The 262,226-nt window shown below is 37.6% G+C and overlaps 1 protein-coding gene and 2 long non-coding RNA genes across 5 annotated transcripts; 1 reads left to right on the top strand and 2 right to left on the bottom strand.

The window, feature by feature from the left end:
• Positions 1–69,852: 69,852 nt before the first annotated feature.
• On the top strand, positions 69,853–185,262 carry LOC122216676. 3 transcript variants are annotated; one of them, XR_006201039.1, is made up of 4 exons: positions 69,853–69,959; positions 71,269–71,379; positions 75,957–76,058; positions 185,191–185,262. It is a non-coding gene; the product is annotated as an uncharacterized LOC122216676 (long non-coding RNA). The 3 variants fall into 3 exon arrangements; XR_006201040.1 differs by lacking the exon at positions 185,191–185,262 and adding an exon at positions 157,050–157,127; XR_006201038.1 differs by lacking the exon at positions 185,191–185,262 and adding an exon at positions 78,632–78,723.
• Positions 133,206–134,907, bottom strand: FTMT (ferritin mitochondrial). The gene has a single exon (XM_042933774.1). The coding sequence runs from the start codon at positions 134,612–134,614 to the stop codon at positions 133,886–133,888; it is 729 nt and encodes a 242-aa protein (XP_042789708.1). The 5' UTR covers positions 134,615–134,907; the 3' UTR covers positions 133,206–133,885.
• A 63,169-nt stretch (positions 185,263–248,431) lies between the features above and the next one.
• LOC122216690 lies at positions 248,432–255,102 on the bottom strand. The gene is made up of 3 exons (XR_006201052.1): positions 254,964–255,102; positions 248,864–249,028; positions 248,432–248,548 (listed from the first exon to the last, which is right to left on the bottom strand). It is a non-coding gene; the product is annotated as an uncharacterized LOC122216690 (long non-coding RNA).
• Between the last annotated feature and the right edge of the window lie 7,124 nt (positions 255,103–262,226).

Below are 262,226 nucleotides of genomic sequence, written 5' to 3'. Positions count from 1 at the left end.
TCTGGACGACTCCTCTTGTCCAACACTTCAATCTTCTCAGGTTCAAGGTTTGTTTTCTACCTTTTCTTGGCCCAGGCTCTCTCCTTTGCCTTTTCACATGCCAGATCTGCTTTCTCAATGGCTACTTTTCAAGACTGGATTAAGTTCCATCCATCCTTTTAAAGAATCCTTTCCGTAACTCCCAACAGAAGTTAATTTTTTTTCATCAGCACCTCATTTTTTATATTACTTACAATAGTCTGACTTGAAATTTCTTCTGTAAAAACTATTCTCATACATTATAAGCTTTTAGCAACCTTAGATGCTCATTTTAAACTACTAGTAGTTTTCCATTGTCCCTGATACATCGCTAACAAGTCAAACCATTTCCCCCTTTTGATGGTACAATCTCAAAAATTATCTTGATTCTTTGCAAAGATGATTCTACTAACCTGCTCTTTTAAGCTACATGCATTTCCTCTAGTAATAACAATGTATTTGTATTAATCAGGGTACAGGTTTCTCTGGAAAGCAACACATGAAAACACCTCTTCCTTTTATTCCTGAAGTGTTGACCTGGATCAGTTAAATGCTGCCAGATACATGAAAGAACAATTCTATTATCATTAAAAGCAACTACTGTGAGACCTCTTACCTCTTTATTACAGTGTTCCAATTAGTGGAAGTAAGGATCCAACATGTTCAGTGGGAATCAAGTTTTCCATTTTTAGGTTTCTCAAGAGTTTGTCAAATCACACTATTTATGTCTATGTGGGTTGCCATAACAAAATAACACATATGGGGTGGCTCAAACAACAGAAATTATTTTCTTAGAGTTAGGAGGGTACAAGTCCAAGATCAAGGTGGCATCGTGTTTGTTTCTGGTTGAAGTTCTCTTCTTGGCTTGCAGTGGCCACTTCTTGTTTTGTCCTCATGTGGCCATTCGAATGGACACACCTAGAGAGAGACTTTTGTGGTGTTTCTTGCTTTTCTTTTAAGAATACCAATTCTGTTGGATTCAGTCTCTACCTTTATGACTTCATTTCATCTTAGTTACCTCCCTAAAGACTTTATCTTTAAATACCAACATTTTGGGGATTTTAGCTTCATTGTATAGGTTGGAGTAGGGGTAGAGGACACAATTGAGGCCACTTTCTTTGAGAAAAGAAAATTACCTAAAAAGTAATCTTTTCCAGGGCACCTGATCAGGGTAGGATGCATGTTTTGTAACAAGATGGCAGCAGTTGCTGAGCAGAGGCAGGAAAGTGGGAAGCATCTGTTAGTTAGGCATCTGATGCTTGATTTTGGCTCAGGTCATGATCTCAGGATAGTGGGATCGAGCCCTGCATCTGGCTCTGCTCTGAGCAGTAGCCTGCTTGAGATTCTCTCTCTCTCTCTCTCTCTCTCTCTCTTTCTCTCTCTCTCTGCTCCTGTCCCTGACTCATGCTTTCTCTAAGGACTTTTAAAAAAATTTTTAAAGCAATCTTTTCCTTATCTAACGTGCCCATTGATCTCTGTTTCTATCATTAGATATTGGGTAACAATTGATATTAGGACATTTGCTAAGTGAAATAAGCCAGACACAGAGGGACAAATACAACATTAAATATGTACATTATGAATTGAAAGCAGTCATATTCAAAGAAGAAAGGACTGGAATGGCGTTTGCAAGGGGTTGGAGTGAAGGAAATGTGGATGGACAGTTATTAGTCAAAGGGTACAGAATTTCATTATATAAGATGAATAAGTCCTAGAGATCAACTATGAAGCATAATGCCTATAGTTAACAATATCATATACTTAAGAATTGCTATGAGGATAGTTCTTATGCTGAATGTTTTTATCCTCAAAAAGAAAAAAAAGCATTAAAGAGGGCAGGATAAACTTTTGGAGAGGATGAATATGCTAATGGAATAGAATGTGGTTATGGCTTCATGGTATATACTGTGCTTACCTCCAAAGTTATTAAGTTGAGTGTGTTAATTGTGTACAGTTTTTTGTAGATTAATCTTACCTTAGTGAAGTGCTTTGAAAAAAGAAAGTTATGGGCTGGTACTAACAAGGTGATTGTAATGCTCCGCCTTTCTCTTACTTGAATGAGTGGGTAAAAGAGAAGTTTTGGGGAATCCTTTCACTTTTTAAGAATGTGGTGTAATTTATAATCTTTATAATCTGATGATTTTGTACTCAAATTACATTTGAACAGTTAGTAATTCACTCACAGGAGATTGTAGTATAGTTGGGTGTTTCAGTGCCAACTGTTAACTACTGCATTAAGTTTTTGCTTTTATGGCTCTGCACTTTGAGTTCTCTATCCCTGGATGGCAGTGTTGTTCTCCAAATTTGACACTACAATTGAAATTTGGAAAGGTAGGGGCACCTGGGTGGCTCAGTCAGTTAAATGTATCAGACTTTGGCTCAGATTTTGGGCTCTATGTTGGCAGTGTGCGGCCTGCTTGGGATTCTTGCTCCCTCCTATCTCTCTGCCCCTCCCTTGCTCATGCTTTCTCTCTCTTAAAATAAATAAGTAAAACCTTTAAAAATTTTGGAAATGTATAGAAAGCAATCTAAGTAAATGGCTTATGACAACATTTTTTAAATTAGAAAGAAAACAGTTGAATCTATCAGATTTTGTATTTCTTTAATGACTAAGATTAACTGCTCAGTGTTTAATTTTTGATTTGAAGTGAATTGCCAGCAACAACCAACCCTCTAGGTGAACTGCTAATGGGTTTTTTTAAGATACAACTTTATGTGTATGTATATATAAATATATAAATACACACACACACACACACACACACACACACTGAAGAGCGTAATTGGTTAGTATATAGAAGGCAGGTAATTCGCAAGTTCCTAGGCCAATATGTTTACTAAATTAATCCTCTAACAGATTGCTTTTTGCCTCGATTTTATTTTAATTTTTATGGAGTGTTTTGAATAGATTTGTTATTATATCTGTGGGAAATCTAAAGAAAAGTTTGTACTTTAGGAATTTTAGATACTAAAATTTGAAAAAAACTGGTTAATGTTACATAATCAAATTTTACAAAATCTCAGGGAATGAGCTGACACTGAGTTAGCAATTTAGTATTTTGGCTAAGAGGTTTAGCTCTGGAGTCAGACTATCTGACAACAAAGTTTAATTCCATTTTTTAATAACTGTATGCCCTTGGGCAAGTTATGTAAGCTCTCTGTGACAGGTTTCCCTTATAAAAATGAGAATGATAATCAGCTTCATAGGATTGTTGTGATGATTAAGCAAAAACACAGTGTAGTTTCTTAATGAATATTTACCTCTCAATAATTTAAACTGCTATTATTTTCCATTATCTCATTTCATCTTGACAGAAACTTTGTAAGATAGGCATAGTACGTAAGAGGGAGTCGTGTCTTATGAATAACAAATATTCCTGAGGTCAGAGAGGTAATAAGAGGGCAATCCAAGTCTCTTGACATAAAATCATTGGTGGCAGTTTTATAACAATTCCATGATATGAATGTATAAACTACATTTATAATTTATGACTACCATGCCATTCTTTCCCATTCATCTAATTATTTATTGATTGTTCAATAATTAAAGACTGAATACACTTTATAAACTATAAATCCCTTCCTATATGATTTGTTTTTTTTTAATTAGTTGCCAGTTAACCCAAGATAAGCTCAAGATTATGCAACAAAGCCTATAATGATTTAAGTTGAGGAAACATTATTAAAGCCCTGTATATTCACTTTAAATTTATGGCTGTGATTCATTTTAATCAACATTGTGGAGCATCTATTGTGCAAACCGGTGTACTGGTTTCAATAGGAGATAAATGATTAAGTCGTTGTGCTCTCCATGTTTACCATGGACTTACGGAATAATGACTTTAATAATTCCAATGCCAAGACCAACTATATTGAGTGCCATATAAAGACTATTACAGGGAAGTGAGAGAACAATTTGATTAGAAGACTTCCTAGAGGAGATAGGTTTTGAGCTCTATTTTGAAAGAAGGGTGGCCCTTAAATAGGCAGCTATAGAATAGGGAGAGAATTCTCAGCAAAGGAAATTAGTCATATAAAAGCAAGGTGGCAAAAGACATTGTATTTCATGAAGTAATACAAAGGATTTGTCACACTTTCTTAAAGTTTTTAAAAACATTGTTAGGCATAGAAATTAAAACCTTTTAAATTTCTTAAGCGTATTTCCCCAACACACCCCTTAAAATGATAGTTCTCTTAAAGTTACTGAAATTTGTAAAAAGTGAAGCAAAATCTTTTAAGGCAAAAATCATACTTTATGAATCTTAATAGACTGGGAGAAGCAGGTCTCGAAATACCTGAGGATTTATACATTTGTAAGTGACTGAGTAATATTTAAGGGATATTTTGCTGTAGTTATATTTAAACAATGAGATGGAAATTTGGGACAGAATAAAGTGAATGGTGTAAAAGCCTGTTCAGAGAAAACATTTTTTATTTGTAGCAGATATTTCGGTCACTTGTCCATTGAGGCCGAGAGAGTGATAGAGTGTATAGGCTGGGGAGTTGCCTTTAGCTGGTCATTTAGCCTCTCTTTGAAGGAATGCCAGTTTTGTTTCTGGTGAGGATTAGGGTTGGAGAAAGAAGCTCTGTTATTTTCCCCAACTCCTACTCAAGATTCTCTAAAGTGCTGTCTCTGCTTCTTCACTTTTCAGCTGTTCCTCAAAGCCCTGCTGTTTGAATCCCTGTTACCACTCCACTGAAACTGTGTTTGTCACTGTTACCAGTGACCTCCCAGGTGCTCACTGTACTTTTGATTGTTCACAATATGAGATATCACCCCTTTCTGTCGCCGGGATTGACTCACCTGAATGTGTTGGCTGAGCCAGTGACCCCCTTCCTCTTTTGTCTTCTCACATTTATCATTGTCTAAGCTAGAAGCCTTGCCAAATAGATGGACTATGTAGAGGTTGCTTCATGCTAGACTTTTTCATACCTTACCTTGGTCATGTGAATACTATTGATTCAACAGAGAGTTACCCAGCCCCACTGGTGATAGTGCTGGACTTGAGATCTGCCTATGTTCATGTCTGTAACAACTACTTTAGAGCGCAGGGAAGTTCCAAGCAAGGGCCAGGGTATGGGAGAGGTCAGCTCTGGATGCAAGAAATGAGGGAAGGGGCAAGAATTTTTCTGGAGAAAATTTAAAATTATTTACAATCCTGACTAAAGTCAACCTGCTTCTATTATCACCATGCACTAGAAATGCTAAAAAAAAAAAAAAAAAAAAAAAAGTGATAAAACTCTCCTCACTGAACAAATATTTTGTCTGTTCTAAATAATTACCACAGTTTTACTATTAAGTTTAAAAAAATGTAGGGGCGCCTGGGTGGCTTGGTCAGTTAAGCGTCCAACTTCAGCTCAGGTCATGATCTCACGGTCCATGAGTTCGAGCCCCACGTCGGGCTCTGTGCTGACAGCTCGGAGCCTGGAGTCTGTTTCGGATTCTGTGTCTCCCTCTCTCTCTGCTCCTCCCCTGTTCATGCTCTGTCTCTCTCCATCTCAAAAATAAATAAACGTTAAAAAAAAAATTAAAAAAAAAATGTAGATGTAAGTTTCAAAATTACCACACTTTTATTAACTTTAATAAACGTATCTTATATGAAAGTAAGTTGGAGAACTGCCAAGTATGTAATTGGCCTCTGATACACATAGACTCAGATACCTATTCGGTAGTAAGTTTGTGATTGTTTGGAATCAGCTGAGCACACTTTTCAACACAGCTGATTTGCAGTCTCTGTGATACTATATATTCCCACATTTAATAGCTTTTGGAGTAAATGATAGAATAATAGCTGTGAATTTTGTAGTTCTCTATTTTTTTTCTGATGTGAAGTTTTAGATGAGGTGTATCAGATTAAAAAATTTGCAGAAAGCTGGAATCATCCTTGAATGTTGTACCATGAAATGCCAAGCTTTAAAATCATTTCTTGAAAAGAGGCATACAGGAAATGTGGAAAGTGATATGAACCATGCAACACCAACAAGTGAAAAAAGGTAAGAGAACGGACATTCACATAGAAAAAAGAATCAAATTTCAGAGAAGAACGGGAGAAGAAACAACAGAAGATGCTGGTATTACATTGCCATTAGCAGAGCAGAATAGCAATAGGTGAATGCCTCAAGGGTTTTCACTAAAAATGGACGCTTGCTTTGAAACAGTGGATTAAATAATGTGCGTTATCCTTCAGCCAGTTTCTCTGATTTTTGCAGAAGAAGAAAATGTGTAGTTGTAACCAGTATTATGATAAACCAGAAGTTTATGATGAATTTTAATGTGAAAATATTTTAGTGGAAATATTTTTAACTGGAACCATTTAGCATACGTCCTGAAGAAACAGAGACACGGATAATATTACAGTTTCTGGAATTTATTGTGAATGAGATTATAATGATTCACTGCCAAATATTTTCTAAGGTTTAAGACTTAGACTAGTAGCATATAGGTACATGTCGCTTCTTGTGAAAGAAACATCAACATTAAAATTAACTGAAAGTGTTCTTGAGCTATAAGTGAAGAGAAATGGACAAATATGGCTATATTATCTATTAAACACGAATATATGAAGATCAATTTTGTATAAAGTTTTTGATAAATATGCAGAGAAGTTCAAGCTTGAAAATAAAAATAATAATATTATCATTGAATGCTCTGACAGACCAATATCTAGTAATAAATTTTCAGCTTTGTAGTATATTAATGTAGTTAAAAAGTATGGTTTCAGTTGAGGAATGAGCATAATTCTGACATGAATATTGATTGGTATTTTTATTTACATTAGTGAGTAGATGAAAGCGAAAGTAGTGAAGATATATGCTGAAACTTCATTTGTTCATAAATGACAAGAGCACTTCTCACTGAATTGACTATGGTTTTTGATTACAGGAAGAACATTGCACTATCCACAGTGAATGACATAGACAAAGCAAACTTTTAAACTTAATCTGTGTTGTTAAAATTTTCTCCTTCGTTGTCATAAGGTTAGGGTCAATCAATAAAACAGTTAAGCGAGCCCTGATTTGTGGTATTTGCTCTTATTCGAAGTGTAAGTGCTCCCCCACTGTTACCTCTTTCAAGCTGCTAAGGAGATGTCCCTGAGTGGGGTGGAGATCAGAAGAGATTTGCAGTAACACACTATTTTATGGAATCCACCATGAAGATCAATCAGTCATAAGCTCAGGAATATAGATGATAGTATGATGTAGTAAAAAAATTAGGAATGTTATCCATTTTTTATTTTTGCGTCTCTTTTGCCTTTATTTCTAATATAATTTATTAAAGTTTATATAAATTGACTGTTAACGATACCTGTGTTTTACAACAGATTATATTCTTGTTTTTTTTTTCCTTTTTGGTGTATTTTTACTCATTGAGGGAGCTCATCTACCCTGAATATTTCAACTTTCTTTTGAAACATTTCCCAAATTACATTTGGCATAAAACTTCACATTGATAGATCTGGCTAGGAAAATGGTTCTCTAATGAAATACATTTAGAATTTGTATGATTCATAATATAAAGTAACATTCATAATGTAAAGTAAATCCTATGATAATTCTAATGTAAAGAACCCTCTCAATCATCTTTAAATTAGTTCTTTCCAGTCTCATTGGAGCATAAGTCATATCGTGTTATAGTTATTAAATCTACTGAAACTTTGTATACTACTTTGGGAAATATTGTCATAAAAGTTGTAAGTCCCCAGTATGTGTATATATCTGATCCTTCTTTTTACCTGAACTCTAAAACTCAATATCCAACTGTCTCATACACCCAGAATTTCTTCAAGATTGTATATTCAGTATTAGGCTCATTGCTATGTCAGTGATCTCAAGTCAAAGGCCAGTGAAGCACACTTATGGTTTAAAAAGTTGGGACTATTACTTGTTGCAATGCGGAAGAATGTACAACATAGTGAAGTGTAGGATGTCTCACTGAGGGGATGTTAGAACTTACAGGATTTGGATTTAGTCTGAGTAATTTTGGAGAAGATCTAAGGAAGCAAGGAATAGCTGTATATTGGGTATTTTCAGAAAGCAGAGAGAAAATCTATGATTAGGTATCTCAATAAATTTTATGTATTGGAGGGGAGTGAGGATAAAACTGCATTTGGTAAATAAGTAGTAGTCACTCATTTTGGCTGAGGGAGGGGAATATTTGGTATTTTGTAGGTTTCATGATGATTATCTTTTTGTCTTAGTTATGGTCTCAGCGTTGCTTTGTTTGATGTTCATGTTTGGTGAGATTGTTAGCATCCACGAGCAGATCATAGCTTCACTGTAAATATGAGATGGATGTGTAGTAACACTTAATCCAACCTGTGAGTTTCAGAGCAGGTCACCTTATCAGGAGCTGCTTTTTTCCTCCTCTGATTTTTTTTTTTTTTTTATAGTACCTCTTTGTTCTGTCTTATTTACTGGCACAGTCTCAGTCATCTAAACAAGAAACATTTGGTTAACTATAATCTCTTATGTTCTTATCCCTGATATTTTAGTAGATTATTAGCCATCCATCTCTCAGAAGTATCTGTGAGATGTCTTTCCAATTCATTCCTGCTCCCGTTGTGTCACTGTTACATTGAGGCCCTCTTTACTTCTCACCTGAACTCTTGTAATTGCCAGCAAACCTGTTTTCCTGATTTTAGTTTTACAGCCAAGCATAAGCATGTCACTAGCTATTATCAGTGTTCTTTCCAAAACAAAAATAAGATTATGTAGGGGCGCCGGGGTGGCTCAGTCAGTTGAGCGTCCAGCTTCAGCTCAGGTCATGATCTCACGGCCCGTGAGTTCAAGCCCCGCGTCGGGCTGTGTGCTGTCAGTTCAGAGCCTGGAGCCTGCTTTGGATTCTGTGTCTCCCTCTTTCTCTGCCCCTCCCCCACTCACCCTCTGTCTCTCTATCAAAAAATGAATAAATGTTAAAAACATTTTAAAAAATAAGATTATGTAGTTCCTCTACTTTATAACCTCTAATGGCTCATTTTGTTTATACATTTTGTTATGCATAGTATAAGCACCTAGCTTCCGTTTAAGGTCCTTGACGATGTGATACATCTTAACTTTACAATCTCACTTCATACCAGTCCTAACAGTCGCATTGTATGATCTGTGTCCCAAAATTTATTCAGTAAACTTTTGTTGAAAGTCTTTATTGCGTGCTTTCACTGGACCTGTTATCTTCCTTAAATAACTTTCAAAATTATATGGCCAATAGTGTGCTTGTTTAGTATCTGTCTCCTTACTAAACTCTAAGCTCAGTGTCAGCAGGTGCCAGGGGTAGTTTGGCTACCTATTTTACTCTCTAGCATCTAGCAAAATACCCAGGCTATTAATAAAGACTCTTGTGTGATTTTTGTCCCCCAGAGTTATGTAGCAGTGCAGGCTGAGACTGAGTACCTGGTTGTATTCAGAATATTTTAAACAGAAAAGAGTCAGACTTTCTGAATACCCAAGACTATTATTAATAGTAAAAGACGAATAAAAAGTTGCATCAGTGTGACCATAATGGCAGATTGAACAATGGATTAAATGAATCCTCGGGGTGCCTGGGTGGCTCAGTCAGATGAGCGTCTGACTTCTTTATTTTGGTTTAGGCCATGATCCCAGGGTTGTGTGATTGAGCTCTGCATTAGGCTCAGTGCTGGGCATGGAACTTGCTTAAGATTCTCTCTCTCTCGCTCTCGCTCTAGCTCTCGCTCTCACTTCCTCTGCCCTTCTCCCTCGCTCACATGCTCTCTCTCTCAAAAAAAAAAAAAAAATAAAATCCTTAAAAAAATGTAGAATTTAGGTAATACAGAATGATTGTAGGTTAAACTGGCTTTTTGACTCAATGTTGCATAGATCCTGAATATAAGAATTCTAAATTGATGTACCGAAGTGAGATCTTTTCAAGGTTGAGCAAGCTAGAATTTGATGAATAACTAGATTTTGCCAAGACAATATTTAGCTAGATTTAAGATCCATGTAATGGAAATAAAAACGTTTCTATATCTAGTACAGTTGACCCTTGATAACATGGTAGGTGTAGGGACACCAACCCCTACACATTCAAAATCCACTTATGAAATTGATCCCCAGAAACTTACCTACTAATAGCCTTTTGACCGGACGGCTTACTAATAATAGTTGGTTAACACATATTTGTACATTATGTGTATTATATACTGTATTTCTAGAATAAAGTAAATGAGAGAAAATTTTCAGAAAATCATTGGGGAAAAAAATTACTTTTATAGCACTGTGCTGTATTTATTGAATAAAATCTGTGTGTAAGTATACCCTCCCATTGTAAACCATGTTGTTCAAGGGTCAGTTGTACTAGTATTAAAATTTATTAGCTCTCTGGCCCTGGGTTAGTCATTTCATTTTCCTGAATCTCAGGATCCTTACCTGTAGAACTAGGGTAGTGGGTGGATGCTCTATGTAGACTATCTTAATTCCATCAGATAAAAGGTGTCCCTGTACACCAAATGCTTTTGAAGTCCATCCCACACATCTTGCATGAAGTGGAATACCCTCATTTTGTTCTAATTAACCTAAAGGAATTATATATCAAGGGTAATTTAAGGTGTTTCCTACTTGTCACTTCTATTTAAAAGCATAAATCTTATCCAATGAAAGATCAAAGTAGGTCTTTGAGGGGTTCAGCATGCATAGACTTAGCTCCTGGGCCACTAACCTCTTTATTCACTATTGCATTCCCCCGTACCTTATCTTTAGTTGGTCTTACTGTGCTTGGAAATATTGATTGGAAATATTGATTGCTGAGCTTTCTAGTTTCAGTCTAGTTAGCTTTCTAGTTCCCAGTCTCTAGATTGGTAATTCTAGTGCTCGCTTCGGCAGCACATATAGATTGGTAATTCTATAATTGTGGCAGAGATTGAGAGTTCCTTCCATTACCTGTTTTCCTCATCTGATACTGCAAAACAATCATTGATTGATTTTAAGGTAGGACAGCTAAAAATATACTCAGCCATCCAGAATACAGACTCTGTTTTAGCCTCCTTTACCAATATCTCTGACCAAAAGGATATAAATGTAAGTTGTAGGTACACTTTATGTTGAAGTGAATGTACCTCCTGTTCTTCCTCCTTACCACTGGCTGGAATGTTGACATAATGGCAGGGCTCCAGCAGTATTTAAAAATATAGAGATGAAGGCCACATACATAATGGTGAGCTCAAAATTTGGAAGGAATATAGGTCCCTAACTACTTCATTGAATGGTTATACCAAATCTGGACTTTTCCTTGAGTGAAAGAAATAAAAAACAAAACTTAGGTGTTTGAGTCCCTGTAAATTTGGGTTTTATATAACAATAGGGTGAACCTGATTTTGTCTGATGTAATGATAATGGTAAATGCTTATTTATTTTGAAAGGGAGAGAGTGCATGTGCATGCACACAAGCGGGGGAGGGGCAGAGAGAGGGAGAGAGAGAAAATCCCAAGCAGGCTCTGAGCTGCCAGCACAGAGCCCAATGTGGGGCTTCATCCCACAAACCTGTGAGATCATGACCTGAGCTGAAATCAAGAGTCAGAAGCTTACCGACTGAGCCACCCAGGTGCCCCGATAATCGTATTTTTAAAAATTCTGTTCACTTATCTACTCATGTATTACTTTCCTTCCCAGTCATTTTTCTTGTTGTTTAGTGTATATCTGTCCTATAAAAATGCTTATATTTTTGTGTTCTATAGCTGGAGGGTATCCTAGGTTTTGATGAAGCAAAATGTTGTTTCAAACTATTAAAGATCAGGTTAGAAAAACACCATAAATAGATCTATATTCATTTGTTTGCTTTCTTTCAGGGATTACAGCCCTGTGCTGCCTGTTACCTAATATATGAAAGTTATATATAAGTTACATATGAAATTCCATATATTTTATTCAGTTTTCAAGTTGTTTACAACAGAAAGTGAAAGGAACAGCTTTGAATCCAAATGACAGCCCTGCCTTAGTTTAAAGCTAGGTTCTCTTTTCTGCTTATTATGGATCTTTGATAAGAAATACAATTGCTGAGAAGTCTGTTTTGCTTGCTGTTTGCTATGAGCATTGTGAGACCTTTCCTGATTGTAACCCGCTGTGTAGTAGAATGGGCTGTAAAACTTCCTAAATGTAGTCTGATATGTAATGGAATGAGTGATTGTACATAAACTAACCGGCATTTCTCGCTTCTGTAAACCTGCTTGCTTAGCACATTCCTCTCCTACCCCCTTCCCCCTTTCTTCCTCCCGCCACAAGTAACGGACAAAGCCTTCCCGCCAAAGGACAGACAAAGGACGCCCAATCAGAGAACAACAAATGTCCTTACTTTAAAATCAACTAATCAGGCCCCTCATAATTTGAAACCTCCCCTGTGCTATTTGTCTCTGCCTATAAAAACGCTATACCAACCCTGATCGTGGCCTCTTGCGTCACCGGCGACGAGTGCGCAGAGGACCAGGTTCGAACCTGCAATAAACGACCCTTGCCGCTTGGCTTTGACTTACGACTCTGGTGGTCTTTTGTGGGAAGTTTTGGAACTTCAGGCATTACAAAAGTAATCCCAGACCCTATTATTCTCTCAAGGTTGAGAGATGAATGTCCTCCCTGCCTTTTTTTTTTTTTTTTTTTTTTAGTGTTCTCAATGTCAGTATTAATTATACTTCTTCTGCACAACAGGATGTATTTTATGAGTATTTGCATTTTGAAATTATTTTATTGTCTTATTTTAAGAACTAAAATACTTCCTAGATACCATGGTGTCATGGTATTTAATTTGTCCTCTAACCCTTATGTTTCTTATGATTTGGTACTTAGATCTGGAGGCTGAATGGGACTCTAACTCTTGAAAATAAAAACACTTCATCAGTAAGATTGTGTACTTCCATTCGAAGACATGGGTATTTGACTCCTCTGTGAAATTAGTACCTATTTTGATCATTATCTAGCTCTATTAATTTCTTAACGGTTCAAAAATGGTGATAATTTAAGTGCATTATTTGGTATTTATTTAGGCGATATCCTGCTTCTATAAAGAGAAACTTTTCCTTCTCAACTATTTTGTTATCTTAGGATATGATCGTGTAGAAGAGGTGGGATAAATACTAGATAGCCTTTATCAGTTTTAAAAATGAATTGGTTTGCTAGCATAATAAAAAAGTTGACTAAGGAGTTTTCTGTTTTTTGTTTGTTTTAATACCTATTTTAGAAAGTAAGCACCAACTTTGGGGGAAAAAAATCTACCTATCTGGGTTCTTAATCCTGCTCTGTTGACCAGGTGGTCAGGGAATAAGTAAGGGTAGGTCATGTGATATAAGAAGGTACATGTAAGCTGCTCAGCAACTTTCTTTCTCTTTTCCTAGGTACAGTCAGACAAATTGAAATGTTACTGCTCCTTGATGGTTTTTCCTTTCTTCCTTCCTTCCTTCCTTCCTTCCTTCCTTCCTTCCTTCCTATCTTTCCTAGCAGAAAAAGTAACAGGAACGAAAATCATAAGGAAAAAATAGGATTTTTTTTCCGCAGAGGGCTTCGAGTTATCTTGAGGTGGAGATTCACAGACCAATCAGGTTGCTAGGAGAGGCTGCAGTTAGGCTGCAGTTTGATCAGACATATTAATTGCCCAGAGTGAACTAGTATAGAAAGACTCAGAGAGGGAGAACCAACTGTATTTTAAGACACCGAAAAGTTAAAAACAAAACAAAACAGGAAAACCAAGTTCTTTTACTAAATTCCGGAAGTAATTGCTGGGCTGAAAACTGGAGGCAAAGGAAAGAACGTTAGAGACAATAGGCTCTTCAGAGTGATTCAGAGAGATCAAGATCAATTGTAAAGTCAAAGGGCCTAAGATAATTGCTTTAAAAGAGTTGGAGAATCCAAAGGTTATTTTCATTGAGCCATTTACACAAGACTTGAACAGAAAGATGTGAAAGGAAGAAATTCTTAAAATACTGAAGTGCTCAGTGTTTAATTTATTCTGGGGTGACCTAATTTGTTTCAGATTTTGGGGATGTGGTTGATTATATATATTTGATTATATGCTGATTTAAATTCTGTATATATCTTTATTAGAATAGAACCCAGTTTTAAATGGAGTTGTTCCAGTTTTGCTATTTGGATGATAAAAAGACCGTTAATTCTAGGTGCACCTGGGTGGCTCAGTCAGTTGAGCATCCGACTTCGGCTCAGGTCATGATCTCACACCTTGTGAGTTCAAGCCCTGCGTCAGGCTCTGTGCTGACAGCTTGGAGCCTGCTTCTGATTCTGTGTCTCCCTCTCTCTCTGCCCCTAACCCACTCACATTCTGTCTCTGTCTCTCTCAAAAATAAATAAACATTAAAAAAATTTTTTTAAAAAGGCCGTTAATTCTAATAGTGGTTAAAGTAAACAATCATGAACAATACCTCTTGTCAGAAATGTTAGATGGAAGAATAGCAACTGCTTGTCAGCATCATCAGCCTGCCATGTTAAAAACTACCTTCTCTATTTTCAAAGTAGAGATTCAGCAGTACCAATGCAGGGCTACAACCAGACTCTAAACACTACAATTCTTCCAGTTGCCTGAGTTTTATTATATTGGTTGTAGCTAAGCAGAATTATATCTTACTTAGCATATGTGCAATCATAAATGTAAGAAATACTAATAAATAAATGAAAGAAACCTCCCCCACCCTCAGGTTGCAAATGTAAGAGCGGCCAAAAGAGCAGTAGTGTAAACAGTGTGCCATGTCAGTGGAGACAGATCAGCAAGGTTGAATGGGTAGAACAAAAGTATGTAATCAGAAATCATGAAAAAGTCTGAAAAGAAGTTGTATTTCATGGGAGAACTCCAAATGTTTCTTATTCCTTCTAGTATGTCAAATCCAAGTAGTGACAGAGTAGTTTAAGAAATGTCAGTTTTGGTTATAATTTTGACAGTGTACTAGATCTATCTATCTAGTCTAGAATACTGTTATTTAAACAGAAATGGGAAAAATGGACTCATGAATTTGGGAGAATGATGAATCACCCATGTTTAATAATTTTATGTCAAAAAAGAAGTGTAAAGCTATGGTTTTAGATGTGAATTTCACCTTATGAAGATTTTTGCAAGGCAGTTTCCACAGCAAAGACATGGCCTTTCTGTTTCAGATAAATGTGACATTTTTTTTCACTTTTCAGGAAGTGGACTTTAAATTTTCATGTTATCATTTTTAACACAAGAAATCTTCATCATATTTTTAAATGTAGGAATTAATTACAATGTATGGTTATATATTCTTAATAAAAACTGATTTCTACTTGGATCTACTATCAAAGATATTGTATGCCCTCAGAATATTGGAACTTGTTGCCAAAAAATTTTTTAAATGCATGTATGAAATGATGCTAAACTTTTAATTGAAGAGACAGATTTTCCAATGGTCATACATATTTAATGTATTTACTAGAGTTTAAGTCCATTTTTCATTGGCTTTGCACTGAGGTTTTCAGAATAGCACCATTCTGGTGTGACAGCCAAAAAATTAGGTCATCACTGCTTGTGGGATAAAGGAAATGTGTGAATTTCTAGGTTGATACAAGCAAAGGTATTGGAATAACATTAAGCTTTCTTTGATTCAACTCTGCAGCCATTCTAAGTGAAGACCATGCTTCCCATTTTGTTGCCTCCATAATATATCAAGATCTAATAGTAATAGGCTCATAATGAAAATGTTATGGCTCTTAAAAGTATTACTAAACTGGAGCACCGTGGTGGCTTAGTCAGTTAAGTGACTGACTTTTGATTTCAGCTCAGGTCATGATTTCACAGTTCATGAGCTTGAGTCCCATATCAGACTGTACATCTAGTAGTATGGAGACTACTTGTATTCTCTCTCTCCCTCTCTCTTCACCCCTCTGCTCCTCAAGCTGTCTCTGTATCTCTCAAAATAAATGAATAAAGACTTATAAAAAAGCATTACTAAATCAAAAATGTTCAGATCAGAACTACACTTTTTTACCTATTTCCTTATTTTAACTTATTGAGTGTTATATCTTTCAAGTGAAAATCTCTCATAATAATTAATCCTATAAGTCTCCCTTGTTTTTCATGCTTCTCTCATACTGATTTGTGTTCTTTGATTGTAATGTTTGGGCTAGCAGTGGACAGGCAGCAAATGATCAATTCAGTATTTTAGTTCAGTGTTGAAAACTGCTAAAAGCTATTTCCCAATCCTTGTTCACTTTCTGATTCTGTAACCCAAATGTTACTATACACATTCACATTTGCATTCAAGCTCATGTTACAAAAGCAATTTATTATACTTTCCCTAATCAAAGCCTTCTCACTTCCTTTAAATCCCCCCAATATCCATTACTTCCTGTGTATTACCGGCTCCATGATCATCCCAGATACCTGAGTCTGTCATGAATTTTTCCCATTATCTTGCTTTTTGCATAAATTGCTGTAGCTTTTTTTTTTCCCCCTGAAGCTTGGTCGTTTTTCCTAAAGACATCTCATATCTCTCCATGCTTCTCCATCCCTACTGCCACATTTATAGCTGAGGCATTAATCATTTATCACCTGCTCTAGGAACAATCCTCTTAGCTGGACTTTTTGTTTCTAGAGTGACATCATCCAATTCAGGCCATACTGTGTCCAAGGTAATCTTTGTTACAAGGTTATACATTCTTCAATGGTTCCACACCTCTTACAGGATAAGTTTTAAACCCCACATGGCATATAACACCCTGCTTCTGTGTATAGCTTCAACCATTAGAACTCTCACCTTTGCACTTTATACACCACAAGTGTTCAACTACCTGTAATCCCTGAAACATTCTACTGTTAAGAGCCTCTGAGCATTTGCTCAGTCTATTCCCACTGCTTGGAAATCTCTTCCCTGCCTGTTTACCTGATAAATATCTACTCTTTCTGCATGCTTTTGGCAAGATACCCCCGACTCTTATTCCCCTTCCATCTTTCAGAACTTCATCACCCAGTTGGTCTCTGAGACCCATCACACTTTTGATTCCTGTGTATTTTGTCCCCCACCAGAAGATCTGGACTCATCCTTATTTGGACTCATGGCTCATTTGACTTTATTTTTTACCCCTATTCCCAATTTCATTTTCTAAATTCCGCTAGCATACCCTCTGGAACTTGTGATTTGTCCTTATCAAAATATCCTTCAAACTCTTTTTTTTTTTTATTTTTTAATGTCTGTTTTTGAGAGGACGAGACAGAGTGGGAGCAGGGGAGGGACAGAGAGAGAGGGGGATACATGGAATCCAAAGCAGGCTCCAGGCTCTGAGCTGTCAGCACAGAGCCCGACACAGGGCTCGAGCTCATGAACCATGAGATCATGACCTGAGCCGAAGTTGGATGCTCAACCGACTGAGCCACCCAGGCGCCCCTTCAAATTCATTTTTTTAATTTTTTTTATTGTCTCTTTATTTTTGAGAGAGATAGAGACAGAATGCGAGTGGGTTGGGGCAGAGAGAGAGGGAGACACAGAATCTGAAGCAGGCTCCAGGGTCTGAGCTGTCAGCACAGAGCCCGATGCAGGGCTCAAACTCACAAGCTGCGAGATCATGACCTGAGCCGAAGTCAGACGCTCAACTGACTGAGCCACCCAGGTGCCCCCAAACTCTTTATTAAACATTTCCTTTACCTTTGTCCTCTAGCCAGGACTTGGTTGTACCCTACACTATTTTTCATGTAACTTTCTCAAGTAGTGGCTAATTTTTCTCCTCTGGCCCTTGTGCCCCTGAGCCTGAAATTGGAATGAATTCCCTTATTGTTCCTTTCTTTTGTGTCTAGAACATTGACCCTCTCTCCCTCCTAAAAGCATCTAGCACTGAAGCTTCCCATCAGACTGTGTCACTCATTATTGGCCAATTTCCCATTCCTTGAAGGTTTAAACAGTGGTTAACTATACCTTTCTGTAGTACAACAAATACAAAATTTTGATGATTTCAGTATCTACAAAGATTTAAGTAAATGAATTTTCCAGTTCCATGCCCTGGTTTCTCAATTCCTTGATTTTCATTTATTTACCCTATTTTCACCCTAAAACAGCCAACCTCTCATGTTTTTACTCTAAACTAGCCATAACTAGCAACTGCACTCCTTCCTCCATAATTTCACTTGTAAGCATCCTGCTTTCTTTTCCTTTCCAGCATTTTGTTATAAAAAGTTCAAACATACAAAAACGTTGAAATAATTTTACAGTAAATACTTGCATAATCACTACCTAGATCATATCATTACTATGTTACTATATTTGTTATAGAACATACCTATTTGTTTTGCTTTCCATCCCTCTATCCATTCTTAATTCATCTTCTTTTAGAAGGTATTTTAGGTGTATTTAATTCTTCTTTTAGGTGTATTTTAATTTTTTTAAATGTTTATTTTTGAGAGAGAGAGACAGAGACAGAGACAGTATGAGTGGAGGAGAGGCAGAGAGAGAGAGAGAGACACAGAATCTGAAGCAGGCTCCAGGCCCTGAGCTGTCAGCACAGAGCCCAACACGGGGCTCAAACTCATGAACTGTGAGATCATGACCTAAGCCAAAGTCAGACGCTTAACCGACTGAGCCACCAGGTGCCCCTTAAGGGTATTTTAAAGTAAATTATAGACATCAGTATACTTCCTGTTTAATATCTCATTATGAACACCATTAACTACAGTTTAATATTTGTTACAATAATAGTAATTCTCTCTGACACTCATGAATAATCTGCATTCTACTTTGCCACTGGACTCTGATCTCCTTGAGGGCATACACATGATCCACTTATATTTGTATCTGTAGTGGCTAGCTCAGGAGTGTTTTGTAGGTGGCAAATAAATGCTAGTTGAATGAATGAAGGTTTCTTCTACAGTAACACTAATCCAGTCATGAAGATAATAGAATAAATTCCACTGGATCTCACAAGTCCAGAATTAAGTTCCCTTAACAAATCAGGCAAGGATGTCAGGACGCAGACTGAGTTTATAGACAAGTCGGGCTTTTCCTTAGCATGTTTTTCTTACATTTCACTATGTTCTAAAGAAATGACAAAACTGAAATTTGGTGCCAGAAAGGCATGCTTATACTTGTAGCCATATTTATTTTCTATTATGGCTAAGTAAAGGCTAATACTTTTTATTATTAGGTTAGTATGCCTAGAATAATTATGATGATAGTCTCTCAAAATAGAATTACTTACAGAGTATGCTTTATCTACAAGCTTGTTTAAGCAAAACTATATGGTATATAGCAGAAAGAGACCACTAAGAATAAAATATTCATGTCAAATCTTGTTTGGTTACATGGATCAGGCATTTAATAAACTGGACACAATCTGACTTGGCTTTTAGACATCTGTGTTGATTTTCCATGGTTGCCTCTAGTAGAAGTTATATTGATGTCATGATGTTAATAAGGAAATTAGGACTGTGTAATATACTGTCCTCCCAGCAATGTAATTGGATAATTTATCCCTCCTGGTATGAGAATCAGTCAGCCTACTTACTGAACAGATGCAGAGAAAGAGAAATGTGTGAGATACTCTGACAGAATGACACCATCCACAATGCTAAACAAGAAGCATGCATTGTGAATGCAAACCTTACATAATAGAATAACACCTTTTAAAACACAAGTGTGATCATAAAACCATCTGCTTCATAATCGGTTTGCAGAGTACATCTGGTATTGCTATATTGGCTCACCAAATTATTCCTAGATGCATTTTAAAACATAAAAGGAATACAGATAGTCTATAGGTTGAAAGACTAAATGTCCAGATGGCTTCCTTAGTACCTTTCTAATTTCATCATTGTACTTCTTAATTAAGCTCTCTTAGTAAGCATGTAACTGTTACCATTAAAAACACATATTGATTAAATGAGTGTTTGAAGGACTCAGATAAGTGGTGTTTTCAATTTAGTTGTGTAAGTTGAGTCTATTTTTATTTCTCTTTAATTACTCCTTCCTATTAAAATAAAAGAAAATGCAACACAGAAGAGTTCTTATTCCAGTGGTAATACCATACATGATTATATTGTTAGAGGAAATAGCAAAGCTTAAAATGATGGATTAATGTAGAGCACACAGTTGGTTCTGACTTTGAACAAATTTAAAAAGGTAGTTAAAAAGGTAGTCTAAACTCAGAAGATGCCCTTAACTTTTATTGTCATTGACATCAGATAAATTTGTTACTACATCCTCTGTAACAGTTACGCTTGAGTTGGAAATAATTATTTTCTGGTTGATCAGTATTTCACAGGCAAAGTTCTTTATTTTGGAGAAAAACTGCAAAGAATTGATGCATGTTAAAAGATTATTTTAAAAACCATGTGGACTACTGTTTTCATTATGACCCTTTACCATTTCCTTAGTTTGGATTTTAGGATTCTCATTTGCATTTGTGTCTGTCTCCTGTCAGTATTGTTTTTTCAAAAAAATTTATTTTTACGGGCACCTGGGTGCCTCCGTCGGTTAAGCGTCCGACTTTGGCTTAGGTCATGGTCTTGTGGTCTCTGGGTTCGAGCCCTGCAGCAGGTTCTGTGCTATCATGACAGCTCAGAGCCTGGAGCCTGCTTCAGATTGTGGGTCTCCCTTTCTCTCTGCCCCTCCCCTACTCATGTTCTGTCTGTCTCACTTTCTCTCTCCCTCAAAAAATAAACAAACATTTAAAAAATTTAAAAAACGATTGTATTTAAATATAATATCTACATTCAACGTGGGGCTCGAACTCACTACTCCAAGATCAGGAGTCCCATGCTCCACCAACTGAGCCAGCCATGCACCTGTCTCCTGTCAATACTGGTATTTTTAGTACAATTCTATTCTTTGTGCTGTCCTGAGGGGATAGGAAAGAGTGTTTTTGATAGAATGTTGTAACAACTCTTAAAATCAACATATTTAATTTCTTATCCAGTGTTGAGGACAATGTGGGAGAAAGGCCACTGCTTTTAATAGTTTAATATTCTAGTGTTCTAGTAATTTTTAGAGAAATTTAGTGATATGCATTAAAATACAAACTTTTTATACCCTCTGATTTGGCAATCTTATTTTGAGGACTATGGGTACACTTAAATGTACACATACATTTACAGAACACTCATATCATTTGAGAATATTCATCATACTCTCATTTGCAAATTGTGAAAAATTGGAAACAAGAAATTGTTGCCTAATAAGGGGCCAATTAAACATATTGTGTCCCATCTATGCCCTTGTTTTGTCAAAAGGAATCCCAAACTATTAAATGTTGTAAATGCCTAAAAACAGACAGAAACACAAAACAAATTAAAAAAAAAAAACATTGATAAAGTGTGTGTATGTTTTTAAAAAATCTAATTTGTTTTCTTTCGGCTTGGATCATGGGAGACTTCTTTCTACGTTACAAAGTTCTATTATACTTAAATATTTTATAACCAGCATGCATTAGTCTTGTAAACTGACAGTAAAGATAATGAACAATTTTAGTAGTTGCAATGGATACTTGGAATGATTTTAATTCCTTTATTCCCCCTCCTCCCTATATGCGACAGTTGTTAACCCTGTTAACCCTTTCATACTACTTCTGAAATCTTTCCCACCTTTTGCTATCTTAAAATCCAACCCTTCCCATAACTGTTATTTTTTCAATGTCTATTTTTTTCAGTATTATTATTCTTACTGTGATTTCCAATTTACATTTCTTTTTGAAAATTTATTTTGGGTTCAGAATAATTTGTTTCCTGTACAAAACTGACAGATACAATTTGGGTGGTCTTTGGTTTTTGTTTTTGTTTTTGTTTTTTGTGAGACAGAGAAACAGCACAAGGGTGGGAGGGGCAGAGAGAGAGGAAGACACAGATTCTGAAGCAAGTCAAGCTCTGAGCTGTCAGCACAGAGCCCGACAGGAGACTCAAACTGGCGGGCTCAAACTCGTGAACTGTGAGATCTTGACCCGAGTCGAGGTCGGATGCTTAACCAACAGAGCCACCCAGGTTCCCCAGTGATGATCTTAATTTTAGACACTTCTGCAACATAGTTATTCTAGCACATCCTAGGCTTTTTCTCCCCCTTGTCCTAGAATTCTGTGCTATGAAAACTGTGAAATTGATATGTCATACAATTAAAGGCCATTAGATTGATAATACGCACTATATCTGAGAAGGCAGAGTTTTTTAAAAGGTAATTGACCCCGAAAAACTTTGAAATAAAAAACAGTTCAGGATTTAAGTAGTATATACACTTACAGACTTCTTGTCTCTAAGCAAATTTCAATTGAATGCACCATACTTGCCACAGACAATAGAGGCTTTGACATCTGAAGCTTTACCAATGAGCATTCTGTAGTTCTTTAACGAAAAGTATGGAACAAATGCAATTAGAATTAGAGCTTTTATTTATTTATTTATTTATTTATTTAATATATGAAATTTATTGTCAAATTGGTTTCCGTACAACACCAAGTGCTCATCCCAAAAGGTGCCCTCCTCAATACCCATCACCCACCCTCCCCTCCCTCCCACCCCCCATCAACCCTCAGTTTGTTCTCAGTTTTTAACAGTCTCTTATGTTTTGGCTCTCTCCCACTCTAACCTCTTTTTTTTTTTTTTTTTTTTCCTTCCCCTCCCCCATGTGTTTCTGTTAAGTTTCTTAGGATCCACATAAGAGTGAAAACATATGGTATCTGTCTTTCTCTGTATGGCTTATTTCACTTAGCATCACACTCTCCAGTTCCATCCAAGTTGCTACAAAAGGCCATATTTCATTCTTTCTCATTGCCACGTACTACTCCATTGTGTATATAAACCACAATTTCTTTATCCATTCATCAGTTGATGGACATTTAGGCTCTTTCCATAATTTGGCTATTGTTGAGAGTGCTGCTATAAGCATTGGGGTACAAGTGCCCCTATGCATCAGTACTCCTGTATCCCTTGGGTAAATTCCTAGCAGTGCTATTGCTGGGTCATAGGGTAGGTCTATTTTTAATTTTCTGCGGGACCTCCACACTGCTTTCCAGAGCGGCTGCACCAATTTGCATTCCCACCAACAGTGCAAGAGGGTTCCCGTTTCTCCACATCCTCTCCAGCATCTATAGTCTCCTGATTTGTTCATTTTGGCCACTCTGACTGGCATGAGGTGATATCTGAGTGTGGTTTTGATTTGTATTTCCCTGATGAGGAGCGACGTTGAACATCTTTTCATGTGCCTGTTGGCCATCCGGATGTCTTCTTTCGAGAAGTGTCTATTCATGTTTTCTGCCCATTTCTTCACTGGGTTATTTGTTTTTCGGGTGTGGAGTTTGGTGAGCTCTTTATAGATTTTGGATACTAGCCCTTTGTCCGATATGTCATTTGCAAATATCTTTTCCCATTCCGTTGGTTGCCTTTTAGTTTTGTTGGTTGTTTCCTTTGCTGTGCAGAAGCTTTTTATCTTCATAAGGTCCCAGTAATTCACTTTTGCTTTTAATTCCCTTGCCTTTGGGGATGTGCCGAGTAAGAGATGGCTACGGCTGAGGTCAGAGAGGTCTTTTCCTGCTTTCTCCTCTAAGGTTTTGATGGTTTCCTGTCTCACATTCAGGTCCTTTATCCATTTTGAGTTTATTTTTGTGAATGGTGTGAAAAAGTGGTCTAGTTTCAACCTTCTGCATGTTGCTGTCCAGTTCTCCCAGCACCATTTGTTAAAGAGACTGTCTTTTTTCCAGTGGATGTTCTTTCCTGCTTTGTCAAAGATGAGTTGGCCATACGTTTGTGGGTCTAGTTCTGGGGTTTCTATTCTATTCCATTGGTCTATGTGTCTGTTTTTGTGCCAATACCATGCTGTCTTGATGATTACAGCTTTGTAGTAGAGGCTAAAGTCTGGGATTGTGATGCCTCCTGCTTTGGTCTTCTTCAAAATCACTTTGGCTATTCGGGGCCTTTTGTGGTTCCATATGAATTTTAGGATTGCTTGTTCTAGTTTCGAGAAGAATACTGGTGCAATTTTGATTGGGATTGCATTGAATGTGTAGATAGCTTTGGGTAGTATTGACATTTTGACAATATTCATTCTTCCAATCCATGAGCAGGGAATGTCTTTCCATTTCTTTATATCTTCTTCAATTACCTTCATAAGCTTTCTATAGTTTTCAGCATACAGATCTTTTACATCTTTGGTTAGATTTATTCCTAGGTATTTTATGCTTCTTGGTGCAATTGTGAATGGGATCAGTTTGTTTATTTTCCTTTCTGTTGCTTCATTGTTAGTGTATAAGAATGCAACTGATTTCTGCACATTGATTTTGTATCCTGCAACTTTGCTGAATTCATGTATCAGTTCTAGCAGACTTTTGGTGGAGTCTATCGGATTTTCCATGTATAATATCATGTCATCTGCAAAAAGCGAAAGCTTGACTTCATCTTTGCCAATTTTGATGCCTTTGATTTCCTTTTGTTGTCTGATTGCTGATGCTAGAACTTCCAGCACTATGTTAAACAACAGCGGTGAGAGTGGGCATCCCTCTCGTGTTCCTGATCTCAGGGAAAAAGCTCTCAGTTTTTCCCCATTGAGGATGATGTTAGCTGTGGGCTTTTCATAAATGGCTTTTATGATCTTTAAGTATGTTCCTTCTATCCCGACTTTCTCAAGGGTTTTTATTAAGAAAGGGTGCTGGATTTTGTCAAAGGCCTTTTCTGCATCGATTGACAGGATCATATGGTTCTTCTCTTTTTTTTTTTTTTTTTTTTTGTTAATGTGATGTATCACGTTGATCGATTTGCGAATGTTGAACCAGCCCTGCATCCCAGGAATGAATCCCACTTGATCATGGTGAATAATTCTTTTTATATGCCGTTGAATTCGATTTGCTAGTATCTTATTGAGAATTTTTGCATCCATATTCATCAGGGATATTGGCCTGTAGTTCTCTCTTTTTACTGGGTCTCTGTCTGGTTTAGGAATCAAAGTAATACTGGCTTCATAGAATGAGTCTGGAAGTTTTCCTTCCCTTTCTATTTCTTGGAATAGTTTGAGAAGGATAGGTATTATCTCTGTTTTAAACGTCTGGTAGAACTCCCCTGGGAAGCCATCTGGTCCTGGACTCTTATTTGTTGGGAGATTTTTGATAACCGATTCACTTTCTTTGCTGGTTATGGGTCTGTTCAAGCTTTCTATTTCCTCCTGATTGAGTTTTGGAAGAGTGTGGGTGTTTAGGAATTTGTCCGTTTCTTCCAGGTTGTCCAATTTGTTGGCATATAATTTTTCATAGTATTCCCTGATAATTGTTTGTATCTCTGAGGGATTGGTTGTAACAATTCCATTTTCATTCATGATTTTATCTATTTGGGTCATCTCCCTTTTCTTTTTGAGAAGCCTGGCTAGAGATTTATCAATTTTGTTTATTTTTTCAAAAAACCAACTCTTGGTTTCATTGATCTGCTCTACAGTTTTTTTAGATTCTATATTGTTTATTTCTGCTCTGATCTTTATTATTTCTCTTCTTCTGCTGGGTTTAGGCTGCCTTTGCTGTCCTGCTTCTATTTCCTTTAGGTGTGCTGTTAGGTTTTGTATTTGAGATTTTTCTTGTTTCTTGAGATAGGCCTGGATTGCAATGTATTTTCCTCTCAGGACTGCCTTCGCTGCGTCCCAAAGCATTTGGATTGTTGTTTTTTCATTTTCGTTTGTTTCCATATATTTTTTAATTTCTTCTCTAATTGCCTGGTTGACCCACTCATTTGTTAGTAGGGTGTTCTTTAACCTCCATGCTTTTGGAGGTTTTCCAGACTTTTTCCTGTGGTTGATTTCAAGCTTCATAGCATTGTGGTCTGAAAGTATGCATGGTATGATTTCAATTCTTGTAAACTTATGAAGGGCTGTTTTGTGACCCAGTATATGATCTATCTTGGAGAATGTTCCATGTGCACTCGAGAAGAAAGTATATTCTGTTGCTTTGGGATGCAGAGTTCTAAATATATCTGTCAAGTCCATCTGATCCAATGTATCATTCAGGGCCCTTGTTTCTTTATTGACCGTGTGTCTAGATGATCTATCCATTTCTGTAAGTGGAGTGTTAAAGTCCCCTGCAATGACCACATTTTTATCAATAAGGTTGCTTATGTTTATGAGTAATTGTTTTATATATTTGGGGGCTCCGGTATTCGGCGCATAGACATTTATAATTGTTAGCTCTTCCTGATGGATAGACCCTGTAATTATCATATAATGCCCTTCTTCATCTCTTGTTACAGCCTTTAATTTAAAGTCTAGTTTGTCTGATATAAGTATGGCTACTCCAGCTTTCTTTTGGCTTCCAGTAGCATGATAAATAGTTCTCCATCCCCTCACTCTCAATCTAAAGGTGTCCTCAGGTCTAAAATGAGTCTCTTGTAGACAGCAAATAGATGGGTCTTGTTTTTTTATCCATTCTGATACCCTATGTCTTTTGGTTGGCTCATTTAATCCATTTACATTCAGTGTTATTATAGAAAGATACGGGTTTAGAGTCATTGTGATGTCTGTATGTTTTATGCTTGTAGTGATGTCTCTGGTACTTTGTCTCACAGGATCCCCCTTGGGATCTCTTGTAGGGCTGGTTTAGTGGTGGCAAATTCCTTCAGTTTTTGTTTGTTTGGGAAGACCTTTATCTCTCCTTCTATTCTAAATGATAGACTTGCTGGATAAAGGATTCTTGGCTGCATATTTTTTCTGTTTAGCACACTGAAGATATCGTGCCAATCCTTTCTGGCCTGCCAAGTTTCAAAAGAGAGATCAGTCACGAGTCTTATAGGTCTCCCTTTATATGTGAGGGCACGTTTATCCCTTGCTGCTTTCAGAATTTTCTCTTTATCCTTGTATTTTGCCAGTTTCACTATGATATGTCGTGCAGAAGATCGACTCAAGTTACGTCTGAAGGGAGTTCTCTGTGCCTCTTGGATTTCAATGCCTTTTTCCTTCCCCAGTTCAGGGAAGTTCTCAGCTATAATTTCTTCAAGTACCCCTTTAGCACCTTTCCCTCTCTCTTCCTCCTCTGGGATACCAATTATGCATATATTATTTCTTTTTAGTTTATCACTTAGTTCTCTAATTTTCCCCTCATACTCCTGGATTTTTTTTATCTCTCTTTCTCTCAGCTTCCTCTTTTTCCATAACTTTATCTTCTCGTTCACTTATTCTCTCCTCTGCCTCTTCAATCCGAGCCGTCGTCGTTTCCATTTTGTTTTGCATTTCGTTTAAAGCGCTTTTCATCTCCTCGTGACTGTTCCTTAGTCCCTTGATCTCTGTGGCAAGAGATTCTCTGCTGTCCTGTATACTGTTTTCAAGCCCAGCGATTAATTTTATGACTATTATTCTAAATTCACTTTCTGTTATATTATTTAAATCCTTTTTGATCAGGTCATTAGCTGTTGTTATTTCCTGGAGATTCTTCTGAGGGGAATTCTTCCGTTTGGTCATTTTGGATAGTCCCTGGAGTGGTGAGGACATGCAGGGCACTTCCCCTGTGCTGTGGTGTATAACTGGAGTTGGTGGGCGGGGCCGCAGTCCGCCCTGATGTCTGCCCTCAGCCCACCGCTGGGGCCACAGTCAGTCTGGTGTGTGCCTTCTCTTCCCCTCTCCTAGGGGCGGGATTCACTGTGGGGTGGCGTGGCCCGTCTGGGATACTTGCACACTGCCAGGCTTGTGGTGCTGGGGATCTGGCGTATTAGCTGGGGTGGGTAGGCAAGGTGCACGGGGGCAGGAGGGGCAGGCTTAGCTCACTTCTCCTTAGGTGATCCACTTCAGGAGGGGCCTGTGGCAGCGGGAGGGAGTCAGATCCGCTTCCGGAGGTTTGGCTCCACAGAAGCACAGAGTTGGGTGTTTGCCGGAGCGAGCAAGTTCCCTGGCAGGAACTGGTTCCCTTTGGGATTTTGGCTGGGGGATAGGCGGGGGAGATGGCGCTGGCGAGCGCCTTTGTTCCCCACCAAACTGAGCTCTGTTGTCCGGGGGATCAGCAGCTCTCCCTCCCTTTGTCCTCCAGCCTTCCTGCTTTCTGAGAAGAGCTGTTAACTTATGACCTCCCAGAGGCTAAGTCGCGCTTGCTGTCGGAACACAGTCCGTCCGGCCCCTCCGCTTTTGCCAGCCAGACTCGGAGGCTCTGCTTGTCAGGGGAGCCGCCCCTCCACCCCGGCTCCCTCCGCCAGTCTGTGGAGTGCGCACCACCTCGCCGCCCTTCCTACCCTCTTCCGTGGGCCTCTGGTCTGCGCTTGGCTCCGGAGACTCCGTTCTGCTAATCCTCTGGCAGTTTTTTGGGTTATTTAGGCAGGTGTAGGTGGAATCTAAGTGATCAGCAGGACACGTGGTGAGCTCAGCGTCCTCCTATGCCGCCATCTTCTTCCAAGATCCGAATTAGAGCTTTTAAAAGTCAGAATGGATTTTGGTGATGTAAGAATACTGACTTTTAGTTTTAGGTCATGTCTGAACTAATAGGTAAAGTAATAAGTACAGAGTATTATTTCAGAAACTTTGAAGATAAACACTTGAAGTAGAAGTTAGTTATATAACTAGTCCAAGTTAGGTGATAGAGAAGAAAATGAGGAGAGAAAAATTAGCGTATTAAAATTTCCTAATTATTCATAGTGAGTGGCAGTGGTAGTCAAAGGCAACTTTCTATAAAAGTATGGGACCAAATATATTTTATAAAGTTGTACTTATATTGGTAAGTATATAACTAAAAGTAAATGATTAAACTTGTAAATTATTCCTATAGATTACTGTAAGGTTCCAAAATATTCCTCTAGATTCCAATAAATTCCAAATTATTATGACAAAACCAAAATAGCTTGATTTCAAAAATAAAGCATCCTTAGAAAGAATTACTAAAGGATTGTTCCAGTAAAATAAAAATGAATGAGCTATTAGTGAAATTCAAAAATCAGCAGGGAGAAAATAAATTAGGAAGCTTTGCTAACTCTAAGTATAGAATCTTTAAAATGCTTAAAAACAATATGAAAAGAAAATTCCAAACCATATCAACATGGGACATTGAGCAACAGAAGCAAGTAGAGAGAAGGAATACGATATAGCCTGTTAATGTTCTGTTAAAGTGGAGAATATTGATGAACTCTAGATGCTATTAAAAATAAGTGCAAGTGATGGCAATTTCCTAATGACTAGAAGAAAACAGAAGTATAATGTAAAACCAATAGGGGAAAAAAGAACAAAAAGACATAAGACCCCCCCCAACAAAAAGCACAAAAGAAGAAAAAACAAAAAGTGCAGTAAAAATCAAAATATAAAATGATACAGTAAGAAATACAAACATAGCAGTAACCACAATGAATGTGAATACGTTAAATATACTTATTAAAAAAAATTAGGAGTTCAAATTAATTTAAAACCCTTTAAATCCAGGTAAATCCAGTAAGAGACATTTATACACGTGTTCATTACAACACTAAATAAGCAGAGGAACATAGAGGACTGTTTCCCCATCATAAGAACAATTCATCATGAAGAAAAAAAATTTGCTTGGAATTTATTACACAATTTGGAAAATATAAAATCTACAATCATAGTGGGAACTATTTTTAAAAATATTTAATTTTTTTAAAAAAGTTTATTTTTGAGAGAGAGATAACTAATGCATGCATTAGTGAGCAGGGGAAGGGGAGAGAGAGGGAGAGAGAGAGAATTCCAAGCAGGCTCCACACTGTCAGTGCAGAGCCTGACATAGGGCTCAAACTCAGAACTGTGAGATAATGACCTGAGCTGAACCCAAGAGTCATACACTTAACTGAGCCACCCAGCTGCCCCCATACTTGAACTTTTAATATTTATCACTTGGAAAAATAGCTTAAAAGATTAAAATAAATTAAGATTGTTGAAAATTACAACTTTAAATGCTAGGGTTGATCTAATAGAATTGCATGAATTTCCTATTCTCAAAATATAGAATATGTATTTTTTCAAACATGTAAAAATAGTCTTCAAAAATTTATGTTTAACCTTGGAAGAAATCTTAACAAACAGGAAGAATTGTTTTCCTGCAGATCACATTTCCTGATCACAATACAGTGCAATTAGATATCAATAATGAGGAAAGTACACGACTAGAAGATAAAAACACAATTCTAAATGATGTTTGTGTTCAAGGGGAAATGGAGATGGCTATTATAAGGTGTTCATAAGTGAACAAATATGTGTGTATCACATATCCCAATTTGTGGTTGTGGCTAAAGCAGAGCACTCAAGAAATTTAGGACTTAAATACATGATAAAACTAATGAAATAGTGAAAGTAAATGAAATGAACTTTAAGAAGACTAAAAATAAAATACACCTCCATCGAGTTCAGTACTGAAATTAATAGAAAAGAAGGCAGAAATATTAAAAATAAAACATAAAAAAATCTCAGAAGATTTTATCAGTGAAACTAATATTCTTTTGAAACTAATAATAAAAAGAACATTTGGTAAATGCCATGAAGAAAGCAGAAAGCACACATAACTTCAGCTTGTTATTACTTGCAGTGCTACCAGGTAGTGGTACAAAGGTGATGACAGACTTTATAAAAAAAATTAGGACATCTAGAGACAGTGACAATTTTCTAGGGCCATATAGAAAGCCAAAATTAACCAAGAAAAAATTAAAATGAGTAGACACATGAATTGTATGTGTTGGAGAGTTCTTCAAACTGGAAAAACATGAGGCCAAATGCAAAAATTAAAAACATAATTTTCTACATGTCTTTATCTCATTAATCAATTTATTTACCTCAACAATAACCACTTACAAAATGTTCAGTGGACGCGTGCCTGGGTGGCTCAGTAGGTTAAGTGTTAGAGTCTTGATTTTGGTTCAGGTCATGATCTCACAATTCGTGGGATTGAGCCTTGTCTTTGTTTCTGTGCAGACAGCGTGGAGCCTGCTTGGGATTCTCTCCCTCCCTCTCTCTCTGCCCCTCCTCTGCGTTCTCTCTCTCTCTCTCAAAATGCATAAATAAACTTTAGAAAAAAAAATAATTTAAAAAAAACGTTGCATGGAAAAAGCAAGTTGAAGTATTAGTTCGACAGTGTGATACAATTTATGTAACCACTCCCTTCAGTTAAAAGATAATACTTTTTTTTATTACCGCTAGACATGTATATAGGTAAATATGATACACAAGGAGTTACCTGGATGGTTTCATGGCAAACTCACTGGGGTGTTTATACTATTATAGGAAAGAGGACTAGGATGGTGGGTGGTAGTCAAATTTTAAACATTATCGATAAGACTATGAGTAGTCTAATTGGTAAGATAAAAGCAGAGGTCTTATTTGTAATTAAAAACAATTTTATGAGATTACCTTTCTCTTACTCTCACAATTAAATATTAAGTTAAAACATAAATATTCAAAACATAAATATTAAAAATTAATAATACCCTGTTGTAAGGATATTTTACTAGGAGAATGTAATGGAATGTTGAGTCCCACATTGCATTTTGCCTGTGACAGTGTGGGGCTCCTCATATTATAAATGATGAGTGTCCTAGGCAAACTGGGACATATGGTCACCAGAGTTATGTGAATATGCAGCTCCAAAAGCTGGCTGGCAGGTCAGTCGCTTAAGATGACAATAGGTATCAATGATATAGCCTAAATAAATAGCTTCAAGCTGTGGAATAATAGGTTTTGGAGAAAAAGAGTCATAGTATAGGGACCAGGTATTCTTCATTTTTATGACCAGTCCCCTATACTTGTTTTGCTCTTAAACATGAAATGGTGAAGTTGAGAACTCTCAGCAAGTAGTTGGAAGTGCTTTTGTGTATGTGCTCACCCCCCCGACAGTAGAACCTTGGTTTATTTTTATGCAGTCTATTTGAATTATACCCAGAACATGTTGGATCTTCATGAATGAATCAAGGATCTCTATCCCTGAACTCACACCTGAACTCACTATTTCAGTTTTAAATTGTTCATTCAAAAATAATTTTTGAGTTTCCACTGTGTTTACATCACTCACTTTTTTAGAAGTTTTGACAGGAGATATTGTCACTACACTCAAGTAAAAATTCTTTAAGAATAGTCACATGAGAAGACTTTGTTAAAAAGGTGATTTGTCAGTTGGCTAAGATTTTGGACACTTGGTCATTGAGGAAATCCAAAATAAGAAAGAGACCAAAGTGGGATTTCAAGAAAGAGGAGATGGGAGGAGAAATTAATACGAATTTAGTACTTTTTACTAAGCACTACTATGCTAGGCACTATCCATATGTACTTTATTTACCCCCCACAGCAGCTATGTGAGGTTAAGTCATCTTAATTCATCGTTTCCCAAATATATATTCTTTTTTCTTGTAGTTCTAAATTCACGTTTCTAGTTGGGATGTTGTAGTAGTACAATTAACCTAAAATATAGAGGTCCTTAGAACAAAGAAATGGTAGCAAAGACTGACAATTTTTGTTAAAATCAATTTTTGATGCCTTTCTCATCAAGCTAAAGAACTTGAATTTTGGTCTAGAGATTTGGTAGTCACATTAGTAACATATTCTACTGTTGTTAAGGTAATAAGCAATTGGAGTCCATAAGGGAAAGCTAGAGAGTAGAAGGAAGGGTTAAAGGATCTCATTAAGGTACTAAAATGTCCAGTAGCAATATTTCTTTGACATTTCATATGTATCCTTAGGAACTCATCAAATATGTCCTATGAAGCTTTCTGGCTCAAGGACATCTCTCCACTTTTTCAGAAAACAAAAGACTGTGATAAATTGCGTGGGAAGAAGATAATTTGACAGTCTTTTTCTGCTAAAGGTTAGTTGTGAAAGATTAACTACATGCTTTATTTATTCATTATGTATATCTTTCTCATTTTCAGAAATGAAAGGACTTTAACTTGTTATAGGATTAAGGAGTAGACACGTTAGAAAAAAATATATTATTTTGAAATCAGCAGGTTGTGTTAAACAAATTTAATCACAGCAGTAACAACCTTATATTGTTAGAATTTCTATTTCCCAGGAAGATTAATTGCTGTTGGGGTATTGGACACTACCAATGTGCCGTATATATACTTTGGAATACTATGTAGAGGACAGAGAGTGAATTTAGATTGTAAATAGGGAGTAAAAAACAAAAGATTAATTGAACACCATCTTTTTAAATTCTAAGTTATGGTCACATTTGACACTATCACCTTTCTAGGGTAAATCTATATGAAGCTAACACCTGAATGTTCGGTAGAAGAGAATGATTGAAGGGAATAAATGATACAAACAATATAACAAGAGATACAAAACCAGAGAGGCCCTGTAAGGACCATTGATCAGGACCATTGATAGTCCTGAACAATATAATATTATAAACAACTGGATTTAGTCAGAAAGAAACAAAAAAAGAAACTGAGAAAGAGGGAAGTAAGGAAGGAAGAAAAGAAGGGAGGGAGGGAGAGAGTGAGGAAGGAAAGAAGGAAGGAAGGAAGGAAGGAAGCAAGGAAGGGAGGAAGGGAGGAAGGGAGAGAGGAAAGAAAAGGCAGATTGAAAGAACCATGTGAAAAGGAGGAAAAAATGTTTATCAATAAAATATCAGAGTGGTAAGAATGAGTACTTGATTCAAACCCTACTTTTATAAATTGAAGGCAAATAGAATTATTGTCTACAGTCTCTTCCATTTGCTCCTCCTCTGGTGGAGACCAGAGAGGGTTTTGTGATGGTGCTTGCTGTGTGTACATGTTGTGTATTTCTACAGTTAGCCTTAATGACTTTGCCAATCCCTTTGCTGTACTGAAGCTGTATACATTAATCTCGATGGACATACGTTTGATTAATCTTACAAGCTGGCTAGAGTTCCTGAGGCTCAGCTCCCTGATTCCCACCCCCACCCCCCGGCTACTGTCTGTGATAATTTTTATGACAAACCCTTTAAATAATGTTTTTACATTTATTTATTTATTTTTGAGAGACAGAGACAGACAGAGTACAAGTTGGGGAGGGGCAGAGAGAAAGAGGGAGACACAGAATACGATGCAGGCTCCAGGCTCTGAGCCGTCAGCACAGAGCCCAACGTGGGGCTCAAACTCACAAACCATGAGATCATGACCTGAGCCGAAGTGGGACGCATAACCGATGGAGTCACCCGGCTGCCCTGATAAAGCCTTTCAAAGTATAATTTGTTATTTTTGGATTACCTCCATGAAATCATTTTCAGTCAGCACTCACTATTATCAGGAGCTGTGATTCTCAGTGCACATCATCCTATAATATTTCTGACTTTTTTTTTTAATGTATCATTTATATAGAGTACATTATACGAATTTTACATTTGGAATCACCTATGTCTTTTATGCTTCTGAATTACCATGCTATTGACTTTTTCAGAAAGTATTGAAGCACTTGTATCTTGAATACTCTAATACTGTGTATTTTAAATTTGTATTTATAGTTTGGCATTATCTTCTAAAAAGAAGAGCGCAAAGTGGGAGCTTATGTCCCAAATAGAAATAAAGGCCATATATCATATATTATTTAAAGAATTTTATTTTTAAAAATTAACTGTAGGGGTGCCTGGGTGGCTCAGCTGGTTAAGCATTTGACACTTGGTTTTGGCTCAGGTCATGATCTCATGGTTTGTAAGATCGAGCCCACATTGGATACTGAGCTGATAGCGCGAACACTGCTTGGGATTCTCTCTCTCTCTCTCTCTCTCTCTGTCTCTGTCTCTCACTCTCTCCCTCTCTCCCTCTCTCCTTCTCTCCCTCTCCCCGTCCCCAACTCGCACACGTGCATGCGCTTTCTCAAAATGGATAAACTTACAAAAAAAAAAAGCATTAATTGTATTTAATTTCCCCTACGAAATAAAAAACACATTTCACACAATTTGAGAGAGTGGTCAAAATTTAAAACTTTATCTAATCTGACTTTTACAAATACAACATTGTTCTCCTTTTCCTTTGCACCTGTTAAATGCAACCTGCTTTTTGTCACATTCTTACTATAACACAGTGTCAGGAATGCAATCTACTTTACTCTTAGTTTTGCTTTATTTTACATGGTACCTAATATTTGTGGCTCAAATAAATTTCTAGAAAGGCTTTTAAGGAGCACTTACAAATCTTTTCAGGCCCTTGGTATTTATTGTCCTTTACAGAGTAAAGCACATATCTGAGTGGGAGAAAAATCTATAAATATTATACATTATTTAAAATGCAGCACATTTATTTCTTGGCTTGGTTTGTAAAAGTAAATGCTTGTAATGTCACATTGAATAAAACATTAGCTTCGAGATATGCCTGAAGATATTACCCACTAATATGGAACCAAATTATTCTCTTTTTTAAGTTCAGTAACAACTATGAATTAGTTATGGTAATTTAAGATGTCCTGATTTTGATGCTTCTTTTGAGACTATAGCCAACCTTCAACTATTTTTCAATTATATTACTGTTTTTCGAACTTAAGTCATTCTTACAGAATTTTCGTAAGTTTTGCATTGTCTTTATGCCATGCCCACCTATTATTTACCTCCTTATTGTCTGTTAAAATGACCTAAAACAAAACTTATGTATTATTTTACCTTGTCCTTACAATACTATCACAATTTTGATGTATTAGTAATATGTTTTTATATTAAAATGTAGTAAGTACATTACATCAGAATTAAAAATGTGGGAGTGCCTGGATGGCTCAGTCAGTTAAGCATCCAACTTCAGCTCAGGTCATGATCTCGCAGTTTCTGAGTTCAAGCCCCGCATCAGGCTCTGTGCTGTCAGCTTGGAGCCTGGAGCCTGCTTTGGATTCTGTGTCTTTCTCTCTGTCCCTTCCCAGCTCGTTCTCTGTCTCTCTGTCTCTCAAAAACAAATAAACATAAAATTTTTTTTTAAATGTGTACTAACCGAATCATATCAAGTATTCAGTGTTAAGTTCCCCACGTTTGGGGAACAACTGTGTTATATTATACATTTTTATGTTATGAGGGAATGAGGTTCCTTTGGTCACATCTCTAACTTCTAACTGTAGTGCCATATAGGTCTACTGGTGTTTGGCAATTATGGGGCTATAAAATCTGGTAAAAGGATCAACCATTTGGAATCATGGGTTTCAGTGTATGGAAGTCTTAGACAAATATAGTTAAACTACCATATTTTTTTATTTTTTGTATTTTTTAAAAAATACTGATTTTTGAGAGAGAAAGAGAGACAGAGAAAGAACCAAGCAAGGGAGGATCAGGGAGAGAAGGGAGCGAGAATCCCAAGCAGACTCCATGCTGTCAGTGCAGAGCCCAAAGTGGGGCTTAAACTCACAAACTGTTAAGATCATGACCTGAGCTGAGATCAAGAGTCCGAAGTTCAACCAACTTGAGCCACCCGGGTACCCCTAGATGAACTACTTTAAGTTTCTGTTTTTTAAAAAAATGGTGTTTTACATTAAAATATAAATTAAGAAACTATGATCTGGATAAATGAAGAACAGTCCCACAAAAATGAGTACTTTCTTTGAATAAATCCTGAATGCACAATCTTATCTGCTATTTATTTGTGTGCAGAAACAATCAGGGAAAAAAAACGGAGACAAAGCTTCTCAAAAGGAAAAAAATGGCCATCTAGGATTTTGATAAGTAAATAGCAGATTCTCTTGGGGTTTTCATGAAGTCCTTATTTTCATGGTGTTTCGTAAATGTCCATTTCTGTGGGTATGGGTATGTGTAGATATTGTACAAATAACTGAGGTTGAATTATCAGATAGGTTCTAAATAACTAGCTTGATAGATTTTGAAAGTCTTCAGGAGGATCAGTGAAAATGCTTTCAATGTAAAGCTGTCTAAAAAAAGTCAGTACATTAGAGAATCAAAGGAGGCCCATTGGAAATGTGTACAATTTAAGAGATTTAGGACGTATTGGACATCATGAAATTTAAAAATTACTATGCTGAACCATGTAATGTTTAATGTTTGAAACTAGTTAAAGTTTTTACTAAAATTTGACATGAGGGGTATGAGATTCTCTTTTCTGCTCTTAATAATCTATAAGTGTCTATAATTTAGACATTTAATGTTTAATAATTATTATACATGTTTTAGCAAAGCATCTATTTCTTTTTTTATTTACTTTTTAAAATTTACATCCAAGGTACTTAGCATATAGTGCCAAAAAACACTGTTTTTATTTTTATTTTTTAAAATCTTTATTTATTTATTTATTTATTTATTTATTTATTTATTTTTAATTCAAAATATATATGTAAATTTTATTTTCTATTTTTTTTCAATATATGAAGTTTATTGTCAAATTGGTTTCCATACAACACCCAGTGGTCATCCCAAAAGGTGCCCTCCTCAATACCCATCACCCACCCTCCCCTCCCTCCCACCCCCCATCAACCCTCAGTTTGTTCTCAGTTTTTAAGAGTCTCTTATGCTTTGGCTCTCTTCCACTCTAACCTCTTTTTTTTTTTTTTCCTTCCCCTCCCCCATGGGTTTCTGTTAAGTTTCTCAGGATCCACATAAGAGTGAAAACATATGGTATCTATCTTTCTCTGTATGGCTTATTTCACTTAGCATCACACTCTCCAGTTCCATCCATGTTGCTACAAAAGGCCATATTTCATTCTTTCTCATTGCCACATAGTACTCCATTGTGTATATAAACCACAATTTTTTTATCCATTCATCCCTTGATGGACATTTAGGCTCTTTCCATAATTTGACTATTGTTGAGAGTGCTGCTATAAGCATTAGGGTACAAGTGCCCCTATGCATCAGTACTCCTGTATCCCTTGGGTAAATTCCTAGCAGTGCTATTGCTGGGTCATAGGGTAGGTCTATTTTTAATTTTTTGAGGAACCTCCACACTGTTTTCCAGAGTAGCTGCACCAATTTGCATTCCCACCAACAGTGCAAGAGGGTTCCCGTTTCTCCACATCCTCTCCAGCATCTATAGTCTCCTGATTTGTTCATTTTGGCCACTCTGACTGGCATGAGGTGATATCTGAGTGTGGTTTTGATTTGTATTTCCCTGATGAGGAGCGACATTGAGCATCTTTTCATGTGCCTGTTGGCCATCCGGATGTCTTCTTCAGAGAAGTGTCTATTCATGTTTTCTGCCCATTTCTTCACTGGGTTATTTGTTTTTCGGGTGTGGAGTTTGGTGAGCTCTTTATAGATTTTGGATACTAGCCCTTTGTCTGATATGTCATTTGCAAATATCTTTTCCCATTCCGTTGGTTGCCTTTTAGTTTTGTTGGTTGTTTCCTTTGCTGTGCAGAAGCTTTTTATCTTCATAAGGTCCCAGTAATTCACTTTTGCTTTTAATTCCCTTGCCTTTGGAGATGTGTCAAGTAAGAAATTGCTGTGGCTGAGGTCAGAGAGGTCTTTTCCTGCTTTCTCCTCTAGGGTTTTGATGGTTTCCTGTCTCACATTCAGGTCCTTGATCTATTTTGAGTTTATTTTTGTGAATTGTGTAGGAAAGTGGTCTAGTTTCATTCTGCTGCATGTTGCTGTCCAGTTCTCCCAGCACCATTTGTTAAAGAGACTGTCTTTTTTCCAGTGGATGTTCTTTCCTGCTTTGTCAAAGATTAGTTGGCCATACGTTTGTGGGTCCAATTCTGGAGTCTCTATTCTATTCCATTGGTCTATGTGTCTGTTTTTGTGCCAATACCATGCTGTCTTGATGATTACAGCTTTGTAGTAGAGGCTAAAGTCTGGGATTGTGATGCCTCCCGCTTTGGTCTTCTTCTTCAAAATTACTTTGGCTATTCGGGGCCTTTTGTGGTTCCATATGAATTTTAGGATTGCATGTTCTAGCTTTGAGAAGAATGCTGGTGTAATTTTGACTGGGATTGCATTGAATGTGTAGATTGCTTTGGGAAGTTTTGACATTTTATCAATATTTATTCTTCCATTACATGAGCACGGAATGTTTTTCCATTTCTTTATATCTTCTTCAATTTCCTTCATAAGCTTTCTATAGTTTTCAGCATACAGATCTTTTATATCTTTGGTTAGGTTTATTCCTAGGTATTTTATGCTTCTGGTGCAATTGTGAATGGGATCAGTTTCTTTATTTTCCTTTCTGTTGCTTCATTATTAGTGTATAAGAATGCAACTGACTTCTGTAGATTAATTTTGTAGCCTGTGACTTTGCTGAATTCATGTATCAGTTCTAGTAGTCTTTTGGTGGAGTCTGTTGGGTTTTCCATGTATAGTATCATGTCATCTGCAAAAAGTGAAAGCTTAACTTCATCTTTGCCAATTTTGATGCCTTTGATTTCCTTTTGTTGTCTGATTGCTGATGCTAGAATCCGACACTATTTAAACAAGAGCAGTGAGAGTGGACATACCTGTTGTGTTCCTGATCTCAGGCGGAAAGCTCTCAGTTTTTCCCCATTGAGGATGATATTAGCTGTGGGCTTTTCATAAATCACTTTTATGATGTTTAAGTATGTTTCTTCTATCCCGAGTTTCCCGAGGTATTTTATTAAGAAAGAAGGCTGAATTCTGTCAAATGCTTTATCTGCATCGATTGACAGGATCATATGGTTCTTTTCTTTTATTAATGTGATGTATCACGTTGATTGATTTGCGAATGTTGAACCAGGCCTGCAGCCCAGGAATGAATCCCACTTGATCGTGGTGAATAATTCTTTTTATATGCTGTTGAATTCGATTTGCTAGTATCTTATTGAGAATTTTTGCATCCATATTCATCAGGGATATTGGCCTGTAGTTCTCTTTTTTTCTGGGTCCTGTCTGGTTTAGGAATCAAGGTAATGCTGGCTTCATAGAATGAGTCTGGAAGTTTTCCTTCCCTTTCTATTTTTGGAACAGCTTGAGAAGGATAGGTATTACCTCTGCTTTAAATGTCTGGTAGAATTCCCCAGGGAAGCCATCTGGTTCTGGACTCTTATTTGTTGGGAGATTTTTGATAACTGATTCAATTTCTTTGCTGGTTATGGGTCTTTTCAAGTTTTCTATTTCTTCCTGTTTGAGTTTTGTAAGTGGGTGGGTGCTTAGGAATTTGTCCATTTCTTCCAGGTTGTCTAGTTTGTTGGCATATAATTATTTATAGTATTCTCTGATAATTGCTTGTATTTCTGAGGGATTGATTGAAATAATTGCATTTTTATTCATGATTTTATCTATTTGGTTCATCTCCCTTTTGTTTTTGAGAAGCCTAGCTGAAAGTTTATCAATTTTGTTTCTTTTTTCAAAAAACCAACTCTTGGCTTCATTGATCTTCTCTACAATTTTTTTTAGATTCTATATTGTTTATTTCTGCTCTGATCTTTATTATTTCTCTTCTGCTGGGTTTGGGGTGTCTTTGCCATTCTGCTTCTAGTTCCTTTAGGTGTGCTGTTAGATTTTGTATTTGGGATTTTTCTTATTTCATGAGATAGGCCTGGATTGCAACGTATTTTCCTCTCAGGACTGCCTTCGCTGCATCCCCAAGCATTTGGATTGTTATATTTTCATTTTCATTTGTTTCCATATATTTTTTAATTTCTTCTCTAATTTCCTGGTTGACCCATTCATTCTTTAGTAGGGTGTTCTTTATTCTCCATGCTTTTGGAGGTTTTCCAGAGTTTTTCCTGTGGTTGATCTCAAGTTTCATAGCATTGTGGTCTGAAAGTGTGCATGGTATGATCTCAATTCTTGTAAACTTATGAAGGGCTGTTTTGTGACCCAGTATGTGATCTGTCTTGGAGAATGTTCCATGTGCACTCGAAAAGAAAGTATATTCTGTTGCTTTGGGATACAGACTTCTAAATATATCTGTCAAGTCCATCTGATCCAATGTATCATTCAGGGCCATTGTTTCTTTACTGATTCTCTGTCTAGATGATCTATTAATTGTTGTGATTAGAGTATTAAATTCCCCTGCAATTACCACATTGTTATCAATAAGGTTACTTATGTTTGTGATTAATTGTTTTATACATTTGGGTGCATCAAATTTGGTGCATAGACATTTACAATTGTTAGCTCTTCCTGATGCATAGACCCTGTGATTATTATATAATGCCTTTCTTCATCTCTTGTTACAGCCTTTAATTTAAAGTCTAGTTTGTCTGATATTAGTATGGCTACTCCAGCCTTCTTTTGACTTCCAGTAGCATGATAGATAGTTTTCCATCCCCTCACTTTCAATCTGAAGGTGTCCTCAGGTCTAAAATGAGTCTCTTGTAGACAGCAAATAGATGGGTCTTGTTTTTTTATCCATTCTGATACCTTGTGTCTTTTGGTTGGAGCATTTAGTCCATTTACATTCAGTGTTATTGTTGAGAGATATGGGTTTAGAGTCATTGTGATATCTGTAGGTTTCATGCTTGTAGTGGTGTCTCTGGTACTTTGTGGTCCTTGCAACATTCCACTCACAAAATCTCCCTTAGGATGTCTTGTAGGGCTGGTTTAGTGGTGATGAATTCCTTCAGTTTTTGTTTGTTTGGGAAAACCTTTATTTCTCCTTCTATTCTGAATGACAGACTTGATGGATAAAGGATTCTCGGCTGCATATTTTTTCTGTTCATCACTTTGAAGATTTCCTGCCATTCCTTTCTGGCCCACCAAGTTTCAGTAGATAGGTCTGCTCCTACCCCTATGTGTCTACCTGTGTATGTTAAGGTCCGTTTATCCCTAGCTGCTTTCAGAATTCTCTCTTTATCCTTGTATTTTGCTAGTTTCACTATGATATGTCATGCAGAAGATCGATTCAAGTTACGTCTGAAGGGAGTTCTCTGTGCCTCTTGGATTTCAATGCCTTTTTCCTTCCCCACATCAGGGAAGTTCTTAGCTATGATTTGTTCAAGTACACCTTCAGCCCCTTTCTCTCTCTCTTTTTCTTCTGGAATTCCTATGATACGGATATTGTTTCATTTGAATGCATCACTTAGTTCTCTAATTCTCCCTTATACTCCTGGATTTTTTTATCTCTCTTTTTCTCAGCTTCCTCTTTTTCCATAATTTTATATTCTTATTCACCTATACTCTTCTCTGCCTCTTCAATCCGAGCTGTGGTTGCCTCCATTTTATTTTGCACCTCATTTATAGCATTTTTTAGCTCCTCATAACTATTTCTTAGTCCCTTGATCTCTGTAGCAATAGATTCTTTGCTGTCCTCTATGCTTTTTTCAAGCCCAGCAATTAATTTTATGACTATTATTTTAAATTCTTTTTGCATTATATTGCTTAAATTGTTTTTCATCAACTCGTTATCTGTTGCTGCTTCCTAGAGTTTCTTTTGAAGAGAATTCTTCTGTTTTGTCATTTTGGGTAGTCCTTGTGGTGGCTCCAAATTGTGGGCACTTCCCCTGTGCTATCGGGAGTAACTTGTGTTGGTGGGCGGGACCGCAGTCAGACCTGATATCTGCCCGCAGCCCACCACTGGGGCCACAGTCAGACTGGTGTGTACATTATCTTCCCCTCTCCCAGGGGAAGGACTCACTGTGGAGTGGTGTGGCCCTTTTCTGGGCTACTTGCACACTGCAAGGCTTGTGGTGCTGCTTTGATGAGATCTGGCATATTAGCTGATGGATCCACAAGGTGCACAGGGCTGGGAAGGGCAGGCTTAGCTTGCTTCACCATCAGTGGTCCCTTGCGGGAGGGGCTCTGCAGCACTGGGAGGGAGGGAGGGAGGCAGGCCTGTCAGAGGGATGGATCCACAGAAGCACAGCGTTGGGCCTTTGCATGGTGCCAGCAAGTTCGGTGACAGGAACTGGTTCCCTTTGGAATTTCGGCTGGGGGATGGGAGAGGGAGATGGCGCTTGCCAGCACCTTTGTTCCCCTGCCGAGCTGAGCTCTGTCTTCTGGGGCTCAACAACTCTCCCTCCTGGTGTCCTCTCACCCTCCCCACTCTCCGAGTGCAGAGCTGTTGACTTTTAATGTTCCAGATGGTAAGTCTCACTGGCTGTCAGAACTCATGGAGTCTGGCCCCTCCACTTTTGCAAGCCAGACTTTGGGGGCTCTGCCTTGCTGGGCGGGCTGTCCCTCCACTGCCCCGGGAGTATCATGCACCACCTCTTGGCCCTTCCTACCCTCTTTGGTTGGCCTCTTGTCTACGCTTGGCTCCAGAGAGTGCATTCTACTAGTCTTCTGGCAGTTTTCTGGGTTGTTTAGGCCGATGTGGGTGGAATTGAAGCGATTAGCAGGATGAGGCGAGCCCAGCATCGTCCTACGCCGCCATCTTCCATAAAGCATCTATTACTATAGAATAAGCTGAGATTGAATAGAAAAATTTGCTCTGATCTTTAGTACAGGATGTTTATGAATCTGGTGTAAATTGCTGATGGTAATACTCTGAAAGGGTCAAGATTTAACAGTAGTTTTGCTCAATAAAGCAATCATCCTTCTGCATTTTAGGAATTTCATTTTCCTGTTTATTGTCTAACTTAAAATTAATATTTTATCAACAATAGTTATTAAAATGAGATTTTGAGTGGTATCATCATGTTTTTTATTCAAGCAGTCTAAATTTGTGGCTAAGCATGAGTTCAGGAATCAGATCTGGGAAGGGCTTAAATTCTTCTGGTAACCAGACCAAGAAACCTTTCCTAAGCCTCAGTTTTCTCATCTATAAAATGAAGATCATAATAGTACCTCTTGAATTCGATTCTCGTGGAGCTGAAATGTGATAATTTCCATAAAGTTCTTGGCATAATGCTAGGGACAGAGTAAGCACTCCACAAAACCTATTACTTTAAATGATAATATAATAATAAATAGTGAAAATGAATGTAAACCAAAACCAATGACATGATTTAAAAGTGTAAAATTTGTATAAGTAATCAAAGAGAGGTTCCTAGTTAAGATCATCTTTACCATATTGAAAATCCACTAGCAGTGGGTCTAAACCATTCAGTTTTCAGGGAAATAGAATCTTCCTTGTTGGGGGCCGGAAGTCCCCAGCACTGTGAAAGCCAAATGGTGACAATGCAGTTTGTATAACTTACCAACATTCTTTGTTGATTATTTAGAAGAGGTAAAAGTGAGCTTTTTATTTTTAAATTGAGGGCTACAAGTTTTTCAGATGACAACCCAGTGGCATTTTGTTCTATAGGGGTCAGTTAAATTCTGTTTATTTTTAAGTTGACAGCTACAAGTTTTTTCAGTTGACAACCCAATGGTATTTTGTTCTGTAGTGGTCAGTTAAATTGTGTTCCAAGTTAATGATGGCTCACTGCACCCCTACTGTTCATTCTTGACCTTTTCTTTTCACATAATGTGTACAGTCAGATTTGCTGCCTTTTTACCTCTCCTAAAATTTATAGTTGCCCTGAGTGTCCCACATGTTAGAGAAAAATGGTATTTAATCCCTAAATCAATTCATTTTTTCTGATACATTTTAAGAAACAAATATGAAGAAATGAGGATTACCACAAATATGGATAGTATACAAGGTCAGGGAAAAAATTGTGATTGAATACTTTTTTGCATCAACTACTTTTTACAGGTTTTTTGATGCATCTATACTATTATTCAGCTCCTCCAGAGAAACTGAATGATTGTAAGAAATAAACTTTTTGACTGTGCATCTTCTCCCTTTTTTTCTCCTTATGTATTACTCTTTTGGGAATTTATAAACAATCTACTGAACTTTTAGAACAGTGGTCATCAAAAAGGAAAACTGCAATTTTGAGAATCTAAATTTCATCTTTTATATAGATGAACATTTACAACAATTAAAAATAATTGTCAGAAATAAAATAGCATCTTGTCAACATGCTTTGGTTTCTAGATATTTGTGTTTTTGAGCTATTAGAAACAGTGCAGTTTGGGCTTAGACCATGAAGCATTTGTAGTTGTAAAATATAAATGAAAAACAAACATAAATATGAATGGTATGCCTTATTTGTTACAGTAAAATTTTGCCATTAAAAAATATTTGAAATCTCCCTAATGGTTTCTTTTTAGGCTTAAAATTAGATATACTTGATTTCATTACACTGATAGTAAAGAAAACTTGAAACGAAATTGTATTAAAGTATGTTTTGAAATGAGCTTAGTGATATTATTAACACTGGCATTTTTTTTTCTTACGTAATATTAAATACTATCTTATCAGTAAAATTAGGTGATTTTCTATATAATAGTATATATTTATATCATGAAAAACATGTACTTCCTAAACTGCTTTTATATTACATTCTTATACATTATTCATTTATTATTCAAAACTCAATTATAAAAACTGCTGTGACAATGATGATGTTCATTTTCTCCTTTAATTTCTGAAATCATTAAAAGAAAGCATTTATAGTGACTTGACTATAAATAGCATAATTGTGTTTATATAAATACCTGCGTTGCAATTAAGCTGATCTATGGACCATAAAAACAATAGATCCCACCGTGTAGTCCTCTTTTAGCAGGAAAGGATGTAGCTAGATTTCTTTCCTTCATGTACAGTTTGTATTTTAATGAGATTAAGCATTATTCCAAAGGTTTTCATATCTGTAGAATAATATTTACCAAATATGCCATTTGGTTGTCATAAACACCAGTATTAGAACAGAATCTTTTTTTATTCATCTGTCCATCCATTCATTAGTTCACTTATTGAGCTCTTAATATGCACAAGACTATATTAAGTAATAAGAGTAGCATTAGGAATAAGACACAACCTGTACAAAGAGCTCTTAGGCCAAGAGAAGAGATGGGTAGATCAGCAAGAAGAGTAATGACATACTGTGATGAGAGTTATGGGAGAGACACGCCCAGGATGCTATAGGAGCACAGAGAGGGTACACTAGAGCAGTTTGGATGCTTCTAGGAAAGGGTAATGATTGAGTATATGCTGATAAATAAAAAGTCAGGCAGTTAACAGGAGGCAGGAATTCTTTTGTTTTTTCTTTCCCTTCCCTTCCTTCCTTTCTTCCTTCTTTCCTTTTCTTTCTTCCTTCTTTCCTTTTCTTTCTCTTTCTTTCTTTCTTTCTTTCTTTCTGCTGCACAAAGTAAACTTGATTTGCAGCAAATAAGGAGATCATGAGGAAAGAACATTTCTAACATGTACAAAAGTATGAAGATAAGAGAGAGCATGATATGGTCAAAGAAAAAAAGTTCTTTCTCAAAGTATAGGTGTGGATAGATGGATAAACATGGCAGCTGAAGTTTGGAAGGAATAAATAACTTGATCAAGGACATAAAGCTAGTTAATGACAGAGAGAGAGGATTATAACAAAGTTTTAAAATTTTTATTTATTTAAAAATGTTAATTCTAGTATAGTTAGCATACAGTGTTCTATTAATTTCAGGTGTACAGTACAGTAATTCAGGAGTTCCATATATCAGTCAGTGCTCATCAAGGTAAGAGTACTCTTAATCCCTTTCACCTCTTTCATCCATCCCCCCACCCACTTCCCCTTTGATAACCATCTGTTTGTTCTCTGTAGTTAAGAGTCTGTTTTTGCTTTGTCTCTCTTTTCTCCCCTTTGTTCATTTGTTATGTTTCTTAAATTCCACATATGAGTGAAATCATATAGTATTTGTCTTTCTGTGACTGGCTTATTTTGCTTAGCATCATACTCTCTAGATCCACCCATGTTGTGGCAAACGGCAAGATTTCATTCTTGTTTTATGGCTAAATGATAACCCTGTGTCTCTGTGTGTTGTGTGTGTGCATGCATATACACACACACAACACATACACATATACCACATATATATCACATCTTCTTTATATGTTCATCTACTGATGGACACTTGGGCTACTTCCATAATTTGGCTATTGTAAGTAATGCTGCATTAAACATAGGAGTGCATATATCACTTTGAATTGGTATTTTTTTTATTACTTTGGTAAATACCCATTTCTGCAATTACTGGATCATATGGCAGTTGTATTTTTAATTTTTTGAGGAACGTCCATACTGTCTTCCAGAGTAGCTGTACCAGTTTGCATTCCCACCAACAGTACAAGAGGGTTCCTTTTACTCCACAGCCTCGCCAACACTTGTTGTTTCTTCAGTTTTTAATTTTAGCCATTTTGATGGGTGAAGTGATATCTCATTGTGGTTTTGATTTGCATTTCCCTGATGATGAGTGATGTTAAACATCTTTTCATGTGTCTTTTGGCCATCTGTATGTCTTTTTTGGAGAAATGTCTGTTCATGTCTTCTGCCCATTTTAATTGGATTATTTGATTTTTTTTTTTTTTTTTTGATGTTGAGTTGTGTAAATTCTTTACATATTTTGGACACGAATGCTTTCTTGGATATGTCATTTGCAACTATCTTTTCCCATTAACTGGGTTGTCTTTTAATTTTGGTGGCTGTTTTCTTTTGTTTTGTTTTTTTGTTTTTTGCTATGCACAAGCTTTTTATTTTGAAGTAGTCCCAATGCTTTAGTTTTGCTTTTGTTTCCCTTGCCTCAGGAAACATATCCAGTAAGATGTTGTTATGGCCAATGTCTGTGAAATTACTGCCTGAGCTCTCTTCTAGGATTTTTATGGTTTAGGTCTTACATTTATGTCCTTAATCCATTTCAAGTTTATTTTTGTATATGGTATATAAAGTGGTCCAGTTTTCCCAACACTATTTGTTGAGGAGACTTTTTCCCACTGCATATTCTTGCCTCCTTGGTTGAAGATTCATTGACCATACCGTTGTCTTTTGCTTTGTTTTGATAATTAAATATCTCAGGCAAGGAGTTTTTATTTCATTTTCTATTGTGGATTTCAAATCCCACAGCTCCAAGGAGTGTAGTGATTTCCCTGATGTACAGTATGCTTATCACATCTTTGTTCAAATTTGGAGACCACTTCCTTTAGACTCTTCTTACCAAAATCCATTTTTAAGTGAGATATAACCTACATAAGACCAAGCCTTAACTCTGCTGAGTGTCTAACAAAAATTTGGATTGGAAAGGTGACATAAGGGTGGACTATAAGTAAAGGTAAGGCTAACTGGTGTTTGAAGCTCTGAGAAAGAACAAGCTAGGTCACAGAGGTTTTGCATGCATTAAAGTGATTTCTATATGGTGTACTTCAGCAAAAAGGACTTAGAATATATTAATCAAGTTGTTGATAATGGCAGTACTCCTGACAGAATCCGTACTACCGATTAAATTAATATTCATTGTTCCATGGTTCTCGCTTTAGACCTCAACAGACCTAGTGAATTATTAGAGAATTTGGAATAATCGGTGCTGCTATGTAGCCTACTTGATAGCCTTAAGGAGGAAATTTGGTAAGTAATACAGATAGTTTGATAGAGACTTAGGTGTGAACTAGAGTAGGACATAAAAAGGGTCTTCAAATTCAAGTCACATTAATTTATATCATGAATGCTCCTGAGTGATATTTCTAATTTTAATATAAATTAATTTACTAAACCATTACTGAGTGCTACTTATATACCAGATGCTTTTAGGACTCTGGAGATACAAAGATAAAAAACATTTTCTGACTTAAAGGAATTTACTGTAGAGTGAAGGATGCTTGTGGTACTAATAATTACCTTGCTAAAGGTCATTCTCCAAATAACTGCAAAACTGACTTGTCCCTCTCTTTACAATAAACTCTATGAATTTTAAAAACTCTTTGTGGGTGCCTGGGTGGCTCAGGTGGTTAAGCATCTGACTCTTGGTTTTATGCTCAGGTCATGATCTCATAGTTTGTGAGTTCGAGCCCTGCATCTGGCTCTGCACTGACAGCGGGGAGCCTGCTTGGGTTTCTCTCTCTCTCTCTGCCCCTCCTCCCCTCTTTCTCTCTATCTCTCTGAAAGTAAATAAACTTCAAAAAAAACCTCTTTGTGTATTGACATATGAAATATGTTCAAACATATTTGTTGACTCTACTATGTATGCCAGGTATTTTATAAGATGTTAGAAACACCACATGAATAAGATTTAGTTCTTGCTTTCAAGAAACGTTTAGTCGTGTGTGATACATTATAGAGCCAAATGCATGCCAATTTTAAAATTTATTAATAAGTTAATTTGGAGCTAGTCAGAAAAAGAAGAAAATACTATGTACAGTCTTGCTTTTCTCTTCTCTATCCTTCTCTAAACTCTTGAGTGCTATTTTAGTTTTCTTCTTTGATGTTTGTGTGAATGTGGATTAGTTTTGTTTAGATGAATGCATCAGTTAGGATTCTAGGTGACCGGTAGAAACTGAATTTGGTTAAATTTAAAAAAAGAAAAGGAATTTATAGGAAGGATAATGTATTACTCATGATACCGGATAGTAAGTTCAACAACAGGTTTCCAGGAAAGAAGAGAAACCTACTAGAGTTCCATTGATCTCAGTAACAAGGACTCATAGTTATGTTCCTTGGAAGTAACTCAGTTCTATCCATTTGATACCTTTATATATCTCCATCTCATAGTCACAATCCTGGGAGGGAGAATCTGATTTCACTAATGTGAGTCATGTGCCCATATGGTGGATAAGGGACAAAACAGCAGCATGATTCATTCTTCTACTTCAACCATGTGTAACAGAGGAGTGGTCTTCCAAGGCATGAATGGGATGCTATTACTAAAGTTAGGACAAAAGATGCTGGGTAGGCAAGATCAACTTGATTCTCAAAGTTGAGAAGTTCATGGCACCTTTTAAATGAAAACAAAAATGATCATATCCCTCAATGTAGTTTAAAATTATTTTTCTTCTTCTTTATTTTCATTATTTTTAAGGGTTCAAGATTTTTGGCTTATTGTTGGGTATACTACTCCTTTTTATGAGGTTGTTGAATGGAGAAGAGTAAAAAAATAATGACTGATTTTTGTGTCTTGATTTAAAACAGCATAAAAAATTACATGTTGATGGTACAGTTATACTGTGTTCCTGTTTTCCTTCCTAGTGGTGCTGTCAATTGGTAGCTGGTGGTGGAGGGTGGTTCCTCATAATCTCCATCCAGCCTTTCCCCCCATAATCTCCAAAATAATCTTTTCAATCAATGCAAACAAAATGAAAAGAGAACAGAAATTTTTATTTAAAAACATTGTTTTACTATGACAGATGATGTTGTTTGCTAAAACTTAATCAGTGCTCAAAATATAAATATGAAACCGGCTGCCACAAGGCAGGTTCTTTTAAATTTGGCCTGTCTTTTACCTTCCCTTTGCTCGCTCAGGGATAACTCAAAAGTCCCTTCACTTGTCTTCATGGAAACATATATATAACCATTGTTTCTAGAGTGTTTATTGATATCCATCGAACATTCGTGCAGAGTGAAAATATTATTTTTATATTTACCTCACATCTGTGCTTTTAGTCATTAGCTTCAGCAAATTGGTGAACTGTTGGGTTTCGGTATGGTAGGAAAGACAGATACATGGGTACTGAAATGATGAAGCTACACTGAAGTACTGACAGATATCCAGAATGTGCTTATGTATAAAATCTTAGATTGTTAGTAAAATAAACACATGAAATTAAAAAAAAAAGTATCTTCAGGGCCGCCTAGGTGGCTCAGTCAGTTAAGCATCTGACTTTGGCTCAGGTCATGATCCTCCAATTCATTAGTTCAAGCCCTGCATCAACTCTCCACTGACATTGCAGAGCCTGCTTGGGATTCTCTCTCTCTGTCCCTCCCCCATTTGTATGCTCTCTCTCTCAAAATAAATAAACTTTAAAAAAGTATCTTCATTGTAACTCACATGCCCTAATTGGAAAACACTGCTCTGGGCAGTCTGATTGTAATGAAGGATGGCAGGAGCAGAAGTATAATCAGCATGGGCGGGACACGGACTCCATCTCTGCCTGCTTCTCTCTCCCTCATTTTGGTTCAGCTTTTGTTAGCAGATGCAAACAGCTTTGGTTAAGTTTCGTTTTTCTCTTACACAGGTTTTTATTAGGTGGGTAAGAATGAGAGAAGCCATATATTTTACAGAATGACTTACTCTATGATATTTCTTGATGCAGATTGGGAAAGCACTTCTCCAAATAAATAGGTAGACTGATTCATGTGTAAGAGAAGGCCGTTGTTTGCAGTAAATCCTGTTCATATGCTGAGGGGACTTGAACAACTATTGCTAATAAAAATTATTTTAAATTTGAACTTTGCATAAATTAGCATTTTTTACTCAAAGTAATAGAGCACCTGTTTCCTCAGTAAATATACTACCCTCTTTGCAAGATTGTTGACTGTGGAAGAATGAAAAATGGTTACATCTGGAGAAAATGAAGTCATTTATCTTGAAGAAATATCTGCACACCCATATTTATTGCAGCATGATTCACAATAGTCAAGATATTGATACAACCTAAATGAACGGATAAAGACTATAAGTACACACACACACACACACACACACACACACACACACACACAGGAATATTAGTATGCCATAAAAAGAAGAAAGATCTTTTATCATTTGTGACAATATAGGTGAACTTGGAAGGCATTCTGCTAAGTAAAATAAGCTAGACAGAGAAAGATAAATAGTAGATTGTGTGTGTAATCTAAAAACAAACAAACAAACAAACCCCCCCACCCCCAAAACCTCCTGCTGATTTCATAGAAAAAATCGAGAATAGAATGGTGGTTGCCAGGGAGCTAAATGGGAAGATGTAGATTAAAGAGTACAAAGTTCCAGTTATAAGGATAATAAGTTCTGAAGATCCAATGTACAGCATGGTAACTAGTTTAAAACACAGTATTGTATACTTAAAAGTTGCTGAGAGTAGATCTTAAACATTCTTACCACACAAAAATAAAAAAAGATATGTGAGGTGATGGATGTGTTCATTATCTTGATCTTGGTAATCATTCTGCAATGTATATGTATATCAAATCATCACATTGTCCACTTTAAATTTTTTTTAATGTTTATTTTTTAGAGAGAGAGAGAGACCGACAGAGTGCGAGCAGGGGAGGGTCAGAGAAGGAGACACAGAATCCGAAGCAGGCTCCAGGCTCTGAGCTGTCAGCACAGAGCCTGACGTGGGGCTCAAACTCACTAATGATGAGATCATGACCTGAGCCAAAGTCAGATGCTTAACCTTTGAGCCATCCAGGCACCCCTCACATGGTCTACTTCAAGTATCTATGATTATATTTGTCAGTTATTCCTCAATTAAGTTTGGAAAGAGAGAGGAAAATGATTGCCTAATTTTTGTTTCTAAAGCAACATGAAAAATTGTAACTACAGTAATACTAGGTTTTACTTGACCTGGCCAGTGGTGCCATCAGTTGTTAGTGTGGGAATATGTTCCCCATAATCTACATTAGATTCCATCCAGGCCACTCCAAGTGGACATAGAATTTTAATAGAAGTAGCACATTTATTACGAAATTACACCTTAAAGACAAGTCCTCCAGTGATACTATATAGCTATAACTATATTGCTCACAATTTCTTGATAGAAATTCTGGAGCTGCTGTGGAAATGCTAGAGCTGCTGACACATTCATTCTCAAGAAAAGCTGGTTGAATGGTTTTGACATGGGGAGACTCATGGATGTAGCAAATATTTCATGTTGCTAAAACAATTGGCCTTTTAGCACACTGATATTTCTGTACGCAGTTGTTGAATATGCATACATGAGAAAAAGAGTTTAAAAGACTTTGAAAGGAATTTGTATCATACAGATGTGAAATAAATTCTTCTTGTAGTGTAAACATGGTAAACATAAAAATGAATCTATTTAAAGTGATTAAAGGGTCAAGGTTTAAGACCTCTTTAATGGCAGAAAGTATAAACTTCATTTATTCTCCTTTAGACAAGACTTTATGTGATCGGAAGTCAGAGCCAATAATCCCAATTTTCCAAAGGTCAATTTTTACTTGTAGGTTTTACAAACAAACAAAAAGCCTCCCTCTAAACCCCCCAAAACAAAGCCTTCATTTAATTATTTTTCGACTCAACTACGTTAAACATTTACTGAACACTGCAGAGATTTGTGCAAGGTGCTGTCAGGGAGACAAAGGGTGAATAAAGCCTGAAGGCTGCAGATAAGATGCATACACACATCATCATGACACATTGCTGCAGTGCACACACAGTCTGAGAGCAATTCTAGGACAGGGACAGAAAATTGCACATAGGTGGCAAGAGGGCATGATCACTACATCCCCCGGTGCTGGGAGTACAGAATTAAAAACAGATATCACTCTTTGCTTTCAGGTCACTCACTGTCTTGTAGCAGAAACAGAATAACTCAAGTAATTATGCAAATATTTAATTAATGATACATGCCATAAGAATTACACGGAGAAACAGATGTCAGAAGTGTATAAAACTGAGGTCCTAACCTCTTATGTGTTGTCAACAAAACCTTTCCTGAGGAGATGGAATTTGAGATCTGAAGGAGGCCTTATGAAACTGGCAAGGGATTTGCTTCCGACATTGTCGAGGAGGCTAACCATAGGGAAAGACGCCTGTTGGGCAGTGGATTTGGTGGACTTGGCCAGAGAAGGAGGGGTTTGCAGGGCAGATCCAAGAGAGCCATCTAATTGTTGGATCCTAGGATTATTTGAAGGGAGAGCAGTGGGGAAAAGTATGGGAGAAGTCGGGTTAGATCAGAGTGTGGACTTGAATGCCTTCCTTGAATACTTACCAAGGCACTTGGCCTAAAGGGAGGCTTTCAGGAATTGTTGAAGCCACTTGAGCAGGGGATATAACCAAAAGCAGGCCACAGGAAGAGGACTCTCTCAGGAATTTGCACAATGCCTTTGTGCAGGAAGGAATCAGCATTAGAGAAGGTGGGTAGAGGCTGTTACTGGAACTGAGAGCAGTCTGAGCGAGAACAACCTAGGTGGTAAAACGGAAGGAGGGATAGGGTTAGATGGAAGGGTGAATGAAGTAGCAAAAGTGACGTCATGACTTTGCATCCGGATGGTTGTTTGGGGCCAATGTCAAATGTCAAAATTAGAGGACATGCTAAAAAAGAGTAAATTTTTACTCTTTTTATGAACTTAACTAGTGATTTATGAGCTTAAACTAGTGATTTATGTGATCACTAGTTTATGTGATTTATGAACTTAATGAATGTGATTTGTGAACTTAAACTAGTAACTGCTTATTTTTAAGGAAAATAGTAACATCTAATAGGCAGAAATGATGGGTAAATTCATGTGACAAATCTTTCATACAAATACAGAAAAAAAATTATGTTTTTTTTTCTGTTATTGCCCTTATTTGAAAGGAATAGGAATTTTTTTTAGTCTAGAAATCATATTCATTTTTTAACTTCTCTCCCTCCCACCCCCCCCCACCCCTTGTTTCTCACTACTGATAATACTTTACCACTGTTAAAAAGTAGGGAAGAAACATGCAGGACGGCTGTATTGTAATTTCTGCCATGTAGCCAGCATTCTAATGGCTACTCTCCAGGGAGATGCTTGGCGGCTGGTTCAATAGTGTGAATCAAAGGGCCCGGCTGGAGCCAGGTAACTTGACTATACCTTTAATGAGGCATTTTCATGCACATTTACAGTGGCTTCTTTATTCTCTTTCCAGAAGCTCGATTTGTAACCCCAATCAATTTCCCAGTGTTTATCTAATTAATTTAAAAAGAAGAAAAGATCAACTAATCCTATTCCTGCCTAGAATAACCAGCTAGGTTGAAATAATTCCAATTCTTTAAAAAAAAAACAAAAAAAAAAAACAAAAAAAAAACTTATTTTGCACGTATACAATTTACAAAGAATGTCTTGCTAGTCCACAATTGATTTTTATTTGTTCATTCTTAGCAGTCTTATTCTGCCCACTCTACAGTATGGACAGAGTGAATATCTTCACTCAATCTGAGTTCACATTTTATCTTTAATAGAAGTTGCTCAGTGAATCACCCCTTAGTTGCTGGATGGGAGAAAGCTGGTCCAGAAAGTAGACTTGATTCTGATCATTTGGGGATGGGCAGAAAGTTTGAAGGAGAGGAAAGTTGGATATTTTCTCCTTTCCAGCATATGTCTTTGTCTCCTGGAAGAATAAATGACGATAGTTTTACCTTGAAGCAGCTTCTGGAACTCACTTGGGGTAGATGTGTGAGGCCAAATAATTAGAGATGCTCTCTTGGGTACTGAAGAGTGGTGGTGGTGGTGGTGGTGGTGGTGGTGGTGGTGGTGGTGGTTCTTCTTCTTCTTCTTCTTCTTCTTCTTCTTCTTCTTCTTCTTCTTCTTCTTCTTTTTAGTATAATTGATCACAATTTACACTAATTTCAGGTGTACAAATAGTAATTTCACAAGTATATACATTTATGCAGTGCAAGTGTAGTTACCATCTGTCACCATACAGTGCTACTATCATTGACTCTACTCCTTATGCTGTGCCTTTTATTCCCGTGATTTATTTGTTCCATAACTGGAAGACAGTATCTGCCACTCTTCTTTATTCATTTTCCCCATCTCCCTACTCTCTCCCCTCTACCAGCCATCAGTTTGTTCTCTGTGTTTGTAGGTCTCTTTCTGCTTTTTGTTTGTTTATTCATTCTTTTTTAGATTCCACACGAGTGAATTCATAGGATATTTGTCTTCCACAGTTGACTTATTTCACTTAGCATAATACCCCTCAGGTCCATCCATGTTGTTGCAAATGGCAAATTTTTTTTAACGTTTATTTATTTTTGAGACAGAGAGAGACAGAGCATGAACGGGGGAGGGTCAGAGAGAGGGAGACACAGAATCTCAAGCAAGCTCCAGCTCTGAGCTGTCAGCACAGAGCCTGACACAGGGCTCGAACTCACTGACTGTGAGATCATGACCTGAGCCGAAGTTGGATGCTTAACCAACTGAGCCACTTAGGCGCCCCAGGATCTCTTTCTTTTTACAGCTCCATGATGCCCCTCATTTTCCTTATCCATTTGTGTATTGATGGACACTCAGGTGAATTCTATCAAACATTTGAAGAAGAGTAAATGCCTATCTTCTCAAACTACTCCAAAAAATAAAGAGGGAGAGATTCCAAATAAATTCAATGAGTCCAGTGTTACCCTGATACCAAAATCACAAAAAAAGAAAACCACAGGCCAGTATCTCCTATGAACATAAATGCAAAAATTCTCAACAAAATATTAGCAAACCACATTCAACAGTATATTAGAAGGATCATTCACCACCATCAAGTGGGATTTATTGTAGAATGCAAAGATGGTTCAATATTTGCAAATCAATCATTGTGATGCATCACATCAACAAAAATCATTTCATCTTAACAGCTGCAGAAAAAGCATTTGGCAAAATTCAACATCCATTGGTGATAAAAATTCTCTTCAAACTGTGGTTACAGAGATTATACCTCAACACAATAAAGGCCATGTATATATGACAAAACTGCAGGTAACATCATACTCAGTGGTGAATCACAAAACTTTTCCTCTAAGATTAGGAAAAAGGAGTGTATCTTTTGAATCTTTCAAAGAAAAAATACAGCTGCTATAATTAATTGAAATTTTGGGTCAGTTTTATATTCATAATAGACCTGCTTTTAAATGGAGATTTCCATTCTGTTGTGTGTTGACAGCAGTGGAAAGACTTAAACCATCTGAATAATATAAATCATGCATTTTTTATCTTTCCATTTTTAAGATGACGCAGATGAAATATGTATAATTTGAAGAGGATAGGGCAAGATTACAAAGAAAAGTTGTCTAGTCCTTACCGTGCATGAAGTTGAGCCTGTATTTCTCCTCTTCCCCCTTTGACACTTATTTACCTTCTCTGTGAGCTCAGTGTAATGATCATGCTTCACTTGATTGAAGATACAACTTTATGAAAATTTACTTTAAAGGCAACACTTGACAGACATAGAGTTTGCCTTCTGTAAAAATGCTTCAAACACTCCTGAAGATATAATTTTAAAAGGAGAGGCTCAAAATATGATATGAAATCTCAAGAAGTTCCACAAACAAAATCTGCTGAAAGATCATTTGCCAAAAAGCATATTAACATTAAGCAATTTTCAGAGATCTGGAGTTGAATCAGGACTTGGATAAAAATAAAGTGATGTGTTCCCTCAACTAGGGATGAAGAAGTTAAGTTTAAACTCCATATATGTCCAAGCATTGGATTTTGGCTTATTTTGCTCTCTGCATTATTATGTAGGAATGGATTTTATTTGACTATTAGATGTTTCATAATAAAATAGATTTCTCTAAAATGTAGGCAGATCTTGATGAAAGAATATGCCGAATTTGGTTTACTGTAGTGACGGTAAGGCTTTGTAGCTTTGCCAGTGTTTCATTTTATCAAATTATACTTTCTCTCTGATGGTTTATAAACACTTTAAAAATACATAAGCCAGGATAAAAGGCTGAAAAGTTGTGAGATTTAAAGTTTTCTTTGCATTGTAATTATCCTGCAGGCAACTGCACAGAGAAGAATGTTAGTAGTGTGTCCTATAACATCATATATTGTGCTATTATCAAAGTATTTCATAAATACTTCCTTGTATAATTAGAAAGATTAAAATAGGAAATCACGTGGAAAACTGGTGTAAAATTTCCTTAGCTTATTTAAAAATGGCATACTCTAGTAATATTCAAATAAAAAGATAAATGTTTTTATTTTTATGTATTTCATTCCTTTCACCAGTACCTCTTAGTCCTGAGATAATTTTTCTACTTTGCAATCAGAAAATGGCATGACCAGGGTTCTTGATGAAGACAGATTTCACTAGGTCTTACCAGGCAACAGATTAAAAATAACGTTATAAAAAAATAAAAATGAAAATAAAGATAATATTTTTTTTAAAGAGTATGTGATCACCACTAAATAACAATTAAGGTCATCGAATAAAATATCCACAGGCATATAAAGTGCCAATAAATGTAATAAATCATTCATGACTTTGAAAGTTTACTGACTTTTCATAATCTCTCTCTTGAAAAGTAAGCCTTAGTCTGAAGAGATGTGGTCTTCCCGCTGTGTGCACATAATTAGCAGTAATGGGAATTAGACAAGCACATGTAGTGCAAGCTCTTCCTCGCTTTAAGTTGTGCTTGTCAAGTGGGGATATAAAATGAAATGTGCTGTTAATGCTTCAGTGCATCATGGACATATGGCAGGCTTTTAGCAAAGTGGCACCCTGGGAGGATATTTGCTTATTCTCCCTACATGGCATTGAGACTCACAGCACCCTCTCTCTCCTAATGTCTAATAGAGGGTACTGAGAGAAATAAGTGGCTGAATTTATGACCTAAAAGAGGGTCCTCATTTATCATAAATTAAGTCTAATACGAACATTCATAATTAAAGGTTATTTATGCATTTTCAGTCCATGGTGTTCTTATATTCTGTCCTAAATTTTTGTAGAAAAGACTGTAACCTGAAAAACAAAAACAACTGCTTCAGAAATATTGTGGACTCTTGGATGGAGGAGAACATGTGGCTAAATTTTTTTGAGAATCTACTAGGAGTTCAGCAATGTTTTAATACTATATTGTTTAATCTTTACCATATTCTTTTGAGGTAGGAATCATTCCCAGTTCATAAATGAGGAAACAAGGTGCTTTTATACCTTGCCAGTAATCACAAAACTAGTGAATGACAAAGTTGTGGTCGAGCCCGAAATCTGTGGGACTCACTCTCATTGTTGCTCAAAGCTTCTCATTCATCCTTATCTTCTGCATCTCCTGGCTTGGAGGGATGTGGTTAGAAGTCTGGGAACTCTGTATCATGATTCTCCCATCTTGTTACAAAAATACTCTTCCTATGAAAAATCACACACTCTGATTATATAATTGTTCATAGAGTCCCACTTTTCCCCAAAATCCAGTGAAGGTTTTGGATCTGGTTCAGTATTTATTCTTTGAATATTCTGTTGTTCTGAGTGATTCCAGTGTGCATGTGCATAATCTATCCAACTTCTGCACCTCAAGTATTTCCAAGTTCCTCAGTATCAGTATCTTTTATATTCTCTCCACTTGAACAAAATAATACTCTTGGACATTATTATCATCCAGAATGTCTCTAACCTCTGAAATGTTAAATGCTGGAAGAACCATGGCAGAGAGGCTAGTTACCTATCGCTGATGTTCTTTCTCTTTCCACCTTAAGGATAGAACCCACAAATAATGGTAAGCATAACTATCTGGAAACAAATACTGTACTTTCCAGCTTCTTTTACAGCTGATCTTATCCAAGTGACTAAGTCTTTTCTGGTTAATAATATGTAAGCAACATTTTGAGTAAAAGTGTCCTTGAAGTGAGTTGAGGGAAGGGATTACCCTGTTTCCTCCTTCTAGTTGGCCTGACAACAAATGTGATATCTGGAGCTCCAGCTGCCATTTTGTACTATGAGAATTAAAGTATGAGCTGAAAATAACTGAACGACAAGATAAAAGGTGACTGACTCCCTGATTCTGTGGAATCAGACCTGTACTATTTATTTCTAGATATCTTTTAAATGACAGAAAGGAAAACTTCCCTTTTGTTAAAGGTAGTATTCTTTTATTTCCTTAACTTCCACCAAACCTCAACTTGATGTGTTTACTCTCAGATTCAGTATTGAGTTGTTCATTTTCTCACATTTTAACAGCTCTTTTCTTATGTTCATTCTTTTGCTAGCAAGCCTGGAAGCCAAGGTTAACCACATGAATAACTCTTCCACCCATACTATACCCACTACTTACAAGAAATTCAAAGACCACTATCCCAGCCTTGATCTATCAATCTGGGACTGCATGGATTTTCTAGAGTATACCTTATATGTGTACATATTTTTCCTTGGTCTAGAATGTCAAGCTGTCCTTGACTCTTTGGAAAATCATGGCTTCTTAAATATCACATCTCTGATTATATCTTTCTTGAGTGATGACATGGTAATTCAGAAACCTTTTCAGAAAGATTCCATAATTCAACACCACTTTCTCCCAACCTGGGACATTCAGCTGTTTATGTTGTTAGGCTTACTGATTTTCAAAATTTATTTTACCTGGGTTTTTTTTATCTTCAACCAGTCTGTCATTTCTTCTTCTTCTTTTTTAAGGTTTATTTATTTATTTATTTTTTACTTTGAGAAAGAAAGTATGAGCAGGGAAGGGGCAGAGAGAGAGAGAGAGGGAGAGAGAGAATCCCAAGCAAGCTCCATGGTAACAGCCCGGAGCCCGACTCAGGGCTCGATCTCAAGAACCATGAGATCATTCCCTGAGCCAAAATCAAGAGTAGGATGCTTACCCAACTGAGCCACCCAGGCACCCCAACTCTGACATTAATAAGGTATTTGCTCCATAGCCTGGGAGTTTAATTGATGCTAATGGGAGCGAAGTGTATATATCTTCTAGGATTCTTGGCAGGAGAATTGCAGTGGTAAGAGAATGTTGAGGTGTCTTGCACATATAATGTTCAGTATTTTCATTTATATCTGACAAACAGTTTCTTCCTTAATCTCTAAGGAATTGAAACATTTCCAGTGGCCTACTGAGATGACTGCCAACTTCAAAAATACATGTGTCTACCCTTTATTTCAGGTTTATTATTTGTAATGTCAGGTTATTCCTACCTACTTGGAAGGAAAAATACTTCATTTATTTTTATTTAAGTTAATTTGCTTACGTTAAGATGTATAGCATAGTATTAATGAAGACAAGAGTCTCATCAAAAATATTTTTCAGTATTTATGAAATCTGGTTTAAAAAGGTATGAAACAGGATTGAGGCAATCTTTGCAAACTTCACTCAAATCTCTGCAGCTTTGCTATGTATGATACTATATTAGAATACATAGTGCATCAACAAATGGTATAAATAAGGAAATTACTCCTGGATTTTCAAGTTGTTTACAGAATCTTTATTTTTTAATTTTAATTTTTTAAAGTTTATTTATTTTGAGAGACACAGAGACAGTGTGAGTGAAGGAGGGACAGAGAGAGAGGGAGAGAGAGAGAATCCCAAGCAGGATCCACACTGCCAGCACATACCCTGATGTGGGGCTCAAACCCATGGAACTGTGAGATCATGACCTGGGTGAAACCAAGAGTTGAACACTTAACTGACTGAGCCCCTGTTTATAGAATCTTTAGAAAATTTGGCAATAATTGAATTCCTGAGAGGCTCAACAAAATCTATTAGGCAGTAGACTCATCTTATATTTTCTATTTCATTTATTTCTCTTGTTTTTCCACCATCAGGGATTATTAATAGCTTGTTATGCCTACTATAAACTATAGGAGATTTTGTAGATAAGATGTGATTTCATTAGTCATTTCTAAAGACTAGTATGTACAGAGTATTTTAATATGTAGAAATATTAGCATTTAACAAAATGTAGTTTAGATCACAGTTTTACGAATGAGAAATATGAGGACATAAGGAGGTTATTGAGTCACATTTATTGCTGGTGTCAAAGGTGGCACTGAATTCCAGATCTTTTTGATTCCTTATACTACTCATGCTAATCAAAATCCCATAAAAGAAAATTAAATGTCTCCATGGATGAGTACTGAGGACGATGACCATAAAGGAATAGACACTATTTCGAAGCACTGAGAATTAGTCCAAACCAATAAAGATACGAGAAAATACTTTTACTAATATGTGTAAGTTGCCATTTTTTCCTTTAGAAATAATTTCACATGTCAAACTAGTTTTCTAATCACATTCATTCTTTTCACATAAACTTTTATCTTAGACTAGTCTTCAATATACAGAAAAATTTCAAAGAGAGTACAGAGTTTCCATAGTCCCAACACCCAGTTCCCCTGTTATTAGCATCTTACATTAGTATGGACCATTTGTCACAATCAATTATCCAATATTGATAAATTATTTTTTTAAGTTTATTTATTTTGAGATAGAGAGAAAGAAAGAGCATGCAAGCGAGCAGGGGAGGGGCAGAGAGAGAGGGTGAGCGAGAATCCCAAGCAGGCTCCATGCTATCAGTGTGCAGCCTGACGTGAGGCTTGATCTTTGGAACCATGAGATCATGATCCCAGCCAAAATCAAGAGTCAGACACTCAAAGACTGAGCCACCCAGGTGCCCTGATACATTATTATTAATTAAAGTCCCTACTTTATTCAGATTTTCTTAATCTTTTTTAATGCCTTTCTGGTGATTCAGGGTAAAACATTACACTGTCATATATCCTTAAGCTCCTTGTGAATTTGACAGTTTCTTAGACTTTTCTTGGTTTTGATGATGTTGACAGTTTTGAGGAGTATTGGTCAGATATTTTACTGAAGTTTCCTGATTGGGATTTCTTTGATCTCATTAAACTGGGTTTATTGATTTTTGATTGGAAAACCACAAAGGTAAAGTGCAGTTCTCATCAAACTGTATTAAGGGCACATACTATTTACATGATTTATCACTGTTGATGGTAACCTTGTTCATCTGACTGAGGTAGTGTTTCTCAGGTATCTTCACTGTGAAGTTACTCTCCCATCCTTCCACCCCTTCTCATACTGTATTTTTTGGAAGCAAATCATTATGTACACACAATGAAGGAGTGGAGAATTATATTCCATCTTCTTGGGGGCAGAGTATCTACACAAATTATTTAGAATTTTTATGTATGGGATATTTATTCTGTTCTACTTATTTTTTAAAATAATATATTTTTATCAATATGAATCCAGGATTGTTTTATACATTTGGTTGTAATATAATATACATATATAATATAATATAATATAATATAATATAATATAATATAATATAATATAATATAATACTACTTTGTTTATTTCATTGTTCAAATTGCTTTAACTTTGGCCACTGGGGGCTTTTCCACTTGGTACCTGTTGTCCCTTTGACATAACCCCATCATTATGGGGTTTCTCGAGTACTTCCTTATGCAGCTATATTGTAAACATCCACAACGTGTGATATGACTGCAAAGCTATTAAACTGATTTTCATGGTCCATACTTATGAATGTAACTACCTCATAGTCATAATAGTATGAAGTAATAATGTTCATTCATATAGGCTGCAATGTTATTACAAGAAGGGGCTGAATTAATTAGAGTCAAGTCTAAATGAACCTCAAAAATTTTTTAAATAGTTTCAAAAACATTCTAATCTTTTAAAAATATTTTTTAAATTTTAGGTATATAATATATTCAGTAAAGTATACAAATCATGAACATATAGTTCAAAGGATATTTATAAAGTGAACGTATCCATTTAACTACCCCTCAGATCATGCAAAAGAAAATTAACACCCCAAAAGATCTTGTCCTCATTACCATATCTCTTAAAGGTAACTACTACCTTGACTTATATCACATTGATTAGTTTTTCCTGATTTCATTTATATAAATGAAATGGCATAACATGATTATTTTAAGTGTAACTTCTTTTTTTGTTGTTGAATATTTCTTTTTAAAAGAAAATGTTTATTTTTGAGAGAGAGAGAGAGAGAGCACACACACACAAGCAGGGGAGTGGCAGAGAGAGAGGAACAGAGGATCCTAAGTATACTCCAGACTCTGAGCTATCAGTGCAGAGCCCTAAATGGGGCTTGAATTGACAAACTATGAGATCATGACTTGAGCCGAAGTTGGACACTTAACCAACTGAGCCACCCACATGCCCCAAGTGTGGCTTCTTTTGTTTAACATTGTGAGATTCATTTATGTTGTTGCACGTAGTACTACTTTTTTTTTCATTGCTGTAAGGTGTTCTGTTGGATAAATGTAGTACAAATTATTTATTCATTTAAATCTTTTTGTTTTTATGAAGAGCATTTTCATATGCACAACCTATGTCTTTTGTTATGTACACATGCACACACACACACATCTTTCAGGTATATACCTAAGAGTGAAGTTGCTAAGTCATAGGATGTGTGTATTTTCTGTTTTAGCTTATATTGCCAGAGAATTTTCCAAAGTGACGGTCACTGACCCTTGGTTCTTTCAGTCTTTGAAACTTTAGCCATTCTGGTGGGTATGTAATGGTAAATCAGTGTGGTTTTCATTTCCATTTGCCGAGGAGTAATGAGGTTGAACATCTTTTTTTGGATATTATTTTTTGTGAAGTACCTATTCATGTCTTTGCCCATTAAAAATGACTTGTCCTTTTCCTGTTGATTATTAGAAGTTTGTGTGTGTGTGTGTGTGTGTGTGTGTGTGTGTGTGTGTAGTTTGTACATGAATCTGTCAGTTTGTGTTTGAGGGAAGCAGACACTGATAAAGAGTTAAAAATGCAGAAAGTTTATTGTAAAGGCATGGCATTAGCTAGGGGCCTCCCCATGAAGAATGTAGCCTGGGCTGTTACTTCCTTGGTCACTGTCATCCTGAAAATAGGGGGGGCCTTGACTCAAAAGTTGGAGACTCTAAAGGCGCTAATAGCTGGAGGCTCTCAGCTAACCACACTCTTAATAACTGAATGAGTCCTTTCTTGAAGAGGATGAATACACATCTTTGCATATGTTACAGGATCCTTCTGCAGTTATAGGTGTTGTAAATATCTTCTCAGTGGCTTGTATTTTCGTACTTTTTATGGTATTTGATGAACATGGGTTCCTAATTTTAATATAGCTTAATTTATTAAAATTTTTATTCATGCTAGTTCTGAGTTCTGTTTAAAACTCTGTGTCTATCCTAAGTTAATGAAGGTTTTTTCTTAATGTTACTTACTGGAAGTGTTATTGTATCTTCTAAATTTAGATCTGTATGCCACGTAGAATTGATTTTGGTTAATAGAAAAAGTAGGAGTAAAGTTTTCTATCTTCTCCCTCCTGCTAACCATCCATGTCTCTTTCTGCCTCATCTGTCTGTCTGTTTATAGACATAGATGCACAGACATAGGTAGACATTCAGTTAACACAGCAGCATTTATTGAAAGCTCATCCTTTTCTACTGCTCTGCACTGGCGTCTTTGTTATACATTAAGGGACATAAATGTCTAGACTTGTTCCTGAAAATTTTCTTCTATTAGTCTGTTTATCTCTTGTTGCAATACCCAACTGACTTAATTACTGCAGTTTCAGAACTAATCTTATTATCTAGTGATAGCATTCTGTGTTCTGTTTCTTTAAAATTTTCTGCTAGGCTTTCTCAACTAATGTTCTTCATCTGAACTGAATATGTAAAAAAACAGAATGATAATTTTTCTCAATTCTTTCAATTATGGCACCATTCTTAAAGCATAGAAGAGAAGTTAAATCATGAAATGGAAGTTTTAGGTCATTAGGGTTTAATCCTCTGATGGAAATCTGGTTGAGAAATCCTGGAAAGCTACTTGTGGTTCTTTGCATATTAATATATAATTCAAAATAAACTCTTCAGTTTCCACACACACAAAAAAATATTGGGAGTTTTAACGGGACAGAATTTAAACTGTACCTCAATTTGTAGCAAATAAAAATCTTTAGGATATTAAGTCTGAATCCACTAATATGATATTATATTCCTCCATTTATTTAGGTTTTCTTTCTTTCTTCTTTCTTCTTTCTTTCTTTCTTTCTTTCTTTCTTTCTTTCTTTCTCTCTCTCTCTCTCTCTTAAAAGGTTTTTTTTTGTTTTTTAATGTTTATCTTTGAGAGAAAGAGAGAGAGTCAGAGCATGAGTGGGGCAGGGAGGGAGACACAGAATCTGAAGCAAGCTTCAGGCTCGGAGCTATCAGTACAGAGCCCAAAGTGGGGCTCAAACTCATAAGCGATGAGATCATGACCTGAGCCGAAGTCAGACACTTAACCGACAGAGCCACCCAAGCACCCCTATTTAGATTTTCTTTAATTATTCTCCATAATGTTTTATAGAGATCTGGCACATCTTTTGTCATAGATTCTGGGTCTTAAGTTCTTTCTTGTCTAACAAGAAATCGGGACACAGGATTAAAATGCAAGAGATGGCTATTGTTCGGGAAAAGATAAGAGCCCCGAATAAGGGTCCTTCCTGCTCCATATTTATTAAGATCAGAAGGCTTACAAATATGATGGGCATGCACAAAGAGACAATGAATTTGTAACATGAACTCATGGACTGAGGGAAAGGGAGTTTTGAAGATATACCATGTTAGGGGTTTGGGTCAATAGAAACCAAAATCCTGGTGCAGGACAGATGGATGTTAAAGGCAGACATGAGGGCTCCATGTCTGTTTAACTTAGCCAGCCTAGGGGATAAGACAGAGTGTGTAACCTCAGGGTCTACAAGGCACCTTTCTTTTGTTAATTAGCTCCATTCTGGGCAACTTCGCCTTGCAGCAGTTTATAGCCCTGTTTTCCTGTTTACCTAATTTGGTCCTTCCTTCCTGCAAAAGCAGCTTTCTGCTATAGTACTAAATTGAGCTGGGGGGGGGGGGGGGGGTGGGGGTGAGTATCCGCCCTGAATACCTAATCTTATTTACTTCTTCACATACCTTTGTATTGGGGCCTCGGCCCCACCCTCTCTATATCTATTTACCTAATCTTGTTTACCCAAACTTGGGTGTGAGCATCCTATGGCTTTGTAATTCTTTATGCCTTTTTAACCCATCAGTGCAGGGTCAGGGAATTTCTAAGCTTATTCCCCACAATCTTTTGTTAGATTTCTTCCCAAGTATTTGTTATTTTTGATGCTGTTGTAAAAGTAACGTTTAATTTTTAAAATTTTTCATTGTTTATTGTTATTCAGAAATGCAATTGATTTTTGAACATTGACTTAATCCACATCCGTGATAAATTTACATATTAATTATAACAGTTATGTGAATTCTTTTAAATTTTCTGTGTGCACAATCATCTATTGGCTCTATCTGCAAATAACTATTTACTCCTTTTCCAATCATTTATTTTTCTTATATTGTTGCACTGTCAAGATCTTAACTACAAGCTAGAAAGAGGTATAATCACACTTATTCCCAATTTCACATGGGAAAGCTTTCAATATTTCCCCTTTCAGTGCAACATAGATTTTCTAAGAAGATTCTGATTAGTATATTAATTGTCTTTCTCCTCTTAATTTTATTTATTTTTGACACACATGGGTATTAAATTAGGGTAATTATGTATTTTTTTCTCTTTAGAATGTTAATGTTATGAAATAAATTGATAAATTGATTTTTATGTGTTAAGTGCAAATGATTTTATTCCTGAAATAAATGCAATGTCAGGGTTTTTTTTTCACATTTTATATCCTGCTGTGTTCATTTTGCTAATACACTATTTAAGATGTTTGTACCTATGTTCTTGGGCAAGATTTGCCTATAAATTTATTTTCTTGATGTGACTTTCAGTGATTGCCATCAAAGTTATGCTATTATAAACCTAAGTGTTCTCTTATTCTGTTCTGAAAGTGATTAAATGAAATAGGCCTCATTTCTTCTTAAATGTCTCTTAGCATTAATTGACAATGTCTTTTGTGCTTGAAGCTTTCTTTGTGAAAAAGTTCAATTATCTACAATAGGACTATTCAGTTTTTCTATTTTCTTAAGCCAATCTTTGTAAATTTTGTTTCTATGAATTTATTCATTTCTTAGTCATTTTTTACATAAAATTCTTTATTTTATCTTCTCATTAACTAATAATGGCCCTCTGAAGTTTTCATATTTGATGAATACTCTTTCCTAGTTTCCAAAGCATATTTTCACAGTTTACGTTTTCTAGGTCACACTTTAGTTGAAGGAAGTCAGATGTTCCAATACTTCCAGAGCCAGGTGCTCCTTTTACACTTTAAATTTTGAAAGTTGTGATTTATGGTTTTTAAAATTTTAAATGGAACAATCAATCAGTCATCTGATCAATATAACAAATTGTGTGTATGCGTGTGTTTGTGTCTGAGCATGTAAGAAGAAAGAGGAAAAAGAAGGCATGAAGGCTCTGAATCCATGTGAGAGTAAACATCAGATAGATTATGCTTTCCACACAAGTTTTTCATAATTTTAATACACTCCAGTGACTCTTAATCTGAGCAATTGTTTGAACAATATAAATAGATTGATATTGTTAAGAGTCATAAAGATTTGGTTCCAGTCTTTTATGTAAATGTTTCTCAGAGCATGCTTTCCAAGCTTCCAGCAACTTGAAGACTTACTAAAAGCAAATTCTTGGATCCAATCCCACATCTGCTGAATCTGAATCTCTCAGGGTAAAACCCAGAAAACTATACTTTTTTGGATTAACTCCCTGGTGATAATTCAGTAAAATGACTTCACCTAGAGTTCAAAGCTGAGTAAATATATAGCTGATATGCTTTTTGTACAGAGAGAGAAGACTATCTTAGCTGAAGGCTAGCTGTCTCTAGAAATAGATCAGTATTTCAGCACTGCTACAGGTATCTGTACAACTAAGATTATAAGAGTGAGACCTTTTCAGGAATTTCATTGATCTAATTTCAAATTGAAATTACTTATCTAACCCCAAAGGTGTTGATTCAGATGACTGAAGCCTCATTCTGTACCTACCTTTTTTCAGATAAATGAGAAAATGCATGAGCTATGTGTGCTAAACTCAGCCATAATGAACGAAACCTGGATGTGATATATGTCCAGATGCTCAAAAGGAAACAATTATCATTTATCATTTCCCAGTCGCTACTAAAACATTGCCAATTTGGAATGGGGGAATATGATCACACATAAACATTTGGCATATCTCTTTTTAATAACTAACCAGGGCTTCCTTTTACTTACTGGTGTTCAGTGAGTTGTTTACCATGTTTCAATATTTTAAACTCAAACAGTAATATACCCGATAATAGGAGAGCACAACCATTCTTTCTGTTTTGTTTTTGATATTAAGAAACAGTTCCATAAGTAGGTATTAGAATTTCTGATGGTAGTTTTTGATGATGAGGAACCCATAGCTATTAACCTAGGTGCTATGTGATATTAATAAGCTGCTCTTCCCTTCTCTATCACCACATATCTGAAGAATGGAATGTGCTAGGATTCCATTCTTCAGGACAAAACATTCTGTGTATATCATTAATTTGTATAGTCCATAAACCACCTGGCTTTAACTGTCCTTGAAGCATTGCATAGTATGAAGCTGAGAGCAAGTCTTTACTCCTGGATTGAGCTTAGTTTTTACATGAGGTTAAGTTAGCAGGCAGTATGGTTAGATGACTATGTATGCCTTGACCTGCAGTTTACAGTATTCTCTAAAGCAATTTTTCTGCATTTGGCCTAGTAATCCTTTCTTTTGGTCTCTCAATTGGGGAAAAAACCCTGAAAGTAATTTAATAAAAAATAATTTAATTCAACCATTCTTGGAAAAAGCTTTCAGCACTAGCTTTAAAACCCACAACACGCACAGACACAAACACATATGCTTATATCTATCTATGTATTTACTTAAATTAGAGTCCTTCCCTCCTATTTAAAAATATATTTTTTAATAAAAATAAAATCTTATCTCTTCAAAAATGTGTCCATTCCTATTACAAATGGATGTTAAATATCCTTACCGGTATAATTGCTGTGTAAAACTGTGGAAGGTCTTTGCCTTCCAGAGGTTGTGTGAGAAATTTATGTCTTATTCACTTTTGATTTCATAAAAAAAAGTAATAAAGTTATATTTTGAAGTGTTAGCTATCTCATTGAGATTATTGACTAAAAATGTATTACTGTTATCATGGCAAAATCAGATGATCCACTTTGGAAAATTGAGTAAATGACAAAGAATACCTAAGAAATGTTTTCATTAAAAATTTGAATTTTATTAAAAACATTCTTGTAGACAGTTTCCTTTTATTTTTTCATGTGCATTTATTTTTATACTAAAAGAGTATCTAAAAGCAGAAATCATATTTTTCCTGTTAAAATGTTTATGAATTTGTGATAAATGGCTGCTTTTCATATATGTTCTGTTTTAACTACTGAATAATTGTTCAAGACCTCAGTAAAAAATAGAGTTATGTTGTAAACTGCTTAGATATACTAAAACATTACAGTGGCATTATAAAACACTGTCATTGTGGACATCCTTGAAACCTTGCCCGAGATGTTTAAAATTTGCTCAAAGAAAACAGTTTAGCCTATCATTGAAATTATTAAGTTTGGTTTTGTTTACTAGTTGCCCATGAAAAGAATGATCTTGATGTTATTTAAATAAATAGATGAGATATTTAAGGGTGAAATAAATATATTAGATATTTAATAAATCAATGAATAATTTAACCTAGAAAAGAATAAAAATTATTTCTCCTCTAAACTCATTATATACTCTGCATCTTTTCAAGATATATGAAAGGAAGAATCTCTTAGAATATCATGAAAATTTAATCAGATCCCTTGCAGGAACATTTAGAAACAATCGCTTTATGCTGTAATCACTTCCTTCAGTCCTGATCCTTGAGGTGTGTATGAGGTAACATTATTAATGTTCTTTGTCTTTTGGGAGGTATGTGTAATTATTCTGTGCCTCATTGGTCTATGAGTATATGCTCAACACTTTAATGAGAATTGCCCTTGCCTTGTCTGTACAATGCACTAAAAGAGAGTCAAATCCCCTTTCTGAACTTCAGGGACCCATTTTTTGCCATGTATTATTCATTTTAAGTAAGTTAATGTCATTAGGAGACAGTTTCTGCCTTGTATGATAAAAGATTTTAAGTGAGGAGCAGTTAATTACTTATTGCCCATGCCCTGATGTGCTTTTCCATATGGCTTTTTTTTTGGCATACAAGTGACAAGAAGTCATCAGGGCAAAGTCATAAGCAGAACTTTTTATATTAAAACTTTAATGTACTAGTGCCCAAGGCACAAGCTAATTCCAGTTTTCTAGTTACAGAACCTGAGCGAATAATTTAGCATCTAGTGCTTCTCAATATGCTTATTTTAGTTCAACTTCTGTCTCTTAAATCAAACATAGAATTACCTCCCAAGTGCTTCAGTTGCATGTGTCAGTGACCTTGAAAGGAAAGTCTTAATAGCAGAACTCCTGCGTCCTCATGGGAAACATACTAAAACTTTTAAACTACAGCCGTGGGTCTAGTTTTGGTGTGATGAAATCCAAAATATGCGTAGTGGAAGGAATATTATGACATTTATTTTAGGTTATCTTGGATTATAGGAAAGAAAACAAAATGTTCTTTACCTTTCCTAATTATGAAGGTATGCGTTAACGATGTCCCTTGATTGACAAATACTTGTTCTGGTTCCAGACTTGTCAATGAATACATGTAATAGTTATTGAAACTAAAAGAATCAAGAGTATGAGCCATTTAGCTCTAAAATGTCTCTATCAGAGAAGGTTGGGACCAGCCATCTTGTTGGGTGGGAGGGTTGTGAGTTGGCATCAGGCTGCCCTTATATAATAATCCCCTGTGTTTACTTTGTTGCTCTGCTCATTTGGGAGGGGTCTTGAGTGCCATGGGAAATTTGGTCTAGAGGTTCTCGTACACTTAGCCCTTGGTACTGTCACTTCATCTTAAAATATTAGAACTAGAAAAGACTTTAAATTAATTTAAGATTAGCTGTTTCATTTTATAGTTGAGAAAACCTAGGGCAAGAAGTTACAGTGATTCAGTCAAGCATACAGTTTAATTCTTTATGCTTTAATGCTATTAAAATACCTCTTAATTTCATGCATGCATCATTCTAACTATTCCTAAGTAGGTATCAGAAAAGCACAATCAAGTCACAATTTTTATTTTTCTTTCTTAGACTATTGGAGACACTTTCTCTGAACTGGATTCAAGAATGTGATTACCAAGGAAGCTGGTATCAACACAATGTGTTTTTAGGGATGAAATTGGATCTAATTTAAACACAAATGTGAGATGTATTTCAGTTTCATAGTTTACGTATTGTGTATTACTGAAGTTGATCTGCCATGTAAAAGAAAATTTGTGCTTGAGAAAGAGATTTTCTGGACTTGTCATATTTTTATGATGCTTAATGGTAGCATTCTTTTTTATTAATGGAAAAGGATACTTATCTGTAATCTTATTTGCCTTACACTGTGGTTATAATTTTATTTAAAAAATGAGACTTTGCATATTATCATTTTAGAAAGAGATGTTTGGCAAGAAGATAGGAAAAAATAGAGAAAGAAACTCAATATATTACTAATGAAATAAAACTTGCCAAGAAATCAAGGCCAAGCCCAATTCAGTAGTGATTAAATAGCAATTATAATTTTAGAGCTATTAAGACAACAGTGTGAAGTGATTTAGTTTCAATTCAGTCCCAAGGAGGGACAGATGCACATTATAACAACAGATGCAGTCACTCCACTGACTAATACTCTGGAGTGTAAATCAGAAGAGCTGAGTCTGTGTTCAGCTTTATCAATAATTTTGCTGAGCTCCTAGTTCGAGTCACAAATTTTAATCTATAGCTGTTATTGCAATTCTTGCCTTTTTCTTGTAGAGAGATTTTGATGGTTAATGACTTCTGTAAGGGGGTGCTCAGTAAAGTTAAACAATGCTTTGCATGCTTTTAATGCATTTGACTGCATTAATGCATTTGACAAGAGCTGAAAAATGTGTGTCATTAATAAGTGTTATCACACTTCAATAGTTTGGCAGAGTGGAGTAACTATTACAGGGCTTAAAATTATTGGTTTCTCAAGGACTAATGATTTAAGCCAGTATCACAAACAAAAGATCTTCTTTCTCATTTTCTTATTTCTTTACATGTTTCCACTGTACAAATCTCTCTTTTTCTTATTACCATCTATCACCCAATCCTTGATATCTCCTAAGTCTGTCTGCAGCCTAGCCTTGCTGGGAAGCTTCAAGCTCTCTTTCTACCTGCCAACTGAATCTTTCCAAGTGGATGTCTCACAGGCACTTCAAATTCACCACATATTTAAACTAAGTCTGTCACCTTTCTCATAAAATATCTTTCTTTCACTCAGAGGCTGATTACTCATGCTAGGGAATTGAGAATTACATTTGCTACCTTCCCCTTTCATAGCTCATGGTCAAGACATTGGGAAGCAACCATCCACTGTTCGTCTACATTGCTGATAGCCATGTATAGGTCCTTACTGTTTTCTGTGTTAGATTAATGCCATTGAACAGGTTGGGAAGGGAGCTAGATGTTGTGCAAAGAACGAGGGCCCTGGCACCCAATAGACATGGATGTTTGAAGACTCAGTTCTGCCTCTTACTAGCTGTGTTTGTTTGAGCAGATCATTTAAATTTGTTGATCTTGAGTATATGCACCATATGACGGCAAGTAGTTACACAAAGTTTTGTTAAAAATTATATATTATACACACACACACACACACACACATACATATATACATATATGTATATGTGCTGTGGCTGATGGATTTAGGATTTAAATAATCTGTAGTGATAGCCTTACAGTATACTATCTTTCAGTGAATCTGGGTTATCTCACCGTTAGCTCAAGAAGCCTTTCTACTGCTGCTGTAGCAGGATTCTCACCCAGAGTCATGACACTGAGGCCTTTTAATTTCCAGGAAGCAACTTTATTCATGCCAGCATCGCTCAGTTGGGTTAGTACCCGAAGAACTGAGCCCTGAATGTCATGTGGCATAGTTTTTTATACATTTTCTATTTCTTTTTCTTCCATATATGGTAACACACACAAGCATGTAGTCTGATTAAGTAGTCTCAGTTTACAGGTCATGAGGGATGTTGTCACATTGGCACATAGCCAGGTTACCTTGAAGTTTTCTCTCCCTTTTATTCTCTCTCCTTAGGCTGGGGGACTCTACCACACTGCTAAGTTCCTTCTAAATCTTATGTCTAGCCAAGGCTTTCCTAACTTTAACAAGCTTTAGAGCCTCCTTACCAGTGTGTATCCTAATGTCCAAGATTTTGGCTTCACTTACCACCACTTCTAGAAGACAGGTCTTCTTCCCACCATTGGAGTCCACCAGGTGCCTCCATGTTCCTCAGTCTTGTTTGTTCTCTTTCTGAATTGTCCTTTCTCCATTTTCCTTCATACCAAGACTTCAGGTCTAACTAGTATCTTCCTTTTGAAGCCTTCCATGACTCCCACCACTTGTCATATGTAGACGTAATTGCTTCCGTTCTGGAAATTCTTTATCATTTTGTTTACACAGCTAATTATTAGTTAACTTCTGTTGACTTTTATCATGTTCTTGATACTCTTGCAAGTGTTTTGTATTATGGACTTACGTATGCTTTATTAGACAGCACTGTTATAACACATATTTCAAAGCTGAGAAACTCAGGCACAGAGTAGTTAAGGACACTTGCCTGAGATCAAAAAGCTCCTTAGTGGTGGAGTCAGGCTTTGACCCAGGCAATCTGGCTCCTGTGCCTGTATGATTATCCACTTAACTCCTTAGTGCCTCGCAGTATTGAACACTGGATGGGCTTTCATGTACCCCGGTGTTATCCTTGACATGAAAGAAAGACCCCAGCCCCACGTGGTACATGCATTAGTTTAGCAATAACAAGTGCAGTTAGGGGCAATTAGGATGTGAGCCCTTTAGGAGTATGCAAGTGATAGCTGTTTGTAAATGATTTTCATTGTTAAAGTGCTTTTGAAGGGTAATTATCCATAATACCGCATAATCAACTTTATATTACTTAGGGAGTGATTCTTCATTTTTGTGACTTGCTTTTTTGTCATTTACTGCTTTCACCTCTGGCCCATCATTCCTGCTTTTTGCTAATTCTTCTGCTCATTAGCATGTCCAATGGTAGAAGAGAGAGGAGATGAATTCTAATCATTCATTTTGCTCCTCCTTGACGGCTGCTACAGTAGGGAAAGGTTAAACTATTGGACAACGTAATGCTTGGGGTTATAAGATGAAATTTTATGCACACATCCTTATTTTCCATTACCATCAATAACAATATTCATTTAAAATGTAAAAACCATGTTTTGAGTACTAGGTTTTGTGGATCACATTAACTGCTGTTTCAGGAGCCAGGAAAGATAAGCTTAATTTTATATTTTTGACTTTTTAAATAAAGGCCCAATCTGAGAAAGCTCAGGAGGTACTTTTTGACAATGTACTTCAATTAACTTATCAGTGTACATAAATACATCCGTATAAAAATTCAGGCTTTAGAAAACTTTGTTCAGTTCTCATTTGCTGAGTATATCTAAACTCCTTGCTTTGGTATTTATATCTTCTCCAATATTATTCCTGCATTAATCTTCAATTGAAGGTCCCCTTATCTTCCCCAAGAGCATCCTTCTGGCTACACCGAGGTAGTTCCTAACATTTGCGTGTGCCACAGGCCCTCTGCCATGCCTGCTGTACTCTTTGTCTCTTGTCTCTTTTGTGAGCTCTGTCTTTGAATCCAAACCAAGCAGCAAGATCTCAAGGAAAACATCTCTGGGAAACTGCCTTGTTCCTGTCTTGTCTCCCTACTATGGGCTCCTGCAATGCTTCTCACTTCTATTGCTGACACTCAGTTTTGATGCGTTATATTTTATCTCCTTTTCTGCCTATCCTGTCTCACTTACTGGTTTTATATAATAATGGTAATACAAACTGTGACTTATTGAGCACTTTCTCAAAGTCGACACTGCACTCAAGTTTTGACAAACTATCTCACTGATTGCTTACAGCTTTAGGATGTAGGCATTAGAAAGGAGGTAATAGCGGCTCAGAGAGGTTAAGACACTTGCCCTCAATTCCACTGCTTATGAGTGGTGGAGGCATTGCTTTTTGCCATGATTTCTTTTGAGGTCACGTCTCATGTATTTCTCTACCGGTTATTGTGAAGCATCGTGAGATACGTCTCACAGCGCCAGAATGCACAAAGGGGACCTTAATCATCTGTGGATAATCATAGTATCTCTTAGGCTACAAATAAAAAGTACGTGAGTGAATAGGAATAAAAACACCAAGTAGATACTTCTTTATTTGCCAGATTTAAAATATCTTTCTAATTATATAGCACCCTAAACAGCAATTTATTGATGGAGAAATGATAGGAGAATACCACAGTTTTTTAACTTATTAGTGACTACATAATGGTAAGCGGGAACAGCACATTTTCTTTCTTTCTTTCTTTTTTACGTTTATTTATTTATTTTGGGAGAGACAGAGACAGCATGAGCAGGGGTGGGGCAGAGACGGAGACAAAGAGAATCCCAAGCAGGCTCTGCGCTGCCAGCGTAGAGCCCGACGTGGGGCTTGATCTCATGAATCATGAGATCAACCTGGGCTAACACCCAGAGTCCAACGCTTAGTTGAGTGAGCCACCCAAGTGCCCCAGGAACAGCACATTTTCTAACATTAGGTGGTCACTTAGAACATCACCATATTACATAAAACTTAGTTTTGAAAATGTTAAGTCATCAAATTGATGTTATTGTTTTATTTTCCATTTTCTGACATCATCAGTACATTTTGTAATGTCCTTTTTTCCTTTCCCTTTCAGATTTTGAGAATGTTCAACTTGAAAGATATGTTATTTTCCAGTGTTCATGAATATCTCCAACACTTTACAGTGATTCAGTTAATGGAGAGTACCTTGTAAAAGGTTGGTTGATTATTTAATAACCGTCTCTGAGTTTGACTATATATAGCTAAATTTAGATTTTTAAAATATAATTGTTATACTTTCTGATTTCTCAATCAATATTATTCTCTTTTTAAGATAAAGACAAACAACCATAGGAATAAAATATGGTTACCACGTGCACACTTGAATGTTGATTTGAAAGGTACATCCACTTTTAAGGTGTCTACTGAAATAACATTCTTCTTTCTCGTAATAGATGGTTTATGACAAATTTCTTTTCTTGATAGATAATGTAGACTATTTTGAGGGTATCTATTATATGTGTAATAAAAATTTATTCATGTCAGGGCGCCTGGGTGGCTCAGTCAGTTCAGTGTCCAACTCTTGATTTTGCCTTAGGTCATGATCTCACAGTTCATGGGTTTGAGCCCTGAGTCGGGCTCCAAGCTGATGGTGCAGAGCCCGCCTGGGGTTCTCTCTCTCCCTCTCTCTCTACCCCTCTCCTGCTCTCTCACTCTCTCAAAAATAAATAAACTTAAAAAAAAATCTATTCACATCTCTGTGGGTTGGTACAGCCAAAGCAGGAAGTAGTGCTCCATGTCAGCAGTGCCTCTTCTGGTAACAAAGTTCCTGGGGAAAAACTGGTTGAACATCAGGAGCAGGATTCTCTTTTCTCTTCTGGAATCTAGCAAGCCATTTTTATTACTACACTTTAAATCTTGTCAGGAAGTGAAATGTTTAGTTATCTTAACATGGATTACAATATTTTTACTCTGGGAGGTTTTACGTGGTTATAATTAAACTTCAGTTCTCTCTACTGTGTGTATTTGGTCCAGGACATGTGCCTTTTGAGTGTTTGTTTGCTTAGAAAAAATGTATCTTCCTTTTTTTCAATAAACTATAAAAATACAAATAAACTCTTTGAGTACTTTTTTGAGGAATTGTTTTTAAATGTTCATTATCTTAAGTTCTATTTTATTTCAAGGAGTTAAATGAGATGTATTTTAGTTTGATTTTAGGTTGTTCAGTGAGCTGAGGCCCATGCCATCTAGTTGTATGATGGTTTATATGCCTTTTCAGTGACATCTTCTTCCCCTCCTTCAGAGGACAACCCATCTCGAGGAAGGATTGTGGCAGTGAAAACAAGATTTTCCTTTTTCCTTCATCTTCTGCCTTCACTTGGCTGATTTGATCTGTATAAGCTTTTCAAAACCCTAGCCTCATAGCCCTTGACCTTCCCAATTCAAAAATCTTGCAGTTCTGTTTATTATCTGTACTTGCCACTCAACATTTGCAATTTGCCATCATGCAGAGCTGCTCAACTTCAGAGATTTCATGTCTTTGTTCTATTTCTACAACGGAAACTGTTAGTTCCCTTCCCTTGACCATCAATTGTTTCACTGCCTTACTCCCAGTCCTGCAGTCATTTGTAGATCTCACCTGTCTCTCTATTCAACCGAGACTATTCTAGAGACCATATCATGTGCCCTCACTCTTGTAAACTTTTCATAGTCCTGCTTTGTCAATACCCAGCCCTGGCAACATACAAATACCTGATTTAGTTGTACTCGCATTCCAGTCTCATTGTGCAGCACAGAGTCACGCATCTTGATAAATTATCTGTAGCACATGATTTCCAAATAGGAATATTGGAAAAGGAGTGGAGACTTGAAGGAATGAAGAAAGGTGAGTAGTTCAGCTTGATGGGCTTGGGGGGAGGGGAAATGAAGGAGAATGGAACTAGAGGGGCGAATTAGACCTTCATATCAGAGCATAAAGGAATCCTGCTAAGGAGTTTACACTCATCCTAAGGGTGGTGAGAAGTTGAGAAAATTCTGAGTTGATGAATAATGTTCTTAGAACTACATTTTTAGAAATAAAATGTTGCCAGCTGTGTGGGAGGCTATTAGCATGTGAAGAACGATTTGAAGGATATCAGACTAGTTTGGAGGCTATTGAGATGGTACAGTCATGAAGTTTTAGGGCCTGGACTGGCCAGCTGGAATAGGGACGGAGAACTCTTTCTCCTTTACTGTATTCTGTGGACCAGTGTCCTGTGTCACGTTCATAATGCTCTGCAGCTGTGTAGGAGATCTTCGGAAAAAGCTCTGGGCTCTTTACCAAGATGACATGTCAATTCATCTTTCTCATGGGAGACAAATGAGTTTGCCAAACTATTTTTCCTAGTTAAAGCCTGGTGTGTATCTTTCCACGGGTAGAATTATTCTGCGTACCATAACAAGGGGGTGTAGTGTGTAATGTTTTCAAAATTTCTCTGAGGAGTGTTCCTTTGTGTAGAAATGATGGCAGATTCCAATTTAATTTCTACCATAGATCAGAAATGATATTTCCTCTCAGTGCTCTAAATAAGGTGAGACCTGTGAACCTACCTGAAATGATTTAAGAAGGTTATAATTGAATTGTCACCCAGATCGTACAGTCTTTGCCAGAGAGGTAACAAAAACATTTGGAAATAACTTTCTATTTTTAAGACAGTCACCAAACTTGACCACAGAGTCTGCCTAGGAGGTTGGTACACCTCTCTGTTGTCCTTATGACCCCCCCTGAGCTAAGTGAATTGATGGTCCTAGATAATGCTGATTGACAACTCACAACCTTGGGAGAAGGATGGAAAGAGCAAGAATCGATTTGGAATATCCCGTGGCATTGCCTTGGAAAGGAAATAAAGGTATAGTATAAATTCTTTGGGCTTGTATCTTCTCTATCTTTTGACACCCTGAAATTTCCAACTTACTGTAAAAAAGTATTCTAAGATCTGGGCTGAAGAGCAGAGAGATTTTTAATTTTGTCAGAATACTGTCGTGTTTCTGATAGTCAAGTAGCTAGAACCTTTCAAATGGCAGCCTTGAAAAAGAATAACAGTAGATTGAAATTATACTCGGACTACTGTGGCTCCAGTTCCTTGTTACATGACCTGACTGCTATGTTTTTCTGTTATCTTGAAAATTTTAGGAGGGGAAATAAGTAAGGTTTTGCATTCAGTTAGCCATTAGGGAGTGGAAATTCAACCCTTAATTTTTACCAAAGTTTATGAAGTAAGTATTTGCGAATTTAGCCTGATCTATTTAGAATGAAGTTGATATTTTATATAAACATGTATTCTTTATTGTAGTTCTCTTCTTCTAACTTGTGTTAAGGTGTGTGTATACTTGCTATATTCTCCCTAACCACCTGCTATGGTAGCTTTTGGATGGCTGGAGATGAATTTCCAATTTTTGGATCACTGCCACTTCTACACAGTATTAACCTCCTCTGGTTCATTTAGTAGGGTCAAAACAGCTATGTGTGAGATCTATCACAATAGTGCAGCTGTTAGTCCAGGTGAAAAAACGTTTTTGTTAATATATTGAGTCCCTTGAACTTATTTCAGTGTAGTCGTGTGAATACTGACAGGGCATCTTTTAAATTTAGTCTTATTTAATAGCACTTCCTTGAGTGCTTACATTTTCAACATCTTTGTGAGGGATTTGAAATACAAAGATAAATGAAGTCCTGGTTGTCTTGTAGGGGCGATAGTTAATTATGGATTGGAAGTCCATTTAATTTTTCTAAAAGGGAATCTTTGAAATCTTGCCTTGATTAGCTCTGTATTGCATGCCATTCAGCACGTATTCTGTAGTGGAGTTTAGCATGATAGAAATACAATAATTATTCCTGTGTGGATTGTGTGGAAAGTAAGGTAGCCTCTCTGAGTTGGGGAGGAGAAATGAGTTCTGATAGTTTTTGGTATTCCAGAGCTTTCATTCTCTCTCTCTCTCTCTCTCTCTCTCTGTCTCTCTCACCCACACACAAAAATTCTATACCCAAATGGCTTTATATATATATGCTTTTTGGCCAAAGCTATTTCCATTCTAGTGTTATCATTGGGGTGGGAAGGAATATGAAATGAATGTAAGTCCTTACTCCCAACAACAAATCCAATGTAGTGGATATGAAATCCCTGATGCTGTAAGTCAAGATCTGGAAAAAAAAGGAAGTATCTGTCAACGCTTTTCTGGATTTAAATTAATGAGACACTGGGAATCAGCATGGTTCAGTAGTTACATTGACCCCAAAAACACAAACTATAGTCATTAGCTCTTTTGGGGTTTTGATGTTTTATATTTTTGTATTTCAGTAATTCTCTGTGGGTCTTTGGCATTGCTACATGTTTTACAAACTAAGGCACTGCCTGCCTCATCTTAGACTATCTATTTAAGGGTGTTTTTATAGCAAACCCTCTAGGAAGAAAGGAAGGGAAATTTCTCACTACAGAGCAAAGGGCAGATGGTTTCATCTCCACTGTGATGAAGATCATGTCTGCCTCTGGGGCAAAATTCAAGCAGGCTTACTGCCCATTAGAAACGATTTGGGCTTGCTAAGCTCGAGTTCTTTCCTGTTGAGTACCACCCCCTGCGTACAGGTGTTCCTTGGCCCGTTTTGCGGTGGCCCATGGCAGTTGAGGCTCAGAGACCTGCAGCAAAAGTGATGATGCTCTGGCTACAGCTAGGGCTCGACTAACAAAGTGTGCTTTTCTTTCTGGATTAGGAGTATAGTGTTGTGAAACTATGCCTATGACATTGTGGTACACTAACTTGGAAGCTTGCAAGTATGGTAGAAATCTGAGCTTTCACAGTTCTTGACGGTTACAAGATGTTAGAGCTGATTTCCTATTATAGAACCAAATGACGCTGAAATGTGGATGATCTGTCATTATTAATCTGTGGCATGATCCTAAATTGTTTCTTTTTTCCCAAAAGTCACATGACTTTTTTAGTGTTATTGTTATAAACATGGCAGAAACAAGGACAGTGATTTGAAAGCTGCAGGTAGAAATACTCCCCCAGGGAATATTACAATAGGATCATTACATGTGGATTTTGTTGTTGTTGTTTTTTTAGTTAACTCTTAAGCTCCTCATCTTCCACACAGAACTCTGCTTTATTATTTTCGCTCTTTCACAATGCTATTGCTTTTGAGATTCTTAACAGGCAAAGCCTAGGAACTTTACAGAAGCTAGGTAAGACCAAAAATATACAGAGTGCTTGCAGATCAAGCCTCATCCACAACTCTGTGGGGAATCAAGCAAATGGCAAGAGTGTAATGCAGTCCTTGTAATTTCAGTTCTCTTTTCTGTTTTATCTCTCTTGGGGCTGATGTATCCATCACCTGTTTCAGTGGAGTACATACTGAGGTGAAGCTTTGCTTAGTATTTTATTGAACCTCATATGAGATTAAAAGGAAAAGTCTGTTCGTTATGTGTTGTGTGTATGAGTCTCTGTGTGTGCACATGAGTGTTTGAGTTTTCTATCAGTGCACATAGAAGCTTGGAATGATTTCCTCACATCTGTAATCAACATCTGTCTTCATAAAGAGAATTCTTGACAAACAAAAGGAAGACAAATACAGTTCTTTTGTGGAAAAAACCGCATTATCATTGAGTTTGGGCTGATCACTAACACATTTTTAAACAAGCCTGTGAAGCAGGTAGTGGGCTGAAGCGATTTTTTTTGTGATTTTTGGTTCTGTGCCAATATCAGTTTTACTTTAGCTCATTAACTTCTGGAGTGAAGAACCTCTGCCTTATTCATCTTTGAAACTCCACATTGGACTCCATCTGCCCTGGAACATAGGAGGTGCTCAGTAAATGTTTATTTGTTGGAATTGATGAAAAAATAATAATTGGACTCACAAATAGTAAATGGACACATTTTTAGTGGAACGAATGCCTGGAAGGAATTAAGAGAATGGTTTACTTCAGGCAGAATAATGCTTCTCATTTCAAACATCCAGAGGTGTTAAGGGGTACCTGGGTGGCTCAGGTTGAGTTTCCAGCTCTTGATTTTGCTCAGGTCATGATCTCATGGTCTTGGGATCAATCTTCATGTTGGGCTCTGCGCTGATGGTGCGGAGCCTGCTTGGGATTTTCTCTGTCTCTCTCTGCCACTTCCCTGCTCGTGCACATGTGCTATCTCAAAAATAAATAAACTTAAAAAAATTTTTAAAAATTAAAATAAAAAATGAGCCTTTAGCAATCTTCTGCTATTTTTATAAACTTTTTGTCTCTTATTATAATTCAAATAAATAATTACAGCTAACATTTACTGAGAGTTTATCAAGTGTCAGGTGTTGTTTTCAGCTGTCTCCATATTACCTCATTTAGTCCTCAGAATACTAATGAAAACATTTTATTATCTGTTTTGTGCAAATGAGGAAATGGGAAGATAGATAACATCCAGAAGTCACAGTTGTCAGGACAATACAGAGTCAGAGGAAGTTCCTAGGTTGATGTCTTAATACTGCCTCTTAGAGAAGGGTGGATATGCCCTTGCACATGCTGAACATGTTCCACGATCTGCAGCAACTGCCTAGAAGAGATTGAAAAGGAACTGAAAGGCGCACTATGTTGAAACTTACTGTTAAAACAAACAAAAATTTGGCTTCAAAAGCATTCTAGTTTCTTTGTCTGTGGCAAGAATTTATTTTCCAGGCATTCTGGCTGGAACCCATTAAACTTGGATATCGGTGCGAAGGGAAAACATACATTGTACTTGACCTAAGATTAAACTGTAGAAAGACCATGCCACATAACGGGTATCCAATAAATACTTTTTTGATAGACTGAAGGTGGTATTAGAATTCTAAAATGCTATTTCATTTTTAGACTGATCTATAATTATACTTAGCAAACTTTCTCATACCGATCATCCCTTTGTAGGTATGTATATCCAGATCTTTGGTTATAATATAGTATTGATTCTGAAGTAAATTTTATGTGTCTTTTGTATGGTATTGTGGTCAATTATGGGCCAGCAAATGTTTTTCTGGTGATGTAATTTACTGACATTCAAGAGTAATTCTACATGTGTATAAATATTCAGGCTATAAAATAAATAGATCAAGATTCAGAAATCCAAAAGCTTGGTGGGAATTTTATAATATAATATAAGAAAATTAACCTCTTCAGAATGGAAGCTCTAAGTTATTGCAGTTTTAGTTTTCATCAAACAGATGGAGAGTTCAGAAATTTTTCAGAAGGAATAGTCTTTAAAAATTTTTTTTAATTTTTTTATTTTTTTAAATTTTATTTTAGAGAGAGAATCTTAAGCAGCATGGAGCCCAACATGGGGCTTGATCCCACAACCCTGGGATCATGACCTGAGCTGAAATCAAGACTGCTACACTCAACTGACTAAGCCACCCAGGACCCCCTGATTTTTAAATTTTAAATAAAAATATAAAATTAATTGACATAAGCATATTTTGGATTATCCACAGGACCACTTATAACCAAGTCCTGAGAAAGGATTTAACAGCTGACACTTGCTTTACCTGAGTTTCTCAACCCCCATGTTACTGACATTTGGATTCGATGGTTCTTACTTGTGGGGACATGACCTGTGCTTTTAGGATGTTTAGAAGAATCCTTGCATTCTACCTCCTAGATGCCAGTACTCCCTCTTCCCAGCTGACCACCCAAAATGCCTCCAGATGTTGCCATATATCCCCTAGAGGACAAAATTGCCCCCATGGAGAGCCAATGTGCATTCGTGTCTAAGAATGAGTTTAAGCAAAGTGGCACTTAAAATGTGCGATACTATGGAAAGAGTAGAGGCGAAACTTAATACATAAATGATGCATTTCATACCAGGTAGAGGCCAAATGACATCACATGACAATTTAAGGCTTTACAATAGTTTTAATAGAAAAGTCTTAGAACACTTGAATGATAAGATATCAGAAAATACTGTAAGCATTCAGAACAAAGATGACAGATGTGTGCAGAGGCAGTTAAATATCGTATTTACGTTTAGTTGCAACATAATAGCATCATCTATCTCAATTAATGTTAATTGAATTTTATTGATTTTTAAATTTTGTTTGTATACATTGGTAAATTTGTTTTGGTTGTAGACTTAATGTTCCAAGCATAAGCTCTAAGCATGAGGAGTTTATACTTAGTTTTGTGTTTATACATATTTAGCGAACATAATAATAAAGAAGAATTTGTCAACACCAGAAATCCTCAAAGATTATTTTTTCCATTGAAAGGGATAACTACACTTCTAAAGCTTGAGAAACACTGGATTTGGGGTATCAGAGGCTGAGTGAAGAGAGGGGCAGTGGGCCAGTGGGAGGAGAAGGACATTGGTGAGAAAGATGGGGAAAACTCTAGGCTTAGATGCTGGACTCCTGCTGTATCATTTTAATTTGTGTCAAGTACATAAGACCTAAAAATCAACTTCTATTTTTATAACTAGCTCACAAAATCACAGAGACTGTTGAGTTATTTTATATTTTTCCTTTTGACAAAATTTAAACGTTTATAAACATATTTGTGCTTTGTATAAACCACCATATGGAAAGCACGCTTATTCAAATGAGCTCATTTCAATTTTGATCAAAACTGAAGGGACATAAGAATTAGGGGTGGAATTAAGTACCTTTTCAGGTGATTTTGACAACTTACTGTGTCACATTGTACAAACAGTATGCAATCCCTGTGATTTTACAGCAGGTGGAATGACCTCGCAGGCTGTGGAACAGGCTCTCTTTAGCTGACACGCTCCCTTTCACATTATTGTTGTTACCTTACTCCTCTGCTGGATCCCTCTGCTCAAAGAATCCTTGAGACTCTCCTGCCTTATAAAGCAAAGGAGATGGAAAACCCTCCCCTTCTAGCCATGACTGCCTGCCTTTTTTTCCTTTTATTCTCTTCCCTTGAAGGGTGTTCTGGAGTGATGGTCAGTAAAGTAAAACCATGAAATTGATTATAACTGGTCATGGTTTCACTGTCTGAAGTGGAAGAGCCAGACCCTTCTGCTGAATCCATTTCTCTCCATTCCCAGAATGGGAAGATCCCTAGAATAATTGATTCATCCAGCTCCAGGACGGCTGGAGATTATATTCTGCACTGGTCTCCAGAATAAGGGGATGTGGAAAAGTAAGGATTGGAAAGCATTTCCTAGCTTTCTGGAAGGAAGGCACTTTTTTTCAATCTACGTACTATGGAGAGAGATGGTTGGACCTTCTCCCCTCATCTAACAATGGCCTAGACATCTACACTGCTATAGACAGCCAGGCCAGAGACTCTCAGTTTTAATATAGACTCTAATGAATCAACACTTGTTTTGAAGGCTAAAAAGAAAAAAGCTTTGGAAGAGAGAGAGAGGGGGCTTTCTGAGGAGAGAGTTTGAAGATATTTGCAGTGCACTGGGAACCTTGTTGTTCTCCATTTATGGGGAAGCAGGATTTTGATTGTATCATGTATCTCCATGGAATTTGGGGCAATTGAAGATTTGTGGTGGTATTGCATTTCTAAAGGGACACAATAAAAATCCAAGAAGTAAATTAGAGAAAAAATTCACTGTATCATTAGGATGACCCTCTGCTAATTAGGATCATTCCTTTCTTCAAAAATTTTAGATGATTCAGGTTACATTTAGAGAAATGAACATTCCTTTGTGCTTTCCTTTGTGCATTTTGGAAATGAACATTCCTTTGTGCTTAGTGTGACATAATTATCATGGTTTTAATTTTAAAAAGACAGTTTTGCAGGAAGTTTTATCTGTCACTGTATAAGTTCTAATTTGTAGCATTTATGCTTTGAGGTCCTGATATTTGAAAAGAGAAATCCTTCAAATTGCTATGATTTTGGAATCAGACCTCTCACTTTTATAAATGAGCAGTATCATTTGATAGAAAAAGTAAGTGGCTTTTTTTTAATGCCAAACTCTGCAAGATGAGTGAAAATGTAGGCTTAGTTTCTGGCAGGCACAGTAGTCTTGTAAACTGCCAACACATGTGATGAGTGAAGCTTGTATCAGGCTTGTGAAAGACATAGGAAGAATCCCCAAAGAACTAGGAATAGAGACTTTAACCTTCTAAAAGTTCATAAGCTCACTGAAAACAATTGTTTGGACATCTTCCTGATTATCCCTGTAAAAGGAAACAAGGTTTGACTTCTTTCTAAAGGCCACTCTTTTGGGAGATGCACGAATGTGCTTTATACACTGATATATTTTTCAGAACTCTAAATTGCTAAAAACAAATTTATCTGAAATTTTATGAAACAAATGATCTCTTGATTATTTATTGTTTCTTGAATTCATATACATATTAGCAGCAAATAGGCTGTCATGGTTATTTTAAAATTGCATTTTTAAATTCACTTACATTGAGTAAATCTGGTTCTATATGGAGAGGAAAGAAAAAAGTTAAATGATGCTTCAATCACTCCTTTTAAAAGCATTCTTTATTTTGTATTTTGGAAACAAGGAATTCTAAATGGAATACTTTCAGGTATGTACATTACAAGGTACTCATTATTCTTCATCCTTGGGGAAGAATTCTTTCCTAAGGAGATAATGCTGATGACGCTGGAAACCGAAAGCTGGGATTTCGGGTATTAGAGAAGAAATGATGCTTTTCAAGCCTTTGATCTGGAATAAAGAGCTATCTGAAGGAAGCAGAGAATGATCATCAACCACAGAGAATCTAGACTCCCCCTCCCCCATAGCTGGTTCTGGAGTATTTAAGCACATTTTCTTTTTCATTGCAACTGATGTTCTTATGCATATTTTCCAAATACAAACTAAAGTGCCTTGTTGTTATATTCCACCTATATCCCAGGAAGACCCAAGAAAAATGGAAATACATTCCACAGCTGGGTTGTGAAACATACACTTTGTTTTCCCTCTATTCCTCTTTATTTTTATTCCACTTTATTCCTATCACTTTCTCCTTATTTTGGAGAGATTTCTTCTCCATAAGTAATAAAGTTAATTTTGTGTGTAAAGGAGGGCACACAGTGCCTCCAATGCTAATGGAGTTTAATTTCTAGCTGAAACATTTCTCATGAATACTTAAAACATTAAAGAGAGATATAAATAATTTCAGCCATAGAGGGAGTTACATCTTTCATGAACTTGGCATTCATTCATTCAACAACTATGTTCTGTATGCCTGTGATGTGCAGGGCACAGTGCACAAATCCATGTATTAATTAGAAATCGCCCATGCCTTCCTGTAGGAGGAATAAATAATTCAAATTAGAATTATGTAAAAATACCATAAGCTTATTTCTAGAGCCAAGAATTCTCCCTGGAAGATAGGATAGCATTTGAGCTGGATCTATTATACAAAAAAAAAAATAAATAAATAAAATCTTACCATGTAAGAATGAAAGAAAGGACATCCCAAGAAAAGAGAAGAGTTCAAATGCAGGGGGGTAGTATTTTGGAAAACAGCAAGAAGTGTGTTAGATTACATATTTAAACTTTTTGTTTTCCAGCTCAAAGCACAACTTATCATGGACTTTCTCCACTCTTAGCAAAATATCTTTATCGTCTTCTAACCCAGCCCTGCCTTGTCATCCCAGATAGAAGAGCTGGTACAGCTTTGCCCTTGGGCCATTTCTGACTAGAGCAAAAAGCTTTATTGACTACTTTGGTCCCAGTAAACAGAGTTTGGAATCTGTCCTGTTAACCTAGATCTAGGGTAGCTATGCCAACATGACCCCTGATGATTAGGAGGGCCCACCTAATCTAGACACCATCTCTAGCCTCTTCTTTGATCCCTTGTGTTAAACTTCAGCCCATGGCATCACTAATATTCTGCCAGTCTTGTCCCCTGGCTAGGAGGCCTGTTTGCAGCATCTTTGTTTCTGCCTGGCCTACTATTTTGAAGAGGTTGATATTTCTGTAAGGGCAATACAACTGCTCATATAAAAGTGTGGGTCCTCCTACTTGTTCTCTTCTCAATGTGCATTTTTCCCTGGAGTGAACTTCTTTGAAGAAGTTGAGACTTGACAGAACCAAGATTGACTTGGCTTCATCACTTTGGTATGGTTCTTGGAACACTGGCATTGGCTATCAGCAGCCCTTCCCTCTACTTGGAGGCCAGTACTGGACTCAGCCAGCTCCTCAGTGAAACACTTAGACTAGTCGGATAAAAGTAATAGAAACTTATTTGAGCTAATTGTAAGAATGATACTGATATATTTATTGGAAGAATACAGCTGTATGTCACATACACACTAAAAGCTATAGAATCAAGTCATAGAAAAAAGCAATTTTGAGGCTAGAGGCAGTGGAACTGCCTAGTGGATTGTTTGCTCACAGTTGGAAAGAATCAGCTCCATATCTTTTTTTACCCTTGCAACTCTGAGCTCAATTACTTAACAGAGTGAAATTCTTGAGAGTTATTGTGTGTGTGGACTTGGTCTAGATTGGTCTGTGCCTTCCTCTCCCCTTTGGCCAGATTAAGTCAAGTCCCCTTAACTGACATCCTACCAAGACCGCACTCAGTGGGAAGAAAATAAACCTCCAAACAAGATGGTAGTATTGCATACCAAAGAAGTTGGAAGGAATACTGGACAGGCAAAACCAAGACTGCCAACTGTGCTGGGCTCTCTGTTTGTCTCTGGTCGAAGTTATCATTTCCTCTTTGCTGGCCAATGCTGTTCGGGTCCATTATACATTGGGACCAACTGCTCCTAATTTATAGTAATATTGGAATCTCTCACATTACTTTCTATTTTATGAAGTCTCTTCTTGCAGGATTGCTTATTTAAAGTTTGGTCAGACTCAGGTTGGTTGCCTAACCATCATCAGAATCCAAAAGTCTCTAGCCAAGGGACCATATTTTGTTTCTGTTAGACTTGAGAGGAATAACAAGATATATTTATCTATATATAGAAAACTGCAATCAGGTTTTAAAAGTCTTAATATCTCAAACACAATACTAAGATTTCCTAATCCTCTCCATTTAGATTGGGTTAAATTAATTACAATTAATTTTGGTAATGCTTACTGAAGCCTGAAAAATGAAGAAAGTAATTTTAATACAAGTTACATCTGTGACCATTATAATGCAATATTTTTTGTAACCATGAATTAATAAGATTTGATATTTCTTATTATTGACTTTAAAATTCAATACATATTTAAAAAAAAAAATCTCTTTTAAGCAATGATATGTGACACTTTCATTGAAGAAGTCATTGTTAAAAAAGAGAACTGCCCTGGGGCTCGTGGGTGGCTCAGTCAGTTAGCATCTGATTTTGGCTCAGGTCGTGATCTCATGGTTCATGAGTTCGAGCTCCATGTCAGGCTCTGTGCTGACAGCTCAGAGTGTGGAACCTGCCTTTGATTCTGGGTCTCTTTCTCTCTCTGCCCCTCCCCTGCTCTCTCTCTCTCTCAAAAAAAAAAAAAAAAAAAAAAAAAAAAAGAACTGCTTTAAAACAGTGCTCACTCTTCTCACCTTGATCAGCCATGAATTTATTTATTCTTTGATTTCACATGAACAAAAGACCGGTTAACATATTAGGTCAAGGTGATATTTAAAGACATTTTCAGTTAAAATAGTCAAATGATTCTCTGACTCTTCAGTATATTGTTTGGCTATATTTTTGCCTGTTGTTAAGAGCTTCTTGCTATACATATGAGAGTACTTAATAAATATAGGCAACTCTGTCACTTAATTTCATTCACATATGATGCTAATTAGGTCTAAGTGATTGATTTTCACATTATGTAAACTGGGTATTTTTTGTAGAGAACTTATTTCTCTGATCATTCTCCAATCATATATCTCCTTTCAACCAGTAATGTGTGCTCCCTGCCACAAGGGAGTATGAGCATCAAGTGGTGAGCAGCTCGGTATAACCCACACAACCATAACAACTCTAAGTTATTACATTTCCCCCCATAATGTTAGTCCTACAATATCATCTCAGCCATTGGACTGTGACACACGAGTGAGACAGTAGACCTGTCAGATTTGTAAGAGCCTTACCAAAAAAATAATAGCAACAAAAGGCATTTTCAATTTCTTTCTTTTATGTTAACTATTATTTGCAACAATCACCTGTTTTTTGACCGGACCTCTAGTGTGCAATATATTTCAGAAATACTCCATGAGAACAAGAAAAGGTATTCAAGTTTCTTGGGTTAAAAGACAGTGTGCATACCATTATAGGGAGGTAGGAGATAAAAGAGGCCCCCGATTTCAAAGAAGTTTTGTGATGGGACTTCTTAGAAAGCAAGGGAGCATTGTTAATTTGGGCTCAGCTCCATTGCTTTCAGTGAATAACTCAATATAAATGCACTGGGTCAATCTGGATTCAGGTGAAAGTGATACTGTACTATGCGGTATATTTCTGTCAAATCTTTGCTGCCAATGAACCAGCTCAGAATAGAATGCACTATTGATTTTAATAAAGTTACTAAGTGCATAGTGTGAGTACATAAAAGTTTAGTTTTTGAAAAATACTAATGTAACCAAGAAACAAAAAGATAATATTTGAAATTGTTGAAAGATATATATTAGGAAGTACCTCAACATATGGCTTACTGAAAAACATGACTCTTGCCATGGAGATGTGTTATTACAGAAAGGAAGACATCTAAGATGGGGAAGAAGCATTATAGATTCATGAAAAGTCCTTATGAAACCTACAGATCCATACCAAATGCCTATTATAGCTGAATATTCTGTTAACATGCTCAGATAATGAGTTTTAAACAGTAGGGATGGTTACATAATAACATATATCATGGATTTTTCAATTAACTGCTCCTAGAGGATTAAATTAGGACCTGAGGGTAGGTGTCACATAAGGATGATTTTGAATCAGTTACCACTCACCTCACCCACTTGTTATTTTGAGAGTTTCAAAGTCGTTAGTTGGATCAATTCATGAGGCACAGCAGGAATTCACGTTTTTAAAAGAGTTAGAGTGAGGGGCTAGATGTCCTGGCAGCCAAACTAACTTTGGAGTTCCCCATATGACTCCTTATGCAACCCTTCCTCATGACACATTCAGCCTCTACAACTAAACACTTCAAAATAAACACTGCCCTTAAACATTACCCATCTGAACAAGTGATATTCAAGGTTCAGAGGGCAGCTGCAGGCCATGCTACCAACTCTGTGCCAATCAGTTGACAGTCACCTGATATCAGCAGTCATGGAAGCCGAAGTTTTATAAAATGAATGATAAATGCAAGGATACAAAAAAAGAATACAAAAAAAGTTTAACTCTTTAATATGCTTCCCAAAGATTTCTTATTCAAGATACTGCATAGGAAAACTCTAGCAAAAACCATAGACAGTTTTGAAATGTTTTGCTAACACTAAAGACAGAAAAAAAAACCACGTATTTTGTAAAAGAATTTGGCACTATATTTCTGTACACTACTTTCAATTTTTTTGACGGTGAGGAATGTGAGTCCGTTGTGATTGATGAGAAAAATGTAGAATGAAATATAATCCAAATGAGCTCATATATTATACATGTAATAAATCCTCTACTCTGAAAATGAAAGAAGAGGTTTTTACATTTATGAACATTAAAAAAATCAGGATTCCTCCCTCCAAGGTAAATCCTAATTCATATTTAAAGGCTATTAATTTGAATAAATTTGAGGGTTTTAGTTACCTTGGAGTGTCTTGATTTGCCCTCAACATATAGATGTTTAATAAAATCAAGTATAAGATAGCCTAGTATAATCATTACTAATTATGATGGATAAGGAAGAATTCAGGAAAGTGTTGGAAATTGAGCTGACCCTTAGAGAATTCAGGAACTGAATTAGAAAAGAAAAAAATGGTGATGGGGGAGTATGTTGACATATTTTCTGAGAACTATTTTGTCCACAGAGCTTTTGTTTTAGTTAACTGGGTTTTGACCTCAGTCTATCTATAGTCACATGGGTGGCTGAAAATAGTGTACTATCAAATTTCCCAAACAGCCAGTTGGAATTCTTTTTATTCAAGTATAATTAACATACAGTGTTATATTAATTTCAGATATAAACATATTGATTCAACAATTCTATACAATACTCAGTGCTCATGAAGATGCGTATACTCTTAATCTCCTTCATCTGTTTCACCCATGTCCCTGCCCACCTCCCCTATAGCAACAAGTTCGTTCTCTATATTTAAAAGTTTATTTTTGTTTTCCCTTTTTTCCTTTGTTCCTTTGTTTTATTTTTTATTTTTAATTTCTATTTTAATTACAGTTAATTAACATACAGTGTTATATTAGTTTCAGGTGTGCATTGTAGTGATTCAGTACTTGCATGCAACACCAGATGCTCATCATGACAAATGTACTCCTTAATCCCCATCATCTGTTTAACCCTTTCCCCCTACCCGCCTCCCCTCTGGTAACCATCAGTTTGTTCTCTATAGTTAAGGGTCTGTTTCTTGGTTTCTCTCTCTCTCTCTTTTTTAAAGTTTATTTTATTTATTTTGAAAGAGAGAGCGAGAGAGCAAGTGGGGGAGGGGCAGAGAGGAAAGGAGAGAGAATCCCAAGCAGGCTCCGTGTGCTGTCAGCATAGAGCCCAACACTGGGGTCAGTCTCACTGGCCATGAGACCATGACCTGAGCCAAAACCAAGAGTTGTATGCTTAACCAACTGAGCCACTCAGGTGCCCCATCTCTCTTTTTTCCCTGGGGTTATTTGTTTTGTTTCTTAAGTTTCACATATGAGTGAAACAATAAGGTCTTTGTCTTTCTCTGACTCTTTTCTTAGCATTATACTCTCTAGCTCCATTCATGTTTTTGCAAATGGCAAGAGCTCATTATTTTTTAAGGCTGAAAATAGTATTCCATTGTATACATATACCACTTCTTTACCCATTCATCTATGGAGGGACACTTGGGTTGCTTCCATATCTTGGCTATTAGAGATACTGTTACTATAAACACAGGGGTGTATACATCTTTTTGAATTAATATTTTCATTTTCTTTGGTTAAATAACCAGTGGTGGAATTACTGGATCATATGGTAATTCTATTTTTAGTTTCTTGAGAAACCTCTATACTGTTTTTCACAGTGGCTGCACCATGTTGCGTTCCCACCAACATTGAATGGTGGTGCCTTTTTATCCAAATTCTCACCAACATTTGTTGTTTCTTATGTTTTTAGCCATTCTGAAAGACATATGGTGACATCTCATTGTGGTTGATTTGTATTATCCCGATGATGAATGATGTTGAGCATCTTTCAAGTGTATGCTGGCCATTTGTATGTCTTCTTTGGAAAAATATCTAATTCATGTGCTTTTCTCATTTCTTAATTGGATTATTTATGGGCTTGGTGTTGAGTTGTACAAGTTCTTCATATATTTTGGATATGAACCACTTACCAGATGTATCACTTGCAAATATCTTTTCCATTCAGTAGGTAGTCTTTTTCTTTTGCTGATGGTTTCCTTCACTGTTCAGAAGCCTTTTATTTTGATGCTGTCCCAATGGTTTAATTTTACTTTTGTTTAACTTCCCAAAAGGGACATACCTAGAAAAATGTTTGTACTGCTGATGTCAAAGAGATTATTGCCTGTGTTTTCTTCTAGGAACTTTATGGTTTCAGATCTCATATTTAGGTATTTAATCCATTTTGAGTTTATTTTTGTGTATGGTGTAAAAAAGTGGTCCAGTTTTTATATTTTCGGGTGTTGTTTTTTTTTTTTTTGGTTTGTTTTTGTTTTTGCATGTTGCTGTCCAGTTTTCCCAACACCGTTTGTGACTGTCTTTTTCTCATTGGATATTATTTCCTGCTTTGTTGAAGATTAATTGACTATATAATTGTTTATTTCTGGGGTCTCTATCCTGTTTTTTTTTTTTAACTTTTTTTTTAACGTTTTATTTATTTTTGAGACAGAGACAGAGCATGAACAGGGGCGGGGCAAGAGAGAGGGAGACACAGAATGGGAAGCAGGCTCCAGGCTCTGAGCCATCAGCCCAGAGCCCGACGTGGGCCTCGAACTCACGGACCGTGATATCATGACCTGAGCTGAAGTCGGACGCTTAACCGACTGAGCCACCCAGGGTCCCCAAGGTCTCTATTCTGTTATATTGATCTATGTGTTTCTTTTAGTGCTCTTGTCAGTATCATGCTGTTTTGATGACTACAGCTTTGTTGTATATCTTGAAATCTGGGATTGTGATACCTCCAGCTTTGTTCTTCTTTCTCAAAATTACTTTGGCTATTTGGGGTCTTATGTGTTTCCATACAAATTTTAAAATTATTAGTTCTACTTCTGTGAAAAATGCAGTTGGTATTTTGATAGGGATTGCATTAAATCTATGGATTGCTTTGGGTAGTATAGACATTTTAACAATATCTGTTCTCCCAATCCATGGGCATAGAATATCTCTCCATTTGTTTGTGTCATCTTCAGTTTCTTTCATCAGTGTTTTATAGTTTTCAGAGCATAGGTCTTTCACCCCATTGATTAAATTTATTACTAGGTATTTTATTCTTTTTGTTACAATTGTAAATGGGACTTTTTTTTTTAATTGCTCTTTCTGCTACTTCATTCTTAGTGTATAAAAATGCAACAGATTTCTGTATATTAACTTTGTATCCTGTAACTTTACTGAATTAATTTGCCAATTTTAATAGTTTTTGGGTGGAGTATTTAGGGTTTTATATATATATATATATATATATATATATATATATATATATATATATATATATTATATGATCTGCAAGTAGTGAAAGCTTTACTTCTTCCTTACCAACTGCTTTTTATTTCTTTTTTTTTTGTCTGATTGCTGTGATTAGGACTTCCAGTACTATGTTGAATAAAAGTGGTGAGAGTGGACATCCTTGTCTTCCTGATCTTAGAGGAACAGTTTTCAGTTTTTCACCATTCAATCTGATATTAGCTGTGGGTTTTTCATATAAGGCTTTTATTATGTTGAAGTATGTTCTCTCTAAACCTACTTTGTTGAAGTTTTTTTTTTTTTTAATCATGAATGGATATGGTATTTTGTAAAAAGCTTTTCCTGTATCTATTGAAATGATTGGGTGATTTTTATCATTTATCTTGTTGATGTGATGTATCACGTTGATTGATTTGCAAATATTGAATCACCTTTGCATCCCTGGAATAAATCCCACTTGATCATGGTGAATGATTTTTTAAAAAATATATTGTTGGATTCAGTTTGTTAATATTTTGTTCAGGATTTTTGTATCTGTGTTAATCAGAAATATTGGTCTATAGTTCTCCTTTTTTTGTATCTGGTTTTGATATCAGGGTCATTCTGGTGTCATAGAATAAATTTGGAAGTTTTCCTTCCTCTTCTATTTTTTGGAGCAGTGTGAAAACAATATTTATTAACTCTTCTTTAAATGTTTGGTAGAATTCAACTGTGAAGCCATCTGGTCTAGGACTTCTGTCTGTTGGCAATTTTTTGATTAATCACTCAATTTCATTAGTCTATTTCAATTTTATATTTCTTCCTGATTCATTTTTGCAAGGTTATGTATTTCTAGGAATTTATCCATTTTTCCTAGGTTGTCCAATTTGTTGACATATAATTTTTATAATATTCTCTTAAAACCTTTTGTATTTCTGTGGTGGTGATTATTATTTCTCCTCTTTTATTTCTTTTTTTTTTTAAGTTTATTTATTTATTTTGAGAGAGAGCGTGCATGCTTGAGTAGAGGAGGGGCAGAGAGAGAGAGAATCCCAAGGAGTCTCTATACTGTCAGTACAGAGCCCAATGTGGGACTCAATCTCATGAACCATGAGATGATTATCTAAGCCAAAATCAAGAGTCAGATGCTTAACTCACTGAGCCACCCAGGAGCCCCATCTCTTTCATTTCCAATTTTGTTTGAGTACTTTTTTTTAACTTTTATGAATCTGGCTAAAAGTTCATCAATTTTGTTGGTCTACTCAAGAAAGCTGCCCTTGGTTTTATTGATATCTATTGGGCTTTTTTTTTTTCATTGTTTGTTTCTATTTTAATCTTTATTATTTTCTTCCTTCTATTGGTTTTGGGCTTTGTTTATTCTTTTTCTAGTTCCTTTTGGCATAAGTTTAAGCTGTTTGAGATTTTTCCTGCTTTTTAAAAATGTTTTATTTATTTTTGAGAGAGAGAGAGAGAGAGAGAGAGTGAGAGCATGGGAGGGGCAGAGATTGAAGGAGACAGAGAATCCCAAGTGGGTTCTGTGCTCAAACAGCAGTGAGCCCGCTGGATAAAGGGCTCAAACTCACAAAGTCAGACATTCAACCAATTGAGCCAACAAGGTGCCCCTTTCCTGCTTCTTAAAGTAGGCCTGTATTACTATAATCTTCCATCTTTTTTTATAGTTTATTTTTGAGAGAGAGAGAGAGAGAGAGAGAGAGAGAGAGAGAGAGAGAGAACAAGCAGGGGAGGGGCAGAGAGAGAAGGAGACACAGAATCCAAAGCAGGCTCTAGGCTCTGAGCTGTGAGCTGTGAGCTGTGAGCTGTGAGCTGTGAGCTGTGAGCTGTGAGCTCAGAGCCCAATGTGGGGCTTGAACTCATGAACCATGAGATCATGATCTGAGCTGAAGTCAGATGCTTAACTGCCTGAGCCATCCAGGTGCCCCTATAATCTTCCCTCTTAAAACAGTTTTTGCTGCATCCAAATATTTTGGATCATGTGTTTTCATTTTCATTTGTCTCATGTATTGTATTATTTATTCTTTGATTTCTTGGTTGGCCCATTTATTATTTAGTGGCATGTTATTTAACCTCCTTGTCTTTGCATTCTTTCCAGACTTTTTTCTTGTGTTTGATTTTTAGTTTCCATACCATTGTGGTCAGAAAAGATGCATGATATGATTACAACCTTTTTGGATTTGTTGGACTTGTTTTGTGGCCTAACATGTGGTCTATTCTGGAGAATGTTCCATGTGCACTTGAAAATAATATATATTCTGTTGTTTTTGGATGGAATGTTCTGAGTATGTCTGTTAGGTCTATCTGGTCCAATGTGTCATTCAAACCCACTATTTCCTTATTGATTTTATGTGTGGATGAAATATCCATTGATCTAGTGGGTTGTTAATGTTCCCTACCATTATTGTTTTGCTATCAATTTCTTCCTTGGTAATGCCTATTAATACTTGTTTTATGTATTTGGATGCTTTCATGTTCGGTGCATATTTACAATTATTATAACCTCTTGTTGAATTGTCACTTTTATGATTTTGTAGTATTTTTTGTGTCTTGTTACAGTGTTTGTTCAAAGTCTGTTTCATCCAATGTAAGTATTGGTACCTAGCTTTCTTTTTGCTTTCATTTGCATAATAAATGTTTTCCATCCCTTCACTTTTAATCAGCATGTTCCTGTATCTTTATTTTTTGCATATATATTAGAGGTTTTTGATTTATGGTTACCATGACATTTATATGTAACATCCTATGCATATAGCAGCCTACTTCAGGATGAAGATCGCTTAAGTCTGAACCCATTCTAAAAGCACTAAATTTTTACTCCCCCTCCCACCATGTTTTATGTATATGATGTCATACCTTACATCCTTTTATTTTGTGAATCCCTTGACTGATTTTTATAGATACAATTGATTTTACTGCTTTTGTGCTTTAATCTCTGTACTGGTTTTATACACGATTAATCAACACATTTATTATGTTTGTATGTATCTGTGAAATTTTTTTTTCTTTTCTAATTTTCTTACTTCTGATTATAGGCTTTTGTTTCCATTCAGAGAATTCCCTTTAATGTTTCTTGTAAGGCTGGTCTAATGGTAATGAATTCCTTTAACTTTTGGTTGTCTGGAAAATTCTTTATCTCTCCTGTCTCCTATTCTGAATGATAACCTTGCTGGATAGAGTAGTCTTGATTGCAAGACTGGATGTTTGTTTGTTTGTTTTCCTAATTAGGGAAGTTTTCAGCTGTCATTTCTTCAGATAAATTCTCTGTCCTTTTTCTCTTTCTTCTCCTTCTTGGATTCCTATAATACAAATGTTTTTATGCTTGATGATGTTGCTGAGCTCCCTTAACCTATTCTAATTTTTAAAATTCTTTTTCTGTTCAGATTGGTTGCTTTCCAGTACCCCTGTCCTTCAGGTAACAGATCTGTTCTTTTTATTCCTCTAGTCTGTTTATTCTGTTGTGTGCATTTTTTATTTCATTTATTGAGTTCTTTAACTCCGGTTCTTTTTTTAAATATTTTTTTATTTTTTATTTTTATTTTTCATTTTTAAATATAAAATTTATTGTCAAAATGTTTTCCATACAACATCCAGTGCTCATTCCAACAGGTGCCTTCCTCAATACCTATCACCCACCCTTCCCTCTCTCCCACCCCCCCATCAACCCTCAGTTTGTTCTCAGTTTTTCAGGGTCTCTTATGTTTTGGCTCCCTCCCTCTCTAACCTTTTTTATTCCTTCCCCTCTTTCATGGTCTTCTGTTAGGTTTCTCAGGATCCACATAAGAGTGAAAACATATGGTATCTGTCTTTCTCTGTATGACTTATTTCATTTAGCATAACACTCTCCAGTTCCATCCACGTTGCTACAAAGGGCCATATTTCATTCTTTCTCATTGCCACGTACTACTCCATTGTGTATATAAACCACAATTTCTTTATCCATTCATCAGTTGATGGACATTTAGGCTCTTTCCATCATTTGGCTATTGTTGAGAGTGCTGCTATAAGCATTGGGGTACAAGTGCCCTTGTGCATCAGTACTCCTGTATCCCTTGGGTAAATTCCTACCAGTGCTATTGCTGGGTCATAGGGTACATCTATTTTTAATTTTTTTTGAAGAAGCTCCACACTGTTTTCCAGAGCGGCTGCACCAGTTTGCATTCCCTCCAACAGTGCAAGAGGGTTCCCGTTTCTCCACATCCTCTCCAGCATCTATAGTCGCCTGATTTGTTCATTTTAGCCACTCTGAAAGTTGTGAGGTGATATCTGAGTGTGGTTTTGATTTGTATTTCCCTGATGAGGAGCAATGTTGAGCATCTTTTCATGTGCCTGTTGGCCATCTGGATGCCTTCTGCAGAGAAGTGTCTATTCATGTTTTCTGCCCATTTCTTCACTGGGTTATTTGTTTTTCAGATGTGGAGCTTGGTGAGCTCTTTATAGATTTTGGATACTAGCCCTTTGTCCAATATGTCATTTGCAAATATCATTTCCCATTCCGTTGGTTGCCTTTTAGTTTTGTTGATTGTTTCCTTTGCTGTGCAGAAGCTTTTTATCTTCATGAGGTCCCAATAGTTCATTTTTGCTTTTAATTCCCTTGCCTTTGGGGATGTGTCAAGTAAGAAATTGCTGCGGCTAAGGTCAGAGAGGTCTTTTACTGCTTTCTCCTCTAGGGTTTTGATGGTTTCCTGTCTCACATTCAGGTCCTTGATCCATTTTGAGTTTATTTTTGTGAATGGTGTGAGAAAGTGGTCTAGTTTCATTCTTCCGCATGTTGCTGTCCAGTTCTCCCATCACCATTTTTTAAAGAGACTATCTTTTTTTTCCATTGGATATTCTTTCCTGCTTTGTCAAAGATGAGTTGGCCATACTTTTGTGGGTCTAGTTCTGGGGTTTCTGTTCTATTCCATTGGTTTATGTGTCTGTTTTTGTGCCAATACCATGCTGTCTTGATGATGACAGCTTTGTAGTAGAGGCTGAAGTCTGGGATTGTGATGCCTCCTGCTTTGGTCTTCTTCAAAATTACTTTGGCTATTCGGGGCCTTTTGTGGTTCCATATGAATTTTAGGATTGCTTGTTCTAGCTTTGAGAAGAATGCTGGTGCAATTTTGATTGGAATTGCATTGAATGTGTAGATAGCTTTGGGTAGTATTGACATTTTAACAATATTTATTCTTCCATTACATGAGCATGGGATGTTTTTCCATTTCTTTATATCTTCTTCAATTTCCTTCATAAGCTTTCTATAGTTTTCAGCATATAGATCTTTTACATCTTTAGTTAGATTTATTCCTAGGTATTTTAAGCTTGTTGGTGCCAATGTGAATGGGATCAGTTTCTTTATTTGTCTTTCTGTTGCTTCATTATTAGTGTATAAGAATGCAACTGATTTCTGTACTTTGATTTTGTATCCTGCAACTTTGCTGAATTCATGGATCAGTTCTAGCAGACTTTTGGTAGAGTCTATCGGATCTTCCATGTATAATATCATGTCATCTGCAAAAAATGAAAGCTTAACTTCATCTTTGCCAATTTTGATGCCTTTGATTTCCTTTTGTTGTCTGATTGCTGATGCTAGAACTTCCAACACTATGTTAAACAACAGCGGTGAGAGTGGGCATCCCTGTCGTGTTCCTGATCTCAGGGGGAAAGCTCTCAGTTTTTCCCCATTGAGGATTATAGTAGCTGTGGGCTTTTCATAAATCGCTTTTATGATGTTTAAGTATGTTCCTTCTATCCCGACTTTCTCGAGGGTTTTTATTAAGAAAGGATGCTGAATTTTGTCAAATGCTTTTTCTGCATCGATTGACAAGATCATATGGTTCTTATCTTTTCTTTTATTAATGTGATGTATCACATTGATTGATTTGCGAGTGTTGAACCAGCCCTGCATCCCAGGAATGAATCCCACTTGATCATGGTGAATAATTCTTTTTATATGTTGTTGAATTCGATTTGCTAGTATCTTATTGAGAATTTTTGCATCCATATTCATCAGGGATATTGGCCTATAGTTCTCTTTTTTTACCTGGTCTCTATCTGGTTTAGGAATCAAAGTAAAACTGGCTTCATAGAATGAGTCTGGAAGTTTTCCTTCCCTTTCTATTTTTTGGAACAGCTTGAGAAGGATAGGTATTACCTCTGCTTTAAATGTCTGGTAGAATTCCCCAGGGAAGCCATCTGGTCCTGGACTCTTATTTGTTGGGAGTTTTTTGATAACTGATTCAATTTATTTGCTGGTTATGGGTCTGTTCAAGCTTTCTATTTACTCCTGATTGATTTTTGGAAGTGTGTGGGTGTTTAGGAATTTGTCCATTTCTTCCAGGTTGTCCAGTTTCTTGGCATATAATTTTTCATAGTATTCCCTATAATTGCTTGTATCTCTGAGGGATTGGTTGTAATAATTCCATTTTCATTCATGATTTTATCTATTTGGGTCATCTCCCTTTTCTTTTTGAGAAGCCTGGCTAGAGGTTTATCAATTTTGTTTCTTTTTTCAAAAAACCAACTCTTGGTTTCATTGATCTGCTCTACAGTTTTTTTAGATTCTATATTGTTTATTTCTGCTCTGATCTTTATTATTTCTCTTCTTCTGCACGGTTTCGGGTGTCTTTGCTGTCCTGCTTCTATTTCCTTTAGGTGTGCTGTTAGGTTTTGTATTTGAGATTTTTCTTGTTTCTTGAGATAGGCCTGGACTGCAATGTATTTTCCTCTCAGGACTTCCTTCGCTGCATCCCAAAGCATTTGGATTGTTATATTTTCATTTTTGTTTGTTTCCATATATTTTTTAATTTCTTCTCTAATTGCCTGGTTGATCCATTCATTCTTTAGTAGGGTGTTTTTAACCTCCATGCTTTTGGAGGTTTTCCAGACTTTTTCCCGTGGTTGATTTAAAGCTTCATAGCATTGTGGTCTGAAAGTATGCATGGTATGATTTCAATTCTTGTATACTTATTAAGGACTGTTTTGTGACCGAGTATGTGATCTATCTTGGAGAATGTTCCATGTGCACTCGAGAAGAAAGCATATTCTTTTGTTTTGGGATGCAGAGTTCTAAATATATCTGTCAAGTCCATCTGATCCAATGTATCATTCAGGGCCCTTGTTTCTTTATTGACCATGTGTCTAGATGATCTATCCATTGTGGTAAGTGGGGTGTTAAAGTCCCCTGCAATGACCACATTCTTATCAATAAGGCTGCTTATGTTTGTGAGTAATTGTTTTATATATTTGGGGGCTCCCATATTCGGCGCATAGACATTTATAATTGTTAGTTCTTGATGGATAGACACTGTAATTATTATATAATGCCCTTGTTCATCTCTTGTTACAGCCTTTAATTTAAAGTCTAATTTGTCTGATATAAGTTTGGCTACTCCAGCTTTGTTTTGACTTCCAGTAGCATGATAAATAGTTCTCCATCCCCTAACTTTCAATCTGAAGGTGTCCTCGGTTCTAAAATGAGTCTCTTGTAGACAGCAAATAGGTGGGTCTTGTTTTTTTATCCATTCTGATACCCTATGTCTTTTGGTTTGCACATTTAGTCCATTTACATTCAGTGTTATTATAGAAAGATATGGGTTTAGAGTCATTGTGTTGTCTGTAGGTTTCATGCTTGTAGTAATGTCTCTCGCACTTTGTCTCACAGGAAATCCCTTAGGATCTCTTGTAGGGCTGGTTTAGTGGTGATGAATTCCTTCAGTTTTTGTTTGTTTGGGAAGACCTTTATCTCTCCTTGTATTCTAAATGACACATTTGCTGGATAGAGGATTCTCAGCTGCATATTTTTTTTTCTGTTCATTGCATTGAAGATTTCCTGCCATTTCTTTCTGGCCTGCCAAGTTTCAGTAGAGAGATCGGTCAGTAGTCTTACCCGTCGCCCTTTATACGTTAGAGCATGTTTATCCCTAGCTGCTTTCAGAATTTTCTCTTTATCCTTGTATTTTGCCAGTTTCACTATGATACGTCGTGCTGAAGATCGATTCAAGTTACGTCTGAAGGGAGTTCTCTGTGCCTCTTGGATTTCAATGCCTTTTTCCTTCTCCAGTCAGGGAAGTTCTCCGCTATTATTTCCTCAAGTACACCTTTGGCACTTTCCCTCTCTCTTCCTCCTCTGGAATACCAATTATGCGTAGATTATTTCTCTTTAGTGTATCACTTAGTTCTCTAATTTTCCCCTCATACCCTGGATTTTTTTTATCTCTCTTTTTCTCAGCTTCTTCTTTTTCCATAATGTTATCTTCTAGTTCACCTATTCTTTCCTCTGCCTCTTCACTCCGACCAATCAATGGTCATCTCCATTTTATTTTGCAGCTCATGAATAGCATTTTGTAACTCCTCCTGGGTATTCCTTAGTCAGTCCCTTGATCTCTGTAGCAATAGATTCTCTGCTGTCCTTTATACTGTTTTAAAGCCCAGTGATTAATTTTATGACTATTATTCTAAATTCACTTTCTGTTATATTGTTTAAATCGTTTTTGATCAGTTCGTTAGCTGTCGTTATTTCCTGGAGGGTTTTTTTTTGAGGGGAATTCATCTGTTTTGTCAATTTGGATAGTCCCTGGAGTGGTGCGGAACTGCAGGGCACTGCCCCTGTGCCGTCTTGAATAACTTGCGTTGGTGGGTGAAGCTGCAGTCAGACCTGAAATCTGCCCCCATCCCACTGCTGGGGCCACAGTTTGACTGGTGTGTGCCTTCTCTTCCCCTCTCCTAGGGGCGGGATTCACTTGGGATGGCGTGGCCCATCTGGGCTACTTGCACACTGCCAGGCTTGTGGTGCTGGGGATCTGGTGTATTAGCTGGGGTGGATCCACAAGGTGCACAGGGGCGGGAGGGGCAGGCTCAGCTCACTTTTCCTTCGGAGATGTGCTTTGGGAGGGGCCCTGCAGCAGCGGGATGGAGTTAGACCCATCGGAGGGATGGATCTGCAGAAGCACAGCATTGGGTGTTTGCGGGGTGCAAGCACATTCCCTGACAGGAACTGGTTCCCTTTGGGATTTTGGCTGGGGGATGGGCGAGGGAGATGGTGCTGGCGAGCGCCTTTGTTCCCCACCAAGCTGCGCTGTGTCATCTGGGGCTCAACAACTCTCCCTCCCTCCCTCCCGCTCTCTGAGCAAAGCTGTTAACTTATAACCTTCCAGATGTTAAGTCCCACTTGCTGTCAGAACATACTCCATCTGGCCCCTCCGCTTTTGCAAGCCAGACTCGGGGGCTCTGCTTGGCTGGCAGGCCACCCCTCCGCCCCGGCTACCTCCCGCCAGTCCATGGAGCACGCACCGCCTCTCTGCCCTTCCTACCCTTTTCTGTGGGCCTCTCGTCCACGCTTGGCTCCAGAGAATCTGTTCTGCTAGTCTTCTGGTAGTTTTCTGGGTTATTTAGGCAGGTGTGTGTGGAATCTAAGTGGTCCGCAGGATGCGGTGAGCCCAGCGTACTCCTACACCGCCATCTTCCCCTAGCACATTTGTTCTTGGAGAAGTCTTCTAAAGATCCTTGTCCCTCCAGGGCATATTCTGAGATTAATAAGTCTTCTTCATGTATATGTTTTTCAAACTGCTCCTCTTTGCTGTGTTTCAGTTGCGTTATTTGTTATGCTTGTCCTTTAAGGGTGAGGACTCAGTTTGCTATCTTCTGCGAGCTCTCCTAGAGCTGAAGCCACTGATTTTTAAAGTTCCTGGTGTTAAGCCCCTTTGATTGTAAAAACTCATGAAATTATGCCCCTGTAATTTCCAAAGCCAAATGTTATGAGGACTCATCTTATCAGTGCACATCCCTTATGTCTGCGGTGCCTGGTATGAAGTCTGTTCCTCTTCCTTCTCCATGCTTGTGGTGTCCCTCCCATGTGTGGTTACTCTCACAGGTTAGTTTTGTCCTCTACTGGGTCCCTGCTCATCCTGCCATTTTTGATGTGGTCTTCTTTCTATGATTTACTGTGGAAATTCTGTTCTTCCAGTCTTTTGGTTTATTTTCTGAGTTAGTTACATTGATACGGCTGTTACTTATGTGTATCCATGGGACAAGGTGAGCTTAGGATCCTCCTAGTTAGTCCGCCATTACCCCTCAACTGGCATTTTTTACTTTTTTTTTTTTTTTTTAAATATGAAATTTATTGTCAAATTGGTTTCCATACAACACCCAGTGCTCATCCCAACAGGTGACCTCCTCAATTCCCCTCACCCACCCTCCCCTCCCTCCCACCCCCCATCAACCCTCAGTTTGTTCTCAGTTTTTAAGTCTCTTATGTTTTTTTTTTATTTTATTTCTTTATTTATTTTTTTAATATATGAAATTTACTGTCAAATTGGTTTCCATACAACACCCAGTGCTCATCCCAAAAAGTGTCCTCCTCAATACCCATCACCCACCCTGCCCTCTCTCCCACCCCCCATCAACCCTCAGTTTGTTCTCAGTTTTTAACAGTCTCTTATGCTTTGGCTCTCTCCCACTCTAACCTCTTTTTTTTTTTTTTCCTTCCCCTCCCCCATGGGTTTCTGTTAAGTTTCTCAGGATCCACATAAGAGTGAAACCATATGGTATCTGTCTTTCTCTGTATGGCTTATTTCACTTAGCATCACACTCTGCAGTTCCATCCACGTTGCTACGAAAGGCCATATTTCATTTTTTCTCATTGCCACGTGGCATTCCATTGTGTATATAAACCACAATTTCTTTATCCATTCATCAGTTGATGAACATTTAGGCTCTTTCCATAATTTGGCTATTGTTGAGAGTGCTGCTATAAACATTGGGGTACAAGTGCCCCTATGCATCAGCACTCCTGTATCCCTTGGGTAAATTCCTAGCAGTGCTATTGCTGGGTCATAAGGTAGGTCTATTTTTAATTTTCTGAGGAACCTCCACACTGCTTTCCAGAGCGGCTGCACCAATTTGCATTCCCACCAACAGTGCAAGAGGGTTCCCGTTTCTCCACATCCTCGCCAGCATCTATAGTCTCCTGATTTGTTCATTTTGGCCACTCTGACTGGCGTGAGGTGATATCTGAGTGTGGTTTTGATTTGTATTTCCCTGATAAGGAGCGACGTTGAACATCTTTTCATGTGCCTGTTGGCCATCCGGATGTCTTCTTTCGAGAAGTGTCTATTCATGTTTTCTGCCCATTTCTTCACTGGGTTATTTGTTTTTCGGGTGTGGAGTTTGGTGAGCTCTTTATAGATTTTGGATACTAGCCCTTTGTCCGATATGTCATTTGCAAATATCTTTTCCCATTCCGTTGGTTACCTTTTAGTTTTGTTGGTTGTTTCCTTTGCTGTGCAGAAGCTTTTTATCTTCATGAGGTCCCAGTAATTCACTTTTGCTTTTAATTCCCTTGCCTTTGGGGATGTGCCGAGTAAGAGGTTGCTACGGCTGAGGTCAGAGAGGTCTTTTCCTGCTTTCTCCTCTAGGGTTTTGATGGTTTCCTGTCTCACATTCAGGTCCTTTATCCATTTTGAGTTTATTTTTGTGAATGGTGTGAGAAAGTGGTCTAGTTTCAACCTTCTGCATGTTGCTGTCCAGTTCTCCCAGCACCATTTGTTAAAGAGACTGTCTTTTTTTCCATTGGATGTTCTTTCCTGCTTTGCCAAAGATTAGTTGGCCATATGTTTGTGGGTCTAGTTCTGGGGTTTCTATTCTATTCCATTGGTCTATGTGTCTGTTTTTATGCCAATACCATGCTGTCTTGATGATGACAGCTTTGTAGTAGAGGCTAAAGTCTGACCCACTCATTCCTTAGTAGGGTGTTCTTTAACCTCCATGCTTTTGGAGGTTTTCCAGACTTTTTCCTGTGGTTGATTTCAAGCTTCATAGCATTGTGGTCTGAAAGTATGCATGGTATAATTTCAATTCTTATATACTTACGAAGGGCTGTTTTGTGACACAGTATATGATCTATCTTGGAGAATGTTCCATGTGCACTCGAGAAGAAAGTATATTCTGTTGCTTTGGGATGCAGAGTTCTAAATATATCTGTCAAGTCCATCTGATCCAATGTATCATTCAGGGCCCTTGTTTCTTTATTGACCGTGTGTCTAGATGATCTGTCCATTTCTGTAAGTGGAGTGTTAAAGTCCCCTGCAATGACCACATTCTTATCAATAAGGCTGCTTATGTTTATGAGCAATTGTTTTATATATTTGGGGGCTCCGGTATTCAGCGCATAGACATTTATAACTGTTAGCTCTTCCTGATGGATAGACCCTGTGAATATTATATAATGCCCTTCTTCATCTCTTGTTACAGCCTTTAATTTAAAGTCTAGTTTGTCTGATATAAGTATGGCTACTCCAGCTTTCCTTTGGCTTCCAGTAGCATGATAAATAGTTCTCCATCCCCTCACTCTCAATCTAAAGGTGTCCTCAGGTCTAAAATGAGTCTCTTGTAGACAGCAAATAGATGGGTTTTGTTTTTTTTATCCATTCTGATACCCTATGTCTTTTGGTTGGCGCATTTAATCCATTTACATTCAGTGTTATTATAGAAAGATACGGGTTTAGAGTCATTGTGATGTCTGTATGTTTTATGTTTGTAGTGATGTCTCTGGTACTTTGTCTCACAGGATCCCCCTTGGGATCTCTTGTAGGGCTGGTTTAGTGGTGACAAATTCCTTCAGTTTTTGTTTGTTTGGGAAGACCTTTATCTCTCCTTCTATTCTAAATGACAGACTTGCTGGATAAAGGATTCTCAGGTGCATATTTTTTCTGTTTAGCACACTGAAGATATCGTGCCAAGCCTTTCTGGCCTGCCACGTTTCAAAGGAGAGATCAGTCACGAGTCTTATAGGTCTCCCTTTATATGTGAGGGCACGTTTATCCCTTGCTGCTTTCAGAATTTTCTCTTTATCCTTGTATTTTGCCAGTTTCACTATGATATGTCGTGCAGAAGATCGACTCAAGTTACGTCTGAAGGGAGTTCTCTGTGCCTCTTGGATTTCAATGCCTTTTTCCTTCCCCAGTTCAGGGAAGTTCTCAGCTATAATTTCTTCAAGTACCCCTTCAGCACCTTTCCCTCTCTCTTCCTCCTCTGGGATACCAATTATGCGTATATTATTTCTTTTTAGTGTATCACTTAGTTCTCTAATTTTTCCCTCATACTCCTGGATTTTTTTTATCTCTCTTTCTCTCAGCTTCCTCTTTTTCCTTAACTTTATCTTCTAGTTCACCTATTCTCTCCTCTGCCTCTTCAATCCGAGCCGTCGTCGTTTCCATTTTGTTTTGCATTTCGTTTAAAGCGCTTTTCAGCTCCTCGTGACTGTTCCTTAGTCCCTTGATCTCTGTGGCAAGAGATTCTCTGCTGTCCTGTATACTGTTTTCAAGCCCAGCGATTAATTTTATGACTATTATTCTAAATTCACTTTCTGTTATATTATTTAAATCCTTTTTGATCAGGTCATTAGCTGTTGTTATTTCCTGGAGATTCTTCTGAGGGGAATTCTTCCGTTTGGTCATTTTGGATAGTCCCTGGAGTGGTGAGGACATGCAGGGCACTTCCCCTGTGCTGTGGTGTATAACTGGAGTTGGTGGGCGGGGCCGCAGTCCGCCCTGATGTCTGCCCCCAGCCCACCGCTGGGGCCACAGTCAGTCTGGTGTGTGCCTTCTCTTCCCCTCTCCTAGGGGCGGGATTCACTGTGGGGTGGCGTGGCCCGTCTGGGCTACTTGCACACTGCCAGGCTTGTGGTGCTGGGGATCTGGCGTATTAGCTGGGGTGGGTAGGCAAGGTGCACGGGGGCAGGAGGGGCAGGCTTAGCTCACTTCTCCTTAGGTGATCCACTTCAGGAGGGGCCTGTGGCAGCGGGAGGGAGTCAGATCCGCTTCCGGAGGTTTGGCTCCACAGAAGCACAGAGTTGGGTGTTTGTGTGGAGCGAGCAAGTTCCCTGTCAGGAACTGGTTCCCTTTGGGATTTTGGCTGGGGGATGGGCGGGGGAGATGGCGCTGGCGAGCGCCTTTGTTCCCCGCCAAGCTGAGCTCTGCTGTCCAGGGGCTCAGCAGCTCTCCCTCCCTTTGTCCTCCAGCCTTCCCGCTTTCCGAGCAGAGCTGTTAACTTATGACCTCCCAGACGCTAAGTCGCGCTTGCTGTCGGAACACAGTCCGTCTGGCCCCTCTGCTTTTGCCAGCCAGGCTCGGGGGCTCTGCTTGGCCGGCGGGCTGCCCCTCCGCCCTGGCTCCCTCCCGCCAGTCCGTGGAGCGCGCACCGCCTTGCTGCCCTTCCTACCCTCTTCCGTGGGCCTCTCGTCTGCGCTTGGCTCCGGAGACTCCGTTCTGCTAATCCTTTGGCGGTTTTCTGGGTTCTTTAGGCAGGTGTAGGTGGAATCTAAGTGATCAGCAGGACGCGTGGTGAGCCCAGCGTCACCACTGGGTGACGGCCTACGCCGCCATCTTCCCCCCGGCATTTTTTACTTTTGAATGAGTCAAATGATAAAAGAGACTAAGGGCTATCTTATATTTTTCCAAGATACCTGGTCATTTCGTGATGAGGCTATTTGAATAGTCTGTTGAATCTTGACTCATCACGTTAACTAAAGCAGCCTCAAATTTATTATAGGGAAGTTAAGTCAATTCTATAAGTCAAATATTCTCATAAATTATTTTCATTTTAGACTATTTGTGAAGATCAAAATCTTTCAAAGAGTTGCATGTATTGTTTTCTGTGTTTTGTGGGAAATTACCAGTTGTTTTAAAGCTTTGGCCATTTAGAGGAAATCAATTCTGTCTCTATCAAAATATCATTTAAGTCATCCCCTGACCGGATGTTTTGTGGGCATCAATGAAGAATTTTTTTTAAATATTTATTTAATTTTGTGAGACGGAGAGAGACAGAGCATGAGCAGGGATGGAGCAGAGAGGGAGAGAGACACAGAATCCCTCTCAGGCTCCAGGATCTGAGCTGTCAGCACAGAGCCCGATGAGGAGCTTGAACCCACAAACCACAAGAACATGACCTGAGCTTAAGTTGGATGTTTAACCGGCTGAGATACCCAGGCACCCCAGAACAGCATTATTTCTTTTCAAGTATTATGACTGATGAATATTTCACACAATGGGTTATTTTCAAGTTTGAGAGGACATCAAATAAAATAATATCAACTTATAATAATTATGATAATTACCATTTTTTGCCACATTTCATTCAACATAGCCATTCACTGTGATAATGTGAAAGCCTTACAAACTTTAATTTAGCACTCTACATAATTCTGCAAGGAAAATGAGAAAATCAAGGCAGAAGAAGCTCAGTAACTCACTAAAAGTAACACAACTGGCAAGTGAAGAAGTCAGAATTCAAACCTATACCTGTGATCAACCCCTGCATTTTTAATCCCTCCTCCATTAAGTGGGGGTAATTGCTTTCCCAAAGTCATTGGTGTGTTAACCAAACTGGTTTATTACAAGTGACAGAATCTGGCTTAAAATAGCTTACTAAAAGAAAAAAAAAAGAAGAAAAAAAATGTGTTGGAAGGGTATAGGGATGATCTATCAAAACTGCTAAAGAAATCACAGTTGTTTCGGAGGTCATGGATTGGAACCAGGATCTGGAAAAAGATAATATCCATTTCTCCTTAATTTCCTGTATTACAGTCAACCCAGAAATTTTATGCATACCATTTTTTTATGTTTGCAAAAATTCTTTGGATAAGCTGCTATTATTTCTTTTGACAGCCATGATAATTAGTACATAATAAGTGAATTGATTTGTCCACGATGGGTGGCTGATTGGTCACAGAGGTAGAATTAGACACCACCCATTCAGCCTCTTGTACCATGCTCTGCTAATGTACTTGTGTTTTAAAGTGTCTAATTGCAGGGGCGCCTGAGTGACTCAGTCAGTTGAGCATCCAACTTCCTTTCAGATCATAATCTTGTGGTTCATGAGTTCAAGCCCCATATTGGGCTCGCTGCTGTCAGCATAGAGCCTGCTTGGGATCTTCTTTCCCCCTGTCTCAGCCCCTCCCCTGCTCATGCTTTAAAATAAATAAGCATGAAATTATTTTATTTATTTATTTTAAGTGTTATATTATTAAATAAATAAGTATTAAAAATAATAAAATAAAATGTCTAATTATAACAGTGTTCCTATAAGTGTTAAGGCCTTTTTTTTTTATTTTAGCTATGTAGGCAGGCTACTGGAGATATTAATACTTTTTAAATACTTTTTAAATACTAATACTTTTTGATATTTGAAGTTCTCATATCCTTCAGATATTTTTATGAATATTGTCCAAGTGAAACACAGGAAAAATAGATAGCCAGTCAATCTACATCTTATTTAAAGTGTTTGGCACTATACTATCATGTTAAATGAAAGGTTACCTTTACTAGTAAGATTTAATTAATTTCTTTTTAGAAAAATTTCATTAAAATATTTTTAAAATAGATAGGAATTTTTGAATGTAGTATTTGATTTGTAGCTGATATATGTACAGTGAGAAAAAGGTTCTTTTGATAAAAATTATTCAGTATTCTTTTCTTAAACTTAACCTTATGTCTACTTGATAAGAAAATAAAAGTGAAGCTATTGATTAGTTTCTGTTATACTTAAAACAAATTTTATCTTTTGCTATGTAAGTAATTTAAAAAAGACAGGTTTTCAAACTAGATGTCTTAGCCACAAGATGGTGTCCTAACATTAGCAACCAATGGGTTTTGCTTATAAATAGAATTGACTTCACTTGGCAAAAATGTTTCTCAAGTTGAAAATGCCAAGTGCCCATGCATAAAAATAATTACTCCTTAGTCTGTACTCTTGTGGAAAATGTACTTGGGAAAATGTATTGTGAAACTCAATTTGATTAACTCTCTTTGTTGTAGATTTGTATTTATTTACATTAATGCCACACTGGAATACCTAGTTCATTAACTTCTAATTTAGCCAAAACAGAGAGGAAAACTGTTTTCCTTGCACATCACAACAAGTTTTCAAGTGGCACAATAGTTGAACTTTGTGTGGTGTACAATGTATGTCATGAGAAATACACATAAGAATTCAAGATTTTTTATCTTATATTTTATTTCCATAAAGGTTTGGTTTTGAAATCAGAGGTGGTAACATCAGTTTATCTTGAAACTGACTTTTTCAAATTTGAATATGTTAAGTTTTGGATGTTGTTTTTTGAATTGAATTTTTGAATCGAATTTATCTGCTTTCAAACACCAGCATTTATTCCAAAGATCCTGAGAAATCTCTGGTCCTAATAATTCTTACTGGTTATCACAGACTTCTGAACACATGTAAGAGACTTTCTAATGTCAAATCCTGCGGGAAAAGAGGTTGGATGCATTCTATGCATTCTAAAGAAGAAATTGTTTCAGATAATACTAAGTACACTAGAACGCCATTTTTTACCCTAGCTTGAAAGAAAGCTAGATTTTCCCTGCAATTGAAAGTGGATTTTTTTTAAATGTTTTTATTTTACTTTTGAAAAAGAGCATGAGCCGGGGAGGGGCAGAGAGAGAGGGAGACACAGAATTTGAAGCAGGCTCCAGGCCCTGAGCTGTCAGCACAGAGCCCGACTTGGGGCTTGAACTCACGGACCACGAGATCATGACCTGAGCTGAAGGCTGATGCTTAACTAACTTAGCTACCCAGGTGTCCCGAAAATGGAACTTTTGCTTTGAAAAGATGTTTTCCATTTTTGTGTTATCTTTACATCTACACAGCCATGAGTTGTTAAAAAGAGTGTTTTGGGACCATTCTATATTTTCATCCTGAAAAAGAAAGTTCATATAAAATCACTTAGCTATGTCAGAGGGCAAGAAAGAAATGTATCACAATGATATATATTGGAATCACTTCATAAGTCATTCTCTCCATGAATGGTACACATGTGCATTTCATAGAAATTTCGGAAATAAATCTGACAGTATAAGAAAAAACATAAGGGCGCCTGGGTGATTCAGTTGGTTAAGCGTTTGACTTTGGCTCAGGTCATGATCTCATGGTTTGTGAGTTCCAGCCCTGTATGGGGCTCTGTGCTGACAGGTCAGAGCCAGGAGCCTACTTCAGATTCTGTGTCTCCCTTTCTCTCTGCCCCTCCCCTGCTCACACACACACACTCTCTCTCAAAAATAAACATTAAAAAATTTTAAATAAGAAAAAAAATATATATATATATGCACTCTTGAACCTAGTGCTGTCTTTAAAACCTATTCTATGGAAATGAAAATGCCAGTCTGTAAGGTTATATACAGTATACAATAATCTTTACTTTAGCCTTGTTCCTGGAAGCCAAAAATAAAAACAAAATAATTCTGTAACAAGGTAGAGGCCTATCAAAAAATGGATGATTGAATACATTATAGTATGTCTATACTGGTGATATATATGATGAAATATTATTCATCTCCTAAAAGAATGAACTATTGCTACAAAGCTATACAAATTGGCTAGAGGAATTTATACTATATATTGATGAATGAGAAAATTAAGGGATTTATAATAAGATCCCATTAAAAAAAACATAACAGAAACTAGACATTCTGACAGGTGTAAGGTGATATTGTAGTTTTGATTTGCATTTCTCTGATGATGAGTGATGTTGAGCATCTTTTCATGCGACTGTTGGCATCTGGATGTCTTCTTTGGAAAGATGTCTCTTTAGGTCCTCTGTCCATTTTTCAGGTTGTTTGTGTGTTTTGGTGTTGAGTTGTATGAGTTCTTTCTGTATTTTGAATATTAACTTCTGATTAGCTTTATCATTTGCAGATAGGGAATGTAGTCAATAATATAGTAATAACTTTGTGTGGTGACAGATAGTAACTACACTTATCACGGTGAATATTTTGTAAGGTATATAAATGTCAAATCATTATGTGGTACACCTGAAACTACTATAATACTGTATATCCACTATGCCTCAATTTACATTTTTAATTAAAAAATATTATATATTTACAATACAAATGTGTGTGTATATATATATGTGTGTGTGTGTGTGTGTGTCAATACATGTTTGTACATGATTAATTAGACATGGAAGAAAGCATGGAAGCATTCATGTTTATTTATTTATTTTTTTATTTTTTTTTAACGTTTATTTATTTTTGAGACAGAGAGAGACAAAGCATGAATGGGGGAGGGTCAGGGAGAGGGAGACACAGAATCTGAAACAGGCTCCAGGCTCTGAGCTGTCAGCACAGAGCCCGACGCGGGGCTCGAACTCACGCACCGCGAGATCATGACCTGAGCCGAAGTCAGCAGCTTAACCGACTGAGCCACCCAGGCGCCCCTCATGTTAGTTTATTTATATGGGATCCTTCTTGAAGGTTCTTATAGTCAAGTTCCCTGGAGAGCACACTCTGAGATAGAGATTGGCATGCAGGAAGTCTATGTAGAAGTGCTTCTCTGATCCTCCATGGAAGGGAAATGAAGGAAAGCCAGTTAGGCTGGAGGGAGGGAAGGTGGGGTGGTGGACCATGATACAATCACAGCAACGTCTCAGAGGATCCCAGGGATATTTGGAGCTGGGATGTTCCATCATGGTCATTGCAAACTGGAGTCAGGGGTCTATTTGCCCTACCTTCTCTGTCTGTATTCTCCCTTTCTGCCCTCTTCACTGACTAGTCATTGGGTATGGACTGCCCCCAGTAAGGACGTGTGATCCTGTGGCTGTAGTTCTCATTAACTGAGGCTTAATCCTCAGAGGGGAGGATTCAGCTGTGAGCCATCAACTGTCAACATTCCCACTGCTTTAGTCTTGAAGGGGTAAGGAAATCTAGTTGGCACACCATAACATCCTCTAAAGAACTGGATGACGAATAACATGGTTGAAATGAGGGAGGAGAGTGGAAGAGGTAACATACAAGAAAAGAGAAAAATAATTTTAATAAAAGCATTTAAACAAGTGGTAAACGTGCATCAATATTGCAAGTGCTGTAGTAGTCGCAATGCTATGAAAAATTCATGATGTTTTACCTGGAAGAACCTTCTAAAACCTTTCTTGACCCAATTTTCTGGGTCATCCTAACTTTTCAATGCACCGTATTTTCTTTGACAACATTGAAAGGATAAAAGCTCAGTAAAAGGCGAATTGAGAAGCAAGCTTAAATATTTTATTTTTAGAAGGAGCAAATGGCTGATGAAGGAAGTTACATCATTCTGAACACACCTATTGCAGTATTTTGGCTGTGGTAGCGACATTCTTACTAAGGTGCTGTATTTGGAGAAAACCTTTGTCTCGAGTAAACAGACAAGCATGTTGATAATATACTGTACTGTATTATAGTAAGGCTCTGAACCACTTTAGCTGGACAATACATACACCTTTGTAATCTGACTCATTTACTGAATAGCTATCATATGCTGGGTAGGTTATTAGGCCCTGGGGACTGGAAAGTAAATAGTGATTCAGAGCCTTGCAGGAGAGACAGTTGAAACAAGAAACAGTCACAGGATGACAAAGGTCATGGTATAGACAGAGTGCTGTGGGAACTCCAGGGACAAACCAGGTTGCAGGTTGATCATGTCAGGGTTTCCTGGAACAGAAAGTTTCTGCATGGTGGGGTTGATATTGGGGCAGGTGAGTAATAAAGAAGAAGATCTGAGTGCAATCAGGGTACATTCAGGTTGCTGTAATTATAGTCCAAAATGTTGTGGTGGAGACTGTAAGGCACATGTTTTGGGATGAAGGCAAGAGTATCAGGAGATCATGCTGGAGAAAGAAGCAAGGACAAGATCATGGAGTCCTGTCAGGCAGTACAGCGCACAATCAAGTAGGATAATTTGAAGAGACTATAATAAAGCAACTATTTACAAAGATGTGGTGGGGGAATGGGGCTAGGGTTGGACATTGCCACCTCAGGTCTAATGCAGCAAGAGTTAGAGGGGTTGTTAGAACTTGAGGACAGAGGGACTGAGTGGAGGGAGCTGCTTTTCTCACAGGAGTCCTGGTTTCTGAGGAGGGATGCAGCAAACGATGGTGACATTGAAAGTAGTCTGTTGGTAAACAGATAGATGCCTTGATGGGACCACATGGCAGACTAGCCCATTGATGGGTCCTTGTCTGTTTGAATGGAGAAAGACAAGAAGAGCAGAGAGTGGTTCTGGTGGGGCAAACAGAACTCTTCCCTGTGTGGGTGGCAGTTGCAGAATTGAAGAATAAGGAGGAGGTGAGTAGATGTGCAAGGGAAGGAAGTGATTTCCACGCAATCAGAGCAGGGTGGCCAAGATTCTGTGGCAGGAGGGTGAATCTAGAGACTAAAATAATGCCCATGCAGTGAGCATGGAGAGGGAAAAGAGCTGAGACATGATGTTATAGAGGTGCCATGAAAGAGACCATACAGGGGCATTCATGCCAAATTAAATAGTTTTGTCTTTACTCCCAAGAACATTGCAATACCGTAGAAGAGTCTGATCATGCATAGCATCATCTGATTTTGTTTTATGGAAATCACTGTCTTATCTGAGAGAAGACTGGGTCAGGGTAAGAAGACAGCTTGGAAGATGGTAACAGTGGTCTGGGTGAGCCATCATGGTGGCCTACACTTGGGTGCCACTGGTGGGAGGCAGAGGGTGAACACGGTCAAGAAATACTTAGGACCTGGGTGATGGTTTAGACATGGAGGCCGAGATAAAAAGAATTGTTAAACATGATTATAAGGTTTCTGACCAGATCGCAAACACTTGGTGAAAAAAAATTCCCTTTTCTTTTCCTGGTAGTCCTTATTCTTCTTTGTATTCCCACTAGCTCTTCACTCAAGTTTTCCTTTATTGTAATGATCATTTCTTCATGTATGCTTGACTACTTTCCCTGTGTTACATGATGAGCTGCTCTCCCTTTCTTACTTGCTAAATCATTATGTTTCACAGATTTTCACCCATGAGTTTCTTCCTCTTAGTTCCTTCACAAAGCATTTCACTTGTTCCTGACTTCCTCCTCTGGATGTGCCCCATGTGAGAATTATAATGGGTGGCAGTAGCATGCTACCAACTAGAAGCTTGATGTCATTAAAATTCCTTCAAGTTTGTGACCTTGAAATTACCCACTTATAGTTCCCATGTATTTCCATCTTGCTTTTGTTATCTTCTTCATAAATAACCCCTGGCTATCAAAGATACATCTTTTGTCCTTTCAAGATTACTAATATAGAGCGTGTAGGCATTTCAAAACACAGAGTACACAGAAATAACATGGTTCATCTTAAAATTGTTAAGTTATTCCTCAAACACATTTTGTATTTGTCTAAAAAGAAAACGTTTGAAACAAGTCTATCAAACATTTTCCTGTTTCAACACTGGGGAGACTCTCCTGAACTCATGTCAGTAAAGGAGAAAATAAAGGAGCTTCAATTATTTTGTGTGGATCCTGTTCAATTTAAGGAAAATTATCTTTCCCATATGACTGTATGAACCCAAGAGAGAGTGTGTATGCGTGCGTGTGTGTGTGTTTGTGTGTGTATCAATAATGATGGAGGAATCTTAACAACCAAGAAATTGAGCTCAGATACTATTGACATTTGTGACATTTTCACTGCCAATTAACATGACTGAAAATGCATCTAATAATTAAGGATGTGACATCATTACATTCTATTAATGACTATAGTTAGATTAATAAATCATTAATTCTTGAAAATTAAGCATTAAGTGCACATTTTCTGGTAGAAAAGAAGCGTGTTCTATTTAACACTTGAGATGAGGGTTTTGCATCCTTTCCTAGGAAGAAGGCAAAATGATAGAGTGGAAAGGCCCATAACCTGAAATTGAAACTTCAGAATCTGAGTCCAGCCTAACCACTGGCTAACAGTGTGACTTACAAGTCTCAGTTTCTTCATAAGTGAGATGGAAAAAGCACCTAGAGTGTAGAGTTGTTGTGAGAAATAAATTAGTTAATGTTTGTAAAGATATTTTATAAATTGTACGCCAAGATGATAATATTACTTGTCATTGAATTTTAAACGGGAACATTGACTCTAATTCTAGTTTCCTTGCCTGCACAATAAATTGATTCCTATATTACTACATGGAATAATTGAGAGATGTTTAATTGGATTGAAGAAATGCCTGACAAATAGAAAAAAAAGCATTTAGAATAATATTCTTTAATTTTTAAAAATGTTTTTATTTATTTTTGAGTGTCAGAGGCAGAATGTGAGCAGGGGAGGCACAGAGAGAGAGGAAGACACAGAATCTGAAGCAGGCTCCAGGCTCCAAGCTGTCAGCACAGAGCCCGATGTGGACTTGAAATCATGAACTATGAGATCGTGACCTGAGCTTTAGCTGACTGAGCCACACAGGCGCCCCTAGAATGATATTCTTAACAGAGAAATCAGTTTTCTGTTTTACTGAATATACAGATAATTCTTGTTTTGTGTGGTTGGACAAGGCTATAAAACTGACCCCAAGGCCGTGCAAAGTGGTCTTAATAATCACTGGGAAAAATTATGATTATTGTGTGACCTTTAACATTGTGTTGTCAAAACAATAAACACTGTCTTACTGTTGGTTGTAAATATAAAGGGAAATTTAAAAAATACTAAGACCAGTATTTAGTACACTGTAATTTAAAACATTAGAAATGCTGAGAAGTAAAGTGTTTTATTTCTTTGAAGAAAATATCACATGTGGTTTCATTAATGTTTGCCTTTTCTTCTAATATAACTTAGCATATGGAGCCACCATCTTTTTTTTAACGTCTTGATAAATTGCAATTCTTCTCTCAAAATTTGGATTCATTTCCAAAATTTCATCTTTTGCACTTTCAATGTTGTGAAATATCTCCAAGAGTTCTTTTAATGGAAGTCTTTTTTTTTTTTCTGGTGTCACTTCTCTGGCATATCTTCATTCATTTCATCATAACCACCCATGGAGATCCATAAATTTAAGAACATCCAATTTCGCTTCTAGCAATATTGTGTTTTTATATTCTTGTTACACTTTCATCTCTGCCCCCTTCTCTCTTTGGATTATCCAGTGTTATCACATGTTACCTGGGTTTTTCACTGAGAGACTGGTGGGGAGGCAACACAACTTTAAGCTTTACCATCTGAATGTAAACTGGAAAACAGATGCACAGTGACCGATTGCCATTGGACTTGGAAAGAAGTGACACTATTGGTAACTGATCGTGATGGGCATCTGCTCTTTATATAGTGATTTGTGGGCGAAGGAGTTAGAAGTGAAGTGTGTTCTTGATGCAGTTTATTCAGAGTAAATATACCATGGTAACGGAAATTTGAACCATGTTGCTGGGGGACTGTTGTTATTTAACTAACCATAGTAACTGAAATTCATGCATATTGGGACAATGTGATTCGAGAGCTGCCTGAATATTTGATCAATGGCTAAGGAGAGAGCAAAGCAAACAAATGATTTTGAGAAATGCCTGAGGCTAGATAAAAGAGAAGTATTAGTCCTCCTCCAACTTGTATTTGGATTATTTCTTAATTTAATGAGAGAACACATTATAGAGAAATGTAGCATATGTGCAGTGCTTGGAAGTGAGGAAAATTAATAACAGCTCCTACTTATTCACTATATTTAAATTTTAGGTTTTTTACAAAGGTGATATTTTCAAGTGGTTAAAATTTCAAGATATATGGAAAGCTGTACAATGGAAAGATCTTACTAGAGCCCCTATCCCAGCTTCCAGTTTCTTTTGATTGAGTGCAATTGACATTACCCTTCCAGAAATAGTCTCTGCATATGTAAGCAAACATGTTCACAAATACAAATAATTTTTTCCCCTTTAAAACACCAGTTCTAAGCAACTAATATTTATTGAGCATTTGCTGTATGCCAGACAATGTGCTGAACTTTATATGCATTGTCTTATTTAATCCCCCAATAACCTTTGAGGCAGGCTGTCATTACTGCAAACGAAATTCTGACCCTGAGAGTTTAACTTCTCCCCAAATCATGCAGCTGCTGTGGTGAAGCAGCTATTCTCACCCAGATATTCTGAATTCTCAAGTGCAGGCTCTTAGGCTCCGTGTGTAGGTCATGTAATAGGATTTTAGTAGTCTACAGTCCTTTTATGGTCCTAGAAATTCTTTGTGCTAATTCAGCCTATGATAATATGGTACTCGGGGGGGGTGGTGGTTGAGAGAAACTAAAGTATTTCCAAAAGCATTAGCTCTCTCTATCTATCTCAGGAGATTGTTTGGCCACCATCTGTACTGGGAAATTGGCCAGGTTACTTGGAAGGAGCCCAAACCTGAATGCATGTCTACGATCTGTTCTCCTGGACTGCCAGCCAGCCTCAGTCCTTGGTGGGCATTGGAATTCCGTCTGACACTCAGCAAGTGTGTGTGTGTGTGTGTGTGTGTGTGTGTGTGTGTGTGTGTGACTTTGTGCATGTGCGTGCACATACCATATTTGTTCACTTATTCACTTAAAAACAATTATATCTATCAAGAGTCTTAATCTCGCATAATAGAAATATAAAGCTTAGAGAAGGTAACAACATAAGAGCAACAGCCTGTGCACCTTTCTGATTTAATAAAGTGAGTGCTATTTGACAGTCTGTTGTAAGCAGAGACACCGCTGTTGTCAGTTCTGCTTAGCAATCATGCATGTTTTCTAGTCATCTGATTCTTGAATGTACGTCTCGGTGCCCTCTTGGAGGAAGTAGACAGAGTGTCTCATGCAGGAATCTGTGTTCTCCCTTCTCTCCACTACACATGCATCTTACCTTCCTCTCTTACCTTAGAGGTGCTGAATGCTTTCTCTGTTGCCTTTTATCCGAGAGCAGAAAGTTTGAAGGTGAAGTTCACAGTTTTAAAAAGTCAAGCGAACTTTCTTGGCTTCAGGAACTTTGGGTCAAAATTTCAGTAAAAGATGTACACGCACATGCACACACGTACACACACACACACAGACACTCTGTCCTGAGATATCTTGGCATGGAGGCTAAGTCTTCTCTAAGGAAGCTTTACCCTTTCGAATGAACCATACAAAATCTGATTAACAGTTGAGCATGAAAGATGATCATTTTCAAGAGCTGCTACTGTTAGGGGATATATGTTGTCTTTTCCTGCAGGTCTGAGGGCCTGGGATCTTGGCATCACTGAGTGTTTGTGTTCAGGAGTAATACAATCCATCATGACATTTAGGGGTTTGGAGCCATATCTTTCTGTATACTACATTTTTGTTTAGAAATCTGGCCCCCACTTGGCTCAATTCCAGGAACTTGCTTTTTGATTTGGGAAAGCTTGTCTTGTTTTAAATATCAGACAAAGAGTAAAGATTATATCCCATCTGTAAAATAACTTATATTTATTATTTTTGCAATCATATCTGAGAAATAAGGTTAATTAAAATATTTTGACATAGAGGCAGCTATGTCTCAGTTGATGACATCATTTGCTACTTTATTTAACTAGTTTGAGCTCAGCCAATATAAACTTCCTCGCTTTGCCCTCTTCTTCAAAGTCTATGTCATTTCTTCCCTCCTGTCTGATTCTGGTTTGGGAGGACATATCCTACCAGGCTGTATATACTTAGGCTCTTCTTCTTGTTCCCTGTTCTCTCCTGGAACCTCATTCTATCACTTGCTTCTCAAGTCTTTCCTTTGTTTCTAGCTCCTTTCCTCATTTTAACACACTCATGGGCACCCTCTACCCTCTTGTACCTTCCATTACTTAAAAAAGAAAAAGTTTCAAAAGAGCCTTCTGTATTCTCTGCCTTGTTTCCCTTGAACCTGGTTTCCATCTCCACCTCTGCTAAAGCCATTTTTCCAAAATAACCACTCACTTACTGATTGCCCACTCTGATGGCCTTTCAACCCATAACCTCATTAGGCTCTGCGGCATTTGATGGAAACTCTCTTGTCTCATGGCTTCCTAGATAAGTGTTTTTTTTTTTTTTTTCTGTCTTGCTATTTTTATGTTCCTTTTCTGTAGCCTATCAAGGGTTCCTTATATAATCTCCCCTAATTATAGAGCTCCTCTAATTTCCCACATTGCTATATTTGGACCCCTCTCCTGTATCTCTCTTTTCTCTCCTCTCTTCTTTGTCGCTTCAGCCTTTTCACATTTGTCGTTTACCATGTTCATAAGGACAACTTCCCAGTTTACTTTTCTGGTACTAATTTTTTGAAAGCTACAGATCAGCACTTCCAACTGGCTTCTGGATATCTTCACGCACTCATTCAAGCTCACAGAGAAGCGACTAAAAGATAAGAACTGCTCTAGAGTGTGGAGACAGAAGTGAACAAGACAAAGTCCCTGCCCCACAGAGCTCACATCCTAGTGACCCAAGCAAATAAACACAAGCAAATAAACAATGTGTCAGGTGGTGATAAGTGCCACAGAGGAAAACAAATCAGATCAGAGGAGTGAGAATGATGGGAAATGTTGTGACTAATTTAGATCGAATAATCAGGAAGGTCTTTGTAAAATGCCCCTTGAACAGAAATCTGAAGGAAATGAGTGTGTGAACCATATTTATATCTAGGGGCAAAGTGTACAAAGAGGCAACGTGACTGGAATATAGTGAGGAAAAATGTCCTCTCTCTCTCTCTCTCTCTCTCTCTCTCTCTCTGTGTGTGTGTGTGTGTGTGTATCTTTATTTCTACTCTCTGATAATGTGCATAGAGATATCTGTTACAGAGAGAGAAAGAGAGAGTTCTTTGATGTCATTATTTATATATTTATATCTATGTAAAATTTTATAATCTTACCATTTCTTACACTCTTACACATTCACACATGTCTTATATATCTATCTCTGTATCTATCTATCTACTAATATATATATATATAATATACCTAGAGATGTTATCAGAGGCTCAAATTGTATTGTGGGACATGGTAAGGACCCTGATTTTGACTCCAGATGACAGCAGAGGCCACTGAAGGGTTTTGAGCTGAGAAGTAACAAGATCTGACTTATACTTACAAAGAAATACTTGCCTGCTTTGTGGAGAAAATGATTCTGTGTGCCCAAGGGGGAAGCAGGTAGACCAGTCAAGAGTAAAGTATAGTAATGCAGGGGCACCTGGGTGGCTCAGTTGGTTAAGCGTCTGACTTCGGCTTAGGTCATGATCTTATGGTCCATGAATTCGAGCCCTGTATCCGGCTCTGTGCTGACAGCCCGGAGCCTGGAGCCTGCTTCGGATTCTGTGTCTCCCTCTCTCTCTGACCTTCCCCTGTTCATGCTCTCTCTCTGTCTCAAAAATAAATAGAAATTAAAAAAAAATTAAAAATAAAAGTGTAGTAATGCAGGAAAGAAGATGGAAGCTTATGCCAAGGTGGCAATGATGAAAGTTGTTAGAAGTAGTAAGGATCTATTTTGAAGGAAGACCAGAAAAGATTTGCTGAAGGTTCTGGTGTAAGGTATGAGTGTACGAGTGTAGTCAGGAATGACTGGGTTTAGAAATTGGTAGACTGGGGGCGCCTGGGTGGCTCAGTCGGTTAAGCGGCCGACTTCGGCTCAGGTCATGATCTCGCGGTCTGTGAGTTCGAGCCCCGTGTCGGGCTCTGTGCTGACAGCTCAGAGCCTGGAGCCTGTTTCAGAGTCTGGGTCTCCCTCTCTCTGACCCTCCCCCGTTCATGCTCTGTCTCTCTCTGTCTCAAAAATAAATAAACATTAAAAAAAAAAAAAAAAAAAAAAAAAAGAAATTGGTAGACTGGACCTTCCATTTATTATGAAAAAAAAACAAAAACCAAAAACCAAAAAACCCCCAAAAGAATGGGTTGAACAGGTCGTGGAGCATGGTGAAATCAGCCATATGCTTTTGAACATGGTCAATATGAAATGTCTGTTAAACATCTGAAAAGAAATATCGATTAAATATTGATACATATATATATCCAAAATATATGATTTTGAATATAGTAGACACACAGTGTTACAATAGTTTCAGGTGTAAAACTTAGTGATTTGACAGGTTTATACATTATGCTACTTTCACCACTGATGTAGCTACCTTCTGTCCCATCACATCGCTATTACAGTATCACTGACTATATTTCTTATGCTGTGTCTTTTATTCTCCTGACTTACTCATACGATAACTGGAAGCATTTATCTACCTCTCCACTTCACCCATTTTGCCCATCCTCCCACCCTTTCCCCTCTGGCAAACATCAGTTTGTTCTCTGTATTTATAGGTCTGATTCCTCTTTTAATTTGTTTATTCATTTATTTTGTTTTGTCTTTAGATTCCACTTATGAGTAGAATCATATGGTATTTGTCTTTCTTGGTCTGATTTATTTCACTTAGCATAATATCCTCTAGGTCCATCCAAATTGTCTCAAGCAGTACAATCTTATCCTTTCTTATGGCTGCATAATATTCATTAATATTCATACATACATATATACATTTATATGTATATACATACATTTGTGTATATATATGTGTATATATATATATATATTTATATACATGTATACCACATTTTCCTTATCTATTCATCTATTGATGGATATTTAGGTTGCTTCTATATCTTCACTATTGTAAATAATGTCACAGTAAACATAGAATTGCATATATATTTTTGAACTAGTATTTTCATTTTCTTTGGATAAATACCCAATAGTGCAATTATTGGATCGTATGGTATTTCTATTTTTAATTTTTCAGGAATCTTAATACTGTTTTACAGTGGCTGCACCAGTTTGCATTCCCGGCAACAGTGCTTGAGAGTTCTTTTTTCTTCACTTCCTCAGTGACACTTGTTATTTCTTGTCATTTTGATTTTAGCCATTCTGTCATAAGGTGATATCTCATTGTGGTTTTGATTTATGTTTCCTTGATGATTAGTGATGTGGAACATCTTTTCATGTGTCTGCTGGCCGTCTATAGGCCTTCTTTGGTAAAATGTCTATTCAGGTGTTCTGCCCATTTTATAATCTGTTAATTTTGGGGGGTGTTGAGTTACATATATATATGTATTTTATATGTATATATGTATTTTACATACATATATGTATTTTGGGTGTTCAGTTCAGAACACCCAAAATACTTAAATATTAATTAATTAATTAAATACGAATCCAGAGAAATGTTGCTATGGCTCATGTCAGAGACAATTACTGCCTATGCTCTCTTCTAGTATTTTTATTATTTCAGGTTTCATATTTAGGTCTTTATTCTATTTTGAGGTTATTTTTGTGTATGGTATAAGAAAGTGCTCCATTTTTTTTTTTATGTGTAGCTGTCCAGTTTCCCCAGCACCATTTATTACAGAGACTGCCTTTTTTCCATTGTATATTCCTGCCTCTTTTGTCATAGATTAATTGGCCATACAAATGTGGGTTTGTTTTTGGAGTCTCTAATCGGTTCTTTTGATCTATATGTCCTGTGTCAGTGCCAATACCAAACTGTTTTGATTACTACAGCTTTGCTGTATATCTTGAAACCTGGGATTCAAGATACCTCCAGCTTTGTTCTTTTTTTTCAGGATTGCTTTAGCTATCTGGGTCTTCTGTGGTTCCATAAAAATTTTAGTATTATTCGTTCTACTTTTGTGAACAATGCTGTTGGTATGTTGGTTGAATCTTTAGATTTCTTTGGGCACTATGGACATTTTAACAATACTGCTTCTCTCAATCTAGGAGAATGGAATATCTTTACATTTGTTTGTGTCATCTTCAATTTGTTTCATCAGTTTTTTATAGTTTTTGCAGTACAGGTCTTTCACCTTTTTGGTTAACTTTATTCATAGGTATTTTATTCTTTTTGATGCAGTCATAAATGGTGATATTTTTAAAATTTCTCTTTGTGCTACTTCATTATTAGTGTATAGGAATGCTACAAACTTCTGGGTAATAATTTGGTATCCTATTACTTTACTGAATCCACTGATTATTTCTAGGAGCTTTTTAAAACTTTTTATTTATTTGTTTTGAGAGAGAGAGAAAGCACAAGTCGGGGAGAGACAGAGAGAGAAGGAGAGAGAGAAACCCAAGCAGGCCCCATGCCAGCAGTGCAGAGCCCAACGCAGGGTAAGATCATGACCTGAGCCAAAATCAAGAGTTGGACACTTAACCAACTGAGTCATCCAGACTCTCCCCTGTATCTAGTAGTTTTTTGGTGGAGTCTTTAGGATTTTCTCTGTATAGTATCATGCTATCTGCACATACTGTCAGTTTAACTTCTTCTTTAATGACATCGATGCCTCTTATTTCTTCTTGTCTGATTGCTGTGGCTAGGGCTTCCAGTAGAATGGACATCCTTATCTTGTTCCTGATCTTAGAGGGAAGGCTCTCAGTTTCTCACCATTGAGTATGCCCGTTAGCTGTGGGTTTGTCATATGTGATCATTATTATGTTGAGGTATATTCCCTCTAACCACACTTTGTTGAGAGTTTTTAAAATGACTGATGCTGAATTTTGTTAAATGCTTTTTCTGCATCTATTGAGATGATCTATGATTTTTATCTTTTGTTGATGTGGTGTATGATGCTGATTGATTTGCAAATATTGAACCATCCTTGCATCTTGGGAATAAATTCCACCTTATTGTGGTGAATGATATTTTTAATGTATTGTTGTATCTGATTTGATAATATTTTGTTGAAGACTTTTCCATCTATGTTCATCAGGGATGTTGGCTTGTAGTTTGTTGTGTGTTTGTTTGTTTGTTTTGTGGTGTCTTTGTCTGTTATTGGTGTCAGGTAGTATTTGGTAAAATATCCTAGAATGCATTTAGAAGCCTTCCTTCCTCTTCAATTTTTTGCAATAGTTTGAAGAAATAGGTATTAACTCTTCTTTAAATGTCTGGTAGAATCACTCTTGAATCCATCTGGCCCTTGACTTTTATTTTTGGTAGTTTTTTTTAATCAACAGATTCAGCTTCGTTACTTTTAATAAGTCTGTTCAGATTTTCCGTATCTTCCTGGTTCAGTTTTGCAATATTGTGTGCTTCGGGGAATTTATCCATTTCTTCTAGATTGTCCAATTTGTTGGCATATTATTTTTCATAGTATTCTATTATAATCCTTTGTATTTTTGTGATGTCAGTTGTTGATTTTCCTATTTCATTTCTGATTTTATTTATTTGGGTCCTTTATCTTTTTTCTTAATGAGTCTGGCTAAGGATTTGTCAATTTTGTTTATCTTTTCAAAAAGCCAGCTCTTGGTTTCATTGACTTTTTCAATTGTTTTAATATCCATGACATTTATTTTTGTTCTGATCATTATTATTTCATTTCTTCCACTCACCTTGGGCTTTTTTCCCCCCTAGTTCCTTTAGGTATAAGATAAGATTGTTTATTTGAGCTTTTTCTTATTTCCTGAACTAGATCTGTATTGGTATGTATTCCCTCTGAGAGTTTCTTTCACTGTGTCCTAAAGATCTTAGACTGTTGTGTTTTTCTTTTCATTTGTTTCCATGTATTTTAAATTTCTTCTTTGATTGTGTCATTGACCCATTGGTTGTGTAGTATCATGTTCTATAGTCTCTATAAGTCTGTGTGTTTTCCAGTGTTTTCTTGTGATTTATTTATAATTTCATACTGTTGTGGTTGGAAAAGATGCACAGTACGATTTCAATATGGTTAAATTTATTGAGAGTTATTTGTGGCCTAATATATGATATACTCTTAAAAATGTTCAGTGTACACTTGAAAAGAATATATATTGTGTCAGTGTTGGATGGAATGTTCTGTACATATCTGTTATGTACATTTGGCCTAATGTGTCAATCAATGACATTGTTTCTTTATTGATTTTTCCATCTGGATGATCCATCCATTGGTGTAAGTGGGATGTTAAAGTCTCTTACTACTATTATCTTACCATCAGTTTCTCTCTTTTTGCCTGTTAATAGTTGCTTTATGTATTTAAGTGCTTCAGTGTTGGGTGCATAGATATATACAATTGTTATATCCTCTTGTGGGATGGATTCCTTTATCATTATGTAATGCCCTTCTTTGTCTCTTATTACAGTCTTTGTTTTAAAGTCTAATTTGTGTGATATGAGTATTGTTATATGGCTTTTTTTGCACTTCCATTTGCATGGTGAATATTTTTCAATCTTTTCACTTTCAGTCTGTATGTATCTTTTGGTTTGAGGTGAGTTTCTTGTAGGCAGCATATAGATGGGTCTTGTGTTTTTGTGTGTTATTATTTTTGAATCTATTCTACCAGCCACCCTATGTCTTTTTATTGAAGCATTTAGGCCCTTTACATCTAAAGTAATTATTGATAGGTGTGTACTTATTGCCGTTTTAAAATTAATTTTCTGATTTTTCTTACAGTTCTTGTTTGTTTCTTCTTTCTCTGGGTTTGGTGAGTTTCTGTAGTGTTAAGTTTGGCTTTCTTTCTCTATTTTCTGTGTGTCTGTCATAGGTTTTGAGTTTATGATTACCATGAGTTTTATATGTAACATCCAAAGTAAATAGCAGCCTGTATTAATTTGATGATTATTTAAGTTCAAACACATTCTTAAAAAAAGAAAAGCATTGGGGCGCCTGGGTGGCTTGGTCGGTTGAGCATCCAACTTTGACTCAGGTTATGATCTCACAGATCATGGGTTCGAGCCCCACAGCAGGCTCTGTGCTGACAGCTTAGAGCCTGGAGCCTGCTTCAAATTCTATGCCTCCCTCTCTTTCTGCTCCCCCTCCCCCGCACCCCCGCCCTGGTCATTCTCTGTCTCTCTCTCCTTCAAAAATAGATTAAAAAAAACAAAAAAACAAAAAAAAGCATTGACAGGAAAAGTTTTCTTTTCCTTTTTTCTTCTTTTCCTTTTTACTCCCTCCTCCATGTTTTATGTATATGTTGTCATATATTACATCTTTTTATTCATAACTTTCTTATGTCTACTTATGGCCATTTCTTTTTCACTTCAAGATGTCTCTTTAACATTTTCTGTGAGGTTAGTTGTGATTAACTCCTTTAACTTTTGTTTGTCTGGGAAGCTATTTTTTCTATACAATTCTGAATGATACCCTTGCCGGGTAGTGTTTTTTTGGTTGTAGTTTTTTTCCCTCCCTTTCAGCACTTTGAATATATCATGCCATTCCCTTCTGGCCTACAAAGTTACTGCCGAAAAATCAATTGATAGCCTTATGGGATTTCCCTCGTACATAAACTTTTGCTTCTCTTGCTGCTTTTAAATTTTTCTCTTTCTCTTTAATCTTTGATATTTTAGTTACCACATTTTGTGGTGTGGACTTCCTCAGCTCATCTTGTTTGGAACTTTCTGTGCTGCACGAACTTGAATGTCTATTTCCTTCCCTAGGTTAGGGAGGTTTTTAGTTACTATTTCTTCAAATAAGTTTTGTGTACCTTTCTTTCTCTCTTCTTCTGGGACCCCTGTAATACAAATGTAATGCAAATGCAAATGCTGCCCAGTGTTGTCTAAGAGATCTTTTAACCTATTTTCATTTTAAAATTATTTTCTTTTTTTGCTGTTCAGCCTGTGTGCTTTTGTTACCCTGTCTTCCAGATCTCTATGTTCTTCTGCGTCCACTGATCTACTATTGATTCCCTCTAGTATGTTTTTTTATTTCATGTGTTGTATTCTTAAACTCTGATTAGTTCTTTTTTATATTTTCTATCTGCTTAGTGAAAACCTCTCTGAGTTTTTCCATTCTTTTCTCCAACTCAGTGCATCTTTATGATCATTACTTTAAATTCTCTGTCAAGCATATTGCTTATCTATATTTAGATCTTTTTCTGAGGCATTTTCTTTTCCTTTCTTTTGGAGCACATTCCTCTATCTTCCTATTTTGTTTGACTTTCTGTTTGATTCTATGGATTAGGTAGGACAGCTACTTCTTCTAAATTTGAATGAATAATCTTGTTTATGGTGTCTCCTATGTAGACTGTGTGTGCTTAGTGACTTTTGCTGGCTGTCTGGAGCTGTGGCTGCGTATGCTAGCTACTCTTTTAATTTGTGGCTTTTTACAAAAAGAAAAATAATAATATTAAAAAGAAAATAATAAAAGAAAAGGGAAAAAAGATAAGGAAAAGAAAAAAAGAAAAATCTACAAAGAACAAAAAGAAAAAATAACAAGAACAAAAATGAAAACAAAACCAAGAGTAATTTAAAAAATAATTTTAAAAATAAAATAAAAATAAAACAAACTTTTAAAGGCTGAAAAAAAAAACCGCAAAGAAATCTAAAACTCGGCTTCTTTTCTGTAACCCAGCACCAGAGGGGCTGATTTGGGCTTGTGGACCTTGGCTGTCTGAGGTTGCAGGCTCACTATGAGCCAGTCTTGGGTTTTTAAAGTGGAAGAGGAGAGAGTGTCCCATAGCTCCTTGGCCCTTTTAAACTGCAGGCTTTTTCCTGAGTCCCAGGGTGACCCAGGCTGGTGTATATTTGTGAATCCTGGGCTTGCTGAGGTTGCTGAACTCAGGGTCCCTGTGATGATGGGCTTGGCCCACCAGTTATGGTGTCCAGACCCTGCTCCAGTCTAGGCTTTTAAGGTGGAGCGGGATGTGCTTCTGTCTCTAGTCCCTCCAACCTGGAGAGTGCTCCCACAGTCACTGCTCCATTTGGTAGAGTTCTAGTGTTGTCTCTTTTATATGCTAGTTACTCTTTTAAACCAAGGCTTTTTTTTCTGTACCCAAGAACCAAGGACTGTTCCCCGCCACTTGGTACTATGCCTCCCCACTGCCATTCTCAGTGTCCCTGAATGGGGATTCCCTTTGTTACTGTGTCTCTGTCTCTCTTGCTGTTCTCTTGCCATTCTGTCTATCTTTGTCCAAAAATTGTTCAGTTAGCTCTTGGGTCAGTTCTTCAGGAAGAATTGTTCTATGATTAGCTGTCATTTGGTGAGTTCCATGGAGGAGGTGAGTTCAGGGTCTTCCTACATTACCTTCTTTGACTAGAACCCAACAGGTAGGTATTTAAAAAGAAGTTACAGGACTGGAGGAGATGTTTAAAGAACAAGTATAGATAAAGAGGAGAAGAGATCCAGAGGACAGAGTTCTGGGACACTTTAATGTGTTAAGTTCAGCAAGTTGAGGGGCAATTAGAAAGGGAGGCAAATGACAGTGAGTAAGTGTTTGAGGAGTGAAATGACAAGTCCTGCTAGCTGGGTGAGTGAGAAGAAGGCTGAGAAATGAAGCACTAGGTTTGTCATCATGGAAGTCACTGACGCTGTTGATGGAAAAATAAAAAGGTTGGCGTGGGGGTAAACACTGTACACAAACTTACTTGCAGGGGATCAAGAGAGAACAGGGTAAGTGGAGATGGGAAACAGAAATAACTTTTTAAAGAAGTTTTGTAGTAAAAGAGTATAAAAAAAGAACTAAGTTGGGGGTGCTGGAGGGAATGTAAGTCCAAAAAAGATGAGGAGAAATAACACCATCTTTGCTTCTCCTGGGAACCAATCAGTAGAAAGGGCAAAATGGATAATGCCAGCAAGAGAATAATTGGAGGTGTGATGTCCTGGAGTCCTTCCGTAAGCTCAAGGGTTGGGACTCAGGGCACCATGGGAGGTTGGCTTTAGGAAGTGGCATAGATGCTTCAACCCCTGTAGCAGAACAGAAGGCTTTCTACAATTACAAGCATGTGATCAATTCCATGACAAGGAAGTGTGAGGTTCTCCTGGGATTCCTTCTAAATTCTTAGTGAAATAAGGGGATTATCAACAGACAGCGCTGAGCGGGAGGAGACTGAGAGATCGACAATGACAATGTGTAAAAGAATTGGGACAATGGCTATTGTATGTTTTGACAGCAACACAGAATAAGAAATAACATTACTGAGGAGGTAAATATGCAAACACACACACATACACACACGGAGACTGCAAAACAAGAATTTCAGGAGGCAATACCCTTGTTTAACTTACTTTCACTTCTGTTCAAATCTGTTCTAATGACAAATAGTGGCTAGCAAGTCACAAAATAATTTCATGACACTGATGGGGTGGAATCTGTAGTTTGGAAAACACTCATCCAGAAGAATTGAAGAGGAAATTCTCTGAAGACATGTAATAAGATTATATGCAGCAAAATAAACCAACTTTAAGTCTAGAAGGTAAAGGGAGGCCCATCAGCTTAATCAACAGCAAATTATTGTGCACTCCCCACACCCCAGTAGTTCCTCCTGTCAAGATCCCTTTTTATTCTGGGCTCCTCTGTTCTCCAGTGACATAGGTCTGAGATCTGTCACTTTAATTCCCTGGTTTCTTCCTCCATTTTTGTAACTCTCTCCATTCATTCGTTTGCAAAATTGTAAATAATCTGCCTGTAAATTCCTGTCAGCATCTGTTTCTATTTCCACTGATTTTGCCATGTTCTGGCCCTATTGCTTTCTCTCTACCTTATATTTTTACTTTTCTTGTTGTGAGAGTAGTGCAGTGGGTGTCCATAAGAAGAAATTTATTTTAAAAAGACAAGTAGCTAAAGAAAATGAATATCAAACACAATCTCATTAAGAGGCTCTCTGGCTTCCTTTGTTGGTGTATCTACTTCCATTTTGTATGCATATATATTATTTCCCCTGTACTTGTCTATATACAATTATATAATATAGTCCTGTTTCATAATACTCTCGTTTTTAAGAGAACACATTGTGAATTTCTGCTCACATCATTATGTGCTTGGCAAAATCATATTTAATAGCTGTAGGGCATTCCACGTATGGCATTTTAATCTAAACCATTTTGTTGAGTTTGTGCAGTCATGTGCATGTGCCTCTCAGATCTGGGACTACAGGGAGCACAATTTGCCAAGGACCCTGCTGCTCTGCTCAGAAAAATCGATTCATCTCTTAGCTTGTTGCAAGCCTGCACTTCCCAGTCAATAACAGAGTTCCGGAAATGTTCTTAGGCAGGCCCATTTCTGGGAGACCTGGGATTCCTCTGATGAGCGACTCTAGCTATGGTCTCCCAGAAAGCTTTGTAGCACGTTGCTTACAACAATGCACCACATTCCTTTTTTCCTTCTGCCAGGATCAGACTTGCATGGAGTCTGGAGGCTGTATCTGCTCCTTTCCCATTTTCTCTCAAGGGCCTTTTGGTCTCCCCTAAGACATTTCTTATATACTTAATCCCATCTTGGCACGTTTCTCAGAAGACCCAAACTAACACAGGCGTTTAGGTTGTTCTCGGGTTTGTATTCTGTACAACTAAACTTGTGATTGCTCAATTCTTAGCACAGCACTCTTTTGCTGAGAGTCCTTCAAGCACTGCCATTGCTCAGTACATTAAGCTTAAGCCCCTCCTACCCCCTCCACATTTGGCTCCAGCCCATCTATCCAAACACCACCCAGTGTTCTTAGTCCAGCCCCGGGGCCTGCTGACCAAATATTCTTGCATTCATTTTCTCATGCCTCCTTCCCCCAGCCCCCAAGAAAACATGTGCTCAGCTGATGCCTCCTTCATTCTGGATTTCTTTGTGACTTCCTCCACGCACCCCCCTCCATTTTAAAGGCCACAGAAATGTGTTTTCTGCAGTGTAGTCACTCTTTTTGTCAAAAGTAGTTAGTTACATTAAAGGGAGGCTATAAAGCCCAATGGTGAAGTGTATACTTTGTAATCAGACAGACCTAGATCATCATTTAACAGACACACACACACACACACACACACACACACACACACACACAGAGGTACGCCTGGGTGGCTAAGTTGGTTAAGCGTCCCACTTTGGCTCAGGTCATGATTTGTGGTTCATGGGTTCGAATCTGGTGTGGGGCTCTGTGCTGACAGCTCAGAGCCTAGAGTCAGCTTCGGATTCTGGGTCTCCCTCTCCCTCTGCCCCTCTGCTGCTCTCACTCTATCTCGCTCTCTCAAAAATAAATAAACATTAAAAAAAATTAAAACACCTACAAATTAGCAGAGATTGGATAGGTTTGGGAAAACACTGAGCTAAACAAAAATAGTCCAAGATGTTTTTAATTCTCAGACTTCCCAGAGCCCTTAAAATGTTCATATGTGTCATAACTTCCTAAGGCCAGTATCGACACTTTGTGTAGCTTTCCTTGAATTTGATCACAAAATCCTTTAGAAACAGATCATCTCCAGACATTATTTTTTTCTTGGAAAATACTGGGAAAGGGTAAACGTTGTCACAGAATTTTTCATGTATGGTTCTCACAGTACTTTATAGTACTATATATATTCTTCAACTTGTTATAGTTGTTTGTATATTTATCTTACACATCTTCCCAATTTTAGCCTTTAGCATAAAGTCTTGAAAATAACAGGCACTTGTTCAGTAGAAAATCACAGAATTTTAGTGAAGGCTCATGGTCTGGAATAATATTTGGTAACTGGAGAAAGTTTGTATCTGCTTTTCAGTAGCTGTTTCCCAGTCTTTTTTTATACCATAGTATCCTGGGCTACTTTACAGGCTAGAAAAATTATCTTGATGTTGGACAGGAAGAAAAAAAAAGCCCTTGTTAACTGGAGGCTAAATACATTTTCTCCACAAGTCACTTGATTGGGACAGTTTAACAGTATATAAAGGTGGAGGTGCATTTTAAGGGCAAGAAAGCAGGAGTCAGCCGACTCTGGGTCTTGGCACACCATGGGCAGCAAGGAAGGCAGCCTGTGGCTTAGTTGTGATCGTTTTCATTTCCAAGGGTGTGCTTGTCAAAGAGGTACTCTGCCAGGCCGGAAGCCGGGGCCCCCATCTTAACCAAGTTTTGCACGTGGTCACCTAGTTCTTTGATCGATTTCACCTGTTCATTCAAATAGTGAGTTTCCAGGAAGTCGCACAAATGGGGGTCACCTTTGTCTGAGGCCAGAGTGTGCAATTCGAGCAACGACTGGTTCACATTCTTTTCCAAGAGCAGCGCACACTCCATGGCATTCAGCCCGCTCTCCCAGTCGTCCAGGTCAGGTTTCTTGATGTCCTTCAGGCAGATCCGGCCTCCCCGCTGGTTCTGCAGCCTCATCAGCTTCTCGGCGTGCTGGGTCTCCTCCCGAGACTGACGAAGGAAATATCTGGCGAAGTTGTTCAGGGCCACGTCATCTCGGGAGAAGTAATAGGCCATAGACAAGTACACATAGGACGCATAGAGCTCCAGGTTGATCTGGCGGTTGATGGCGGCCTCGGAGTCCGGGTGGAAGTTCTGCCGCACTCGGGAGGGGGCGGAGGTGGGCCCGGCAGGGTCCCGGGAGGAGGTGGCTGCGGCCAGCGGCCGGCGGGGGGCGGCGGGCTGGGGACCCGAGGGGCACCAGGAAACCCAGAGCGGTCGGAGCGCGAAGCCTCGGCGCGCGCTGCGCAGGGACACCAGCGAACTGCTGATCTGCTTACAGAGGAACAAGAAACAGGGCGGCATGGTTCCCCTTCTTTAGAAGTCGGGAAACTGAGGCCCGGGCGGCTTACCGCGCGGTCGGGCACCAGGGGCTTCAGGGGCTTCTGCATCAGAATGCAGCCCTAGGCGATGGCGACTGCGTCACACACACACGCCTTCGCTTGGAGAGGCTCAGAGTTCCAGGCGGAGGGCGGCGGGGACGCGCGCGCCTGTCGCGGTTGGGCGCAGACGGATAATCCTGACAACTCCATTTAATGAAACATTGCCCCATTTCTGCCCTTGGGCGTTTGTAACTTATTTCATCTAAGTTAAAAGTGCTGTTAAAAAAAAAAAAAAAAAAAAAGAAAGAAAGAAAAGCAGGCACTACGACTAGCAAAAGAAAGCACGAGCCCAGTGTACTTGCCCTCCCTTTGTGACCTCTTTCTGTGGAAAGACCAAGGCCTGGGGGAGGCAGGGCAGCGACATAGAGGAAAACAAGTCACAAAACTTTATCTGGGCGCGGGGGTCCACAGCCAAATTGGGTCTTTATAAATTGACTTTCTGGTTATTTTAACAAATGTAGGTATGGAAATAATTGCCAGAGTAGTATATAGGCACATTTCCAAGGGTCTGTAAGAAGACAGTGCCTTCTTTTAAAAAGACATTTTATTTTGGGGGCGTCTGGGTAGCTCAGTGGGTTAAGCGTGGGACTTAGGCTCAGGTCAGGAGCTCATGGTTTGTGGGCTCCAGCCCCAGATCAGGCTCTGTGCTGACAGCTAGGAGCCTGGAGCCTGCTTCAGATTCTGTGTCTTCCTCTGTCTCTGCCCCTCCCCTGCTCAGCTCTCTCTCTCAAAAATAAACATACATTAAAAGTAATAAATAAAAAACAATAAAAACTTAAAAAAGAATAAAAAGACATTTTATTTTTAAATGTAAAATTTATCTTTACTGCAAAGAAAAATAGGATACTGTAGAAAAGTAGGAGGAATAAATAAACTAGCTCTAAACTTGATGTTATTTTCCTGTCTTTTGTTATTGCAGATACATACACTTGTGGTGAGCATAGCAAAGCTGTAGAGAAGTTGAATCACTATATTGTACATCTGAAACTGATGTAACATTGTGTCTCAACTAAAATAAAAAATACTAAATTAAAAATAAAAAGGACAATTAAAAATTCAATTTATTTATTTTTTTAAATATAATTTATTGTCAAGTTAGCTAACATACAGTGCATACAGTGTACTCTTGGCTTCAGGAGTAGATTCCCATGATTCATCACTTACATATAACAGCCAGTGTCCATCCCAACAAGTGCCCTCCTCAATGCCCACCACCCATTTTCGCCTCTCCTCACCACCCCCCCACCATCAACCCTCAGTTTGTTCTCTGTATTTAAGAATCTCTAATGTTTTGCCTCCCTCTCTGTTTATAACTATTTAAAAAAATTACATTTAAACTGGTATTTGGTTTTAAAAGAATATCTGTAATTGTTGTAGTGTATTGAGAAAATGAGTATTAACTCACAGAAGAAAATTCCGAAAATTCCTAATCTTTCTCTCCCAGAAAAAAAACATCGTTAAAATGTTGATAGTAATTCTCACAGATTAAAAGAAGAACATTAGGAGTGCCTGGGTGGCTCAGTCCATTAAGCATTGGACTTCGGCTCAGATCATGATCTCATGATTTGTGAGTTCCAGCCCTGCATCAGGCTCTGTGCTGACAGCTCAGAGCCTGGAACCTGCTTCAGACTCTGTGTCTGCCTCTCTCTCTGTTCCTCCCCTACTCATTCTCTCTCTCCCTCTCTCTAAACACTAAATAAACATAAAAAAAAAAAAAAAGAGGAACATTAAAAAAATCACAGAAACAAAACAACCAACATGTACATTTTTAACAGTTTTAAAGAGATAGGATTGACCTAAAATAAACTGCAGATACTTCAAGTGCACAAGTTGATAGGGTTTGACATAGGTATGTCTGTGAAACCATCATCAGAGTCAAGGTAATGAACATATTCATCAACTCCCAAAGTTCTCTCAGGTTTGTTTATATGTATTTTTTTTATTTTTTATTTTTGTTTTTATTTGTTTATTTAAGTAAACTCCACCCCCAACGTGGGGCTTGAATGACCACTAGATCAAGAGTCGCATATTCTGCCACTGAGCCTGACAGGTACCCTGACTCGTTATGTAATCACTCCCTCCTGCCTCTCTGCCCCACCTCATCCCAGCCATCCACTGGTCTGCATTTCCTCACTATGTAGGTTAGTTTGCACTTTACAGAATTTCATATAAATAGAACCTGTGTATATACCTTTCTGCCTGGTTTCTATCACTCAGCACAGTGGTTTTGAGATCCATCCATATTGTCATGTGTATTAATAGTTTTTACGGTTGAATAGTATTCCATTGTGTAGAGATACCACAATCTGTTTATTCTGTCACCATCTGATGAATATTCTGCTTATTTACAGCTTTTGGCTGTTCAAGTAAGGCTATTGTGAACATTCCTGTACAAGTCTTTGTGTAGTTTTATGAGCTTATTTCTCTTGGGTGAATATTTTGCTTGTAATGGGTAGATCATATGGTAAGTGTAGGTTTAACTTTTTAAGGAACTTCCAATTGTTTTTCCAAGTGGTTTTGCCCTTTTATATGGCCATCAGCACTATGTGAGAGTTCAAGTTCCTTCATATCCTTGCAACCCTTGGTATTGTCATTTATTTCACTTTAAACTTAAAACTTAAAATTTAGCCATTCTAGTAGATGTATACTGGTATGACATTGTATCTTTAATCTGAATTCCCATTTTAATTGATGATGCTGAGTATATTTGGTCATACTTCTTTGCTAACCATATATATATCTTTGGTGAAGTGTATATTCAAAGCTTTTGCCCATTTTACATGTTCAGCCATTTCTTAGGATTGTTTGATGTCTTATGGTTAATATCTGGATCTTTGATATTAGTGCTGCTTATATTCAGGTCTTCTTTCTGTTATCTGTATGTTACCATCTCTGTATTACTTTCCTATAATTCCTTGGGCAAATCACTTTACCCTTCTAGGTCAATTTCCTCAGTTATAAATCCAAGATCCTACTTATTTCCTTTGGGTTACTGAAAGGAATCAATAAAATAATTATGCAGGGTACTTATCACAGTGCTTATCACAGAATAAGCACTCAAAATATTCTTTAACAGTTCTTATTGCATAGTGTCTATTTAATTATTCAAAATCATTCATTTTCAATTATTCAGCAAGCAGTAATTATTATTATTACATATGGAAAAACTTATACAGTTTGTACAGTATGCTTACCCGCATTATATTGTTATCATGTAGGAATAGTGAGGTAGAAATTCTTTTATAATCTGGACACATCAAATGTGTAGTTTGGTAGGAAGTTCCTCGGTCTCAGATGAACTTCTTAAAGTGTACGATAAATAAAGGTGGGCACCTAAGATCTAGCTGCACTTAAACTCTGCTGGCAGAATCTTACTGATATTCACCAAGAAATTTCCCACTAACTTTTGCTTTCCTATATCCATCTTTGCTTGTATTTTCTTCAAAGTTGTGTTTCTCCTAAAATGTAGTTCCCTAAAGAGAGGTTCTGAAAATGATCCTTTAGAGTGGTGTTAAATGCCAACTGCTGCTACCAGTGTTTTAGTAGAAATGATGCTCTTCATATAAATGCTTATCCCCAAAGTAATAAAAAGTATAGATATAAAATAAATGCAGTACATGAAATGTAATGCAAAACAAGGCCATAAAAGACAATACACACTTAAACGTCCTGTGTTAACTTGTCAAAAATGTTTCTTGTTCCCTTACAAAGTTTGTCATGTATTTTGCTAGACTTTGAAAATGCAAGGAATCTTATCTGTGGGACATTTTGATTTCTAGTATTCATAGTAAAATTAATGGTCTTCTACCAAAAGTACACACCTAGATCATGGCCCACCATTCCTCACGAGTCATTTCTTCCTCCATTTTAATGACTTCTTCTCCTCCTTGAACACCTGTCTAAGCTTTCAAGATTCTCTGGTGTTGCCTCTACTTCCCCACCTTGCTGTCTTCTCCTCTTCTACTTCCTCATGAAATCCATCTCATCTTTTTAGGTCCCATCAAATATGTTACTTTCTCTGTAAGGTCTCAGATAACTTCGTTTGGAATTAATCACTACTTTGTTGTTGTTGTTGAAGACTGTTTATGCTGAGAGTATATCATATCATATGGTTGTATATGGGCATGCACATGTGCATGCTTGTATGTATGTTGATGTATGTATGTGTGTGTGTGTGTGTGTGTGTGTCCTTAAGGGCACAGCTTCTCATCCTCCTCATTTTTTTTTATTGTAGTTGACACATAATGTTATGTTAGTTTCAGGTGCACAGCATTCCATAAGTCTATAAATTGTGCTATGATCACAAGTGTAGCTACCCTCTGTTACCATACAACACCATTACAATATTACAATACAGTTACTGTATTCCCTGTGATGTACCTTTCATTCCCATGACTTACTCATTCCTTAATTGGTAGCCTATGCCTCCTACTCTCCTTCACCCATTTTGCACCCCCCTCCTGCCCTCTGGCTACCCATCCTACTCAGTTTTAAATTTTTAGTCTTGGCACAATGCTTCTATCCCCCAGAAGAATGGGGATAGGGATTTTTATTTCCTATGGCATATCAGCTTGCCTAGCATGTGTTTGTCAAGTATATTGAGAGATGGCTTCACTTTAAGTTATTAGAAAAGCTCTGTACTTTGCTGATTTCAGCCTTTAAAGGAATAACAATATCTTCCATTTTCTTCTTTATAGATGTATTGGGTAAAGTATTTGTATTATATGTGAAAATGCTTTGCCACTTGGAGATTTAGGAACTACATGAAAGTGGATTGTAATTCACTGAATCGTGTTTTGGTATTTTCTTCAAAGCATTTGATTTTAAATACTAAATATTTTTTTAGAATTTACCTACCTTGGGGAGCACCTGGTGGTTCAGTCTGTTAAGCGTCCGACTTTGGCACAGATCATGATCTCGCGGTTTGTGAGTTCGAGCCCCGCGTCGGGCTCTGTGCTGACAGCTCAGAGCCTGGAGCCTGCTTCGGATTCTGTGTCTCCTTCTCTCTGCCCCTCCCCCAGTTGTGTTCTGTCTCTCTATGTCTATCAAAATTAAATAAATGTAAAAAAAAAATTAGAATTTACCTATCTTGGAAAATATTTAAACAACACTCTATAGTTTTATGTTAATAGATGGGAGCAGAGTCATAAATAATGAGGAAAAGGAAAAATGAAAAGTAACTCTACTCCTTTATACTTGTACATACTTGTAGTGAAGACATATTTTCTCCTTTTCTTTCTCTCTTTCTCTTCCTTTTCATCTCTTTTTATTCTTTCTTTAATGTTCAAACATGGTTAATCACACAAGCAATTCTTCATCTTTATTACTGATACTGGCCCTTTCAAAATTGCTTGCTGTTAGAAGTCCAAAATGTGACAAATCTAGGGTGGAGAGAAGTCCACTGATCACTGGAATATGGATTCTGGATTCTGGATTATGTTCTTGCTGTTAATGGAATATCTGAGGGTTTTGAACAGAGAACAGTAGAGGATTTTGTCTTAGGAAAAGGAAAATGTATTGTAATTCGGTGTATTATCACAAGGAAATCTCTGAAAATTCTTAAGGGAGTGGTTGGACTCAGCTGTGGAACACTTTCTTGCCTCACTCTCAGATCTATTCAAAACTGGGAAATCTCCCAGGTCACTCGATAAATGAGTCACAACTGCAGTGCAAGCTGCCTCTAAAACTAGAAGAGGTCTAGCAAACTCTGTTTTAATTCATTTCATTTGTTAATTTTTTTCCTCTGTGGTCAGAGGCACAAGGTACAGTAACTCCTACATTATCTTCAGGAGGTGTCTGGGATACCTCAGACCATTATACTCCTAGAACTGTATGAACATCTTAGCTCCTGGGCTTCTAAGTATAATCCTTCCATCCCTTAGCAGAGCCAGCATTTCCCTAGTTGCGCCATGCTGAGATTTGGACCTAATTGTTGATATTGTGGTATACTAGGTGAATAGTATCCCAGTAAAATTCTTGCCCACCCAGAATCTGTGAATAGGCCTTATTCAGAAATAGGGTCTTTGCAGATGTAACCAAGTTAAAGTGAGATCATACTGGATTAAGGTGTATCCTATTTCAGTGACTGGGATTCTTCCAAGGAGACAAAAATTTAGACAGAGACAGACAAGGAGGAAGTCCATGTGACAAGCAGCTCAGGCTGCTCTCAGACTCCAGGTCAGGGACTTGCAAACTTTTTCTGTACTGAGCCAGAGCAATATTTTAGGCTTCGTGGGGCATAAGGTCTCTGTGGTATCTATTCAACTCTGCTATTATGGTGTACTGTAAGCAGTCATAGAGTACATGTAATGAATAAGTGTGGTCGTGTTCTAATTAAACTTTATTTACAAAGATAGTAGTGAATCAAACTTGGCCCAAAGAGTTTGCTGACTCCTGCTCTGGAGAGGAGGACCTCTTTATACGCTGCCATGGAGCATTTCTGATATTCACTTCATTACTCTGGTAATTAACTCAGCCGAGTCTGCCATTCTCTCTCTTTCTCTCTCTCTCTTTTTTAAGCCTTATTTATCTTGAGAGAGAGACAGACAGACAGACAGACAGAGCAAGCGAGGGCATTCACGTGAGTGGGGGAGGGGCAGAGAGACAATCTCAAGCAGGCTCCACACTGTCCCCATAGAGCCTAACACAGGGCTCGAACTAGGAACTGTGAGATCATGACCTGAGCCATAATCAAGGGTCCAACATTTAACCGAATGAGCCACCGATGCGCCCCTGTCATTTTCTCTTTTTTACGCATCAGCGGTGCTCAGTCAAACCCAGTCAATTCCACGTTTCCACCACAGCCCTGACCCAAGATAGAGACTGCACACACAAGGGCATCTCCTTCCATCTGTGTCTGTCCCAGTTCTATAAGTGGAAATCTCAGTAACTGCAATGCTGGAACACCCCAGGAACTATATCACCCTCCACTCACCACCAGTATTGCGGGAGTAGGTGTGGGGTGCGTGTTGTTACTTGTCCAGCCAGTGATCCAGTTCCTGAAACTCATCTTAGATTTGCCTCTTAGGGACATTTCCAATAAAACCTTTTTTAGGTTGGTTTCCTAAGCAAACTTCCAGCAAATGTCTCATTTGCAAGTGATTTATCAAGGAAATGCCGCCAGGAGAAACCAGTAAGGAAGTAGAAGAAGGGTAAAGGGGGAAACAATAAAAGGGTGTGAATCAGCAAAATTGAGAACAGAAAAGGCTAGCTTCAAAGGCCTGTGCAAACGGGTAGCATCCTGAACTGAGTCAATCCCTGGGCTTGGTTTAATGCTTTGCTGCCGCCGCGGTCTTGAAAGTCATTAAGAATCTGATTTTTGAACCTGTATCTTTTAAGAGCAGTCGGTTGTGGTGTGTGTGTGTTGGGGTGGGGGGGAGCACAATGGAGTGCACAGGTGAGCAGACACATGTAATTTGTGTGTTTCTCATCCCTTGCGTCCCTGTTCACAGATAGCGCTTACAATGCTCCCTGAATGTTGAATTTTGGTGGAGCCATAACGAGTGGGAGATAAGCATCACTGAAAGCAAGTTGGAGGTAGAGGTGTTGAATCTGTGACCAAGGAAGCTGGGGTGCCCATTTGCTTTTGAAGCTGCCCTTTGCTTTTGAAACAGAATGTGCAGGGAATGCAGAAAGAAGTCCCTGACATTCCAAGGAACAAACAGGAAGGACTAAGGAAACTTACCAGATCTTTTCTTGCTAGTGTCGGACTTCACTGTCTTAGCAAGTCATTTATGCTAAAAATGGTGACACGGATGGAATCTAGGAAGTAAAGTAACCCATAGTTCATTTTCCTTTCGGTCCTTCCTTAATCAGTAAACTAAAGATGGAGTGTTAATAGAACGTGTGCCCATTGAAAAAACGAAATAAAAACAATTCAGTTACTTTTGTGTAGCATTTCCCCTGTTCTGGTAACAATGAAATACTTATGCATGTATAAGCCACAAAATATGAATTGTGTAATTTCAGTGACTTTTTGTATCAATAAATTGCTCTTATATTTATACTTAAAGCAGGCATTGCACAATCTAAAATCTAAATGTGAACAGTGAAACTGAGGCTTACAGTGTAAGATGTTAAGCATTTTTCTTTCTTAAAATGACGTTAAATAGAAGGTCAAAATGCCATGACAAGTCAAGAGAGACCACAGAGGAGAGTAAAACGTTTTATTATTTAGTGCCTTTAATAGCACTTTCCCCTGCATTTTCATCAAGATGGGCTACCATTTTCACTTTGCACTGGGCCCTGAATATGGGATAACTTGAACTGATCCCACAGGGGACCTGTGGATCCCCTGGAGGATAGGCATGCCTCAGAAATGGAGCTGGGACAAGGAGCTGGGCTTTTATAGCCCTGCACCAGCCAGTCACAGCCTATGAGGCCTGCTCTAGGGAGATGTACACACTCAAGTTCTCTGCTTGTCTGCATGTCCTGGAAAAGCATTTCCGGTCCTGACCATCATCTTCCTACCAGTGTTACAGATTCTCTTGTTAGAAGGAGCACACAGAAGGTTGGGTCAGGGCAGGGGGCACACACATGGTGAAAGGTTTCCAAGGGGATCTTGGGCAGGATCCCAACAACTCCTAACTGGTTGCCTAACCTAACGTCTTATTGTGATCAGACCAGGACCTAGGAGAAAATAGATAGAACACTTCAAAATAAGAATAGTTCTAGTTAGTTCATTACTCCTGGAGCTGATCTCAAGAGGAGTGGCTGGCTATCAGAACCCAGGTGACAGTGAACTGTTCTGAGAACAACCTGAAAAGGAGCAATGACACCTGGTGGAAGGACATGGCCAATCTCAGGGAAGGAACCTTGAAGGGAAGAATCCAGGGGAATGATTACGTGACCTCATTCTCTGCCTTCCTTTGGGTCTCTTGCTAGGGCTCTGCATAGGTTGACCCTAACAGAAAGTCAGAAGGTAGGGAACTCATTACTGTAGTGCATTCAGACTGACCCCTGGGGAGAGAACAGGGCCAGGAAAGTTGCAGGGTGTGTATGTAGAGGCAGACATAGACATCAGACTGTTTTGTGCTCTTCTAATCTCCTGTGCATAGAATAGCCCCAGACAGCTATCTAAAAAGCAAATATGATTAAATTATCCACTTGCGTTGAACCTTCAGGTAGTCCCACATTAAACCACAGCCCTGTAAAATATATTCTCCCGGGCTTCTGTGACTTTTCCTTGCCATTTCCAGCGCTTCTTACTCTCTCTCAGTTCCCAGTATGCTTCAGTCTTTTTATGAACTTTGCTTTAGGCACCAGAAGGTACTATTTGTTCCTTTCCCATAGGCTTCTACATGCTGTGTCCACTACCTGGAGCATTGCTCCACTCGGAACTAACCACAGGACAGTGTGGGCAGATGCTTGTCAAACCCTTTCCCCTTCCGCAAGAGATGATGACAACTGGTTAACTGTCTGCCTCTGCTCAGATGTGGAGTACACATCCAGGCCATCTTGCTGGTGGAAAAATTATCCCTGATTGGCAAATTAACATTAATCTTCTCTGAGTATGATGAATTTTGTCTCTGAGCATGTCTTTACTGGGATTTTTGGAAGCTGTGGCATTGTTACAAAAGATACTTGTTCTTGTGGACATGAGGCTTTTTAGCCAGGGCATCTCTCCTAACCATTTTATGGGGATCTTAACAGGATGCTTGATACTACTGTGCCAATAAACCGTGGTTTCTATTTTAATCCTGAGTGGCATGGTGCCAGGCTTGTAGGTATGAATGTTTAGTTCATTCATGAAGGCCCTTTGGTGGTTGGTTGCTACAAAGAATAAGCAAATTAACATGGATTTATCTTTTGACACCCCACCCCAGTGCACCTGCTTTTCCACAGCCATGTAGCTGTGTCTAGCACCCCCTCCTTTTGTATCTTTGTCAGCTCACTCACTTCCACTGTTCTCATCATATCTTAGATGGTTCTTAGAGGCCTTCAAGGAGTCCCACGCTCCTCTACTTACCCTGGTGTGGAGACGGAATTCTAATTATTTACTTAGCCTATTACCCCACTAAACTGAAAAATTCTTGTCCATCTTTTGTCACCCTTGTGTATCTAGCATTTAGATGGCACCTGATCCATTGCACCCAAGGAGCACTGTTAATAAAGCTAATTAGGGAGTAAAATTCCTTCATGTCCCCAAATTTGCTGGTTCTAAATAACACTTAAGCAACAAAGATGAGGGGAACTGTAGATGGTTTAATGGTTTAGCTGCAGTGCATTTAATGGCTTATTTTTTCTATCTCTGCTACTAGTGGAACCCAGTAAACGTATATTAATTTTGAGCCTTATGTTCTTAACGGTTGAATCAACCGTCCTCTTCAATTCAATTTGATTCGATTCAAGTAAATTCTAAATATATGTTTTGAGCAGCTGATGCCGGATGAGTAAGAAGCCCCTCATACTATGAAAAAGTAAAAGACACCTGGATTTTAGGGCCTCTGTGGATTCGAAATCAAGAGGTAGAGCCACACTGAATCATAGAAGGTTGAATCCGACCTCAAACCAAGTACAGGAGGATTATGGTCTGCCTTGCACAGAAGGTCAGCTTGACTGTGGTCTTAAAAGATGTTTGGGATAAGGATTCTGTGCAGAAAACAACAACAACAACAGCAACAACAACAACAACAACAACAACAACAACAACACCTCCAAAGGTGGGAAGATGGAGTTGAATTTGGAGCAGAGAGGCTGTAGGCAAAACTTTGTTGGTGTTTGTTTGGAGTACGGATAGTATGTGTAATGCACATTGGGACAGAATTGACTTGAATAAGGTCAAGGTTTGGAGCCTTCTTTCTAGCTCTAAAGGATTTAATGATTGCATATGTCCTTTCTTGCTGTTATACATTATAGCCTAAACTTTTATGAAATAATAAAGTGCATGAAGTATACATATGCTGGCCTTTATATATGCTAGAAGTAGCTATTTTCAGTGCTAGAACCCTGGGATGCTGCTTCCACCAAGGATGTGGTTTGCCATCATTACTCAAGTTACGTAACAGAGGGTTCTTTCAGTTCATGGGCTGGACTTGGATCAACTGATGGTGATTGAAGATCGTTGAGTATGTTCTTGGTAATCTCTTCTGCTTGTTATGTTTTATATTTTAGCTCTTTCAGGAGTAAATACGTTTGCAATTATTCTTTATTAAAGAAGCTAAGACACTCCACAATTTGTGTAAAAAATTTTTGATAATGATTACTTAATTCTGCTATTTTAAGCAATTTCATGATTTAAAACAGGATATAATGATACAGCATTTAAACACAAGCTCTAAACCTTCTCCAGTGATCATAATGAAAAGAAGTAGTAGCCACTGAGTACTCATATATGCTAAGCACTATACAAAGTATTCTAAGAGTATTTGATCACTGAATTTTCACAAAAACATTGTACAGTAGGAATCAGTATGTCCACTTTGTTGGCAAATTCGAGGATATATGAACACGTTTCTCCAGTTTTATACAATTTGAACGGATCTAGGAAAAATGTTTCTAATAATTCCATTTTCAATCAAAGTGGGAGGAATATTTTGAAAGTCAAATAATATGGCACTGCTGTCTTTATTGGCAGGGATTATAGTAGAGAATTTAGAACCAGAAAGGAACATGGAGTTTGTCTATTTTATTTATCTTATTTTACAAATGCAGAAGCTGTATGCTAGAGAGTATTGACACAGTTACAAATTTTGATAGCAACAGGCCAGCCTTTGGACAGTGGTCTTTAAAGTATACTACACCAACCTAATACATGGTGTATTTTCCCAGTAATGATTAGTATATTAGAATGCAGTAAAACTGGGGCACCTGGGTGGCTCAGTCGGTTGAGCATCTGACTCTTGATTTTGGCCCATGTCATGATTCCAGGATCATGGGATTGATCCCCACATGGGGCCCTGGGTCAGGCCTACTTGGTGCCCCATGCTGAACCCTGAGCATGGAGCCTGCTTGAGATTCTTTCTCTCTCTCCCTCTGCCCCTCTCCCCTGCTTAAACTCTCTTTTTCTCTCTTTCTAAAATAAATAAATAAAAGAAAGAAAGAAAGAAAGAAAGAAAGAAAGAAAGAAAGAAGCAAAACCGAGAGATGCTAATGCTTTCTCAATGACAATGGTGGGTTGGCTTTCATTTGCATCAAAGTCACACAATAAAAAAAATTTCTTATGAATAAAGACTTGCCTATCACCATAACCTCCTCAACTGATGCTTTGGATGGCTGTGTAGAATCTATCGCTGTAGGAAAAAGTGAAAGAGTCAATCACTTGTATTTGTTCAGGTATTTACAAAGGTCAGTTCTATTTTTAGAATAGTCAACCACTCAATTAACTAGAGTCTGCTAACACCAGTTAGTGACCACCATATCTTGGAGTGTTATCTAAATCCTGTGGGAATCTACAAATGGATCCTATTCTCAAGAATCTCATCAAAGAATAACCTTTTGATCTCACCATCTCACTTTGAGAAATTAATTATATGGAAAAAAATATAGTGCTTAAAGAGTACATAGAGATGTATGTTAATTTCATTGCAGTGTTACACATAAAAATAAAAAGCTGTATCTAAACCGTCTTTGACAAATTACAGGGGAGTCATACAATGGGATATCATACAGCCCTTTAGTAAAATAAAGTAGTTCTCTTCATAATGTAGAGAGATATCCATAAGATATTTTCAGTGGAAAAAGCAATGTGTGTGTGTGCACACATTCCCATATTTGGAGGGAATAAAACAGTGTACATTTAAGTGTTTTCACACACACACACACACACACACACACACACACACACACAAACATATGAAAGAGAGAGAGAAAGACATCTGTATAAAAATAGAAAAGTGTCAGAAGAGGTGGGCACTGAGCTATTAACCATAACTTCTGACCTTTGCAATTGGATAGATTGGGAAAGAGGAAGATGTGGATTTAGTTTTTTATACATTAACTTTTTATACACTTTAAAGTAACATGAGTATGGCTGATTTTACTTAATTTCTATTTCAGTATTTCTTTAATTAAAAAGTATAAAAGGAGGCTTTTGAAGAGGCCGGATAATCAGAGAGGACAGGAAATGTACATAAAGAAGACTCTAAACCAGGGAAATGACTATAGCCTAGTCATCATCTGTTGAAAGTAGCTAGTGCAGTGGCACAGTGGGAGAAATGTGGGAATGATCATAAGAACTAACAATTTCTTTTTTTTTTTAAGTTTATTTATTTATTTTGAGAGAGAGAGAGAGTACACAAGTGGTGGAAGGGGACAGAGAGAGAGAGAGAGAGAGAGAGAGAGAATCCCAAGCAGGCTCCGCGCTATCAGCACAGAGACCCATGTGGGGTTCCATCCCACAAACCATGACATCATGACCTGAGCTGAAATCAAGAGTCAGATACTTAACCAACTGAGTGACCAGGCACCCCAAGAAATAACAATTTTCAACTCATGGGACAAATGGAGATGGCAATATAGGTTAGGAAATATTAGTACAGAATTAAGATAGAATAGGTTTGATAAAGATTAAAAGCACATGTACTTGAGGAAAGGAGAAATGACAGTTTGTGATCATCTAGAATATAGATTCTAGATGATAGCCCTAGAATCTAGGACTGTTGTGTGGTCATAGGCATTGCACTCGTTTTGCTATTAAACCACATATCACTATGTTGTACACCTGAAACTCATACAACATTGTTTATCAGCTAGATTTCAGTAATAAAATTTTTTGCAAAGAAAAAATAAAAATGCTGTTTACATTTTATCAGCATATATGCCAACACTGTCTTCTATCAATCTTATTATTAATTTGATCCACCTAAGTATGACTTATAATATAATTAAGGGAATAAAGGGTTTACTTACATCTTTTTTGTAGGCCAGAAAAACACAAATTTCAGTTCAGAAATGTTTATAATAATTTATTGTTACCTTTGAACATGAATAAATTTCTGTCCAAAAATCTGCAAAGAGTTTTAATAAATCAGAGTTTTGTGGTTCATTTAATTATAAGCCTAAAGCTAAGTTGTGTATTTATCTTCATGATATAGAAAAATGGTGTTATCAAACTTCTCAGTCACTGAATTGATGGTATGCATTCATGCATGCCTACTGGAAAAACACTAACTAAAATAAATGAAATATGAAGATATTTTAGGATAGTGTATGCAGGACACTTGAGACTGTTCCTCTTCACCCAATAATCATTTCTGTAACTAGAAATTAGTCATTCCTACATACCTGATTTTTTTCAATCTCTCTTTCTTTCTTTCCTTTTTTTTTTTTTTTTTTTTTTTTTTACTTCTGTTGAAAATAGGATTGTGTTGCTTTGCATTTCATAAGTACTTCTAAGGTACATGGCATTCACAGCTTAGGTCCCTATGTAGTCTACCTTTCTTGCTTTCTCTAGCAGATCAAAGAGTTCCTGGGGATAAAATCAGTCACAAAGATCTCTGGAATTTCATTGTTGTGGAATTTATATATTCACATTTTTTTGGATCTGGGATTCTACTGACTAGCCTCCTTGAATCTCTGGATTGGCCTTGAAATCTCCTAGACCTTACTTAATCTTCTCAGGTTAACTGTTTGGTGTATGAGGTGGTGTTCAATTGGAATGTTTGCTGGCGGCCTGTGTTGCTCCCCAATATGAATCCCACCATCTGCGAGACAACTGGCACTTATAATGGTGCAGTTTGTGTTCTTTGGACAAATGGATACAACCGAAGAGTCTGTAGGTGGCCACGGTCCTGCCTGTGCATCGTGCTTAGCCTGTGTCCATTGAAGAAAGGGATGCTCGTTGTACACTGGTGTTGTTCATGTGCCCATCTGGGCATAGAGAAGTTGCCATTTTTTAACTTGCACAAAGGCATTGTATGGCCTAGCAGCGGTCCTGACCTGAAAGCATTTTAATTTTGATCCACTTTTTTATGATATTGAAACCAGGATAGTGATTATGTCCTCCAACCTTAGGTCCAAAGGTCCACATTTTAAAAGTTCAAATTCAGTTCTCAACTATGAGTTGGGACCTTGTCTTCCTTATCACTGAATCCCAGTGTGTTGGATATTGACCAGCATGTTCAAACAGTAAATAGTTGATGAATGAATGAATGAATGAATGAATGAATAAATTAATGAAGAAGGATTGATTCTCCCAGATGGCTCTAAGTCATGATCAATACTATCTGAAAAGGACAGAGATTTAGGTCATGAGAATGGCACCTTTATAAGACAGTAACCTGGATCACTGTGAGTCATTGGAAAATCGTTTGCCTTATTTCCTAATATGTAAAGGAAAGTTTAGAAGAGTTTCCTTTAGAGTTGCCATTGGCTGCTCCAATACTGCAGACACAGCTCCATAAATACTTGTTCTATATACTGAGACACAAATCCAGAGGAAGCTCATAATCTGTGATGGGACTAGCAAATGGAATGTCACAGACCTTCTAGAGCTGAATGACCCCTGGATGAACCATAGAGTTTCCTGTGGGACCCTAAAGACATCATTTAAGATCCCAGCATGCTGGCAAGTGTTATGGACTCAATTGTTTCCCCCCACCCCGCAAATCCATATGTTGAAGTCCTAACTCCCAATGTGACTATATTTGACAATAGGCCTTTTCAGGGGTTAATTAGGTAAATTATGTCTTAAAGCGTTGGTGTTTCAATGAGAAACACCAGGAGTGTGCTGCACAGAAGAAAAGCCATGTGAGGACACAGATAGCAGATGGCCATCTGTAAGCCAAGGAGAGAGTTCTCACTAGAAGCCAGCCATGCTAGTACCTTGATCTTAGACTTCTGCTCTCCAGAACTATGAGAAAATAAATTTATGTTTACACCACCCAGTCTTTGACATTTTTGTTATGGCAGACCAGCTGACTAAAACAGCTAGTAGTCCTTTTTACCATCAAGCTCTTACCTTCCCAAGAGCTCTGTGGAGACTGAAACAGATAATGATTGAAACATGGACACATCAAAGCCATGTAAGGACCTTCATAGAAATAAGACATCAGAGTATCTCAAAAACTTTCTGATGTATGCATTTTTCTGAGTTTGGTTTTGATAAGAAAAATCACTAACTGCTATTTTATGTCAAAGGGGAATAATGGCTGAGTCATATTGTTAAGGCAAGAGACACAAAAGAGCAAGATGGAGAAAAACAGGGAGTAGGTAGTCCAACAGAAAGTTCAGTGGATACTTTTATCTTTAGGTAATATAGGGTCCCATATGTGAAAGTTGTTATTTTGTGGGGAGCTGATAAAGAACTGCTAAATCACAAGGGCATCTTTTCAGTATGATACTCTTTCTCAAAACGTAGGCCTTCTAAATGACAGGGCAAGCTAATATCTTCTGTATTTGTAAAGATCTTGAATAAGACTTTGTTTTCACATTGAGAAAGCATATGCAGAGAAAAGGACAGCCATATTAAAATGAAATGTAAGGCTTATGGATTAAAATAATAGTTAAAAGACTTATTTCCTAGTAGGAATTAAAATAGAGGTTTATGTCACTTTGTTGGTACTCAGATTTTTTTCCTTTGGCCTGTGGAACTTGAGTTTTTAAATGAAAACTAGTTCTTAGTACTCAATTTCCTTTTAAAATTGCTTAGCTTGTACATCTTAGCAGTTTGATGCATATATATTCATACAAGTGCCATTTATGCTTTGGTAAAACTATATTTTAGCATCATTTTAGATGGCAAGTTGTTTCATTATTCATAGTATGTGAGAGCCTGAATATACCATGTGTGTATGTGTGTGTGTATTTGTGTGTGTGTGTGTGTGTGTGTGTGTGTGTGTATTTCTGTGGGCATTTCTTATGTGAACTTGCATTGTCATTAATGAATAACCTCGAAATTGGGAATAATGTCTTCTACTTACATAATGGAGGCAGTTAGGGAAATAAAGTTACCTCTATGTATTTAAAATGATCTAATTCATGTCATTCTCGGCACGTGCCTTATGTGATTGCCAGAAATATTTTAAAATGGCATTCTTGAAAGTGATGAATCACATTGACGGAGGGTATTCTGAAAGCCTTGAGAAGACTATTGTACTATGAGGTGTGATTTTTGCAGATATGCATGATCATTAGCATCTGTCTTTTGTCACATCCAAACGTTTCGATTTAGGGCCAACCATGAGCAAGAGCCAGGTCAGGGAGACGGATGCTCTGAAAGGATTTAGTTCTTCACCATGACATCCTCTAGAATATGAATGGGTCACGGGATTGGCCTGACCCTTTCTTAGTTAAAAAAAAGTAATAAGCAATAAGGATCCAATCTGATTCTGATAATCTGATATCCTTACTTCTGTCTCAAGAAAGAGAGCCAAAAAATATAGCAGCCTCATACAGAATGTATAAAAAAATATCCTTCAGTAAACGGTGAAGGGACAGAAGTGGCGACTCATTATTGGAATTGAAATTTAATCCTTGATAATGCTTATATAAAAATAATATAAGTAATTTGGAGCAAGATTTGAATAACATTTTTTACCTTGACAAATAATGAATTGAATGATAGCTATATGAAGGCAGGTATGGATGCTATACCTATTTTTGATTGATGCTCTTGTTTTTCCCTTTTTTATTAAAAAAAAAAAAACTGAGGCAATGGTAGATCTGGAATGAATCAAGCTTTCCAAGTCTTTTATATTTTTTGTCTGTTTCTGTCCATAATTTAATCCCCTTCTGCTGAACCAGAAAAATATTCTTGCCAAACTGAAGCAGAAGTTATTCTTCATCAGATTTGATTTATGATTCAAACTGGAGTTTACTAATACTTTACCAGAGGATTTCATAATCTCATTTCCAAACAATCTAATGGCATTTAACAATTATTTGATAATTAGCAATTACATTTGATGGGTATTAAGAAGGGCAGTTGTGATTAGCACTGGGTGTTGTATGTAATTGATGAATCACTGAATTCTACTTCTAAGACCAACATTGCACTGTATATTAATTAACAAATATAAATTTAAAAAAACAAATTACATTTGAAGGCAATTATAAATAGTGTAAAAAGTTTAAATTGGTTTCCTACAGGGTCAAAAATGGACCATATCAGAAGACATAACTTATTCTTTTTGGAGGACTAAATTATATTTAAATGTGCTTATTGGAGCCTTCAGTCCAGGAGGTTCAAAGAACCAAATTATCCAGATATCATATTGATATAGAATATTTGAATAAATTATTACAAATGAGTAATAGCTGCTGATTAAACAGAACTGAGACCTAAAGGGATATTTTCCAAGAGAGTTTCAGCACAATATGTGAAAGGCAGCCTCTGCTTTTACCCGGATGATCCCTACCTTGTCGTATCCACACTCTTGTATAGTCCCCTTCCGTTGAGTGTGAGCTGGACTTACTGACTTCCTAATGAATAAAACAATAAACAATTGTGGTAAACAATATGGGATGTTATTTCCAAGATCAGGTGAGAATAAGCTATAGCTTCCATCTTGGATGTTCTCTCTTGTTCTCTCTTGGGTCATTTACTCTGTGCAGAGGCACGTTGCTATGTGGTGAGTGGTAAGGCAGACCTGTGGGGAGGGACAAATGCACACAGATGGCACGTGTTCCGAGCTCTGCCAACAGCCACAGGAACAACCTTGGAAGGGCACCCTCCCAGTCCAGTCTTGTGGTAAGAACATGGCCCTAGGCAACAACTTGGCTGTAATTTGACAGAAGACCCTGACCAGAGGCACCAAGCATAGCTGCAACTGCAGGTCCTCATCCACAGAAATTGGGAGGCTTGTGGTTTTCATCCACTAATTTTGTTATGTGGCAATAGATAACCAAGACACCGTGTTTATTAATTCCTTAACTAATAATATTAGCTTATTAATCTGTTACTCTTTTATTTTAGTAGATATAATTTCAAATGCTTTCTTACTAAAGACAACATGAATTACTTAATGCAAATATTCTACATAGCATTTGCATTTTTTAATGTTACATGTTATTGGTATTTTTTAGAAACAAATTATGTTTAAAAAGGGATAGGAATGTCTTATATTTGTTAGCGTATATTTGGTTCCTAAATTCCAGGCCTACTTACATCCAGGTGAAAGGGGAAATATATAGAAATAGAAATTATAAAAAATGAGATTAAATCCATTAATTGTAAAACGATTAGAAATTGTATCTATCATGCCATCTTTGTATATCTATCTAAAATTAATATTGTGTAGCTATTTACTGCATATAGTTGGATATGCTGTTTATATTCAGAACAGGATTTTTCTGGCTCTCCCTCATAACTTGCTTCACTCAATCCATGCCCATTATTTCTAAAGGTAAATAAGTAAATAAAGTAGAAATATATTTGCTAGTATGTTCTACCAGGGGCTTAAGCTACAGATAAATATGTATTGTACATGAGAAAATTGTGTTTTAATTATAGAAATCAACAGTTATAGTATTATACATTTATATATATATATATGTATATATATATAAATAAATATATATCAGTATACTTAAGGGAAACTTATTATGTATGTAAATATACTGATGGTGACAAATTGATTATGCTAATCTCCACAAGTGATCTCAGTCTTTTTTTCAGAGTAGAATTTCCATTTCTGGTGCAATTCCTAAATAGGGCAACAACTGTTCTTTTTACAAAAAAAAAAAAAAATGCGCATGAATTTTAAACTTCTATCAGTAAAACAAAGAGTGTATATAGTATGAAGAGGTCACAGTGACTTATGGATATACTTGCACCCTCTCAACTTACAGAGAAAACCCAAGCCTTAGATCATAATGATAGATGAGCTGGATACAACAGTCATCCCACCCCTGATAGCCTGTTGCTCTGTTTCTCTGTTGCTGCCAGTACTCTCTGGTTAGATTCCCACTTGTAAAAGTGAGGCAGATGCTTAACTGAGATCAAGTTCAAAATATAAATCAAGGAATTCCGACAAAACCTTTGCCTATGGAAAAGGCAGGCTAATTTGGGATGAAGAGTAGACAAAGCAAATGTGCTTGGATTTGCAGTCGAAGTCCCCTCTGATTTGTCAATTGTGTAGGCTGCTCTGGTAGTCAGTATTCTAATAGCTGTCTATGGCTGTCTATAAACTGGCTCAGCTACTGCTGCCGCTTGGTAAGGGTCATCAAGTGACCATAGCCACAAAGTATGTATCAGGAACTCTTTCTCTTGCTTCCCTCTCGTTTCTTTCCATGTACTGTGTTCTGTGCAGCAGGCAAAATTTCATACTGACGGTCTAGTGCAGTCGTGGGTTTTTGATTTGTAACAAAGCACTGAAATGTCAGGCTTAATGAGAAAGAAAAGCACCACGCAGAGTGTGAGCACTTTCACTCCTTTGAAAAAACATTTTCCTAACCAGGCTAATCAGCTTTCGCTGTGACACCTGATATACTGCAAGAGTGTGGAAGAATCTGCGATGAATTCTTATTCTTCTCTCTCAGTGCCCTGCATGAGCTATGAAAAGGTCAGAGGAAGCAGTCTTGAAAGAAACAGCTAAATAGCTGATTAATTTCTTCATATAACATGAAATAAAATGGAACAGTCACAATATTCTGTATTTAATCATTGCTTTCCTCCAAGGCTATTTGTGCCTTCTCTATGATCTCACTGATGGGACAGAGAATACCACAGTGCTCGAAGCCATGGATACAGGAGAGGTATCACAAGAGAACTTTGGCACTTGTTGCTCCAACAACATTGTCTATAACCTGTCATAATTTGTCATCCTATGAAGACACAAATTTGAGTCGTGTGCTCAGGATGTTAGATGTGGAGAAGGAGTCCCCTGGCTTTTCTGTGGGGGCCTTGCCTAGTTTTTCTTACCTTCAGTTTAAGAAAGTTTCATCAGTCCTTACTAGAATTCAGTATTGCTTTGAGGTGCTATGGTATTTGCTAATTTGAAGAAATACAAAGTTCCTCAGATTAATTACATAGCATCAGAGGCTTACTAACACGTAGAGTTCAAGGCTGCCTGAAATCTTCTAAGATCAATAGAATGGACATCTAATCTATATAAAATACTAGGGATAGATTAGATCTCCGTGACTGGTTTGGAACATTCTCTTCAATTAGAGTACTGCTCATAAACTGGTGAAAGACATGGGTGTTTTCTTGACTGAAGATCTATGAAGAGTAAACTTCCATAACTCTCTGAATACCCTATTATTTGAGTGCTGCTACAGGGAGGGAAGAAAGTGGCCAGAGAGTTGTTGGTGGTCACAACTTAAAGTTTACAGAAAATGTAAAATTTTAATGGTCTTTTATTTTTCATGTTTATTTGTTTTTGAGAGAGACAGAGCGTGAGTGGGAGAGGGGCAGAGAGAGAAGTAGACCCAGAATTTGAAGCAGGCTCCAGGCTCTGAGCTATCAGCACAGAGCCCGACGTGGGACTCAAACCCATGAACCGAGCCCCATGAACTGTGAGATTATGACCTGAGCTGAAATTGGACATTTAACCTACTGAGCCACCTAGGTGCCTCTTAATGGTCTTGTTTTGTACCTGAGGATCTACTTAGACAAGTACATTTTCTGGCCTTGACATGGCCTTGAAATCACAGTATATTCTGTTCTCTGCAGATATTCAGTAGAAACAATATTCTTCTCAAATGTTTTCAAAACATATTTTTCAAACTAACTTTTGGTGATTTCCTGGGAAGTAGTTACAGTGGCAATTTGTGGAAATTATGCCCCAATTGTTAAAGAGAGAATGTTTTCTGCAAATCAAAGCTAAGCAAAAGGTCATTTTGGGAATTTTATCACTGCACTGTTTGGTGGTGATCTAAGAAAATATTGACATGCTTGATAGACACCTACTCTATACTTCACTTTTTAGTTTAGATTTATAGAAGTCAAATATGGTCATTGCCATACTAACAATAAAAAGAAGAGAGTTAAATTATACCTAGCAGTGACATCAGAAGTTTTGAAGAATACGTATGCTAATGGCAGACCACACGTGGAGAAAATAGGACCATATATCTTGGCCAATAGGTGTTAATAGCGAAATCACAATCTTGCGCCTAAAAGGGCAGATAATTTACCATTAAGTCCTTAAGTGTGTTGGCTGGGAACTTTATTTTGTGTGAATGGTGATGGTGCAATATTATCTCACACATCTTTTTTTCTTCACCAAACCTTGAAACCCGTTTCTCCCTGGGACAGGCAAAATGTCTATATTAAGGTGGGAAAAATTGAGACAACCACATAGGCTTTCCTTCTGTAGCAAGACACGTTGAACAGAAATGTATTATCACCTAATGGTCATAGGTAATGAGTTTTAAACGGTTTTCTAACTCAGCTAATCTTTAAAAGTACAAAAGAACTTTATGGGAGATGTTACTTTCCCAGAAAGCACTGAATCATATCTGTTTGCTTATCTCAGTGGAGTCCCGGCTTCTAATCTGTGCCTGGAAGTGCAAGACACATGCTTCTTGAAGCTCATGGACCATTGAGAGCAAAGGGCGAGGCTTGCTCTGTTCTTTCCAGTTAATGGCCCCTTGGGAGGTGTATCATCTCTATCCCTGTGGGTCCCCTTCCCTCTGTGACAACTCCGTCATGGTAAGTACGCATGGCATCGACCGAGAGCAGGAACATAAATCAAATTGACATAAGTCCAATTTGAGATCATAAATCAATTTGACAAAAGTTGAATTAAAAAACGTATGAGCTGTGTGAGACTCTGATCTTTTGAAGCTGTTTGAATGGAAAGATTGGGGCATCGTGTATCATTTTGGGAAGATTTTTAGGGACAGTTGAGATTTATGTCAAAAGCTCACCTGGGTCTCTAGAAGATTTAACTATCATTAAAATAACTTCCCTGTAGCATTTTGATTTTTAAAATTGCTCATGGCAGTGATGACAGTGACTTATTCCTGCATTTGGCCTCAAATATATATTCAGTATGTCAAATATTTTTAATGAAAAATTCTATTCACCTTATTTTAAAATTTTTGTTCACCTTCGAAGGCATCATTCATTTGTAAGTGTCCTATTATTTGTTACACCATATTTTTACCCTTATATGTAGCTATTGTCCAGGCAGAGAAGATAACCTTTCAAATTTAAGGTTTTAATATTTCAAATCTTTTTATACCCTGAATAAATCACTATGCCAGCTGAATCACTCCAATGGCTAAAGCCATGTTCTTATAGTAGGGGATATAATTTTAGACTGCTATTAAGGTACAGTTCCAAGAACACTGTCCTCCTATAGATAATTAAATTTATTGTGTTAATATTGATTTTTTTCTTTTTAGCTCTTTTAAGTTGTTTCTTAGAAGCCTGTGATGTATTTGAGCTTAGTAGAATTTTGTTCCTCTGGTATATGCTAACTTATTCCTTGGAGGATTACTGATGCATAACTACCCTCAATAATTGAGTCTTACTCTTTTTTACTAAACCAGGGGAAATCTAGTTTTTTTTTTTTTTTTTTTTTTTTTTTTTTTACTTATACATATTATATACCTTAATACACATATAGAGCACATTAGCAATATTCTGTGCAAAATCTTCTGTTCTTCTCCAAAACTGTAGAGGATATGAAGATGAAGAAAGGGCGAGTTCTTGGGGGAAAATATTTATATACATTTCAATAAGGTGGAGGTCTTCTCATACCGGCTGCTGTTTTGACTTTACTTGTAAATCAGCTTTCTAGAAGCTGCTTATGTCCTGGTGCATGAAGATGATTATGCCAATCCCATTTATTCTTTTTTTTTTTTTTCCTTTTCAAGGTGAAAGCCATGTTAGTAAAGAGGTATGTAATAGTAGAAAAAAGATTGGAATCAATGCTATGAAGCTCGTCCTCTTAGTGGCTGTTAAACTTTGGACAAGTGAGTTAGCTCTTGGAAAACCCAGTTTTGTCATGTAAGATGGCAGTTGAAACACTGAGCGCCAAAACTCTGTGAATGGATTAAGTTAATTGGAGAACTAGGAAGTACTAGCTACCATTTTATCTCCCTACTTAGGTCATGGTCTTTTCTAGAATTTTCTTCTGTTATAGTTTCCATTTCCTTACCTCAGCTCAGTGAGCCACTCAGTCAACGCTATGACCAACACTGTACCCTGCCCACACCTCTCAGCCTGCCCTGAAGTTCACCATTGTCAAGAATGCCAGTAACAGCCGTGGTCTCTGCCTGAAGCATTCTCTGGTCCTGGCAGTATGCTATTGCCACACATGGCCAAACCAGCAGCCCCAGGGAGTTAGATTCCCTTGGGCAATCTCTCATCAGTGATGGATAGGAATTGGACAAAATACCCTAGCTTCCTTATCCCACAGGAGACAAGTCTGAGGGAAGTTTCTGTACTATCTCTCCCGGCTGGGGTCCGCACAGTGGGAGTAACAGTTATCCACAGAGCAACACTGCCTACATTAGTTATCTTTCTTTCTCTGTCCTACATCCCTATTCCTTCGTGGCGCTTTCTGCAGTAGCTTCCAAAATGAACTGGTTGCATGTGAATCCTATCTCAGGCTCTGAATTTGGGAAAAAAAAATACTTGTTTTGTCCCCTGTATGCTCCTCTCTGCTTCTGAGACAGCAGGGTTTGCTGTTGGTTTGCATTTTAATGTCCCATGTCTGTCAGAACCTGCTGTCTTGTCCCCTTAGTATGTCAGCACTGGGTTCGCATTACCCACAAAATTAGTATCTGTTCCAGACACAGCACTGTGGTCCATGCTCTTCTTTCCGCTGGGAATGCCCTGCCCTTTTTTGTCCTTTTTCTATGTCCCTGCTCAACCCTGTTCCAGTCTTTCCCACAAATGAGGAAACAAAGACACACAATCCTGCTCATCCTTTCAGTGTCATTTGAAAGAAGAGAAGTCTTTCTACATACTTCAAAGATGACCCCTCCTACCCTCACTGGCTCCCATTGCACCTTGGACTTCTGTTAGAATTTCAATTACATTTGTAACTACTTATTGAGTCTTTCTCTTTCTAATGGCATGCACTGCATGTTGCTATTATGATTTGCAAGTCTCAAGGGACAATGGATCAAGCATGGGCCCCTGGAGCCTCCCACCCATCCTGCTTCCCTGCAACCTCCCCAGATGGTTGTCCCTGCTTCCCAGCTCCCTGACTCCCTGGCATCCTGGGCCCCTCCAGCCTCCTTCTCCACACTCCTCACTTCATAGCCTTTGCTAGCCTCTGTCCCCAACAGGGATGTGGACATGGGTGCAGGAAAGGGACAGGATGGGCGTGCGGACTCCATGGTATCCTAGAACCTAGAATGTTATGACATTAACAGTCTCCCACCCCAGAGTGGCAACACCTACCTTGTGGTCTATCTGCTTGATGCTGCATCTGGCTTGGTGGCCACCTTTCATCCAGGTTTGAGTGCCTCCCAATACAAAGGTTTAAAGATCCATAGGGGTTGTTCACAGACCAGTGAGACAGGGAACTTGACTTCTCCAGACCCCACCCTCTCTGAGGGATGGCTCCTGTATCGACGGCAGGCTCAGTGAGCATGTGTACACCTTGCATCCCTAGATGGCCCCACACTTGTGCCACCTGTGAGGGTCTGCACTCTCCTCATAATCCTTATGCCCCAGAACAATCCCTAGGCTCGCTCTGTCCCTATACATAGGTTCTCTCTTTCTCCTCCTTCTCCTTTCCCTTTCTCCTTTCTTCTCTCCCTTGGTGGGCTTGTGGTCCCCTTTGGACAGGAGTCACGTAATATGAATTGTGTAATTTTGGCGATTCCACATGTAAGTTGAATGTTTTGATATTTGCATTTGAAGTTTGCATTGAATAATATAAAGATGAATAGCACAAAAAGCGCTCATAATTTAAAATGTAAATTTTGCTTCCCTGGGAATGGCATGAGACAACAAAACACAAACAGGTGGAGACACCATAAAAGAAAGGAAAAAGCTTCATATATATATATATATATATATATATATATATATATATATCTCCACACTTTTTTCCTGCTTTCTGAAAAAGGGGCCCTACATTTTCATTTGGCACTAGGTTCCACAATTTATGTAGCTGTCTCTGCACAATGAGGTCTCAGACCTGACCAAGTGCTACATATTTATCACCTGGCTGGGATTCTGCAGAGAGCCTACAAATTGAACTAATTGCCTTCTCTAAAGAAATAATCCAGGTTAAAAAAACAAAACAAAACAAAACAAAAAACAAAAAAAAAACGAGGCTCTGGTTGTCATTTTGCTGTAGAACAAATTACCTTAAAGCTTAATAATTTAAAGCAACACTCTTTTTGTCTCCCTTGGCCCTCAGGGCTGACTGAGTTCAATTAGCCTACTGTCACTCATGGTCTATCATGTTGCAGTCAGTGCCTGGCAAAGACTTGTTCACAGGTCTGGTCATGAGGCTAGGTGTTGGCTGGGTTGCCAACTAGGACTGCCTTCTCGAACAATTATATATGGCTTCCACATATGGCCTGATTTCCTTAGAGCACGGGAGTTGGGATGCCAGAGAGAAACAGAGAGAGAAGGAGAAACAGTATTGTCTTTTCTTAGCTGAAACAGCCTTGGAGGACACAGAACATTACTCCCTCCTCTTTCTATTAGTTAGAACTATTGACAGGTGGAGACTATTGATTATATGAGCAAAATCCCATATACTAATATATGGGTTCTAAGATTCTCTGGCTGGGCCAAGGAGATCGCTCAGTTAGAGATATAAAACACTGATCACACGGTTAGTGCTCAACAAATGATAGTTACTCCTGTGTTGGAAGTTTTTTTCCTTGATATTGAATTAAATTTAGACCAGGAAACATCTTCATCTTTGGCCTTTCAAAGTGTTCAATACCATTTTGAGTATTTCAAAGTATTCAATACCATTTTGAGTATTTGATTCTGAGTCCTGGCTCCATCCAATGTCTAGCTGTTAGCCTTTACTCAAGTCTTTTAAGCTTCCTGAGCACCTGTTTCTACTCATATTTGCTGCACCAACTAATAATAGAATGTGTGCAAAGTCACTCTGTAAACCGTTTAGAACGTGTGAATGTGAGTTAGTAAAAAAAAAAAAAAATACAGTTCCATTGGCAAACTTGGTGGCAATTACAATTAGTTTTGTAGATTTGGATTTTGTTTTTCTGACGAACCATTGATACTGAGTAAAGAATACTTACCTCCCTCCCTCCCCCTCCAGCCCTACCCCCATCTGCTTGGGAGAAGCAAGGGAGGTAATGATTTTATCCTAAAAATGCAGCACAACGGGAGCGCCTGGGTGGCTCAGTCAGTTAAGAGGCCAACTTGGTTTCAGCTTAGGTCATGATCTCAGCGTCTGTGAATTTGAGCCCTGCATCAGGCTCTGTGCTGACAGCATGGATCCTGCTTGGGATTCTCTCTCTCTCTCTGTCTCTCTCTTCCCCCTCTGCCCCCACTCTTCCTCTCTCTCTCTCTCTCTCAATAAATAAATAAAATTAAAAAAAAAAAACAAAACACAGCAGAACAAGGAACTACAGTCCAACCTAAAAACTTCAATACCACCTGCCAATATAAAACTCTTGTTTAATTGATATTGGCCCTGTAACCTTCACTGTCCCTCATAAAGTGGGCACTTAATCACCTTGTATTCATTTCCATATACTTCTCAGATATGTCTTATCTTCTCATTCAGCAGACAAGAAATCTAAGCTTTTCAGGTTTTTGTATCCTGACAGTGCATGATAACATGTTCTAGAGTATCTTACACACTGTTGGAGTTCAATAAGTTCTCATGGTACATTGATTTATGTTAATAGTTTCATTATTATATGTCTCGTAGTCTCTCATCTCTCATTGAGTCTCTTAAATTCTCCTATAATGTAAAGAAACTCTTTGCTGTAGTTGATAATTGTGTCTTCTCTCTTTCTTGTTCATTAACTCCTTCTAGTTGGTACAGTAATACAGATATTTAAGGAGGCAATATTTCTACTATGAAAGTAAAGATAATAGAATTTACTGTAAAGTTGAATAACAAATGTTTACAGATTACTTACTATGTCTGAGGGACTGTACTAAACCTGTACCAACATCATTTTGTCTTACTGGAGCTCTAATTTTTGTTGCCCATCTAAAAAACTGGCTATAGAATTCTTTCTTAGAGCGCAGTCTTATAACTCTACATGTTAAAATGAAATTTCTCTTTTCTCCCTAGTGCTTTTTAACATGCACTTTCATCACAAAGTAGATACTTTATCCAGTAGATTGTGTCTTCTGTGAAAACAAGAGCTGTATTCAACTAAATTATAATTCCCAAAGTGGTTAATACAGTGCAATTCCCTATACACATACTCAATTACTGTTAAAAATGGTTTATGCAGTGCCTTGGCAGTATTTTAAGACTGTGATTCTAAATTCCTTTGTCTTTTTTCCCCTCATGTCTACTTATAATTTACAAATGTGTCTCTGAATGGAAGTCAAACTGGGAAAATCAGTTCTTCCATTTTACATATAAATTATTTCTATTTTATGCAAGCTCCCTCTCATTAGATGAATTTCATGGTTTTGTAAATTTTTATCTATTTGAAATGAAATTCAGTATTAACTTTTTCTTCAACCTTTAGTTTTTGGCTTTTTTCTTTGGTGACTTTTACACTTTGTACTATGTGATATTTCTTGTTCTCTTCACTAAATCAACAGTTTCTAAAAGAAAGGACAAAAATACACTTAGCATAAGTTATGTGGTAAAAGATATTAAAAAAAAAAAAGGCCTATCCACGTGTTTGAAAAAATTTCCCTGGTAGAACAGTTCCATTCCATTGTTTTCAGAAAAAGAGGAGTGAGCTTGCCTTTTTGTATTTTGATTTTTGTAATATTGGAACCAGTTCCTAAAATAACCCAAGAATTGTCTATCTCTTTGAAGACAGAACAATATCATTCCTTTGGAAGTCTGTAAGAAAAGACAGTGAGGACCACAAAGTTGCTGGAAGCCAGGGTTCTCCCAATTTAGCATGCAACAGAAACACCTGCAGACTTCATTAAAACACACTGCTGTGTTCACTTCCAGAATTTCCCCAGGTCAGGGATGGGGCCCGAGAATTTACATCTCTAACAAGTATGCAGGTGATGCCCATGCAGCCCTTTGGAGACCACACTTTCACACCTAGCGCTGAACGCTTTCACTGAAAATCACGTCTAAGGTGGCTCTTATGGCATTGTAAACTGTTAGGCTCCAAATAACTTCAGAAGGAAAATTCTGGAAACCTAAATCTATTAGTACATAAATGCATTTTCTAACATTAATTTGAGATGAGTTATTGTTGTTTTTTTTTTTTTTTTTTACTTGTAGAACTTTGTGTAGGTGCATGTAGTCAAAAAAAAAAAAAAAAAAAAAGGAAACTCAGTTGAATAATAGTACCGACTGAGCTTTGCATTTTTTTTTATACTGCCTTTAGTATTCTACCTCTGAAATTACCTTCAACATATTCATTAATTTATTTCAAGAATATTCACTGGATGCATACTATGTGCCACTCTCCTAGGAGAGGTGAATTAGTGCACAGCACAGATATGGAGCTTACATGTATATTTCCATGCGAATGCATCAATTGCTGTATTGATTCTAACAGCCATTTGAAATCAGAGCAGGCTTGGGGCGCCCGGGTGGCTCAGTCCGTTAAGCATCTGACTTCAGCTCAGGTCATGATCTCGCCATTCCTGAGTTCGAGCATTGGGCTCTGTGCTGACAGCTCAGAGCCTGGAGCCTGTTTGGAATTCTGTGTCTTCCTCTCTCTTTCTCTGCCCTTCTCCCACTCACTCTCTGTCTCTCACTCTCAAAAATAAATAAACATTAAATAATTTTAAAAAGAAAAACAGAGCAGACTCAACATGAGGGTTATGATTAAAACATGCCCTTCACATGTCTTGTCATTAGAATTTGTCCATAGTAAAAAATACTTTGGCACACTGAATTTGAGTATGTGAGGAAACAAAATGTTAACAAACATGGTCCAATTCTGAAAACTGATAAACAGATGGAATATGAAATTGAAGTCAGGAAGTTGGCTGACTTTTCTTCTAGAGGTGGCTGGAGTTTGTCTCTTAGAGCAGTTCATGTGGAGTAGCTAATTATTCCTAGCCATTTACCATCTACATTTAGATAAATAGCACTTATATAACATTTCCTATGTGCTTAGCACTTTGCATATATTAACATTTAGACTGTTGTAGGCACTTCATATATATTAATTATAATAATCTCTGGGGTAGGTACAATCTTTGATATACCTATTTTGTGCATATGTATTTAAGGGGTTGGCCCAGAGATGGTAAAAACAAAAACAAAAACAAAATAAAAAAAAACCTGTCCAGGCTGCACAGCAGGTAAGTGATGGAGCTAGCATCAGAGTTCAGCAATCTGGCTCCAAAGCCTTCCCTCTTCACCACTAAGCTTTGACTTACATGATGTCTCTGGTATTTGTCATATATTGTTATGGGTTAGCTTGTTATTTGCTTCCTTTTTTTAATGCTTTTTTTTTTTTTTACTTATATTTTGAGAGAGAGAGAGAGAGAGAGCAAGCGCATAAGTGGGGGAGGAGCAGAGAGAAAGGGGGACAGAGGATTCAAAGTGGGCTCTGCACTGGCAGGCTGACAGCAGTGAGCCCCATGTGGGGCTGGAACTCACCACCTGTGAGATCATGACCTGAGCCAAAGTTGGATGCTCAACCAATGAGCCATTCAGGTGCCCCCCCCCCCCCGATTTGTTTTTTAATAAGTAAATATCTTTCTTTTCCAATTAATAGTAAGGTCTTTGGGGGCAGTTTCTAGATACAACACCTCTTGTGTCCTGGAAGGTGTCAAAACACAATACTTTACATGTAATTAGTATTTAAAAAATACTTTTAAATGGACTAATTGGTGAAACTTTCAATTTTACAATATTAGAAAATAAAAATCTCTATTTCTCTAGTTAGCTAGACAGATTGATCGAGCAACCTAGGAATGTGATTATTTTCTGTCTTCAACTATATAAATCTTCTGTAAACACTTGGATTAAAAATATAGTTATATATGGGAGACATTGTTATTAGTTTAATGGACCATTAGTTTAATGGTCAGACTGGCCTCAAAATATGAAATGAAATCAGAAAACCAAAACATTTTCAAGCTAGATGGAAACTCAGCTATCACCTCATCCAACCCCCTTTATTTTACTTATTCAGTAGAGGACTAGAATTGTCCACTTATGTACTCTAGATATGTATACATGTATGTGTACATGTATGTATATGTATATGTAAATATGTATGTAACTATTCAGTTAATGGTTACTAGGTAAAAGTAACACAGATCTTTTGTTAGTTTGAGAACTGGGCCCTTTATCTGAGGGTAAGGAGACATCAGGGAAAGAGATGGATCACTCCAGAGGGGTTGGCAGCAGGTTGGATAAGCAAGGGAAACTACTCAAGCCTTGTCTTAGGCTGCTGCAAACCAAGTAGATTTCCACAGCCACCCGCCAAGATCTAACAAGGTCTTAAATGGGTTAAGTCATGAACACTGTAGATGTTCTAACCACATACTGCTCTCGCAAGGCCACACCCTTGGAAATGGCTCCCACTGTGGGAAAAGTGGGCAAAATGTACATTTCAAGGAGCCTCTGATTGCTCAGGCCAGCCCTCAGGTCAACCAGAGGTCATGCTCCCTCCATGACCCACCCCCCTGCCCCCAACATCTTTCAACTGTAATTTGAAGCCTCTTTTTACCCCAATGTAAAGTACTGTCTTCGGCTTTTAAGACAGTACTTCCTGGGGGTAGTACAGACCTAGTTTAAAAAGAGGGTTCAACTCTTCCTTTTAGCAAACAAAAAATCTAATCTTCAGTAATTCTAGATTCCCAGACTAATCAATAGGAGATATAGAAGACTTTCATGTTGTTCTTTCAAGATTCCATCCAGATGTTTACATGGAAGTAGATTACTCTTGTATGTTGGTTTGCCTTTGCCGTGTAACAAGCTAGTGTAACAAAGAGAGTGGCTTAAAAAACAACCTTTTGTTTAGTTTGGCAGTTTGTGCCACTCTTCCTAAGGTTGGAATTGGATGAACTCAGCTGGGCTTTCTAATACTTGGCAGGCCACTTGGGGCCTGACTGACTCTCGAGAACTTCGTTCGTGTTTGATTGTTGTCACACTCTCAGATGGAGTATAAATGTAATTAAGCCGCATGTCTCTCATCAACCAGTAGGCTAATCTGGGCATATTCACATGGTGGCAGTGGCAGAAGGCCCAGAAACAGCAAGTAGGTAAGCGCTTGTATCATTTTTGTTAATGTCTCATTTACATGGCAAATTACACGGCCAACCTAGATTCAAGGGGTGGGAAAGTGGAAAGCCTTTATATGAAAGAGGGATAATTGTGTTTTAATAAACTACTATAGTTTGTTGGTTGATCCCAATTAATTCACTCTCCTCTCACTTTCAAAATACCCTTATCTCCTTCCAAGACTCCCCAGAAGTCTCATTACATTCCAGTTTTCGCCTGGAAGTCCAGGATCTCATGATTTAAAGGGATATCCTTGAATGTGTCTCTCTTGCTTAAATAAGGTCTGAATGTTGCTCCTTGGTTGTGTTCCTCTTGATCCCATGAACTAAAGAAAACAGTGAACTAAAAACACATGTGTGCCTCACCTATACTGGAGGGACAAGGATAGGACAATTAATTTTTTTGTAGTGTTTTATTTTTGAGAGAGAGAACATGAGTGAGGGAGGAGCAGAGAGAGGGAGACACAGGATCTGAAGCAGGCTCCAAGCTCTGAGTTGTCCACACAGAGCCCAACGCGGGGCTTGAACTCACAGACCATGAGATCATGACCTGAGCCAAAGTCGGCACTCAACAGACTGAGCCACCCAGGTGTCCCAAGGATAGGATAATTCTAATGGACTTTTCCATTTAAAAAAGGAAGGAACAGGAGCCAGATCACAGGGGCTAATACATGCAATTCTGGAATCCCACAGAGCCAATGCTGTCAGGTCTTCTAGGACCAGGGAATGTTTCTTGATTTGGTCCCAGTTCTCCATAGAACTGGTCCCAGTAAAAACTTCTTAAATTTTCCTTGGGAGTGGTTACTTGGTCACTGTTTTCTATGGATCTTGAATCCAGCCTTTGAGTTCATGGCTCAAGTCTCTGAAATGTTTCTTATTTTTTTTCACAAAAATTGCCTCCAATTGCAACTGAGTAGCTTTCTTGCTTCTTCCCATAGACAGTTGAGACACAGAAGATTTTTTTTTAATTTTAGCAGTCTTAGTTCCTTTTAATCTAAGGCTTCTTAGATTACAAGCCAAATTACAGAAAATGCCCAAAATCCATTGACTGATGAATGGATAAATATGTGGCATACACACACACACACACACACACACACACACACAGACACACACAATGGAATATTACTCAGCCATGAAAAAGAATGAAATCTTAACATTTGCAACAATGTTAATAGAACTAAAGTGTATTGTGCTTAGCAAAATAAGTCATAGAAAGACAAATACCATATTATTTCACTCATCTCTGGAATTTAAGAAACAAGAAAGATTAACACAGCAGCGGGAGAAAAAGAGAGGCAAACCAGAAATAATACTCTTAACTATAGAGAACAAACTGAGGGTTGCTGGAGAAGAGATGGGCAGGAGATGGGTTAACTGGGTGAGGGGTATTAAGGTGGGCATTTGTGATGAGCACTGGGTGTTGTATGTAAGTGATGAATCACTAAATCCTACACCTGAAACTAAGTAATAATAATGATAATTTTCTAGTTGAAGATACTGGAAATGAGAAACAATTTTGTTTTCCAGTCCAACTTGTCTCACCCTTTTATTTTCCTTTTAAATTCTGTCTGAAAAAATAAATTATGTTTGAAAATAGTTTATTTTTAGCATATCTCTCTTCCCACTCTTTATCTTAGAAACTAAAAGAATCTGACTGACACTTGAAACATTCTGCTGTAAAGCCATCTCGTCAACGCCCAACAAGCTTAGCAGATACATTCTTTGTCTCCCTTGTTGCCACAGGTGATGGTTTTGCCACTTAGTCTTTACTTCATAGCACAGGTCAGCCCTGGCAAGTTTCTTCACTGCTTTTCCAGCTTCAGTTTACTGCCCAGTCCTACATGCAATGCTATATATTTTTCAGTTAGACAACAGCAGCATACTCCTTCTAGGTATCTTTTTTTATACATGCATTAACTTGTTTGTGTTTTAAAAAACCCCACAAAACTTAGTGTCTTGACACACCTTTAAAAAAACCTATTTATTTTTTTTTCTCAGCTCATAATTCTGTGGGTCTGCAATTTGGGCTGGGCTCAATGCTGGCTTTTTTGTTCCAGGTGCACTAGGCTCATCTCATTTGGGCCAGTTCTTGTATCTGCTGTTAGCTGGCAGGTTGGCTGGAGGCTGGCTTCTCCAGGATGGCCTCACAAACTTGTCTGGTGATTGGTTTCTGTTACCTGAACAGATGGTGTAATTGAGTCACGTGTCTCTTGTCATATAGCAGGCTTGCCAAGGCTTATTCATATGATGGTGGTAACAACAGATCCCAGGAATGGCAAATGGGTAAGTCCCAGTGTATAAATGCTTTTCAAATTTTTGCTTGTGCTGTACTTTGCCTATATCCTTGTGGCCAAGAGTTCACAAAGCTCATCCATTTTCAAGAGCTGGGGAAATAGGTACTTACTCTTCATTGGAGAAATGAAAGATTGTGGTCATTTAAAAAATCTACCACATCTTGGGGTGCCTGAGTGGCTCAGTCAGTTAAGCGTCTCACCCTTGATTTTGGCTCAGGTCGAGATCTTGTGGTTTGTGGGATCGAGCCCCATGACAGGCTCTGTCCTGACAGTGAGGGTCCTTCTTGGGATCCTCTCTCTTCCTCCCTCTCTCTCTCAAAATAAATAAATAAAAATTTTTTTTTAAAAGTCTACCACATCCTGGAAATACTCTTTATGACCATAGTCTATCCACTGTGTAATATTTTCAGCACCCATGGAATTCACAAGGGAAATGATACTTGTGTCATAGCTACATTTTTGAGGATGTATTTGGTAGAGTGATAGAATAAACCTCTGGTGTATGTATTGCATATATGAAAAATATATTCCGAATACACATAGCAAAGCCAATATTTACCTGACCTTTTAAGCTTTATGTACTATTGATAATTAATACATGCATGTTCTTGGTTAATATCGAGCTGTGCTCTTTGATTACTAATCCAAATATTTGTATAAAACAACATAAGCCAAGTCGATACATGACAAAGTTGTAGAAAACACTACTACTCACTTCATAGCAGGTCAACTTTTTATAGATTTTTATCTGTAAATATCAGTGTTTGAAGTAGGTAATGGTATGCTGCCTCGTGCAACATCTACTTTGTCCCTTTTGGTGTACTTTCTTGAATTGTGGAGGCCTAAAAGATAAAACTAAATTTCCCCAAATCCTCGCATCTAATGTTCTTCATACTATCCGAGATCTACAGCTGAGATTTGTAAGGTGGAATTAAGTTACATTTGTGTAGTCGAGTACAGGGAGAGAGCATCCTGTAGGGGAGAATTTTGATTTTCCTGGAATAGCTATAAAACAGGTCTTCATCAACAAAAATGCAAATATTGTTTTGTTAAGTTTGAGTCTCAACAGGAAACAAAGGACACACTGTCTATTTATAAAGGCACCATTGGTAAAGGTCTGCATGGTATGTAGGCCATCTTAATGAATACAGCAATTTCCCTGGTCTCGCAGCAGTAGGGATGCCCTCTAACCCTACCCCAAAGGAGTGAGAAATGGATATTCAACTGGAGTAGAGAGGGAGAGAGAATTGTGCAGGGCAAGTTGCCTCAAGGAACACAGCCATCCTGAGGCAATCTAACAGAACCTAACAGATTTAGGGAGGGACCTAAATCAATAAATGTCATAAATTCACTCTCTTCCCTCCAATTTTTTTGCAGTATTCCCACTGGTCCATCCAAAGAGAATCCATAGGGGTCATTACCTTGTTAGTAGAATCGGGTAGATCAGCCTTTTGGAGCAGGGAGCAAAGCAGAAAAGGGTTGAGAGTAGATATGGAAGATCAAATGGCCAATATGTAGTTCAGGTTCATCGTAGTTGTCAAATATTTGATTCATAGCATAGTAAGTGGTGAGCAGAAGCCATAGTGGTGTTTTCACTAGAACAGGACCAAAGTTCTGTTCTGGCTGCAGTTTTCCTGCTGTCTAACATCCAAGTTTGGCTCTTTGGCTGAGATAGAAATTTGTTAAGCTACCTAATGCCCTTAATACATCCTTTTCTGCTTAGCAGGGATTCTGTTGTTAGGAACAAAGAACCCTATCTATATAGTAGTGATAATAAGTAAATGAAAGAATAAATAATTGAAAATAATCTGTGACCTTACTTAAAACTGGAACATCAAATTAAAGCATAAGATAAATGTTAAATCATGTTAACATTAAAGCAAAATATTTTGGTGACTTTAAACGTTCCATATAGTAATAGAATATTATTTGAAACAACCAATGTGTTTAAATCTTAAATAAATGTACAGAGAGAGAAGAAATGTCACTACCAGATGTATGAGAAAACTACTTAGTGACATCCTTCAAAGACCACTAAAGCTATTTTTTTCTATACGTTGGTTATCTAGTATAAATCCCAAAGGTATTTGTTTATGATTTAGATATATCCCAATATCTTAACCAAATGGGTGTCACTGATACCTTTTTGGAATTTATTTATAGATGGGCATCCTCTTTCCATGAAAAAAAATATGCCCTTCTGTAAAATTTCAGAGTTAATGGATTCCTTCCAAGATATCTATGAACTTGAAGTTAATAGTCCTTGTTTGGGAGAGCTATGAACAAATCAGATAATGAGAGTTATCACATACTGCGAATACCCACTGCTACAGCAATCCTAAGGTTATTGCAAAGAGAAGCCTAGTTCATTGAATATGAGCTGGCATATTTTGTGGCACTTGGTCGGTTTTGTCTAAGGGAAGAGGACTTTGATCTAGAGTCAGAATTGTTTATCAGCCTACATTGAAAAGAGTTTGCTAGCAAGTTGACATGCCTCTAAAACTTGTTAAATAGCAGAAGTAATCATTTTCTTCTGAATTTGTAATCACTTGAGAAGTATAGGACTTTGCATCAGAAACCACATTTTCTTTTATTTAAGTTCTTGAGCTGTGGCAAGTCACACATTTCCTGGAGTCTCTATGAGGCAAGACAGCAAAAACTGGCACAATTCATATATAAAATCGGGCAACTATACTGAATATGATCCATTAAATTTATATTAAATTGTGTTTTACATTTTCAAACCGTGAGCAGTGGGAAGAAAATATATGTGGTGAGGGAGACACATGCATAAAGGCACACTATGAACACATTTGGACATTATTTTTTGTCACTTTTAAATCAGCCTTTGGCGCCATCTTCAATACCAAGAATGCAAAAAATCTGCCATTTTAAATATTCTTGAGGCAAGTAACAGGGTGTGTGGTACATAGAACTGTTTTTCCCCCACACCCTACGTGTTATACCATCTGGACTTAAGTGGTTTTTAGGTGGTTGACTAGGCTTTTGTTCTGCTGTTTTTTATTCGTTTTTTTGTAAACCATCGTGTCTTTGAGAATTAAGATAAACAACTGAAGATAAAAAAAGACATGGTAGAATTATGCATCTAAAACACAGGTTTTCCAGACTAGAAAATACAAGGGGAAATTATGGGAACAAACGGGACATACGAAGAATATGACTAGTTGGGCATTAGTGGCACCTCTTACTTTCTTAATTGAAAACACCTTCTTTAATTTAAAAGGTTATCATTTAATGTAGTAGTACAGCCACTACTTCAATTGTGAATTGAACTGTCATGTTTATTTAATTAAAAGAAATAATAATTCAATCTGTGATTGCTCTAGCTTTGTTTTTCTTATTTAAGACTATTCAGGGTCTTTTGTGATTCCATACAAATTTTAGGATTGTTTATTATGGCTCTGTGCAAAATGCTGGTGGGATTTTGATAGGGTTTACATTAAATGTGTAGATTGATTTGGGTAGTATAGACATTATCAAACTCAACATCCAAAAAACAAATAATCCAGTTAAGAAATGGGCAGAAGACATCAACAGGCCTTTTTCCAAAGAAGACACCCAGATGTCCAACAGACACATGAAAAGATGCTCATCATCACTCAGCATCAGGGAAATACAAATCAAAACCATGATGAGATAACACCTCACATCTGTCAGAATGGCAAAAATTAACAACACAGGAAATAAGAGATGTTGGTGAGGACGTGGAGAAAGTGGAACCCTCTTACACTGTTGGTGGGAATGCAAACTGGTGCAGTCACTCTGGAAAACAGTATGGGAGTTCCTAAAAGTTAAAAAAAGAGCTACCCTATGACTCAATAATTGTACTACTAGGTAATTACCCAAAGGATACAATAATACTGATTCGAAGGAACATATGCACCCCGATGTTTATAGCAGCATTATCAACAATAGCCAAATTATGGAAAGAGCCCAAATGTCCATTGACTGATGAATGGATAAAGAAGGTGTGTTATATTAATACAATGGGATACTACTCAGCCATGAAAAAGAATGAAATCTTGCCATTTGCAACAAGGTAGATAGAGAGTATTATGCTAAGCAAAATAAGTCAGTCAGAGAAAGACAAATATCATATGATTTCATTCATATGTGGAATTTAGGAAACAAAACAGGTGAACATAGGGGAAGAGAACAAAAAGGAGAGTGAAGCAAACCATAAGAAACTCTTAATTATAGAGAATAAACTGAGGGTTGCTGGAGGGGAGGTAGGCAGGGGGTAAACGAAATGGGTGATGGGTATTAAGGAGGGCACTTGTTGTGTTGAGCATTGCGTGTTATATGTAAGTGAGGAATCACTAAATTCTACTCCTAAAAGCAACATTACACTGCATGTTGACTAACTTGAATTTAAATACAGATTTGAGAAAAGTTATTTTATTATAAGCGTCTGAACTGTCCGATCTGTTGATTTTATAATTCTCTCTGCAGTAGCACTAATCTTTCTACACTATGACTCTGTCTTTTTTGGAAATCAAACAAGCTTTCTTTAGCAAATGACTTCTTTTTATGAATGTTTAAAAATGTAGGTTACATTCAGCTTATAAGAGAAGAAAAAAAATAGGGGGCAAATTGGTTGGAATGTGAAGCTAACTTTTTAATTAAATTCTTCATCACCATCAATATGCATTCGAGAGATTGAATATGCAAATAGCAATGGCCACACAATATATAAAAATAGCACTTTGACCCAATGGAGTCAGTCCAGCAGCAAACAGTACACAAGCAATGACCCCTGTAGTAACCAGCACAAAGTGACCAGTTCCGCATGTAACTGACAGCTTTCCTTATTTTTGCCCCTGCTTCCACCCTAGGACCAACTGGAAAGAGCCAACTATGCAATATCTAACCAATCACATAGGATGCCCACTTCTAGTTAGCCCATCTACAAATTCCCCATGACCATAACCTCTGGTTATGGCAGGCCTAAAGTCTTCAATTTTTTCCACTATAAAGCTATTTTTTTTCTTCTTGCCTTTGAGTTTCTGCCAAACCTGAGTGATGGTGGTTAACTCCGTGGTTGCAGTACACTGAGTAAATAGACATTGCTTGTCATGGGTTGTACAGAGCTAACTAACTTGTCTGTATTTATTAAGGCTTTCCTCTCTTAGCACTCTGAGATTATTTCTGTATTGGTTCTTACATTAGAGAAATAGTGTGTTTGCTTACCTGCCTTCCCCATGAGAGTGAGATACCCTAGAAGGAGGTGTGCCTTACAACGTATGACAGCATTTGCTACATACAGAGTAGTATTTCTGAGAAATACTTATCCATTTATTTGTTGAGTGGGTGACCTCTGTTAGCACTGTGTTAGTAGTAGGACATCAAGGGGTAGCATACATGGACTCTAATCTCAAAACACTTAAAACTTTTCATTACTTTTCCAGGCAAAAGTTGTCCTTGCAACTTTTGATGATGTCCAAAGATAACTGGATTATTTCTGAAAACAAGATAGCATCATTTTGGATTCAGAGACTGCTATTTAGATAGAGTATTTTTACCAGTTTCATAAAATTTCATGACTCATTAAACCATTTTACTCCTGCTCAGTTTTAGACCCAAACCCTATTTAGTAGTTCAATTTTAGTTTGCTCTTAGTGGAAATTTATTCCTGCCAGCCCCTTGAAATCCTAATGTTCAGGAATTATAGGTTTAAGACCATATTTATTTTTCCCCCTCTATTGTAAAATAGTTTTATGGTACAATTTGTTCATAAATGACTGATTTAAGTGAAAGAAGTTGATCAATATTTAGAAGAATGAAACTCCTCAAAAAATATTCCTTCTGTATTCTTTCTTTGAGGATATCTCATTTTATTTCTACTTATTCTATTTATAGCAATAAACAATGGAAGAGCGAAGCAAGCATTTTCTTTACTACATGCATTCCTTTTTTTATGCCCAAAAGGCTTTTCTTCAGTTCTTTATCTCTTGAAAATACAATTTATTCTATTTGGTCTCCTTCACCCCCCTCTTTCACTGCCTGTCATTCTTCAAATACTTGAGCACTAATAGTACTAGGAATTGTAGATACAGAGATGAACAAGACAGAATCCTTGTCCTCGTGAAACTTACATCTATGTGGAAGAAGATACACAACAAGCTAACAAACATGACAGCTGAAACTTGTGGAAAATGCTATTAATTTAATAACCAGGGTGACGTAATAGACAGGGACTAGGAATTGATTGCAATAGTTCTTCCAAGAACACAGGGAAGGCTTCTCTGTGGAGCAGATATTTAAGGTAAATATACTCTGTCCCTTTTATTTTTCTTATTCTTCAGTTTGAAATAATACATACCAAAGTCCAAGTTTCATCAATTAATTTAAGCTTTCTAAAATTCACATATTGTGACTTCACTGTTGGCTATAGGATGCGGGCCATAGGATAAGAACTATACATCTTTCTCATGGAGAAGGTCATTCATGATAGGCTTGGAATTTAACTCATTAGATTTTTATTGTCATTCAAGGATAATTACAGAACATCACCTATCAAATAGGCTATCTTAGTTTTTTCAACTGAAAATCAAAGTAAAATCGATAACATCTATTTCAGGAATTGGCAGACTTTTCCTGTAGCAGGCCATATAAGCAAATATTTTAGGTTCACAGAATGTATGGTCTGCTGCAACTACCTAACTCTGCCTTCGTGGGGTGAAAGCAGCCACAGGCACTATGTAAATGAATGAGCAGTAACTGCATTCTAATAAAACTTAATTTACAAAAACAGTTTGGTGGTCAGATTTGTCCCCCAGCTTCTAGTTTGGCAACTCCTGGCCTATCCAGTGGTTATGAGGTGTAAATGAGGTAATTGGCTGAATATACTAAGCACATTCATTGTCACATTGTTGAGTCCTCAGTAAAGGTGTTACGGTATTTAGTAAAATTATGATTAGTATTATCATGAATCTTATAAAGGTGTCAAATCCAGGGCAATTTCTATTTGGAATTCCTTTCTATTTGGAATTCCTTTCAACCTTAGCCAAGTGAGCAAATAGATGAATATGATGAGAAATTCATGGGTAATTCTGATTGACTGTTAACCTAAACATATTTTTATTTAGGTTTTTCTGATTATTTTTTCATGTCAGACAACCTTTTAGTACCTTTAAATAATATGAAAAATAATAAATGTCTTACACATAGTTCCCCAGAGGGCAATGCGCTGTAATCAGTATCCCTGAAAACAGTATGATTTGTAGTCCACGTGGTTATTTGCTCTCCTCTCTGTTCTTAGAGTCTCTTTGTTTCCCTTTATTTGTATCTGTTCTTACAATATATATGTCATCCCTGGGCACTCTTATATTTTCATTTCCTTCATGTGTGTTGTTATACTAAACCTCACAGCACAATGTGGAGTTTAGAAACAAGACAGTCTAAAGATTGTTGCTGCAAGGTTGCCTGCAAGGTTCTTTCAAATTCGGAGGGAAGGTTTTTTAAATTTTTTGTCATTAAGAACAATAGAATGCATCATTAGATTAAGCATGAAGATTCCTGTTTGTATCAATTAATGTATACTCTTCTATCTTGTGTGGTTGTATTACTTTGAAATGCATTTAAGTATGTTAACACAGAGCAAGTGAAAATGTGAAATATTTTTGGAATTGTTGAAAGATTTGTTTTTCCATCATGAAATTAAGCATTAGACCAAAGAAAGTAGTGCTAACGTTAGGAAATATACAAAATTTTACCCTTCAAAGTGCTATCTTCATTTATCATAAATGATGGCAGAACAATAGATTGCATTTTAGTTTATGTTTGGTATGATGTACATTGAGAAAAAATTAATTGCACAAATTCAATCACATAAAAATGTGATGGTTACTAATATGCCTCAAAATAAATATTTAGCAATCCTGGAGGAGAGAAAAATTGCAAGTATCCAGAAAACACATCAGACTGGAATGGTGGAGAAAACTGGAAATGTTGAATGTATGAAAGAGAAGACCAGTCAATTGGGGGAGGACAGGATTACTTCTTTCAAAGTAATGGGAAAGCTGATATATTGAAGCAGTAGCAAACTTTGAGGCTATAAAATTCCCAATGGCATAAGTAGGAGGAAGGATTTTTTGCATGAGGATGGAATTCATGATGTAAATCAATGGTTCTGCACCTGTTTTGAGTCACTGAGTTGATGGAAGATATACACCAACAGTATGCAAATGTTTGCTTAGGATTTCAGCCTCATAGATCAACTACAATGGGGAAGGAGTTTGCATGGACCCCAGATTAAAAATGCACAGAATAAAAGAGAAACCTTTTTAATTAAGTAGAACTGTTGAAAAGTGAAATACACAGCTTGATGAATTTCCCTTCACAAAAAGAGTTTAGGTGGACAGGAGTGAATACATGATTACCTGTCTCAGATTTCACAGAAGGAATTGTTGTTTAATTAATTAATTGAATACTTTCTCTTTGTCGGTCCTTTCTATGATTCTTTGATCCATAGATATGTTTAGATATGTGTATTTTTAAAACAGTGGTAGCTGCTACTCAGCAGGTTTGTTGAATCTTTTCCTCAAAGTATAAAAAACTGGGCTAACTGCAACCTTCATCCATATAAAAGTGCCTGCACAGAAATGAATCAATAATTAGTGCAAATCTTTACCAAGACCTTTTTGAAATCATTACAGGTATTGAGTGTGCTATATATCTATAGCAGTGCAGAAAATAGCTTTCTACCATGAATGTTGTGCTCATTTGTATATTTTATCAATTATTTATTTTTAAATATATAGTTCAAACAGGAAGATTTGGAGATTTCTCTGAAAATTCTGTTATTTGCCTTACTAGGGAATTTAGGAAACCAAGATTGTTTTCAGAATGATTTCTTTTTTGATAGGAGGGGATTCAGAACTCCATCTAATAAGGAGAAAGTACATTTTTGCCCACATACAATACTAAAACCAACTGTTGCCTGGATTTTTAAATGATAAGATTGAATACAGATGCATCATCTAGCCTTTTCACCTATCCGTGTATGGGTTTATAAAAAGGGTCCTCTAAGATGGATGCAATTACCATCAATTTATCCTGCATTTTAGGAGAGACTGTATGGTATGATTCAATCAAAATGCGGTCTCTGGACCAGGGGGCATCAGCATCACCTATAAGCTTGTTACAAATACACATTCATGGCTATCACCTCATTGTGCTCAATCAGAACCTCTGGTGATCAGATCCAGCAACTATATTTCATAAGCTTTCCAGGAGACTCTTATGTACACTTAAATTTGAGAACCATTGGTATAGTTGAAAATAGATGGGCTTTGTGGTCAAACATTCATTGTAATCTGAATATCTCTACTTACTAATTCTCTAAGTTATTGGATCTGTCTTTGCTTGTTTCCTTTAGCAGGGATAACAAACTTTTTAGCGAGGCTTGAGGATTAGTGAAAATGTATGAAAAGTAATAAAGTTTAGCCAGTGTATAGTAATTGGCAGGATTTTTTTTTTTGTTTTGGGTAATGATATGTACTATTATTTGATTTTTGGTACCAAGGTATCTACTTTGCATGTATTACCTTACTTAATCCACACTGCAACCTTATTTGTTATGTATTGTTTTACCCATTTTGCAGAGGAAGAAAGTAAGGTATAGGATAGTGAACTTTCAGCTACATGATTCACTGAAAATTGAATGAAGGTGAATGTATAGTTCTAGTGGTAAATATTGGTGTGGAATTCGTAACTTTTAACTAAAGGTGTTATGTTTGGGATTTGTACTTTGGCTTCTATTTTGAATTATAAAACAAAAAAAAAATCATTCATGACTAAGCACTGATCCCCAGATTAATGTTACCTTCTTATATTTCACTTTATCAAGTACACAGTGGTTTACTCAATGGTTTACTAATGGTGGATTTGATTTCTTAGAGTCTATCCATCAGCTTTAAACCATTGTTGATGATACTCTGAGTTAAATAATACCAGAGGTCTCACTGAAGGCTACACGTAATCATTTTCCATGTTGGTGATTTGAATAACACTTCTTTAGTGCATTATCACTTTTTGCAATATGTGGATTGAACCTAGGGTTAATTACATATTTTAGACTTAATCACTATTTCCACTTCCAATACGCTTCAACTAGAATTTTCCTAGACCGCCGGTTTCTTTATTGTCACACTAAAAGGATAATATATTTTCTTGAGAAAGATGTCCTGAAATCATGGGGGTGTTTTGATTGAAAAAAAAAAAGCTGAGTTGAGTTCAAGGCAAATAAATATGTAAAATATTCCTTCAGGACTAGGTCATGCACTTTTCAAATGAAATGCTCACATGATACTACTGTGAATTGAAAATCAGTGCCCTCTGGCCTGACAGGTTCTGATGGCAGTCTGAAAACTTTTAATCAGCACTGCCTTCCTGACAGTGATTAGTGAGAACTCAGCTATTCGGAATTACTTTTTTCATGATTCCTAATTTTTTCCCCACTTCTCTCTTGCAATTATTGTTAGCTGTATGGGGCATAACGTTTATAGTCTCAAATTTTTCTGTAATGCACATGAGAAGATTTCATCACTTCTTTTGTTCTGAGCCTGTGGGAAGTTAAAGAGACTTCTAAGGCATCTTTCGAAGTTAACTAAGATCTAGGTCAACAAATATATTTTGTGTATTCTCTTGAATGTAGGAACAGTGAAATGGAAATAAGTTTCTAGGGGAAACTGTTTCATAATACAGTGCTCTCAATTAGAGAATTTATTTTCTTCTCTTCTTGGCTAAAACAAAAAACAGCAAACTACCCCACTGTCATAGTCAAAATTAGTATCCTTGCTGCTGACTTAATACTTGATAGGTACTCATTAATTTTTAATGTATACTTTTGTTTCTTTTATATAATCTTCTAGAACAATTGGTTTCCATATGCAATTTTGATTTTCCTTATACAGCAGATTTTTGTTCTTAATTACTTCTTCAAAGATATTAATTACTTTTATTTATAAATTAAACATATTTTTCATTGTCGGGTTTTATTTTTATGTTTGGGAATGGTTTTCCTTTTTAGTTTCCAGCTTTCTCAAGAGCAATGATCTTGATGGTATTTACAGGTAGTGTTGTTTAACAATGACTACTCATAGTTATAGTAGTTACCTACAGTCATCTTTTTCTATTCTTATTTTCATTTCCATCATTGTCCTCTGAAAGACAAATATTTTGTATAAAAGTTGTGAAGCACAGAATATTTTACTAGAAATAGTGGGTGAGTGTTTGTAGATGAACACTTGAGATCAGGAAGAGGAGAGGAAGAGAGGAGAGAATAGGTATGAATAGAAAAATCCTAGCACACACTCTGAGTGAAGTGGCTTACAGAAACACACTCTCCAGTGATGAATTTGTGGCCTTATGTTTATCTAATAAAAGAAAAGATTTCTCTGGTACTACTTATGTCAGTGGTAGGTAATAAGAGCTTTTAAAATAGGAGTCAAACTTTTAAAACATAATTCCCTTTACATGTCACATTTCCTAGGGATCTTCTCGCTCCCATGTAAAGAATCATTTTAGCTTTTTATTAGAAACTGTGGTTGGGCTCTGTACTGGGTGTGGAGCCTGCTTAAGATTCTGTCTATCCCTTTCCCTTTGCCCCTCCCCCATCCATTCGCTCTCCTACTCTCTCTCAAAACAAACAAACAAACAAACAAAAATGTGGCTAAGATTTCCTTTTTTGGTACAAAGTTAGTCAATGGCAAAAAAATATTGATCTAAGGCACTCAGACAACCAAGTTTTATATTATTTATAGTTTGGCTCCTATTTATTTATTTTTAAAGTCTACTTACTTATTTTGAGAGAAAGAGAGAGAGAGAGAGAGAGAGAGTGAGCGAGCATGCCCCAGTGGGGGAGGGGCAGAGATGGAAGGTGAGAGAGAGAATCCCATGCAGGCTCCACACTGTCAGGGCAGAGCCCCATGCAGGGAGGGCTCTAACCCATGAACCATGAGATCATAACCTGAGCCACTGCTTAACCACTGAGCTATCCAGTTGTCCCTAGTTTGGCTCTTTAAATGAGCGTATGAACTTTCTTCGTGTTAATTACAACAAGTTGATACAAGAGATGCTGACTTATCATTTTAGACAGTGAATTATTCTATTATTAGGTCTATTTCTTTAATTTCTGTTTTTCTTCATTAGTTTGAAAGCTTCTTAGAAAGTGCATTTATAATCTTTTGTTTAACTGTGGGTCAAATTTGCTACTTATGTACTCAATAGGATGTCAGCCAGCCTGGTTAATGGGAGTGCATACTGTGGGATTTTAATCTGTTGGCATGTTTTATGTGTTAATTGGATAAATATGAAACGATTTCACGTATCAAGAAATATCAGAAGTAGTTTAGTCCCTTCATTCTTCAAACCATGTATAATATTCCCCACATAATTGTGAAAGAGCACCTTTCAAGATTATCTTTCTTTGGACTAATTCTAGACATAATTAAAATCTGTTCTATCACTGAATTCAAATAAAACTTGTAAAGCCGTTATTAGGCAAATGTTTCTTTTCCAGACAATTCTCTTCTTATTACTATTCCTTATATGCCCATGTGACATTTGCACTTTATTTTAAAGTTGCCATGTTGGGCTGGTCCTGAAAGATCTGGCTATCCTTGGCAGTCAGTGGTGCTGACTTGGGATGTTGCTCGTTACAATTTCAGCATAAAATACAAGCCAGTGTAGTGTTTAATGATGGGTTGTATGTGTACAAACAGATCAGAAACGATATTATGAAGGGAAAGATTAAAATGTAGACAAAACCATAGATAAGAGTTTAACACTTCCTTGGGTCCCCCATTACTGTTATTCATTACCCTTGTTCCAGTTTTGATTCATCCTATTGTTAATAATGTCTAGATATCACATGAACAGTGTCTTACCCTACTCCTAACCCCCTTGGGAATTCAAAACACCATTAAAATTCCAAGATTAAACAAAGTCATTTAAAAAAAACACATCATTTTGTGGGCATCTGGGTGGCTCAATCAGTTAAGCGTCCCACTCTTCATTCCGGTTCAGGTCGTGGTCTCACAGTTCATGAGTTTGAACCCTGCGTCAGGCTGTGTGCTTATAGCATAGAGCCTGCTTAGGATTCTCTCTCTCTCTCTCTCTCTCTCTCTCTCCCTCTCCCTCTCTCTCTCTCTCTCAAAATAAATAAGCATTAAAAAATAATTTAAAAATCCCATCATTTTGTATCCTACAGTTCATCAAATTGCTTTCGAATTCTATGTACCTAGTATTTCACTTCTTTCAAAAGAACATGATTCAGCTCGAATATCTGCTATACTAGTTTTTTTTTTACACACTATTTCCACCTTTTTTCCCTTTAAAACTTCTGACACCAAATAGGTGGAGGTCCCCCCCGCCCATTAACAACCAATTCTCTCAACGCTCTGGACATGAACCAGGTGTCATACGATTTAATTCTGTTACCTATCTGGAGTTAATACAGAGCCGATAGAATAAGAACTCAGGCCCACAAGACTGCTCCTGCCTCGGGTACAAATTGCAAGTCCCAAATTTCTACCTGTACTTTTGATCTCCTAGCTATAGATTGGGGGTTCTTGTGACCCTCTCTCAAGTTTGATAATGTGCTAGAACAATTCCCAGGTCTCGGGAAAACACTTTAATGCTATAATAATTCTATCATTATAAAGGATAGAAATTCAGAACCAGCCAGGTGGAAGAGATGGATAGGGTAAGGTATGTGGGAAGGAGAGTGTGCCACCCTGCCATCACCTCCATATGTCCACCAACTGGGAGGCTCTACAAACCGTCATTTACGGGGCATTCATGGAGGTTGCATTACACAGACATAATGAATTAAATAATTGGCCACTGATGCTAACTAAACCTCCACTCTCTCTCCCTTCTCCAGTGACTGAGGGGTGGGACCGAAACCCTCTAACCATGCCTTCGTCTTTCTGGACACCAGCCCCCATCCGGAAGCTACCTAGGTGCATCAAGAGTCACCTCATTGGATCAAAAGGTGCTCCTGTCACGCAGGAAATTACATAGGGTATAAGAGCTCTGTGTCAGGAACTAGGGACAAAGACCAAATCTCTATTTCTCATTGTGCCACATCTCCTATGATCAAGCAATGCACAGAGAAAGAAAAAATGCACTGCCTCACCCATGCCTACTGAAACATCCAGAATGCACAGAACTCTGTATTCGGTCACAAAAGTGACATCCAGATAGCTCTGGTGTTTTTTCTAGCTAAGTCTTCTTCTTGCTTTTCAATCCCACATTCGCAACAGGGAAAAAAGTTACCCTTTTTTGGTACCTTGCTTAGCCCTTGACACATTGTCTTGCATAGCTCATACTCCCAAAATGTTTTGAATGGATTCTTTAAAATAAGCACTAGAGTAGCTTCTTGAAGTTTGAATACTTTTTCATATTAATAAACATTAAAAACAACCATAACAACCATGAAAACTTGCAAAAATTGAATTCCACTTGTGTGCCCAAAACTATGCTATGCACTCTCTCTAATTTATTTTTTTCTATTAAAATTTTTTTTAATGTTTATTTATTTTTGAGAGAGAGAGAGAGAGAGAGAGAGAGACAGATCGTGAGGAGGGGAGGGTCAGAGAGAGGGAGACTCCGAAGCGGGCTCCAGGCTCTGAGCTGTCAGCACAGAGCCCAACACGGGGCTCAAACTCCAACTGTGAGATCATGACCTGAGCCAAAGTCAGATGCTTAACCAACTGAACCACCCAGGCTTCCTGTGTTCTTTCGAATTCTTACATTATTTCAATGTATGTCTTACCTTTCCTCATTTAATACATGAAGCTCAAACAGCATAACTGACTTTCCCATAGCTATAAATATAGGACTGAGATTCAAATAGAAGGCTGTTTGCAATATAATGCTCCTCATGCCAAAAACTTTTTGAAATGCTCTCCGTGTATATGAAATTTTTACAAAATGAAATAGGGTTGGGAAAGCTACATTGTTATTTTTATTGCCCATTTTTGCAGTTTCTCAAAAATTTTGGTTTGTCCCATTCCCACCCCATGGACTTTCCCTTGATCAAGGTTATTTTTGTCCATTATAATACTCACAATGACAAGACAATGAAATTAGGTCTGTGTCATAAGGTTTTATATTGGCAAGCTTATGTACATTGAGTATTTTGCCTTAAAATTCAAGAGGAAAAGGGCATTTTCCTCAGCTGTTGCAGCTTTGTATTTGAATACAAAATAATAAAATAGAAGTGACTGTCAGTTTGGTCCAGTTTTATTCCTAGAGTTTTTACTTTTTATTTAGAGCAGTCAATACCTTCTCCAGTGTGTGCGTGTGCGTGTGTGTGTGTGTGTGTGTGTGTGTAATAACAACAAGTACACTTTAACCTTTGAATTTTATAATAAAAATCATTAAGTAACTGTTGCAACATGTTTTTATTCCTACTGTATATGCTCTATCCAGGTGAAAACATTTACCCTTTGTATTACTTGTTCAGTAGTGTCAGAATTTTAACACTGGCCATTCTGTTGACTGAAGATGATAGCTTTTTGGATAAGAGGTGCAGGCAAACTTACTAATAAATGTGGTACAATGATATTGACAAAGTTCCAGAGTCTACAGTCTGGCTTGCATATACTCTGCATACAAATGGAGAAAAATCACATAGTCTGACAAATTCTAATGTTTCACACAGAATTCTTTTCAGAGCTGTCTGTTTTTCATAGATCTGATGGGAATTAAACAGATCTTTGTCCTCAACTGAAAAATCGATAGTTAGAACTCATCTCATGCCAAATTTGGCTCCCAGTTTAATCCATGATTAATTGAAACATGTCCTATATTTCTTATTTTTATTGTCCTTATAAAACTTCCATAAAGAAATAATCATAAATCTATTATTTCACCATATAATTAAAAGATAAATTGAGATGGCATCAGTTTAATAAAAATGCAGAATTTTTGTTGAGTTAAGATTAAAAATGTTTCATTATTCAATTTACTCAGCCATACTTTCTACAGGAATTCAATACCTCCAGCTTTCCAGTTCCTCTGTGGAATACTTCATCATCTGGCATATGACCTCAGAATATCTCCCAGGTAAGTGTGACAGACTGTGAAGTTCAAGGGAAAGAAAAGAATTATGGAATATTAGCGTTCCCAATTTCTTTCTCTGTTGTGAAAGATGATTATGATTCCCATCCATATCTATTCAACTTGCTGTGTGTACTGGTGAAATAGAGATTCCTGTCCCACAGACACTGGGCTTTGGCCAAGAGAGTGTGATCAGAGGTGAAATATACCACATCCAAACACAAATCTTCAACAGCCATTGATTGTGTCTGTTCCCACCAATTCTCTGGTTATCTTTCCCCCTTCTCTGAGAATTACATGTTGCAAGTAAATGTCTCCCCTTCAGCCTGGATCCTTGTGTGAAAGGATGTGGGAGGCAGAGACCCACAGCTGCCAACATAAAACAACAGTGAGGAATAAAGCTTTGTTGTTGTAACAAAATTCTTGGGCACATTTCCCCATAAGTAGGTGTTGGGTTGGTATAGGATTCTATTGGTAGGATTCAGAACCTATTGAGATTTATGAGTTGTTTGTTAGTATAACACAGCTGACTACTAAAACATATTTGTGTGTACTTTTAACTCCAGGACATTATGAATGGCATTATTTGTTTCAATAATAAAGACAAGGAGATGGTAAATTCATTTTAGGGTTTAGAGTAGAGCATTGGGATTGATCTCATTTTAGAACTACTCTGGTTTAAACATGGATTCCAGGGCTCCAGCTACTACTTTCAATTTGTGAATATATGGAAATAATGGCCTATTATTTGGAACTTTATTGTTGTGATACAAACAATGAATAGTTATATTTCAACAATAATTGTTTTTCATTCCCAAAGGCAAACTTTTCCAAGCCTATTTCTATTCCAATCAAATCTAAGAAACTGCCAAAGACTTTTGTTGAACCAAAATGGAATTTTGTTGTATGGAATACTTTAAAAAGAAATAGAATTTTAACTATAGTTGTAAATCTTTTATGCTTGTTTTTAATAGTATTTATTTTGTGTAAACACGATTTGAATATAACAATTATCTGGTCTAGTACACCAAATTTAATTTAACAAAGTCAAATAGTTAATGGAGGTTTAAAACAGTTGTGGAACTATAAGTATTTTGCAATCATTGGGATTCCCATCCTTATATCCTTATAATAGCTATAAAAATAACATACTTACATAGTTAAATACAAGCTTTTCCAAGAGTGGAATATGAAAAGTAAAAATCTACTTCTACTTCATCTTATAATCTTTCTTTTTATATATAATAACTGTTGAAATTTTCTATTTTCAGTTCTCCTTGTTACTCCCTCTGCCCATGGTTCTAAATGTCATCCTTGAACCTTGCCTTCTTGATGTATCAACTTTTGAGTTTATCAATTGACTTGTGGTATGGTAAACTAGCAAAATAGAGCACTCACACTGATGTTTCTCAGACTCTGACATGGATTCAAATCACCTGGTGATATAATTAAAATATAGATTACAATTTAGAACATGCAGCATTTTAATCATACCGAGTATTTACTCTGTTTGGAGTGGACTGCGCTCTAAACATGCCCAAAAGGTATCATTCTACAACTTCTTGTCAATTTTCCCCTGAGTTCGTGTCATTGTTTCTCAGATCTCTCACTTCCCCTCTATTAGATTTCATGTTTTAAAAAATTGTTCTTGGGTATTCCTTCAGTCATCTTTATCCTTTTATAGCTGCAAATGTCTATCTTTTGCTTTCAAAATCAAATCTGATATTTTGAGTGTAGAGTTCTAGCTCTAAAATCTCTTGCTTTCAGAATTTTTAAGACTGCTACATTTTCTAGTTTCCAGTAATGCTGACGGAAAATGCAAATGCAAATCTTATTTTTATACTTTTGAAGGTAAACTTATTTTTCTTTTTCAGTGATTTTAAACACTTTAATTCACACCTGGCATTCTGAGTTTTGTTAGGATGAATCTAGGTTTGTCTTGTTTCAAATTCATTATGCTATGCATGTAAAGATCACTTAAAATGTGAAGACTGGCTTTCAGTTATTAAAATTGCTTTTTATACCTTCTTTTTTCCTCCCCTCTGCCATCCTTTATTATAGAATTGAGTATTTGAGTAATCTCTGAGCCCAATTCTGTTTATTTTTTTCATCTCTTGACAGTGAGTTGTTTGCTGTGTATGTGTCTCCTAATTTTTATCGGACAGTAGATATAATGTGTAGCAAGGAAAGACTGACTGAAATGGTATTTATGCCTGGACATGGGTTGTCTCTTTGGCTGTGCCCTTAGTATAAGGTGTTGGGTCTATGTTGTCAGGAAGTGAGCTGAGTTTGGAAATTTTTGTTGTTGTATTTACTCTTGATGCAACACCAGCTTCAAATAGCTCTATTGTTTCCTCATGTTGAAGTTGAATCTGGTTTGCTGCAGAGTTCTTCTTTATACTTCCTTGTACCCTCAGGTTTCATTCTTTCTTGTGCTCCAGTGTCTCTCTCCACATTCTTCCCTCTCCTCCAGAAATGTTGCATGCCTGGGTGTCTTTTAGCCTGCTGATGTCAGGAGAGGGCTGTGGTCTCTTGTCCTGATCCAGCCTCCAGCCAGAGTCCTAAGTAGGCCCTGTGTCCGTGGGCCTCAGAGGTGGAGTTTCCTCTGTGATCCTGCTTCTTCTTCTTTTTTTTAATTTTATTCGTTGTTAAGGTTTTTTATAGACTTTCTTTTTTTAAAATTTATTTATTTTTGAGAGATGAGTGAGAGTAAGAATGGGGAAAGGGCAGAGAGAGAGGGAGACAGAGTATCCAAGGTGAGCTACATTACAAGCCCAAAACCCTATGTGGGGAGTGAACTCAACCATGAGATCATGACCTGAGCTGAAACCAAGAGTTAGATGCTTAACAGACTAAGCCAACCAAGTGCCCTTGTGCTCCTGCTTCTTGTCTCTGTGGCAGCCAATCTCTGCCTTGTATATTTTGCAGATTTTGTGTTAGTTCATTGTTTCTGCCTTTCCTCATAAGTATGTATTGGATTGGTACAGGATTCTATTGGTATGAAATTCTGGCCCCAGGAATATGTGTTGCTCTCCTGTCAGGGGTAGGATTTTCTCTTTTACCTTTTTTAAAACAATTTTTTACATTTATTTATTTTAGAGAGGAGACAGAGTGAAAGTGGGGGAGGGGCAGAGAGAGAGGGAGACACAGAATCCAAAACAGTCTCCAGGCTCCGAGCTGTCAGCACAGAGCCTGATGCAGGGCTCAAACCCACAAGCCATGAGATCATGACCTGAGCCGAAGTTGGTCACTTAACTGACTAAGCCACCCAGGCGCCCCTCTCTTAACTTTCTTGCAGCTGTAGTGAGTCTTCACCTTTGCCCCAGGGTGACAGGACTTACTTTCATGTTTAAAGTACTCCAGGATTTTGTTTCATAGGGAAGAGCTTCTTCTTGAGGCTTCAGGCTTTTCTTGCAATGACCATCTCTTTATTTCTATAGACCTGCCCACCAAGGAAGGCTTTCCTCAGCCTCCCACTGTCCTCTAGTCTTTTTCATGAACACATAGTGGAGGTCAATGGAAAAGAGCAGAAACAAAATGGCCTATGTCTATAGCTTCCCAGAGTTCTGTTCTCTCAGCCTTTAGCAATTGTGATGGGTAATTTTATGTGTTAATTTGGCTGGGCTACAGTGCCCAGATATGTGGCCCAATGTCCCTCTAGATGTTTCATATGAGAGTGTTTTTGGAGAAGAATGACATTTAAATAGGTGAGCTTTGCATGCGCCTATTGGCTTCCATTATATGGTTTGTCCTCATCCAATCAGTTGAAGGCCTGAATCAAACAAAAGTCTGACTTCTTCTGAGACAGAGAGAATTCTGCCATCAGACACCTTTGTACTGGAACTGCAATATCGGTTTTTCCCTGGGTTTCCATCCTGCTGGTCCATTTTGCAGATTCTGGAATTGTCAGCCTCCATAATTGTGTGATTGGGTTCCTTAAACACAGTCTCTCTCTCTTTCCCTTTCTTACTCTCCTATTAGTTTTGTTTCTCTGGAGAATGCTGACTGATAGAGCAATTAAAATAAATTTACTTGGATCCTTAAACTCTTATAACCTCCTTCCTTGATACCTGAATTTGTTCCTTCCATATTCTGCCACAGGTGAGTCAAGGCTTATATCCCATTTCTCTGAGGAAGTATCTTTCCTCCCTTAAATTTTAGGTTATTTGATTTTGTTGCAAATGCAGCTTTTCGACAGGTTCAAGAAAAATTAGAATTTTATTTTTATTTTTTGAAGTCTATTTACTGAGAGAGAGAAAAAAAGAGAGAGAGCATGAGCAGGGGAGGGGCAGAGAGAGAGGGAAAGAGAGAGACTTGGGGGCTTAAAGTCACAACCCATGAGATCATGACCTGAGCCAAAACCAAAAATCAGATGCTTAACTAAGTCACCCAGATGCCCCCAAAAATTAGAATTAAAAAAAAAAAGTATCCAGCATTTTTATTTATTTATTTATTTATTTATTTATTTATTTATTTATTTTGGTGAACACAATATTCTTTCCTCCCATCTAAATCTTAGACAGAAAAAGACTTTCAGTAATAATCTTCTTTAATCTCTCTTAGCATAAAACTAGTTTCTTTTTAATAGTATTATCATCTGTTCTTTACAATATTGGTATTTGGCCTATGAGTCTGTTTTTAAAACTTGAAAACTGAATGTTTCTTTTTCATGTTGTTATTTTTATGAAACAGTGTGGCTGTCCTTGTGTGACCACTCATGGTTATAGATAAAGTCTTCTGTTTAGCCTGGACAGATAGTAGTCACCATTCAAATATCTGCATATCCTCAAGACTTCACCCTCAGTAGAATGCCTGGATGTGAATTTTCTTCAAGTGCGTGGATTTTGTCACCCAGCAGTCTACCTTTTTGTCACAAAATTGGGGAACATTTGGGCACGCCTTCATCTGTGCCAGCTGCCAACGTAAGCATTCTGCCCTCTGGTGGGGAACATGTGAACATGGTTTATTTACGGGTGAAGCTGCTTTGCTTCCCTTTTACATTTTTTAACTTATTTTTGTTCTCAAGTTAGTTAACATATAGTGTAGTCTTGGCTTCAGGAGTAGAACCCAGTGATTCATCTCTTACATAGGACCCTCAGTGCTCATCCTGAAAAGTGCCCTCCTTCAGGTCTGTCATCCATTTAACACCCCCCACCCCCATCAACCCTCAGATTGTTCTCTTTATTTAAGAGTCTCCTTTCATTTTCCTCCCTCTCTGTTTTTATCTTATTTTTCCTTCCCTTCCCCTATGTTCATCTGTTAAGTTTCTCAAATTCCACCCAATGAATCCCCACAGGTCTACCACGGAGGTATAGAGTCACTGCAGGCTTTCAGTTGCCTTTCTCCCCTTTCTTAACACTCATGTCATGATTGGCCAGTAGGAAAATCTTTCTCTTCAGCTTTTGAGGGCTGTAACCTTGTAGTTAACACATGGTGCTTCCCTATACCCCATTTCTATTTTCAATATCTGCCAACTCCAAGCTTGAAATCTTTTCAGGTCTTTACCAGGCTAAACAACCCCCATCTCTACAAAAGTCTTCTGTTAATGCTTTGGGTAGTCACTTGGTCTGATCTGATTTGTCTGCCATTACACTATCATGTACATTCTGTCCACCAGAAAATTTTTCCTTCATCAGTGGCATATTTTCTATTTTTGTGCTATATTTTATTGTTTATAGTATACTTCTACTGTCATTTCACCATGATTTTTGGAGTCAATAAAGGAAAAGGCCTTATAGAAATGCATCATCTTAAAGCCAAGTTTCCTTATAGATTTTTAGAAAAAAGAGAGCTAACAGTATTTTTGGTGAGCGTCATTCAGTACTGCTTAAATAATAATTTGACCATCCGTCCTACTATCCATGTATTGGTTATTTATTCAATAAACATTGAGCAATTTTGTATGTACAGCACTGTTGTAGATATGATAGATCTAATGGAGAACAAGACAGACAGAAATTAGCTTATGTTGTATTAGGAAAGTAATTAATTATTAATGATTTAATTATAGTTGTGATAGATTCTACAAGAGGAAGTTAGTCTGGAATGACAGTGTTTTATCGGAAACCTAAACTAATCTGGAGGTAAAGGGCGATTTCTTCCATAAATTAAATTTTGAGTTCTTCTCTAAAGAAGAATAGGTAGGTGGTCCTGGGTGGCTCAGTTGAGCGTTGGACTTTGGCTCAGATCATGATCTCATGGTTCGTGGGTTCAAGCCCCATATTGGGCTTCTCTGTCACCCTCTCTCTCCGCCCCTCCCCCACTCACAGGTGCACACACACACCTGTACGTTTTCTCTCTGTCTCAAAAATAAGCATTTAAAAAAACCTTTTAAAGAAAAATGGGTAGAAATTTCTAAGTAAGGAGAAGATCAGGAAAAAGTATTTCATGCTGAAGAAACATCATCAAATTAAGTTCCTCTTATCCTTGGGATTGAGGAAAATCTACTTTCTTCCTGGAAAAACCAAGCCCATGATTCCATTTTTTTCTTGTATGTTTAAGTGTATACTCAATAAATTAATATCATGCTAGTCAAGATGTGATTCTAATACCAGTTGTGTTACTGATGAAGCTCTTTTTTTGAGGGGATAAGTTACTTCATTTTTTGAGGATTTGATGCCCTATAGAAATGGTTTAAATTACTATAATTGCTACAAGAATTTTGGAGAGCAGATAAAATAAGATAATGATAATAATCAAGAGACATAGAAATGTTCATGTGTTTGTCTCCAACACTCTACTACTGGTATTTAACGCTACAGAAATAATTCAAATTAATATAAAGTTACATGTGCCAAATGTTCATCAAAGTATTTATTGTATGTAATAGCAACAAAAAACACACAGAAATGGGCTTTTTAAAAAAATTTATTTATTTTGAGAGCACACAAGCAAGGGAGGGGCAAAAAGACAGGAAGAGAGAGAGAGTCCCAAGCAGGCTTTGAGCCTTGAGCCCTATGTAGGGTTCCAACACACGAACTGTGAGATCATCACCTGTGCCGAAATCAAGAGTCAGACACTTAACCGACTAAACCACTCAGGTCCCCCCCATTTTTAATAACATAAAGGTAAATTATATTATGTGAACTTAACAGGAAGTTATTCAGCTTTTAAAATGAATAACCATGAAAACAATATAGAAGCCCAGAAATCTATATTCTAAAAGTAAGTTAAAGCAAAATATTAAAAGCTTGTGTGGAATTAGGATTGTAGCTGTGTGTTACAGAGAGTATGGCCTTGTTGAAGAAGTTTGCATTGTGATGTCACTGGAGCTTTTCACAAATTCCCTGTGTCATCTTTTCTCACTGCCAAACTTCTTAAAAAAATTTTTTTGACATTTATTAATTTTTGAGAGAGAGAGACAGAGCATGAGCAGAGGAGGGGCAGAGACAGAGGGAGACACAGAATCCGAAGCAGGCTCCAGGCTCTGAGCTGTCAGCACAGAGCCCGACACAGGGCTCAAACTCAGGAACTTCGAGATCATGACCTGAGCTGAAGTCGGACGCTTAACCAACTGAGCCACCCAGGCGCCCCACCACCGAACTCTTTTATAGCATGAAGTCTGATAGACCCAAGTAACTGAGTTCTAACATTTCAGTGTGGGCACTCAGTGGAGCCTTTTGTGCTCTGGATCCCCTAGAGAGCTGCTTGGGTCGCATTCTTCCACAGAGAGCTCTCAATTTTGCAGAGCAGAACTAACTGCTTTGGTGGACGGTTTAACCTTTTTGGAGTTGAGCTACTCCAGATACTAAGTCTTGGGCCTGGCCTCCAACTTTTTTCTGCCCTCTGAAAGAGATTAGTGACTGTGAGCTAGCAAGGAGGCCCTCTGACTTTCACTTAACTATCCGTCAGTGACTAATCCCTCTTAGCTTTTCTTGATGTTTCCTCAGAATATCAATCGTTCTTAGTAATAATCACCCAATTGCATTGTGTTATTTATTGTTACTATGTCTCTCCTATTTCTCAGATAATTCACACAATGCACCAGCTAATGTTTTTTCTTCCACTTGCATAATATCCTAGTTTAGGGCTCTGGAGAGATTTTTTTTTTTCTTTTAATGTTTATTTGTTTTTGAGAGAGAGAGAGAGAGAGAGAGAGAGAGAGAGAGAATGAGCAGGGGAGAGGCACAGAGAGGGGGAGACACAGAATCTGAAGCAGGCTCCAGGCTCTGAGCCGTCAGCACACAGCCAAACGCGGGGCTCGAACTCACAAACCGTGAGATCATGACCTGAGCTGAAGTCAGACACTTAACCATCCAGAAGCCCCAGGGCCCCGGAGAATTTTGGCAGTTGGACTGCCACGTGTGCCAGAGATTCTAGTGCTCCATCTGCTACTACCCATAGAGGTCCTTCCTGCCAGGGGGTAGCAAGTTCTACAATTCCAACTTGGTGTTTTCTTTCTTGAAATCCACTGATCCCAGAATCAACTGTTGCAGGTGCGTTCCCCAGGACCACACCCTGAGATGCAGTTTGGACACACTCTCCCTCACTCTTTCTGAGACTGATGTAAGGTTTCTTCTCTCTTTCTTAAATTTCCATCTTTCTGACCAGAAGCTCACAAGTTCTGCTGAGCCACAGAGCCAAAGAGTTCTTGATGTTAGCCACAGAGAACTCCCAGACCACTGAGCTGAAATCCTAGAGAAATCTTTAAAGGGTTATAGTGAAAATTAATTTGTTGGTTAATTAATTTATTAAAAAACACATTTTGGGGTGCCTGGAACACACATTTCGTCACTACAGTGTTGACACATGTATACTTTCCCATATACAGAATGCTAGAAATATTTACCTCAGCATGACTGCCAAATTCATGGTGTTTAGAAGCATAAATACAGGCTTTCAATGTAAATATTTCAGAAAGCTGTTAAGATTTGTAGAAACTCTTCTATCATACCACCCTTGGGGCCTTGTTATAGACTCTGTCCAGATATAGGCACTGTGGTCAAATCTTGAGTTCTATACATAGTTTAGAAAGCTGTGTTCCTTAGGAAAACAACTGAATGCTAGATCCCTAATTATATAATAGAGAAAATAACTTATGTGCTTATTCATTTCCTAAAGGTAGTGTAAGCATCAATTATAATAATACCCATGAAGTATTTGGAGCTTTTTAATGATAAATAAAAAATATTACTGGGAAGAATTTTTTTTTAATGTGTATTCATTTTTCTGAGAGAGAGAGTGACAGAGTGAGAGCAGGGGAGGGGCAGAGAGAGAGAGAGAGAGAGAGAGAGAGAGGGAGGGAGACACAGAGTCCAAAGCAGGTTCCACACTGTCAGCACAGAGCACTCTGCGGGGCTTGAACTCAGTAACCGTGAGATCATGACCTGAGCCGAAGTCAGAAAAGTAACTGACTGAGCCACCCAGGTGCCCCAGAATAATTTTTTTTTTATTAACATTATTCTATAAACTAATAGTAATTTCAAATTTTTTCAGTACGAATAAAGACGTATATACTTGCCAGGCAGTATTCATTCTTCTACTGATTAACCACACTTGATGATTTAGGAACTCACCTCCTTAAATTATTGCAAGATCAAAACATACTAAAATGTTAGAAATCAAAGCTTTATTGAAGCTGCAAAAGGATTTTGGTAATAAATCAAGTTAAAAGAGGTTGTTTTATCTAAAGTTGAAAAAAAAGGGGGGGCGCCTGAGTGGCTTAGTCGGTTAAGGGCCCAGCTCTTGGTTTTGGCTCAGTTCAGTTTCGTGGTTTTGTGAGTTTGAGCTCCGCATCTGCCAGTGCGGACTTCTTGGGATTTTCTCTCTCCCTCTGTCTCTGCTCTGCCCCTCACTCATGATGTCTCTCTCTCTCTCAAAATAATTTTAAAAAGTTGAAAAAACCCACATGGTTTATAGGTATTTTCTGCAGTGTTGAGGCTGGTGAATTTAGAGAAATTCCAGAATGAATACTGAAAATATAAATATGGTTAAGCCAGAACAGAAATACTGGTGTCAAGGTAATGTGATCAAGGCAAATTTACCTTGGCTAATTCCAGACCCTTATTAAGTTGCCATTTCTTTCACTAGTGGCTCAGCAGTAGCCTTTTCATTATATCGTTAGAATCTTTTTTTTTTCTATGGGATAATTATTTTTATGGTTTTTCCTCTAAGACTGTTTGGAGCTTAGCAAGGTATAGAGTCAATCCAGAGAATGGAATGCAATATCAGGTGACAGAAAGCAGGTAGATATTTTGTTAGGTTTTTTTGGACGTACTGATCCTTCCTTCTCTCAAGATCTATGAAGAGTCTGAGATTTTCCTCTGCTTGCCAGCTAACAAATTAGTCTGCCTCAGTTTCATAAAAGATAGCAGGAAACATGAGACCCCTAGGTCACAGACAGCTAAACGTGATGAACAAGCAATGGTTAAAGGTAGGCATGTGGATGACACAGAAGGGATGTTTGGCTGATTGTAAAGGGATGGGAGAGGGAAGAATGGAGAGAAAAGTTTCCATGCAGAGAGCATATTCTGTGCGAAAGCCAAGAAGCACCAGGGAACCTCGGAATGTTCCGCTTTTACAGTCATGAATTTTGACGGCCTTGCTAGAAAGTGTTCCCTGTCAGAAGCAAGACTTGAAAAGGTGGCACTTGGCAAAAAATAGTGCTGAACACTTGATGATATAATGCAGTTTGATCTATGTTCTGCTTTGGTGCACGGTTTTGGCTGACAAGCAGTGGGAAGTTTCAGTTGCCTTGCCTAAGAATATGTTTTACTGTCCTATGACAGTGGCTCAGATACTAGTTTATTTTAAAGTTTACTGCAGATCTGGGGCACCTGGGTGGCTCAGTCAGTTAAGCATCTGACTCTTGATTTTAGCTCAGGTCATAATCTCACGGTTCATGAGTTTGAGCCCAGCATCGGGCTCTGCCTTGACAGTGCAGAACCTGCTTGGGATTCTCTCTCTCTCTCTCTCTCTCTCTCTCTCTCTCTCTCTCTCTCCCCCCCCCCCCAACCCACTCTCTCTCTCTCTCAAAATAAATAAATTAAAAAAAGTGTATTTGATCACCAGGAGCTATCCTAATACATAAGAAATGCACTTTAGAGCAAAAAAATAATCATGGTACCCACCCTAAATCAACTTCTTTTTTTCCTTCTTTTCCAGAGATCTCTGCATTGGTAGTACACAAAACTTTGACTTTGAATAACAAAATCATAATAATTCTAAATGTTGGTGTTTTTAGCTTCCCATACTCAACGCCCAGCTGTGTGTGCTGTTATTTTTCTGGGCAACATAATCCTCTTCTATGGCCCAATGTACACCTCCAAATGTTCATGACTCCCAACTTCTTAGATTGACATTCCTTTTTTTTTTTTTCCCCTAAAGTTTATTTTATTTAGAGAGACAGAGGAAGAGAGCAATCAGGGGAGGGGCAGAGAGAGAGGGCAAGAGAGAATCTCAAGCACTGACAGTGCAGAGCCTGACACAGGGCTCTAACCCACGAACCGTGGGATCATGACATGAGCTGAAATCAAGAGTTGAACGATCAACCAACAGAGTCACCAGCTGCTCTGGATTGACATTCTTAACTGCTTTCTCAGCTTGTCTATGTGGTTACATCACAAGCACTTAGCATCCTAAATATTCAGAACTGCATTAATTTATGTGACATGGAACATTCTTCTCTATATTTCTTATTTATCTGTTTTACTTTATTTATCTGTTTTACTTTTGTTACCGTTCTCAGCCTGTTACCCACCTTGTATATTTCACCTCCTAAATATTTTCTTGAATTTTTTTTATTTAAAAAATTTTTAATGTTTTTTTTTTTTTTTGAGAGAGAGAGAGATAGAGTGCAAACAGTGGATGTTGGGGTAGCAGAAAGAGAGGGAGACACAGAAACCAAAGCAGGGTGCAAGCTTTGAGCTGTCAGCACAGAGCCCGACGTGGGGCTGGGACCGACGAACCTTGAGATCATGACCTGAGCTGAAGTCAGACGCTTAACCAACTGAGCCACCCAGGTGCCCCAGTATTTTCTTGAATTTATACTCTCTATCTCAATTGTGCTACCTCGGCAGGTTCTCATTTTCTTACTTGTGTCACTATGTAGAGAAATTTAAAAGTGGAAGTGATAAAAGAATGGATATAGTAGACAAACCCAGAGAGATGCTGTTGGCAGAGAACAGGAAGGTGCGGAGGCTGCAGGGATGGAGCCATCAGAGAAGAGGCAGGACCTGGTGGTGTTTTGAGGCTTTCGCTTCATGTCTTTGCCAAAGAGCTTTCCAGCTGCAGGGTCAATAGCATTGCGAGACAAAGTCCTGTTCTGGCCCGCTCTCAGGATGTAGAGTGTGACAGTGTCGCTGCCCTCAGAGATAAGCAGAGTGTTATGTTGGAGTGCAGCATCTAAAGAGAACTTCTACTCCACAGTCTTAGCTTTTCAGTGAGTGAAGGCAAAGAAGTTAAACCCAAGCTGGGGACAGAACGGGAAGGTGTAGCCCCAAGGGCCCTTTTGTGTAGCATATACAAGGGCAAGGGTGGTAGTTCACATATACAGGATGGTTACTGAGGAACACAGGGGCACGTGGTTCAGGGTGGCAGTCACAGCTACAACCACACCAGGACAAATACATTCTTAAACAATATGTGGATTCACTCATTTACCCAACACATTTAGTGAGTTATTACTGTGCACCAGTCACTTGTCTAGCCCTTGTGGAAATAGCTGTGAACAAGAAGTCACAGCCCTTAGGCAGCTTCCTTGTGGTGGAGTCTGACAATACTTGTGTTCTTGCCTCGAAATATATATTTTTTTAAATAAGGGATTCTTTTTGTAATGTTTATTTATTTATTTTGAGAGAGAGCATGGATGCATGAGTGGGGGAGGGGCAGAGAGCGAGAGAGAGAGAGAATCCCAAGCAGCCTCCATGCTCAGCATGTGCCCAACGCAGGGCTCAAACTCATGAACCATGAAATTATGACCTGAACCAAAATCAGGAGTCAGATGCATAACTGACTCAGCCACCCAGGCGCCCCTCCTCAGAGGAGAATTTCAAGCAGTGGTAAATGCTGTGGGAAAAAGCATGGAGAGAGTGTTGGAGATAAAGACTGTTTGGTATTGGTCAGTGCGGGAAGGCTTCATGGACAAGGTAACATATGAGCTGAGATCTGAATACAGTAAGGAACCAAACCCTGCAGTGATCTAGGTGAAGTAGGTTCCATACAGACCAATTAGCAAGTTCGAAAGATTCTTTATATTCTGGTTCTGTGGGTCAGGTCAGGATACTGTTTGTGAGAGGGGAAGACATGGGAGCTGTGAGTCACCTGCATTTTCCCTGCCTTTCTGAGAAAAGAAATAATGCAGAGGATAAGGCCAGTGCACAGAGTAACTGTGCTGTTGCTGCATTTGATCGCTCTGTCCCTGATTCCACACACGTTTTTGTGCTGTCGCTTTGTCTGCAATGTCAAACACGTACTTCCTTGCTAGCAAGGCTGAAGAGACGTCTGTGAGACTTCCCAAGGCCTCCACAGTCTCCCTTCACTCAGTGAGCTCTCTTTCCCCACCAGTGTGCTGCTCCAACAGTGCAATGGCCCAGTGACTTGTATGGCTTCTCCACCCTCCCTCACCCCCCCGGACCCACGGACCAGCACAGTAACCTCCTTGAGGGTAGAAGGTGTCCTCTACTAACATTTAATATTGCCTTCCTTTTGATTATAGGCACGTGCATGATAGGCTGTGAATGCCAGTGTCTGTCATTAGCAGAAATAACATTTTTTGGACACTTTATTCCAGTTACAGGTATTAGAAAACATCATTTATGCTCCTCACTCTTTTGAGTTTATGTTAGTTACTAGACTCATCTCTGTAGATATCTAATGCATTAAAAGAAATAACTTACTCTATTATAGATTTTTGTATTTCAATAAGTATTTTTCAAAATAATTGGTTTCCTGAGTTGTCCCATGTAGCATTTTATGCCTTGAGAAAACTTATTCTGAAATGGGGTCCCTAGATTTTATTGTACCATTACGGGTGTCTATGGTACAAGAAATTATAAATATTTCTGGTTTAAACTCAACTGATATATGTGAAAATGATCTAGGCAAATCAGAGACCATCTTTACTCTTACCCGCTCTCTCTGGGTGATCTCATCAATTCTCCTGGCATGTTGGTCTTTACCAACACATTCTGATGACTCTATCATGAGGCCAGTCCACTTCTTTGAGCTAGGGCTTAGGTATTTTGTTGCGTATTTGCCATCTTCACTTGATGTCTCTGAGTCATCTTAAATTTAACATATCCAAGATGGAACCCATTACCCTCCCCTCCCAAATCTGTTCCCGCCCAGGCCTGGCCAATGAGGAATGTTCACCCTGTGGTTCAAGCCAGAAATTAGTAGTTGGCTTTGGTTCCCCCTTTTTTTGTTACCCAAACATGCAATCCATGAGAAGGTCCTGTCGGCCCTACTTTAACTTGAAAGTGCCCACTTCTCTCCATCTCCACTGTTCCCAGGCTGATCCAAGTCACCAACATGCGCTTTGCCTAGATAATTGCCATAGTTTCCATGTGAGTCTCTCTAGTTCTGCTTCTGCTCTTCCAGTCTGCTTTTCACAAATTAAACTGAGTTAAAACACATATTGGATCATGTCATTCCCTTCGGAGTACGCTTCAGTGACTTCTCATTGCATTTGGTATAGAATCTAAAACCCTTTGGTGCCCCTGAGTCATTCATTTCCTGCCTGCCTATCCACCCCCTTTTGTGGCATTCCTCTACTCAGTCACTATATTCTGTTCATTCCAGATTTTTTTCACTTATTCTAACTCACAGCGCTGGCTGTATTTCTTATCTTTGCTCCTCTTGTTCCTCTCTCCTTTCTCCAACCTGCTCTCTGCCCCAGGAGGCTCCGCTTGATACACTACATCATTGGTTTTTGCCTTTGGGGTCCATGGGTGGATGAATAGGGTGGCTTAGCTGGAGATCTGAGGGAGGGGTTATTTCTTCCCTGGCACTTCTGGCTGGCTCCATTCTTTAATTGGTCAAGGCCTCTCAAGGCATCCTGATGTGATACCTCTTTCCTTCTGGGTTCTGGTAACACATGGCTTTTCTCATCTTTTTGGCTTGGGGCGGTAAGAGCTCATGTATTACCAAGCCCATGCTGCTGCCTTCCCGCTCACAATTTTGCAAGTAGTTGTTTTCATGAAAATCCTCCTCTAATCAGCCCAGCTTGATTGTGTCTGTTGTTCCTGCTCGGACCTTGGCTCTCTGAATTTTTTCCTGTTTCAAGGCATTTCCATGTCCTGTTCTTCTACCTGGAATGTACTGTCCATGATTCTTTGCATGGCTGATATATATTTTTAATTTTTTTTTGATGTTTATTTATTTTTGAGAGAGACAGAGACAGAGCTTGAGCCGGGGAGGGGCAGAGAGAGAGGGAGACACAGAATCTGAAGCAGGCTCCAGGCTCTGAGCTGTCAGCACAGAGCCCGGCATCGGGCTCAAACCCAGGCACCAAGAGATGATAACCTGACCCAAAGTTGGATGCTCAACCAACTGAGCCATCCAGGCACCCCTGCATTGCTGATATTTTTTTTAAATATCAGTTGAAACTTCTTCTTCTGAGGTGTTCTCTTTAACCAACCTAGATACAGTGAGCCCCCCTACTAAAATGTGATAGCAGTGTATTGTTTTAATTACTGCATTTATATTTGCATTTTCTCTTTGTTTTATTTATGTCTCACTCCCAAGGGACTGTTAACTTTCTGAGAGCAGAGAACTTGTGTGTCTCGCTCTTGGTGTATTCATCCCCACTGACTAGCGTAGGATTTAGCCTGTAAAAATGATGATGACGATCATGTCTAAAGTAGTTTTAAAATTTACTCCATGCCAAGAATTGTCTTAAAGACTTTATATATATTAACTTCTTTAATCCTTGCAATAACTGTGTGTGTGTGTGTGTGTGTGTGTGTGTGTGTGTGTGATTGTTATTTTCCACTTTTTACTTATGAGGGCTCTGAGATGCATATGAAGTTCAGTACTTTATCCAAGGCCACACGCTATTAAGTGACTTAAGTGGAAGCTTAATATAACAAGATACATTGCACATTTGTAACATATTTTTAGCCTGTATTTTAAAGTGTTATCTAAGGAAATACATACCTCAACGGTTTCCTCTAAATGTGAAGACAAACCTTATAAATAACATAGGGTACACTTTGGATGTTAACTAATTTTTTATATATTAAAGGTGGCAGCTGACTTATTTAATGCCTCACTCACAATCAATTTTATGATTTGAATAATTTTACAGTAATCACTAAACTGTTGTATTGCATTTTTCCAAAAAACCCTTCACTCTAGATAACATTATGAGCCAAAACACAATCTTATTACCTAAAATCCTGCTTCCTTTGTTTTGGCTTTCCCTTTTTACAAAGATGGGGATTAAAGGGCCCATGAGCCTTTTTCATATTAGTCTACGGAAACTGTCAGGAAAAAGTTAAGTCTTCATTGAAAGGATCTGCTATTAATTAGTTTCCATCAACTTGCAGAGAATAACTCTGTTTCTACATGTATAGACCAAAGACCTCTTATTATGTGTTATGATTCAAAGGATAGAGCTACTCTGTTTCATGATCTCTAACCCACATCCTAGGAATAAAAGTGTGTATGTTTGCCATTGGAAATTTACCTGTTAGATATTTATCTGTCTCACTAATAAATAGAATAATAGCATTTACCAAGTGTGTTCTACACAACACTAATGTCACAGAATGGACAGTCAACGCAGTGGTTTCCTGATCAAATAAGAAGTGAAACTCTGCACAGTGTATTGCTTTTTAAATTCACTAAATGGTTGAACAGTCAGGTCTTCTGAGAAGATCTGAAGTAAAAAAAAAATCTGTTAATCTAGTGCTTTCAAACTTAGTTGAGCAAGATCCATTTATCTCTAGGCCATTTACTAACATATCACAAAAAATTTTCTATAGAACACATCTGGGGAAATATTGCTGGTCTTCAAAAAATTTTTATATTGGTATGAGTAAAATATTGTCTTGTAAATATGAGAATAGAAGTTGACCTTAAAATAACCTATGGAAAGCCCTCAAGAATTTCCTTTACTATTGTAGGAGAAGAAATAAATTATGTACCTATAACTTTGGTCATTCTTCCTGTTTGTACGTCCCTTTAGTAGATGTGAATTTTGGTTCCCATGAAACATGGCAGTTAACCATAGTAAATTTCATACACCTAGTAGGAATATTCTCCCATATAAAATGTGGAAGGAGATTGATTACAGGTGGTAAAGATGACGTGGTTGTGGGGGGTTTTGTTTTTGTATTTTTAGGTATTCCAAGATAAGAAGTTCTGTTTTAAATTGTTGACAAAAGTAATCTTTGTTGACAAAACACTTTGGTTTTATTCAGTTATCATTTGGAATAATTTTGAGAGAAAGGGAAATAGAGAAAGGGAAACAGAGCTATCACTCTGAGTCATGGAACATTTTTAGACAGCAAACATGATGCCAATTAGTGAATTAAGAATTAAAGGAATTTTTTTACTTTTATATATTTTTAAGTTTATTTATTGAGAGAGAGAAAGAGAGAATGAGTCGGGGAGGGGCAGAGGATTGAGCACAGAGTCCTACTTGGGGCTCCGTCCCACGATCCCGGGATCATGACCTGAGCTGAGCTCAGGGCTTAGCCACCCATGCACCCCAAAAAGAGGTTTTTTTAATGTAGAACTTAAACACAGCATCGCAAGAACAGTTATCTCTATTCATGTAACCAGATGGTGATAACTCTTAAAGCCCCCCTTTCTGGTTAGTCAGTTATATTTACCCCTACATGTGGCTTCTGTACATGTTTTCTGCCAGCCTCTACATGACTTTTGCCTCTTATGAAAAGCCTGCTTGTATTAGGCAGGTGATTTGGGTTTGTGTGGTTAGCTGAATATTGTGTTTGATTTGAATAAAGGTAGATTGGGGGCAGTTATTGGAAGAACAGTGGAGGCCTTCTCTTGTGAGTCACGTGACTTGTCTGTTTAACTTTATTATGCTGGTGAAGAAACAGCTTGAATTGTTGGGTAAGAGAACACATGCACTCCTGAGTCACAAAATCATCACCGGGGGAAGCTGTGTGACATAATTTTATTTGAGGGTTGAAATCTTGATTAAAGTGAATGGTATAGAAGGGAAGTGTGCATCCTTCCATATATCTAGGGGGCTTCTGGTATGAAGTCAATTTGTTATCCTAATGGGATGAAATGTGGCTGAGAATTCATGATACGTATAAATCACTAATGAACATATTAAACAATATTTTCAAATACATCTGTTCTAAGTCTTGGATAAATCATAAAAGTGCCATCAGGGTGTAATTCCTCCAGAAGTGAAGTCCATTGTTAAGTTCAGTTTTAGAAATGAATTTTGTTAACTTGATATTCAAAGTGTTCCGAGGTTATTTTGTGGTGGAACAATAGCCTTTTGGTCAAAGCAGATACTAACTTTCCAAATTCTGGAAGGAGGAGTGAATCAAAAAGAGAGCCGAGTCCAGGCATCAGCCCTTCCTCCTCTGCATTCATGAGTTGTTTTTCTGTTAATACCACAGTCACGAGGATGGCAGTCAGTCTTTCCAGTTTCCCAAAGGAATTAACCTGTGCAGGTGTCACTATTAGAGTCAATGTATCTTCTAATAAAAATTTCACAAAGGAGGGGCCCCTGGGTGGCTCAGTTGGTTAAGCATCTGACTCTTGACTTCCTCTCAGAGCCTGATGGTTCCTCTCACGGTTCCTGAGATGGAGCCCTGCACTGGGCTCTGTGCTTGGGCTCTGCGCTTGGGCTCAAACATGGGGCGTGCTTGGGGTTCTATCTCTGCCCCTCCCTTGCTTGCCCTTACCCTCTCTCTCTTTCTAAAAATAAATAAATAAACAAATAAAAGTTTTAAAAAATTTCACACAGGAGATGGACAAGGGAGTATATGTCACACACCCCACAGCAACTACTGGAAAGAACACGTTGCTCTTTACCATTTCACCTCTGACAGCTTTACCTCTTTCCTTCTCCAATGCAGTACCTTATTTGACTTGCTCCTATCTTGAAGATTTTCTGCCCAACACTTTCAATTCTTTTTTTTCTTTCATGACTAAGTCCATAGAATACACATAGGGAAATATTCCTATAGACTTTTTTTTTTTTTTTTTTTTTTTTTTTTTACAGAGAGAGAAAGAGCAGAGGAGGGCCAAAGAGAGAGAATCCCAAGCAGGCTCCATGCTGTCAATGCAAAGCCTGATGCGGGCCTCAAACCCACGAACCGTGAGACTATGGCCTGAGCGGAAAACAAGAGGTGGGCATTTCATCGACTGAACCTCCCAGACGCCCCAGTAAAGTATTGGCTTGTAAGAGAACAGAGTTCATCTCTATACCAACTCCTCGTTCCAATTTCATTTTCCTAACTATTTTCCCAGCACTCAGCCAAACTGAGAATCTTCCTTTGTATTGAAGCCACACTCCTTAATAGCTAAAAATAGAAATGCAAAATTTATTTTCAAATAAACTTAATTTAATTTTGAAGTAATACTGTTACATGGCACAGGACATATAGTCTGACCCTCAGAAATTTATTTGTAGGGATTCTAAGTTAACCCCAAATATAAGTTCATTGTTGTACATGAATGGTAGTGTTACTGCTTAAAAGTACATGAGGGACTATAGCTTTGCCTCCCTAGATAGCAATAATTTAGGAAGGAACACCAATGAGAATCATAAAATCATTAACATTTGAAATCAATTTACCTTACTTTTGATTTCTGTTTATTTGAAGGCTAGAACAGAGTAGTTGAGATTCTTATGTAGTGGAAAAATTCCAAGTTGCATTTAAAAATAAGTGTTATTATTACATGAATGAGTTGGAATGGCTCAAACAGTTAGAAGCTGTTAGTAGCTTATCCTTACAAGGTCATATCCGAGGACATTATGAAAAATTTCAGGAAAAGTTAGAGTCACTCCTAGTCATGTTATCTCATTGCTACCCACAGTATACTAAACAGATCCTTATATGCTGTGTGTTAGTGCTGACCACGTACCTCCAGCTGTACACGAACAGTTCATTTAGGAAGCGATGTTTTCCTACTTTATTTAAGTGATGAGCTCTTAGCCGAGATCAAGTTAGATGTATTTAAAGAAACAATTGTTATGTAAGTTTTGATATTGCTGTTCTTACTTTGGAAATAGTTTCTGACTGTGTAGTTGCTTTAGGGAAAGGAACTTTTTTTATTTATAGAAAATGTCTCCAGAATGACAACAATTGCTTTTGAAGTCACTTGCTATTTCAGCATGACCTTTCTTTAATTGAAAGGAATTAAATTTCATGAATGCGGTTAACTCCCTTTTGTTTTTTTTTATTTATTTTTTTTAACGTTTATTTATTTTTGAGACAGAGAGAGACAGAGCATGAACAGGGGAGGGGCAGAGAGAGAGGGAGACACAGAATCTGAAACAGGCCCCAGGCTCTGAGCTGTCAGCACAGAGCCGGACGCGGGGCTCGAACTCTCGGACCGTGAGATCATGACCTGAGCCGAAGTCGGACGCTTAACCGACCGAGCCACCCAGGCGCCCCAACTCCCTTTTGTTTTAATACTCTTTTAATATTTGCTTGTCTTGCCAAGAAAAAAAAATGACATTATTGATTGACTAGACTGTTGCTGATAATATATATAGAGTCTTGGTTCTGAATAGTAATTAGCAAATTCATCATGTTAGGGTTCAGGAAACATTTGTGCATTTAACAAATGCTGAATGATAATCCGCTTTGAATTGAATGGAGCACCGTTATAGACCCTGAAACCATAACAGCAAATAAAACTAGCATAATGCCTCCTCTTATGTTGTAAATATGGATATATTTAAAGCTTATATTGTAAATATGGATAAAATAATCAGGTGAAACACTCTCAGCTAGTAGTAAGTGATATGAAAGAAGGAAAATGGATAAAAATGAGAAGGGATAAAAGTGCTGTGATTTTAAGGAGGGCAGAAATGATCGCTTCTCTGGGGAGGTGCAAGAGCTAAAAGAACTGAAGGGGTGAACCCGTATGTATATTTGGGGGAAGAGCATTCCTGGCAGAGGAGAGAGCAAGTGCAGAGGCCCTGCAGGAAAGTGTTTGTTGAGTTCTTGGAAGAAACAGTGATTGGCATTTGGTGAGTAAGGGAAAGAATTATCAGATCGTAGGTCAGAGGATATCCAGGGACTAGACCAGGTCCAATTTTGTAGGTCAAGGTTAGGATTTTGCATGTTAAGTGTGAAGGGAAGCTGTGGAAAACTTTGTGCCTGGCGTTGACATAATCTTACATAATTTTAAATAATTATTTGGATTGGGGCGCCTGGGTGGCTCAGTTGGTTAAGTGTCCGACTTCAGCTCAGGTCATGATCTCACAGTCCGTGAGTTCGAGCCCTGCGTCGGGCTCTGTGCTGACCGCTCGGAGCCTGTTTCCGCTTCTGTGTCTCCCTCTCTCTCTGACCCTCCCCCATTCATGCTCTGTCTCTCTCTGTCTCAAAAATAAATAAATGTTAAAAAAAATTTAAATAAAAAAATAAATGATTATTTGGATTGATTATTTAATCCCAGTGATCATTTATGACATTGTATGACATATAGGCTGGAAGAGAATACAAGTCTCCTGTAATAGAAAATGTGAAAATAGGGGAGCCTGGGTGGCTGAGTCAGTTACGTGTCAGACTTCGGTTCAGGTCATGATCTCACACTTGGTGAGTTTGAGCCCCACATCAGGCTCACTGATGTCAGCACAGAACCCCCTTCATATCTGTGCCCCTTTCTCTGTGCCCCTCCCCTACCTGCTCTCTCTCTCTTTCTCTCTCACTTATATAAATGGACATAAAAAATGTGAAAATGAATAGGGACTTGCGGTGGGGCAGTGTTAGTAGAAAAGTCAAAATTGGTTCAATTCTGTTTATATCTTAAAGAAAAAGATAGCATGGTTTGCTATTGGATTGTATGTTGGTAAGAAAGGAAGAGAAAAGTCAGGGATGACTTTCCAGGATGACTCCAGGAGTTTTCACCTGGGCACTTGGGTGAATATTGGTACCATTTACTGAAATAGAGAAAATTCAGAGAAGGGAAGGTTTGAAGAGAAATAAGGAATTTAATTTTAGATGTTAAGTTTCTTATGCCTATTGGACATCAAGGAGTAGATACTGAATTAACCTGTTGGGTATACAAGCACAGAGCTCAGGGGAGAGGTTGAGGCCAGAGATATAAATAATTTATTAGTGCAGAGGTTGTATTTAAAAACCACGGGAATGGATGTGATCACAAAGGGAGTAAGTACAGAGAAGAGATGAAACATAAAAGCTGAGAGCTAAGTTCTTGGAGGAAGTCAAAGAGACCGTAAAGAATCTGCTGGCAAGGTCGGAGGAGAATCGGGAGGATAGGGTATCTAGAAAATCATTTAAAAAAAAAAACTATTTTAAGTAGGAAAAAGTGTGCTGAAAGCTCTGAAAGGTAGAGGAAGATGGGGCAGACAGATAATCATGAACTTGGTAACATGGAGATCAGTAGGCATCTTTGAAAGTGGTTTTAGTGCAGTGGCAAAGATGAGGACCAGAGGAGGAGAGAAAGTGCACCAAGCAGTTATTGATCCTCACAAGAATTTTGCTGTATAGGAAGGATGAGAAATGAAGAAGCTGATAAGGGATAAAGAGTCAAGAATGTTTACATATTTTTTTTTAGGTAAACTATATTACATGTTTGTATAAAGATGGAAATTATCCCTTCAACTGTAAGAGGTGATGTTGCAGAAGAAAACGTGATCAATTGCAGAAGTGAAGTCCTTCGATAGACAAACTAGGATTGGCTGCATTGCTGAAGTGGTGGTGGGCTTACTTTTTTTAATTAAAAAAATGTTTATTTATTTTGAGATACAGAGTTTGACCGGCGCAGGGGCAGAGAAAAAGGGAGAGAGAATTCCAAGCAGACTCCATGCTGTCAGAGCCTGTCCCAGGGCTCAATCCCACAAACTATGAGCTCATGACCTAAGCCGAAATCTGGAGTTGGTCACTTAACCATCTGAGCCAGCCAGGCACCCCAAAGGGACTTATTTTTAAATCTCTATGATGGAAGTGAAGACCAAGTATATGAGTGTGGTTGCCAGTATGTTGTTAGTTTTAGAAATGGAAAGATCCAGAAGTTCTCTTCCAATTGCTCATATTTTCTCATTGAAATATTAAAAATGTCATGTGCTGACAGGGAGGGGATTTTGGAAAATGAAGGATCTATCCTTTAGTAATACCTAAAGGATGCATTCAAAGAGACGCAGTGTGAATTCGCTGAGGAAAATAGTACAATGGCAGGACAATATTAAGGGCCTACTCAGTGTTCATGACTGTTAATGTATAGTCAGAATGGCCGGGTGATTTTGTTCTAGCCATATTCAGTTTCTCAGAAACAGACTAAAGTAATCAAAGTTGGCTCTAATCTTAAGCGGAGTTTGTGAAGGGGGGGTTGAAATCTAAAAGAAGGGTAGAAGAATTGAAGGTGAATGAGAGTGAGTGGAAGGATGGACAGTGGGAAGACGATTTGGGTAAAATGAGAACAATGGTGTCATTTGTATTTATGCAGTATATTACAAATTATTGTATGACCTCTAATTTCTTTCCTTCTGTGTATGCTCTCTGAAAAGAAAAGTAGTTATTAGTCTTACTGGCAAGCACCCAGTGCCAAAAGTCAGCTCAACATCCTCCTGTCCAGTAGACCTAGGATTCTGTGTTGACAGAGTCACTAAGGAAATTGTTTTAGGAGCTACTAAGTATCAAATTTCTAGACTGAAAAATAAATTTTTATTTATTTATTTATTTATTTATTTATTTATTTATTTATTTTAAATCTTAACTCATGAAGGCGACTTGCGCATGCTGCAGAAACTACCGGCTCATGGAGATCAATCCGCTGGTTCTTTGGTGTCACGTCTGAGCAAGGTATTAGATCCTGGAGTCTGATTTTCTTTTGATGAAGCAAAGAATGTTTCTGTTGGATGGAAGTCAGAGATGACAGCTTTAGCGTCTGCGGAGCAGTAAGGAGAAATAAAAACAGCAGGTTTTTGGGTAAGAAGATGTCGAGGATGAGGGGCTGGAGTTGCAGCTAATTGCAACACACAGCTGGCTATGCGCAGGCTTTGTGCTCTGGTCTAGTGTTCAGACGTGGGAGGCTCTGTATGTGTCGGTGCCCAAATATGGCCCTGCAGGGCGCTCCATGTGGCATTACTGAATGTGATAACAAACGGATACATTTTGAAACACAAATTGATTAAATACATTTTCATTCTTTAAAGAAAAGACCCCCTGCTGTGCTCTCTTATAACTACACAAAGCAATTATATTTTGTTGTTCTATTTATTTGGGGAAAAAAAGCTGGTAATAAGGTATTCTGTGTTTCTCTTCGCTAGTGGCTTAGAGATAGGTTGAAGGGGCAGCCACCAAGTGTTCCATTATATAGTTGAAGAAAATGTCTATTCTTAATGACACTTCTTTTTTAAAAGGATTTTCATAAACTTATTATTACCAAACAAAGTGTCTTAAATTCATCCAGAATTTAAAAAAACAGAGACCTATTGCATTCAGTTTAATATGCTTTTATATTGGAATCATTTATTAAGCCCTAAGAGCAACCACAAAATTATCCTCAATAAAACAGCATGTTACACCCATTGTGCTATTAACCATCAACGATGCTTATGGAGGATCATCCTCATAGAATAATCATTGCTTTATGAGATTCTCTGGTGAAGAAGTTGTCAACCTGTGGCCTTAGGAACCCTTGAAATGTTACATATCATTTTGTGTATTTGTATATTTTCGGGAGAGAAGAACTGAAACTTTTATCAGATTCTCATAAAGTCTCTGATCTCTTAAAAATATTAATAATTATTACAGTTATAAAACTAAGACAATGATCTCCTTTGCAGACTAATTGGATCTACCTATTAGCAATATGATTTTAAGGATGCCCGAGTGGCCCAGTTGGTGTAGTGTCTGACTCTTGATTTCAGCCCAGGTCATGTTCCCAGTGTTGTGGGATCAAACCCTCTGTGCACAGCGTGGAGCCTGCTTAAGATTATTTGTCTTTCTCCCTGTGCCCCTTTCTCCTGCTCACACACACACGCACGCACACGCACACACACGCACACACACACACACACACACACTCTCTCTCTCTCTCTCTCTCTCTCTCTTTCTCTCTAAAATAGAAATAAAAAAATAAAGAAATATTATTTTAAGAGAAAACTACCACACTGCCTAATATATGTTCAATACGTGTTAGTTAAATTTCTACTGGCAAGGCTAAGGCAAATTGCTAAAGATCATTTTGAAAAAGAGGAAATATCAACATATTTGGAAATAAGAAGAGTAAAATGGAATTCTGATGGATCGAGGAGAGAAAGGAAAAAGTTGTATCTCTGAAGAAAGTGATAATTTCCTCAAATACTCCTCTGTGGGGCGTAGGCTCTTGTCTGTTTTTGGGTGTTCTCAGGACAGATTGTACCCCAGGGCAAGATGGATAATAGAATGTTGTTAATAATGATTATTATTAAAAAATTTTTTTAAACGCTTATTCATTTTTAAGAGACAGAGAGAGACAGAGCATGAGCAGGGGAGGGACAGAGAGAGGGAGATACAGAATGTGAAGCAGGCCCCAGGCTCTAGTTGTCAGCACAAAGCCCAAGAGGGGCCTTGAACTTGAGAATAGTGAGATCATGACCTGAGCTGAAGTCAGACACTTAACTGACAGAGCCACCCAGGCTCCCCTATGATTATTTTTATAGATCAATGACATATTTTATTTTTTTGATAAATGACATTTTAAATGAAAAAAATAAAACATCAAGTAGAGAGAGAACAATCACTTCTTCCTAGTCATTTTTAAATCCTGTTTGTAACTCTGAAACTTAATACTTAATAATGTATTATTTATTGTGTATCAGTTGATTTACATTTTTCACATTAACGTTTAGATTTGTGATTATAGATGAGTCCAAAAGAAAGAGGTTAGCTTGACACCTGGCTGATTTTCATGAAAAAAAAAAGTTTTCAAAGTAAAGTAGAAAAAAAGGATGATTTTCAATCAATAATGCTGGATGGATTGCATTCATATGGAAACAAAAAATTATCTTTATTCCTATAGCATTCTGTACATAATAAATCAACTCCAGATGGCTTGCAGTTGAAGTGCAAAGGGTAAAGCACTGAATTTTTTTATTTTTATTTTTTTTTAACCACAGGAGACCATCTTCATGATCCTTTGTAGGCAAAGATTTCTTAAAGTGGACACACAAAAAAAGTGCCCATCAAAGAAGCAAGAATTTATAAACTGATCTAATGTAAAACTGAAGAATTTCGATTCATCAAAAGACCACGTTGGGGCACCTGGGTGGCTCAAGTCATGCTCTCACAGTTCTGTTCATGATCCAACTCCAAGTTAGGCTTTGTGCTGATGGTGGAGCCTACTCGGGATTCTCTCTCTGCCCCTCCCCCACTTGTGTGCATGCACTCTCTCTCTCTCTCCAAATAGATAAATAAACTTTAAAGAAGACAAAAAACAGGGGTACCTGGGTAGCTCGGTTGAGCGTCCAACTGCAGCTCAGGTCATGATCTCACAGTTCATGAGTTCAAGCCCCACATCTGGTTCTGGGCTGACAGTTCAGAGCCAGAAGCCTGCTATGGATTCTGTGTCTCCTCTCTCTCTGCTCCTCCCCCACTCATGCTGTCTCTTTCTCTCTCTCTCTGTCTCTCCCTCTCTCTCCCCCTCTTTCTCAAAAATAAATAAACATTAAAAAAAATAACCCAGAAAACAAAAGACAGCTTTAAGAGATTGAAAAGGCAACTAACCCTCAGAGTGGGAGAAGTATTCACAATACATTTATTTATAAAGTACTTATAGCCATGGTTTTTAAAGAACTACTAGAGATTGAAGAGAAAAAGGAGAGTGATCCAGTAGAAAAATTGGTGAAATTCCTGAACAACAACCAGCATATGGCAAATTAACATATGAAAGGTGTCTTAACTGAGTTATCACTTAAATGCCAATTAAACCCAATTCCATCACAGCTATCACAGTGACTGACAAACACAGAGAATACCAAGTGTTGATAAGTAGGTGAAACCATTGGAACCCTAAATACTTGAGAGTGAAAATTGGTACAACCAATTTGTAAAGCTAGTGTTAGTCACTAAATTTGAATAGATAGACAGACAGATGCATAGATAGGTATTACGTATAATGACCCAGCAATTTCACTCCTTGGCAAACATCCAGCAGAAATGTATACTTATCTCACCAGAAGATATATAAGAATGTTCATCAAAGTACAATTTGTAATGGTTCCTAACCTAAAGCTACCCAAGTGTTCCTTAATGGTATAATGGATAAATCATGGTATAGTCACACAATGGAATGCTACTGTGTAGAATGTGGATGAGTGATCCATAATAATGCACAATATGGAAGAATGTCATACATATAATGTTAAATGAAAGAAACCAGACACAACACAGTGTACCCTCTATGATTCTATTCGTGTAAAGTATGAATACAACAAAGCCATCGATAGTGATAGAAGTCAGAACAGTGGTGAGCTTAGAGGTAGTGATTGAAAGAGGGGCACGATGGTATCTTCTGGGTGCCAGTCATGGCCTGTTTCTTGACTTGGGCATTGGTTACATGAATGTGGGCCATTTGGGAAAGTTCATAGGTGCACTACATCCTTTTGAAATACCTATATTATACTTCAATAAAGAGTAACAAATTAACTTGAAATTGTCTGGAAATAAAACTAATAGTTTTTAAAATTTATTTTATATTTTTAAATTTTTAAATTTTTAATTCTTAATTTTTCTTATTTTAAAAATACAATTTATTGTCAAGTTAGCTAACATACAGTGTATACAGCATGTTGTTGGTTTTGAGGGTAGATTCCCATGATTCATCGCTTATACACAACACCCAGCGCTCATCCCCACAAGTGTCCTCCTCAATGCCTGTCACCCATTTTCCTCTCCCTGGCGCCCCCCCCACCCCAATCCACCCTCAGTTTGTTCTCTATATTTAAGAATCTCTTATGGTCTGCCTCCCTCTCTGTTTGAAACTCTTTTTTTCCCCTTCTCTTCCCTTATGGTTTTCTGTTAAGTTTCTCAAATTCCATATACGAGTGAAAACATATGATATCTGTCTTTCTCTGCCTGACCTATAGTTTTAAAATCTATTAATTTAGAAGTATAAATGCTTTGCTGGGTTCCAGTACTCTGTTATTAGTGAGGAAAATGCAGCATTGGGCAAAATATCAATGTGCTGTCTTATGACCTTCTTCTGCACTGTGGACTAAGAGGCCACAGTATGTCACCAGGGAAGTTTCCCAGGAAAGATTTCGGTAATGATGTGTGCTTCTGCAAACATATTATTTGCTGAAATAAACACTTCAACTCCTCTCAGGATTTGGAGAAACTGTTCATTAAATTGCAAGGGAATGACACAAGAATTCACTGAACAGAAAATAAATAACCTGCTATGTCTCTTTTCTCTCTCAGATAGATAACTTGGAGATTAGTGAGATTACATTGGTGAAAATTGCTGTCTTCTTCCCGACCCAAACCAAATACAAACGAACTAATTGAAAAACGTATCATATCCGATGTGTTCTAGAGGCCTTTTTTTTCCCCGTTTTAATTTCTAGGAGGAAAGTCAGTTTAGATTCCTTTCGAAACCTATACTATATTGAATGCACTTAGAAAAATGAGGTGGTAATGGGGTGAGTGGGGATTGTTATCCCAAGAAGTATTACTGGGCTTATTAATGGAACAACTCGAGCTAACAGCTTCTAGGATATGAGTCATCAATGTGGTTCTCAAGCCCTTTCTTGGAAATAGCTGTCTCCGTGCACTTTTGCATCTACATTTTTTTTGTTTGTTTGTTTGGATGGACTGTTCTGCTTAGAATCACCACCATGTGATTATTTAGATATAATTACTTTACATGGAGCCTCCTGGGAAAAGCTAAGTTAACATCTTGCTTTGTGTTTGCCTGCACGTTGGTTGGGGAGGTTTAGGCCATTCTGAAGGAGGATAATGAATAGAATCAATATCAACATTCAACACATAAAAGGAACCAAGTCATGAGAAGGAATATAAGTTATAGGGGCACCTGGTTGGCTCAGTCTGTTAAGCGTCCGACTTTGGCTCAGGTCATGATCTCCCTGTTCCCTAGTTCAAGCCCCGCATCTGGCTCTGTGCTGAAAGCTCTGAGCATGGAGTTTGCTTCAGAGACTGTGTCTCCCTCTCTCTCTGCCCCTCCCCCATTCGTGTTCTGTCTCTTTCTTTCTCTCTCAAAAATAAATAAACATTAAAAAAATTTAAAGTGTAAGTTATAGATCCTGTTATTTAGGAAAAAGTAGTACAGTTATCCATGCAAAGGGTAAGGGTTAGGAAATGAAAGATAAAAGCATGTCTGCGAGTTATGAGGTTAAGAGAGTTAGGGGTAGGCAGCCTACAGAGGTAGCAATCAGAAATTTTCGATAAGAAACCTGAGAAATACTGCTTTTTGGTTCTCCTCAATTTGTGTAGTATGAATTATTACGTATGATAACTTGAAGCTAATTTTTTTAAAGTTTTCTCTGAAAGCTGGGGAGTGTTCCCCTTTTGCCTCTTCAAACATCACTGAATGATAAGCCCTTGAAAATATTAAGTAACCGCTGCTATTTTGGATAAAACCAGACACCAAACAAGGAGGGTTCAGAAATAATTAAGTCTAGGTAGAAATATGAGTGTGGACCACAAAATGCACTAGCAGCTGCTTGGGTCCCAGCTCAGCTCCCTGAGTAGGAGGACCTTGCTCCAAGGGATGTGGAAGGTCAAGCAAGGAGAAGGTCACCGCTATCCTGCCAATAAATAATTCTCAGCAAACCTACCTATAGTAGTTTTCCAAGGCTGCTGTAACAAATTACCAGAAACTTGGTGGCTGACAGTGCTGGAGGCCAGTGTGGGCAGAGCCACACTCCCTTTGATGCTCCGTTGGAGAAAACCTTCCTTAGTTCTCGCATCTTGCTTGCCTTCTTTGTCTTGAGAACACATCACTCAAGGCTCTGTGTTCTTCTTGTTGCCTCCTCCCATTTTCTGTGTCTTCTCTGTTTATCTTTTCCAAACTCTCTCTGCCTCGCTTTGTTTCTGTGACTGATCTAAAGCCCAGCTGGGTCCTCCAGGATAAACTCCTCCTCTCAAGATCTTTAACTGAATCACATCTGCAAAGACCCTTTTTTCAACTAAGGTAACAGTCAGAGGTTCTAAGGATTAGGACATGGGTATAAATGGGTGTGTATGTGAATAAGTCTAATTTGACAGAGAGAGAGAGAGAGAGAGAGAGAGAGGGAGAGTCAGCCACCATGCAGGTCCCATACACAATCAAACATTTTTTTTTTTTTTTAATACATAGCTTCAATTTTAGAATCCAAATGAGAAAAGAAGGCTGTCTTTTTCTTTTGCATTGTAACCAACTCTAATCCTGTTTAGATACCTTTTCATGTTATTCATTAGTCTGACATAGCGAGCCACAAGTTTACAGACTTGGAAAGGGACTTGCAGACTCAACGTTGCCCTCTTGACAGATGAGAAAATTGCTGACCAGTTACGTGGTCTATGACAAAGATAACAAAGTTACCTGAAGAAATGGAGCTACAACCAAGGACCTTGGTCTATTGGGCTTTCTGCTTCATGAGATTGAATGACCAGGACATTGCATACTACTTGGTTTAAGTGATTCATTCTTGCACGCTGCTCGATAAAGTTTCTTTTTCATTATTTGTCAATAAAACTAACAAATCTGATGTTTTTGTGATTAACTTGATAAGTAAACTAATAATAGTTAAATATGCATGTATGAGCTCTGCGCGTGCAATGATAAATGAAATTATGGTACCCTCTCTAAAATGGAGACTATACTAAGCAAACCTTTCACAGGCACTCCTGTGTTTGTTGCCTCTCAGTTTTAGTTTCCCTATCCATTCAAGCATTTACAGTATAACTTCAAAAACTGCCGTTACTTTGAAGAAATGAAGAAATACTTAGTTTTTGTTCTTACCTTTTGGAAGGTCTATTCCTAGCCCACTAGGAATACTAATGTGAACTGCTGTATAAGAATGGCATTTCTCAGAGAAACAATAAATATCTGAACAGAGCATACACTTTCATAATACTAAATTATGCTGTTTGCAGAATTTAGGAATGCATGGCTTTACATAAAAGTACATGTGGTTGTCTTTTCTCATCATGAAGAACTTCTTTTGAAACCAGAGATAAAAGTGGAAGTCAAAGTGAATCCTGTCTACCCATGGGAGGATTCAGATGTCTACAACATAAAAACAGAGAATCCAATTACAAAAATAATGAGAAACTATGTGTGTCTGTGAAGGCAGGAAAAAGGGAGGGAGGGATACCAAGATTGAGCAGGAGAGAGAGTAATAGGAGCTTTATAAATTCAGAATCATAGGGGATGATAAAAGGTTGTTTACAGCGCTTTGATAAACCCATGGCCAGTCTCTGTATATCTTTATGTTTATGATCAAAAGTGCTATTTGTGTGATACTTCTGTGAATAAGTCTAATTTGACTGAAAGCTAACTTAATGTGATAAATTTTATTGTAGATTTGGCAGTATCCTTCGCACTTCCTACCCCATCTGAAGAACTTTGAGATCAAGGAAGTGGATTAGTCTTTGAGAGTTAAAATTTAATCAACACCCTGGACATTAGGAAAACAATACCTGAAAAAAAAGTTCTTGTCTTCCGAGATGCTAGACCTGATATAATCTGTCTGAAGTAACCTTTTACAGATAGGATGTGTCAATGTGAAGTGGTTTTGGAGATGAGCCAGGTAAATATACATAGAAAAAAAAAGTTCTAGAGACACATTTATTTTAAATATTTATTTTTGAGAGAGAGAGAGAGAGAGAGAGAAAGAGAGAGAGCACTCATGCGAACGGTGGGGAGCAGAGAGAGAGGGCGACAGAGGATCAGAAGGGAGCTCTGCTCTGACAGTGGAGAGCCCAATGTGGGGCTCGAACTCAGGATCTCACAAACTGTGAGATCATGACCTGGCCTAAAGTTGGACACTTAATGGACTGAATCATCCAGGTGCCCCAAGATACACATTTTTGACACTCATGTTAGCACCATCCAAGAAAAAGACTTGGCCCACAAACTTGGAGATCTCCAGCTTATTGTTTAGTGGATTCACATATTTATTTATATTGACAGGGGCAAAGAAAATACAGCCTCTTTTTAAATAATAAAAAAATTAATCATTTGTATTTTCATCATAAATATCTTGCTGTAAATGGGGATGGCAGCCAGAGATTTGACTGACAACTGGTAATTTAATCTAATGTAATAATGAAAGAACCTTCTAGATAAATGCTCAGTCTTAGAACTCTACCCTCTTCCACATTTCTTTTCAAGCTGCCATTTGGTCATAAGGGAAAGGGAATGACATGTGTCCTCTTGCTGGTATCTGCTGAATATAACTGGTGTGGATAACTGCCTAACTAATAATAGCTGGCCTCTTTCTTTTTAAGGAAATTAAAAAGAAATTTTTTTAAGTTTATCTATTTTGGAAGAGAGAGCTAGAGTGAACAGGGGTGGAGCAGGGAGAGAGGGGGAGACAGAGAATCTCAAGCAGGCTCCTCACCAGCACCACAGAGCCTAACGCAGGGCTCGAACTCACAAACGGTGAGATCATGACCTGAGCTGGAACCAAGAGTCGGAAGCTCAACCACCTGAGCTACCCAGGCGCCCCACAGCTAGTCTATTTCTATGTTGTGTCAAGGCTTCCCACATTTTTCGCAGCTAACCTTGGCTGCCTGTGGCAGGATAAACTCCCTAACCTGGTCTGTTAGACTCTTAGTTTTTGCCTTGGGATGTCCCTCTGTTTTGCTGCAGGAGACTGCCAGGGGCAGGCCCAGAGAGTGTCAACTCAGCTATCTCCTGTGTGCCCATGGGCCATATGACATCTGTAAGTTTATGTATACCATGCCACATGGGTACTGAAGGAGGCTCAGTCTTTGCCTCATTGCTTATCTTATTCTGATATGGCTGTTTCTAGATTTGCTTGGGTGTAGTTTATATGACAATCGACTTCAGAATCCTCATTTTTTCAAACTTTTTAACTCCCCTTTCTTTGATTTTGGCCATGAGGAAGGATAGCAGGCATGTGTCTGAGTATCTGCTTCTATGAGAACTGAAATCTTACTATCTTCTGCTTGCTATTTGGCCAACATTATACAATAAATCTGTATCAAGGCCACCAAGCCTGCATCCCAATTCCAAAATGACAGATTAAGCAATTCAGAGCATTTGTTTTTCCCATAACAACACTATTGTCTTAGAGCAGAGAGAAGTGGATTATCTTTTTTTTCTCTTTAGGTTCTTGCTATAACAAGTTGTTAACCCTCTGTTCATCCCCATTTAGGACAGAGGCCTTAGGCTGACTCTACTCATGTCACACAGCTACAGATGCCAAAGAGAAAAATATTCAAATAGTGCAAACAATAGCCCCCCATTTTACAATCCCCATCGCATTATTCCCATTCGGGTGCCTGAAGTAGGCTATGAGAGGGTCAGACATGATTGGCGATATTCATCACAAGTCTCAGAGACAAATTGGAGAAAAGAGAAATCTGTCATGTATTTTCCATCCTTGACACAGTTTATATATAATTTCAGTATAAATTTCATTTCTTCTCATAATCCTAAAGGGTTTGAGATGCCTGCCCTGAGAAATAATTTTTTTTAAGTGAACATTTTCCTAGACATGCAGTTGGGCTGGGTTTTCAAAGTCTGTTTAGTCCTGTCTATGTGGGAGTTGAGGTGATAGGAAGGCATTTTTATGTGAGAGTTTTCTTTTTCTTCTTCTATTAACCATTAGTTCCCTTAGGTTATTTGAGATCATAAACACAATTTTGGAAACATGCCTTTGGGCACGAATTACCTAATGTAGTGTTTATATGACTCTGTTCCTATACTTCCCTGAATCAATTTTTATTCTTTGTTTTTTCCATATAGCACTCTATTTTCTGTATGTTTCAAAGGTAATCAACCTGAGATAGACTATAGAATACACTCTTTGGGTGATGAAGCCTGTCCAAGTCTCATTGTGTTTTTTATGAGCATTTACACTCTGAAAGTAAAGCATAGGTCCTCGGCTCTCTGTTCAGTTTTTGCCTGGTTCCTAGCTTTGGCAGCCCCTATTTATTTGTATGGATTCCAAAAGTGTGAATGAAGTGGAACTATGATCTGTAGGCCTTGGCTGATCCTCCTGCTGTTTGAGAGATTCCCAGTTCCTTCCCAGTATCAAGGAACCAAATTTAAGTATGACCTCTCCAAGGTCATCTCAGACCACTCTCTCTCACCTCCTTGGGCCATGTTGGCCTCATCTGTGTCCTTTGGGGCTCTACGATCAGTCTTCTTTCCCAGCAACATGACTGCACTGCATTTGGTATGATTTCTTCATTTTGCAATGTCATCTCTTTACAAAGGCCTCCTCTGACTTTTCAAACCAAGCCATGCCACTTCCCCGCCAAACTTCTTTCCATCAATCATGTTTTATTGCATCATGGTTTTCTTTCCACATGACATTTATCATGACTCTTTGCTAGCACTGCCCTAACAAAATACCACACAGACTCAGTGGCTTAAACTACAGAAGTTTATTTTCTCACAGTTCTGGGGGTTAAGAATTCCGGGATGGTTTCTTCTGAGGCTTCTTTCCTTGACCGGTAGATGGCCATCTCCATCTTCTCAATGTGTCTCACGTAGTGAGATAGAATCCATTCCTGTTCAGCTTTCCTCTTATAAAGATACCGGTCCTACTGGATTAGGACCTACCCTAATGACCTCATTTTAACTTAATTACCTCTTAAAGACCCTATCTCCAAATACAGTCACACTCTGAGGTACTGGGGGTTAGGATTCCCATATGACTCCTATGAATTTTGGGGGAACACAATTCAATGATCTGTAACTACGAATAACTGTAATAATACGATTCTTTATTGACTTCTTTGTTTTTCTTTCTTTCTTCTCCCCTGGAAGACAAAGTTAGAGCTTTGTCTTTCTTCACAAGAACATGACCCCCTAGACTAGTGCCTGGCTCAGAGCACATACTCACTGATCTTTATTTTTCATGTAAATGAAAATTAGGTAGAAATATAATATATGATTTTCTCCAATCTAAAGATTTACTCACTACTGGCATTACTACAATTCACCTTACTATATCCTTTGATTTGCACATATAAAGAAATGTAAGAAGGGGCGCCTGGGTGGCTCAGTCGGTTAAGCGGCCGACTTCGGCTCAGGTCACGATCTCGCGGTCCGTGAGTTCGAGCCCCGCGTCGGGCTCTGTGCTGACAGCTCAGAGCCTGGAGCCTGTTTCAGATTCTGTGTCTCCCTTTCTCTGACCTTCCCCCGTTCATGCTCTGTCTCTCTCTGTCTCAAAAATAAATAAATGTAAAAAAAAAAAAAAAAAAAAAAAAAAAAATTAAAAAAAAAAAGAAATGTAAGAAAAAGATGTAAAGTGTAGCAGTTTCTTGTTCTAAGCTGATCCCCTGAACTAAGTGGGGGGTACTCAGCAATGGCTCCCTTTCCTTTCTGTTGCCACCCTTTCCATGTGATTATACACTAGAAGCTCAGGTTTTCTTGCTGCATCAGTAAAACATAAAGCTTATTTTCTCCTTATTTTAACAGAACATTTCTACTCCTGAAATGCCTTAATACTAAAATGTCTTTGAAGTTATTCTGTTGCATCCACATGACTCCTGAAACAGAGTGCTACGGGCACCCGTGGCAGTTGCAACAAAGTTTATTACAATGAGAGGCAAGGCCGACCGATCGGGACCAACACTCTTGACAAGAGTGTTGCCGACCGATCAGGAACAACACTCTTGACAAGAGTGTGGCCGACCTATCGGGACCAACACTCTTGTCAAGAGTGTGGCCTCGAACAGCCGGGGTATAGAGTTTTTAAAGCCGATCACATCGTTTTATCATTATCTGGGAACAGAGCAGAGAAACAGTTCCCAGATGAGTTAGAAACAGTTGCCAGATGAGTCAGAAACAGTTATTGAATGAGGTGATTATTTTAGACTTTCTGCCGCTAAGTTGCAACCAGTGGATCTCCTTGACCTTGTCTCTGACGCTCTTTTTTGAGCTTTTGTTTCCTTCATTGGTAAAGCCTGATTCACAAGAGTGTGAAGTATGATTTACAAGAGTAAAAGCAAGGTTGTTATCTTTTGACCTTCAGTGTCAGAACAAAGTTGTTATCTTTCAAGCTAAGCGTTAGCCCTACAGTACAATTTAACCCTTACAATTTCTTTAGGCTAAAACATTATTAGCACCATTTTTCCTTCTTTTTTTAATGTTTGTATTTATTTTTGAGACAGAGAGAGACAGCATGAATGGGGGAGGGTCAGAGAGAGAAAGGGAGACACAGAATCTGAAGTAGGCTCCAGGTTCCGAGCTGCCAGCACAGAGCCCGACGCGGAGCTCGAACTCACAAGCCATGAGATCATGACCTGACCGAAGTCCGACGCTTAACCGACTGAGCCACCCAGGCGCCCCTAGCACCATTTTTCTATATCTGGCCTTTCCCCCCAAATGAATTCAGTTGTCCCATTACATTCACTCGCGATATTGCCGATGTCATGCAGCCCCACGTGACCTAAATAATTTTGTTGCTGTTGTTGTTAATTGTGTGATCTGACAATGCTGCATTTGACTGAGCTCCATAATCTTGGAATACAGTGAGGATCAAGAAATATCCATCTTTATGTCTGTAAAATGACTTACCACAAAGAAACATCCTACCCCGTATGACTTAAGACCCATGAATGCCCGTGACAAGGCCAGACATGTGATTAGCTAATTTGTTTTGCCCCAAAGGTCACTTAGAGCAAAATATTTGTGAATCAGACTTTATATGTCCCTCCTTCCCCTGGGCCCCTGAACTTTGACCCACTTTCAGCTTGAGCCAACATACAGCCTTTCCTGAGAATTGGCCGACTAGGACATACAACAGTGTCTTACCTGTAGTCAGATCGTGCTACCCGCATTCATCCTGCTTTGTCACATGTGATAGTTACTTGTATGTGTCCACTTGACAAGGCTAGGGGATGGATGCCCAGAGAGCTGGTAAAACACTGTTTCTGGATGTTTCTGGGACAGCGTCCCTGGAAGAGATTAGTGTTTGAATCAGGAGACAGAATGAGGAAGTCTGAGCTCACGAGTGCATGTGGGCATCATCTGATCCCTGAGGGCCTGAATAGAACAAAAAGGCAGAGCAAGGATGACTTTGACTCTTTGTTTGAGCTCAGACATCCATGCTCTGCCCTTGAACACAGGTGCTCCTGTTTATGGCACTTTGAACTCAGACCAGGGCTTACACCTGGGCCCCTTGACTCTCAGGCCTTCCAACTCTGACTGAATGACCCCACTGCCTTTTGTGCTTCTCCAATTCGCTCTAGTATAACTATATACATCCTACTCTTTCTGTTTCCTCTGGAAAATTGTGCCTAATACCCCACTCCTGGCTCTTTCTAGCATAATCTACTCCTCCCTTTCTGTTTACCTTTGGAGAAGCTGGCACATCAGAACTTTCTCCCTATTGCAATTGTCTCCCTCCCCCCACTGAAATGATACTTTTGAATAAAGTCTTTTCTTAGCTAGGTCTGAGTTTGTTTTTTCCTTTTATAAATGTATCATTGGAACATTATATTACTTGAAGACAAGAAAGTGCAATATGTGTATGTAGCTTTCAATACTCTGTCTTGACTTTTATATGAGTTAAATAAAAGAGAACAAAGACCACTCAAAGGACAGGTTCACTTCATCCTGTTTTTGATAAGCTTAAATCTTAGCAGCCACTGCCACTATAGAAAATGCATCTACATTTTATTATTTATTTATTTATTTGTTTATTTATTTAATGTTTATTTATTTTTGAGAGACAGAGAGACAGCACGCAAGCAGGGAAGGGGTGGAGAGTGAGGGAGACACAAAATCTGAAGCAGACTCCAGGCCCTGAGCTGTCAGCACAGAGCCCGATGTGGGGCTCGAACCCATGAACTCTGAGATCATGACCTGAGCTGAAGTTGGATGCTCAACCAACTGAGCCACCCAGGCGCCCCTGCATATACATTTTAGGATGCACATTACTGCTCATTCTTATGATTTTTCTCAATATTATATGTTGAAAATGTAAGTGAGACTTTGTGTGGGTTAAGGAAAATAGTTTGGCTTGTTGCTGGTTCCTGATGAAATGGTCTTGTTTCAGGGATTCAAATTTGTAAAAACACCAAAAAAAATTTTTTTGAAAGCTTGCTAATAAGTTAAAAACAATAAATAATATGAATTCTGTAAAAACTTGATATATTTTATTAACTCGAGTACAATAATTTTTTCTCCATTTGACATTTTGGAATTGGCATACTTTTCCTGTAAAGAGCCACAAAGTTCATGGGTCCTGAAGATCACTCCCAGCTCTAATGATTTACTAGAACAACTCACACAACTGAGAAAAGCTATTGTATTCATAGTTACAGTTTATTAAAGTGAAAGAATGCCTATTAAAACCTGCAAAGGTAAAATGTGCAGAGGCTCCAAGAGAAACCAGGCTCAAGCTTCCATTGTCCTCTGTTAATGGAGTTGTATGGACAGTGCTTAATTCCTGTAGCAACAATGTATGACAATGTAGGTTAGTTCTTGCTAACTATTGAAACTTACTCAAGCCTTGGTATTCAGAGTTTTTATTGAGATTGGTCTTCCAGGTTCTCCAGAGGTCATAAACTGACCATTGTGACCTAAGGACCCCACCATAAATTGCACATTTTTAAAACATTCTTTAAAGTTTATTTATTTATTTTTAGCAAGAGACAGAGAGAGGGCAAATGGAAGAGCAGAGAGAGAGAGAGAGGGAGAGAGTCCCAGGCAGGATCAGATGTGGGGCTTGAACTCATGAACCATGAGATCATGACCTGAGCTGAAGTCAGATGCTTAACCAACAGAGCCACCCAGGCGCACCCGCCCCCCCTCCAATAAATTACAGTTTTAGCATGAACTGTCTCGCATGGCCCAAGTTCTCAAATAAACAAAGACACTGTTACCAGAAAGGGTATTCCAAAGGCATAGAGGCTATCTTCCCAGGGCCAGTCAAAGGCCAGAACTTTCTTTGGAAGCTACAAGGTTTGAACACCTCAGACTGAAGTCTACCCTCTTTCTGTAACGGGCCAGGTGGTAAATATTTTTGGCTGTGTGGGCTATGTGGTCTCAGTCACAGCTACTCAGTTCTGCCATTATAATGCAGAAGGAGCCATAGATAATATATAAATGAATGAGCATTATTGTTGTTTCCAATGAAGTTTTATTCACAAAAACAGGTAGAAGGCCAAATTTAACCCATAGGCTATAATTTGTGAACCCTGGAATAGGGAATGCAACAGAAAATTGAATGTTGGGAGCTCCAGACTGAATCCCATTGAGAGAATAGCCTTGCTTTATCTTCATTTCTAAAGAAGACTAAAGATATGATGTTGCAAGGAATTGCTTCTAACATGATGAATAGCTGGTAACCTGAAGAACTTTTTATACTTTTGGGTTGCCTGGGTGACTCAGTTGGTTAAGCATCCCACACTTGATTTCAGCTCAGGTCATGATCTCATGGTTCATGAGAACAAGCCTTTGCTGGGGATTCTCTCCCTGCCTCTCTGCCTACTCCCTGCTGCACTCTCAAAATAAATAAATAAACTTAAAAAAATTACACTTTTCCAATAAATTTTAAACTGTATGTCTGTTACATAAATAATAAATGACAATCCTCATAGTTAAAAAGTAAATTTATTTTCCCCTTTAGGAGATACCAAAATCATCTGAAATAAGGCTAAACAGGGAATTGTAACATTCCCAGGTAAAAAAAGCAGATTGTTTGTAGTAAAAGGATGGTGGAGTTTTTAAATAATTTGGTAAAATTGATAATTTTGTCACATGGTCTGTTGCCTTTTTTGTTGTTGTTTTTCTTAAAGTTTACTTGAGATAGAGACAGAGCATGTTGGGGGGGGGGGGGCAGAGAGAGAAAAGAGAGAGAGAATTCCCAAGCAGGCTCTCCACTGTCAGTGCAGAGCCTGATACGTAATTCTCTCTCTCTCATGCACTTCGAGATCATGATCTGAGCCAAAACCAAGAGTCAGTTGCTTAAGTGACTGAGCCACCCAGGTGCCCCTGGTCTGTTTACTTCTTTGCAGAATCCTTGTTGTTTTAATTTTCTTTCATGAGTTAGTAAAGGTTTCAAGCTGAGTGTAACACAAAGTTTTGAAAACAATAGTTATTTTCATTATTATGTGGGATTTTCAGATCATAAGCCATCAGAGAAAGACACATCGGTTTGGTTTTATTTTCTTAATAGAGCTAAGAAATCCTGGTCTGGAACTACTCAAATATTTGTCCAGGACAGAAGATGCCAACTCTGCAGATGAGCCTCTGTGTCTGATCAGAATAGGTGGATGTGCAGAGCTGGAAACCGGGGGCTAGGAAACATGGTCAGGGTGGGAATCCCAGCAAGCTGCTCAGTGGCCTAGTTGTGACCTTGGGCATCTTTCATTTCACTCTGAGTCTCCTTAGACTAACCAACAGATTAGATGGTTCTTACAGGTTTGTGAAAAGATTTAAATCAGGTGTTATAACTGAAAGTGCTCAGCACATAACAGAAAATCAGTTGCTATTACAGTAACTGAAATTTACAGAGTATTTGCTACGCAGTAAGCATGATGCTAAAGTAGCTTTCACGCATTTCCCCATTTAACCCGCGTAGCAACTCAGTGAGGCAGGCTCTACTGCTGTTCCCACTTTACAGAAGAGAAGCACGTATAGCCTGATTAGGAACTGAAAGAACTGCGTCAAAGGAACAATTGGTGATAGAGCTGTCTGCTGAGCATTTAGTTCTCTCTCCCTGAATCCCCAGTTCATGCTCCTGACCACTGTCCCAGCGCAAAATAGCAGCCTGGAGTTGTGTCATGACCATAATGCTTTGTTTTGTTGTTTTGTCTTTTAAAACTCATCAAGGTTCACATCAGTGTTAACTTTCTGGATTCTCTTACATACTGTGAATATACATAGCAGCAACCATAGCTAGCTGAGAAGTAGCTCTTTCCCCTGGGGTGAGGTGAGTGCTTTCCAGTGTATCTCTACTCCTGACTGCGTTATGCGGGGCAGCCTGTAATCATTCCCTTATCTAATCCTTGCAACACCACACTCTATTCATGTTACTTAGTTTCTTTCCATCAGAGAAGTTAAGGGACAATCTTAAAATGATAAGTTATAAAACTGTGGATTGGGAAAGGCCCTCCAGCCATCTCATTTGGTGGTCTCTAAATTAAAAAAAATTTTTTTTAATGTTTATTTGTTTTTGAGAGAGGCAGACAGTGCACGTGCACGCTAGTGGGGGAGGAGCAGAGAAAGAGGGGTACAGAAGATCTGAAGTGGGCTCTTCACTGACAGCAGAGAGCCTGACGTGGGCTCAAGAACTGTGAGATCATGACCTGAACTCAAGTCAAATGCTTAATGAATGGAGCCACGCAGGCACCCTGCTCTCCAAATTTTTTTAAAAAAAATTTTTTTAACGTTTATTTTTGAGACAGAAAGAGACAGAGCATGAACAGGGGAGGGTCAGAGAGAGGGAGACACAGAATCCCAAACAGGCTCCAGGCTCTGAGCTGTCAGCACAGAGCCCGACGTGGGGCTCGAACTCACGGACTGAGAGATCATGACCTGAGCCGAAGTCGGACACTTAACCGACTGAGCCACCCAGGCGCCCCGGTCTCCAAATTTTTTGATTGTATGTCTCTATCAAAAATATCGTAAATTTCTGCTCACAATACATGCATATTTGATACCTACAATATTGTCAATTCATAATAAAACTTCATTTCTTTTAAACTACACATGTATTTTTAAACTTTTAATGTTTATTTTTGAGAGAGAGAGACAGAGCGTGAGTGGGGGAGGGGCAGAGAGAGAGGGAGACAGAATCTGAAGCAGGCTTCAGGCTCTGAGCTGTCACCACAGAGCCTGATGTGAGGCTTTAACTCACTGACCTCAAGATTGTGACCTAAGCCGAAGTCAGATGCTTGACCAACTGAGCCACACAGGTGCGCCTCTTTTAAAGAATATTTTATACAAATATTTTCTAATATTTTCTTCCTATGCTCACTTGATTGTGTTGCACAATTCTGCAGCCATATGCCTCCTGCTTTGGGATTCTCCAAGTGGCCTACTTATAGAAGCCAGGGTCTTCTCTGAAACTAGTCTGGCATTACTTATTGCTAATCTAGTCCCTTTGGTTTTTCTCTGTAATTCCCTATAAAATAGTAAAAACTTGATTTCAGAATCAAAGTTATGCTAGATGACAGAAATGTTCCAACCAACATTGATTTTTAATTTTTTTGATGGAATAAGCCTTATGCTTCTTTTGACAGGTAGGTCAAAAAATCAGATGATATGTTATTACCAGTATGTTATTACCAGCTTGTCTTAGTTATTACCAGCCTTAGTTCTGTGGCTAAGTTTTAAAATAATTATGGAAAGGTAAATCTTGTTTTTAAAAGCTCAGCAACATCTTAATTTTAGGGTACTATTAGAGATCTCAGGACAGATTGAGATGATAAGAGAAGAAAGATTGTTTTTGATCACTTTCTTAACTTTTACTTCGAAAAATCATGGAGGATAAATTTTTTATTATATGTGCATTAAAATATCAATCATTAAAAGTAGACAGATGTCTTTTCAGCTATCCAGAAAAAGAACATAAATACGGAGAAGTACTACTCAGCTGCAATGATACTCTACACAGATGTAACATTCTATCATTTCTCAACATTGACTCAATGTTTCTCAGGCAATTTTATCTCTTTTATTTATTTATTTACTTTTTTGAGAGAGAGAGGCTGCAAGCAAGTGAGGGACAGAGGGAGAGAGGGAAGGAGAGAGAGAATCCCACCTGGGGCAGAGAGAGAGAGAGAGAGAGAGAGAGAGAGAGAGAAGAGAAAGAGAGAGAAGCTGGGCTCACCCGAAATGGGGCTCGAGTTTACAAACTGCGAGATCATGACCTGAGCCAAAGTCAGACGCTTAACCAACTGAGCCACCCAGGTGCCCAATTTTATTACCTTTAAAGGAATTCTTTAACTGCTTTTGTTCTTTTAACTTAAGAAATTTAATTTGGGGGAAAGGTTTGGCAACATAGTCCCTGTTGAATAATAGTTTATTTTCTCACTTTTAATTAATCAATAGCACATAAATCTGAATACTAAGATTTGGTATTATCACAAGATAATCAGTTAATCCTATTAAATTGATGATATGTTTAAAAACAAGCACATAGGCTTATTTTTCAACTTGTCTGGTATTTTTGAAGGTAAATTTCTGTTTTCTTTTTCGTAGTTGTCAGGCTTTGTGAATCACTAAAATAGTTTTACGCTTTTAAAATAATCTTTTTTGTGAGCGACCCCTGCCACTCAGGGGACTGGAAGTGGATGCCTTGTTGGGCTCCCCGGTCCTGGGAATTGGTTTTATTTTATAGTTTGGAATTATTTTTTCTATAGGGAATCTTACACATCCACAGCTTATTTGATATTACTGATCTCGAGTGTTTGGTCTGAATTTTGCTATAACATCAAATTTTTTTATACTAAGACTTGTGGGGTTTGAAATCTGTTTACAAATGTGACTTAGGGCTAACCAGTGATACATGACGACCAGCTACTACCCAGTGATGGTTTCTTTCTTCTCAATCTAATTGGGAAAGGATTTGAGAAATGAACACAGCAAGAATAGAAGTCTAGGGTGGATTGGACGCTATGCGGTGTTTCCTGTACCAATGAATCTTTTATATCTTACACCAATTAAAGGTTGCTCGATGGCTGCTCTTGCTGGATTCCCGCCTCTTATTCCCCAGCTTAAGTCCCTGTGTTGCCTGTCGGCATCCTTATTTTCCTACAATTCTAGTTCTGCAAACATTTCACAGTTACTCATTATGTCACTGTCTTCCATCATTTACTTATTTATGATAGAATTTTTAACATTTTTACATGAAAATGTTTCTTTCCACATGAGGTTTTGAAATCCTATAAGGGATGGATTTTATCACTAAAAAAAAGGGGTGAGGGTTCAGATCCCTTTTAGGGCTCCTAGCAACTGTACTCATTTTAAATTTACCAAACTGCAAAAAATGCGTTTTTGTTTTTGTTTTTGTTTTTTTAAATATTAGTTTGACTTAAAAATTAAGTTTTAACTTAGCCAGTCTCTATTTGGATAATTTCTAGAGCACTAAGAATCTTGGTCACACATTCTCTGTTCCATGCTTCCTTTTCTAATTGGGTTTGATTTTTATTCTGTATCTGATTGTTTTCCCTGATGTTAATGATCTGTATATTCCTTCCTTTTCCTTCCTATTCATGCCCTGAGGACAGACTATTTTCTCCCCTCCACTCTCCCTCCTAACTTCAGCCTCAGGAAGGTTCATTTTAATTCTTCATTTTATCATTTCTCAGTTTGGCCATTTCACAGTATTGTCTTCTTAGTTTGCTGTCTATAAAAAATGAGTCTTCAGTTATTTTGATACTACCCAAGTATTTTAAAATAGCCCAACAATCAAATAGAGTGTCAGAAACTAGCAGGAGACCTTCAGTTGTCCATTCTCTCCCTGTCCCCAAGTCACAGGATCCCATGTTTTAGCAGAAGCAAAGGCCAGAATCAAAAGAACATTTTTCTGTCTTTGTGGCACCCACAAATGACTCTGTGACTACAAGTAAACATGTGGTGACTTCTGTGAATGTGTCATAGCCTTTTTCTCCATTTTTTTAACCCCTCTTTATTCCTGCTGTCTGAAACATGAATCTGATTCCTGGAGTTCTAACGTCCCTTGTGAACCATGAAGATGAGGACTACACCCTATAGGTGATAAAGCAAAGAGCTGAAAGGGACCTTGATTCCTAAAGGCTCCATGGACCAGACCTTCCACTTTCCTCCAGCTTCTTAAGCAATAAAATCTCTCTTGCCTGAACCAGTATGATTTTAGTCTCTGCTACTGTTAGGTGATTCTAATTCTAACTGATATACACAGAGTTAAATATATTAATATATATTTATATTATATTATGTTTATATTTGTATTATATTATATATATTTATGTATATTAATATATAAAATTCCTTAATTCTCACACAAGTCCTCTAGAATTTCTGAGATATAGGTCATTTATTCAGTAGAAGTATGATACTCTTCCTAAAATAATCATATATATATATATATATATATATATATATGTGTGTGTGTGTGTGTGTAGATGTATATGTAATATATACACATATATGTGTATATGCATATATGTGTATCTATATATAATAGATACACATATATGTGTGTATATGTATGTGTATAGAGCTCCTAGCAACTATGTATATGTATATGTATATATGTATTAGTAGCTTATTCAAATTTATGGGGTTGTTTATTCATAATGAAATCTGAAATTTCTAATCTGTAGAAATAATGCCAAAATATGGCAGTTATTTACAGTCACAGATCATTTTAGAGCCACGTCTCACCGGTAACCTTGTTTTCATCTTCTCTTTTGCAATCATGAGCGGTGCTTTCACATCTATCTCTTGGGTCCTTCCTTATAATCTGCAAAATTTTAATTAATGCTTCTGTTACTTGAGTTGACTTGTATAATTTTTAAGCTACTTGGATGAAAACAGTCATTTGACAGAGATGACTTGGCAGTTTTATAAACTGGTAATTGGAAATCAATGCGTTCTCTGCTTCGGGCAGAAAACATAATGAACAGGCCAGACTATAGGGACAAAAGTTTATATGTTAATACTATTAAAAGGTCAGAACTGTACTAATTAAATTAAACCTGTGAGGCATTCCCAGGACCACCTCTGAATTATAATGTCCCCTCAGAGAATATAAGGTTGGGCAGGTGATAGTTGTATTCCCCTGAGTTACTCACCAAGTATGCTTAAGAGATATTGTGCATACATTTAAGTATAGTGTATAGTATGCATGTAATAAAATGTAAGCAAAAATAATTAAGTGAAATAAAATTTCTGTTAAAAATGAGAAAGGATACCACCCTTTAAAGTAATATTCAGGGGTACCAGGGTAGCTCCGTCGGTTAAGCTTCCAACCTCGGCTCAGGTCATGATCTCACACCCCGTGTCCAGCTCTGTGCTGACAGCTCAGAGCCTGGAGCGTGCTTCCTATTCTGTGTCTCCCTCTCTCTCTGCCCCTCCCCTTCTCACACTCTGTCTTTCTCCCTCTCAAAAATAAATAAACATTAAAAAAAAAAATATTATTCAGATCTGCCAAGACTTAAAATAGAAATACATTATACATTTAAATTTTAGGTTAAAGTTCATTTCTTTAAGAAGGCTCCCTATTGCTTATACTTATATAGCTGTTTGTATTTACCTATAATATAATACCTCACAAACTTATCAAAGTTAGTGGTATTTATTTCTGTCATCCCTGATTAAGTAAAAATGTTCTTTGAAGGTGGGGTTGCTTTTTTTATATTCTTCACTTCAAAGATCAGTTTTAGACATATGGCGGATAATCAGAGGGTGTGTTGAAAACATTGGATGAATAAATACATGAATGAATGGCTGAAGAAATGACTGAATGAGCTTGGAGAATGCTCCTTGTTTACCTTTAGCTTTGTGAAACATGGTGGTGGTGAGGTGGTTTTTGTCGGTTGTGTACAAGAGTGTAGAAAAGTGTCTGGGTCATAATAATGTTATTTTGTGGAGCAAACATTTATCCAGGTAATGTTATCTGGAACTTTGTTTTTGTTCATTTAATCATGTCAACAGTTTTATGAAGTAGATGATATTATCCCACTATCTTTATTTGGTATATACACCACAGCTGCCTTGCTGGAAAAGTCCAGTTGGTGGGTCTGTATCAGTCTCCTAGGATGGCAGTAGCATTCATTTCTTTAGCCTGCCCCACCTGATTGGCTGCCTGGACCACTGTTGTGACAAAGATTCTGAAGCGTCCTCTAGGAAAGATAGCCTTGTAGGTTTTCCTATCAGGGATGGGCACGTGGGGAATGGAAGAAGACATACCGTATGTCACAGAAATGTGTTTGAGAAAAGTATTCTTCAGTCTATTTTCCTATAATTGAAAAGCACTTGGGGTGCCTGGGTGGCTCAGTCAGTTGAGTGTCTGACTCTTAATTTTGGCTCAGGTCATGATCCCAGGGTCGGGGGATCATGCCCGGTGTCAGGCTCTGTGCTGGGCGTGGAGCCGGCTTAAGATTCTCTCTCTCATACCATATGATTTCACTCATATGTGGAATTTAAGAAACAAAACATGAACATATGGGAAACGGAGGAAAAACAGAAGAGAGGGAACCAAACCACAAGAGACTGTCAATGGTAGAGAACAAACTGTGGGTTGATGGAGGGACGTGGGTGGGAGATGGGCTAGATGGCTGATCGGTATTAAGGAGGGCACTTTTTCCAGTATTGGGTGTTGTATGTAAGTGATGAATCATGAATCACTGAATTCTATTCCTGAAACCAGTATTGCAGGGTGCCTGGGTGGCTCAGGCAGCTGAGCTTCCAACTTTGGCTTAGGTCATGATCTTATGGTTCAGTTTGTGAATTTGAGTCCCGCATAGGGCTCTCTGCTGTCAGAACAGAACCTGCTTTGGATCCTCTGTCCCCCCCCTCTCTGCTCCTCCCTGCTTGTGCTCTCTCTGTCAAAAGTAAACATTAAAAAAAGGTATATGAGTTTCCATTAAAAAAAACCAATTTAGCTAACTAAAATTTAAATTTAAAAAAGGGGGGAAAACATTCTCTCTCTCTCTTCCCCTCCCCTCTCTCTGTCTCTAAAATAATAATAATAAATAAATAATTCAAAAGCTTTCATTTTCTCATCTTCTCTGAGATTTGCATTTAATTCTTGGGTTTCCTTTTTGATTTCTGAGTTAAATGGAATTAAGCATCAATCCTGTTCTCAACATTAATACTTATATATAATGTGATCTTGAGTAAGTTATTCATAAACCTTAAAAACTCAATTTTGTTCTTTCAAAAAAAGGATGTTAATAATAGTACTTATCTCATAAGACTTTTGTGATGATTAAATTTAAAGTATATAAAGCACTTTGATTTGTGCTTGGTTATAAGTAACTCTTCAATAAATGTTAGCTGTAATAATTTTATTCTCATATTAGTGCTTTGAGGTTTTAAAACCAATAAGGAAGCTTTACTATTAAATAAATCTCTGGCTTTTTTTTTCCCTCTGAGGGTGGCCATGCTTCCAAAAGTAAGTGATTTCATGTAGAGAATTGCTAGGAAAGAGAAGCTTGACCTGTAAAAAATAAATTAGAAAATGTCTGTGAGAGATAAGCCTTCATGACAAGTATTTTGGAGAAGTGAAATAGAAGTCAAGAAATTCCAAAAGTTTAAATTTGATAAATTCAAGCCCCTGAATGAGATTTGTAGTATTTTAAAAGTTAAAGCCAATGCCAGAACCCAGGTATATCTGTGGGCTTAGTCCAGGTATTTAGCAAGCAGCTGGACACTGAGATGGGCAATCTACCGTTTCCTCGTAGTAAGTTTAAAAAGGATAGGCAGAAAGTGTCCCTGGGTCATTTTTTCTTTTAATTTTTTTTTTAATGTTCATTTATGTTTGAGAGACAGAGAGATACAGATTGTGAGTGAGGGAAGGGCAGAGAGAGAGGGAGACAGAGAATCTGAAACGGGCTCCAGGCTCTGAGCTGCCAGTACAGAACCTGATGTGGGGCTCAGACTCGTGAAGTATGAGATCATGACCTGAGCTGAAGTTGGACGCTTAACCCACTGAGCCACCCAGGTGCCCTGAGAGTGTCCCTGAGTCTTTGACTGTGAAATTGACATTCTAAATGGAAATAGATGAATGGGCCTTCTGGAGTGGGTACAGAATAAACTGATACAGTGTGCATTGGTGTTAGAGTTTAACTGGCTTTCATTCTTCAGTAGATGCCAAAGGTATGTGCTCTTTTAAAGAAAAGAAAATTCCTTACATCCATACATTAAAAAAATTTTTTTTAATGTTTATTTATTTTTGAGAAAGAGAGAGAGAGGCAGAGCACAAGCAGGGGAGGAGCAGAGAGAGAGGGAGACACAGAATCTGAAACAGTCTCCAGGCTGAGCTGTTAGCCCAGAGGCAGATGCGGGGCTCAAACTCACAAACTGTGAGATCATGACCTGAGCCGAAGTCGGATGCTTAACCAACTGAGCCACGCAGGCACCCCATCCATACATTTTTTTAAACTGTGAAATTATATTCTGTAGAGAATTGATGATAAGATAAACACATTTTTCTTCTAAAAGCTGATAGTGGGAAATGTGGTTAAATACCTTTTGTCACTCAGTTAATAAAATGTTAAGAAGCCATGAAAATGATAATTATTTAGGTATCGCCATGGAAAATTACAATATTAAACATTAAATGAAAATATAGAACAAAGCAATGCATATGAAATTTGAACATAATTACATAAAATATGTGACTAGACAAAATCCTGGTAGGAGATATACAAATGTTAGAATTGGTATCCTATTAAGGTAGAGAGAGATGTCATAGTTTTCCCCCAAACTTAAAGCTGTACAAATCAGTAAAGCTGCTATTTGATAATTTTTGTTTTAAAAAATTAAAAGATGAAGGAAAATGATTTTGTGGGGTGATCCAAAAGGTTTCTGTTACAAATACATGGTATTTAAAAAATATAACTTACATTTTTTCTTTAAAAAAATTTTTTTTAATGTTTAGTTTTGAGAGAGAGAGCATGAGCAGGGGAAGGGCAGAGAGAGAGGGAAACATAGAATCTGAAATAGAGTCCAGGCTCTGACCTTTCAGCAGAGAGCTCACTGCAAGGTTTGAGCTCATGAACTATGAGATCATGACCTGAGCTGAAGTCGGATGCTTAACCAACTGAGCCGTCCAGGATCCCCTTAAATTGTTTTCTTGTATAACAACCTTACATGCACTTTTATTCCCAGGTATCCATGTACTAGCACCTAAAGAGATGCTTTACATCTTTCACATTACTAAAGCCCCAGTTAGGATGGAAAGATACCCAGGTAATCGAAGGAGAATCTGAACTAGTTTTTTTAAGTTTATTTATTTATTTTGAGACAGAGGGAGCATGAGTGAGGGAGAGACAGAGAATCCCAAGCAGCCTTCAGGCTATCAAGGAAGGGGCTGACATGGGGCTCAATCTTACAAACGGTGAGGTCATGATCTGACCTGAAACCAACAGTCAGATGCTTAACCAAATGAGCACATAGGTGCCTCAAATCTGCACTGACTTTTAGGGGTTGTGTTTTTTAAAATTCCCAAGGTATTTGATAACATATAAAAAACACTTATATTGTGAATTGTTATGGAAAATAAGTTTCGCAATTCAATAGTGTGCTCTTATACTCCTATGAGATGCCCCCTCAAGAAATGTCATGAGGTTGACGAGAGTGATACAGAATGAAAGTGGGAGGGAAAAGCTGAGTTATTACGAGGTAGGAACTACCTTGATGCCATGTAATTTAGACCTAAGTTGTGGAAGATTTGTTATCCATTAGGCCCCTAATAACAGAATTCTTTAGAAAATCTGACCGAATCTAGTTTAAAGAAATAAAATAAGTATCTTGGTATAAGGCTCAAAGATCTGACCAAAACACAATTCTTTTTTCTACTTCTTTGGTTTTGACTTGATTTTCTAATTGACTCTCTCCTTGTGACCCCAGATTTGGCTACAAAAGGGCCCATGTCTGGGTAAATTATACATTTAGAGCCAGCAGAGAAAAAGACATCCATTTTGATACTCCTGATAAAGAAGGGGGGAAAATTTCAATCCACAGGAAATGTTTCTTCAAATCTAGTTAATTCTGAATGACACACTCCTGTTCTTGTACAATCACTGTGGGCAGGAAAATGGAAAGATAAGATTAGCTTAAAGTAGACAGAGCTTCCTACTGGAGCAGGGAGTTGAATCAGTACTTCTAAACAGGATGTGATGAAGGAATATTTTAAATATAATTCAAAATTCTTTTGGTAGAAGAAAAGATAGATGGATACTGAAAAGGCAACTCACAATGGTTTATTACAAATGACCTAATGACCATATCCTATCAATTTTGGTAGAAGCCAAAAATTCTTTCATAGTTTAAAAATAATGAAGACTATCAGAAAACATTGTTTTAGTGTGGTTATACTTTAATTCATAGAGCAGGGGACTTTATTAATTAAATAGTTGGAGACTTTATTACCCCACTTAAATTGAGGGGTGGATCATCCAGACAGAAAATGAATAAGGAAATTTTAGCCTTAAATAACATGTTAGACCAGATGGACTAAACAGATATATAGAGAACATTCCATACAAAAGCAACAAAATACACATTCTTCTCAGTTCACATGGTAGTTTTCCAAGATAGATTTTATGTTATGCCACAAAACAAGTTTTAATAAATTAGGAGGCATGAAATCATACTAAGCATCTTTTCCAACCACAGTAGAATGAAACCAAAAATTGATTACATGAACAAAACTGGAAAATTCAAAGATATGCAGAGACCACACAACATGCTATTGAAAAATTAATGGGTCAAGAAGAAATTTAAAAATACCTTGAAATAAACAAAAATGGAACTATACCAAAAATTGTGGAATATAACAAAAGCAGTCTTAAGAGGGAAGCTTATAGCTATAAATGCCTATTTCAAGAAACAAAAAAAGCTTCCAATAAACAACTTTATGCCTTAAAGAACTAGAAAAGAAAAACAAAGCCCATAGTTAGTAGAAGGAAGAAAATGACAGAGATTAGTGCAGAAATAAATGAAGTGGAGACTAAAAAGACAATAGAAAAGATGAATGAAACTAAGAGGTGGTTCTTTGAAAAGAAACAAAATTGACAGTCCTCTAGGTAGACTCACCAAGAAAAACAGAAGTCAATAAAATGAGAAATGGAAGAGATATTACGGATGCCACTGAAGTACAAAGGATCATAAAACCACTGTGAACAATTATATACCAACAAATTGGACAATGAAGAATTGGATAAATTCCTGGAAACATATACGACCCACCTAGACTGAATCATGATGAAATAGAAAATCTGAACAGACCATTTTCTATTGGTAGATTAAATAATTAATCAAAAGACTTCCCAACAAACAAATGTCCAGGACCAGACAGCTTCACTGGTGAATTCTACCAAACATTCAAAGACTTAATACCAATACTTCTCAAACACTTGCAAAAAATAGTAGAGGAGAGAACTCTTTCAAACTCAGTTTATGAGGCCAGCATTGCCCTGATACCAAAATTAGACAAGGATGTCACAAGAGAAGAAAATCACAGACTATTATCTCTGATGAACATAGAAATAAAAATCCATAAGAAAATATCAGCAAACCAAATTCAACAATATGTTAAAAGAATCATATACCATGATCACATGGGATTTATTCCAGGGATGCAACGATAGTTTAACATCTGCAAATCAGTCAGTATAATACCACATTAACAAAATGAAGGATAAAAATCATATGATCATCTCAGTAGATGCAGAAAAAAACACTTGGCAAAATTCAGCATTGATTTATGATAAAAACTCTTAGAAAGTGGGAACAGAAGGAACATATTTCAAGATAATAAAAACCAAGTTGCCCATTCTCACCACTTCTATTGAACATACTATTGCAAGTCCTAGCTAGAGCAATTAGGCAAGAAAAGTAAATAAAAGCATCAAAATTGGAAAGGAAAAGGTAAGATTGTAAGTTGTCTGCAGGTAATATGGTAATATATATAGAAACTCCTAAATACACCATCAAATATACCTGTTAGAACTAAATGAATTCAGTAAAGTTGCAGAATACAAAATCGGTATAGAAAATCTGTTACATTTCTATATTTTTTTTTTTCAACATTTTTTATTTATTTTTGGGACAGAGAGAGAGACAGAGCATGAACGGGGGAGGGGCAGAGAGAGAGGGAGACACAGAATCGGAAACAGGCTCCAGGCTCCGAGCCATCAGCCCAGAGCCTGACGCGGGGCTCGAACTCACGGACCGCGAGATCGTGACCTGGCTGAAGTCGGACGCTTAACCGACTGCGCCACCCAGGCGCCCCATACATTTCTATATATTAATAATCAAGTAACAGAAAAAGAAATGAAGAATATCACATTGAAAATTGAATCAAAAAGTATAAAATACCTAGGAATAAATTTATCCAAGGAGATAAATGACCAATATATTGAAAACCACAAGATATTAATGAAAGAAATTGAAGAAGACACTAATGGAAAGATATTCCACGCACATGAATTGGAAGAATTAATATGGTAAAAATATTCATACTACCCAAAGCAATCTACAGATTCAATGCAGTCCTTATCAAAATTGCAATAGCATTTTTCACAGAAATAGAAACAATAATCCTAAAGTTTGCATGGAACACCAAAAGACCCTGAATAAGCCAAAGCAATCTTGAGAAAGAACACACCTGGAGGCATCACGCTCCCAGACTTTAAACTATTTTATGAAGTTACAGTAATTAAAACAGAATGATATTGTCATAAAAACAAACACATGGGTCAATGGAACAGAATAAAGATCCCCAAAATAAACACATGCATATATGGTCAATTAATTTATGACAAAGGAGCCAAGAATATAAAGTGAGGATAAGATTGTCTCTTTAATAAATGGCATTGGGAGTAGACAGTCAGTCAAAAGAATGAAACTGAACTATTATTTTACACCATACACAAAAATTAACTCAAAATGTATTAATGACTTGATGTAAGACCTGCAACTAGGAAACTCCTAAAAGAAAACATAGGCAATAAACTTCTTGACATGGGTCTTGGCAATTATTTTTTTAATCTCACATCAAAACCGAAAGCAACAAAAGCAAAAATAAACAGGTCAATACATCAAGCTAAAAGCTTCTGAACAGCCAAGGAAACCATCCATAAATTGAAAAGGCAGCCTATGAAATGGGAGAAAATATTTGCAAATCATGTATTTTATAAGGAGTTAATATGCAAAATATATAAAGAACTCATACAACATTGAGTTGTATGAGTTTTTTATAACTCTGATTAAACAATAGTCAGAAGATCCTAACAGACATTTTTTCTAAAGGAAACATAGAGGGCCAACAGATATGTAAAAAGATGCTCATCATCATTAATCATCTGGGAAATGCAAATCAAAACTGTGATGAGATATCACCTCATATCTGTGAGAATGGCTATTATTAAAAAGACAAGAAATATCAAGTGTTGGGGAGGATGTGGAGAAAAGGAACACTTGTGCACTCTTGGTGGGAATGTAAATTGATGCAGCCACTGTGGAAAACAGTACGGAGTTTCCTTAGAAAGAGAAAATGTGGTACAATATGATCCAGCACTTCTAGGTATTTATTCAAAGAAAACACTAAACACTAATTTGAAAACCCTCCATGTTCATTGCATCATTATTTACAGTACCAAGATTTGGAAACAGTGTAAGTGTCCACTGAAGGATGAATGGATAAAGAAATTGTGGACTGTGTATACAATGGACCCCTATTCAGCCATATGGAAGGGCAAATCTTGCCATTTGTCATTTGTAACAATAAGGATGGACCTTGAGGGTATTATACTAAGTAAAATAAGTCAGACAGAAAAGATAAATATCATATGATATCTCCTATATATGGAAACTAAAACAAAACAAAACTTATATGTTGGTGGTGGAGAGTGGGAGAAATCGGTGAAGGGGGTCAAAAAGTAAATACAAAAAGAAAAAATTTAAAAATAAAATACAATGAAAGTAGTGATGACCATCACAAAACATTGTCTTATTTTAATATGAAATTTATTGTCAAATTGTTTCCATACAACACTCAGTGCTCATCCCAACAGGTGCCCTCCTCAATGCCCATCACCCACCCTCCCCTCCCTCCCACCCCCCATCAACCCTCAGTTTATTTTCAGTTTTTAAGAGTCTCTGATGGTTTGGCTCCCTCCCTGTCTAACTTTTTTTTTCTTCTCCTCCCCCATGGATAGTCTTTCCTGCTTTGTCAATGATGAGATGGCCATACTTTTGTGGGTCCATTTCTGGAGTCTCTATTCTATTCCGTTGGTCTGTGTGTCTGTTTTTGTTCCAATATCATGCTGTCTTGATGATTACAGCTTTGTAGCAGAAGCTAAATTCTGGGATTGTGATGTCTCCCGCTTTGCTCTTCTCCTTCAAAATTATTTTGGCTATTCGGGGTCTTTTGTGGTTCCATACAAATTTTAGGATTGCTTGTTCTAGCTTCAAGAAGAATGCTGGTGCAATTTTGATTGGGATTGCATTGAATGTGTAGATTGCTTTGGGTAGTATTGACATTTTAAGAATATTTATTCTTCCAAACCATGAGCACAGAATGTCGTTCCATTTCTTTGTATCTTCTTCAATTTCCTTCATAAGCTTTCTATAGTTTTCAGACAAAACATTGTCTTAATGTGTTTAGACTTTAATTCACATAGACAACAAAGTATGAAAATGGCTTTGTTAGATAAACTTAATAACATATTTTATTTTTATTTTTTATATTTAATTTTATATTTATTTATTTATTTAATTAATTTATTTTTTTCAAGAGAGCGTAAGTGAGGGAGAAGGGCAGAGAGATAGAATCTTAAGCAGGCCTCATGCTCAGCACCAAGCCTGATGCAGGGCTCAATCTCACAACCATGAGATCATGACCTGAGCCAAAATCAAGAGTTGGATGCTCAACCACCTGAGCCACCCAAGTGCCCCTACTTCCTTTAAATTAAAAAAAAAAAATCTTTGGGTTATAGGCACCTCATACATTAGTAAGAGGGCTATTCTTACTTGTTGCTCACATGGAGTGTCCACTAAATGTTCCCCATACACACACTTATTAAAAAAAAATCCCTTATATATTTTGATATAAGAATTTATTGTGATATCTTTCCTTAGTTGATTAATTATTAATTATTTTTCCCTGTTTCCCATTGTAATGAGATCTTCATGAGGGCAGGAATTATATCTTTTTTTTTTTTTTTTTACCTCCATAGCCCTACCTTCTAGCCTAGTATAATAATATTGAATGATGAATGAATGAAATAGATTTCAAAAAAACATTTAGTGTTATTATTCTAGTCTGAACATAGATATAATATCCACACCACTTTTCACTGCTATAGCTACCACGAATAACAACAAAAGTCTCTATATTGTGACCCATTTTATTTTCCCAGAGTTTACAATCCTTTGATGTTTGCTTTTAAAAAAAATGGATTTCTGGGTTACTTTATATTCTAGTAAATTACCAGTCTAGCAGTTTTCTAGTGTAATTCTTGGCACAACATATAACTGGAAATCAATTAAAAGGGTCATTCATTATAAAAAATATATAAATTTCTTTCTGTACCCGTTGGAGGAAAATTTGAAGCTTTGTCTATCCCTGCCCTCAACATTCTTTACTTCTGGGTCAATTTTAATTGTCTTATATTTGTAAATATATATTTTATTTCATTTTATTTTTTTATGAAAACTATGAAGAGTTATACAGTTCTTTTTTTTAAATATGAAAGTTATTGTCAAATTGGTTTCCATATAATACCAGTGCTCATTCCAATAGGTGCCCTCCTCAATACCCATCACCTACCCTACCCTCCCTCCCATCCCCCATCAACCCTCAGTTTGTTCTCAGTTTTTAAGAGTCTCTTATGTTTTGGATCTCTCCCTCTGTAACCTTTTTTTTTTTTAATATATATTTTAAAGAACTTATCAGTTAGATGACAAAATAGCTAGTTGTCAAATACCTCAGGTAGGTGGTCAGCATGTTTTTTTTTAAATTCTAAGATTAGAAAACAGAGTAATTTACTAGAAGAATGTGATTATGTGACGTAAACATCAATGGCAGAGGCTAATGGGTCCTACAGTTTTTGGTTCCAATTCACTTTCTTCTGTATGTGTATTATTGAAACGCCACTGGCATTAGATTTCTGATTATAGTATACTTCAAACAATCCATGTTTTGCAAAATTTATTTGTTAAATACTTTTTGTATCACTGCAATATTGTAAATTCACTTTGGGAGTTTCTCTCTTAAGAAAATCTTTGATAGGAGTACCTGGGTGGCTCAGTTGGTTAAGCATCCGACTTTGGCTCAGGTCATGATCTCACAGTTTGTGAGCTCAAGCCCTGCATCGGGCTCTGTGCTGACAGCTCAGAGCCTGGAGCCTGCTTCAAATTCCGTGTCTCCCTCTCTTTCTGTCCCTCCCCCATTGATGCTGTGTGTATGTGTGTGTGTGTGTGTGTGTGTCTCAAAAGTAAATAAAGATTAAAAAAATTAAAAAAATCTGTGATAAACTTATTTAAAATAATCATTTACAATATAAGCAGTATTTCCTTAAACTAGTTATTTTGCAAAGAGTGTAGAGATAGGGAAACAGTATGAGATTTGGGATTGAAAGTCTTTGAGTTTAAATGCTGTTCCACTACTTACCACATGTTTTATTCAAGATAAACTGATAAAACCTTTTGCTATCTAGTTTCTTCATCTGTAAAATAATAATAATAATCACTATCTTACACCCTGCTTTTGAAGACAAATTAAATAATGTTTGTAAGTTGCCTGACATGTGTAGGGACTAAATGGTAAAATTTCCTTTTCTTTTTCTTTTTTCAAATTTTAATAAATATATTTTCTTATTATGTTTTTGCTATATTAAAAATAAAATGAGAAGATGTGGGTTATGTGGACCACCAAGTTGTAAGAGAAAGATGAGGAGTACAGAAGAAATCAAAAGAAAAAAACCTAGATCCATTTTCTTTCCCTAATGCATTTCTTTGGTCCCAAGTTGTTTCTGTGACTCATGAGACCATGCTTTTAATGTTTGTTTGTTTTTGAGAGAGAGAGAGAGAGAGAGAGAGAGAGAATCCAAAGCAGGCTCCAGGCTCTAAGCTGTCAGCACAGAGCCCAAAATGGGGTTTGAATCCACAAACCAGGAGATCATGACCTGAAACGAAGCTGGGCGTTTAACCAACTGAGCCACCCAGGCGCCCCAGTGAGACCAGGCTTTTAAATGGTAAGTTCTTTCAAGATTTTGAAGTCTGCAATCTCTTTTGCTGGTTGTGGAAGCTGTGTAAGTGTTTCAGACGTTTTAAGTATTCATATATTCAGTATAGTTTATTTGGTACCTACAATGTGTCCGGCGCTGCACTTAACCATTGGAGGTACAAAAATCAAACTTTGTCATCCCTGCTTCTAAGGGACTCATAGTCCGTTGTTCTGGAAGGAGTGCACCCCCAATAGCAAATGGAGTGCTGTTTGCTCACTTGGCCTTTGTAGTTTTGTGTCCCTGATTGAACTAACGGGCACTCCTGCTTCATGATTTTAGCTTCTCATGCCCACTTTCTGACACAAAGTTTCTGGTTCTTTCAGACATTTACACCTTAACTCAGACCAAATGCAGTATGGCTAGATAGAAGATTGGATTATATAATGACTGCTTTGATTGATTTTATACAGATAGATTTTTGAGAGAGAGAGAGAGAGAGAGAGAGAGAGAGAGAGAAAGAGGAGGGGTGAAAAGAGAGGGGGAGGGAGGATCTAGAGCAGGCTTTGCTCTGACAGCACAGAGCCCGACGCAGGGCTTGAACTCACCAACCGTGAGATCATGACCTGAGCGGAAGTCAGACACTCAGCTGACTGAGCTACCCAGGCACCCCTATATATATTGTTTTTGGTGGAAATAAATTCATAAAATGACTGAGCACAAACCTTGTGTACTAAAGAGCAAGAAAGTGGAAAATACTTATGAAGAAATCTGGATTTATAGAGTAATAAAAAAATCTTATCCCTGTTCCTATTTACTCAATATAACTGCAACCCAGAAGTATCCCTTGAAATTCTAGAATTTTTCCAGGTCATCAAACAATAGTTTATCTCAGATAACAGATATTTATAGTCACATCCTCTAACTTGGATGAGTTAAACTTTGGATTTTACTTGAATTCAACAAAAACGTCATTCTTTCATTTGTATTCTGGAGTTGAACGATATAACACTATCCTCTTATTTTCTTTTTCCTTCTCTCCTTTTTTTTTTTAAACTCAATCCTTCATTATTGCTTTAAGAAAACATATTTTAAGAAAAGGATATCCAATTTAATTCAGAATTTTAGTTTTCGTCTTAGTTCTAAGATTGGGGGCTAGTTCCTCCAAGAGAATGTGAGAGTAATTAGAGCAAATAGTATCATCTGTGTATATTTATGATATTTTTAAGGGACTTAAAGAGTCATGGGTATTGATTTCTACTAATGTTATATTACACACGTAACTTGAGCAAAAATTTTTCAAGAGAACTTACAAGCCAGTATTATTTGGCAGTTGTGAGACATTTATTTATTTATTTTTTGAGTATAATTGGAACCCCAAACATTAGAAATGCATGTAGAAATGTGGTACAGGTAGATAGATATTCTCCTGAGAGAGCTTTTTAGAGAATTACTATTTTTATTTAAAATGTGTGTACTTTTAGGGCATCTGGGTGGCTCAGTTTGTTAAGCATCTGACTCTTGGTTTTGGCTCAGGTCATGATCTCACAGTTTGTGAGTTTGAGCCCTGCATTGAGCCCTTCGCTGACAGTGTGGAGCCTGCTCAGGATTCTCTCTCTCCCTCTCACTCTTTCTCTCTCTCTCCTTCTCAAAATAAATAAATAAACTTAAAAAATTAAATGTGTGTACTTTCTCATTGTACTGTCACAGCAGCTTTGAATACGGGCATTTTCTTTCACTGTAGGTGAATTCAGATCTGAGAATTGACGAATAGTGGAAATTCTTTGATGTAGCAATTAACAGAGAATCCTCAGAACTATGACAGACAGATGAACGACTTACACTATTGACAAATTTCCTTATTCATTTCAAGAAGAGAGACAAGTCAAGGAACACGGTAGAGCTTTGTTCTTTAGTCTCCCTTACCTGTGAACTTCCATGGCCATGTTTGTGAAAACGTTCCTCAGGACTAACATTGCCATTATATTAAAACTGATTCTCATAGCTTTATGCAAATTCCTTATGGGGCCTAAATTCTCTTGGTTTACTCATGCTCAGTCATGCTGGGATCTCTGGAGCTGCTACTTCAGAGCGACAGAAAATTAGAAGGCATCTTAGCTAGTGTGGCTGCCTTTTTGAAGTTTTGATTTTGCCCCCCAGCATTTTCTTCTCAGGATCAATTCCTGTCCTAGAAGGGAGCCTTTTTGGTCAGTGTTGACATTTCCTATAGGTATACTGCTTTAGCTTTTTTCAGTTCTCCAGTAACTCTCTTGCAGTGACCTGCTTGTAGAGTGGGAACGTATAGTGCAAGATATGAAGAATAATGGATCAGAGATGAGAGAAGAAGGGAAAAGCCTTGAATGACATACTTTTTAAAAATCTAAAAATTTTTTTTGAGAGTTTAAGTGTTTTTAGCATAAAAATACAGAGGTAAGCTGGGGTGCCTGGGTGCCTCAGTCGGTAAGCATCTGACTTCGGCTCAAGTCATGATCTCACGGTTCATGAATTCAAGCCCCACATCGGGCTCTGTGCTGACAGCTCAGTGCCTGGAGCCTGCTTCAGATTCTCTCTCTTTCTTTCTCTCTTTCTCTCTGCCCCTCCCCCACTCGTGCTCTGTCTCTCTCTTTCAAAATAAATAAACATTAAGAAAAATTTTAAAAAATATATACAGAAATAAGACTTTGTTAAAAAAGAATCCCATTGACAGTTGAACAGAGAATAGTACAGGGTGGTTCAGCCAGAGACAGAGAAAGAATAATTAATAGGAAAGATCTAATATCAGATATTTTACTTTTCTTTTCCACAAATGTAACATAGATGTTCTTTGTAAAACATTGAGTTATTAATACGTATAATATTAATGAATTAATATGCACAATAATCATCAACAGCAATGTTGTCCTCTTTTCTGGATTGTGCTTTTGATGTTTTACCTAAAACCACTTCACCTAACTGAAGACTACAGAGATTTTCTCCCACGTTTTCATCTAGATATTTACAGCTTTAGGTTTTGCATTTAACTCTGTGGTCCATGTCCATTTGAGCTAATTTTTGGAGACGGAGCAAAGTAAGGGTCAAGGTTCATTTTGTTTGTGTATGTTTGTGATTGTTCACTGCCACTTGTTGAAAGGAATATCCTTTGAACTGCACAGTTGTAGAAAATCAGTTACCAGTGTGTGTAGGGATCTAGCAGTGGAGTCTAAATTCTTCTCCATTGATCTATATGTTCATTTTTTCCTCTAATACCATACTGTATTGATTACTGTGGCTTTATACTAAGTCTTGAAATCTGGTGGTATAAATCTACCTTCTTTGCTGTTCTTCCTTACAAGGATTTTGGCTATTCTACTTTTTTGCTTCACCACATAATTTTGGAACCAGCTTGTCAATTTCCATAAGAAATGCTGCTGAGATTTTGACTGGAATTATTAAATCTATAGAAGAGTTTCCAGAGAATTGAACATTTAAAAAATATTTATTTATTTATTTATTTATTTATTTATTTATTTATTTAGAGAGGGATAGAAAGAAAAGGGGAGAGACAGAGGGAGAGAGAGAATCCCACTCCACTGAGTGTGGAGCCTGCTGTGGGGCTCGATTTCAACAAAGTGAGATCATGACCTGAGCCAAAACCAGGAGTCAGACACTCAACAGACCGAGCCAGCCAGGCACCCAGAGAATTGAACATTTCAACAATATAAATCATGCAATGCATGATCATAATTTATTTGCTTATACCTTGTTTCGTTAGACTTTTGAAATTTCTTTTGTCAATGTGCTGTAGTTTTGGTGTGCAAATCTTGCATTTTTTTAAGCTTTTAACTAAGAATTTAAAGTTTTCTGTACTTTTCAATTCCAATTTACAATTGTTCATTGCTAGTCTAGAGAGTCCCAATTGATTTTTGTATATTGACTTTGTATTCTGCAAACTTGCTAAACTCACTTCTTAGTTTGAGTAGCTTCTTTGGTAGAACCTTTGAGATTTTCCACCCAGACAAGCATGTTGTCTACATGTAGAAACACTTTTTTTCTTCTTTTCCAATCTATATGCCTTTTTCTGTTCTTACTTCATTGCTCTGACTAGAGAACCTCCATAATGATGTCGAATAGGAATTATGTCAGTAAAAATCCTTGTCTTGTTCTTGATTTGGGGGAGAAAGCATTAGTCTTTTGCTAGTAAGTGTAATGTTAGCTATAGAATTTTGGACAAAATTCCCTTATGTTCTCAGTTTGATGAAAAATTTTAACATCAATGCATATTGACTGTGTTACTTTTCTGTACCTATTATGAATTTTTTTTTGCTTTTAGTGTAGTGATACTGTGAGTTATACTGATAAATTTCTGTATCTTACACCAATCTCCCTCCTGCTAGATTGTAAGCTGTACAGAACAAGGCAGTGTTGTACTTGAGCTTGTTCACACTGGCTTGTGAGAATTTGTAATATGGAATTTTGAGAATCAACCATTAAACCATTAGTAGATGGAACTCAGCTGTAGGGGGGGTATTCACACAATAGAAATCTGCAAATGACACCAATCAGGCTCTTCTTCTGGTTTTTTAATACTGCATACCCAACCATCCCTAAACTTAATAACTAAACAAGAGCATTTATTCTCGTCCAAGATATGCCACATGACAAGGTTTCATTCCCACCAGTGTCGGTGTCTACTGGTCCCATTCAGTGTCAGCTGGGCAAGATGAGGTCTAGGGGCTGGAATCGTCTGAAGCTTCAATCAGTCACATGTTTGAGGCTTTAGATGGAAAGGTGTGTGTGTGTGTGCGCGCGCGTGTGTGTGCGTGCATGTCTGTAGAAACCTTTAATGAGGATTCAAGATGGAGGAAAAAAATTGTGTCCATGTCTCCATGGAGATTCTCCAGGTTCTCAAGCTGGTGTTCCGCCTGCTGCTTGCCAGCCTTATCTCATCTGTGTTCCTTGTAAATGTCATCACCAGTGGGCAGCCCATGGAGGTATAAGGGGCAGGAACTTGTCTTGTTTACACAGGGAAGAATGTAGTCAGACTTGAGGCTAGAACACCTGAGGTTACTTAGGCACCTCTTATTTCGATGTAGCCACGATGATCTGTCTGGTGCACAGCCTCTGGGTAGCCAGACTTCTCATATACTGACTCAGGATTCCTTAGGTGTATATTCCAGGAGAGATACAGTCAGTCAGAAGCTATATCATCATTTATAACAAACCCCAAAGTCACACAAGAAAACATGTAGGATGGATTTATAGGTACAGAAATATTTGGAAAATACAACATGCCATTTCAGTAATGTGTCTTAAATGTCTATGTCAATGCTTTGTACAAAGGAAGTACTCAATCAATATTTGTGGAATAAATAAATAAATCATTCATTCATTGTTCAGCTGACATTAAATGGAAATGAATGCGTTGTTCTGCAGTCTGGAAAGGACTGTGGTCTGGAAAAACATAGAGATCTCACCTCGGGTGCTCAAGTAGATCGATCTGGTTTCATGGTAACCCAGGCAATTCATTGCTGAGATTTCTTATTCTCTTTGCTACTGTCACAGTCTGTTGGCTCCACTCACAGGTGGCAGTAAACAGGGAGTAAGAGTATTATGTAATTTTATTTTTTCTTGAAAAGCAACTGTGAAGGAAATGAAAAGAAAAAACGCTTTCAGTGAAACACAATAAAGTTAAATGTTTTATAACATTTTTATCTTACGTTGGTCAAGGGAAAGGTTTTTTTCTCCGCATAATTGCCTCCCCTTTTACGAGTCCAAGTTGTTCAAGTGCTTGGCGTCTGGATAACAAATTCTACACACTGAGGGTGGGTCTGATGGAGCATATGGAAGGACTGAGTAGAGTCCCATCTAACTAGGCAACTGATGAGCCATGCATGACTGTTGGCAACACTCATACCAGAAGGCTATGTATGTAGTAGCACAGCATGAATTCTGCTTGGATTCCTGCCCTCGATGTGGTTGGTGCTATTGTGGTTTCTGTCTCTTGCTTTTTTATCTGTGTGATTTCTCTCTCCTCAATTTCCCTGGTCCTTAGAATCTTTTTAAAATCTTGGCTCCAGAATTAGGAAGAGAGAACATTTGCTGTGTGCCAATCTGAATCCCCTAGTTCCCACACTTGTAGTAGAGGGTTTGTAGCCTTCATTTTTGGTTTTAGAGTCATTTGTAGCTATACAGGTTGAGAAGGGTGGAACGGGGAAGTCAGTGACGTGAGGGTTTGAAAGTAGAGGGAACCTGGTTAAAATAAGGGATTCCCTGGCCATTAATTAGAGATAGATTCCCAGTGTGTGTGCATGCATACATGCACGCGCACATGCGCACGCACACACACACACGTGTACTCACATATACACACAGCATTAAGATATAGGAATGTTTTCTTTATGTGTGTCCAACCCATAGGATTACCAATTAACTTATCTTCTAAACCAGAGTATCTCAGAGATAATAAGGGCTATTATTAATTAAGGGCTATTGGTAATTACCTGCTGATAACAAGCATAAACCAGGGCTGTATTGGGCAAACTGGGGCTGTGTTCACCCTAACAGTAACCCACGCATCTGAAGTAAAATTTCAGTGGAAATGACTCCCAGAAACAAAACACTTTTTAATATCAAAATCCTTCATGGATGGTCAGGTTTTATCAATTTTATATGAAATGTCCTGCAAGAATCATATTGGCTGGTTGAGCAGTGGTTCAGATGGTGCTGGACAATTTCTAGTTGAATAAAGTTTTTAAAAATAAATACCTTTGGGCATGCATTGCTTCTCAGTAATAGTTCTGAAACTATGGCAACAGTACGACGTTCTTCGAAACCATCTCGGGCCAAAAAAAGAATATCAGAAGGTAGGTTTTATGTGATTTCTGTATGTCCAATATATTTGCAGTATAGTGACCTAGATTGCTATCTTTGGAGCTGAGCACTTGCATTGGAATCCTAGGCTCCAGTATCTGCGGAGTTGTGTCGTCATGGGCCACTCGTTAAGCTTTCCACATTTGTGTTGCTACAAGAGTGAAGTTGGAATAATTCCAGTACTTGCTTCATATGGTTGTTGTGAAGATTAATTTGCTTAATAGGTAAAACAAGTACATCCCTGGCACAGAGGAAGTGCTTGATTGTGCATTTATTATTATGATTCTTTGCTTTAGTGAATAGCATTGCCATCCATTTACTGCCAGAGCAAGAAACCTGGATATGATTATTGTATTCTCCTGTTATTACCAACCACTAGATGTCCAGATAATTGCCAATTATGAAAGTGTACCATTCTCTCAATGAGCTTTCCTCACCCCACTATTGTGTCTCATCCATGTGATATCCACAGGCTAGCTAGCATGGCTTTTATAATGCATAATATAATAACCGCTCTCTACCTAAATCCCTTCAGTAGCTCCTCATCCTTAGAATGGCTTTACAAGAACCTTCACAATTTGGTTTGTGCATCCTTAATTCCCTAACCTCATTTCTTGCCACATTTTCCTTATACTAACAGACTAGCCAGACAAATTTTCTTAAAGCTCCAAGAAAAACTGCGTCATTTGAACCTGAGTTCTTTCATGTAATAGTTTGCTTTTTTCATTCTCTTTCCTTACTTTGGCTTTAAAAGTGTCTGTTTATCCTTCAGGGCTCAGCTTAGCTGTTAATTACTTAAAGAGCTATTTGGCCCACTTAAGTGAGGTTAGGTGCCTTCCTGATATCTCTCCAAATTATCTGTGCATGCTTTTCTCTAGTATAAGTATAGACAGTACACAGTCTGATACTTCTGGTAGAATATATACTTCTAGGGATGAGCTGGGGTGTTCTTTGTTGCATATATGCTCCATGTACAACATATGGCATAGAATGTTTATTTGAACGATCCTGGTTGAATGGATGAATGAATGAATGAATGAATAAATACTTGACTGTGGTGTTGCTCAGTGAATTATAGGAAAAGATTTTTGTATTGGTTATTGGCTTCTTAAAATAAAAATGCTAGTATTTTTTTCCTATACATTTTAAGGCTTTTCTAAAATGACCTTTAAAAAAGTAGGGTTTTCTACTTAGAAAATCCTTATGATGAAATCAATTCTCATTAAATTTGTAGAGTTGTTTAGAGATAAGGAGACAAGAGAGCATAAAAATTTAATTAAGGAAACAAGAATTCGTGGAAATGTTATGTCATCCCTGAAATTGCAAAGAGAATTGAAAACACACTAATTCTCATGCCTTGTTGTTATATATTCTTTTCACTGCAAATACTATCCCATTAACCTGTCTTCCCCCGTCCCAGAGCCATATATCCATAGAGCAGCCTGGGCAGCTTTATGTGGAACATCCAGCCAGATGGATGCCTAGAGAGAGAGATCTCAAATTTTTATCTGGCGGCAATAAGAATTCAAAACTATAACTTGTGATTACATGTCGATACTGGACAACTAGTACATTAAATGAGGACTTGTTTTTGGTGAGATTAAAATCCTTTTAATTATTTCAGAATATTAATAAGCTTGGCATTTTGTGTTATTTTCATTAAGGAATACATTCTCATTACAGAAATAATTCTTTTTATAGGAAATTGCTAGTATCCATTCCTCTAAAGCTGTGCTGTCAACCTGTCGGCCCCTAGCCACATGAGGCTATTGACCACTTGAAACGTGGGTAGTCCAAGCTGAGATGCACTCTAAGTTTAAAATTTGAAAGACTTTGTTTAAAAAATGTAAATTATCTCTGTTTTTTAAATTATCTCAATGATTTTTACATTTTATTATATTTTTACATATAATTGATATGTTCGTTGAAATAATATTTTGGATATATTGGGTCAAATGAAATATATTATTAAAATTAATTTCACCTCTGCATTTTTATTTTTTAAGTGTAGATACCAGAAAATTTGAAATTATATCTATGGCTCACATTATATTTTGGTTGGGCAGCTTTGTTCTAAGTGGTTCCATTTTATAGCTTGTTTTGTGTGCATAGGGTCCTGAAAAAGTTTGAGATAAAAGGGCTTCAAGCCAAGCACTGTTAACAAAGCTAGCAAATATATTTATGTCACTGTGTCCCATAATTAGTCTGCACTGTAGATTAATGCACATGGGTAGAATATTTTTCTTTTTTAAGAGTATTTCTTTTCTGTTTAATATAAATAGTATTTTTAAAGGAATCTCTACACCCAACATAGGGCTCAGGCTCACGACCCTGAGATCAAGAGTCACACACTCCACCAACTAAGCCAGCCAGGCGCCCTAAGTCTATTTCAAACAAATCAGTCACATGACCTAATATTTTTATTATTATTATTATTTTTAATGTTTATTTATTTTTGAGAGAGGGAGAGAGACAGAGCGTGAGCAGGGGAGGGGCAGAGAGAGAGGGAGACACAGAATCTGAAGCAGGCTCAGGCTCTGAGCTGTCAGTGCAGAGCCCGATGCGGGGTTTGAACTCACAGACCATGAGATCATGACCTGAGCCGAAGTCCTGCGCTTAACTGACTGAGCCACCCAGGCACCCCCACATGACCTAATCTTGAATAGTTACAGTCTACCATCATATCCGAATCAGAATTTTTATGTTCCTTTAAATCTTTAGATATAAAAACCACACTTCTGAATCTTCAGCTGAATTTGTACTTATTTATGCTATTTTCTCTAAAATCTCTGAAGTAAATTGGGAAATTGTAACTTTTATTGCAGTAACTCTTGGCCTTTGCTGTCAATTTCCCTCCTGTCCTTGGGAACAGTGAATCAGGCTTGGGGACGCTCACCAGGGAATGTGATGGATTAGGAGGGACTTGCCTACCAGAGGCAATGTGTGACGCAAGGCCTTCTGGGAGTTATGCCAGGGGAAGCTGGAACCCAAGCCCAGCAGACAGCCCAAGTGTGCCAGTCAGTAAAAAGAGTGACAGATTCTACAGAGGTTGTAACAGTTGGGAACTTTGGAGACTAGACCAGAGTGAGGGTAAACAAGGATGGCAGACAGAGCTGGAAAATCCCTTGAGCCTGTAGGACCAGAGGCAGATGGTGTTTTTATGGGGCATCAGTGGCGCTGAGCTGTGTGTAGAGGGGCGGGGAGGTTGTTAGGACACCAGCCCATTTCAGACAACCAATTGCTATTTGTACGAGCTTAATTGTATTGGAAAATAAAATTTCTATTTGATACAGAGATAGTGAATTTAGTTTGTGAACTGTGTCAAACAGTTTTTCTGCGTTATAAAAATTGAGCCAATGGTTGTACATAATTGAAAGCTATGGTTGTGCCCCACAGAAGGATAAAAGCCGATATGATCTTTTGCATCAAAATTCTTAACTGAGCCCTCTTGTATTTGCTTTTCATTTAGGCATTATTGTCAAGTGTCTGCCCTCTGGGTTCATTTATATACAATACATGGTTTTCTAAAATAGATAATAACCTACCTGTTTGGGAGCTCTTCAGTAATGTGCTTCCACAGCCACAGAAAACAACTACAATAATCTGTGTTTGTATCTTGCTAACATGATAGCAATTTTAATTCTATTTACTCTTCTTAGATATGGCTTTAGTATAATCGATTTGTGTCTGCTAATATTTTGGCATTTTAACTGGTTCTTTGATAGTTACTCTAAGAATGATGTCAGTTACCTATCCTAGTTATCTCTAGAGGGATAAAATGATTCAATGCAAGTGACTTATTGGCTGTGACAAGAAGAATGTGGTTGAGCTGGGGTGTGGTTTGGGAAGAGTTTCTAACAGGGTACTCCTTTTTTTTTTTAATTTAATTTTGCTTTAGAGAGAATGAGAACTGGAGATAGGGGCAGAAAGAGAGGGAGGGAGGGAGAGAAAGAGAGAGAGAGAGAGTGAGAGAGAGAGAGAGAGAGAGACAGAATCTTAAGCAGACTCCATGCCCAGTGTAGAGTTTGACACAGGGCTTGATCCTAAGACCCTCAGATCATGACCTGAGCTAAAATCAAGAGTCGGCCACTCAACCGCCTGAGCCACCCAGGCACCTCGGGGTGCTGCTTTTTAAGTTGGTGTAGAGTTGTGGAGAAGATAAATTTTTATTCTCTATAAATCTTTCTTGATTGATGATGCCTCTATGAAGTCACGGAAGCACATTCATGGAGACATTTTTCTCCTTAAAACTTTTAGGAAAATCCTGAGGAATCAAGTGCTCTCTGGCTCCCAGAATGAGATGGAGACTGAGGAGCTCAATTATCAAACTTCTTCGTTTATGTATCAGCATTATGAGATCAAAGAGGAAGTCAGAAAGTCTAGAACCATCTATTTGAATTTTAACTTTTTTAATGTTTATTTTTTTACAGAGAGAGAGAGATAGAGAGAGAGAGAGAATGCAGAGTGGGAGTAGGGGAGGGGCAGAGAGAGAGGGAGATACAGAATCTGAAGGAGGCTCCAAGCTCTGAGCTGTCAGCACAGAGCCAGTTGGGCGGCTTGAACTCACGAACTGTGAGATCATGACCTGAGCCGAAGTCTGACATTCAACCAACTGAGTCATCCAGGCGCCCCTCTTGAATTTTAGTAGAGACTCCCCTGCTCCCAATCTTGTCTCTATTTTTTCCCACACCACAGAATTCTCACCTCTCCAAGTCCCCTTGGGTCTCTCATTTCCTACTTTCCCAATTGCTTTAGTTTTGCTTCTCTGCATAGAGGACACGGATGGTACATTATGGTGATCCAATTCAAGAGTGACCTCATGTTGGTTTTGTTCACTGTCTGTGGTTAAAAGCCAGGAGGAAGGGCATATAGGAGCTATATAATTCAGTTGATAAAGCATGGATTCTAGAATCAGACAATGATTGGATTAGAACAGGAGTTCCAGTATTTTCCAGTTAGGTAACTTACTTAACTTCTTTATGTCTGTTTCCTTCATGAAATGGCATTAAAAATAGCACTTTTCTTATAGGGCTGCCATGAGGATAGAGTGAAGAGCAAATGAGAAGTGATTAGACAGTTCCTTGTGTGTAATAATTACTGAAAAATGCAGTGTTATGTGTTAGTGTTATATGTGTTAGTGTTATATGTGTTAGTGTTAGTGTTATGATTGAAGAAAAAAGAGTGTCACCGTTCACTGCCACTCATCTTCTTTGAGCTCCCTCTGAGTAGCATCATAGGTAGACAGAGTTATAAAGAAGGTTGGACAGTTTGAAGTGTATTGACAATGGACAAATATAATCAGTCGATGGACAAATATAGTCTTCAGGGAATCCTATGTCTAGCATACAAATACACACTATAACAAAAGCCTGTAACTATCATTAAATTTTTGTATATGCAGAAATGCCATGGAACTCAGCTATTTTTAATGAAATTCCCAAGTTCTCAAAACATAAATCATGAACAAGTTTAAACAATTAAGGTTGCCTTAGAGACAGTCAAAATGTGTCTCTACACTGACTTAGATTTATCAATTCTATTTATTCATCTTTTCTCCTTTAATTAAAAGCTGGTGGATAGTCAATCATGCCATGAATTGTACACTCTGTCACTTCTATCAAAGCCTTTGAAATGAGACACAGAAACAATTTCCTGATTGGAATTTTTTTTTGTTATTGTTGTTGTGTTGGCATGATTTCTGTTTATCTGATTAAATAATACAAAAAGAAGAGTATTTGGTGGATTGAATATCTGTCTTCAAACTGGATGAGTCATAGCATAGCAGAAAAATAAAATCTGAGGAATTAACAAGAATACCTAATGAAGGAGTCAAACGAAATGACCCCATTTGTTTAAACATTCAAGAAAAATACTAGCCTATTTCATGCTACTACAATCATAAATATTTCAAAATAAAGGCTGTAAGAATTTTACAAATCTGCTAGCATCTCGTATTATTGAAAAGGATTTTTTAGACCAGTTAGCTCCAGAGATTTACAACTTTTCATTGAATATTGGATAGCTAAAGAATGGTAAACTGTTTTCCTCTCATTTTTAGAGATACGGGCCAGATGTTCCCATAGAAATAAGACTCCATTTCTGAGAGAGTAATAGATAGGATGGCATAGTAGATAAAAACAAAGCTTTTGAGTCAGACATTTATGCCTAGAAAATACTCTGCACCCTCAAGCAAATTTATTAATCATGGATAGGCCTTAGAAAAATTTGTCTCAAAGTAATCATTCTACCAATTAATATTATCATCAATGTTAATATTATTATTGGTATTACTATTATTCTACATAAAGGAAATTTTTGACCGAAGTTAGAAACTAATTCTTGTCTACTCAAAACTTACTTTAGGGTTCATTCCTAAGTGGTTTGTTCTAAAACAACAGGGGAGGGCAGGCTTGGGTGGCTCAGTCAGTTGAGCCATCAACTCTTGATTTTCGGCTCAAGTCATAATCAGGGTTGTGGGATGGAGCCCCAGTGTCAGGTTCTCTCTTGCTCTCTCTCTCTCAAATAAAAAAATAAAAAAATAAAATAAAATAGAATAAAATAACAGGATAAAAAAAATGAGATGAAATGAGGCTATAATGGGCCAGATACTTCTCATCATCTAAATACACCAACACTAAAATTCTAATAATCAATATTAATTTTAGATAAATATGCATTATCCTTACATTATTTGAATTGGTGGGGTGTTGTTATATGTGTCTTGAGTTATGAGATAAGTTACGGATTCATGTTGCTTAATTTCACTTTCTACATGCCTTCCAGAAATACTCTAAGTCTTTTTTTACCTATTTGAGTACCTGCCACTCCCCTTCTAGTCCAAAATTCTACAATTCTGAATATAATAATGAAATTTTTGTAAGGACTGTAATTCACAGAAGTAAATTAATATTAGATAATTAAATCTAAGGCAAACTCAATAAAAAGCATAAAGACTTCAATTACACCAAGAAAAATAAGAGTTAAAATATAAGGAATCTTATTTTTGAAAAAAATCCGTGGTATAAATTTTTATTATTCCTTATTTATTTATTTATTTACTTACTTACTTATTTAGAGAGCTCAAGCAGGGGAGAGGCAGAGAGGGAAAGAGAATCTAAAGCAGGCTCCATGTCCAACACAGAGCCTGACGAGGCACTTGATCCTATGACTCTGGACCGTGGGATCATGACCTGAGCCAAAATCAAGAGTCAGATGCTCAACTGACTGAGCAACCCAGGCTTGTGAAGTATATAAATTTTTAAAGCCATTCTATACTAAGTGCAGTAAAACCTTGGATTGCGAGTAACCTGTTCTGCAAGTGTTCCTCAAAACAAGCAAACATTTCTAATAAATTTTAACTTGGCAAATGAGTGATGTCTTGCAATAGGAGTGGTACGTGATGCTGAACATCACATGATCAGAGCTGAGCCAATGGTTCTTCTCTCTCTCTCTCTGTCTTGCTGTGGACTGCAGGTGATTGTCTCCTGTGCGCCGATGCTCCGTCTCATGCCTCAGTGTTTGACAGAAATCGGTGACTTTTCAGAACACAGGAAGGTGCCCACAACTGACACTAGTGTATTTTTTGTCACTTCAAAGTACCTGTGGACAGTCATTTGCTTTTCCATACAAGATTAAGCTTACGAATGCTTTGCTTCATTCTAGGTCAGTCTGCCTGCAGATATAGACCCTTTCCTCTGCTGCCTTGTTGCCAGTTACATTAAATACAGTATATGACAAGAGTTTATTAATAATGTACTGTAGTCAACATCTGTGTGAGTGTATACAATGGCCCCATGTAGAAAAAGATTCCACTGGGCCAATAGATAGCAGTGATTCTGTTAGTGATAGTGAAAGTCGTCCTCCACAGTAACCTTCCTCTCTCTTGTCTCTCTCACACCAGCCATGAAAATTTTCGTTTGTTTATTTTTCTTTATATTTTGTATTTTCTTTATTATTTTGTATTATATTACAGTATTGTAATCATTTTGATATGAATATTTTGGGGGAATGAATCGCCTGAGTTTCCATTATTTCATATGGGGAAATTCACATTGATATACAAGTGCTTTGGATTACAAACATGTTTCCAGAATGATTTACGCTCACAAACCAAGGTTTTACTGTATTTAAATTCTACTTCCACATGTTGTGCACAGGAGAGGGAGGTTGCTAAAAATATATCTACGTGGCTTTGAAGTGTATGTTCTATTTCCTTAGTTAGGGTGTATATATCTTAAAATTAGGAAGCTCAAGCATGGTATGTATAACCTAACTGGAAAAATGGGATACGTACTTAAATGTTATGTACAGATGGTTTTAGTCAATAAGTGGCTAATGTCATTTTTTTAAAGGTACCTCTAAAGTTGTATAAATATTGTATATTCTAAAATGTGTATTATTCTACTGAGATACGTTTAGTTGAGGAAAGTATACATTACAGGCGAGGAAAATGGTAAGAACTAAGGCTTGATAGTAAAGCTATATATGCTTTGTGTAGGAGTAGTGTGTAGACTGGTTTGGATGGAACAGAAGGTTTGGGGGAGTGGACAGAGAGCTTCAGAGTAGGATGGGGAACATGTTGCTGAGTGCCTTGAATACCAGTCAGGATGTGTAACATCATTCTGCAGAAAAAGTGGAATGAGTACAAATTTTTGAGAAAGACAGTAACATATGCAAAGTGTTTTTGCTGAGATTTATCTGGGAGCAATTTTTAGGATACATTGGATGGGAGAGAGAGTGGAGTCAAGAAAGCTATTTAAGTTTGGTTGAGCAGCGGTAAAAATATAGACAAAGGAATAAATGCAAGCGTTGTGAATTCATGAGGTGCCAAGTATGATAGTATTCATCTTTGCACCCGAAGTACACAGTATACAATAAATGCCTGACTTTTTAAAATATAAAAACACTTGATTACTGACTAGGTGTTGGGAGTTTGAGAGAGGGTTAAGTCAAAGTAATTCCAATTTTTTTTTTAATTTTTTTTAACGTTTATTTATTTTTGAGACAGAGAGAGACAGAGCATGAACGGGGGAGGGTCAGAGAGAGAGGGAGACACAGAATCCAAAGCAGCTCCAGGCTCTGAGCCGTCAGCCCAGAGCCCGACGCGGGGCTCGAACTCACAGACCGCGAGATCGTGACCTGAGTTGAAGTTGGACGCTTAACCAACTGAGCCACCCAGGCGCCCCAAAGTAATTCCAAATTTTTAAGCCAGGGTGTTTGAAAATAATACTGGCAAATGGATTTACCTCTGGGGTCAGCTGATTTGGGGAAAGATCACATATTAAGTTTTATGAATTTTGAGTTTTTGCCAAAATGAATCAGTGCCTAATCTATACTGAATTTAATGGAGAATATGTCAACCTACCTACTCAGATAATCGAGGAAGGTTTAAAAGAAATCCTTATGAAACTAGTTTCTTTATTTTGTTTTATTTTTTTAATTAACGTTTATTATTTTTGAGAGAGAAAGAGAGAGACAGTGCAAGTTGGGGAGGGGCAGAGACAGAGGGAGACAGAATCTGAAGCAGGCTCCAGGCTCTGAGCCTGACACAGGGCTCTAACTCATAAACAGTGAGATCATGACCTGAGCTGATGTCAGACGCTTAACTGACGGAGCCACACAGGTGCCCCTAGTTTCTCTATTTTAGACTTGGAATCAAAATTCCAGTTAGAAAATAAGTCGCTTAACTCAATTGTCAGTAGTGACTATGTATCGATAGTGTGGCTCTTGTTTTAGTTCGATAAAAGATTTACTTTTATTTAAGTTCTTATTATAGTTATAATAATCAAAGATACCAATATTTTTATGCATGTTTGACAAGCGTTGTATATTTAAAGTTATATAGTGGAGGGGGCCACTTTACTAACTATGAATCAATAGGCTGATGATGGCATCAGCATTCTATTTATATACTATATACCATGTTTTCTTTATCCAGTCATCTATCGATAGCCACTTAGGTTGCTTTCATATCCTAAGCCACTCTAAATAATGTTGCAATGAACATAAGGGTACACACATCTCTTTGAATTGAAGTTTTTTGTTTTTTCAGCTAAATACCCAGAAGTGGAATTTCTGGATCATAGGATAGTTCTATGTTTAACTTTTTTGAGGAAACCCCATACTGTTTTCCACAGTGGTTGCGCAAATTTGAATTTACACCAACAGTGTATGACAGTGCCCTTTTCTCCACATCCTCACCAGTACTATATGGCAGGAGCTGGGGTTGGTACAGGCTAGGAGTCCCAGAGTTCACCATTCTGGTGGGGAACACCTTGGCAGAGACAGCTGGATCAGGTGTGGGATGACGTGTCCCAGGGTGCACTGCAATGTGCCTCCTTGAGGAGCAGCTGGAGCTGGAATAGGAGCATGGGAGTGTGGGGGGTATCTGCCTTGGGAGGACAGCTGGAGCTGGTATGGTTCAGGGACCTGGAGTACATAGTGGCTTCTGTCCATGTTATTAAGGTGGAAGGGAAGTTAAAAAATGGTGCTTGCCAGAATCTCCGACTCCAGAGAGAGTTCCAGTAGGTCCCTCACCTGTTTGGTGGATGATCTAAGGTTAGAAAATGTTATTTCCTTTATTTAGAGTGTAGTTGCCCTTTAGACCACTAGGGGTTTTGTTGTTTTCTTTTCTTTTCTTTAATTTTCTTTTCTTTTCTTTAATTTTCTTTTCTTTAATTTTCTTTTCTTTTCTTTTCTGTTTTGTTTATTTTTTTGTTTGTTTGTTTGCTGTGCAGGCTTGCTGTGGGCAAGTCTGTGTGTGAGCCCCCCAGTGATATTCCTTTTTATGGAGGGTTGTAACGTTAGTATGGGATTCCCATCCTTGCTATGTCTCCATCTCTCTGCCCTTCCCTGTGTGGTTCCTGTGTTGTTTACTGTGCAGAAGCTGTTCTGGTCAGTCTTTGGTTCTTCTTCAAGAGGAATTGCTCTGTATGTAGGTAGCGATTCAGTATGTCCATTGGAGGAGATGAGTTCAGAGTCTTCCTACTTTGCAGTCTTGGACCACCTCCCCCAACAACTGACATTTTAGAAAATAAGGAAGATAGAAAACAGATGTTCAGCAGTGAAGCATTACCATTCACAGACAATTTCTAAATAAATATACATTACCAGAATAAATGACTTAGGCAAACAAACTATATTTGGCAATATGCTTTCACAATGACCTGCTATCTGACACAACTCAGCCATCTAATTGTTCTTCTCTACTGTGGAGAGGGAGTGATTCAGAGTCATTGCTTCAAGTAATTCCATTCTTGTGGAAAAGCTCTCTTAGAGCCTGATTCACAGAGATAGTTATTCAGTTACCTTCTTTTTTAAGTCACTTATAATATCAAATAGTGATTCCTCTATGCCATGTAGTCTTTGCAAAAATATTAGTATTAATATACTCTTCAAGATTCCAGATTAGCTGAAATGACTTGTAACAAAAGTAAAGAAATTTGAAACACAATTTTGTGTCCACTGTGAGAAGACTGAAACTTCAGATACTGGGTTACCTGATTAATAAGTTTATTATAGGATGTTGGTATCTCATTATACTCGTCTTCTTAATACACATTGTGCTTTTTTAAAAGAAAGAATTACATAAGCCCATGAAAAGGGTACAACTGTTTTATTTCAGCAGTAATTACATTTATTCATGTACTCTAAGTTGTGTTCTGTGGTGATAGGTCTACTAAATCAATGGAGAAAGTGGCTTTCAATATCACTTATTTTATGAAGATAACAAATTTATATCTCTGGCTTTGATTCTCTGCCCTGAACTCCACACTTATATATTTAACAGTTAAGCTTTATTAGACACTTGACTGTCTAATAGATGGGTCCAGGTTGTATTTAAAACATGACTCTTGGTGTCCCCTTACAAGCCTGCTCCCCCACCTCTTGTCAATAGATCCATAAATGGCTCTTATATACATCCTGTTGTTGAGTCTAAAATTTTTGAGATATCCGTACTTTCTTTAA

This window comes from Panthera leo, chromosome A1 (genome assembly GCF_018350215.1).
Source record: "Panthera leo isolate Ple1 chromosome A1, P.leo_Ple1_pat1.1, whole genome shotgun sequence".
NCBI classification, from domain to species: Eukaryota; Metazoa; Chordata; class Mammalia; order Carnivora; family Felidae; genus Panthera; species Panthera leo.
This window is presented reverse-complemented; position numbering and strand designations above follow the sequence as displayed.

Coding starts and splice junctions, on each gene's coding strand:
- FTMT (XM_042933774.1), bottom strand. CDS start 134,614: ATGCCGCCCTGTTTCTTGTTCCTCTGTAAGCAGATCAGCAGTTCGCTG.